Source organism: Sorex fumeus, unplaced genomic scaffold (genome assembly GCF_029834395.1).
Source record: "Sorex fumeus unplaced genomic scaffold, SorFum_2.1 ptg000024l, whole genome shotgun sequence".
In the NCBI taxonomy this organism is placed as follows: domain Eukaryota; kingdom Metazoa; phylum Chordata; class Mammalia; order Eulipotyphla; family Soricidae; genus Sorex; species Sorex fumeus.
In genome coordinates this window covers 19,866,087-20,125,183 of record NW_026606081.1, presented here as the reverse complement: position 1 = coordinate 20,125,183, position 259,097 = coordinate 19,866,087, and the positions used below count along the sequence as shown (strand labels likewise).

The 259,097-nt window shown below is 45.6% G+C and overlaps 8 protein-coding genes and 1 pseudogene across 11 annotated transcripts in view; 1 reads left to right on the top strand and 8 right to left on the bottom strand.

Moving 5' to 3' along the window:
- Positions 1-18,169: 18,169 nt before the first annotated feature.
- Positions 18,170-42,803, bottom strand: LOC130023713 (alcohol dehydrogenase 1-like). The gene is made up of 9 exons (XM_056114305.1): positions 42,795-42,803; positions 42,440-42,541; positions 34,272-34,410; positions 32,604-32,691; positions 32,272-32,491; positions 31,725-31,985; positions 31,082-31,217; positions 27,356-27,494; positions 18,170-18,221 (listed from the first exon to the last, which is right to left on the bottom strand). The coding sequence occupies exons 1-9, from the start codon at positions 42,801-42,803 to the stop codon at positions 18,176-18,178; spliced, it is 1,140 nt and encodes a 379-aa protein (XP_055970280.1). The 3' UTR covers positions 18,170-18,175.
- Positions 42,804-65,934: 23,131 nt separating this feature from the next.
- On the bottom strand, positions 65,935-77,054 carry LOC130023753 (alcohol dehydrogenase 1-like). Its single transcript, XM_056114344.1, has 9 exons — positions 76,988-77,054; positions 75,016-75,117; positions 71,437-71,575; positions 69,630-69,717; positions 69,304-69,523; positions 68,861-69,121; positions 67,985-68,120; positions 66,272-66,410; positions 65,935-66,173 (listed from the first exon to the last, which is right to left on the bottom strand). Exons 1-9 carry the CDS (start codon positions 77,003-77,005, stop codon positions 66,149-66,151), a joined length of 1,128 nt encoding a protein of 375 aa, XP_055970319.1. The 5' UTR covers positions 77,006-77,054; the 3' UTR covers positions 65,935-66,148.
- Positions 77,055-102,276: 25,222 nt separating this feature from the next.
- LOC130023760 (alcohol dehydrogenase E chain-like) lies at positions 102,277-116,049 on the bottom strand. Its single transcript, XM_056114355.1, has 9 exons — positions 115,987-116,049; positions 114,097-114,198; positions 113,254-113,392; positions 108,558-108,645; positions 108,253-108,472; positions 106,235-106,495; positions 105,512-105,647; positions 104,563-104,701; positions 102,277-102,833 (listed from the first exon to the last, which is right to left on the bottom strand). The coding sequence occupies exons 1-9, from the start codon at positions 116,002-116,004 to the stop codon at positions 102,809-102,811; spliced, it is 1,128 nt and encodes a 375-aa protein (XP_055970330.1). The 5' UTR covers positions 116,005-116,049; the 3' UTR covers positions 102,277-102,808.
- A 16,152-nt stretch (positions 116,050-132,201) lies between these two features.
- LOC130023758 (alcohol dehydrogenase E chain-like) lies at positions 132,202-148,952 on the bottom strand. Its single transcript, XM_056114353.1, has 9 exons — positions 148,880-148,952; positions 145,066-145,167; positions 143,905-144,043; positions 139,189-139,276; positions 138,884-139,103; positions 136,084-136,344; positions 135,152-135,287; positions 133,952-134,090; positions 132,202-133,389 (listed from the first exon to the last, which is right to left on the bottom strand). The coding sequence occupies exons 1-9, from the start codon at positions 148,895-148,897 to the stop codon at positions 133,365-133,367; spliced, it is 1,128 nt and encodes a 375-aa protein (XP_055970328.1). The 5' UTR covers positions 148,898-148,952; the 3' UTR covers positions 132,202-133,364.
- An 8,462-nt stretch (positions 148,953-157,414) lies between these two features.
- Positions 157,415-172,924, bottom strand: LOC130023757 (alcohol dehydrogenase E chain-like). The gene is made up of 9 exons (XM_056114352.1): positions 172,832-172,924; positions 168,480-168,581; positions 167,650-167,788; positions 164,312-164,399; positions 164,007-164,226; positions 161,989-162,249; positions 161,264-161,399; positions 160,321-160,459; positions 157,415-158,553 (listed from the first exon to the last, which is right to left on the bottom strand). The coding sequence occupies exons 1-9, from the start codon at positions 172,847-172,849 to the stop codon at positions 158,529-158,531; spliced, it is 1,128 nt and encodes a 375-aa protein (XP_055970327.1). The 5' UTR covers positions 172,850-172,924; the 3' UTR covers positions 157,415-158,528.
- A 4,443-nt stretch (positions 172,925-177,367) lies between these two features.
- On the bottom strand, positions 177,368-185,747 carry LOC130023712 (all-trans-retinol dehydrogenase [NAD(+)] ADH7-like; annotated as a pseudogene).
- A 3,398-nt stretch (positions 185,748-189,145) lies between these two features.
- On the bottom strand, positions 189,146-202,273 carry LOC130023755 (alcohol dehydrogenase S chain). 4 transcript variants are annotated; one of them, XM_056114346.1, is made up of 11 exons: positions 202,199-202,254; positions 199,259-199,325; positions 198,732-198,833; positions 197,558-197,696; positions 195,849-195,936; positions 195,544-195,763; positions 193,046-193,306; positions 192,313-192,448; positions 191,116-191,254; positions 190,908-190,949; positions 189,146-189,540 (listed from the first exon to the last, which is right to left on the bottom strand). In XM_056114346.1, the coding sequence occupies exons 2-11, from the start codon at positions 199,277-199,279 to the stop codon at positions 189,516-189,518; spliced, it is 1,173 nt and encodes a 390-aa protein (XP_055970321.1). In that variant the 5' UTR covers positions 199,280-199,325; positions 202,199-202,254; the 3' UTR covers positions 189,146-189,515. The 4 variants fall into 4 exon arrangements, with proteins under 4 accessions (XP_055970321.1, XP_055970322.1, XP_055970325.1 ...); XM_056114347.1 differs by lacking the exon at positions 199,259-199,325 and having other exon boundaries at positions 202,199-202,273; XM_056114350.1 differs by lacking the exon at positions 190,908-190,949 and having other exon boundaries at positions 202,199-202,251.
- Positions 202,274-214,108: 11,835 nt separating this feature from the next.
- On the bottom strand, positions 214,109-224,239 carry ADH7 (alcohol dehydrogenase 7 (class IV), mu or sigma polypeptide). Its single transcript, XM_056114354.1, has 9 exons — positions 224,185-224,239; positions 222,975-223,076; positions 221,789-221,927; positions 221,478-221,565; positions 221,174-221,390; positions 218,769-219,029; positions 218,047-218,182; positions 216,581-216,719; positions 214,109-214,489 (listed from the first exon to the last, which is right to left on the bottom strand). Exons 1-9 carry the CDS (start codon positions 224,200-224,202, stop codon positions 214,465-214,467), a joined length of 1,125 nt encoding a protein of 374 aa, XP_055970329.1. The 5' UTR covers positions 224,203-224,239; the 3' UTR covers positions 214,109-214,464.
- A 23,611-nt stretch (positions 224,240-247,850) lies between these two features.
- The window catches only part of CUNH4orf17 (chromosome unknown C4orf17 homolog), a 22,265-nt gene continuing 11,018 nt past the window's right edge, over positions 247,851-259,097 (top strand). Inside the window, exons 1-3 of the mRNA XM_056114304.1 lie at positions 247,851-247,992; positions 249,628-249,825; positions 254,143-254,207. Coding sequence (XP_055970279.1) covers positions 247,851-247,992; positions 249,628-249,825; positions 254,143-254,207 — 405 coding nt within the window. The remainder of the gene's footprint in view (positions 247,993-249,627; positions 249,826-254,142; positions 254,208-259,097) is intronic.

The following is a 259,097-nucleotide window of genomic DNA, read 5'->3' as shown; positions in this document are numbered from 1 at the left end:
CATTCAGACAGGTAGCGTGTGAAGAGCTGAGCCAGTGTATTGATGACTACTGATGGCAGGTTCTTCAGTTGTTTGGGTCTGACCTTGTCTGGGCCGGGTGCTGTTCACTTCTTTACTGATGAAATGACATGTCAGATTTCGGAAGGGAGAACGTTGGGAACGACATATCCATCCTGAGGAATTGGGTATGTGGGCAGGTGGACGTGGCTATCGAAGAGATCTGAGTAGAAGTCATGGATAATCTTCTCCATTGCCCTTCTGGAAGCTGTGATAGATCCATCAGGACGTGGAAGGGCAGTCATCTTGGTCTTGTAGTTGGCGAAGGACAGGTGGGTGTTGTGAATGCTTTTCCCGGCTTCTGCCACATTGGCCAGCACTGCTGCTCTTCTCTCTTTGAGGTCTTCCTTTATCACTTCTCTGCACTGCTTTGCGAGCTCGGACGCACTCTTGTGGTTGCCTGAAGCTTGCACCGAGCCACTTGGCGAATGAGCTCGAGAGTTTTTGAAGACAGGCGTCTTTTTGTGGCTATCTCTTTCTTGGCATTCTTCGCACAATCATGGAGGTGCTGAACCAGTCAATCGTATTCCTCGTCAATGTTGTCAACGACGGTATCTTCCCGTGTTGCAGCAATAGTGGCAAAGAGCTCCCAGGTGGTGGTCGTTCTGAGAGTTCTCTTCTTAAACTTTGCAGCCCTTTCTTCCTGCTCTGTGAAGTAGAATTTTGCATGAAGGAGACAGTGATCTGATCCTGTTTGGAATTTTGGGACAACAGCGACATCAGTCAGGCAAGACCGTCTATTGAATATGATGTGGTCAATTTCGTTGTGGAACCATCCACCGGGAGACTCCCATGTCCAACGTTTAGATTCAGCTTTTTGGAAGTATGAGTTACCCTGGATGGTCTTGGTCGACATGATGAACTCGCACAGTCTCTCACCCTGTTCGTTCCATTCTAGACCATGGGTCCCAATGTGAAGTTCTTTGGCTGATTGTCTCAGTCCTATCTTGGCATTAAAATCACCGATAATGATCTTGTAGAAGGTGTGGTCTTCTTTATAGAACTTCTCCAGCTCCATGTAGAACTTCTCAACTTCTCCGTCATCATAATTGTTTGTTGGTGCATAGACAACGAAGATAGAAGCTGCCGGCGGTGAACCACATCTATTCAAGTGTAATCGTCCGATTTGGGTTGTTAGTCATTGAAATGAATCAATGTTTATGGCCAAGTTCGTGTTGACAAGGACACCAACATCACCGACGCCTCTTTTGTTGCATGTTCCAAGGAACAGTCCTTCCCCAGTGTCAAAACTGGTGTGATGTGATTGATGCCTTCTCGTTTCAGTCAGACCAATGATGTCGTACTTGATCTTTTGTGCTTGCAGCATCAGGTCCTCGATGGATGCATCCAATGCCAGTGTACGTGCATTGAAAGTACAGAGAGTCATTTTTGTCTTTTTCGTTGTGGCAGCCTAGGTCGGCCCTGAGATTTTATCAGCCTCTCCTTCCTCATCCTTCTTAACATAGCCATATTGGTGGCTCTTTCAGGGTCAGGGTAATGAGACCCATTGTATTTACTGTCTGCTCTCAGCAGCCCGGCCGACCTCCATTACCTACACTACCTCCACTATCTGGCTGCCGACATGCTCCAGGATGCTTTCCGGACACTCAGGCTGAGACTCATGCTCGAGTGAAGCCCCACAGAGCGAGAGCGAGGGAAGTGGAACTCCGTGACCTCGAACTCCTGGCTCAATGGACCCAGGAACAGAGATCCTCTGCCTGCTCTCAGCAGCCCAGCAGACCTCCATTACCTCCACTACCTCCACTACCTGGCCGCCGACACGTTTCAGGATGCTTTCCGGACTGCGACACATCATAAAACACTTATTACAAGATTACCGCACCTGATTTGATTGCGTTGAAATATGGTTTGAACCACGGGAACACCTGCAAGGATGATTAGAGGCTGCCCTAAAAGCCTGTATTCCTCTTGGAGAGCCTGGCAAGCTACTGAGAGTGTTCCGCCCACATGGCAGAGCCTGGCAAGCTATCTGTGGTGTATTCGATATGCCAAAACCAGTAAATACAATGGGTCTCATTCCCCTGACCTTTCCGTATTAACCTTTTAAAAATTGAGCTCAGTTGGCTTCTATATTACATCCCCATCCAGTCTGGCATGCTTCTACCAGGATTTTATTATTGTAGATTTTGGAGATGTCACGGGGCACAAATGCTCAAAAAGAAAAATTCTGGAATATTTAACTGGGTAGTGATCTTATGTGACGGCAGTTTTGGGAAGTAATGTGGCTCTCAGGACTTCCAGAAGTACAGCGGGCTGTGAGTGACCCCACCACTGCTCTGAGAAGGCCTGGATTTCTCAGTAAAAGAACCCGGGTGTGCCTGAAAGTTTTGGCAGTTTGGCTTCTCTGTGGAGCTCTGTTGTGAGGTGGTAGTCGACTGCATGGTGGCAGCTGTTGGAGGGTGGGTGCGGTTGCTGGGCGTGGGCCGGTGGCTCCCTGGAGTTCTCAGCTGGGGGCGGGTGTTATCAGGAGAATTTCTCTCACTTCTGACTCTATTAGTTTTTCTGTTTCGACTCTCATACTTTCTGGAGCTTTGCTGACTCCATGTGCTATCTGTGAACTCATTGAACAACCTCATCATAGTGTCATTGAAGACGCTGTCTGAAATTTACTGCTACTGTTTATGTCGCTGGTGATATTATTTATTGAGCTTGGTGAGCTTCTATGAGTTTTCCGCATTGGTGTTCTAGTGTTCTAGTTGTGTTGGTGTGAGTCTTTGTAGTTCCCCTCCCTGAAAAACACTAAAGGATTAAACCATATGTGTCAGGAGCTGTGGTTGGGTCCTGAAGATGAGGCAGGTGAGGTGTAGGGGTTGTTGGGGCCCACCTGGTAGGAAGAGGTTCTGCCTCCCATTCCAGAATAGGCCCAGCGAGATTAGCCAGAGAAAGTCTCACTTGGGATGGGGGAGTGGCACACAGGTCATGTTGTTATAGATTTTAAAAATTTTATTTATTTTCAGCGTTGGGATCACACGTGGTAATGCTCAGGGTTTACTCCTGAGTCTGCACTCAGAATTACTCCTGGCAGTGCTTGGGGGACCATATGGGATGATGGGGATAGAACCTGGTCAGCCCTATGTACTATGTCTCTGGCCCCGGTTTTTATATTGTGTTTCAATGATTAATATATCTGTTTCTCCTGTTCAGTATTGAGATAGACCTGCCATTTCTGTGTCTCCAGCAAATGTACATTTACTTAATATTTTTTTTGTGTGAATATGTGATTAAATAACAGTCAAAATTCAAAATGGCAAAGAAAAGATAGCCAGCTTCTTTTTTTTTTCTTTTTGGATCACACCCAGCGATGCACAGGGGTTACTCCTGGCTCTGCACTCAGGAATTACTCCTAGCGGTGCTCAAGGGACCATATGGGATACTGGGAATTGAACCCTGGTCGGCCACGTGCAAGGCAAATGCCCTACCCGCTGTGCTATTGCTCCAGCCCCAGCCAGCTTCTTCAGGGTCCTGTTGGTCATCCTATTGGTTGCTCATCTGTGGTTTTGATGGTGTGAGAAAAATGTGCACTGATATTATTTTGGAGATGTACTATAGGACAGTACTGACTTGTCACCACTAGAGAGAGCTAGTGGTGAAAATAAAAGGTGAACTTACAACCTTTCATGGGAAGCTGAGGGTGAGTCTAGAAAACCCTTTCAGTAGCCGACTTAGCCCGCCCTGGAGAGAGGCAGGAGCTGGTGGTGCTATGTGGCTTGCTGGAGGGCAGTGGCTGCCTGTTGGGCTTTAATCAGGCATCTGCACATCACATGCACACCACAGGAGGCTTCATAACTGCAGACACACATTCTGTTTCATAGCTGTTCCAGTGGTGGTCCAGAGTCTTGTTTTAGGTAAAAATATCACAAAACACAATTTCACATTAGGCAGAAGTTGATGGTAGTTTTCCCTGGAGGCAGACCCCTCCTGTGCTCTGGGGAGTGTGTGCAACCCACCAAGCATAGAAGCTGCTTGTGCCAGAGAGGCAGTGCAAGGAACAGAAAGAAGGAAGGATTTTCCTGAGTGGTTGAAACAGGCCACCTAAACGTGGCCTTAGTGCAGGGCTTGGAAGCAGAGCACAGAGAATATTCATAGGAAGTTCACAAGGCCACATCAGGACTCATATGAGGCCTTAGAGTAGGCAGCCACAGTAAATGGGGACATGTACACTGCTTCTGGCTGTTAGCAGGAAGGGTGAGAGGTACACTTGTAAGCGCAGTAGAGAGAGAATTCTGTAGTAAGCTGTGACATAACGAGGCCTCCAAGTAGTTTAAAGAATCAGCCTTTATTGAAGAAAAGAGTGTCGACATTGTTTACAGCAAAAATATTTCCGGACGAGTGCAGTTTTCTGCAAAATGGGAGGTGCTTCCAAGTTGCAGTATTAGCAAGGTTCACTTGTAAGAGGAAAATTTAGCTACCCCTGGGGGCCTGGAAGTTCCATCTCGGAGGAGATGGAACTTCCAGGGCAGGTGGGACATGCTCTGTCCCCTTGCTCCACAGCTCCTGTGTTCTGTCAGAGAGGAGCAGGTGCAGTGACATGGGGAGCCACCCAACTGTCAGATTCCTAAGCAGACAGGACTGAGCACAGCCTATACGCAGTCTACTTTCTATTTACAGCATCAGGAGGCGACGGGTTGGAGAAGACCCTCTTTCCCAGGGAAGGGGGACCTCCTGTCCCACAGGGCTATGCACGCTATTCCTGTTTTAAGAGCATAAAGAAGGCTGATTGGGTGGCAAAACCCTGTCTTCCCTCTGTATTTCTTGAACGAAAGATACAAATTAACTTTCATTTAGCGCTGCTAGGGAGGATAACCCTGGGTGATGGCTGGACCATCAAAGAACAGTACGGATGGAAAGATGAGGGTAGGAGACAGAGATGCGTCCACTGTTGAATGCCTCAGAGGTAGCACTGTCGTCCCATTGTTCAGCAATCACCAGTAACGTCTCCATTGTGAGACTTGTTACTGTTTTTGGCATATCGAATACGCCACGGGGAGCTTGCCAGGCTCTGCTGTGTGGGCGGGATACTCTCGGTAGCTTGCGGGACTCTCCAAGAGGGGCGGAGGAATCGAACCCAGGTCGGCTGCATGCAAGGCAAATTCCCTGCCCGCTGTGCTATCGCTCCAGCCGTAGAACATGAAAAACAGAACATGGGACTGGAGAGATAGTACTGTGGGGTGGGTGTTAATCTCGCATGCAGTTGACCTGGGTGCCATCCCTGGCATCCCTATGGTCTGCCAGGAGAGATTCCTGAGTGGAGAGCCAGGAATAACCCTTGTGGCCCAAAATCAAACAATGAACAATAGCAATAGCAACATATACACACACTCATATATTGTGGGGATTTATACATTTGGTAAAATGAGCTGCAGGTCTGGCTCACACCCTATGGACTCAAAGTAATAGAACACAGTAGGTACTAAAAGAAAATAAAAGAAAGTTGAAGCACATCCAAAACAGTACTTGTGATTTGAGCTCAAATTTTTATTCTGTAGAACAGTAAGCTAGGTTTCCTTCCTTTTAGATAAGGTGGAGAATGATCAGATTAAATCTGTGCTGTTTTTAAAATGAAGAGGTCAGGGCCACCTCAAGGGCATGGGTATATGCTTTGCAAGCAGGAGGCCAAGAGTTTGGTACCTGGTGTTATCTGGTCCCTGAAAACAGAGCCAGGGAGAGCCCCTGAGCACATTCAGGTGTGGCCCTCAAGCACCCCAAATAAAAATAAATAGATCACTGTATCACTGTCATCCGTTGTTCACTGAGTTACTCGAGTAGGTGCCAGTAATGTCTCCATTCGTCCAGTTCTGAGATTTTAGCAGCCTCTCCTTACTCGTCTTTCCCAATGCTGCAATTTTGGAGGCTCGTTCAGGGTCAGGGGAATGAGACCCGTTATTGTTACTGTTTTTGGTATATCGAATATGCCACAGGGAGCTTGCCAGCCTCTGCTGTAAAATAAATACATACATACATACATACATACATACATACATAAAATAGATAGGTAAAATAAAATGACAAAGCTGTAAAGGCAGAAAATATGCAGGCAGCTTACCCTCGAGTGGCACACCAATGCTCCACTTATGGCTGTCTCTGCTTTGGGGCCAGAGATAGCTGTTTGGATTCCAGACAGAGATAACATTTTCAATGAAAACAGCAATAGCATAACCAGCAAACGATCTCTTAAAAAATGATGTGCTTAAACATTGGTCACAATTTTATGAGCTAATTAAGTCAACAATCTTTAAACAAACAAACAAACAAACAAAACACCCAGCACATTCACAATCGTGTGGCAGAGAGATCACCCAGCATCGTCTCCAAGAGAACACGAGACTGCTGAATCTCTCGAGGTAGTCTGGTCCAGGTGAGAACTCTGGGGTTCCTTGGGATGGGGAAGGGCGGGTTTCCCTTTCTGCCTGAAGGCACAGCAGCACCAGCCTTCCCTGGCACCCTTCGACATGAAAGGGCCCAGTTCACAACTGAACCTCATTAAACTGCCAAGCCTTCAAATTGTTCTAGATTTATAGCTCCTGTGACTGTTACTTGGTTTTCTTGATTCCAGTCTGGGCCAGATTATCCAGTCTTTCTACTCGATCTCAAAATTTCCTAAAAGTCTTCTAATAAGTCTATTTTCTATCAAAGTTGATTTCTATGACATGTTTTCAAGAACTCTAGTATTCTATTTCATGACACTAAGACTCAGCTTATTTTCTTACTGTTTTTTATCCTTTTTAAACGAGCTATAATTGGCATACAATGTTGTGTTTTACATATTCAACATGATGATTATTTGTTGTGTGTATATATTGCAAAATGATCACCACAATAAGACCCATCACTTTTTTTTTGCTATTTTAGAGAACTTTTATTTAATTTTTTATTAGTGAATCATCGTGCGGTACAGTTACAGACTTACAAACTTTCGTGCTTGCTTTTCAGTCATACAATGGTTGAGTACCCATTCCTCCACCAGTGCCCATTTTCTGCCACCAATAAGATCCATCACTTTTAAGACTTGTGATATGAAAAGCCTTTTTATATCTATGTAAGGAAAAAATTTGATTGTCTTGTTTCTTCTTTAATTAAACAATATAAAAAAGCTAGGTTAGTATTCTTTAAAAAGACTAGGTTAGTTAGTATTTCTCAAAGTCAATTAATTGGCCTTCTGGGTGAAAAAATTGTTCACTGTGTTCATTGTATGTTTAGCAGGCTAGTTCCACATTCGTCAAATGCTGAACGAAAAAATCACTGTATCTGGGGATTTTCCTCTTTGTGGGAGGAATGAATCTATGCCAATCATAATGAATGCTTCAGAAATAGTGAATTAGATTATTACAAAAATTGATAATATCGTTGATTTATTTTACAATAGTGTGTGTATTTAGAATCAATAGTGTCTATAAATGTAATGGAGGAAGGAATTAGCAATATTGTGTCCAAATATACCAAAAAGAGGAAGTGAAAGTTATATTTAAACCAGATTATTCCCTCCCCCCCGCCCCCTGCCCATCCTTGTCTTTCCATTTATGGCTCATAAGTGAATGGGGAAAATCTCTGTTTCTAACAGTACGTTACCATAGGCGATTTGGAGCCCACAGAGAGCTAGGCAGCTTCTAAGTCTCAGCTATTTTACTCAAGAATTCAGATTGTGGGGGCTGGAGCAATAGCACAGCAGGTAGCGCCTTGCACGCAGCCAACCTGGGTTCGAGTCCCAGTATCCCATATGGTCCCCTGAGCACTGCCAGGAGTAATTCCTGAGTGCAGAGCCAAGAGTAACCCCTGTGCATTGCTGGGTGTGACCCAAAAAGAAAAAAAAAAGAATTCAGATTGTTCTGATTCTTTAGGTAAAATTTTCTTAAATATCAGATTAATAGTTTATGAGTCCCCATTCACAAGTATATTTATTTACTTTGCTTTATATTTTTTCCAATACCTCCACTACCCAGCCGCTGCCACGCTCTGGGCCGATTTCCGTACTCTCGCCGAGACTCACGCACCACGAGTGAAGCCCCACAGAACCAGGTAAGTGGAACTTTGTGACCTTGAACTCCAGGCTCAACGGGAGCCAGAAATAGAGATCTTCTGCCTGCTCCCACAATCTCCGGCGACCCAGGGATTAAACCCAGAAGTCCCACCCTACCCTGCCCTGCCTGCTTTCACCAATCTTCGGCAAAAGGGATCACATCCAGAAGCCCCACCCTACTGGTACCAGATAAATACTTCGTCGGCAGACCTCCATTACCTCCGGTACCTCCAGTACCCACTCACCGACACACTCCAGGCCGCTTTCTGGACACATCATAAGACTCTTAATACCCATTTCCAAGATTCCTGCACCATATTTGATGGGGTTCAAATATGGTTCGAACCATAGGAACACCTGCAGGGTAATTAGAGGCTGCCCTAAAAGCCTCTATCCCTCTTAGAGAGTCTGGCAAGCTACTGAGAGTATTCCGCCTGCACGGCAGAGCCTGGCAAGCTATCTGTGGCATATTCGATATGCCAAAACCAGTAAATACAATGGGTCTCATTCCCCTGACCCCAAAAGAGCCACCAATACAGCAGCATTAAGAAGGATGAGGAAGGAGAGACTGATAAAATCTCAAGGCCGAACTAGGCTGCCAAAATGAAGAAGGACAAAAATGACTGTCAGTACTTTCAATGCACATACGCTGGCATCAGATTCATCCATCCAGGACCTGATGGTGCAAGCGCAAAGATCAAGTACAACATCATTGGTCTCACCAAGACGAGAAGGTATCAACCACATCACACAATTTTCGACACTGGGGAAGAACTGTTCCTTGGAACATGCGACAAAAGAGGTGTAGGTAGTGTCGGTGTCCTTGTCAACACGAAGATGGCCATGAGCATTGACTCATTCGAATGCCTAACAACCCGAATTGGACGATTACACTTGAATAGATGTGGCTCACTGCCAGCAGTTTCTATCTTTGTTGTCTGCACCAACATCCAATTATGATGGAGAAGAAACTGAGAAGTTCTACATGGAGCTGGAGAAGTTCTATAAAGAAGACCACACCTTCTGCAAGATCATTGTCCGTGATTTTAATGCCAAGATAGGACCGAGAAGATCAGCTGAAGAACTCCACATAGGGACCCATGGCCTAGAATAGAATGAACAGGGTGAGAGACTATCTGAGTTCATCATGCCGACCAAGACCATTCAGGGTAACTCACAGTTCCAGAAGGTTGAATCTAAACGTTGAATATGGGAGTCTCCCGGTGAACGGTTCCACAACGAATTGACCACATTTTATTCAATGGATGGTTTTGCCTGACCGATGTTGCTGTTGTCCCAAAATTCCAAATGGGATCGGACCACCATCTCCTTCGTGCAAAATTCTACTTCATGGAGAGGGGAGAAAGGACTGTAAAGTTTAAGACCAGAATGACCACCACCTGTGAGCTCTTTGCCACTATTGAGGCAACATGGGAAGATACCATCGTTGACAACATTGACAAGAATTATGATCGACTGGTTCAGCAACTCCATGATTGTGCGAGGAACGCCGAGAGAGAAATAGTCACAAAAAGACGCTTGTCTTCGAAAACTCTCGAGCTCATTCGCCAAGTGGCTCGGTGCAAGCTTCAGGCAATCGCAAGAGTGCATCCGAGCTCACAAAGCAGTGCAGAGAAGTGATAAAGGAAGACCTCAAAGAGAGAAGAGCAGCAGTGCTGGCCAATGTGGCAGAAGTCGGGAAAAGCATTCACAACACCCACCTGTCTATCGCCAACTACAAGACCAAGATGACTGCCCTTCCACGTCCTGATGGATCTATCACAGCTTCCAGAAGGGCAATGGAGAAGATGACTTCTACTCGGATCTCTTCGATAGCCACGTCCACCTGCCCACATACCCAATTCCTCAGGATGGATATGTCGTTCCCAACATTCTCCCTTCCGAAATCTGACATGCCATTTCATCAGTAAAGAAGTGAACAGCACCCAGCCCAGACAAGGTCAGACCCAAACAACTGAAGAACCTGCCATCAGTAGTCATCAATACACTGGCTCAGCTCTTCACACGCTACCTGTCTGAATGCAAGGTTCCATCCCAATGGAAAACCAGCAGGACTGTACTACTGTACAAGAAGGGAGGCATCCATGACATTGGCAACTATCACCCGATCTGCCTATTGTCTGTCATCTACAAGCTGTTCACTCGAGTCATCCTGAATAGGATTGGCAGAACACTAGATGAAGGACAACCATGCGAGAAAGCTGTGTTCCAAATAGAATTCAGCACGATCGACCATATCCACACAATAACCAAACTCATTGAGGTTTCTCGGGAGTTCAAGATGCCTCTCTGTCTAATGTTCATTGATTTAAAGAAGGCCATTGATTCTGTTGAGACTGAAGCGGTCATTGAAGCCCTAGCCAGACAGGGCATTCAGTGTCAATACATCAGGATCCTCTGTGAGCTGTATTGCAGATTCACTACCAGGATCTCACCATTCTACAAGGAAGTGATCATTCATGTCAAGAGAGGGGTTCGACAGGTTGATACTATTTCACAGAAACACCTTCATTAGCCCCAGACAGACTTCGTTAGTTGCTTTTCAAAGCTATTTCTCAGAGCAAGACAATGAGAAAGACGTTGTCCTAACATTTCATAGATGAAAGGCATTTTACTGTTGTGTCATCAGAAGTGGAACTAAGTTGTGTGCTGGAGAAAAGGCCTCAGATGAGAGGGCAGTTCTTGGGTTTCCTGATTAGAAGATGGAGCTGTGCAACCCGATAATACAGTGTTTCTTCAAATCCCCAAGAAGGCTCATCTCAGATTGTGATTTAACTTCTCCATTTACATTCTCTTACATAAACTAGGGCTGGCTACAAAAACCATTAATCTTTTCTTCTTCTTCTTCTTCTTCTTCTTCTTCTTCTTCTTCTTCTTCTTCTTCTTCTTCTTCTTCTTCTTCTTCTTCTTCTTCTTCCTCTATGAACCCATTTGATCAAGATTAGTAAGTATTTTCCTTGGAAACACCTAAGTATTTTCCTTGGAAACACCTAAGATCCAACATGACAGTATTGCACAAATTGCACAAAGCACAAAGCTAATTGCTTCATAAGGGTGGTAACCCAGTATTATCCTTATCTTTCTGGAATCTTTCCATCTGGAAATGATAGTGAACAAGCTGCTTCTTGATTTGAAATTATTCAGTGAGAATTCTTCCTTAAGGTTTTCTCTTCTGTCTGTTGGAGGTTTCTCTCCTGTCTGCTCATTTTTTTCTTTTTGGGTCACACCCGGCGACGCTCAGGGGTTACTCCTGGCTCATGCACTCAGGAATCACTCCTGGCAGTGATCGGGGGACCATATGGGATGCTGGGAATCGAACCTGTGTCGACCATGTTGGCTGCGTGCAGGGCAAACGCCCTACCCGCTGTGCTATGGCTCCAGCTCCCACCTGTCTGCTCATTTGAAGGGGCAGAGGGAGGAGAAAATTTTGTGTCTGGAATACTAAATAGACTTGTAGGAATGGACTGGAATGTCAGGGGGCTCAGGGAAAAACAAATAGAAGAATGTGGAGGAAAATTTAAAATTTCCATTCAGTTAAAATGTGAAGTGATGACTAGCAGGAATATTAGTAATTTTCACTCCAGAGGGTTATATGACTCAATAGCTGGATTTTCAATGGCTTCAAAGCAAAATTCCACACCGACACCTCTCATATCAAGTATAAACCTGCTCAGTGGGTCTTTGCAAGTCTGATACACTCTGTAGCATCAAGTTCCTCTGCTTTTGCAAATTTGTCTTTGTTGGTGTCTGATGATCCTGGCCACTCCAGCTGCTTTACAGTGTAAACAGTTGTAATAATGGAAGGTCAACTCCTCAAAGACCAAACATGGCATGGGTGGACCCTGGAGGGACCGAAGGACAAAGGCATAAAACAAAAACCAAGGGAACCAGTGAAAAAGCTAAGTCTGTATGTACATTTTATACATCATAGACATGGAAAAATTACTGCAGAGTTGTTGTATTTCCAGATATTTCTAGATACCCGACTATGAAAGCAAAGAACTGCCTGCAAATAGAGTTTTAAGTCCTAGGAATCAGCACGAATGAAGGCATTTTAGTGAAATTTCACTGAATCTTAACATTTATTTATTTGAGTGTTTAATTCCACATGTTTCTTAAATTCATTAAAACCATCTATAATCCTCCCATTCTTTCAAACCCTAAAATTTACCCCCATCTTTTCTTTCAGATATATGCAAACTTTGTATTACAATCTCAGTGTTCTGAAGCAAAAGCTTTTCTTTTTTTTCCCTTTATTTTATTTTATTTTTTTTTAAAGTTGTAGATTTACAATTTTTTGTGCTTTGGTTTCAATTATACAATGATCAGATACCCATCCCTCCACCAGTGCCCATTTTCCACCACCATGGATAATATCCCTCCCACCCCCATCCCCCCATCCCCCCTGTCTCTGTGGCAGGGCAATCCCCTGTGTTCTCTCTCTCCTTTTGGGTGTTGTGGTCTGCAAAAGAGGCATTGAGTGGCAAACATGTTCAGTCCATAGTCTACTTTCGACATGCATCTCCCCTCCTGGGAGGATCCTCCAAACATCCTTTATTTGGTGCTCCCTTCTCTATCTGAACTGCCCTTTCCTCTAGGATACCCGGCTGGCCTCTAAGTTATGGAGTAATCCTCTTGGTGCTGATCTCAGCTATTCTTGGGTATTAATCTCATACTTTGTTACTTTATATTCCCCAGATGAATGCAATTTTTCTATGTCTATCCCTCTCTTTCTGACTCATTTCGCTTAGCATGATACTTTCCATGTGGTACCACTTGTATGTAAAATTCATGACTTCATCCCCTCTAACAGCTACATAGTACTCCATTGTGTAGATGTACCAAAGTTTCTTTAACCAGTCATCTGTTCTTGGGCACTCAGGTTTCTTCCAGTTTCTGGCTATTGTAAAGAGTGCTGCAATGAACAAACAAGTGCAGATGTCACTTCGACTATACATTTTTGCCTCTCTGGGATATATTCCCAGGAGTGGTATTGCTGGGTCAAATGGGAGCTCAATTTCTAATTTTTTGAGAATCGTCCATACTGTTTTCCAGAAGGGCTGAACCAGTGGACATTCCCACCAACAGTGAAGGAGTGTCCCTTTCTCGCCACATCCACGCCAGCATCGGTTGCTAGCAAAAGCTTTTCTTTTATTGAGTTCAAAGTGAGACTACTGCAAATCCTTTAACTCTGTAGTATTGAGATTAATAGACAGTGGAAAATAACTGAAGTTCAACAACCACTGAAAGAGGGCAGCTGGGAAGATTTGGGTGATGTTCCATAAATGGTACTTTTCTTTTTTTAAATTGGATCACTGTAAGACAGTTAGAGAGCTGTTCATGGTTGGGTTTCAGTCATACAGTGTTCCAACACCTGTCCCTCCACTACTGTACATTTCCCACCACCGATGTCCCCACTTTCCCTCCTACCACCCTCTTCCCCCACCCTGCCTCTATGGCAGGCTCTCTCTCTCCCTCTCTCTTCATCCCGCTTCCTCTCTCTCTCTCTCTCTCTCTCTCTCTCTCTCTTCATCCCGCTTCCTCTCTCTCTCTCTCTCTCTCTCTCTCTCTCCTTTTGTGCATTATGATTTGCAACACAGATACTGAGAGTTTATCATGATTGCTCCCTCACCCACTTTAAGCACAAAATTTTTATCCAAAGTGCTCATTTCCAACTATTTTTGTCATTGTGGTTCCTTCTCTGTCCCAAATGCCTTCTTCCCCAGCAAGTGAGGCAGGTTTCCAAGTGTGGACCAATCCTCCTGGCCCTTGCAGCAGTGCTTTATGGTCACCCACTGAGTCAGACTAGGATTACTGACAGATTGTTCTGAGTAGAGTAGCACCTCTGTCCCTTACACTCTTTGCTGATCCTTTTAACATTTAGAGGAAGGCAGAGTCATTTAAGTGAAGAAGGGTTTGGAGTGCTAGAGGCTGTGAGGCCCCAGGCCAGGGAACTTCACAGAGGGATGTAATATCCCCCAGGGGTCAGCGGAGGGGACACCTTATATTCACGGCACCCTTGGGAATTAGATTCTGGCAGATTCTTCTTCAGGGTCTTCACCGAGAACACAGAGGCCTAATACCATGATTTTGACCTTGTGAACCCCTAAGAGACTCACTGAACCCATTCAGACTTCCATCTTCCCAGAAGCTGGGAGATAATGGATTTGTTTTAAGTTACTAAGTTTGTATTTGTAATTTATTTAACATCAGCAAAAGAAATGTATATATCTGTGGAGTGACTTTCTAGAGCTGGAGGTCCTGGTCCAAAGTGCAGTGCTCTGGGGCAGGAGAGCTACCGTGGTGCATAAGGTGCTTGCTTCGTTGACCTTTATTTGACCCCCAGCACCACATAACAATTCCCTGAATATCAGCCAGGAGTAATCCCTGAGCATGAAGCTAAGAGTAAACTCTCAGTATTGCCTGGTGTGGCCAAAAACCAAAGCCAACCAAACAAAACACCCCCACAAAATACAGTGACCCTGGATATCTGCAAGGGATGTGTTCTAAACCTCCCCAGAGCATTTATGAAATCAGAGATTGTACAAATCCTCCAGCTACTAGGTTTTCCTTTAAAAGTACATCCCTATGATAAAGTTTAATTTACAAATTGGGTGCAGCCAGAGGTTACTAACAATAACCCTTGTCTAAGAAATGGATAACATTTTACCTCTGTTTCACGTGATCTTACCATCTATTCAGTGTTTTTGTTTTCATTGCTGCTGTTCACTAACTCCAGGGGCTGCTTCATACCTGTTTTCACATGTTCACTCCTTCTGTCACACTTTCCACTATGTGGGCTCCTTTATGGCCTTTGGTTATGAGGTAGAGGAAGGAGGAAGTTTATTTTCCAAAACTTTCATCTCCGTAACACAGAGTCCTGTGGCCACAGTCTGTGTGGGAGGCAGACACAGAAAAAGGTGCTTAGAATTGTTTATGTTTTAAACCTTTGGCTAGTTTGGTATGCTATGTTCATTTGTAATACTTTATTTCTGAGTTTTTTTTTAATGTAGGAGTACTGCTATTTATTCAGCCATTGATAAAGCTGATTGTATTTCTGAGTTTTAATTCTATACAATAGAAATACAATCAGCTTTTTTTCTATGCAAGTGTTGAATTCTATGCAAGTATCATAATTTTCAGTTTTTAAAATATTATTAAATAACCATGATTCATAAGGTTAGTCCTCATTGGGTTTTAGACATACTATGTTCCAGCACCAACCCCGCCATCAGTGTTCACTCCCCTCCACTCCCCTTCTCCCCTCCTGCCCCACCCTTATCCCTAGCCTGCCACCTTGACAGGTAGATTTTTGATTTTGGTTGTTGAGGTTTGGATCTTTTGTCCTCAATGCATATTTAGCTGTCCCACTCCTGTTTGCCACCCATGTGTGTGGATCCCCTTAAACACGGCTCCCTCCTCCTGCCCACCCACCTCTTTCCCCCGCCCCATTGATTTCTTTCCTTCTCTGCCTTTCTCCTCCCTATAATCCAGGGTCAGGGTTATCTAGGCATCCCCCCTTTCAAATATTGTATTATCTTGTAGTCTACATACCATATATGAGTGTGACCATCCTGTATTTGTCCTTTGTCTGATTTACTTCATTTAGCATGATAATTTCCAGTTCCATCCATGTTGCAGGGAATTACATGGTTTCATTTTTCTTACAGCTGCATATTATTCTATTACATATGTGTATATACATATACACATACATTTATCACATCTTCATGATCTATTTACCTATTGTTGGCCTCTTAGATTGATTCTGTATTTTAGCTATAACATGATAATTTTTTTAAACAGTGCAGTTTTTTTGAGCTGCTTTCAGAATTAAAATTAAAGTACATTATGATGGACATAATTACATCAAGAGAGACTGTTGTAAAACCACAGGTGAGACTCCATTGTCTCACCTTGTCCTTCCTTGGAGTTTGTGAGCAGGAGTGTGGAGGAGAAAGACCCATTATAGAGAGAGTGGAAAGACCTGTTATCCCTCTTATAGCTTTTTTTTTTTAAAAATATTTTGGGGGCATCCAGTGACTCCCAATTGAATCCCAAAATGGATTAATGCCATACAGAGATGCCTCTGGAACCCAACAATTTACAATCTAGAAATTTACATTTATAATCATGGCCATGTGAACTCTCATGATATTCAAAATGAGCAATAGAAAATAAATTATCTAGCGTCTGCCCCTGGCATGTAGGCTTGAATGATGGTGGGAAATTTCGAGCAAGACATAATGCTCAAAATGAGAGAGAGAGTACTGGAGAAATTGTCTGCCACAGAAGCAGGGTGAGGACTGGGATGTGAGTGGTGAAAAATGTGCACTGGTGGAGGGATGGGTGTTTCGTCATTGTATGACTGAATCTCAAATGTGAAAGCTTTGTAACTATCTCGTGGTGATACAATTAAAAAAAAAAGTAATGTGGAGTTCATGCCCAATTTAACCAGCTTAACCAATGGCTGAACAAATAGCAGTAATCTTACATTATTAAAAAAAATTGGGAGGGCATGACACACCAGGCAATATTCATTAACTATTCTAGGCAGTGCCTGGGGGACCATATGGAGAGCCAAGAATCATATATACCTTTTGGCGATCTTTTGTCTCTTTTGAGGAAATGTCTGTTTGGCTCTTATCCCTATTTGTCTGTGGGGTTATGAGATTACTTGAGTGTTTTGAGCCATATCCAGATGTGTTCAGAGATTACTCCTAGCTCTGTGCTCAGGCATCACCTCTGGGTGGCTTTCAGGGGACCATATGTGATGCTGGGGGAATCAAACCTGGGTCAATCATAGCAAGGGAAGAGTCTTACCTGCTGTGTTGCTTTCTAGTCCCAGGGTTACTTGTTTTTATGTCGGTATATTTTGCCAGTACTTTAGAAATCTTGGCAGTTAGCCCTTTGTCTGATGTGTGCTGAGTGGGTTGTTTTCTCCCAGTCAGTGGGTGTCTATTATTCTAGTCATAATTCCTTTATCAGTGTAAAACCTTCTTAATTTGATGTTGTTCCACTTTAGTTTTGCTTACTTTTCTTGGCCAATGGTATGAGATTATTGAAGGTACCTCTACACCCAACACTATAGTTTTTTTTTTGCCTAGGTTTTTCTTGATGCATTTTATGAATTTCTTTCTAATATCAAGGTCATTTCTAGATGTTTTGATCTAATACCTATCTGTCATGGTTTAGCATATGTGCTTCCCCTTCTGGTGTGTGTTGTTTAAATTTCTAAGTGTTTATTAGAGAGTTTTCTCATTATTTCTCATTATTTCATTATTGTTATTAATTTTCAGTTGTTTTCTGTTAATTGATTTCTAATTGATTCCATTGACATAAGATGACACATTTGGTAGGATTTTGGTTCTTTTACATTTATTGAGATTTGTTTTATGGCTTGGGATGTGTTTTGTTATGGACTATATTTTGTGGGCAATCGAAATGATTATATTGTCCTACTTTCATTTTTTCATTTACTAAGATGGCATTTTGTTGTTGTTGCCTGAATCCTTCCAACTATCCTTTCTCCACTCACAGCACTAATTATTGGCCAGATTTATCTCCTCACCGACAGGTAGTAGGTTCTTCACCTACAGAATCTCTCTGCAATGTGTGGGTGATGGAGAAAGCTTCCCTGTAGTGAGCTAATGTTGCCCCTTAATGCACTCACACATTTTTGACAAGATTGTTGGAATGATAAAATTACTAACCAAGTCTTCACTAACCAATTTCTGCTTCTTTAGGCATTGGCATGACATAAAAACATCAGTTTAAAAATAGCTTAATTTCATAGCAGAGTTTCATTTACTTATTTTAATTAATTTTGATCGAATCACAATGAGATACACAGTTACAAAGTTGTTCACGATTGGGTTTCAGTTATATAATGTTCCAACTCCCATCTCTTCACCCATGTACATCCCCCCACCAATGTCCCCAGTTTCCCTCCCATGCCACACCCTCTTCCCCTCCCCCCTGAGAGTTTTATTTCTTAAAATTCCAGAATTGTTCTCTTTCCAATTTTGGGTGCTTTGTATGACAAGTCATTGAGGTGGCGGGCTATGGTCCACTTTCATCACCTCCGAGCTTGACAACACAGCGGATGCTGAAACACAAAATCCAAACATGAAAGTGGCTGTTTTGCTTACATAGAAGTGGGTCCTAAACAATCTTCGCAGAGAAAATAAGTGAAAAAAATAATTGAGACATTTTCTGCCTGCCCTGCTTCTTTCCTTTTATTTTTTCTTTCTCTTTTCTTTTCTTTTTTTTGGGGGGGCCACACCTGGCTATGGTCAGAGCTTACTCCTAGTGGGCTTGGGGGACCTCTACAAGTGGTGCCAGGGATTGAACCTGGGTCAACTGTGTTCAAAGCAAGTGACCTACCTGCTGTACTACAGCTCTGTTTATTTTGGGGGGAGACAATTGGTTGTTTTATTCAAATATTAAAGTATGCTTAATAACCTAACTGTCTGTAACACTGTCCTCCTGTTGTTCATCGATTTGCTCGAGTGGGCACCAGTAATGTCTCCATTGTGAGACCTGTTATTACTGGGTTTTTTTTTTTTTTGGCATATCAAATTTGTCACAGAGAGCTTGCAAGGCACTGCCGTGCAGGAGGGATACTCTTGGTAGCTTGGTGGGGTCTCCGAGAGGGACAGAGGAATCAAACCTGGGTCAGCTGCATGCAAGGCAATCGCCCTACCCGCTGTGCTATTAAAATAAATCTCTTTAACATGCTAGAATAATATGCACAGTATGTCAAAGACAGAATTGAGACTTCCAACTGCTAAATATATCTGTGAAAGTAAAGAAGGGAATTTTTGTAATGGAAACTTGAGCAGTCACATTTTTTTCTTCATTTGAGATTAAATGTATGAAAAGCCAGTTACTGCTAAGGAAAGAAATGAATTCACTTGATAGCAGAAAACGATTACAATAAGAAATCCAGTAATGAACTCATTTTTCATTTTAGTATTTCACATGTGGTTCATTTTTTAAAGTTAACAGTGGACTCAACATGATTTATAAATAATCATCTTCAGTCCTCAGTCATTATTTGTGTATCTGTTTCTTATGCCCCTTTTCACCTGTCCCTGCTGTCCCTTCATCCTTGCCCCAGAGAGGTCAGAGGTTGGCAGCTGGCACAGGGTCACTGACTGTCCTAGTGGCTGCCGAGAGGACATGGGCACCACACTGGGATCCATCGTTACCACATACTCTTCCCACCAGGTCAGTGGCAGTCCTTCGGCTGACCGCCAGCTGGCGTGATGGGAGGGAATTCACACGGCTGCTCTGTTTTCTAGCTGTGAGTGTTGTCTGAGGGCTTCAGGCCAGGCCTAAGCTGTGCCTCCCAAATCCGGTGTGCCCCTCCCAGGTGTCACAGCTGCGAGGCGGAACTGTTAGGAAGAGCCGTAGCCCCTCCTCGGCTGTGCGTGCAGAGTCCTGGCACACTGTGCCACAGCATCTGCAGCGGGACCACGGCCTCTGAGCTCGTGTTCTCATTTCTGTGTCCCCTCAAAGTCTCTTTTTACGGAGTAGCCCGTGTTTCAGCATGTGTTTCAGGTTGGGGCAAGGATGATGAATGTGACATTCCAAGGCTTAGTCTGTGCAAGAGCAAATGAACAGTCAGGCACTGGTAGCAGTGTCTGCTGTGCTGTCACGGGGCTGGTCAGTGCAAGGGACGCTGGCGGAAGCTGGTGGCCTCTCTGAACTGCAGTTTGGAGAATGTCCGGGACTTGAGCCTAGAGTCTGGTGGTGCGGGCTGCACAGGTGTGGCTCAGAAGTAAGTCTGCAGGACCAATGGAACAGGGTTGAATACACTGACATCTCTCCTCAATCATATGCTCATCTAATCTTTGATAAAGGTGCAAGTAATGTGAAGTGGAGTAAGGAAAGCCTCTTTAATAAATTGTGTTGGCATCACTGGACGGCTACATGCAAAAAAATAGGCTCAGAACTCTGCCTAACACCATGTACAAAAGTAAGATCAAAATGGATTAAAGACCTCAACATCAGACCAGAAACCATAAGGTACATTGAAGATAAAGTTGGCAAAACCCTCCATGACATTGAAGCTAATGGTATCTTCAAAGATGCCACACCACTGGCCGAGCAAGTGAAAACAGAGATAGATAAATGGGACTATCTTAAACTAAGAAGCTTCTGCACCTCCAAAGAAACAGTGACCAAAATACAAAGACAGTCTACAGAATGGGAAAGGATATTCACCGAATACACATCTGACAAGGGGTTGATATCCAGGATATACAAAATACTGGTTAAACTCCACAAGAAGAAAACATCCAAAAATGGGGCAATGAAATGAACAGAAACTTTCTCAAAGAAGAAATCCGAATGGCAAAAAAGCACATGAGAAAATGCTCTACATCATTAATCATCAGGGAGATGCAGATCAAAACCACAATGAGATACCATCTCACACCTCAGAGACTGGCCCACATTCAAAAGAACAAAAGCAACCAATGCTGGCGTGGATGTGGCGAGAAAGGGACACTCCTTCACTGTTGGTGGGAATGTCCACTGGTTCAGCCCTTCTGGAAAACAGTATGGACGATTCTCAAAAAATTAGAAATTGAGCTCCCATTTGACCCAGCAATACCACTCCTGGGAATATATCCCAGAGAGGCAAAAATGTATAGTCGAAGTGACATCTGCACTTGTTTGTTCATTGCAGCACTCTTTACAATAGCCAGAAACTGGAAGAAACCTGAATGCCCAAGAACAGATGACTGGTTAAAGAAACTTTGGTACATCTACACAATGGAGTACTATGTAGCTGTTAGAGGGGATGAAGTCATGAATTTTACATACAAGTGGTACCACATGGAAAGTATCATGCTAAGCGAAATGAGTCAGAAAGAGAGGGATAGACATAGAAAGATTGCATTCATCTGGGGGATATAAAGTAACAAAGTATGAGATTAATACCCAAGAATAGCTGAGATCAGCACCAGGAGGATTACTCCATAACTTAGAGGCCAGCCGGGTATCCTAGAGGAAAGGGCATTTCAGATAGAGAAGGGAGCACCAAATAAAGGATGTTTGGAGGATCCTCCCAGGAGGGGAGATGCATGTCGAAAGTAGACTATGGACTGAACATGTTTGCCACTCAATGCCTCTTTTGCAGACCACAACACCCAAACGGAGAGAGAGAACACAGGGGATTGCCCTGCCACAGAGACAGGGGGGATGGAGGGATGGGGGTGGGAGGGATATTATCCATGGTGGTGGAAAATGGGCACTGGTGGAGGGATGGGTATCTGATCATTGTATGATTGAAACCAAAGCACAAAAAATTGTAAATCTACAACTTTAAAAAAAATAAAATAAAATAAAGGGAAAAAAAAAAGAAGTAAGTCTGCAGGTAGGTGAGGGTTGAAAGGGACTCGAAGAGCACAGTGCTGTGTGCAGACGAGGTAAGGAACTGTGGCAGCAAGGGGGAGCTTAGAGGAAAGAGGAGCAGGACGGGTGTGGCTCTGATAAGCTCAGTAGGTCCTAGGACTTCCCTGAGTCTTGACTGTCTTCCCATAAAATGAAAGTGACATCAAACAAATAACGTTTGTTTATACGAGTATTAGGAGTACTTTACTGATAGAATATGGGGGTTTGTGCAGAACATTTGTATAAACCCCCCAACTTGAGCCTACATGTTTTTCCTCATGGAAGCTCACCTCAGGTTCTTTGTCCCACATTTTGTTCTAATACCACATAAGCAATTAATATTGCAAAGGTCAGTATTATTTTATTTGACCTCGGTGCCAAAATCTAAGGTTTCTGAATCAAGTAATTATAAAGTCAATTCCAATAAAGCACATTTAAAAATAAGTAGGGCTGGAGCGATAGCACAGTGGCAGGGCGTTTGCCTTGCGCACAGCCAGCCTGGACGAGCTGGGTTCGATTCCTCCGCCCCTCCCGGAGAGCCCGGCAAGCTACTGAGAGTATCTCGCCCGCACGGCAAAGCCTGGCAAGCTACCCATGAGGTATTCAATATGCCAAACATAGTAACAACAAGTCTCAAAATGGAGACATTACTGGGCCCTGTCAAGCAAATTGATGAACAAGGGGAGGACAGTGACAGACAGTGAAAAAGAAGTAACATTTCCTGATAGTGTAATTCACGGTCATGGTCACAGTTCTCCTGTTATTCATCAATTTGCTCCAGCGGGCCCAGTAACGTCTCCATCGTGAGACTTGTTGTTACTGTGTTTGGCATATTGAATACGTCACAGGTAGCTTGCCAGGCTCTGCCGTATGGGTGAGATACTCTAGGTAGCTTAGGCAAAATAAATTGCTTGAGGACATTGTGAATAGTTGGTGAAACTGCTTTTTACTGGGGTCAAGTCCAGAAATTAAAAATTCAAATAAAAGGGAAGAAAACACTTTTAAATTAATATATGAAGATTATTTATGGGTACTTCCTATGGTCATAGTTAATGAGAAGAGGAGGCTTGACAACTTTCATGGCCTTTCCACATATGGCAGCTTAGAAATAAACGCCCCATCAAATAGCAGAAAAGCCTGTGAGGGCGAAACTGATGCCATGACAGGTGGCAGAAATCAGCAAAATCAGCTAGGCCTCAGGTTCAGTTCCTGGAACTGAAACAGATTCAGTTTCCTAGCAATGAAACAATGCATAACTAGCCAATCTGAACCCACCTAGGCAAGTTCCTGGGCCCAGCGAGTGGGCTCAATCAATCACTACGCCCCCAGTCAAAATGCCCCAGAAATTGTCTTTGGTTAACCCTAAAAGAATGAGTAGCATATGTAACCATAAACTGCCAGTGGAAACTATTGTTTAACTATTGCCTGACGGCTGTTACCCCAGACACTTGCCAAAACACCTTTGTTTGGTAACTAAGGAAGATTTCTTTCTGAAACAATAAGACATGTACTGCTTATGTAATCAAACACTATATAAACTGCTCACTGCCTGAAGTCGGGGTTGCTATCAAGAGATCACTCCGTGGGTGAGATAGTTGACTCCAGTATACCGGAATAAAACTCCCGCTGCTTTTCTATGATCGAGTTAGTGTCTCTGTCTGCCTCGCTGCCTGGGAACCCATAGTCCCGGGCTTAACTAGCCCATCTCCTCTCCTTAGGAAATTAGATTCACATGTTGCATTTCTCCACATTGGCAAGGCTATTATCTGTCATCATAGTGTTTAGTTTTCTTGAAAGCATTAACTTGAAAATGCTTGAAATCTGTTATTTAGCTTTTAGTTGTGATGTTCTTCTATATACCATTACAGGAAACACTGTGTATGCCTCGTGTTCCAGAGAAGAATCCCTGAAATTTTGCTAAATTGATCACAGGCCTCTGTTTTTCTTTGAAGATGAAGATTTTGGTGATGGGGGTGGGAGGAGGAGAACTCCAAATGGTGCTCAGGAGGTTAGGGGTCTCCAAAGAGGACTCTCAGCCAGGCAGGCAAGGGTCAAGTGCAAGGGCCCAAGGATGAGATGCCAGGCTTTACTAGGGTGACCCTGCTGGTACTGAGACCCCCCAGGGCTGCACTCAGAAATGCTCAGGGAACAACATGGTGCCAGGGATCAAATCCCACAAGCCCTCGGTGAAGTACTGTCTCCTGGCTCCAGAAAGCAAAGCCTTGAATGTACTGCCATCCCTGTGGGGATTATCTGTTGCTCTGAGACCAGTGACAGATGTTCACATTCTCATACTGGTAACTGTAGGATAGATCCATTTACATACTGTCTGGGGTAGGAGAATGTTTAGCTAAAGTCTCTAAAAGGAGAACCCATCAGGGTTGCTTTCACAGGTCTGTAAGTTTATTTGTGTCTCCCCGTTTCTTAATTTAATGTTTGGTTTTTGGGTCACACCTAGCACTGCTCAGGGATCACTCTTAGCTCTGCACTAAGAGGTCACTTCTTTTTTTAAAAATTAATTTAATTTTTCAAAATTTCCCCTTACACTTTATTTAGGCACTGTGGTTTACAAAGTTGTTCATGATAATTTATTAAAGGCATTTGGGGGCTGGAGCGATAGGGCATTTGCCTTACACGCAGCCGACCTGGGTTCAATCCTTGGCATCCCAAATGGTCCCCCAAGCACTGCCAGGAGTAATTCCTTAGTGCAGAGCCAGGAGTAACCCCTGAGAATCACTGTGTGTGACCCAAAAAGCAAGAAAAAAAAGACATTTGGTATTCCAACACCAATCCCACCACCATTACACCTTCCCTCCACCATTTTCAGGGGTCACTCCTGATGGGATCAAGGGACCATATGGAATGGCAGGAATCAAACCCAGGACTGCCATGTCCAAGGCAAGCACCCTACCCACTGTACTATCTTTCTGGCCCCACGGGTCTCCCTGCTTAGAACCCAGTTCCCTATTATCAGCAAAAGGTTTGTACCCTTGGAAGCACAGGTGATGTCACAACTTGTAAAGTGGACTTAGGGAAGATGGTTCAACACCTGTATTCTTTAGATGCTTTAAAACTTAATTAAACTTGTCATCCTGTCCATGCACTCTGTTGTGCTGGAACTCATAGTCCAGCAGGGAGAGTGCTTGCCTTGCGCACAATCCTTGGTTCAATCCTTGGCATCCCATATGGTCTCCTGAGTTATTTCTGATTGCAGAGCCCAGAGTAAACTGTGGGGCACAGGTGGGTGTTTCAAAAAAACCCAAAAAAGGGGGTATGGTGCCGCCAGCAGGTCAATCTGTACCTATGAGGCTAGTGCATCAGCATCCTGATGGTGCCTTCAGACTTCCAGATACCCCAAAATTGTTGCTGTGCCTTTGGCCAGACCCCAAAAACTTGGGGCAGAGTTTACCAAGAAAGTAAACAGCCAAAAGTTAGGTATGTGGGAGACACACCCACAAACCATCTCTGGCTCAGCTATATAATTGGAGGTATGTCCTCTCTGGTTCCTGATTGAACTGCTTAACGACCATGATCCCAGAGATTCAGAAACAATTCTTGAAACCCAGCAGCTTTTGGCAGAAATGCATCCCCACTGCGCAGTAGGTTACTGTTGCCAGGCCATCCCAGGGGGGAAGGGTGCTGTCCCTCTGCCTGCTCCCCCTAGGCAGCTCGGTGGTTGCCATCTTCCAGAGTCAGGTTTGGGCCCACAGTGACAAGACACACAGGGCCTCACGGGATGGGGTTGGAGCCGGCCCTTTCCTCCCATCCCAAAGAAACCTCGAGTTGCTGCCCACAAATGGCCTCTCTGGCTCCTGATCAAGCCACTTAATGGCCATGATCCCAGAGACTCAGAAACGAATCTTGGAACCCAACGACTTTTGGCAGAAATGTGTCCTGTTCCTGTGGTAGGTTACTGGTGCTGGGCCACTCCAGGTGGGAATAGGTTTTGTACCTTAGTCTGTTTCCACTGGCGGCCTGGTGGCCACCATCCTCCAGAGGCCACTGGACAATTAGGTTTGGGCCTGCAGTGACGAGACACGTGGGGCCTCATGGGATGGGGGTGGAGCCGGCTCTTTCCTCTCCACCCCAACAAGACCCCGAGTTGCCCCCCATGAACGGCCTCTCTGGCTCCTGACAAGCTGCTTAACGGCCATGATCCCAGAGACTTAGAAACAAATCTCGTAACCCAGCAGGTTTTGGCAGAAATCCCTCCAGATTTAAGTGTTAGAATTTCGGAATTTCAAAATAACGCGGTAACTACTGCAGCCACTCAACATCATATGTTATTCATAACCAGCAATAGAAAACAAAATGTCTACTGTTGTCTTTTCAGCAGATCTGGGTGTTGGGGTAAAATCCCAAATAATAATGGTGGGTCTGGTGTCAAATATTGAATGTAATCAAAGTAGAGAGAGTAATGTGGAAATCATCTGCCCCACAGGTAGAGGAAGGGTGTAGGGTGGGGGTATACTGGGGTTTTTGGTGGTGGAGAATGGGCACTGGAGAAGGTACGGGTGTTTCATTATATGACCGAGACAAACCCGAAAGCTTTGTAATTGCTCTCACAGTGATTCAATAAATAAAATTATAAAAAAAGAAAAAAAAAGTAAGGCCGAGTTCATGCCCAATTCAATCAGCTAATCAGTGGCTGAATGAATAGCAGTACTCCTACATTAAAAAAAAAAAACAAACAGAAGAAAAGCAGCACGTAAGATCTGAAGTGATAATGGAGTTGGTAGGGAACTTTCCTTGCATGCAACCAACCTGGGTTCGAGCCCTGGCACCCAATGGGGTCTCCTGAGCCCCTACAGGAGTGATCCCTGAGCACAGAACCAGGAGTTATCCCTGAACACCACAGGCATGTCGTCCCAAAGCAACTAACTAAACAAAATGATTGTCATTTTATGTCCATCTCTCCTAGGTGGGGCTCTGTAGCAGTATCAGAATTGTGCCATGGAGAGGCAATAACCTAGGGAAATCCAATTCTTTAGATTTAGACTCTTGTTTCTTCATGTAGGGAGTATTTTGCAGCTACAACCTTTATACTCATTACTTCACACAAGCATAATCTGGTCCTTACAAACTGAGTTGTGTCTAGTTTTGGTATGTATGGGTGGTGCTGGGGATTGAACCCAGCATAAAATTATGTAAGGCATGTATCTTGCCACCGAGCCATGCCCCTGGCCTCTGTTTCTGCTTAAGATGCAGTATTTATTTGCTATGAACTCGTTTATAGTTTCTTTTCCTAAAAGTACCCTTACCCCAGCTGTTGTAGTTCACTAAGCTCCTTGGCCCGTTTTAGGGTGACCAGCTTCCCCACCTCTCAGTCAGTGTGAGGGCTCTGTGCCTTGATTCTGTCGTCTGGGAATTTCTGAGCAGTCATCATATACTCAGCCCTCTGCTGTGGTTCTTGATGGACAAATGTCTCACACACCAATGCTAAACCAGCAGTGGCTTGAGACAGGGATTGCAGTGTGCCCAGCATTGTCGATTCGTAGATGCTCAGTGAACGTAGGTTACATAGAGATACTTTTGAAACATCAGGTAGGAAACTATTAATTAAAAATCAGACTGAGAGAGCCATACAAACTGTACCTTGTATACATAAAACTACTCACATACACTACAAACATATCCACACCCACATACAATACCCACCCACACCATACACATAATTCCACTCACACAGTGTATACACCACACTCTCACACACATACTACACACATGTATATACATACCTCTCTCTCTCTCTTTCACACGCACATACAAACACCACCACACACACACACACACACATACACACACACACACACACACACCACATTCAGAAATACTTACCAGTTTCCATTTTGAAGCAATTCAAATGCTTGGTTGATTTTTTCAAAAGGCATCTTATGTGTTATAAGTGGATCTATGTTGAATTTTTTTTGCAGGTAGTCAGTTACCAGTTGAGGGATGAAGTCTCTGGTTTTAAACTCTGGAAGAAATAACAATAATAAGACATGAAAAAATAGCTAAAAGATCAAATGAAGCACATTCTGCCTTGTCCTCCCAGACCTGTTACCAGGGGCCTTGGCTCCCCTGGACACTCCCCGGACACAGAGCTGGCCCTGGCCCTGAGCCTGCTTCTTCCCAGGGAGCTTGAGGGAAGGCTGTGGTCTGGGCCTTTAGGTGCGTCAAGCTTCCAGAGTCACTTCTCCTCCAGTGGCCCTGCGTGGCCTGCTGTGTCCCCTCTGAGAACTGTGTGCAATTGGGGGCAATTTCAGGTCACCCTCTCTGGGCCTGTCGCTTCTCCATACCACACAGAACAAAGTGCAGGTCCAGTTGAGAACCCAGAGCCCGGGAACTCTTACAGAACCTGCAGCATCGTCATCTCATTTCCTATTCTTCGCCCCTCACCTCCTCTTTGTTGTTCTCATGGTTAGTTTGATGCTGCAGGTTGAAACATGCCGGCTGTGGTGCCCACATGTTTTTACCCGTGGTACTTGCACAGTGCTGGCCAGGGTCACCCTCTTAGCTGAAGGCATGTTAGGATCATGCTCCTGATTTATTGTGGGGTGGCTGTGATGCTCACCAGCCTGGCAGGGCCCCACGTCCTGGTTGGGACTTGCACGTCTTTTTGTGTGGTGCTTCTCAGGGATCCTGTCTCTCTCGTGGTGCTCACACATATCTGTGTGTAGGGCTGGAAGCTGCTTGTGGCATCACCGCAAACAGGCTTCTACAGCAGCCGACAGGGTCACAGTCTGGGTGCACTGTCCTGCAAGGTGAGCACTCTGGCAACTGCACTATTTCTCTAGGCCCAACATCAGTAAAAAGTTGCATTTGGGCAACTATAGAATGTTATGATTTATAGCATTCTAAGTCTTAAAAGTCAAGAAGGTTGAGGGGTCAGAGAGAGTACAGCTGGCAGGGTGCTTGCCCTTCACGGACTGACCCACGTTTGATCCCGGCATCCCACATGGCCTCTTGAGCCCCTCCAGGAGTGATTCCTGAGTGCAGAGCTAGGAGTGAGCTCTGAGCACTGCTGGGAGTGGCCCAAAAACAAACACAAAAAAATCAAGAAGATTGAGGGGCCGGAGATAGTATAGCAGGCAGGGCACTTGCCTTGCCTGTCATGGACCCAGGCTAGACCCTGGCGCTCTGTATGATCTTCTGGACATTGCTAGGAGTGACCCCTGAACAGAGCCAGGATTAAGAGTGTGGCCCTCAAATTAAAACAAAAACAGTCAAGGACATTGAGTTCTTTTATATGAGAAAAATTTTGTTTTTCCACATCTTTCCTTTAACTCAGAGCCTTGGCTACAAATATATTAATTCGATACTTTGTACTAAAATTCCTAAGTATTATGTAATTGGAGCGCAAGCTATTGAGTAACTTAGAAACATTTAATCACAGAAGTAAATAAAAGAAAAAAACATTCCATTTTTTAATGAAGTGAGGATCTGACTCTGGGTGACTTTCCTCCATGCGTTTGCCTGTAGGATGGGAGGGAGAACTAGCAGATACAAATGCGAAGTGCTTGGAAATGTGAGCAAACTCTCCCATAAACCCAGCGGAGCAAGCCACAAGAAGAAACAGCAATTGTGCCAACTTCTTCCAGGCTCCAGCTTAATCACTTAAAAAGTGGTGAAATTTTAAGCTGAATTTTCTTTTGGGGGTTGGGCCTCCACGCGTACTGCTCAGGTGCTGTCCTCGCTCTACGCTCAGTAATGGCCCTGGTGGTGCTTGGGAGATGATACGTGGAGTCCAGAATTCAAATTGAGGTCTGGGGTTCAAGGCAAATGCCTTATTTCATATCATTTCTCCGACTCCTATATTGAGTTATTATTCAGTTGGAAGATTTACAGGCATTTAGAATTTCTTTTCTTCTTTTAATGTAGGAGTATTGCTATTTATTCAGCCACTGATTAGCTGATTGAATTGGGCGTGAACTCCACCACATTTAGAATTTCTGAAGAAAGAAACTCTCCAGGATGGGAAGTTGGTTGGTAGCACTTTTTCTCTTGTAGTTGACAAACTGCTAACTGATGCAGTTTTATTTGCCTTCAGTTGATTCATGCAAAACTGCACCATTGAAGAAAGGAAAAAGCAGCAGGTCTCTCAAAACAGCAACAGTTTTCCCATTGTCTTTTGCTACATATGTGCTTTCTTCTCTCTTTTTTCCCTGCTTTTGGGGCACAGGTTGGCAGTGCTCAGAGCTTATCCAGTCTCTCTGCTCAGGAATCACTCCTGGTGGGCTCAGGAAATCCTGTGAGGTGCCAGGGATCAAACCCAGGTCGGTCATAGGTGAGGCAAGCACGCTACCCACTGTGCTTTCTCTCCAGCCTGTGCTTCCTTCTCTTCTGCTTGGGCTGATGAGTTTCTATTATCATTGTCCTCGCAGCAATTGGACATTAATTCTGTGTGTGTGTTATGTTTTTGCTCCTATGTGGTACTCTACCTGCAGCCTGTCATTTACTTCTGTGTTAGAACTGTTTTCAGATAATGATACTAGCAGCTAACTTGCTTAGATAACTTGCCCAGGTCATGGGCCCTGGTAAGTGACCTGGCAACTACCTCCTCGCTTTCTACAGTATGGTACCTTCTGGTGCATTCTGGCGTCTGAGAACAAGACCACCTTGCCAGAGCTGCTCAGTAAGGAAGCACTGGGCACAAGGCAATTAAATGGGAGCTAATTAAGAGGCTGGAGAGATAACACAGCGGGTAGGATTCTTGCCTTGCATGCAGCCAACCCGGGTTTGGTCCCTTACATCCCACGTGGTCCCCTGAGCACTTCCAGGAGTAATTCCTGAGTGCAGAGCCAGGAGCAAGCCCAGGGCATCGTGGGGGGTGATCCAAAACCTAAAGTAAATAAATGAAAACTGATTAAGATGAAGTGTATCAAAGTCAGTGAGGAGCTGTGATTCACGGCAGTCAGAAAGAAGCATGGTTGCTGGTCTGGGCAGAACAAGGTGCAAAGACTTGCCCAGTTGAGAGTTTACAAGTGCAAGGTCCTGGTGGGCCTGTGGAGGGTCTGCAGACCTCGTCTGGGGAAGAGCCCAGTGACACTCTCATGAGAGCTGCCTTCACTGGGGCTTGTTTGCCTGTTTGTTTTCTTTGGGGGCGCATTCAGGGTGGTATGGGCTGGAGCGATAGCACAGCGGTAGGGCGTTTGCCTTGCACGCAGCCAACATGGCCGACCCGAGTTCGATTCCTCCGCCCCTCTCGGAGAGCCCGGCAAGATACCGAGAGTATCTCGCCCGCACGGCAGGGCCTGGCAAGCTCCCCGTGAAGTATTCGATAAGCCAAACACAGTAACAACAAAGTCTCCAATGGAGACGTTACTGGGCCTGCTCGAGCAAATCGATGATCAACGGGAGGGCCTTTACTTACTTACTTTACTTTCTTTGGGGGACTAAGGACAAATAGAAGATATCTGTTGGATATTCTAGTGTCACACCCTGCTCTTTTTCTTTCACACACAAATGTCCCGCCTCCTCTCCCCCGTCCCTCCCCCATCTTGCCAAGTGCTCGCTCGGAAGGGTGTCTGGGGTCCGAGGGGCAGTGAGAGGGCCGATACTTACCTCCCATGGTGCCACCTTTCACAGTTCTCCCTGGGAGCAGTAGTGCTGGGTCGAAGGAGAGCTGGGAGTGGGTGGGCGCCACACCGACAACCACACACACCCCAGAGCTCACACGGCAGCTCTCCAGGGCAGCGACCTGCAACAGAGACAGCTGTGGGCATCCAGGTGGCTCCCACCCTTCTGACGGACACTCCGAGCAGTCACGTGGGGAGAATGATATGCACGGGGTGGGGGACGTGGAGGGCTAGTTCAGGTCAAGGCTCATACCTGGCATGTCATCAATCCTGGCTCAACCACCCACACCACATGGTAACTGGGAGTGACCCCTGAGCACAGAGTGAGCACAGCTGGTGTGGCCCAAATACTTATTCCACTACCGCCAAAAGTAATATGAACTGAGACAGTGTTCGGTAGCCCTCTGGGAGGTCCTGGGTGTCTGTGAGCCCAGTTACAGTTAAGTTTTCAGTCTTAAAGACGAAAAGGATGTGAGGACTAAAGGAGATGAGTGACATAATAGTGCAGAACAGTGCAAGTCATGTGTGTGGACGTGCTAGTGAGGAGACAGTCATCTCATCACTCGTGAGATGCTTAAACACGTTTCCGTAGCCGATGGCAGTTCCCTGACCATCCCAATTCCACGCACCATGGTGTCTGTGAGTCCCACGGCCTCAAACGCAAAGTCCACGCCAAGACCGGTCATTTCCACCACCACCTGCTGGACAGGCTTCTCAAGTCTCTGGGGATTGAGGCAATCAGTGACCCCGAGTGCTTCGGCCCGGGGGAACTTCTCCTCATTGATGTCCACCCCGATGATCCTGGAAGCTCCGGAGGCCTTGCAGGCCAGGACAATGGCAGAGCCAATCCCGCCCAGTCCGAAGACCACACAGGTGGAACCAGGGCTGACCTGCAGATTCAGAAAACAAACATCGAGGGGTCTTCCAAACTATGCCCCATGCTAATAGGAAAGAACAGCTCACTCTGACTTCCTGTCTGATGAAGATGATCTCTGAGGTGTGACCCTGGAATGAAGCAGTCACCGAGGGAAAAAATAGCCGTGTGGAGAAAGGAGGGCACTGGTGTGGGATTGCTGTCAGAATATTGTGTGCCTGGAACTCAACTAGGAGTGACTTTGTAAGGAACAGTGCCCTAATAAAAATTAATCAAAAGAAAACTCACAGAAGATGCCCCACCTTTGCGGTGTTAAACACGGCTCCAAAGCCCGTGGGCACCTCACAGCTCAGGATGCAGACCTGGTCCACAGGGGCCGAAGCATCGACTTTCGCCAGGGCAATCTCACGTACGACTGTGTACTCCGTGAACGTGCTGGTGCCAAACAGGTGGTAAATCCTCTTCCCTTTGCAGGTAAACCTGCTGGTTCCATCTGACATTAATCCAGTTGGAGTAAGGATACTGTTTCATGTAGACATAAAGCAACAAGGAGAGAAAAATGGGATTTTTGCTTTCTAGTCAGTCCCTGGACCCATGAAACCAGGTGAAAGGAGTCACAGAAATTGAAACTGACTTTTCCTCCAAGCAGAAGTTGCCTGTGGGATTCAAACAGGAACTACATTCTCTGCACTGTGGAAGTGGGAGTGGTAAGACTTTATCTCCTGTAGAAAGAAGTGCAGAGGTCATCATTATCCAAACATTAGCCTTAGTGATAAGAAATTATTTATGGTAGATGCTATCAGTTGGCTGTGATGTTATTTTTTTCTGTTTGTTTTTGTTAGTGGTGGGGCCATACCCGAAAGTGCTAAAGAAGCCATCAGGGACACACCTGATGCTTGAGGGTGAGGAGAGGCGTGTGTGCTGGGATCCACCCAGGGCATCTCACACGCAGGCGTGTTTGCACCCTCCGAGCCGTGTCCCAACCCCACTCTAATGATTGTGGGTCTTTTTTAGTTCTCATTTCCATTTGGAACGGAATTCCAAAAAGCACATCAATTTTAATGTGGAGAGATCTTCAAAATGTATAATACAGATTGAAGATTTGTCTCTACTGATATTGAGGTAATTGCAAAGGTAAGAGGAAGTGTCTGAATGACAACCATGTTTGTGGTATGAAGTTTGTCCGTTTTAGTATTTTATGGCAGAAACCATATGTTTTAATCCTAACTCTGCAATTAAATAGCTAAATCAGTTATTAATATATAAATAATTATCATCAAGTTGAATAATTTTCCAAAACTTTAATTTCCTCATATATATATAAAATGAGCTTGAATTAGATATGACATGTTTGTTGTTAGAATAATATGAGATATAGATTATCTCAAAAAGGTCGAGGCATGAATTATATCCAGTGTAGAAGCAGTAGCTATAAATTCTGGAGGAAACTTTATTATTATTATTATTTTAAACAAATAGATTTTATTTGGAGGATTTTTAAGGTGTGGAGGGGGGGAGAGAGAGCGAGAGTAACATACTCAAGAGAGAACACAGGCTTCTCCAAGGATGGAGTGAGAGCCCCTACAAACATCCTAGCATTAGACATAAAAGCATGAAAGTACACATCTCAAGAGGGAAGATGCGGGCGATACATGTGCTCAGCCCACATGTGTTCGACCACGTGGGCACTAGCAGCACATGGATTCAGGCAGCATATGCGCCGGAAACTTTATTATTAATGTTGCAAACCTTAGTCAATTTTAAAGAATTATAGTGTGCGTGGGGGGGGGGGTGGAGGGAAGAACAGAGAGAAGGAGAGAGAGGAGAGGGAGGCAGAGAGACCTTGAGAGAGAAGATCATTTTATATACTTTCAATTTAAAGCAATTCTAATATATTGTAAACGTTTGCAAATTTTACTTTAATTTGGGCGAGGTAGATTAGAGTAGCTTATAAAAATCAGCTGAGAAATCATTTCTGGGGGATCCTTTCAGTAAAAAAAAAAAATTAGAAGATTCTGAGTCTGATATTCTCAGGCTTACTCCTGACTGTGCACCCAGGGACCTGTCCTGGCAGGGCTTGGAGTCCTAGGGCTCAAACCCAGGTCGGCCATGTGCCAGGCATGTGCTTTACCCAACTGTTCTATTGCTTCTGACCTGCTTATTTATTTTTAAAATATACATGGTGGAGTAAAGCACTTTTTTCCCCCCAATGTGTTAAAAGCTGAAACTTCTTTTCTGTGGCTTTGGGGAAATGTCAGGGAGTGAGTTTACTGGCCTGGCACCCATCTTCCTGGTCACCTACCTGGTTTCACACTGGTCACATCTTCTCCAATACTCTCTACAATTCCAGCTCCCTCATGACCCAAAATCACAGGAAAAGGCACTTTGTTTCTCCCTTCCAGGATGTGCAGATCTGTACCGCAGAGCCCAGAGGACAGAATCTGCAAAGTGATTACATGATTGGAAGAAAAATTCCTGGTCATATAATTGCATCATTCAAGAAAACGTATATTTCCAAGTCCAGGGGTGGAATATTCTGTAAAGCAGGGCTTTATAAATTACAAATAGAAGGGAATTGACATGTTACCGACTACCCCTTGTGGTATAACTTTCTTGTCTTTTGTCTCTTCATTTCCCCTGGTAGTTAGACATTGTGTTAATGTCTAACTCTTTGACCATAAGAGCACTATGAGATGTGTCAGACAACCCAAACTTTAAGGTCAACTGTGAGAGGTCTGCTTAAACAGAAGGACTCTACAGGTCAGAGTGTGTTCACCCCCCTCCCCCCAGCCAGGAACAGCGCTTGTTACTTCAATTTTCCATCCTGACCTTGACACATGGGTCATAACTCGCAACTAATACTTGTGCCTGTGTCAGTTTTCTCTCATTTTCCTCCTTGAAGCTGGTTTCCTACCCCGACTCTTTGACAGAAAAGGCCAGTCTTGCCTTTTGTTGGGGGCATATCATAAGTTTCGTCTGTCTTCTGTTGTATATATAGACTCTCCATGTTAGAAGCACCAGGTTTTAGCTTGTCTTTTCACTGTTTTCCCTCATTACCAGAGGAGGAAAAATTAATCCTAGAGCTCCTGTACTTCCTGCCCAGTTGTTTGATCATCTCATTGCTGACTCATTTCTCGTATTCCATCATGATCTTTATCTGTGTTCCTGGGCTGTTTGCTCAAGTGTTTTTGTCAAAATAGCTGCACTGGGTGTTCATATTTCTTCACCTTGAGGTCTGACTAAAGGACATCTCTGACCTATCATGTGTCCTGTTACTGGTTTTCACCCCCTTATTCGGTCCTCTAAGCAAAATGGATGTGTCCACTAATACTCTGTAGCTGTACTTCCACTAACTAAAATAATCCTTCTTTCTGTCCTACTTGTTTTCTAGATTATTTCAGGTTGCTTACCTCATCTTTTGTACTCTGACTGAATTTTATGTTCTATTTCTTTTCCTGTTTCAGTTTATGAGTTAACCCACCACACACACACACACACACACACACACACACACACACACTTCATTAGGTGTCATTTGTACTTGACCTGTAAGATTGTTATCAAGTGCAAGCTAAAAATTATACATAGCTAGTTCAGTTTCTGGATATGCCAAGTCATCTCTTTGAGATTCAGCTTTCATTGAGGACATACAGAGAAACTGACACAAACCAAAACGGGCCACTAGCAATGCAATAGACTGAAACCAAACATTGAATGATAGGACATAACAAGCTTCAGTGATACGTGGAGACATTACTGGTGCCCGCTCGAGTACATTGATGAATGACAGTGATACAGTGATACAGTGATATGTCTGTTAGAATTGTCTAGCCTTACTGTAGTTGGGAATATTGCACCCACTGAATTGAGGGATGCTTTACCAAATGCTATCACCTCCAAAAGTGCCAAAATCATATGATTCAAGGAAAGACTGAGGAGCTTTCCAGATTAGAGATAATTAATCTGATACGATGACTAAATAAATGCAATATGGGTCATGACTTTTTAGAGTGGAATTTATTTAGTTAATTGGAAAAATTAAAGTAGGCCATAATCAGATATTGGCATTCATTAATGTTCATTTTTTTGCTTGTATTTGGATACGGTATAATTGTGTAGGAATATACTCTTATTTGCATGAATTGCATAAGAATGCTGACTTTCTTTCTTTCTTTCTTTCTTTCTTTCTCCTTCCTTCCTTCCTTCCTTCCTTCCTTCCTTCCTTCCTCTCTCCCTCCCTCCCTCCCTCCTTCATTCCTTCCTTCCTTTATTTCTTTTGGGGTCACACCTGATGATACTTAGGGGTTACTCCTGGCTCTGCACTCAAGAGTTACGACAATATAGGATGCCGGGGATTGAACCCTGGTCGGCTGCATGCAAGGCAAATGCCCTACCTGTTGTACTATCACTCTGGCCCTGGAGTGCAGGATTTCTTGAGCGGAATTTTGCCATGAAATATAAAACTCAAAAAGATCATAATTGTAGAGAAAAAAGCAACCTAAACCTTTATTAACTTGTTGAACTTGAGTACTGTGTTGTGGCCATGAGAACGTTCTTCGTTAGCAGTTCCTTAAGAAGTTCTGGGTGTGCCTAGCCAAAATGGGTATAGAGGGGACCTTCCTCAACATAATTAAAGCCATCTACCACAAGCCTACAGCAAACATCATCCTCAATGGGGAAAAACTGAGAGCCTTCCCTCTAAGATCAGGGACGAGACAGGGATGCCCACTCTCTCCACTTCTGTTCACTATAGTACTGGAAGTACTTGCAATAGCGATTAGGCAAGAAAAAGATATTAAGGGCATTCAGGTAGGAAAGGAAGAAATCAAGCTCTCACTATTTGCAGATGATATGATACTCTACTTAGAGAACCCAATAACCTCCACCAAAAAACTCCTAGAAACAATAGACTCGTATAGTAAAGTTGCAGGTTATAAAATCAATACCCAAAAGTCCATGGCTTTCCTATACGCAAACAGTGAGAGAGAAGAAAGCAACATGAAAAAAACAATCCCGTTCACAATTGTGCCCCAGAAAATCAAGTACCTAGGAATCAGCTTAACTAAGGAAGTAAAGGACCTGTACAAAGAAAACTACAAAACGCTACTTCAGGAAATAAAAGAGGACATGAGGAAATGGAAAGATATCCCCTGCTCATGGGTCGGGAGACTTAACATTGTCAAAATGGCAATACTACTGAAAGCATTGTATAAATTCAATGCAATCCCTATAAGGATACCCATGACATTCTTCAAAGAAATGGAGCAAACACTCCTGAAATTTATATGGAACAATAAGCCCCCACGAATAGCTAAAGCAATTCTTGGGAAAAAGAAAATGGGGGGAATCAACCTCCCTAACTTCAAACTGTACTACAAAGCAGTAATAATTAAAACAGCATGGTACTGGAACAAAGGCAGAACTGCAGACCAATGGAACAGGGTTGAATACACTGACATCTCCCCTCAATCATATGATCATCTAATCTTTGATAAAGGTGCAAGTAATGTGAAGTGGAGTAAGGAAAGCCTCTTTAATAAATTATGTTGGCATCATTGGACGGCTACATGCAAAAAAATAGGCTCAGAATTCTTCCTAACACCATGTACAAAAGTAAGATCAAAATGGATTAAAGACCTCAACATCAGACCAGAAACCATAAGGTACATTGAAAATAAAGTTGGCAAAACCCTCCATGATATTGAAGCTAATGGTATCTTCAAAGATGCCACGCCACTGGCCAAGCAAGTGAAAACAGAGATAGATAAATGGGACTATCTTAAACTAAGAAGCTTCTGCACCTCCAAAGAAACAGTGACCAAAATACAAAGACAGTCTACAGAATGGGAAAGGATATTCGCCGAATACACATCTGACAAGGGGTTGATATCCAGGATATACAAAATACTGGTTAAACTCCACAAGAAGAAAACATCCAATCCCATCCAAAAATGGGGCAATGAAATGAACAGAAACTTTCTCAAAGAAGAAATCCGAATGGCAAAAAAGCACATGAGAAAATGCTCTACATCATTAATCATCAGAGAGATGCAGATCAAAACCACAATGAGATACCATCTCACACCTCAGAGACTGGCCCACATTCAAAAGAACAAAAGCAACCAATGCTGGCGTGGATGTGGCGAGAAAGGGACACTCCTTCACTGTTGGTGGCAATGTCCACTGGTTCAGCCCTTCTGGACAACAGTATGGACGATTCTCAAAAAATTAGAAATTGAGCTCCCATTTGACCCAGCAATACCACTCCTGGGAATATATCCCAGAGAAGCAAAAATGTATAGTCGAAGTGACATCTGCACTTGTTTGTTCATTGCAGCACTCTTTACAATAGCCAGAAACTGGAAGAAACCTGAATGCCCAAGAACAGATGACTGGTTAAAGAAACTTTGGTACATCTACACAATGGAGTACTATGTAGCTGTTAGAGGGGATGAAGTCATGAATTTTACATACAAGTGGTACCACATGGAAAGTATCATGCTAAGCGAAATGAGTCAGAAAGAGAGGGATAGACATAGAAAGATTGCATTCATCTGGGGGATATAAAGTAACAAAGTATGAGATTAATACCCAAGAATAGCTGAGATCAGCACCAGGAGGATTACTCCATAACTTAGAGGCCAGCCGGGTATCCTAGAGGAAAGGGCAGTTCAGATAGAGAAGGGAGCACCAAATAAAGGATGTTTGGAGGATCCTCCCAGGAGGGGAGATGCATGTCGAAAGTAGACTATGGACTGAACATGTTTGCCACTCAATGCCTCTTTTGCAGACCACAACACCCAAACGGAGAGAGAGAACACAGGGGATTGTCCTGCCACAGAGGCAGGGGGGGATGGGGGGATGGGGGTGGGAGGGATATTATCCATGGTGGTGAAAAACGGGCACTGGTGGAGGGATGGGTATCTGATCATTGTATAATTGAAACCCAAGCACAAAAAAAATTGTAAATCTACAACTGTAAAAAAATAAAAAAAAAAAAGAAGTTCTGGGTGTGATGTAACGATGGGTGTCAAGACTGTGCTCCTTGGGTTGGAGTCCTGCTTGGATTCTAATGAGAGGAACATTTGGCAACGGCAACTGATAAACATGGCAGAGCATGGAGCTGGGCAATGTCAACTCTCCTCTCAGCGCTCTGTCTGTCCAGCCTAGGGATCCCTGTCCTTGGCCTCGACCATCCTCAGAGAGAATATGTTCTGTAGAGTTGGGTGTTTGATAGTTGCTTCTGTACTGAACATGTGTGAGAGAGGTTCTATTGTATAATAAGTAATCTGGAGATGAATTCAGGTGTGGGAAGAATGTGTGTAAGTTACACACAAATGTAAATGCAGTTAATTTATTATTTATATTAGGGGCTTGAGCAAGATGGATTTTAGTATCTGGGAAAGTCCTTGAACCAATTCCCAACCAATCTGAGGGACGGCTATCACCTAACGTCTCCCACTTGGTGCTGCTAATTAACTCAGGAAAACTTTTATTAACTTAGGAACAGCTGAGAAGCAATTAAATTAACTCAGGAACAAGTTTTTCTGATATTACAAGTAGCTTCATCCTTTTCAAAACATGTATTCCATATTGGAAGTGAATTATACTGTGAAATTTCTTAGAGATTTCTAATTGTATGTTTTTTCCTTCTGTTTAAGTCTTTATATGAACATGTCTGAGAATCTACTGTGGCACTTTGTTGAACTTCATGGGTATGTTGGTTAATTTTTTAGCATATTTGGGAATGTTTTCAATAATTGTTTCAATATTTGAAACAATTCAAATATTGAATTGAAACTCTTCTCTTTCATGTTTTGTTAATGTACTTGAAGGCATTCCACAGGTCTCACTGTGTAATTTTTCATGTTGTTTAATCTCTCATGATCCATCTTCAGGTTTGCTGATCATTTTTTTTGCCTAGCTCAGATCTATTATGAGAACCCCAGTGACATGTTTACTTAGATGATCGTACTTTTCAAAAATTTTGTCTTTATTGATACATATTTTTTAATGAGTCATTGTCAGCACACTTCAATTACATCAGTGTGGTTTTCTTTATTTCCTTGGACACATTTATATTACTTGATTTAAAATCTGTTTTCTCAGTGCATTCAGAGGCTAGGATCTCTCAAAGGTCATTTCAATTGCCTTCTCTCTCTCTCTCTCTCTCTCTCTATTTCTCTCTCTCTTTTGTTTATGTGAGAGTCGCACTATCTGTTTATGTCTCATAATTCTTTGTTCACTATGAAATGTTTTGTAAACTCTGATTATACTCCCCTCCATCCTTCACTTCCTGTGAGCTTGTTATTATTTTTGTTAGCTTGTTTATTGAGTGGCTTATAGGCTGCATATATGAATCTATTCTCTATTTCCTTTTCTCCACTGAATTAAATTGAGTTTTTGATACAATCAATGACCAGGTTTTCAGTTTTCCACATTTCTTTGTTATTTATTTTGGGCCATACCTAAAACACTTTTTATTCTGTTTATTTTGGGCTAACCCAACAGTGCTCAGGGCTTGTACTCAGGGATCTCGCCTGGGCTTGCTGAGGGGACCATGTGTGGGGACCGTGCTTAAACCCAGGTCAGTCATGTGCAAGGCAAGTACTTTCCCTGTTGGATCTTTCCAGCCCTCCACATTTTAATTTTTAAGCCTGGATTCCTAGAAGTTACTCTTGGATTAGCGTAGTTTGCTGTTTACTGGTGTTTGATCAGATATTGTAAAATATTCGCTTGATCCAGTTTTTATCCTTTGCTAGTGGAGCTCTATCTTGAGAAATGCTTTCAAGCCTCTCACAATGAGATGGTCACCACCTGGTTGTTGCTGGCAGGGCCTGTCCTGGCTGCTCCAAGTGCTCACCCTCTGGGATGGATGTGTTCTCAGCAGAGCCCCTTCGGTTTCTCAGATTCTCTCTCTCTCTCTCTCTCTCTCTCTCTCTCTCTCTCTCTCTCTCTCTCTCTCTCTCTTTCTGGCTCTCTGTCTCTCTCTGTCTCTGTCTCTGTCTCTGTCTCTCTGTCTCTCTGTCTCTCTCTCTCTCTCTCTCTCTCTCTCTCTCTCTCTCTCTGGCCCTCTGTCTCTCTCTGTCTCTGTCACTCTCTGTTAACCATGCAGCTGCTTGTTTCATGGAACAGATATCCTTCTTATAATTGCTCATAACTAATACTGCTTTTGTTTTGTTTTTATCATGTCTTTTTTTTCTTTTTGGGTCACACCCAGCGATGCACAGGGGTCACTCCTGGCTCTGCACTCAGGAATTATCCTTGGCGGTGCTCAGGGGACCATCTGGGATGCTGGGAATTGAACCCGGGGTGGCCACATGCAAGGTAAACACCCTACCCGCTGTGCTGTCACTCCAGCCCCATGTTTTGTTTTTATCATGTCTTAAGGTATTAGTTCCTTAATGCTGCCTTGCAAGAAACCCCTCTCAGCAGAACTGTAGCCCTGGTTCTTGTCTCTGGCATTTTAGTAGTACTGAAGTATATTAGGGTTGAGGGTGAAGATGCAGACTTTCTTTCTTCTCCTGTAGTAACCCTTTGTCTGTGGAGCTGTCAAACACTAGCCTGAGATCTCCCTTTTCCCTCCTGGTAGAACTACAGCGAGTGTGGGGAAGGAGGACGGTTGGTCAGGGGGATTGGGCCCTGTATTCTCAGCCATGACTACTAGTAATAGAATGCTCTATATACAACCTGAGTATCAGAGAAACTGTTTAATTGTGACAAATAGTTTGTGAGTCAACAGTTGACTTTGTTGACTTTCAAAGCATTTTGTCACTGTCACTGTCTTCCCATTGTTCATCGATTTGCTTGAGTGGGCCCAGTAACATCTCTGTTTTGAGACTTCTTGTTACTGTGTTTGGCATATTGAATACGTCACGGGTAGCTTGCCAGGTTTTGCTGTGTGGGCAAGATACTCTCAGTAGCTTTCTGGGCTCTCCAAGAGGGGTGGAGGAATCGAACCCATCTCAGGCTGGACTGGCTGCACGCAAGGCAAACACCCTACCGCTGTGCTATCGCTCCAGCCCCAAAGTATTTTATTTTATTTTATTTATTTTTTATTTTTTTGCTTTTTTGGGTCACACCTGCAATGCTCAGGGGTTACTCCTGGCTCTGTACTCAGGAATTACTCCTGGCAGTGCTCGGGGGACCATATGAGATGCTGAGAATTGAACCCGAGTCAGCCGCGTGCAAGGCAAACGCCCTACCCGCTGTGCTATTACTCCAGCCCTCAAAGCATTTTAAAACAACAGTGTATCTAAAACACTCAATGGCATTTCAGCCTTATGCATCTAATATTTGTAACACCTCAACAAAATAAAATGTTTTCACAATTATATGTGGTTAAGTACATATATGTGTAAATTGGAAAGAATCTTAATTATATTTAATTAGAAAATGCCATTTATTCTTCCAACAGTGTAAATTTTTGTAGACACATTCACACATGCTGAAAGTCTCATTTATATTTACCTTAATTCGAACCTCACCAGCTTTTGGTGGATCGACTTCAACCTCTTCAATGGACAAGGGAGCGTTTGCTGTCCAGGCAATAGCTGCCCAGCAAGTGATAATCTATTAAAAAAAAAAATAATGAAGCAGACATATTGCTGCTTGACAAAAACCCAGATGAAATACATAGGTTTTGTTTTTATCGTTATTATGTCTTACTGCACCATGCTAATTGTTTCTTCTGGTTATCTTGCTTTGCTTTTTTGTTTTGTTCAAATCCAATGGTGCTCAGGGGACCATGAGACCTAGCCCAGGGCTCCCAGAAACAGTGCACTTGGTTCAGCCTCTTGAGCTATTTGTATGACCCCTTACCTACTCTTAACATACCGACGGTTGCTTCATCCATTGAAAGCAGTTCTCACACATACCACACCTTCACAGGGAGTTCCTACTGACCACTTACACACACTGGCACCACACTAGACATGTGCGCACCACATATATCTGGAAGATAATATGAAATACTAAGAATTGATCTTCTCAAGATACACTTGGGTCTATGAATCATTTGAGCTAATGGCAATCAAGATCATACATGTTCAAAAGAAAATTTATTTTAATTTTAGGCACTGTGATTTAGAAAGCTGTTAATGGCAGGGTTTTATGCATATGGCATTTTAATACCACACCCTCCACAGGGTCTGCTTCCCTCCACCACTGTCCAGCACCTCCAATCCTAGTCCCCTGAGCCCCACACCCATCTTAAGTAACCCTCACTCCCTCCCCACAGATGGGTCAATTCTACAGACCAGTTCAGGTTAAAGAGGAAATTTCTACCTTTCCTTTAGCTCCCTGGAAAATTTAAATAAGAGATCTTGCCCATTATAAGAACCATTAGTAGAAATAAAATTTTGTGGCTCATTTGAATGACAGAACAAACATCTAATCACCAGCCATGTGCTCTGGTCATTTTGTGAGTTCCCTCCCCGCTCTGGGACTCCCATTCTTGAGCCAGTCCTTGCGCAGGATGCCGTAACTTGCTTCTACTGTCTGTGTGAGTTTCCTGTACTACAAATCAACGTTCTCCCACGTCAGACATCTTCTGTCAAATTAATTTTATTAAATTGGAGGAGAGAGGAAGCTCCCATGTAGCCTGGGTGAGCTGATCAGCTGGTGACACTGTGAGTCCCCCTGCTGCTGCAGACCCAGAAGCTCTGACCAGCCCTGGGGGCCCCCCGTCTCCAGCACGGTCACTCCCAGACCTCCCCCTGCTGCAGACTGGTGACAGTGTCTCTCCCCCTTTTACAAAATTTTGACTTCAGGTGAATGTTTTTGGTCCAGTGGTTCCTTGGATGTGGAGAGCCTGGTTATCTGGCATGAACAAGCATGCTTGTTACTTCACGGACATGATCACTGTTTGTCTTTTGTCTTCTGTCTGACTGATGGGATCTAAAAAACAAAGGGACCTACTTTGTTCAAAAGGGGAGAAAATGGGAGAGTTTCTGTGTTTTGGAGCAATTGTTAGGGAAAAATGGTCTCCTCATAGTCTGTCCTTTTGTGGGTCAGCTCTGGGAGTTAACTTTCCCAGGTCTGGCAAGGGTTGCATCCTTGGTTCCATTTTGGAAATGCCTCTTGCATCCATGGTTAATTTTTTTTTTTAATGATGACTTAACTTTTTTGTTTGTTTGTTTGTTTTTTGGGTCACACCTGGTAATGCACAGGGGTTATTCCTGGCTCATGCACTCAGGAATTAGCCCTGGAGGTGCTCAGGGAACCATCCGGGATGTTGGGAATAGAACCTGGGTCGGCTCCATGCAAGGCAAATGCCCCTACCCACTGTGCTATTATTCCAGTCCCCTATGGTTAAAAGGGTTATTGGGTTTGAGTCACATAAATTTGAACTTGAGGGTTACCACAAGGATGTATTTTTAATTAAAATTTTGTTGTTGTTGTTGTGATGGGGATTGAACTCTGAATCTCACGCATGTAAGGTAAGCCGTTTCTATCACTCAACTATACCCCCAAACTCAGGACTTTTGTTGTTGTTGATGTTGCAAAATTTATTGATTTTTTTCAGCTCTCTATCTAAATAGTTGTTTTAGGAAATATCAAATTGAGATAAAAGCAAAGAACTCTAATAGCCTTAGGGAATGGCATTGTAAATGGTTTATGTCCCATGGCTTGCAGAGACCTTCTAATTAAATAAATCCTTTGACCTCCACTTTCAGAAACTTAGAAAAAAGGCAAAAGGACCCACAGTGCCAACCAAAGCCACCTTGGTTGGCTGCTAAAGGGTGTTGTTCTCATAGGCAGCAGAAAGACATATAATCTTGCTATGGGGCACCCACCATCAGAGATATCAGAGTTTTTCCAAGCCTTTGTAAAAGTGATGAGAAGTGTCTTACCTAAAGGCAAATATTCTGGGGTTAATAAAGAAGCAATAATTAAGACTCTTTTCCTTAGAATATACTTGTAAAAGGTTAAATTGTAAACTCAACTACAGCAATTAGGGTATTGACATTAGTCCAATTCAGTTCCAGACTGTGGCACCCATGGGCTCACTTGGGGGATCCTGGACACTGCTGGAATGGTCCTGGTGGTTCCTGTGCAGACACTGCATCATCTTCACACCCTTCTGCTTAGCCACTAGCTGGTTGTCCAAGTATCACTTAGTGTCCCGGGCAAAGAAGAGACCTACAGTCCCCCAACCACAAACAAAATTGTAAACTTATGGGGGGAAAGTATCTGGCATTCGAAAATTTTTGTTATGCTTTATCCAGGCCTTCAGACTCTAGAGAATATAAAAAGAAAGCAATAGAATTGATCTTTGAGAGTCCTAGACTTTGGACTGAGGTCAGCCCTTCAAGCCAACTATCACAGGTATGTTCAGAGGACTGAAGAAAGCCAAGTGGAAATAAAGCCTGATGGCATTGACTTAAAAAAGGGAATATCAGCAAACTCAGAAATTAAAAGAATCAGATGGATTTGAAAAGTAAAGTCGCTGGGGAAAAAAAAGTTCATAGGAGGTTCCTGGTCTTTGAAATGTAATCCTCAAGAATAACTAAGGGACAAAAGGGGAAAAATTGGAAAAGTAGGGTTAAAGATTTTGAAGGCACTTAAAAGTTCCCCTCCACAGCTTTCAAGGGACTGCTTGTCAAGGACAAATATATTACATCACACTGAGGGGAGAAAAAAACATTTTGAAAAGTAGACTGATGGTAAATATTTAATATCTTGCCCACAAACATTTAACCATCCCACTAAGTAAATCTTACTTGAACACACAGAACACAATTTGGATCCAATTGCTCATTTATAACAGTGAATTATAGCAAAACATGACTAAAACTTTAAAATAAAAGTTCTAATATATTTGTGTCTATGTTTATGTGTCTGTTTCTTTTTAACTCCATATGAAACTGCCAGGTTTAATTTGTAAAAGAGTAGTATTTGTCTCAAAGTTGACATGTTAATTCATAATTTAACCGAAATGCTTTTGTCTTTCACATAATCTCAGAAAATAAAAGCTAAAGTTTGTTGATTTAATTAAAATAGGCATGTATTCTGTGTTATTAGCTCTGGATATAAAAATGTAGACATGAGACCTTATTCTATCTAGGTTATCAGATTTTATCATATTATCAGATAAGCTCATGTTGTTTCTGTTATAAAGTTTATGATAAAGATGACGATAACTAACTTGATGTATCATCTTATGGGGCCTTTGTGAGATGTATTAAGAAACTCCAGGCCCCAAATGAAGTTTCTCATATAAGTCTAACAAACAGTTTATTCAAAAAGGGTGAGTGGGAAAGAGTGGGTGACCTTTTGAACAGTGACTACTTTGTGCCTGCTTTCATAGTCGCCCAGTTTCCCTTGTTTGCTGTGGCCACAGAGAGCTGGGAGCCTCAGGGCTGCACCTGAGACCCATCAACCTGGTAATGCTAGAATTTGTGGGTGCTGTGGTCTAGGGCAGAGGCAAGGTCATGCTTCTCGCAGAACAGGGAGGTTGTTCCTGGCCTCCTTTTCACCCAGGTTGGTTGTCTTCAGTTGATTGTCTTTTCTACAGAAAGACTTTCAAGGAGAATACAGTGAAATAAAACTAGTTTCACCTTCAGACTGGTGGGAGAGAGGAGAGCCCCATTAAGCATAGGAAGGAAATTAGATATTGTGAGTTGGGATGTAGAGCAACTTTTAAACAGAGTAGAAATAAAAGGGGAGAATTATGCATCACAAGCTGGGATGCAGGAACCTCAGGATGTGTGTCCAAAAGTGTGAGTCTGAATGCATTCTGTGGCCATGGGCTGCTTCCCCACCTGGGCCAGCTGCCACTAATGGACACGTGAGGGAAGAAGCAGGGCCACCAGGCTGGTTGGTGATCAGTTGCCATTTATTCCAATCTCCATCCCCATCCCAGACTCACACTGCCTCTCATCCCAGTCTCACTCTCCATCCAGTTCCACTCTCCCCCATTCCCGTCTCCCAGCATTAATTAAGAGCAAAAACTCAAAGATTGTGGGTAGCAATTACACATCAGTGAGGTAGCACAATCAACATATGAAAAGCCCTTCCTTCTGGGAAGCTAGGACAAAATCCCATCCTGCTAGATCTACCCAAGGGCGGAATTTCAACCAAGGGTTTATTTCTCCTTTTCTTGTCCAAATTCATTTAAACAGTCATCTTAAATTTACTTCTTTATGATATTTCTAGTCATTTTGTATTGACAGAGTAAGAGATATATTAAGCTTAAAGGGTGACTCTCCTGGGGACATCTCATTATATATCCAAGACTTCAGTCCTCAAGCCAGGTTAGTTGTTCCTAACCCCAGCAGGGTCCTTATCCAGTTACTTCTATATGGGTTATGGCAGGGTTCGTTGATGGCTGTGCTCTTAACTTACTATAAGTTTTATGGCGCTTGGCCTGTCCCTTTTCAGTGCCAGGGTAACTTACAGCTTGCCCTGGGTCCATCCAAGTACCTTTGTCAGGACCCTCCTTATGGGGTGCTAGGAACTAAGGGCAGCTAAGGCTTAAGTCAAGTAAATATGATGAATGTCCAGGAGTAAATATTATTTGGAGTCAGTTATTTCCCAAGTTACAAGACCATAGCATCAACTGTCTTCCTGTGTCTATACAAAAAGGATATTGCTCTAAACTACAAAGGATATCAAGGAAAGAGAAAAGCAATATTTCACTTACAAATATAAAATCCACAAGCCTCTGAGGAATCTAGATTTACAAGTCACAGGTTCTGATTGGGGAAATGAGTGATGAACAGATAGGGGAAGCAGAGCACAAAGGAGAAGTTAAAGAGGAAATGGGAGTGCTTTGGGAGCATTGTGATGGGTGTTACTCAATAAATCTAAGCTCCTTGTTGGAGGAGAAAGGACTGACCAATGTTATCCAACAAGAATGGGGTGCTCAGAGGTGGCTTTGCAAAGTGACTGATTTTGCTTGTTTTGTTTTTGGGCACACCTGGGGATGTTCTGAGCTATTCCTGGCTCTGTGCTTAGGGATCATCTTGATGGTACTTGGAGCACCATAAGGGGTCCTGGGGGCTAAATCTGGGTTGGTCTCATGCAAGGCGAGCCTCTGCTCACTGTACAATCACAACAGCTTCTTGTATTTAAATGTTCACCTGTTTAAAGGATGCTGTTGTAATGTTAACTTCTTAGCTTCCAAAACGAAGGTTTGTTAAGAATTCTTATTGGTTGGGGGGGGGGCCGGGACCAGGAAAAATTATTATTCGCAATGTAATTAAAAATTCTAGAAATAATAAGAGAAATATTTCTGCATACAACAATGAAGTATGGCTATGTATTTTTCATCATATGTAAATTATGTGATTTTGTCCTAAATTAAAACTGGGGCCATGCTAATCTTTCTTTACCTTTTAAGTAATCTACCTAGAAAGTGAAGATTGTCCTTCCTTCATGTTATCTCTAGGTCTTTGATTACTTAATCAAATCTACCTCTCTATTAAAAGAACCATTTCTGTTAGTTTGGATGGGTTTGGCCTTGAGTTTTGGGCCAAGACCCAAATGGACACAAGGTCTCCCACGAGCAGAGCCCTCACCAGCCTGCTGGGTGTCTCCCTGCTCTCGGGAGTATGTCGGCTCACAGCCGCAGAAACTTCTGTGCTTGTATCTGCAGTCTTTTATGGTCACTGTGTTCTATTGATAATTAACTTAAATGAATGAATGAGGTGAAGAAGGAAATGGAAAATATGAAATGGGAGAGGAGGGTGAGAGCAATGATTGGATGAAAAATTTTTAAGTAAAGACATAGTCTACTACTGTATTTATTATGTAACAGGGATATCTATTTCATTATTTAAATTTTCTATTATCCTGGGCATCTGATTAATAATTTTATTCTTAGGGGACTTCTATTCCATTTGTCACAGAATATTAATATTGGCCAACTGATCTATAAAGTCCAACTTAGTATATAGAGTTAAAATTTTTATATTCTAATTTATAAGGTAAAGGTAAAGGCCCTAATACCAATAATATATTTAAAATATCTATTTCAGGGGGCTGGAGCGATAGCACAGCGGGCAGTGCATTTGCCTTGCACGCAGCCAACATGGCGTTTGCCTTGCACGCAGCCAAATTTGATTCCTCTGCGCCTCTTGGAGAGTCCGGCAAGCTACTGAGAGTATCTCGCCCACACGGCAAAGCCTGGCAAGCTACCCGTGACATATTCGATATGCCAAGTAACAAGTCTCACAATGTTACTGGGCCTGCTTGAGCAAACCGATGAACAATGGGAGGACAGTGACAGTGATCTATTTTAGGGGCTGGAGCAATAGCACAGTGGGTAGGGCGTTTGCCTTGCAAGCAGCTGACCAGGGTTTGATTCCCAGCATCCCATATGGTCCCCCGAGCCCCTCCAGGAGTGATTCCTGAGTGCAGAGCCAGGAATAACCTTTATTTTATAATTCTTCATGCAAAGAAAAAATTTTTTAACATTTTTTTATTAGTGAATTACCATGAGGTACAGTTACAGGCTTACAAGCTCTCGTGCTTGCGTTTCAGTCATACAATGATCGAGTACCCACCCCTCCACCAGTGCTCATTTCCCACCACCAGAATCTCTCCCACCACCCCTACCCCATCCCCTCCACCCTACCCCACCTCTGTGGCAGGGCATTCCCTCTTGCTTTGTCTCTCTTTTTTGGGTGTTATGGTTTGCAATAGAGGCATTAGGTGAAGTGGCCATCATGGTTGGTCTATAGTCTACTTTCAGCCTGCGTCTCCCATCCCGAGCTGGTCCTCCTGGCACCCTTTACTGGGTGGTCCCTTCTCTATCTGAGCAGCCTTCCCCCCCAGCATGTGAGGCCGGCTTCTAAGCTGTGGAGTGATCCTTCTGGTACTTATCTCTACTATTCTTGGGTGTTAGTCTCCCATTCTGTAACTTTATATTCCATAAATGAGTGCAATCTTTCTCTGTCTGTCTCTCTTTCTGACTCATTTCAATTAGCATGATACTTTCCATGTAGAACCACTTGTATCATGCAAAGAAAATATTAAGAGAAGTTGGACATTACTTTAGGATTTAGGACAAAATATACAGTATTAGTTTTGCTTCTTTATTAAAATTCATTCTAATGGATTATTTGGAACATTTTATCTTGCATTGATACTTGGTTCCTATATCCTGTGATTTATTTATTATATTTTAAAGTTTTCAATAGTTCTGGGCTGGAGAAATAGTATAGTGAGTAGAGCACTTGTCTTGCAGGTGACCAACCTGAATTTCATTCCTGGCACCACGGATGGTCTCCAAACCCTGCCAGGAGTTATCCCAGAGCACAGAGCCAGGATTAAGCCCTGAGAATTGCCAGAGATGGCCTCAAAACAATAAAAAAAATTTATAGTACAATTTAAAATATTTACTGGACTGGGATAGCCAACTGATAGAGCACTTTCTTTGTATTTGTGAGGGCCTTGGCTTAATCACTGACACTGCACAATCACATAAAACCAACCAAACAAGAAAACAGAAAAAATTGCTTCTTGAGTTTTACTCCCATACTAGTAGGTGGGTTAATTTACAGGACGATTTTAGCTTTAGCTAATTTTTCCCCACTGAAATTGTAAGGTATTTCTTTAAGGAATTATCTTATTTTTATCACAGTTGTCATCTTATTTCACTAGCGCTGACTTGTAGATCATGAGAAGTGCCCCCACAATGTAAAGCATGGTGAACAATTTCTACCCACTAGTTAGGTCATATACAGGACTATGTTAAAAGAGCGTTCCATGACTTACTTGGTTAGCAGTTTCTGAAGAGAAGTGAGTTTGCTCCATCATTTTCCCTGGCAGGCGTAGAAGGGAGAGGTGCTCTGTCTCTTCTCTTGGTCAAACGACAGCAACACTAATTACCCTGTTCTCACACCTCCAGCTGAATCAAAACACAGGGTGCCAATCAGGGAGACAGAGAAGGGGGTAATGAAAAGCTGAGGGATAAGGGGGAAGGAAGATATGGAATGGAGAGGGGAGAGTGACAACGGTTTGAGGAGAAAGGTAAGGGGGCTACTGAAGGGGAAACAGGAAATGAATGGGTGTGTTAGTGTTCGCAGCACCTACAATGTACCTGGTGCTTCATGGTTTGGAAATTCTACATCTATAATTTTCTTTGATCCTAAACTCAATGTAGTATCATCCCTTTATGAAAGAGGAGACTGAGGATTAACTGAAGATTAATTTTATATAGAGCTCAAATAAGAGTGTTTATTTCAAATTCTGATTTCCAGGGGTTGGAGGTAGAAATAAAAGTAAAAAGTAAAGTAAAGACCCTCCCGTTGATCATCAATTTGCTCGAGCGGGCCCAGTAACGTCTCCATTGGAGACTTTGTTGTTACTGTGTTTGGCATATCGAATACGTCATGGGGAGCTTGCCAGGCTCTGCCGTGCAGGCGAGATACTATCGGTAGCTTGCCGGGTTCTCCGAGAGGGGCGGAGGAATCGAACTCGGGTCGGCCATGTTGGCTGCGTGCAAGGCAAACAACCTACCGGTGTGCTGAAAAAAAAAAAAGATAATACATGATGAGAGAAAAAGTCAAAAGAATGACGAAAAGTAGCAGGTAAGGAATGAGCAAAAAAAGGGAACAAAATTAAAGATTGGGTTTTAAGCAGCCCACTCACAACTTCCCATTGCATTCTTATCATTTTCTGGTTTTAATTAAGTAGTATCCGCATATAACAACAACAACAACAACAAAAAAAACGACATAGAAGGGCATATTGTGAAAAGCAATTTTTTTCCACTCCCAACTTTACTCACCAGAGACACACATGCTTTAAATTTTCCATTTTGGGGCTGAAGAGTACAGTGGTTAAGGCAATTGCCTTGCATGTGGCCAATCCTTTGCATGACTTTGTCAAGAACTTCCAGGAGCACAGAGCCAGGACTATTCATAAACACCCCCAGTGTGCTCCTCTTTCCAAGAAAATTCCAATTTTTAGCTCTTCAGATAATTATGTAGCATGAGTTAATACACTATATTTATCGATTTTAAACAAACATGATTGGTTTTTGGTCCACATCCAGTGGTGTCAGGGTTTATTCCTGAGTTCTTTTTTTAAAAATTTTTAAAATTAATTTTTATTAGTGAAACACCAAGAGGTACAGTTGTAGACTTACAAATTTTTGTGCTTGGGTTTCGATTATACAATGATCAAATACCCATCCCTCCACCAGTGCCCATTTTCCACCACCATGGATACCAGTATCCCTCCCACCCCCAATCCCCCCATCCCACCCTACCTCTGTGGCAGGGTATTCCCTTATGTTCTCTCTCTCCTTTTGGGTGTTGTGGTCTGCAAAACAGGCATTGAGTGGCAATCATGTTCGATCCATAGTCTACTTTCAACATGCATCTCCCATCCTGGGAGGATCCTCCCAACATCATTTATTTGGTGCTCCCTTCTCTATCTGAGCTGCCCTTTCCCCTAGAATGCCCGGCTGGCCTCTAAGCCATGGAATAACTCTCCTGGTACTGATCTCGGCTATTCTTGGGTATTAATCTCCTATTTTGTTACTTTATATCCCCCAGATGAATGCAATCTTTTTATGTCTATCCCTCTCTTTCTGACTCATTTCGCTTAGCATGATACTTTCCATGTAGTACCACTTGTATGTAAATTTCATGACTTCATCTTTTCTAACAGCTACATAGTACTCCATTGTGTAGATGTACCAAAGTTTCTTTAACCAGTCATCTGTTCTTGGGCACTCATATTCCTGAGTTCTTACTCAGAGATCATTTCTGGTGGTGCTTGGGGACCAAATGTTTTGTGGGGATTGAAACTAGATTGGCTTCATGGAAGACAAAAGCCTTAATCCCTGTCCTGTATCTCCAGCTACTGAAATATTTTGCCAGTAAGAAAGCCCATGTAGAACGAGGACTAGAGTGATAGGTATGATAAGGCAAGGCAGGAGCTTCTGCAGTCACCAGCCCGACCATCAAGCAGCCCAGACGATGCCAATCTCCAAGCCATCTGCTCTCCCCGAACTTCCATCAAACCACCAAGTTCTGATTACTTAGATCCAGAACATTCATGGAACCATCAGACTGTGGTTTGCTTATGTCCAGGACTGTCCTCAAACCACCAGACTGATTGCTTATATCTAGAACTTTGCTCAACCATCGCACTCTAACTTGCTTACATCTAGAATTTTCATCAATGTCCTTCATTTATTGACTCCTGATTATGGTAACAGATTGTGCTTTATTTTCAAATTGTATTTATGCATTTATTTATTCTTTTGCAGTGCAAGATAACCAGTTTGTCACACCTGGGAGCCATGAATGAGCCACATTCTTGACCTGGATTTGATTTTGGCAGTGCCAGGGATGGAATTCAGGGCCTCACACACGCAAGGCGAGTAAGTGCCCTCCTGTTGAGCTACGTCCCTGAGCCCCATTTTGCTTTCGTGTTTGTGGCCCATCCCAGTGGTTTCTGGGGGAACCATACTGGAGATTGAACCAGGACCTCTGCATGCTAAGCTTGTACTTAGCTATCTCTCTGGCCTGAATTTCCAAATAAACCTAGGTAGACTTTTCCTGGTCTTCCTTCTTTCTATTATTTCTCTTGTTCAAAGTCAGCAGTATTGACATCTTAATACTGTTCTTGGATTTTGATCTGTTGACTCTTTTGCTTCAATACATTGTGGCCAAAGTTTTACTATATTGCCTAATATCACCTGTAAATTTGCAAAATACATTTCACAGAAGTCTGATAATGAACTATGATGAAATCACAGGATCAGAGATGTAAACACAGATGTGAATTGTGTAAGAAGACACTTTACATTGCTTGTGTATCAGCTCTCCTGAGTCTAATTTGAACAGGTTTTATTTTCTAGGCATTTAAAATTTTACCAGAGGAGTGGAGAAAAATGAGGTCACAGCATCCTGGTCCCCCATGGGGAATGCACGAGTCAGAATCAGGGGGTGGCCTTGAGCTGCAGACTTACTCATGAATTCTGGGTGTCGCTAGAGTATGTTAGAGTTCCTGTGTTTCAGGATCAGTAGGTATGTAAAGACTAACCCTACTGTCGGGGCAGGTTTTGATTTGTTGGAGGATGTGGAACTACTTTTTCCCCCATTTGTACATCTACTCGATATTTAAGTTTCTACAAAAGTCACTGTAGATTAGATAGTGGATAAAACAGAAAGTCATTGCTTTCTAAATGAACTTGCATTCTAGAAGGGAGACAGCCAGTTTATCAGCAATTGTGATTATACGTGATTGATCTTGGGCTAGAATGACCTGAGACAGAAGTACTTGGGTATCTTTGTTGTGGGTAAAGGCTAGCAGGAAATTTACTGCTTATGCTTCATTCAAGCACCCATAAAGTCATGAAAATAGAAATCATATTAAGTTATCTTCCCCCAGGCCACAATGCAATGAAGATAGAAGTAGAAATTAATCATGAAAAGCAATTTGGAAAAAGCTCCAACACTTGGAAAGTGAACAATGTAAGTCTCTATTGCGTTAAAGAGGAAATAAAAGAAAAAATAAATTTTCCTCGAAATGAGCAAGAATGAGGATAAAAGTGATCAGAACCACAGTAATGGGAATTAATTCTGTACTATTGCTCTGACCCAGCAAATAACATAATGACTTTTATTTATAATTCTTTATTGGTATATTTGCCATACTTTTATTAATATGAGCAATATTTATCTACTAATCTTCCTTACATTTTATCTTTGTTTTATAAGTCATAAATATATTCTCTTATTTTTTTACATGGATTTTTCCTTATTTATGACTTTTTTCTCCAAATCAGAGTTTTAATTTTTTGGTGCTCAGATACATAAGCTTTTTTCTTCATGGTTCCTGTCTTTGGTGTCATGCTAAGAATGACCTATGACCAAATATTGTAAAAAACAGACAAACCCAACTTACCTTTAGCTTAATTTGATCTTTTTACCACTTCGTTTGAAATTAAAACATTTTTGGAATATTATTTTGAATTGTGAGTGTAAAAAATGTAATTCCCCCCAGTTGGCAGGTGTCTGAGCTGTTAGGACACGGATTGTGATCTCCCTTTAACGACAAAGAGACTCCAGAGAATGCAAACAGCAAGCAAGGTTTATTGTAAGACTGGCTAGTCAGGATCGAGCCATTAGGCAAGACCCCGAACTTCTTCAAAGGGGATCTTATATAGGCCTTCACTGGCCGTTACAGCAAAGCCCACACATTTCATAGCCAATAGATTTGTAACAACATATACTTTCTTAAAAAGTAAAGGCCCTCCCATTGTTCGTTGATTTGCTCGAGCGGGCCCAGTAACGTCTCCATTGGAGACTTTGTTGTTACTGTGTCTGGCATATCGAATACTCTCGGTAGCTTGCCGGGCTCTCCGAGAGGGGCGGAGGAATCGAACTCGGGTCGGCCATGTTAGCTGCGTGCAAGGCAAACGCCCTACCGGTGTGCTATTGCTCTAGCCCCCGTAAAACATTTTCTTCTGGGTTTTGTTTTGGAGTCACACGTGGTGGGGTCCAGGAGCATCTCACTGTAAGGTCCCTTGGGACCCCAGGGAAATTCCAGAGCTAAACTCTGCTAATTAGTAACTCTTCCTTACCTGCCCCCTCCCTGGTAAAGCCTTGAGATGTAAATTCGGTCTCCATTTGTTGACCCTTCCTTATTGGGATGTAAATTCTGAAACCATTTGCTGGTCCTTCCTTTTCTGTTACCTCTGTTAGTAACTTTTCCCTTATCTGCCTCCACCGAAATGCAGGAGCCGTGAGCTGAGAATCAAAGGGCGCCAGGTAAACATAGAAGAGAACCAAATGTCTGAGTTAGGAGATACCCGCTAGCCGCCCATGAAATGCGCGGGCTCTGCTGTAAGGGCCAGTGAAGGCCTATATAAGATCCCCTTTGAAGAAGTTCCGGGTCTTGCCTAACACCTGCACGTCTGTGTAGGCGGCTCGACTCTGGCCTTACAATAAACCTTGCTTGCTGTTTGCAGTCTCTGGAGTCTCTTTGCCGTTAAAGGGAGATCACGATCCGCGTCCTAATGATGTAAGCAGGTAGACGGGGAGGGCCCCCTCCCGAGGCAACGAGGCAACGACAAAAGCCAGCCCTGCAGAAAATAGGAAAACAGGAACTAAGGCTTGATAAGACCCTCACCTGGCTCCAGCAACAGACCCAAAGAAGCTCCTCTAGGAACAAAAGGCCAGGAAAGGAATTTCAAAGAAGACCATCACCACTCCCATCCTCCCTGGCAACCTCCTTAGCAACGGGACATTTACCTGGGAAGAAGCCCCACGTGGGGGCAGGTTGGAGGAACCCTATATAGGCCACCTTGAACAAAGGAAGCGCGCGCATATGCTGCCTGAGCCCATGTGCTGCCCATGTGGCCGAGCATATGTGGTTCCCGAGCACATGTGTCGCCCGCATCTCCCCTCTTGAGATGTGTACTTTCATGCTTTCATGTCTAACTTTACTCTCTCACTCCCTCTCCCTCCCTCCATACCTAAAAATCCTCCAAATAAAATCTATTTACTTCACTGCTTGTCTACTCCTGAAATTCCTTTCTGCGAGGCGAGACAAGAACCCAGCAACCCTGGGTCCCGAGTGGCAGAGGCGAGTGGGGAGAAAGTGACTGTCTTTCTCCTCCCTGCTTCACATAAGTCACCCGTGGGGCCCACCGACATCACTAACACTCACATCTGTAAGGGACAGGCCCAAAATGGACTACCACCAGAATTAATTTAGCTTAGCTCAATAGGAACCTGCATTGCAAAATAACTCGTTTTTCAAGGAACAGGTCTAGATAAGCTTTTTCAGATCCGCTTTATAGGAGCCTGCCCTGCAAAATAACTGGTTTTTCTGCCCCTGAGCAAGGAATTCAGATACAGGTACTCGAAGGGTGGGGGGGTCAGACCAGATAACCGGATGTCTCTCACAAGACCCATGTTGCAAGACCCAGGACTGCCTTAAAAACCTGTCAGTTCCTAAGCACCGACGCAAAATGCTGATCTTTAAACTATAGGCTAAGAAGTGATGTACCCTTAATTGGATTGGTTAGGAAAGCATATGTTGTTACAAATCTATTGGCTATGAAATGCGCGGGCTTTGCTGTAACGGCCAGTGAAGGCCTATATAAGATCCCCTTTGAAGAGGTTCGGGGTCTTGCCTCACCTAACTGACCTGCGTGTCTGTGTAGGCGGCTTGACCCTGGCTAGCCAGTCTTACAATAAACCTTGCTTGCTGTTTGCAGTCTCTGGAGTTTCTTTGTTGTTAAAGGGAGATCACGATCCGCGCCCTAACATTTGGAGGCCCCAGTGAGGTCTCCCGACGGCAAACAGGCCCAGAGAGCGGGTTTTGAAAAGGCCTTAAAAAAATTTTTTTTTCTGGGGAATATTCCATCTGTTTTGTGGGGGGACGGTGTCCCCTTCTGGACCGTGGCAGGGAAGTAGCTAACCCTGACTGGGAGGACTTGGGGGGACATAGGGTTTCCTCGGGTCCTCATCTGTTCTGGAGGCCTCGTCTGTTCTGGACCGCGGCAGGGAAGTGGCCAACCCTGACTGGGAGGACTTGGGGGGACATAGGGTTTCCTCGGGTCCTCGTCTGTCTGTTCTGGAGGCCTCGTCTGTTCTGGACCGCGGCAGGGAAGTGGCCAACCCTGACTGGGAAGGCTTGGGGGGACATAGGGTTTCCTCGGGTCCTCGTCTGTCTGTTCTGGAGGCCTCATCTGTTCTGGAAAATCCGGCGCCGAGAGAAGACCTGGAAGAGCTAAACCCTCCGGAGGTGAAAATCACGTGTACACCCTTTGGGCATATTCGGGAGTCCCAGGGTGACTGGTGAGTGTGGTGCGCACCTGTGTGAGAGAGTGCACCGGTCCTAGCGAGTGCAGGAGTGTGATCTGTGCGTGTGTCCTTAGTGTGTGTATTTGTCTTATTATCCTTCTCTTAGTTCTGTTTATTGAGATTGTTTAATATGGGTCAGAATCAATCGACCCCCAAAGCTTTAATTCTTGATCACTTCTCTGAGATCCACAGGAAAGCTCAGAATCTGGGCTTGATGATCAAGAAAGGTAAGTTTGCCAATTATTGTTCATCAGAATGGCCTTCCTTTGGTGTGGATTGGCCCCCAGGAGGTTCCTTCTCTCCAAACCTTGTGGCTCGGATAAAGGAGGCAATCTGTGGAAGATCTGCTGTGAAGGTATGCTCCCTTGGAAATCTCTAGGGGGACTGGGGGAGGAATGTGATAACCTCTGTGTGAATGTGTGTGTGTCTGAGCACCCTGATAGGTCCTCCTATTGGACGTGATTTTGTAGCTCCACGACCTGGCACTCTTAAAGTCCCTCTAAAGTCACGGAGCTCGAGTGGGCTGCCTGAGATTCCATGGAGAACATATGGTCAATGGTGGCACTGGCATAGTTGCCAGTCGCAAGTCACAATGCTGAACCACTAAGGCTAAGTTCTCCTCCGGCCAGGCAAGCATCTGAATGGTCTCTGCAAAGAGGCACCCCTCCTTTGTCTGTCTCACGTCACTGTCCGCTATAGGAGGAGAGCCCACTAGTGAGAAGATACTGGGAAACTAAGGCAGATCAATTTCTAGTTAGAAATCCCTTTCCCCAAGCATTCTAACCAGCAGAATCAGCTAGAGGTCAATTCAAATGCTAATGGAGGCAGTCAGCAGGTTTAGCCCTAGGCAAAGTGAAGCAGAGAAAAAAAGAGGTAAAAAAGACAGGCAAGAAGTTTGTGGAAGAAAGCGTCAGCAGGGAACATTGGAATATGTGGCAAGCTAAGAAAGGCAGAACTTTTCTCTTCTCCCCTTAATAGGCTTCTTGGAAACCCATGGCACTCTAGGTATGGCTCCACATGTGCAAGCCATGGTTGTGTGGACGCTCGGGAGGCAGGACCCAGGGATTCCTAGGGTGACTCAGAAATCTCTAAAGGAGACATCCTTTAAAGAGAGATTTTTCTGATGGGCTGGCATGCAGTTGTGGTCGTGTCCGTGCTCTCTTTAGAACCACAACACTAGAAACTATTAGGAGGAGAGCTTGTTAAGGAATTATCCTACCCTAGATTTTTCTTTTCCCTCCCTTTCATAGGTTATTGCTGACACTTAGGAGATATGGGAAATTCTACATCAGTACCTAAATATTCTCCTTTGGGTTGCTCCTTAAAACACCGGAAGAGCTTCCAAGTAGATGGTTTAGATAAGGAGTATCTTGTTGACCTCTGTAACACCACGTGGCCTCAGTGTAAGTTAGAATATTGGGAAGGATATACAGTGAATGGCAGTTTGCATTACCAGATCATTCTGCAGTCAGATCTTTGTAGGTAACAAAAGAAATAGGATTATCAAAGCAAAGGAGGCAGGAAAATGCAAGATCATGATACTAGCTCCCTGCCTCAGAACTAGCCTTGGCCAAAATATGGTAACATCTTTGTCATAGTTTATTTTGCCGGCTTATATCAACAAAAGCGCTTTCTTGACCCATTTTTAACAAGCGGGAGACTGGCTAGTCAGGCTGGGAAATGGGGAGCAGAGTTCCCAATCAGCAATAAGGTTTCTTCGCCCTGGGGACAGTCCCTTCCTTTCTCAGTCCATCAGTTTCTCCCTGCCATTTTTTGAAGGATCAGATTGATCGATCAACTACAGATGTGTGCACATGTATGTGTGGTGTTTTAGTCAGTTCATTGTCTTGTCTGTCTGTCTGTCTGTCTGTGTCTGTCTATCTGTCTCTCTATGTGGAACACTCGAGTGTTGGGACCAGGATGAAATCAGGAGTAGAAATTCTTGAGAAGTTAGTGATATGCAACCCAGTGACTTAAAAAAAATGCAGTTGTTTTTGGAACCTGTCAGACAAGGGTTAAAAGAAGAATCCTTATCAGAAGGTTAAGCCAACAGAGAGAGTAGAATTCTCAATCTAAATTTCTTGGTAGGAGAACATTAATGATTATGTGATTAACAGTTGAAATCCTTTTGAACTTAAGAATCTTGTACTATCTAGAAGAGCTATGGAACTAGAGCCTGAAACTTAAGTGAAATAAGAGTTCAGAGAAAGCAAGACCTTATCTTATAAGCCTCAGCTAACTTTAATGAAAAATTAGGCCGCTTTTACAAATTACAGAGGTACAGAAGCCATTAAAATTAAGTTTCCTTGTTTTCCTAAACCGTGGCAATTTATAGGATAACAATTGGACTTGTCCATTCCTCCTTGACAGAAGGAGCTAAGGTTTATCATGTTACACCCATCACAGTGCTCCTGAGTCACTTCCATTCCTTTGTTTTTCTGTAACCACTTCTCTATGCTCTCCTCCCCAACCAGATAATCAGCTTTCACCCTAGTAAGAATCTGTTATTTTGTAAGATCAGATCCTTCCAGGACACTGAACTTGTATTGTAAATTGTGAGTCGATCTGTTAAGTAAGAATCTGTCCTAGAAGAATGTCCTGACTAGTTTGGAGGAGGTTAAACATTTTTCCCTTTCAAACTGCCTTCAGTAAATAATTTCAGTATACTGCAAGAGGCAGCTTCCCTTATCCCACAGAGCAGATCTCAGGTGCTAGCCAGGCCTGATCTTTGGGATGTAGATTCCCAGCTCTAGCCAGGCTAGTCTTTGGTACTGGCCTGCAGATGTAAAGGAGCAATGTATGCTTTGCTGCCTCAATGTTCTTTCTCCTTTTTACCCCTTTAGAAGTACCATGAGATTTTAGGGCTCTCTACTAGGTCTGAGAGAACAGGGGAAAACATGCTTGAGAGAACCTGAGTTTCTTTTATGGGATATAATGAGACTGTAAGAATGGGCGGCTAGGAGAGGCAGAAGAGATACGAGAGTGAATGGAGAGAGGATTGGAATAAACTGCAACTAAGATCAAGCAGCCTGGCCATAAGATTTCCTTCCTTTTCTTGCCCATCTCCATCTACCTCCCTGGAGTGGGGGAAACTACCGAACGCGGGCGGTGGGAAAGATAGATTGTTGCCATCCTTTTTGTGCTCACACAGCAATTCAAATATTTTCTTATGCTGATATCAAAGTTTGGTAAAAAAAAAAAAATCCAAAGGGCTTTTTCTGTGTCTGAAAGCATGTTTGTATTTTTGTGGAATTGTTAAAAATGTCTGGTATAGAAAGCTCATGATTTTAAATAATTAAGGTACTAGAACTATTGAAATTAAGCCAAAGAAGGTTTTATCATGTTTTATAAAAATTGATTGTTTATAGGTCTTATGCTGTTATGTTAATGTACATATTTGTATCTGCATTGGATTAGAATATTTGACCTAGAAGGAGTTAAAATAACTATGACACATGAAAACAGGTTCAAAAAGTAATGGTTTAGTTTAAACTTGAGTTTTTAGAGTTATAAAATTGATTGCAAAGTTTGTCCTACCAGTGTTCTATATGATCTCTGAGACTCTTGGTAACTAAAATTTCTAGAACTACTAAGAGTTATAAAATGAGTTCACTTCAGATGTCAGCCTTCTGTAATAGTTTCTGAAAATGGAGAATTGCATGGAAAATGTGGGAAATTTTACTAACTATGTTGTTAATCAGCCTGTCTAGTGCTTGAAAGTACATGCTATTATTTTGATAATTTTATTTCATGCCAAGCTTTGTCTCCAGGTATCAACCTAGTCCTAACCTGAGAACTTTGTACCTAAGTGTGAAATGCTTTCTGTTTCATGATAATCTATGAGTGTTTTAATCTTTTTGTATTTGTGTTTTCCTGTAAATCAGAATTTTAAGATGTCTCCTGGTGAATTTCTAATGTAAAGTGATCTTTTGCCCAGTGGATATACTTTGTAAGAACTTTAGTTGTGAGCATCTCTAAAGCCTTTTGCATAACTATAGAACTGATATAATGCTTTTGAAATGGTACTTCAGAGTATTTTTGTCAATGTTAAATGAGATGATTGGTAACTAGTGTCTAAACTTGGGAGATCATGTTGTACTAAGTTCAGTAAAATAAGAGGTTAAACTTGTGGGATGACTATTAGGAATATAGATGTGTGTCTTAAGTCAGAAAGATAATTGATGGAGATATCAGTGGGAAAAAGAAAAGGAATCCAGTTATAGAATGTTTGTAAAAGAAATGTGTATATGAGGTTTGAGGTTGGTTTAAGAAAAGGAACTGATCAAATTGTTTTGTTATAAGAAACTCTTTAAATCACATGCAGAATTGTTCTAGTACCTTTTCAGTAAGATCTATGGAAAAGACGATAGATGGATCATCCGGACTCCTGTTACAGTGCTCTTAGATAATTGAATTTTTCAAAAGTTGCAGGGAATCAAGGGCTTTGACATGGGATTGAAAACATGTTAAATGGTATGCTCTTTCTCTACAGATTTTAGCTTCTTTTGACTAGGACCCACAGCAAACAGGTGTATTACATCTCTGTGAGTAAAGTGAAATGCTTGCTTTTCTCTTCTTTTGCACCTTCAGTATGTTTTTGATGTTTCATGGCTCTATGTTGGTTTGCATAAATCCAGATAAGCCTTTCCTCTCTGTAATAGGGTCTACCCCTCATGCAGACAGGAAAAAAACAACTGTGGGACCCCAAAGCCCTCTTCCAGGGAAACAGTCAGGGGATCTGTCTAAATGACAGGGGTAGGGACTTAACAGGTACTGTTTCAAGTACCCTACAAACCTCAGGGCGACCCTAGAGGCAGGCCGGCTCAAGAAAAGACTGGAAATTATCACTGCTATAGAGAATGAGGAATCTAGGACTCTGCAATGACTAACTCAGTCTGGGCCTACTCTCAGTGTCAAGGAAAAAAACCTGGAAACCAGGATTTCTCCCACCCCTGAAGAAGGGATGGGATGGACTCCTTTCTGCCAGGACATCTCTGTGTAAAATGAGGCCCAAAGGCTCGAGGCCATCCAGTTCGTCGTGGGACATCTTCTGGCTAGGTCTGGGTAGCTCTGATGTGCCAAATCAGATTAATGCCACTATTGGTGTGTCTCCTGTCTTTAGTCGATCCCCAGGACTTCTCAGTAAATAATGGGGTATCCCAAATGGAGAGTTCTCTAAGCTTACTGTGTTTATGCAAAAGAACAAGCCAGGTTTGTTAAACTATCTTGCAAAGTTTTGAAATGAAGGTGGAGAGAAAACCATGTTTCTGTAACTTGCTTTTTGTAAGAATCAGATTCTAATTCTACAAAGGTGATTGAATAAATGTATTTAATCTTGGTCTAAAAGGTAACCCTCTTTGGGAAATTTAGATAAAACCTGGTTACTCTCTGTAGGAAAACAGCCTAATCTATAAAGGAACTCAATGTTATACATGCTGTCACTAGTCTGATCAGAGCATTGGAAGCCAGAGCTTTACTAGGGTGAAGCTCATCTCAAAGTGCAGAATTGCTTTCCCCCAGTTTGTGAATTGGCAAAAGTGTCAAGAAAGGGCATCTAAACTGGTTAAATTAGAATGGATTAATATCTAGTTCTAAAATACTGTGAATTTTCTTTCTATACTTTCTGTATTGCATCTCATTTTCTGTGAACAGTCATTTGGAGAGAACAAGGATGTTAACAGCTCTTAATTTTTGTTGCATCATGGGATTAACACCAGAGAATGTTTCCTCTAAGCCAGAATGCTCTGCAGAAGAGGAACGATGGACATTGGAGGTTTCCAAAAGGAAGATGATGGATGATTTACCAACAAGGAAAGTTGCTAACTCCTGGACCAATGCAGTAGAATATTATTAAAGGGACTCAGTAGCAAGTAAGGTAGAAGTAACTCAGAACTGTGCTTTCTGTGCCATTAATGAACCTAGTGGAAATCCTGAGCCTCCTTTCCTAACACCTGTTCAGCATCAAGGAACTTAGAGGAGGATTGCAGGTTGACCTTATGCAAATGATCAAATGCTCATATGTTCAAGGTATAAATATCTGTTGGTTCTTATTGATAGCTTCAGTGTATGGGCAGAAGCTTTTCCAATCTGCACTGAGAAAGCCAGAGAATGGCTTGGTGTTTCTGTGTCCAGTAGAAAAATCTGGACACAGGAAGTCATTTTTCTATCAGCCAAACCTGTGGGTAGAGAACTCTGTCCTTACTGGGTCAGAAAGGAACTTCTACTCCTCCAGGGTCTAACCATTTCACAGTGATATCCCTCAGTCTAATCGAACTGATCTTTTCTTTCAGATAACTTCAGGAACCCAACCAATTCATTGCTGAGGGTCACTAAAAAGCTGAGGTAGCATGAGATTTCACCCCTTGTGTAGGCAGGGCCAGCGCCCCATTGTCAGCAGGAAAGAAGCAGCTCCAGAAGATGGACCTTCTGCCATTCTCCCTTAAAGATTCAAGGTGGTGGAATCTCTGGGGGGGGGGGGCAATAGGATGTAGGCAGGTAGATAGGGAAGGCCCCCTCCCAAGGCAATGAAGAATGGGGATTTATGTGTGGTGTTGGGAGAAAAATGCTGCTACTCTATACTGATCACACAGGTATGGTCTGAGACTCCACGGCCAAGCTCGGGGAGGGCCTTGAGCAGCGCTGAAGAGAAAGGGAGGCCCAGGAAAGCTGGCACAAGTCCTGGTTTAACCAGTCTCCTTAGCTAGCTACCCTCCTGTCAGTGTCAGCTTCCACCTTGGAGATGACCATCAGCTCCCGCTGCTCCAGCACGGCTTGGTGTCCTCCTCAAATTCGTCCGTGTCTATCCCCAGGAACACCTCCTGATGGAAGTCCTGGTTGAGGTGCCCATCCAGCTCGAGCTTCACCCCGGACAGATGGTTGGGGGGCAGGGTCTCATGCTCATCTCTGCTGGCTCGGTCCTGAGCAGAAGAGTGGTTGGCAGGCTGTGCAAAGGTGCACATCAACAGCCCGAGCTCCAGGAGCCAGAGGCAGCAAGCAAGCGGGCTGCTGAGTGGGGCCAGTCTGCAGGCCATGGTTAGCTGGGCCTGACAGGAGCTGTGCACCCGCAGACCCCCAGCAGAGTGGCCCAAAGCTGCTGTCCGACAACGCCGCCAACACTTCCGAAGAGATGGCTTTGCGGTGACCCAGACGTCCAGCCGGCCTACTCAGGCCGCCGCCATCCTGCTTCCACGCAGACTGGTTGTCATCCCCTTGCTCTTGGTGACTGTTGGTCCCTGGGTCCTCAACTGCTTTGTGAACTTTGTTAGGCACCAAAATAACACTGTCCAGCTACTGGTACTAAAACAACAGTATCAGATTTTACAGCCTGCTGAGGAAGATTCCTCAGTATGAAGTGGAGAAAGGGAGGAATGTAAGGGACAGGCCCAAAATGGACTACCACCAGAATTAATTTAGCTTAGCTCAATAGGAACCTGCATTGCAAAATAACTCGTTTTTCAAGGAACAGGTCTAGATAAGCTTTTTCAGATCCGCTTTATAGGAGCCTGCCCTGCAAAATAACTGGTTTTTCTGCCCCTGAGCAAGGAATTCAGATACAGGTACTCAAAGGGTGGGGGTCAGACCAGATAACCGGATGTCTCTCACAAGACCCATGTTGCAAGACCCAGGACTGCCTTAAAAACCTGTCAGTTCCTAAGCACCGACGCAAAATGCTGATCTTTAAACTATAGGCTAAGAAGTGATGTACCCTTAATTGGATTGGTTAGGAAAGCATATGTTGTTACAAATCTATTGGCTATGAAATGCGCGGGCTTTGCTGTAACGGCCAGTGAAGGCCTATATAAGATCCCCTTTGAAGAGGTTCGGGGTCTTGCCTCACCTAACTGACCTGCGTGTCTGTGTAGGCGGCTTGACCCTGGCTAGCCAGTCTTACAATAAACCTTGCTTGCTGTTTGCAGTCTCTGGAGTTTCTTTGTTGTTAAAGGGAGATCACGATCCGGGCCCTAACAACATCCTGAGGCTTTAGGTCACTCCAGGCTATGCTCGGGAATGCTGGGATGGAAGCTGGATCTCCTGCAGGAAAGCGAGTAATCTCTCCAGTCTTAACAGTTTTATTTAAATAACCCTTTGGTGGAAAGCACCGTGTGTGCTGAGGTTACTGATCCTGGACTTCATACACGGAAGGTTTGAATCTGCCATTTGACTCACATCCCTGGTCCACCCAATTTTTTTTTTCTCGATTTGTTTTTGAAGTTATAGAATGAACTTTGTAGCATCTTTCTCTGAAACTTGTTTTATTGCATTATTCAAAATGTCTTTTTCTTATTTAGATTTGCACTATATTCCACCTGTGGTACCCTTTCTTCTGCACTGGAATTCTTCTTCAGAAAGTCAGCCAGGGGGCCCTAGGGAAGCCCTGGTTGGTCCTCTCACAGGACGTTTAGAACAGCAGAACACAGCGGATACTGAAAAATAGAAGTGCAGTGATAACAAGGTATTAGATATTAGAAGCTATTTTCTCTGTGAGTTCAGAATAAAAAGGAGCAGCTAGCAAAACACTCACGCTTTTCCACTCTGGTACAAATCGAGTGCTTTGTGGAGTTGGTCAAAAGGTAGCTGATGAGTTATTAGAGGGTTTATGTTAATTTTATTTTGCAAATAATCAGTCACCAGTTGGGGAATACAGTCTCTGGTTTTATAATCTGGAAAAAAAAAAGAGGCTATAGTAAGAAGATTTGATACATGCAAAACTAGCGAAAAGAAAAAAGTCAGGCCTAGAGAGATAAGTTCAAAGGGCTAAGCACATACTTTGTATGCAAGAACTCCAGGTTCAATTCCTGGCTCAGCACACCACCCCCTCCAGACAAACAGGAAGTGACCCTCACGCATTAATGTAGCCCTGAGCACACCCATCCATCCCCGAGTCAAATCCAGCATGGAGAAGGAAAAGATGACCCAGGAGTCAGGGGCACGTGCTGGAGGTTCAGTCTGTGTCACTGCATGCCCCCATGGGCTCTGCGAGGGGTGGTCACCTGGATAGTGCCTTGTCATTTGGTCTTATCATTCAGCTGTCTAGTTCAGTCAACTCAATTTTGCTTCTAATAGTACCCAAGTTCCCTAGGCATGATTGGGAGCCCCATTTTGTGTCATTGAATATTGAGGAGTTGAAAAATGACCTGTTTGTGTTTTACTAAATTTTAAAAATTAATTGAGATTCTGTGGTTTACAATTTGGTTTACGGTGGTTCCTAATATGCATAATTCTAACACCAGGCCAGACACCAGTGTAGCCACCTCCCTCCCCAGGACCTCAATATCCTTCCCTTTCTACCTCCACCCCCAACTCAATTGTGTCAACCAGTTCCCATGTTGTATAGTTACTGGCCCTTTGTTGCTAACTTGCTGTGAGAAAGAACATTCTGTGTCTCTCTCTTCTTAACTGACTTTACTTAGTGTGGGGGGTCTCCAGTTCCAACCATGTTGCTGTAAGTTGCATGAGTTGGTTTTTCTTAGAATTTTGTAGTATGCCATTGTGAAAAATGACCTATTTAAACTAGAAATTTCCCACCCACTTCCCTAGTATTGAAGAGGATATGTGTCCTCCCCTCTCCACTCATGCACAGAACTGGTGAAGTTCATGTACTGAAGCAGTTGGCAAGCATTGCTCAGGAATAAAACCCCATTTCCTCTGGCTAGAGAAAAGTCAGGGCCCATATATTAGGTTGGTGTACAGAATTTCCCCAAAACACTGTTGTTAGAAGTATAATGTGCTTCGACTCTATCAATGCAATATTGAAGTCAACTGAATTATTCCAAATTCTGGAAAACCCCAAATCTTTTTTGTAGGAGATGCAAATTTTATTTTACCTTAAGAAGCCATATTTAGGTAAAGGTAAAGGTAAAGGCCCTCCTGTTGATCATCGATTTGCTCGAGCGGGCCGAGTAACGTCTCCATTGGAGACTTTGTTGTTACTGTGTCTGGCATATCGAATACTCTCAGTAGCTTGCCGGGCTCTCCGAGAGGGGCGGAGGAATCGAACTCGGGTCGGCCATGTTGGCCGCATGCAAGGCAAACGCCCTACCCGCTGTGCTATCGCCTTAAGAAGCCATATTTAGATTAAAATTAATTTGTATAAAATCTTAATTTATTGGAGAAGTCTATGGTAACATCAATCATTATAGCTCTGTTTCAGAGAGCAACTTTTAATTCCATGTTTCTGTGAGAATGGGAGGGTATTAGTTAGGGCAACAGCTGGTTGCTTCTGTCACGGACCTACCTCCTAAACACACACCCTTCATTGTCCGTCCGGAAATCACCTCTGTTGCATCCAGGGAGAGCTGTGAGCCTGCTGGTGCCACCCCCATGATCAGACACACACCGTGACTCAGGTGGCAGGACTCCCACGCAGCGAGCTGGGAGGGTGACAGTGACCATGAGAACTTTCCACAATAGACATCAAATCCTTAGGTATAAAGCAAAACGTGCCAGAGCTCTGCCTTCCCCCTGCTAAATTAGAAGACTGGAGTGCTGTGCCCATCTACCTCCAGGTCCCTAACACACTGGGGCCTAGGAGCTCATTTTTCAAGTGAGTAAAATATAGAATCTAGAACACACATAAATATATGTGAATTGACAATGTTAGCATGAAAATATGAAAACATGCATGTTGGGGCTGGAGAAATAGCACACTGGGTAGGGAGTTAGCCTTGTACGTGCCAACCTGGGTTTGATCCCAGGCATCCCATATTGTTCCCAATGCACCACCAGGAGTAATTCCTGAGTGCAGAGCCAGGAGTAACCCCTGAGCATTGCTGGGTGTGACTCAAAAAGCAAAACAACAACAACAAAAAAAAAAACAATCAAAACCCCGAACCCAAAACTCTACCAAAATAAATTTATACATATGAAGAAAGAGCTAGGAGGAAAGAAAACAGAAAACTGGTATGTGTAAAATTTGTATATGCTAATGGAATTTCTTTAAATATATGTTGCTTTTATTTTCACAATAAGTATTTTTTGATTTAGAGTGAATTTGTATTTTAATTTTAGAGTTGGGCTCCACAAATTCAAAAGTTATGTTCAGGAGTGTTTTTAGTGTCTGTATGAGATTATCTAGTGTGAGGCCACTCAGCCTCTCCCCAAGTCTACGCACCATGGTGTCTGTGAGTCCCACGGCCTCAAACGCAAAGTCCACGCCAATGCCTGTCATTTCCCTCACCACCTGCTGGACAGGCTTCTCGAGTCTCTGGGGGTTGAGACAATCAGTGACCCCAAGTGCCTTGGCCCGGGGGAACTTCTCCTCATTGATGTCCACCCCGATGATTCTGGAGGCTCCAGAGGCCTTGCAGGCCAGGACGATGGCAGAGCCAATCCCGCCCAGTCCGTAGACCACGCAGGTGGAACCGGGGCTGACCTGCAGATTCAGAAAACATATCTGTACCTACACATGCTTAACTAAGAAAAAGATAAATAGATGAAAGTCACCATTGGGACTTTTGGAAAGTAATATATTTTCAAAACCAAACATTCAAAATCGGCGTATGTTTGACATTTTCCTAGCACAACCCCTTGAGCCACACCCAGTTCCTGTCTCACCTTAGCTGCATGTACCGCCGCCCCATAGCCTGTGGGCACCTCACAACTCAGGATGCAGACTTTGTCCATGGGGGCATCAGAGTCGATTTTTGCCACTGCAATCTCGGGCACAACCGTGTATTCCGTGAACGTGCTTGTGCGGAAAGAGTGGTAAATCTTCTCTCCTTTGCAGGTGAACCGGCTGGTTCCATCCAGCATTAGTCCAGAGGAGGGCAGAACACTGGCAGAGAGGAGCACATGGGGAGGTCAGGAGAGTGAGCACCTGGACTCCAAGTCACTGCCGGCCCAGAGGAAATGAATTAAGAGACAGAAGAGCAGATACTAACTCTTGCTTCTCACAGAAGTTTCCCTTGGGGTTCAAACAGGAACTGCATTCTCTACACTGTGGAACAATGAGCGTGAGGACCTTATCTCCTACATATGGGAAGATAAGAGAATTAAAGTATTACTGAAAGAGAAACACAACAGCATTGCTTGAAGAATTTTCTTCCCTGGCCCCAACACTTACATTGCGTAGATTAATGCTGTCAGTTATGTTCCCTGGATCTAGAAATCTCCTTATTCAACTACCTGCTCTCCTGGGATACATACATGAAAGTCAGTCTGCCCTATTCTGGAAGTAGAATGAACCTTAGAGATGCATCATCTCACTAAACCCTTTTGGTTTTGGTTGAAGAATCAGGTCCTACAGCAGCTGTCACTGTGAAGGGCCCTTGGCTTACCTCTAACATATCTCTTCTTTTGGGACAAATTCTAAATGACCCTAACCTCAGAGAATAAACAAAACCATCTTTCCCTAAGAGTACTTACTACAGATATAGGGTTCTGGAGAAGACATGGTGTACAGGTAGATCCAGTCACCAGTTAGCCCCCACCGGGCCCTGGGGTGACCAACTGGGAAGGGTCAGGAAGACCCATCATAGCCAAGAGGGCTTGACAGCTACAGCATCATCTCTGCAAACATATCTATAACATGGAAAGACTCCTTTCTGGCTTCTTGCAGAGCATTGATTGCAATGAAAATCTCTTTCTTTGTGTCTTACCTTCACTGACTCCCCAGGGTTCTAGAGGACTTGGATCTCAAGTTTGAAGAAGTTCTTTTCCCTTGTCCTTTCTCATCAGACTTGCCTCATTTCCTACAAAACCTCTATACTGGTGCTTTTCTAGGAAAAAAGATGAGTCTCTACTGTATGCCTTATGTTCTTGAAGATGGAGGGATGAGCCTTTCACCTGTGCCTCCTTCTGAGTCCGGTGTCAGTTCATGGCGCAGGGCCTTATTGTTGCTTGCTGAGGGAGTTCAGTGAGGGTGTCTCCTGAGGGTTTCCACCATATGTTTTCTTAAATCTCTTGGTGTGACTAGTTCTGACATGCTGGGTTCTGTGATATCTTCATTAGTGTAATTGATCATATTCACGTAACCATTTTATATATGTTGATAATCACTGTGTCAAGATCCTTACATAAAAAAGGGAGCCAAATTCCAGTGGTGCTGGGGGTCAGGCATTCTCATCGATGGCCAAACTCGGGAGTTTGGGAGCCCCCTGGAAATACTTAGCAGTGCTGGGTGGCATCAGAGCAGTATCCTGTGATGCTTTGGAGACCCTGTGGGACTGGGGATCAACTCCAGGACTTTGCACATGTTTAACACATGCATGAGCACTTCCCTCTCTGGTCATGGGAAATGAATTCCATTCAAGGAGGAATATATCTACTTCTTTTATTCTTTGAAATGTCACTATACCTGTCACCCACAATTCAAATCCTGTATTCTATTTCATTTACTCGCATCATTTCGTCTAGGACAGGCACTGTATTAAATGCTTGGGGACTAATGTGTATGTAATAAGCAGTATTGTCCACTCAGGCAGGGTCAGTTAAAAGTCCTGTCCTGTCTCAGCTTTGTAGCTACAGCCCTGGCTCACACACTGTTCGCTGGTGGCAAGAGATGACACAGAGAACCTTAGGATTCTTAGATCATTGGCTACATGGTGCATCATGACCCATGGTTAGTATGAATCTCAAGCCAGTATGCTTCTCCTGTATAATATGTTAATGCATTTTGAGTTCTCCTTTTACACAGAGAGAACTTTCAGCAGTGTGTTGTGGGAAGGTTTTTATGGCCCTGACTCCCACCTGGTTTCACGGAGTTCACACCTTTGCCAACACTCTCCACAATGCCAGCTCCTTCATGGCCTGGGATTAAAGGGAAGTTCACTGGGAGTGATCCTTTCAGGACATGGTGATCAGAACCACACATCCCTGATGAGGTCATCTGCATGGGAGTGAAATGACCAAGAATCAAATGGATTTGAAACTTTACTTTCTTTTTTCTTAGGTTTAGTACTAAATTTTTTTACACGAATTTTCTCATTTGCTTACTATACAAACACTCTAAGAAGACAAAGCTTGTCTTATCTCCACCAATTTAGCATTGAGGAAAAGAACATTCAAAAGGTGAGGTGATTTGTCCAAAGTGATGTGCTATGTTAGATGTAGTAATACATGTGGGTCCTAATATATACTGTGTCATCCTGCATCATCAAAAAGTTTTGAAATATGGGGATAAATCACATACAGTAAAGGATTTTTACACCACATTACAATAAAGTAATTTACTGGGAAACACCAAACTTAGGCCTAATATTATGGAATACTTCCCCAATGCTCTGGAAAATGGATGTTTAAAACTTTTTCTTTATAATTATTTGGGTTTTAGGTCATACCCAACTGAGCTGAGAACTTAATCCTGGCTTTGTGCTCAGGGACTAGTCCTGGCAGGCTTGGGGTGCTGTGGATTGATCTCATGGCAGTGGCATGCAAAGTAAGTGCCTTACCCATTGTACTATCTCTTCGGCCAGCAAGTACTCCTTAAATTAAGAGTATAAAGGGAATTTCAATTAAACTAATCATTGCAAAATTTAACTCCCACTGCAGAATGTTGGGATTTCTCAGTGGCTTCAGTTTTCCTCTCTGTATTGGCAGGTGAACCCAGTTACACTGGGCGTACGCACAGGATGTCCCAGGCCGTGCCTGCGTGCAGCCAGGATCGTACATGACCAAGCACACTGAGCAGTCTTTTAGCATCTGCAGTAGGAGGCCTCCGTTTTATATTTGGAGCCATGCCAGTGACGGGGTTCTGTGGTGAAGGGAGAGAAGACGGCTGCCCATGGGGGTGTATGTGGTTTGGTGCCTGCAGGGCTGAGCAGCTTCCAGGAGCTCTCTGAGGAAGCATGTGTTTTCTTAGGTATATGGCAGGTGGAAGCCCTGGCCACTCTCTTCTCTTCTACACAATTAGAGGTATGCCGTCACTCACGGGCAGGAAGTCAGGGAGACCAGCCTGGCCTTGGGAATGGTCAGCCGCGATCTGATGCTATCCTGAGTCCCTGCCCTAAATCTTCCATCCTGTAGGATACCCTGGATTTATTTGTAAGGTGTAGCTTTTGTAGTTAAGGAGCATATTAAAGTGAAAACAGAGAACTTTGGTTAATTAACTAGCAAATCTTTAGTGACAATGGCTTCGCAATGAATGCTATTGGATGAATGGCAAATAGACAAGAACATCTTCTCAATAGCAGTTACCAAACTTCTTTCTTCATTGTATTTTTACCACCTTTCTTTTTCTGTTTCATTTTCCTCCTATGATGAAGTAAAATGCAGGACATGGCCGTAGACACGGGTGCATAGATTCACCTGCTTTCTCTTTTGTGGACTCCCTTTCTCTACCCCATCCTGTTTCTTTCTGATTCCCTCCATTCTTTTCTCTGTGGCTCTCCTGACCATTCTCCTCTACCTCCTGCTTGATTGGGATAGGTATAGAGTGGCCCATGTGGCTTTTCACAGTTGTATCACGTTGAATCAAGTATTGGTTTCCCTGGTCTTAAATTAGAAGGTTTATAAGTTTAATGTTTAAGATTTTAAGCAGTGACACTCTTAATTTTAGGTATTTAATGATTTCATGTTCCTTGAAGTCAACAGCAAGACAACATATCTCACCCCTGAAAGCCCCATTTAGCAATTGTTTCTCAGCTCTCTGAAGGTCACTGTGGAGAGCTAATGCTCACTCCTGCAAACTGCTCTACCAGCATCAAGCCCTTTAGAACTGTGAGTGTGTTATGATGCATGGAGGTGTAATGTATGGGGGTGTAGGAGTGTAACAGACAGGCTTTTACACCACCATATCAAAGGTGTAACAGTCTGTCAATCACCAAATAAACATTATGGTCTCAACTGTGTACTGCAGATGTCTGGAGCCATACATTTCTCATTCTCTTATCCTTGAAAATGGAAAGAACTTAAGACTCCTCTAAACCAAGAAGTTGCATTGTGAACATAGAACCATGCTGTGGTAATTATAGAATGTAAGTTAAAAATTTAGTAACTGAAAAATAATGTATATGTGAGTGAACTGCCAATATTTTATAATTATTGGTTTTATCCCCTGGAGTGATAGCACAGTGGTAGGGCATTTGCCTTGCACTCGGCTGAGCCGGCCAACCTCGGTTTGATTCTTCCGCCCCTCTCGGAGTGCCTGGAAAGCTACTGAGAGTATCTCGCTTGCACGGCAAAGCCTGGCAAGCTACCTGTGATGTATTGGATATGCCAAACACAGTAACAACAAGTCTCACAATGGAGACATTACTGGGCCCGCTCAAGCAAATGGATGAACAATGGGAGGACAGTAACAGTGATTTTTAGCAGAGGACCAAGAGTGGCTCCTAAGTACCACCAGTGCCCCCACTCCTCGTTCCCCTGAGAAAATGTCAGTTATTCTAACAGTCTCCTATTTGGGGATTCCTGAGGATTAATATTCCAAACATTAATCCTATTAGTTTTGTTCAGTTTTTGTTTGGGGGGTACACCTGACAGTGCTCAGGGCTTACTCCTGGCTCTCCACTTAGGGATCAGTCTTCATGGGGTTCCAGGGAACCATAGGTGGTGCCAGGAATTGAACCTGGGTGAACTACATGCAAAGCAGTACCTAACCTGCTGTACTCTATCAGGTCCCCATTTATTTTAGTCTTAAAAATTCTTCCTTTACTAAGAAAAGTGTGCAGATCAGAAATTATACGTGTAAATACACAAAATATGTTTTATATATTGTTTTGTATATTATTAATACAGTTTAAAATTATTTTATAAATATATTTCTTGATCAAAATACAGGCAATTTTTTTTTCTTTTTTGGGTCACACCTGTCGATGCTCAGGGCTTACTCCTGGCTCATGTACTCAGGAATTACTCCTGGCGGTGCTCGGGGGACCATATGTGATGCTGGGAATCGAACCCCGGGTTGGCCTTGTGCAAGGCGAACGCCCTACCTGCTGTGCTATCGCTCCAACCCCCAGGCAAATTTTTAAGACCTTTGATACAATGTTGTCAAGTTATCACCTAAGAACATTATCACCTAAGAATTTTAGTTTCCCAGTGATGGAGCATGAGTTTCCACAAGCAGGAAAATACCGGGTAAAGTTATTTAAATACCTTTAATGGTGAAAATAACGTCTTTCGTTTTTCACTGCTGGGGATCAAACATAGGACTTCACAAATTCATGACACAAGCTCTTCCATGGTACTGTAGCCCCGATTCCAAAAGTGCTCTCCTAGTTTGGCTTCAGTGCACATTGGGTTACTAATGAAGATGGCATGGATCTATTTTAAAGGTAAAATTTACTTTTCCCCAGAGTGCCTATGTCATAAAAGGCTTCAATTTACCTTAATTCGAACTTCACCAGCCTTTGGGGGCTCCACTTGCACATCCTCAATTGAAAGAGGGGAATTTGTGGCCCAGGCAATGGCTGCCCGGCAAGTGATTATCTGTTGGGGGAGGAAACGAGAGAGAGAGAGAGAGAGAGAGAGAGAGAGAGAGAGAGAGAGAGAGAGAGAGAGAGAGTGAGTTTCACATTTACTCTGAGCACGAAAGTGACGCTTGCTTTGCTGCAGGCAGGCCATGTGCTGCAGCTCCTAAGCTGTCTCCCAGGCCTCCAGGCAGTCTTTCTAATTACACCTTTCGTTTCTCTGGAAGATATTCCTTTTATTCCAGAGAGCTTTCCTTCTGTTATTGCACCAGCGCCTATTGACTTGGACACTTCAACTTTTCCTAACTTTATCTGTTCCCGTGCAAGTTTACTGAACAAATAATTGCAGATATTTTGAGCTGAGAAAATTTTACATCTTCAGAAGATCAGGACAAGAGAGCAGATAACACATCTCTTGTAATACAAAGAAAAGGAGAATATACATTAAAAGTGACTTAAAATATGACTTCTTTATATTTGGATAATTATAAATGATAAATGATTAGATAAATAACGGTGCTTTCTGTTGGGATTGGGAGTTCCCTAGCCCTGGGAGGCGCGGAGAGACCAGATAGACACAATTCCTGCAGGAGTAAAAACGGGGTTTATTTAGACCAGCATGCTGGGGCTCCGCAGCATACCCCAAAGTGGGCAGTGGCTGAGAGCCACGAGCTTCTTCAAAGGGGATCTTATATAGGCCTTCATCAACCGTTACAACAAAGCCCGCGCATTTCATAGCCAATAGATTTGTAACAACATATACTTTCTTGACCAATCCATTTAAAATTACATCACTCTTTAGCCTATAGGTTCAAAGATCAGACTTTATGTACATTGATTGTCAGCACAAGCAAGGTTATAGCCGGAATCATTAAGCCTTAGGTCATCTCCTGCATTTTGAGTTATCCATTACGTACGACATTTTACAAGGGTCTTAGCTAGAACAATACATCCCTGGGAGAGTGGGCAGTCTGCACGCATCCTAAGTTATCCTTTACCCCAAAACGCCGACAGGGGTCTTTGCCGAGACAATACATCCCTGGGATGGTAAATACACCTGAAGCCTGCCATTCTTGGGTTTGCAAGAGGTTATGCCCAGTTCACATTCCAGGTTCCCTCCCTTCCCCGAAGTGCGAAGCAGCCAAGCAGTTTTACAGAAAGCAATGTTGCAAGTTAGCTGAAGCACGCAAAAATTTGATGCCTTAATATGGATTCTTTCACTTTCACCTACAAAGCTCAAGTAAAACTACAAACTGCATAAAAAGATTTCCCCCCAATTCACAGGCAATGCCCAGTCAATGCACAAATTTGGAAAACAAGTCTGGTACCATTTTGCCATTTTGTCATTGTAGTATAGTCTTTCAGCTGGCCGTCTGATGTCATCTTACTGAGAGTGCTGTGGACTGGTACTTTTCTACGTAGCATTCTGAGTACTTGAAGACCATTTTAAACTGTCACTGCACTGACTAGTATATCATAATTTATTAAATAATTTCCTTAGCATATGAGAAAGGTTACTTTCTGTGTTAGTCTTTTTAAAATCGCTGCAGTCAAACTATTCATAAAAATGTAAACATTTCCCTTGAAACAAATTTCTGTCAAATAATAGACACATTTTAAAGACTTTTGATACATATTTTCAAGTTATCACCCAAGAAGTTTCTAGTAATTTCTCTTCCTCTGCCCTTCTGCCATCCCTATGGTGGGCCAAGAGTTTCCACAGGTAAACATTAGATGCTGTGATGAAAAATCTGTGATAGTTTGAGTAGAGAAAATGATGCTGTAATTTAGCTCAATGTGCACTTGTGGGTTAACTAGTTCTTAGTTATAGTTATAGTTGTTAGTTATTACTTGCTGTTGGTTATGAAGTTATGAAGTGAAGCACTTACTTTGCCTGGAGTGCTCATGGTGGATTTCTTGATTTCCTCCGTGAGAGAATGTCCCTGGTCTGACTGCTCTTCAACTAAGTAGACTAAGTATTTATAACATTTACAAACCGAAAGTTATTCAAGATGATTATGTAATACACATCACATGAGGAAAAGTAGAGTGCAGAGAGTTTACAGCCTGAGGGTGAGGCTGCAAGGGGGTGCAGGGAGGGTGTGAGAAGAGGGATTGAAGTGGGAGAAGCAGTTTGACTGGTACAGTGGACGAAATGAAGATTCAAAAAGTGAAAGAAAAAAAAAGAACGAACGAAAGAAAAAAAATAAGTAACCAATGCTAACTAGTTAGCAAAAAGAGCTTCAATGGGAAAGGTAGAGCTAGTTCCATGCAATAAAGAATGGAACAACTCTGGGCTTCAGGAATTAAAGAGTTGAAAAAGCATGAATAATGAAACTATCTGCTGTAGAAATGCTGAGAAATCGGTGCTTCTCAGTGCAGTTCTCAAGACAATGTGAACTTACTGTGAGTCATTAGTTTCATTCAATTCAATTCAATTCAATTCAAAGTTTAGTTGTGGCTTAAAGAAACAGGTTATTTTGTAAATTAGAGAATGGAGAATCAGGGAACAGGACAGGGGTTAGGGTCCCCTGGCAATAGCCCAGTTTGGACCCAGTGTGAACCCTGGTTTGATCCTCAGCATTGCATGGTCCTGCAGGCATTGCTAGAGCAGCCCTCAGCAGAGTAGGGAGTAGCCCCGGGCTACCTGCAAAGCCCTCCAAAGCCCAGAAAGAGTGGCTAGCCTGCTCACAGGCAGGCATCATCGTGGCCAACCAGTGAGCAAAAGCCCAGGGTCGTGGGGGTTGGGGTAAAGTCAAGGGGGTTGATGATGCTGTTGCTGCAGATAGTGAAAAATATGGCTGTTACTACAGTCACTTCGTGCAGTTCCCTCCTACATCAGAAAAGATGGCCGTTACTACAGTTACTTAGTGCAGTTCCCCCTGCATCAGATGCAAGCAATCATTTGGCAGGCCATTAAACGTCTTCATCCTGGATTTGTGCTGGGCATGGAGACTAAGGCAAACTGTTTTCTCACTGTCCAAGTAAGGGTGCTGGCCCAGTCCTCGGGCAGTGCTTGTTCCCTCTGCTGAGAGCACTGTGCCTTCTGGTCTGGGTGCTGCCGGAGCAGGCCGGAAGCCGCCACACTGCTCTGGGCCAAGGCCCCGGGTCACAGCCCTCCCTGGGTGTGCGGCTGTTCTTCCAGCGGTGCCCTCCTGGGCTCCCTGTCCCCTCATCCTTTCTGAAGATGTTGTTTGTTGTTTTGGCCAACACCTGGCATTGCTCCCAGCGGGGGACGTATATGTCTGGGGTTTGGGTCAGGGTGGCCAGGGCAGCTGAATGCTGGGCCCACATCAGAACCTTTGTTCTCTCCCAGGCTCCTCTGATGGGAGCTTTGTCTGCTGGCAGTTCAGAAATCCTCTCCAGGCCCTCCACGTGCTTACTTTCACAGGCAGTCCAGGAAACTGCTGTCCTGCTCCTTCTCAGCAGGGATTCTCGAAGTGCTTTCTCTAGACCGGACCAGGCTGGGCTCGGGTGCGAAGTCCTCCCTGTCTGCTCAGACCTGGCCAGAACAGCACTCTTGAGGGGGACTACAGGGGACTCTGCACTGGACGGCGGGAAGGCCCCAGAGAGCAGCCTCGTGGTCTTCAGGGCTGAAATCTGCCCTGCCCAGCTCCCAAGATGCTCCTGCTCTCCAAGGCTGCCTGTGGTGAGGTCCCGAGACCTGCTCTGCATTCTGGTTGGCAGTGCGTGGAGGCTGCTGGAGCCTGAGGAGACCAGCTACGGCTGGACACCATTCTCTGGGGTGCAGACTTGTTTCCTCATTGCTTTCTGCTCAAGACCAAAACAGCAGCAACTTCTGCACTCAGCCCAGAATCCAGAGCACAGTGGACTCCACGGGAGGCCTGTGGCTGGTCAGAAAAACAGAGCAGGTGCAGTTGGGGTCATTCACCTGACAGGACTCTGGCCTGTGCCGGCAGGACTCCTGTTTCCACAGTCCAGAGGCTCAGTAGACCAGGGAAGGAATGAGACCAAAGTCCAGGGCCCAGCTGTGACAGACCTCGAGAAGTTCACTCACTTCTACATGGACAGGTCCTCTCCCACGTGAGGGGGTACATGCACACAGGGGCAAAGGCTCGGTACTGTCTTCTGTGTGCTGTGAGGAGGGGAGAAACCTACCTCCCCTGCACCCACCTTCCCAACAGGCGACTGTGATTACAGCATTTCCACCAGAGGCAGCTGCCTCGAGAGCGCGGGACAAACGCATAGGCCTGTGCCCAGCCTGAGTGTGATTCTGAGGAACTGTGGGTGCACTCACTGCAGGTGGATGGAAGCAGAGGCAGGGAGCAGGCAGGAGCCATCCAGACCCCAGACGGGAAAGGGCAGAGAGTGCCACCAGCCTTCAGCTCAGCTGCAATTCCAGAGGATGACACAGGTGCCTCTTGGTGGCAGGGACTTGAACCTGTGGCTGACACTAGCCAGGCCTCCCCCAGGTCTGTGGGGACGCTATCCCTGCTGAGGCTCCTCAGGCATTTTCTTCAGCGCTTCAGTCTCTGAGTGCTTGTCAACTGCTTTGCTTCCTAGCCTGTCTTGTCTCTCCGGGAAGACTCCATCAATCTTTGTAATCGGCTCTGGGCTTGTTTATCTTTCCTCTCACGACGCTCACTTGGACATTTGTTAGTATAATTCATTTGGAATTATACTGAATCTTTTCAGAACTTTTTTTTATGACATCTTATTGTCTCCTTCCTACTTTGGACAAACTTGCAGGCTATCGAATGTAGCCTGCCCACAGGGCAGAGTCTGGCAAACTCCCCGTGGCGTACCAAATATGCCAAATACCAGTAACAATGATGGGTCTCATTCTCCTAAATAGCCTTGAATATAATCTCAGGGCTAGGATGAAAGAGACGTTACTGGGGCCTGCTCGAGGCAATCGATGAATAACAGGATGATGAAATGAAAATGAATGAAAAACTAATCCCAGTATCCCTCCCACCCCACATCCCCCCATCCCACCCTGCCTCTGTGGCAGGGCATTCCCTTTTGTTCTCTCTCTCCTTTTGGGTGCTATGGTTTGCAAAATAGGCATTGAGTGGTAATCACTTTTGGTCTATAGTCTACTTTCAGCATGCATGTCACATCCTGGGAGGATCCTCCCAACACCCTTTATCTGAGGATGCTCCCTTCTCTATCTGAGCTGCCCCCTACCCTAGCGTGTGTGGCTGGCCTCCAAGCCATGGAGTAAACCTCCTGGTACTTAGCTATTCTTGGGTGTTAGTCTCCTATTTTGTTACTTTATGTTCCCCACATGAATGCAATCTTTCTATGTCTATCCCTCTCTTTCTGACTTATTTCGCTTAGCATGATACTAACAGAAGCACTTTTTAAGTTGGATTTGAGTCAAGAATGCGGGTGGGAGATAGTGCACAGGCTGGAGGGCAGAGGGCAGGGCAGGCCTTGCGTGTACTCTGCTGTGTTGCATTTGTCCCTGCACTGCAGAGCTAGCTGAGCTAACTGCCCTAGGTACAGGGCTGAGTGCCCCCAGGCCCTGAGTACCCCTCCCTCCTCCCCCAAGCCTCTCCTTATAATAAAGAGAAGAATGTAGAAATCAAGGCGTCAGATTTAAACATGTCTTTTGTGTGTTCTCTGTTTTTTATTTCTCTCCTTCCTCTACACCAGAGAAGCATTATGTAATTACTTTTAAAAGGCCATTTTAATTAGGTTCCAGGATTTACTACACTTAATCATACTTCTCATACGACCTTCGTTCCAGCACCTCCCCCACCATCAAAGAGTGTCCTGAAGACCCCTCTCAGGAGGCTCTGTTCTGCGTCAGAACCTTCAGTCCCAGTGACTTTGGCAGTTTTACATTCCCTTCCTGTCTTTCCTTCTAATTCCACATAGGGGAGAGATCTCTCTCTTATTAATTGTGTAGGTGTGTGACACCTACACACCTGTCGATAAATAGAGATAATCAAAAATTCCACGAAAATTATAAATCAATGATAAGCTAAAAAAGTAAATACCTTTCAAAAATATCTTTTTCAGTTGTATATAATTGTACAAACTAACATTATAAATAGTTCCGTGCTAATGTATTAAAAGTCTGCACAAAAAAGGAAAATCCTGCACTGCACTGCACTGTTGTCCCATTGTTCATTGATTCACTTGAGCAGGCACTGGTAACGCCTCCATTGTGAGACTTGTTGTTACTGTTTTGGGCATATCGAATACGCCACAGGGAGCTTGCCAGGCTCTGCCGTGCAGGCGGGATACTCTCGGTATCTTGCTGGGCTCTCCAAGAGGGTCAGCCACGTGCAAGGCAAACATGCTACCTGCTGTGCTATTGCTGCAGCCCATAATCTGAGTAGGCCTATAAAAATATGAAATTAGTTTCTTATGGAAAAGATATAAAATCCCTTAGCATGTAAGGGATTTTTGAATGCCTAACAACCTGAATCGGACAGTTACACTTGAATAGATGTGGCTCACTGCCAGCAGTTTTTATCTTTGTTGTCTATGCACCAACATCCAATTGTGATGAAAGAGAAATTGAGAAGTTCTACATGGAGCTGGAGAAGTTCTATAAAGAAGACCACACCTTCTACAAGATCATTGTCGGTGATTTTAATGACAAGATAGGACCGAGAAGGTCAGCCAAAGAACTCCACATCGGGACCCATGGTCTAGAATGGAACAAATAGGGTGAGAGACTGTCCGAGTTCATCATGTCGACCAAGACCATCCAGGGTAACTCACACTTCCAGAAGGCTGAATCTAAACGTTGGACATGGGAGTCTCCCAGTGGACGGTTCCACAACAAAAACTTACCACATCATATTCAATAGATGGTTTTGCCTGACCAATGTTGCTGTTGTCCCAAAATTCCAAATGGGATTGGACCACTGTCTCCTTTGTGCAAAATTCTACTTCACAGAGCGGGGAGAAAGGGCTGTAAAGTTTAAGAAGAGAACTCCCAGAACGACCACCTACTGGGAGCTCTTTGGCACTATTGTGGCAACATGGGAAGATGACATTGTTGACAACATTGATGAGGAATACGACTGACTGGTTCAGCACCTCCATGATTGTGCGAGGAACGCCGAGAGAGAGATAGCCACAAAAAAGACGCCTGTCTTTGAAAACTCTTGAGCTCATTCACCAACATGTCTTGGCGCAAGCCTCAGGCAACCACAAGCGAACGTCCAAGCTCTCAAAGCAGTGCAGAGAAGCGATAAAGGAAGACCTCAAAGAGAGAAGAGCAGCAGTGCTGGCAGATGCGGCAGAATCCGGGAAAAGCATTCAGAATGCCCGCCTGTCCTTCGCCAACTACAAGACCAAGATGACTGCCCTTCGATGTCCTGATGGATCTATCACATCTTCCAGCAGGGCAATGGAGATTATCTGTGACTTCTACTCGGATCTCTTCGATAGCCACATCCACCTGACCACATACCAGATTCCTCAGGATGGATATGTCGTTTCCAACGTTCTTCCTTCTGAAATCCGACATGCCATTACATTGGTAAAGAAGCGAACAGCACCCGGTCCAGACAAGGTCAGACCCAAACAACTGAAGAACCTGCTGTCAGTACTCATCAATATACTGGCTCGGCTCTTCACACACTACCTGTCTGAATACAAATTTCCATCCCAATAGAAAACCAACAAGACTGTACTACTGTACAAGAAGGGAGACATTCTCGACATTGGCAACTATCACCCGATCTGCCTGTTGTCTGTCATTTACAAGCTGTTCACTCGAGTCATCCTGAATAGGATTAGCAGAACACTAAATGAAGGACAACCATGTGAGCAAGTCGGGTTCCGCAAAGGATTCAGCATGATCATATCCACATGATAACCATGCTCATTGAGAGTTCTCAGGAGTTCAAGATGCCACTCTGTCTAACGTTCATTGATTCTGTTGAGACTGAAGTGGTCATCGAAGCCCTAGACAAACAGGGCATTCAAACTCAATACATCAGGATCCTCCGTGAGCTGTATTATGGATGCACTACCAGGATCTCACCATTCTACAATGAAGTGATCATCCATGTCAAGAGAGGGGTTCGGCAGGGTGATACCATTTCACCGAAACTCTTCAGTGCCACCCTCGAGAATGTCATGTGATGACTGGAATGGCAAGGAATGGGAGTGAAGATAGACGGTTGGCAACTACACCACCTTCGCTTCACTGATGACATTGTTCTAATAACACCAAACATTAGCCAATGGCACAAATGCTGGCCGACTTCAACCATGAGTATAGAAAGGTTGGACTACAGCTGAATCTCATGAAGACAATGTTTATGAGACATGGACTCGTTCCTGATGTTCCATTCGCTCTCAACGGAACGAACATCTCCGAATGCAACAGTTCTGTGTACCTAGGCTGAGAAGTCAACATGATGAATGACCTGGCACCTGAGTTGCGCAAAAGGAAGAGAGTGGCTTGGGACGTTCAAGAACGTCGAAGAAACAGCTAAGAGGACGAAGAACCTCCAGTTCTGGGCACATCTCTTCGATTCCACTGTTATTCCTGCATTAACATGTGCCTCAGTGACCTGGGCCCTATGAAAACAGGATGAGAATACTATTTGGGTCTCCCAAAGAGGAATTGAAAGAGTTATGCTTGGTGTATCACGCTTCACTCAAATGGGAGAAAGAATCCAGAGTTCCAACCTCCGTTGACGATTAAAAATCAGGGATGCTGTCTCGTTTCCCAAGGCATTGAAAATCAAATGGGCTAGACACGTAATGCAATTTTGAGATGACCACTGGACTAGATTCATTACCAGCTGGATTGCACAGGATGTCAAAAGATCATGTGGCTGCCCACCTACGAGATGGTCAGACTTCTTCATCAAGACCCTGAATGATCGGTTTGAGGTTCTTCGTGTTCCTAGAATGAGTAGATGCCTTTGGGCTACACTAGCAAGTGACAGGGACGAATGGAGACATTACTGGTGCTTGCTCAAGCAAATCGATGAGTAATGGATGTCAAGTGATCAAGTGATCAAGCATGTAAGGAGTAAGCATACCTTCCTTAACCTCATAAGAAGATTATCATATGTGCTGTGAATGATTCCATACTCAATGTCATGTGCTAAAATATTTGTCCTGTCTTTTAAAGAAACCCCTTGTAATGTTTCTGGCAAAACTGGTTTTGAGGCTCTGTATTCTCTTAACTGTCACCTGTCCCTAAAACTCTGTATGGTTCCTTCAAATCTGAATGATAATCTAGCTGGATAGAGTACTCTTGGTTTATTTTACTGAGTTTTGATACAATATCTCTCCATTCTCTTCTACCTGGTAGAGTCCCATTTGATAGATCTGTAAATCTTATGGGCTTTCCTTTGTATGTAAGTTCCTCTTTCTATCTTGCTGCTTTCAATATTCTATCTCTGTCTTTGTTTTTTGTTTTTCTGAGAATGCGTGTCTCAGTTTTCCTATTTGAGTCTTTTTCTTGCTTTTTGGGTCACACCTGGTGATGCTCAGCAGTTATTTCTGGATTTTGCACTCAGGAATTACTCCTGAAGGTGCTCAGGGGACCATATGGGATGCTGGGAATTGAACCTGGGTCAGCCACGTGTAAGATAAAGCCCTACCCACTGTGCTAGCCACCTATTTGAGTCTATTTTTGCTGGGACCCTCAGGTCTCTTCCATTTGGTTGCCTGTATTCCTCAATGCTGGGAAATATAATCTTTAATTTCTTTAATTATTGGTTCTTTCCTCATCAAATTCGCTGTCCTTTTCTTCAGGGTTGCCAGTGATTCTCATATTGTTCTACTTGAACTCATCCCACAGTTCCAGGTGTCCTGTTAATTTATTTTCAGACTTTCCCCCATCTTCTGTTATTTTCTAGAAGTTTTCTTCATTTCATCTTGGAGCTCTCTGATCTTTTCTGCTCATTAGTGCTCTCATACTTTCTTGTGCTATTCTGACTACCTGTACCATAGTTTCTTTGAGCTCATTAAACATTCTTGCTGGTTGGTGGCATTTGCGTCTTTTGTGTTATCATTGTCACTCAATGACCTTGGTGGGCGTTGATGTATCTTAGTAGCGTTGTGGTGTTCCTGTGCACTATGCATAATGTTTCAATGATAAATATTCAAAGTTTAATTAGAATTACTTTTTCAGTTATGACTTTTAAAATTTATTATTTATTTCTTTATTTTGCTTTTTGGGGTCACACCCGGTGATGCACAGGGGCTACTCCTGGCTCTGCACTCAGGAATTTCTCCTGCTGGTGCTCAGGGGACCATATGGAATGCTGGGAATTGAACCCAGGTAGGCTGTGTGCAAGGGAAACACCCTCCCCACTGTGCTATTGCTCCAGCCCCGGTTATGACTTTTTAAGGATGAGTATGTAGAATTTTCTGTATGATGTTAATTGATTGTAAACATATAATAGGATTTTTAGCCCATATTAATTGGCTTGCTAATTATGCCATATATAATGCTTTTATCTGATGTGTGGTAGTGTTTTCATATGAGATTTCAGAGGAATGATGCAAAGCCCTTTGACTAAATTGTTATTTGAAGTCCCCTGTCAGTTTGAACTGTGAAAAGAGAGGATATGAAGCCCAGTCTTTGTAAATTAAGACTTCGGCAAGTTCAAATAACTGCATGCTGGATACTCTTCTTATTTTAGGTGTACAGGACCAGCCACAGATAGCTTGGAATAAGCCTCTAATAAAACTGTTATTCATAGATTAAAAAAAAGTGGATAAGATTCCATTTTTAAAAAAATGTTTAGATAAACTGTTTCTCACACATGTCATCATTAGTAATTTCTTTCTAACTTAAATAGAAATAAATGGCAAGCCATTCTTTAACTCTATGTGATAGTCTCTGTTCTACCTGGAGAAAATCTAGGTATAAATACGAGACTGCTTCTTTGTGAGTTTTCTCTTGTACTTAGTGGCTTAGTATTCTCTTTGTTCAAACAATTTTTAGTAAATTCTTGCCTTAGTTGGAAAAAAACCCAGAAATATTGCTCAACTCTAAGCGTGCAGTCTGGAGTCTTTAAACCATGCACATTTATTATGCAGTAAACAGCTCATCAGAATGAAAAGGACAGAGCCAGTTGTGAAGATGCTGACAACTCAACTTTCTTGGCAATGTGAAAATTTCAGATAACATCTTGATTCCCTCCACCTTGACAGCAGCCCCCAGGGCCTCACGGGCAGGTGGGCCGAGGCTATTGCACCTGTATTTGCAGATAGCTGTGCAGTGTCATTGAGGCTGGGATCTCAGGCAGACCCACCTTACTTGACGTGTGAATTGGGCTGAAACTGTTTCATGATTTCATGATTCTGTGCTTTGTTTGTTTTTGAGTCACAAGCAGCTGTGCCCAGGACTTACTCCTTATGCAGACTACCTAGCCAGACTTGCACCTCCTGGGCCCTGTCCCTGGTGTAAGAGGGGGAAATCATTGGGTCAGAGATTGTCGCTTCAATTTTGATGCAGCTGTTGACCCCAATTCGGGAAACCTGCAAGGGCGCCAGCCCCAGGTCCTGCAATATCAGGGCATGTTCCCAGCTGTAGCCCCTCTCCCCAGTGTGGAGTTTCAGAGCGCTTTGGTCAGGCCCATCTCGATGCCAGGGTAGCACATAGCTTACCGCTTGCCCTGGTTCCATCCAGTCCCTCATCAGGACTCTGCTCTTGGGGGCATTAGGAAGTAAAGGTAGTTGAGGCTTAGGTGAGAGAACAGATGCCCAGGAGGGAAATATCACTGAGAGTCACATTTCAAAAGCATGTCTTCTTGTGTCCATACAAAAAGGACATTGCTCTGAATAACTATGCAAAGGACTTAGGGAGAAGAGAAAAACAATATTTACAAGCCAACAGAGAACAAAGAAAGAAGTTACAAATAAACACAGAAATGGGAGCACTGTGATGGAAGCAACCCAATATACCTGAACTACTTGAGGCTATGCAGGAAGGACAAAACAGTGTTATCCTACGACTCCCCCTTTTTCTTTTTACAAAAAAAAACACAGAATTTGAAACAGAGGAACAATTCCAAATACAAAACAGTCTCATTAGTTGAACTAAGATTTCAGTCCAACCCTGGACTCAGAGCAGTGCTTGTAGTAAAGCGTCCAATTGTCCTGCACTGTCCAGGGGTGATAAGAGTCACCAATGATGAGAGTCATTAGTCCCATTCTGAAGAAATGAAGTGTCTGGATCAAAACTGAAGAGTGTTCCTGTAACAGCATCAGTAGTAGTTGTAGCAATGAGTCCCAGGGGAGCAGCTAATTGGAGTTTGATAAATTTCAGGAAGCACTGGGTAAGTTGGGGGGCACTGGAACAGGAGCATCACAACTTATGGCAGTACTTCAGTACGGGAATGCAGCCATTCTTCAGTCAGGTTCATTGGAGTCCTAGTCATGTGCGACCTAGCTTATGTTTGAGAGAAAAACACTTTTTAAAAGTTATCAGAGGCTTTAACCATCAGGGTTTGGTCTCCATGCCTGGGGGTAGAGAAAAAGACAAAGGGAAGCTCCAATACAGATGGATATCCTAGAGAGAAATGAAAAGGTGTTCCTGTTAAAAGTCATTCCTTTCTCCTTCAGGAACCTGTGAGTTCCAAGGAAAGGGTAAAAGTAAAGAATTGTTAATTCAAAATATGGAGGCCTGGCATTGTTCAATCCAAAACCTGTAAAAAGAGAGGTATAAGGGATGCCTTAATGTGAACTCATGATATGTTAAAGGAGCCAGAGACCTTGCTGTAGGTCCTCTGATGCTGGCTTCTCTTCGTTCCCTTGTGACTTCCAGCTGAAATCAGTATGGCGATGACTTGAGTCTGGAATTTGAAGGTTTATGAGACTCCGACAATCTGAGATCCAAGTCAGGTGCATAAATTTGACTTCTGATGAGACATAATGGGACCCAAGGTTTCTCAGTGGGGTTATCATCTGTTGAAACAAAAGCATAGCCTTTTCCTGGAATGAGGAGTTTCCCTGCTATATGCAAGTGGGAAAATACCTCCTTTTTTGTTTTTGATTTACCATGTCATATATCTACTGAATATACCGACCAGGGCTCTGGCAGCCGAAGACCTCCAGGACCAGACACCACCATGCTGAGACCACTCTCCGCACACCTGAAGGTACTGGCAGAGGAACAAAGGCAAGTGGGTCCCGGGGCTGAGATCTCCAAGCCTACTCGGATCGGGGCTAAGCATCCTCCACCCAGATCCTCCGAATTCCAGTAGGCGGGGGTCACACCCACCAACTGGCCCCCTGGCGCCGTGTAATCCCATCAACGGCCAAAACTCAGAGACTATAAAAACCAGCTCCCGGACATCTTATTGTGACATCTTATTATCTCATTCCTACTTTGGACAAACTGGCAGGCTACTGAATGTAACCTGCCCACACGGCAGAGTCTGGCAAATTCCCCGTGGCGTACCCAATATGCCAAATACCAGTAACAATGATGGGTCTCATTCTCCTAAAGAGCCTTGAATATAGCACTTTCTTAAAAATCTCAGGGCTAGGATGAAGGAGATGTTACTGGGGCCTGCTCGAGGCAATCGACAAATAACAGGATGGTCGTGATTCGTGATTCGTCGTGATGGACAGGTGGTGAGTTTAAAGCCGCAGTGTTCTCTTAAAAGTCAAACTGCTTCTCCCTAAGAGTAACTCCTACAGTCCTCGTGGAATGAGTCCCTTTACACTGAAAGAATCCATATTAGGGCATCAAATTTTTGTGTACTTTAGCTAACTTGCAACATTGCTTTCTGTAAAACTGCTTGGCTGCTTTGCACCTGGGGGAGAGGGGACTTGGAAAGTGAACAGGGCATAACTTCTTTCTACAAGATTCAGGTATATTTACTGTCCCTGAAATGTATTGTCTCAGTAAAGCACCCTGCAGATTTGGGTAAAGGATAACTCAGGATGCGGGTGGTTGGGGGAAATTGCCCTTTCCTGGAATGTATTGTCTCACTAAAGCACCCTGCACACTTGGGTAACACAAAACCAGGATGGTCAAGGGAGATTACCTAAGGCTTAATGATTCCAGCTATAACCTTGCTTGTGCTGACAATTGATGTACGTAAATGCTGATCTTTGAATCTATAGGCTAAGGAGTGAGGTACTTTTAAATGGATTGGTTAAGAAAGTATATGTTGTTACAAATCTATTGGCTATGAAATGCGCGGGCTTTGCTGTAACGGCCAGTGAAGGCCTATATAAGATCCCCTTTGAAGAAGTTCGGGGCTCTCAGCCATTGCCTATTGTTGGGGTATGCTGCGGAGCCCCAGCATGCTGGTCTAAATAAACCCCGTTTTTACTCCTGCAGGAATTGTGTCTATCTGGTCTCTCCGCGCCTCCCAGGGCTAGGGAACTCCCGATCCCAACAACACCAGAATTTAATTTGTAGCAACTCTGGGCAGGGGTTATAGTAACTGTATCAGGGCAGGAAATATCCAAGATTGCGATTCCTGCGTTATTGGCTGTAGCGATTATACTGATTGGGGCTCTGAAACTCCACACTGGGGAGAGGGACCACAGCTGGGAACATCCCCTGATATTGCGGGACCTGGGGTTGGCGCCCTTGTAGGTTTCCCGAACTGGAGTCAACAGATGCATCAAAACTGAAGTGACAATCTCTGGCCCAGTGATTTCCCCTCTTACACTATGGACAAGGCCCAGGAGGTGCTCTCACAGTAGCATGTTTGGGAGGTACCCTGCAGTCCTTATGAAAGTGGCCTGGTTTTCCACAATTAAAACATCTTTTCTGAGTTTGTCTCTGTACAGTATAGGCCTCAAAAGCCTTCATCTGCACCTTATGTTTAACCGAACCAACATTCTTGCATGCTTTCAAATACCCCATTATATCTTCCTTCTCTTTGATAGGGCATAGAATGACCTGGCAATCTTCATTAGCATATTCAAAGGCCAATTGTTTAGTCAACGGCTCCCAAGTTTTCTTACTCTTAACCTGCATTTCAATGGCTTCCATCAACCTTCCTCTGAAGTCTGCATAAGGTTCTGAGGTTCTCTGAATAATCTTAGTAAAACTTCCCCTTAAATTCTGCATCTGTGTCAGTCTTCTCCCATGCATGCAAGGCTACATCATGGACATGAGCAAAAACAGCACGAGGCAAGTTGACTTGCCTTTTTGGGTCGTGCCATTTCCCTTCACCTATTAACATCTCATAAATCAATTTAATTCCCGAAACTTTTCGTCCAGCATGGCCTAGGCCCTGAAGCGTTACCTTGGCCTCATCACTGAACTACATCCTCCACTGCATGTAATGAGGATGGCTTAAGCACGTCTTAGCAACCACGTGAAAATCTTGAGGTCCCAGTAAGCCTTTTTACTGCAGTCTGCAAGATACTCCCTGCACTACGGAGATGTAGGCCCGTAGGAGGCACAGGCCTTTTTGAAACGACTGAGAAAATCCATTCTTAACCTGCGATAAGATGGATGCTGCTTCTTCTCAGCCTGGACGGGGCGATTGGGAGCATGTGCCGAGCGATCTGAAAGCTGCCTGGCCGAGTCACTCTCGGACTCAGAATCTGAGGAAGTTGCAGCAGACTCATAATCTGCATCACTTTCATCTGATGCATTGCAAGTGGAGCTATATTCACCAACCTCAGAAATATTTTTACTATGAAAACCTTTTTGAGACTTAGGTATGGGAGGAGCTGAGGCTGTACTAGCCCTAATATCCTCCTCCTCAACTGTGCTTCTCCAAAACAGAATAGAATTAACAATCTCCCATGTAATCCAGAATTTCATGGGGATCTTAGTCCCTTCCTTAAATGCCTGGGAGACATTTTTCTTAACTTTTTTCCAAATCTTGGTATCTAGAGACCCTTCATCAGGGAAGCATGGGCTTACCTCATAAACTACTTTAAAGCAAGGCCGGAGCTGGTCTCTGGAAATGCAGTGTTCTGGGTCCCCTGTTCTGCGGGAGACACTGAATCAAATCCATAAATGCCTTGGCCTGTTCAGTCTGGCTCGAGAAACTGTGGAAGATCTTGGGAAGGCCTAGAGTCTGCCTCATCTTAGTGGGGGATTGCTGCTAGGATTCTATCTCCCAGCACACTAAAAAATCCGATTCTCCCACTCACTTTCTAGAGTGGGGGTGTACTGAACGCTCTTCTTACCTTTAGTTGGTAGCTCATGCCCACCCAGGGACACCAGCTGTAAAAAATCTTTGAAGGGCAGCTGGGGGAGTCCCCAATGGCTCTCCCCCTAGCTGCCCGTGTTCGGGGTGGGCTCGAGCCACTCACCCAGCTGGGGTGACCCAGGCCCTGGGGCAGACAGCGGAGGAAGCGAGGGCCAAGCCAGTTGATTGATCAGATGCCATTTATTCCATTCTGCCCACGCGCCAGCCCCAATCTCTCTGAGCCTCCTATTCTGATCTCACCATGCTCCTCATGCCCATCTCCTTTTGTTTCTCCCACTCATCTCTCCGCTCCATCTCGCAGCTTGGGCTCTCTCTCTGCACGTAGCTCCGCCTGTATTCTTCTACATCCTTCTCTCTCTGTCCCCCATGCTAGCCTCTGTGCAGTCCATCTTGCCTCCCTGCTCTCTCCTCTCTCCCGCTCTCTTGTCACCAACTCCCCTGCAAGTCTGGGCTGACACTGCACTCAGTCAGGTAGCAAAATCAACATAAGAAAGCCCTTCCTGAGGGCCCACCTAATAGGTATTCTAAAGCCCTTCCTGACTGCACCAGGCAAAATAAGGTGTTTTTCTCCTTTCCTCTATCAACATCTATTAACTATTAACATCTTAATACTAGTTTTTTTTTTATTAGTGAAACACCATGAGGTACAGTTGTTGAACTTGGGTTTCAGTTATACAATGATCAAGTACCCATCCCACCACCAGTTCCCATTATCCACTCCCACCAATCCCAGTATCCCTCCCACCCCCCCATCCCCCATCCCACCCTGCCTCTGTGGCAGGGCACTCACTCCCTTTTGTTCTATCTCTCCTTTTGGGTGCTGTGGTCTGCAGAAAAGACATTGGGTGGCAATCACGTTCAGTCCATAGACTACTTTCAGCAGGCATCTCCCATCCTGGGCATATCTTCCCAGCACCCTTTATTTGGTGCTCCCTTCTCTATCTGAGCTGCCTTTACCCCTAGAGTGTGCAGCTGGCCTCTAAGCCATGGAGTGAACAACCTGGTATTTATCACAGCTGCTCTTGGGTGTTAGTCTCTTATTTTGTTACTTTATGTTACCCAGATGAATGCAATCTTTCTATGTCTGTCCCTCTCTTTCTGACTCATTTCGCTTAGCATGATATTTTTCATGTAGTACCACTTGTATGTAAATTTCATGACTTCATTTTTTCTAACTGCTACATAGTACTCCATTGTGTAGATGTACCAAAGTTTCTTTAACCAGTCATCTGTTCTTGGGCACTCAGGTTTTTTCCATATACTAGCTATTGTAAACAGTGCTGCAATGAACAAACAAGTGCAGATGTCACTTCGACGATACTTTTTTGCCTCTCCGGGGTATATTCCCAGGAGTGGTATTGCTGGGTCAAATGGTGAAAGAATCCATATTAAGGCATCAAATTTTTGTGTGCTTCAGCTAACTTGCAACATTGCTTTCTGTAAAACTGCTTGGCTGCTTTGCACCTGGGGGGGAGGGGACTTGGAAAGTGAACAGGGCATAACTTCTTTCTAAACCAAGTGTGACAGGATTCAGGTGTATTTACTGTTCCTGAAATGTATTGTCTCAGTAAAGCACCCTGCAGATTTGGGTAAAGGATAACTCAGGATGCGGGTGGTTGGGGGAAATTGCCCTTTCCTGGAATGTATTGTCTCACTAAAGCACCCTGCACACTTGGGAAACTCAAAACGAGGATGGTCAAGGGAGATTACCTAAGGCTTAATGATTCCGGCTATAACCTTGCTTGTGCTGACAATCGATGTACGTAAATGCTGATCTTTGAATCTATAGGCTAAGGAGTGAGGTACTTTTAAATGGATTGGTTAAGAAAGTATATGTTGTTACAAATCTATTGGCTATGAAATGCGCGGGCTTTGCTGTAACGGCCAGTGAAGGCCTATATAAGATCCCCTTTGAAGAAGTTCGGGGCTCTCAGCCATTGCCTATTGTTGGGGTATGCTGCGGAGCCCCAGCATGCTGGTCTAAATAAACCCCGTTTTTACTCCTGCAGGAATTGTGTCTATCTGGTCTCTCCGCGCCTCCCAGGGCTAGGGAACTCCCGATCCCAACAATGGGAGCTCAATTTCTAATTTTTTGAGAGTCTTCCATACTGTTTTAGACTGTCTTTGTATCTTGGTCACTGTTTCTTTGGAGGTGCAGAAGCTTCTTAGTTTAAGATAGTCCCATTTGTCTATCTCTGTTTTCACTTGCTTGGCCAGTGGCGTGACATCTTTGAAGATACCATTAGCTTCAATGTCATGGAGGGTTTTGCCAACTTTGTCTTCAATGTACCTTATGGATTCCGGTCTGATGTTGAGGTCTTTGATCCACTTTGATCTTACTTTTGTACTTGGTGTTAGGCAGAGATCTGAGCCCACTTTTTTGCATGTAGTTGTCCAGTTTTGCCTGCACAATTTGTTAAAGAGGCTTTTCTTACTCCACTTCGCATTTCTTACTCCTTTATCAAAGATTAGATGATCATATGTTTGAGGGGAGATGTCAGTATATTCAACCCTGTTCTATAGGTCTGCAGCTCTGCCTTTGTTCCAGTACCATGCTGTTTTAATTATTACTGCTTTGTAAATACTAGTTATTTTTGTATGGACACAGTAAGAGATAACATTGAGACTTCTAGGGCAGCTCTCCTGCGAACATCTTGCTACAGACTCAGACTACAGCGCTCAGGCCAGATTAATTATTCCTAACCCTAGCAGGGTCCAAATCTAGTTATTACTTTTGGATCATGAGCGCATTTGCCCATGGCCAAGCTCCTAACTTATAGTTAAGCATTATGGCGCTACGGCCAGGCCCATCTTGATGCCAGGGTAGCACATAGCTTACCACTTGCCCTGGTTCCATCCAGTCCCTCGTTGGTACCCTGCCTTTGTGGGTGCTAGGAAGTAAAGGCAGCTGAGGCTTAGGTCAGAGAACAGATGCCCAGGAGGGAAATATCACTGAGAGTCACATTACAAAAGCATGTCTTCTTGTGTCCATACAAAAAGGACATTGCTCTGAATAAATTATGCAAAGGACATAGGGCGAAAAGAAAAACAATATTTACAAGTAAACAGAGCACAAAGAAAGAAGTTACAAATAAACAGAGGAATGGGAGTACTGTGATGGGAGCAACCCAATAAACCTAAACTACCTGGGCTATGCAGGAAGGACAAAACAGTGTTATTCTACAGCAATGACCCCCGACACCCTGCCCAGTGGGTTCCTCCACCTTGACAGCAGCCCCAAAGGGCCTCACGGGGAGGTGGGCCGAGGCTGTTGCACCTGTGTTTGCAGACAGCTGTACAGTGTCGGTGAGGCTGGGATCTCAGGCAGGCCCACCTTGCTTGCCGTGTGAATCGGGCTGAAACCGTTTCATGATTTTATGATTCTGTGCTTTGTTTTTGAGTCACAAGCAGCTGTGCCCAGGACTTACTCATGCCTTTGCACTCAGGGATCAGTCCTGGCGCTGGGGGAATCAAACCATGTGACAGAATATTGGCCCCCAGAGGAGTCCAGTCCCCTGGATTTAAGAATATGTTGCTTTATAAATAAATTTTAAAAAAATATGTTGCTTTTTTGTGACAAAAGTGATTTTGCAGATTTGATTAAGCTAAAGAACTTGACATGAGATCCTCCTCATTGATGCAGTAAGACTCAGGCTAAGTGCCAGGTTTTTATTTTATTTATTTAGTTTTGCTTTTTGGGTTACACCCAGCGATGCACAGGGGTTACTCCTGGTTCATGCACACAGGAATTACTCCTGGCCTTGCCCAGGGAACCATATGGGATGCTGAAAATCGAACCTGGGTCAGGCCGCGTGCAAGGCAAACGCCCTACCCGCTGTGCTATCACTCCAGTGCCAGGTTTTTAAAACAGGAAACTTGAGGGTCCAGGGGTGTGGCTCTTGCTGGCCCGAGACTTTGACCTAGATACCCAGTACTGCCCCTGTGGTGAGTGCCATCCTGGCTGCCTGCTGTGTGGGTCACTGGGACTACCATAAGCATACTGGCACACTATGGCCACTATTGCCAGGTGTGACCCAAAAAGCAAAAAAAAAAAAAAAAAAAAAGGTATTCAAAGTATTCAAACAGCCAACTTCAGCATTTTACTCCTGGAAATTATTTGAAAAAATTAAAGGGAGAGGAGAATTTCTATCCTATGTCCAGAGAGGAGAAATGAACGGTATGTGCCATGCCACAACAACAGGGGTTTTGTTTGTTTCTTATTTGTCTGGCACAAAAGAGGTAAAAGGGAGGCTCTGGGGAAAGGAGCAGGAATGCTGAACTGGAGCTTTGATCCGATTACACAACAACCAGGGTCTCTGCCAGGAACCCAGTGCTGCTCTCCCCAGAGGCCTGGTCATTCACAAGCGCCTCCTGCCTGGGAGAAATGATTCCCTTCAGATGGGGAAGGCGGGGTTAAATTCCATGGCAAAAGATGAAATAAACATGTAGTCATCTAGTTTTGCCAGCACCATTTGTTAAAAAGGCTTTCCTTACTCCACTTCGCATTTCTTGCCCCTTTATCAAAGATTAGATGATCATATGTTTGAGGGGAGATGTCAGTATATTCAACCCTGTTCCATAGGTCTGCAGCTCTGCCTTTGTTCCAGTACCATGCTGTTTTGATTATTACTGCTTTGTAGTAGAGTTTGAGGTTCAGGAGGTTAATTCCTCCCATTTTCTTTTTCCCAAGAACTGCTTTAGCTATTCGAGGGGGCTTATTGTTTCATATAAATTTCAGGAGTGTTTGCTCCATTTCTTTGAAGAATGTCATGGGTATCCTATTAGGGATCGCATTGAATTTGTACAGTGCTTTGGGAAGTATTGCCATTTTGACAATATTAATTCTCCTGATCCATGAACAGGGGATATTTTCCCATTTCCTCTCGTCCTCTTTTATTTCAAGAAGCAGTGTTTTGTAGTTTTCTTTGTACAGGTCCTTTACTTCCTAGGTTAAACTAATTCCTAGGTAGTTGATTTTCTGACGTACAATTGTGAATGGGATTGCTTTCTTCATGTCGTTTTCTTCTCTCTCACTATTTGCGTATAGGAAAGCCATGAACTTTTGGGTATTGATTTTATAGCCTGCAACTTTACTATACAAGTCTATCGTTTCTAGGAGTTTCTTGGTAGAGGTTTTAGGGTTCTCTAAGTATAGTATCATATCATCTGCAAATAGTGAGAGCTTGATTTCTTCCTTTCCTATTTGGATGCCCTTAATCTCTTTTTCTTGCCTAATCGCCATTGCTAGTATTTCTAGCACTATGTTGAACAGTAGTGGAGACAGTCAGAATCCTTGTCTCGTCCCTGATCTTAGGGGGAAGGCTTTCAGTTTTTCCCCGTTGAGGATGATGCTTGCTGTAGGCTTGTGGTAGATGGCTTTAACTATATTGAGGAAAGTCCTCTCTATAACCATTTTGCCGAGCGTTTTCATCATAAACGGGTGCTGGATCTTGTCAAATGCTTTCTCTGCATCTATTGATATGATCATATGATTTTTATCTTTTCTTTTGTTGATATGATGGATTATGCTGATTGATTTCTGAATGTTAAACCATCCTTGCATGCCTGGGATGAATCCCACTTGGTCATGGTGTATGATCTTTTTGATGAGTAGTTGAATTCTATTTGCTAGTATTTTGTTGAGAATCTTTGCATCCGTGTTCCTCAGGGATTTTGGCCTGTAGTTTTCTTTTTTTGTGGTGTCTTTGTTTCCTTTTGGTATTAGAGAGATATGGGCTTCATAGAAACTGTTTGGGAGAGTTTCTGTTTTTTCAATTTCCTGGAAAAGCTTGAGAAGGACTGGCAGTAGGTCCTCTTTAAATGTTTGGGAAAATTCGCTAGTGAATCCATCTGGACCTGGGCTTTTGTTTTTGGGAAGACTTTTGATTACAGTTTCAATCTCCTTGATGTTAATAGGTCTATTCAGGTATTCCATATCTTCTTGACTCAGCTTTGGGAGATTATAGGAATCCAGGAATTTATCCATTTCTTCTAGATTCTCTTGTTTCGTGGCATACAGACTTTCAAAGTAGTCTCTGATGATCTTTTGAATTTCTTTGGTTTCTGTTATGATATCCCCATTTTCACTTCTTATTCGGTTTATTAGGGTTCTCTCTCTGTTTCTTTATGAGTGTTGCTAGTGGTTTATCTATCTTATTTATTTTCTCGAAGAAACAACTCTTAGTTTCGTTTATCTTACAGATTGTTTCTTTGGTTTCCATGTCGTTGATTTCTGCTCTAAATTTTATTATTTCTTTCCTTCTGCCTACTTTGGGCTCCTTCTGTTGATCCTTTTTTAGGATCTTGAGCTGTGAAGTCAAGTTGTTTATGTGCATCCTTTCTTCCATCTTGAGGTATGCTTGCAGAGCTATAAATTTTCCCCTTAATACGGCTTTAGTTGCATCCCATAAATTCTGGTAGCTCGTGTCTTCATTCTCATTTGTTTAGATCTCTGCCTAACACCAAGTACAAAAGTAAGATCAAAATGGATTAAAGACCTCAACATCAGACCGGAATCCATAAGGTACATTGGAGACAAAGTTGGCAAAACCCTCCATGACATTGAAGCTAATGGTATCTTCAAAGATGTCACGCCACTGGCCAAGCAAGTGAAAACAGAGATAGACAAATGGAACTATCTTAAACTAAGAAGCTTCTGCACCTCCAAAGAAACAGTGACCAAGATACAAAGACAGTCTACAGAATGGAAAAGGATATTCGGCAAATACACATCCAACAAGGGGTTGATATCAAGGATATACAAAGTACTGGTTGAACTCCACAAGAAGTAATTATCCAACTCCATCAAAAATTGGGTCAACGAAATGAACAGAGACTTTCTCAAAGAAGAAATCCGAATGGCTAAAAGGCACATGAGAAAATGCTCTACATCATTAATCATCAGGGAGATGCAGATCAAAACAACAATGAGATATCATTTCACACCACAGAGACTGGCCCACATTCAAAAGAACAAAAGCAACTTGCGTTGGCGCGGATGTGGCGAGAAAGGGACCCTCCTTCACTGCTGGTGGGAATGCGGACTGGTTCAACCCTTTTGGAAAACAGTATGGAAGACTCTCAAAAAATTAGAAATTGAGCTCCCATTTGACCCAGCAATACCACTCCTGGGAATATACCCCGGAGAGGCAAAAAAGTATCGTCGAAGTGACATCTGCACTTGTTTGTTCATTGCAGCACTGTTTACAATAGCTAGTATATGGAAAAAACCTGAGTGCCCAAGAACAGATGACTGGTTAAAGAAACTTTGGTACATCTACACAATGGAGTACTATGTAGCAGTTAGAAAAAATGAAGTCATGAAATTTACATACAAGTGGTACTACATGAAAAATATTATGCTAAGCGAAATGAGTCAGAAAGAGAGGGACAGACATAGAAAGATTGCATTCATCTGGGTAACATAAAGTAACAAAATAAGAGACTAAAACCCAAGAGCAGCTGTGATAAATACCAGGTTGTTCACTCCATGGCTTAGAGGCCAGCTGCACACTCTAGGGTTAAAGGCAGCTCAGATAGAGAAGGGAGCACCAAATAAAGGGTGCTGGGAAGATATGCCCAGGATGGGAGATGCCTGCTGAAAGTAGTCTATGGACTGAATGTGACTGCTACCCAATGTCTTTTCTGCAGACCACAGCACCCAAAAGGAGAGATAGAACAAAAGGGAGTGAGTGCCCTGCCACAGAGGCAGGGTGGGATGGGGGAAGGGGGGTAGGAGGGATACTGGTAATGGTGGGGGTGGAGAATGGGCACTGGTGGTGGGATGGGTACTTGATCATTTTATAACTGAAACCCAAGCACAACAACTTGTAAGCCTACAACTGTACCTCTTGGTGTTTCACTAATAAAAAAAAAATCGTCGATTGCCTCAAAAAAAAAAAAAGAATACTTTTAACCTAAAAAAAAAGATGAAATAAACATTATTTAAAAGGAAAAACTCCTCGAGCAGTAGGCAGACCTCTCAGGTTCGTAGCCCGTGAGCCTGGGGGCAGGGAGGGTGACGAGCAGACACAGAGCCCAAGGGAGGGACAGTGGTGACTGAACCCAGAGAGTTTGCATTCCTGGAGCAATTTGGGAAATGCCCACGTGTGGCACCATTACTTAGCATAAAATATTTGCTGTGAATTTGCTGCAGCCTGAGAGGTGGCGAGGGTTGAGACGTGGCCGGTATGGGTGTGCAGTGCTGTCTGCTCACGCCTTCCTTGTTTACGCTATCGAGTAATAGAAAATGAACACATTGAGGAGGATTCTGTGTCATTATCGATTACTTATACCTGTGTGTTAATTTTTTCAGTACATTTTCACATATAAATTTCTGTGGGCTGGAGCAATCACACAGAGGGTAGAGCATTTGCCTTGCACAAGGCCCATCTGGGCTCAATTCCTCCGTCCCTCTCAGAGAGCCCAGCAAGCTACTGAGAGTATCCCACCTGCATGGCAGAACCTGGCAAGCTACCCGTGGCATATTTGATATGACAAAACAGTAACAACAAGTCTCACAATGGAGATGTTACTGGTTTCCCTTTGAGCAAATCGATGAACAATGGGACGACAGTGCTACAGTGCAGTGGTACCCTATATGGGCAAATTTTACTGCTAACTTCTGGTGTCTCTACTGGCAAAAGATTTAGTTGTAAATCAACATTGAATTGCCATACTTCGGTAGACATACAAACGTATATGAACAATACAAGGTCTTGGCATCATGAGACACAATCTTTGAAAGTTTTTTACAGGTTTAAGTAAAAGTTCAAATGGTGTAAAAGGTTATCTGTGAGGAAACTTCTACACAGGCCTGTATCTGAGGATGCTGGACGCAGAGCGGCCTAAGAACAACTCCATTTTGCTTGCCCCTGAAAAAACCGTCCTGTTTTCTTAAAACCCTGCTCTTCCCCAACCCTGGCCCATTGTAAGGGAAGGACATCTGGACTGAAAACTTGGCCTTGACAAATAGTTTCATAACCCAAACATCAGAAGCCACCCTGATGTGCGCGGAGGGTGCGTAGTTGTCGGAACATCCTGGAACATGTCCAGATGACCCATCTGTAATTGTTTGTACGGGCTGATATTATGTTGTCATTTGAGTCACGAAACTTGCATTTTTACTAATGGTTTTTCTTTGAATTTGAAAGAGAGGGCTATGATGTAATCACTGCCTATATAACCTGAAGCATCTCCCTTGTTCGGGTCTTGCTTTGGCCTGTGTGCCTGAGAGCTTGATCTCAGCTATCTGGCTTGAATAAACTTTGTTTGTGCTTTGCATTACTGGCTGGATTCTTTGTGCAATACGGAGGGGGAGGTTATGGACCCCAGATCCCAACAAGGCTTGAGCTATAGGTTCAGAGGAGAAGCTCTTTGGCAGGCAGACTTGCCACAACCGAACTTGGTGTCTTACAGCAACGTCTTGTTTTTCCATTCTGCGGGCTCCTGCCAAGGTCACTAGAGCAATAATTGGCCATTACCACATTACTGACTTACTCTGTGCAACCAGTAGTCCATGGTGAGAAAAGCCCTTCGAGCTAGCACTGTCTCCCTGGTAGGCCAGCCAGGTGTGGGGCCCCAAAATAGCATGGTGGGGGATACAGAAGTGAAGAGAAGCCCTACAGAGAAGCCCTATGGAGAGCTTAAGGTGCATGTAGGGCCCAAACGAAAAAGTAGATGCAGAGCAGATGGTGTCTCATGGGTTCTTTTGTCCCAGAAGATGGGCGTGGAGGGAGGTTTCCTGCCTATGACTGTGACCACCTGCCTGGAGTGCTCACTGGTGAGTGGAAGAGACTTCCTGTGTGTGATTGTTCACAGGGTCCAGGGATGCTGCCTCAGCTCCAGGCCTTCAGGGAGGAGGAGAGAGAGGGAGGCTTGCACTTGCCTCCACCCCAGACGGAGCCTTGTTTTGTTGCTTGGTTGGGAAGAGGCAGGCTCAGCCATTGTGCAGCAGGTGGGCGTTTGCCTTACACAAGGCTGGCCATACGTTCCCCGGCCCCACAGGAGTGATTCCTGAGTGCAGAGCCAGGAGTCACCCTGAGCATCAGTGGGTGTGACCCAAAAATCAACCAAACAAAGAAACCAAACAACAACAACAAAGCTATGTCCAGGGAGAGCCAGAGGCAGGGAAGGCTGGACAGCACCTGGGGTCCTGGCCCTGTGGTCCTCCCATTTCCAATCTCAACTGTAAGTATTTCTGCCTGCGGCCTTAGCTTATACTTGGCCATGGGAAAAGTGTTCCTGTTTCTCTCTGCCCTTATCCGTTCTCAGGGCCTACGTCACACTTTGCCGTTCCTTCCTTCTTCCAACCACTGCCCCTCCCGCTTTCCCATTCTGGACTCAGATCCAACCATCCTCTGACTGTTTTCTGAGAAAATAGAAGTTCCTGAAGTCAAGAATCTTTTGTTTATTGTAAAATATGCTGATAGGGCAACAATCACATGTTCGGAGACAGCAAAAAGTCCAGAAAGAACAATCTTTTTATTGAATTTGGAGATAGAGTCCAAAATACAGATCTTCCCTTGAGAGCAGGAAAACATTAAAAATGCACACAATAAGCTTCGATGTACTAAAAAAAAAAATCATACAAATACTAGGGAGATAGACTTGGATTCAGAGCTGTAATTAAGAGAAATGGTTGATATTGATTTTTTTCCCCAGAATGTCCATGGGCACTAGAGTACCCGGTCCCCTAGCAAGCAGGTGCTCCCTGGGGTCCAGGCCACCCTGCGGCGGCCCACAGTTACTCATTCTCATTTCTACACTTCAGCACACCGTATTACCTCTCAATCATCATAGACCTTATTTTCAGCACAATATAACAATTAAGACGATCTAATCAATAAAGCACATTCAGCAGCAAAATGCCAGATTTTCAAAATATTCTCTCAGTTATTGTTCAGTCTTCACAAATATCTGAACTTCATGTTTTGTCATGTGAAAGTATGAAACTACTTTTTTTAAGAGAATATACATTTATATATTTATTATTTATAGAGGTGATTTACATATTCATTTTATACTACTCATTCAAATAGTAGAAAAGTAATATAGATGCGCCTTATACTATAGGAAACAGTAATGTATTTGCCTAAAAAATTATTGGATTTGAAGTTTCAGATCCTCTCCACATAATAAATCTGAATGTCTCCTTCCCTAGATGTACTGTTACCCATAGGCTTTGGTATATTTATAGAAAAGAAAACACAGACAATGGAAATAGAAGCAGAAGTTTTCAAATACAATTGTTCCTCTTGATTACGGGAGCAAGTAGGTTAACATCAGGACATAGGGCAGCAAAAATACAACAAAATGCAACAGGTGAAGAGAAACATCTTTGCTCAAAGGGAAAAATGACAAGCTCAGAACGGCTAAGAAAGAAGTTGATCATATTTAGTTACCTGGCTGGTATTCCATCTAGCCCTCACTAAGTAAGGTCTCACACATTTTCTTGGAAAATGATTTCATATCAATCATTGATTTTGCAAAATACTCATGTGTGAATGATGACGACATCTTTGAAAACCAGAGTTGGTGGTGTCATTCAGCGGATGTTCCTCATGGTGGAAGGGCTAGGAGGTTGCTCCCAGCAAAGGTAACCTTCATGTGACCTCAGAACGTCAGGACCGTACGGATGCTGAACAGGAAAGAGACAATACGAAGTGTTTAACGTTGAGAGTTTGCAGAGTCTTCCAGGGGCATTTCCCAGGGGAAGGTGGCACGGACCCCCCCTTTCGTCTGCCAATGTCAAAAACCATCTGTGGCTCCTGGTTTCCTCCTGGGTCCCGTCCAACCTTTAGCTCAATCACACAACCTGAGCATGGATGCGGTTAGGCTTCGCTCTGTACTAGCATCGTCACTAAAAGCTTGAGAGCCATTTGCTCAGTGGGCTGACATGTAAATAGTTCTTGCTGTTGGTCACACATTTTATTACTCAACTTAAACTAGTGCTCTTGAAGATTCTGCTATTATTTCCACTTCAGAGGTCAGACACTGAGATACTGAGAGCAGTACCTTGCTCCAGGTCATACATCTGAGTGTGACTGCAGTAGCTAAATACAAAGTTGCAGAAATTATAATTGATGGGTTACTCGGGTAACCTGACTGAAAATATGAAAATTTAATAAAAACCATATAAATATGGTCTATTAAAAGGTACTTAAAAGGTACATAATAGAGCTTGAAAAAAATTTTTTTTTTTTATTTTTCTAGCTTTTTGGGTCACACCCAGCCATTCTTAGGGGGTTACTCCTGGCTGTGTACTCAGGAACCACTCCTGGTGGTCCTCAGGACACGGTATCAGGCAAACTCTCTACTGTCTGTACTACGACCCCAGTCCCAATAAAGAACTTCTTGAGAAGTCTAGAAGCAGATAGTAAAGGTGTTTGAATTGTTAGAGAGTTTATTCTTGGGAAGATCAGAAACGTAACCCCAGTGAAGAGACAATTAGGTTGGTATTTTCATGGGTTTTTGAGGTGAGGGGCTGCCAGGTGGTGTTTAGGAGGCCTGGGCAATTGTTGGCTGATAGGAAAGGTGGCTAATTTCGAGGCCTGAGGTGTGGTGCTGCTCGGGCCTGTGTGCCAGGGATTTCCTGGAACACCTGATGGTGCTATGGGACTTCTGGGGCTAAGGAGCTGCAGCTGATGGTTCCAGGGGAAGGTGGTGCTGGGACCATGTGGTGCTGTTGGACCCAGGTTGGGTGCATGCCTTAGTGGTGCCTTAACTGCTGCACTCTCTCCCGGCCCTGAAATTTCTGTCAACTTTCCCCTATACGCACATAATTTCCCCTATACACTCATATCAAAGACTTGGAGTTGTATTGAGAGAGGAGTTTGTGTTTCAATTCTAGAACACAGGATAACTTTTTAAAAATGGCATCATTGATTTTTCTTGAATTTACTTAACCGTCCCTTAATGATGAATTTTCTGGTTTCTATATTTTTATGTTATAATAACTAATATCTGAGAGAACATTTGTTCACTCACATTTCTTTAATCCTTGCAGACTAGATTTCAGGCATATAATTTATGTAACAAAGGATATAGGTTTCTGGTTCAATTTCTGATGTAAATAACAAAAGTGCCTTGTAAGAATGATGTAACCTGCATATTTAAAAGGCTAGAATACCTCCTTTTTTCTAAATTCCTTCCTGATGGATAGTGTTCAGTTCCTCCGCCCCTCTCGGAGAGCCTGGTAAGCTACCGAGAGTATCTCGCCCGCTCGACGAGCCTGGCAAGCTACCTGTGACGTATTCGATATGCCAAGCACAGTAACAACAGGTCTCATGATGGAGACGTTACTGGGCCCGCTTGAACAAATCGATGAACAATGGGAGGACCAAGACTGAGTGTCCTGAATAGTTTACCTCTTTCCAGAATGAAGCAGCTCAAATCCTTCATTTATTTTTTCAAAAGGTAAAACATGGGTTATTAACGAATCCATCGAAAACTTCTTAGCCATAAAATCTTCAACAAGTTTTGGGACAGAATCTCTACTCTTAAAGCCTGTTTGGGTGAAATGATACCATTGTTAGATTCTGAGAGGGGGATGAGTGTAGAATTTCTAAGGGAGATTTCTAGCAGTATTGACATGAAGTTTATAAAAGGTGCTACAAGCCACATGTACCTATTTGTTGAAGCTGATAAATAACCTGCTCAAATACCCTTTTCTGGTGCTTTGACATGGTTCTTATTCGCCCTACATAACCTCAACCTAGATCCTCAAGTATTTGTCCTTTTTACAGAGAAATTATAGCAGACATGGTTATTCCCAGAGTCAAGGAGCAAATTCAGACAGATCTGGTCAATGAGTGTGGACATGGGTTAGAATGATGTGTTTCCTGGGCTTGCTTGTTCCTGATGTTTCTGGTGCGAGAGCTCACTGTCAGTGACATTAGCCTTGTTAGCTTATGGGGGTGCCAGGCTAGTCTGTCTCATGATCTTTTGTGCTAATTACTCAACTAGTTGATTTAAGGTAGAATTTATCTGTCTATCTATTTATTTAAATTTTAGTTTTTAAACCATGTTTCCTTTAAAAACCTGGTATTGTCACTTTATTTTATTTTTTTGGCTTTTCAGATCACACCTGGTTAGGCCCAAGGGTTACTCCTGGTTCTGCACTCAGGAATCACTCCTGGAGATGCCTGGGGCACCATATGGGGAGCTGGGAATCGAAACTGGGTTGGGTGTATGCAAGGCAAACACGCTACCTGCTGTGCAATAGCAATAGCTCCAGCCCCTGGTCTTGTCACTTATTAAGGGAAAGAAGTCCTGAGGTTTTACTATAAAGTTCGCCCCTCATGCTTAACCACATACCACCAAAGAGAGCTCCTTTCCACGTGCGTCCCGTCAGCAACAGCATGGGGTTCAGAGAAAGCATCTCTGACTTAGGAGCCACTCCAACAATGACGCTTACTCCATATGAGTCCTGACAGCACATCAGGGCAGCCATCTGGGGTAAAACGAACATGTCACACTGACGGGGAAAGACTTTGGGTATGTGGAGAGAGGAGAGCATTTTTGGGTCTCTAAAGCCAGTAGCTCCGACAATAGGAAATGTCTGGGAGATACTGTCTGGCTTTTGTTTCGATGATGCTGGGATCTCAACTTAGTGCTCACACATGCAGGATCACTCAACAGGTGATCCACCTACCCAGAAAATATTTTATAAGTGAGACAATGGATGAACAAATTTTGGTGAACTTAATTCTTATTTACAACTATCATCACAAACATAAAAATATCCACATATTCTGTTTCTACAATTAAAGGTAGTGCTTTTCATCACATGTCTCTCAGTTAATCAGTGAGTTCAGTCTTTTTTTAAATTTTTCATTAAAGAATATTGTGAACTCAGTACTTTGAATCAGGTATTGTACTATCTAACAGCAGTTCTATCATCATTCCCCCCTCATGTCCACTGTTTTTTTAGGACACACCCTAGCGATGCTCAGTGGTCCATCCTGGTATGGTTTGGTTGAGGGTTAGTTGCCTGGACAGGCAACGTTTAGGAGCTGCATGGCATTTCCTGGTTCTTACCATGGTGTCGTGCCGACCAATGACTTCAAATGAAAAGTCTACACCTCCTCCACTCATCTCCTTCAGCACCTCCTCGATGGGTTTCTGGAAGTCCCTTGGGCTGATGCACTCGGTGGCACCCACCTCTTGGGCCTTTGCAAATTTGTCTTTGTTGATATCTATTCCGATGATCCTGGCTGCCCCCGCTGCTTTACAGCCCATCACAACTGACAGACCGACTCCTCCAAGACCAAACACGGCGCAGGTAGAGCCTGGAGTGACCTGATTTACAGGAAACAAAGATGAGCTAAGAAATGATTGATTGAAAGTTCCCAAGTTGAATTAAATGCCATTACCTCACCAGCCATCAGGAGCACCTAAGATTTAGGTTCTGCAGCCTGCTGTCACAACCTTTGTAGACTTCTGTTCCTTTCTTTAAGTGGCTTGAACTATATAGTTGGTTCTAGGGCTTTGTTGGACATTAGACTCCTCTATGGAACTTTAAAACATCAATGCTCAGGTGTTAGCCCATCCGCAATTCAACCAGAACCTCTACAGGTGAGGCCCTAGGGAACTCTTATGGACGCCCAAACTGAACTGTATTTGAGCTCTAAATGTGAGGGATTCCCCCCACCTCTGCCCCATGAAACTTCAGTGACATTAGGAGCTAGCTTTTATGGCAAACACACACCAACATCATTTGGGATGTGTTGGGGACCTTTGTGCTGGAGACAGATTCGCTCAGTCTTCCGCAAAGGCTTTGGAAAGACCAGTATCTGTGGCCACACACAGAGCAGAAGTTAGGGGAGGTAGAGTTACTCTCAGCCTGGAGCAAGCCTGCCATGTCACTGGAAGAGAGGAGGTCTCTGTGATGATCTAAGAGGCAGTCTGAGAGCAATACGACCTGAGGGGTCTTCATTTCTCCTTGCCAAAGTGCATGTTGAAGAGGAATGTAGTGGGGAGTGGTCCTGATTTTAATTACAAGTACCCTTGGCTTTGGGTCTGTGTGAGGCTCTTGTCACCTGTTGAAACAAATGTGACAGCCACATAAGGACTTTTTCCTGTCCACAAACACTTGGGGATTCCAGTGGTTAAGTTTACCTCCATTAAACTGCCAAGGGACGAGGGGTGGTCTTAGTAAACCTTGTCTTTAATTTGTTAGTCATTGGTGTGGATAAATATTCTTTTCATCTCACGTCATCATCCTCTGGAGTTCTACTTACTGTTAACCTCTTTGAAAAAGCTTGTGAATGATGCGTATAGGTGCAGGTAAATAGGGGTTAGGGTTAGTGTGCACAGGAGCTTTGACAGATGGGTTCCTATGCTAACCAACTGTGAGCTTTGGAGCAAATGACTGTCTGTTCCTCAGTTCCACAAAGTGAAGAAATAAGAGAAGAGAAGACTTTAAGTTTTGTCCTTGTAATATATTGCTTCTGGAGTGTGTATTTGTGAGTGTGACTGTATATGTGCGTACGTGTGCATGTGAGTGTGGCAGGGAGAAAAGGGAACGGTGAACCTCCCTAATTAATGAAATAAACGTGAGCTGGGTTACTGATCTGACCTTCCTCATAGGGCCGAGCGGGAGGGGGTGTGTTGGTGCTGTTGGGCCTGGATGTGTTCTGGGGAGGCTTTGTAGTCCACTACTGATTTTAGTTCTTCCGGTATTGTGGAATAGAAACTCCTCTGAATTGGCACATTCCGTTCCTGCAGTTTTGCTGCCTCAGAAACCAGCATCCCCTTCCAGGCCTGTGGGACCATGAAGTGACGCTAATGCTTAGTGATCCCATAGAGAGCAAGTTTAGAATAATATTGTGGGTCATCACCTCTTGAGACTTTCTTAATGCTAATCTGCCACCAACATCATTCTCCCAGAGATCACTTGTTTCCCGAATCTGTGAGTACACCCATGCTGTTACGGGAGCCAGGGAGAGCCCCTGGAAATTGAGGTGGCTATGCTCTGATGATCCTGTGAGTAATTGCTTTTCTTCTGTTTCCTGATAATTCAAATGTAACTGGATTATTACCCATGTCATTCCTACCTTGGCAACTTTGGTGGCAGACCCGTATCCGGTAGAAAACCCACAGCCAATGAGACAGACTTTGTCCAGCGGGGAGGCAGCATTGATTTTGGCCACTGCGCATTCTTGCACCACCGTGTACTGGGAGAAGGTGCTGGTGCCTATGAAGTGGTTGATGGGCTTCCCTCTGCAGGTCAACCTGGTGGTCCCATCCTGCATGGTCCCACTCGGCTTGGAAATGCTAGGAATACACACAGGCTGTGAGACAGGAGCATTCCCCAAAAGCAAACTCACTTTTTCTAGGGGGGTGAATATTGGAAACCTACTCCAATTTCAAGCAAACGTTGGCTTCTGGGTGCTTGCAGACCTGGCACTTTCCACACTGGGGAAGGAACACCGGGATGACTTTATCACCTGGAGAAGGAGAAATGAGACCTTTGTTCAATGTTTACCCAGCAAGGACTAAGGGTGTGCTCAGAGTTTCTCGGGGCCTGTCGTTGTGCAAAGTCTGTAGAGAGAGGATGTGGCCACATGTTACTGATCCTTGCTCCGCCACTGTTCCTTGGAGGGCTTGCCATGCCCTTGAAAACTCCCAAGGGGCGGGGGAAAATGGCATGAATTTATTATTTTTTTCTTTGGTCACACCCAGCGATGCTCAGGATTTCCATTCCTGGTTCTGTTCTCAGAAATTACTCCTGGCGGCACTTAGGGGACTATATGGGATGCCAGAGATTGAAGGCAATATGCATGTCACAGTATGCAAGGCAATGCTGTATCTGCTGTGCTCCTGCTCAGGCAACAGCTGTGAATTTTTAAGAGTTCCACTGAGTAATCTTTTTTTTGTGCGCTTGTTCCCATGGTGTTACACAAAGCTTCCCATTTAACACAGTGATAGCGAGGACTATCCTCAGTTGATGCTGGCATGAATCTGGGTTGTAAATAGTCACCTTCATACCGTCAGGTATTGCATTTTGTAACAATTTGGAATGTAGAGAAATGGGGAAGTTGACATCTATTTCTTAGTTTTGCATATTAACTGTGCTTGTCTTCATTACAAAATAATCACTTAAGAGCATCACTTAAGAGCTTTTTTTTTGACTTTTCAAGAATTATTTAATTCTGGAATTAAATCTTCACAATTAAATATAGAGAAATTATTTTCTGAAAGACGATTATTTTCTGGGCCTGAGAACACAATGTAAATAGTCTAATGTAATCAACTGATGCATTTCTATCTTAGTTCAAAATTACTCTTGTACTTTCTTTTTTTCATTTTTAAAATAATTTTATTTATTGTATCCCCGTGAGAGCAGTTACAAAGCTTTCGGGTTTAAGTCTCGGTCATAAAATGAAACACCAGTTCCTTCAACAGTGCCCATTCTCCATCCCCTAAAACCCCAGAATACCCTCCTCCTACCTGTGGGACAGATGATTTCCACATTACTCTCTTTCTACTTTGATTACATTCAATATTTTGACACCGAACACACATTATTTGGGATTTTACCCCAACACTCAGATCTGCTAAAAAGACAACATAGACAATTTGTTTTCTATTGGTGGTTAAGAATAACATATGATGTTGTGTGGCTGCAGCAGTGGCTGAGCGATTTTGAAATTCTGAAATTTAAACAATTAAATCTGGAGGGATTTCTGCCAACACCTGCCTGGTTTCGAGATTTGTTCCTGAGTTTCTTGGATCACGGCCATTAAGCAGCTTGATCAGGAGCCAAAAAGGCCATAAGTGGGCGGCAACTTGGGGTCTTATTGTGATGGGGAGGAAAGGGCCAGCTCCACCCCCATTCCATGAGGCCCAGCGTGTCTTGTCACTGAGGGCCCAAACCTGACTTTCCAATGGCCTCTGGAGGATGGCGGCCACTGAGCTGCCTAGGGGGAGAAGGCAGAGGGACAGCACCCTCTCCCCCATGGAATGGCCCAGCGACAGTAACCTACTGAGGGGTCCGGATGGATTTCTGCCAAAAGACACTGGGTTCTGAGATTTGTTTCTGAGTCTCTGGGATCATGGCCATTAAGCAGTTTGATCAGGAGTCGGAGAGGCCGTTCGTGGTCAGCGACTCGGAGTCTTATTGGGGTGGGGAGGAAAGGGCTGGCTCCAACCCCATACTGTGAGGCCCCACGTGTCTCGTCACTGCGGGCTCAAACCTGACTGTCCAATAGCCTCTGGAGGATGGCGGCCACTGAGCCGCCAAGGGGGAGCAGGTGGAGGGACAGCACTCTTTCCCCCCTGGGATGGCCCGGCGACAGTAACCTACTGCAAGGTCCAGACGCATTTCTGCCAAAAGCTGCTGGGTTTCAAGATTTGTTTCTGAGTCTCAGGGATCATGGCCGTTAAGCAGTTTGATCAGGAGCCAGAGAGGCCGTTTGTGGTCAGCGACTTGGGGTCGCATTGGGACTGAGAATAAAGGTCCGGCTTCGCCCTCATCCCATGAGGCCCCATGTGTCTTATCACTGTGGGCCCAAACCTGACTGTCCAGTGGCCTCTAGAGAATGGCAGCCTCTGGGCCGCCAGGGGGAACAGGTCAAGGCATGAAACCTATTCCCACCTGGCTTGGCCCAATGCCTGTAACCTACTGCAGGGATTGGACACATTTCTGCCAAAAGCCACCGCGTTTCAAGATTTGTTTCTGAGTCTCTGGGATCATGGCCATTAAGCAGTTCTATCAGGAACCAGAGAGCCCATGCCTCCAATTATATAGCTGAGCCAAAGGTGGTTTGTGGGTGTGTCTCCCACATACCTAACTTTTGGCAGTTTACTTTCTTGGTAAACTTTGCCCCGAGTTTTTGGGGTCTGGCCAAAGGCACAGCAACAATTTTGGGGTATTTGGAAGTCTGAAGGTGCCATCAGGCTGCTGATGCACTCGCCTCACAGGTACAGATTGAGCTGCTGGCGGCACCATACCCCCACACTTAAGAGATTTTTTTTTATGTGATAAAGGTCTAAATTTATTAGACAAAGAATTCAAATGGACTATTTAAGCTTGCAAAATCCCAAGAAAGAAGCAAAATAAATTATGTCCAAAGTTAAAAAAAGAAATTAAATGATTTGATCAGAAATCAATGGTACAGAGATTTGAACATTTGAAAATAGCAAAATTAAGTCAATTTTGAAAAAATAAACAACATTGACAAACTTTTTCTAGACTAACCAAGAAAATAGAATAGTTGAAGGAATAAAACATTTAAACAAAACTATTATTGATTTTCAAATATAGCTGATAATTTGTGAGTAATCTATTTTTCTCACTATGATGGAAAGTAAGGGTGTCTCTGATAGTATAGTGGTAATTAAGGCAATACTAAGGAACTCAAACCATCTCATTAATTTTGTTATGTCTGTACACAAATCAGCGATAAGAAGTAGTTCTGTCACTGTCACTGTCCTCCCGTTGTTCATCGATTTTTTTTTTTTTTTTTGGAAGGAAAAAATTTAATCGAGCCTTTCTTGGCAATGAAAATTTCTTAAAAGGCAAAAAGATTATTGGCATAGTTCCAATTCAAATACTTCATTCCCTGTAATGTTCAAGTGAAAGTGAGATAAAGCAACCCAGTTACAAAGTATAAACTTCTAAGACAATTATCCAATCATTCTAGTAAAATGTTAGTAAGGAAGCCTTGTGCTAATGAAGTACCCACACTGTGTTCCTGCACGCACCCATCAAGCCAACCAGTGACATCCATCGTGACCAGAACAGTCCCTTCACCTGCATGTCATTCTCGCCTGTGCTGCCAACCGCAGAAACGAGTTTTCTGTTTTATTACTCAGAGATGGTTCAACAAGGTTATGTCCAAGAAGCTCCCTATCAGTTACAATGGATACATACAAATTGGGTTAATTCACTAAGTTCTACTTTTTATCATTCACTGTCACCTCAGGACATCTAAAAGCTTAGATGTTGCAAAGTAATCAATGAACCTTGTCCGCAATAAACATGGGTATACAAAACTACACATCTAGACCTACAGTTATAGCCTAGACTGTACACAAATCAGCGATAAGAAGTAGTTCTGTCACTGTCACTGTCCTCCCGTTGTTCATCGATTTGCTAGAGTGGGCCCAGTAACGTCTCCATTGTGACAATTGTTACTGTGTTTGGCATATCGAATACACCACGGGGAGCTTGCCAGGGTTTACCATGTGGGGGAGATACTCTCGGTAGCATGCCGGGCTCTCTGAGAGGGGTGGAGGAATCGAACACGGGTTGGTCATGTTGGCTGCTTGTAAGGCAAATGCCCCACCCACTCTGCTATTGCTCCAGCCCAAGAAATAGTTCAGACTCCCTAAATTCATTCTAATTTTTTAGATCTAAACATAATCTTTTCTATATCCACAAGTCAGAGGGAGAATTTGGCATAGCATTTAATACACAAACTTTCTATGGAGATGATGATGGTACAAGGCATTTTCTGTCTATTCATCCTTTCCCTCTGAAAATATTCATCTTATATTAGCATGCCAAGTGAAGTGAGTTGGAAGAGGAACAGACCTATCTCCCTCATAGTAGGACACAAAAAAATGTAGTGAGGGAGTGACAAGTGCCCGAAGGGACAGAATTTCAGAACTGGTTGAGAGAAACAAGTTTCCCGTGGTGGAGGGGCGGGGGGGGGGGGGGGGGGGGTGGCGGTGATGGAGGCGAGGACAGGATGAGGGGGAGTGACTTTGGGGAGGGGCAAAAGAGGGGCTGGGGACAGGACAGGGCGGGGTGGGGGAAGTAACCCTGGGGAGGGGCAGGTGCTGGACTTTGCTCCACAGTATCCTCAACCACGGCGCTGAAATGGAACGAGCTTTCAGCATCTGTATCTGTGTCTGTATAAAGCGACTGAGAGTAGCACACAATCAGAGATAGACAACTTTGTCCCCAGCCCTCTAGCCCTGAGGCCTTGCTACAGCCCTCCTGCTTCGCTTGGTGCCCTGGGGCGTGACTCCGAAGTGAGGCCTCTGTGTCCAGCCGTCTCATGTGGGCTGGTGGGCGCTGGAAGACGGGGACAGTGGAGTTTCTGTACCTGGTTTGACACTCGTCACGCCTTCTCCGACGCTCTCCACAATGCCGGCACCCTCGTGGCCCAGGATCGCAGGAAGTGGTGTGTAAAGGGAGCCGGTCTTGGCATGGTCATCTGAACGACAGATCCCCGTGGCCACCATCTGCAGGGGAGGAGGGGGACTGGACTTGCAGTGAGGGCAGGTGATAGCCCTTGGACAGGTGGAACAGACCCAGTTTCCTAACATCAGGTGCCTTACGAAGCTTTTTCTTTTTTTTTTTTTTTTTTGACGGGAGTGATTGATTATTATTACCTTAACCATCACCTCTCCTCCCAAAAGACAAAAAGGTCCATGTTGTGCCAAGATTATTTAACCTAAAACTTTCCTTTCTGGAACTGAATAGTACTAGGAGCTACTACAGCGGTCAGGCTGCAGGCTTGGCAGGGACCTGGCTGGTGCTTCAATCCCAGGGCCCCAGGGTCCCTGAGATCAAGGTAATCAGCATGGCAAATGACTCAGATAATCCCTGGCACTGTTGGGTCCCAGCCCCACTGGGTCCTCAAGCCTTGCATGCAACTGAAACTCGGTTGCTGAGACTCACTGTGGCACCTCCAGCCACCTGAGCACGGCTTGGAAGGCCCCACCACAAAAGCATCTCTTATGGAATTTTGGTTATTTCCAGTTTTATTATTTTATAAAAATTGTTTCTGTTGTAGTGCTTGGGGGTGATGCTCAGGAGTTACATGGATCTAGGGGTCAAATCCAGGCCCGCACAGGGTCAGGGCACATCACCACAGAGTCTCATTCCTCATCCTCAGAAATGCTTTTTTAAACTAAAATTAATCAGAAACGGTGAAACGTTTTACCTTAATACGAACTTCATGAGCCTTAGGGGGTGCGACCTCCACCTCCTCGATGGCAAACGGCTTCTTCAGCTCCCAGAGCACAGCGGCCTTGCACTTGATGACCTGCAATTAAACAGTGGACGATCCCAGTCTTCCCCACTTCTAATCTAGGGACTGTGTTTTTAGGATCATCTTATGTGGAACATTTATTACAAGCCAGTTACTGAGCAAGTCCATAGACACAAACCACTTTGGAAGAAAAACATGGAAAGTAGGATATGTCATTTATCCATAGCTATAGACTTGCACATGAAGCTCCAATCACCATTATTTTGCTTAGATTCTGTGACTGTCCACTCTTTTGCTCTGTTCTGAGCTTCTGCCAAGCAATCTTTTTGTTTTGTTTTGTTTTTATTTATTTTGAGGTTACATCCAGCAGAGCTCCGAGTTTATTCCTGGCTCTCTGTTCAGGAATCAACTCCTGGTTGGCTCTGGGGACCATGTTGGGTACCAGGGATCAAACCTGGGTCAGCTCTATGAAAGGTAGCACCCTACTCGCTCTGATGTCACTCCAACCCATCTGCCCGAATCTGATCGGGCAATGTGTCCACAGAGCCTGCCTTTCACTGTAGTGAGAGACGAACCAAAAAAAAGTGAATAATAATAGAAATGATGACAACACTGAGTAACATCATTGAATAGTTTCCATGCACCAAGCACTTTCCTAAGTGCTTTTATCAGTTTACCAAATTCTCAAATATGTTCTAGTAGTCTTACAACTTCTAGCATTTGCAGAAAATAGAATCTAGGAAGGGTGAATATAAATGGTGTGTTTCATTATTGATGTTTTACCTGAGGTGTGAGAATTGGTTGCCAATGATTTATTATTCTCACCAAGACTTTTGATGTACTCTTTGAAAGAAAGGATTTTGGAGACCAAACTGAGTTTTAGTGGATTTATCTCTTTCCTAACTTTGATGCTTATCTTTGTTATTAATTCAATTAAAATGTAGTATGCCATTGTAATGTCAACCTGTAACGAATAAAACAAATTGGAAAATGAAATTCATAATTGGCTAACCATATGATTTCCAAGAATCTTATTGCTAAAACTCCTATAAGGTATGCTGTACTACAGAGTGTACGGAAATCTCAGATTCTTGAAATTGAGTTATGGAAGGTATTGCATTGTGTGACAATACAATCAACCCACTGGAAACAATTCTAGTAACTTTTGTGACTGCATATACCAGTTTGCACACATGGTACAAATAAACGTAAATCCACAGAATAGTTTGAACCGAGTAAATCTGTCCTTATCTACTAAAGCTAGTCATTATCAACTTTTTAATATATTTGCTGTTGTACGGAGAAGAAATTATTTTAGAGGGTTTCTACTAAAATCTTCTGGATTGTGTCACAATCACATATTGACATTGGTTTGCTTAACCTGGATTCCAATTATTTCAGATGCGTTTGCCTTTTGTAAGACATTTCACATTCAAGTTCAAAAGACCTTTCAGGGTCCACTGAATCAAATTTTTCTCATGGAGTTTTCATCAGACTTAAGTTTTTGGTACTAATAGTAATAATGAATACAATGAGTAACACATTTAAATTATAATTCTCAACTTTATTAGAAATGTTTGTAACTTTATATTTACAAGTTACCTTTGACAGACTTTAAGCATCACAATGCTTTTAATATATATTATAGATATATATTTTTTGTGAAAGTAATTTCAGTTGCAATTAAATATATACTTTCTGTCATAGCATATGGTTTATGTCATATTTCCATTATTATTGTTTGTATGTTAGATATGAGATTTAAGTGAGACATTAAAATGATATCTTTTTTTATATTATACTAATAAAAATACATTTCCCCAAATAAAGATTTGTGCTTACTTTTCCTGCTGTGCTCATGTTTTTGGTTCTTTGCTGGTGAATTCTTGTCACGTCTTGCCACGTTTCTGCTGGAGTCTATAGATTAGATTTATTGCACAGGGATTTTATATGCTTGAGTAACACCCAACTCCACACACGTGATCTGGGATCTTAAAGCAACACTCATCAGCTTATTCATAGACCAAATAAAAATAAAATGACTTTGAATATGTTTTCAAACTTTGACTTCCTTTGAAATATGCCAGTTTCAAATAACATTTTTAATTTCATTAGGTTGGAAATGTAAATATTTCTGGGTGCTGTGTTTCATGATTTCTTACTTTTCCAATAAATTTTCTTTAGATACTTCTCCTGAAGACTATGAAAGTATCACTTCCCAGATAGATTTTTTTCTTGCTTAGAATATTCTCACAGACTTTTCTAATCATATCTCTTCTAACATTGGAGGTTTCTTTTCAAATTTTTCTCCTCACAAGCCTTTTATCCACTATTCTCAGATTTTTGTTTCCTTAAAGATATATTCTCAAAAAATTTTTTTCTTTAACCTCAAAAGTTGCTTTGCTCAAGTCCTCAGAACACCACCCCCAATAAACCTTCCAACTCAAATGTTTCTCATCAGGGACTTTGTCAGGAGCTCTGTTCCAAATGGAATTTGTCCTGTGAGACTTTTCATGTATATACTTTTTTCTTCTCAGAACTCCTCTCACAATGGACATTTCTGTTTTTCTGTTCAGTACCTTTTTACCTCAGGAGCCCCTTTCCCAATATAATTCATGCCTCAGATTTTCTGCTTTTAAACTTTCATAGATTTTATACCCCTCAGACTTTTCACTAAGACATTTCTCCTAAAATAATCATTCTCAGACAATTTTTCCTCACCAGACTCCTTACTGAACAGGTTTCTTTCCTTAGAAAGTTTTCATTTTGGAGAGTGAGGGGTGGGGGCCACACCCAGTGATTCTCAGGAGTTACTCTTGGCTCTGCACTCAGGAATTCCTCCTGATGGTTCTTGGGGGTCCATATGAGATGCTGGGGGTTGAACTGGGTTGGCTGCATATAAGGCAAGCACCCTTCCTGCTGTGCTCTCTTGCCCCCAAGAGTTTTCGTTTCTTCCTTTTAATTGGGGTGCACCTTTAGGCAGTTCCAGGAGATACCAGTGCAATGCCTGCCAGTACCAGGTGTTGCCAGGAATTGGACCCAAAGCTCTGCACAGGCCAGGAATTTGTTCCAGCTCTTACAGCACCCTCTCTGGCCCTTGGGAAATTTTCTTCCCAGTGGATTTTTCTTCTTATTTTTTCCATACACTTTCCTACTCAAGCACTCCTATCAAAATACTTTTTCATTTAACATGTTACTGTAGAGAATTGCTCCTCAGGATCTCCATTCCATATAGTTAATAATTTTTTCATCTCAGAATTAAAACTGTGTTGTCCTGTGTACACACAGAAAACACGAGCATGTGTGTCAACACAGTGCACAAGGGTAACCTGGTGCATATAGGACAACATGCTACAAACAGAAAAACATGCTACACACAGAACAACATGCTATACACAGGACCAGGCTACACATAGGACACATGCTGCACACAGGACAACATGTTGCACACAGGATAATCTGATACACATATGACAACATGGTGCACACAGGGTAACATGGCAAAATGGGATAATTTGGTACACACAAACTAACACAGTGCTCACAGGATGCCACAGTACATACAGGACAGTACGGTGCATGCAGAATACCCAGTGTGTGCAGGATGCCAGGGTCCACACAGGACGGCAGGAGCAGGAAGATAGGTATGTCCACTGTTGCACCATGGAGTTCAGTATCCCCAAGGTCACCGAGGGCAGAGACCTGAAGACCAGCAGAGAGGAGGAGATTGTCTCTCCAGAACGAGCTTGGGAAGAGGTGGGGGCCAAAGAGCAAACATTCTAGGGAGGAAGAGCAAGGCGGGCACAGAGGATTGGGGTTCCCCCGGGGACTCACTGTGGGAGCCAGCGGGAGCAGGGGCGATCAGTCAGCCTATCACAAGGTCCTTGCTGTCCTTCCAAGAGAGGCTAAGATGGTTTGCATCAAATGAGTGACCATCAGCTTTGTTTCTGATGCCACCCTGCACCAGAGAGTAATACGCTGTGATGACTTCAAAATGCTTTGAGAATTGCCACAGATAAAGGGCAGATACTGAATTGGATTCACAAAGGAGTGCCCTATATAGTTGAACCTCAGTTCCTTTGTTTTAAATCTAGATCAATGAACTGGATAAATGAAAGTGAACTTCTACCTTTTTTTTTTATGTAGGAGTACTGCTATTTATTCAGCCACTGATTAGCTGATTGAATTGTGCATGAACTCCACCTTACTTTTTTTTCATTTTTTATAATTTTATTTATTGAATCACCATGAGAGCAGTTACAAAGCTTTTGGGTCTGAGTCTCGGTCATACAATGAAACACCCGTACCTTCACCAGTGCCCATTCTCCACCACCAAAATCCCCAGTATACCGCCATCCCACACCCTCCCCCTGCCTGTGGGACAGATGATTTCCACATTACTCTCTCTCTACTTTGATCACATTCAATATTTCGACACCAGACCCACCATTATTTGAGATTTTACCCCAACACTCAGATCTGCTGAAAAGGCAACAATAGACAATTTGTGTTCTATTGCTGGTTATGAATAACATATGATGTCGCGTGGCTGCAGTAGGTCCATGTGGTTTTGAAATTCCGAGATTTTAACACTTAAATCTGGAGGGATTTCTGCCAAAAGCCACTGGGTTTCGAGATTTGCTTCTGAGTCTCTGGGATCATGGCCGTTGAGCAGCTTGATGAGGAGCCAGAGAGGCCGTTCATGGGCAATGACTCGGGGTCTCTTTGGGATGGGGAGACCAGGACCGTCTCCACCCCCATCCTGTGAGGCCCAACAAGTTTTGTCACTGCAGGCCCAGACCTAACTGTCCAATGGCCTCTGGAGGATGACGGCCCACCGAGCTGTAAAGGGGGAGCAGTCGGAGGAACAACACCCATTCCCCTTGGGGTGGCCTGGAGAAAGTAACCTCCTGCGGGGTCCGGATGCACTTCTGCCAAAAGCCGCTGGGTTTCGAGATTTGTTTCTGAGTCTCTAGGATCATGGATGTTAAGCAGCTTGATCAGGAGCCAAAGAGGCCGTTTGTGGGCAATGACTTGGGGTCTCCTTGGGGTGGGGAGGACAGGACCGGCTCCACCCCCATCCCGTGAGGCCCTGCGTGTCTCGTCATTGGGTGCCCAAACCTGACTGTCCAGTGGACTCTAGAGAATGGCGGCCACTGGGCCGCCAGGAGGAACAGGCCAAGGCACAAAACCTATTCCCACCTGGGTTGGCCCAGCACTGGTAACCTATTGCAGAGGGCTGGCGCATTTTTCCCAAAAGCTGCTGGGTTTCGAGGTTTGTTTCTGAGTCTCTGGGATCATGGCCATTAACCAGAGAGCCCATACCTCCAATTATATAGCTGAGCTGGAGGTGGTTTGTGGGTGTGTTTCCCACATACCTAACTTTTGGCCATTTATTTTCTTGGTAAACTTTGCCCCAAGTTTTGGGGGTCTGGCCAAAGGCATAGCAGCAATTTTGGGGTATCTAGAAGTCTGACGGCACCATCAGGCTGCTGATGCACTCGCCTCACAGATACAGATTGACCTGCTGGCGGCACCATACCCCCTTGAACTTCTACCTTTAAATGTTTTGTTTTTACGGAAAAGTCTAGTAGAGGCAGACATAGATACAACAGTGCAATTGTACCAAGTTAGAAACTTTTGTTGTTGAGGGATTCATACTTTACTGAGTGGAGTGTTAAGATATATGATGTTGAAATATAGCTCCAAATATTTTAGGCTTAACATTGATTTGTCCTTTCCTCCTTGCCGTGAGAAACTCAGGTTTATTACAGTGCTCCTAAGGCACTTCCATTCCATTGTGTTTATCTGTAAATTCTTCCCTATGCTCTCCTCCCCTACCGTTAATCAGCTTTTGCCCTAATCAAACTCTGTTAACTTGTAAGGTTAGATTCCTCAGAAATCTATGATTTTATATGTATGAGTGAAATATTGCCTTTCTCCTGTCCTTATGTCTTATGAACAGTTTTATTTTAAAGCAATGCCCTTTTTGTATAGCTACAGGAAGACCGTTAACCCTATACTTTGTAACTTAGGATTTGATTGGCTTTGAATATTATTCACTCCCGGGCATCTGCTTTCTCGACTTAAGCCTCAGTTGCCCTTAGTTCCTAACACCCCAAAAGCAGGGTCCTGATGAGAGACTGAATGGACCCAGGGCAAGCGGTGATCTACCCTGGCATCGAAACTGGCCAGGCCAAAGTGCCACGATTCTTAACTATAAGTTAAGAGTTTGATCATAGACAAATGCTGTCATGATCCAAATGTAATGACGAGAGTAGGACCCTGCTAGGGTTAGGAAAGACTATCTAGCCTGAGCACTGTAGTCTGAGATTGAGATGGCCCTACGAGGGCAATTCTATAAGTTTAAGGTATTTCTTACTGTATCCATACAAAATGATTTATATTATATATGCTTATATGTTTGTTGGGCAAGGAGAGAAGAAACACACCCATGGGATTCCACTCTAGGGTGGGTCGTCCTGCTGAGAGAATATCTGTCCTAGAAGCGGCTTTCCTCCAGGGAAAGAATTCTACCCCTATTGATTGTGACCATACCTATGTTTAATTGTTACCCAACCCCTCATGCTTTGGGATTTAACTGTACTGTAAGAGTGGGCTGGGGGTTCAGAATCCAGACTCCAGAGCAAGAGGAAAAAGAGCATGAAAATCAGAATCGAGACTCCAGAGAAGGAGGGTGAAGGGGGATCAAGAAGGAGAATGAAGTAGCATGGGGGAGGAAGAAGCAGGAGGGGAAGCAGAGGACAGAGACAGGACAGAGATAGGAGTGGATGAAGAGAGGAATGGAATAAACTGCAACTAAGACCAACCAGCCTGGCTCTCGTTTCCTTCCTTCGCCTGCCCATTGCCATCGACCTCCCCGGGGTGGGGGAACCGGCGTGAGACTACGAACGCTGGCGGTGAGACAGAGCCACCGCTGTTGGTGTGCTGTGCCTCTTTTGAGTTTACACGATATACCACCGGTCATTCTAGTTGTACTTTTGTACTTATGTAGTAATACCCGGGCTGGAGCACAGCAGGTAGGGTGTTTCCCTTGCACGCACGCGGCTGACTCTGCCGACCTGGGTTTGATTCCTCCGCCCCTCTTGTAGAACCAGGCAAGCTACCGAGAGTAACCCACCCGCAGGGCAGAGCCTGGCAAGCTACCCATTATGTATTTGATATGTCAAACACAGTAACAAAAAGTCTCACAATGGAGAGTTTACTGGGGCCGCCAGAACAAATCAATGAACAATGGGAGGATAGTGCTACAGTGCTACAGTAGTAGTTCCCAAGATATATTTTTTTTATGAACTGGTAATGTATTGAGATATAGCCTCCTGGAGCCTTCTAATAGGTTTTTCCAGTTTCATCTAGTGATGTAAGAAGGATTCTAAGAAATGATTAACCGTTCTCTTGCTCAGATCCCTACTTTTCCCTCGAATCAACACTTGCACCATGCAGAGCTGATCCCAACTTAATCCCAGCTAATTTATAACAAGTGTTTTTAAAGAAAATGTTTGCATTGGGGGCCAGGGAGAGAGCTCCAAGGATCATGCATGAGGGTCAGCTCTGGACTTTAGCACATGCCCCCAAGGGTCGCCAGGGGGAGCGCAGGCAAAGGCCAGGGGTAGGTCTGAGCCACACTGGGCATGACCACAAATATTTACATTTGAATCAAGAGAGGAATAGTTACAGTGTGCTAAAGACCAGCCATACAATGATAATTACTTTGGGGAGTAAATTTATTTCCAGCAGATACTGCACAGGAAGAAATGGAGTCTCTGTGTATGCTCTATCTGCTCTTATGTCACACTCATTGGTTAAGACTCTTCCCCAAATATTCCCCAAACAGGAAAATATAAGCATGCCACCAGATATATGATTATAGCCTTAGAACGTGCAAATTACATTTTAGAAATTCTCCTCCCACTACCCCCACCCCATTAATTCCTGTGTGTGCTCATAGGTTCTCCAGACCAGTTCCACGGAGGCTGTTTCTCTTCACCAAGTCTCCAGTGAGTGCCTCTGGGCTCGAGGAGGGCCGTGGGGGAGGAGGCCCCCGCTCCCTCTGGCCAGTGTTGACTCTGGCCACGGGAATCTAGAATGTCAGGACGGTTTGGATGCTGGAAGGGAAAGCGACAGTTTCCAGTGAGTGACTTGTCCCCACCAGGAGCAGCCTGAGCAGTCTCCTTCCTATCTGTTCTGGAAAGTCCTGGTAGTTTCAGCCCCTGCATGTCCCTTGTGGTGATGCCCGGTTCCAATTCTCCAGGTGTGTGTCTCTGGCCAGTATCTGGCTCTGCTGGACTGTCAGCCAGGTCCTGAGGGCTGCCCGGAGGAGAGGGCCTTCCTGATGAGAAAAGCAATAGACCAGAAGAGTGAAGGGTCGGGTGCTCACCCTGCCGTGCACAGGCGTCCAGGACCAGAGAGGTGAGAGCAGAGACCTGTTCCCTGGACCAGGCACATGGAGGCTTCAGTGTGCCGCCGTCCACTCGCAGTCCCTGCAGTAAGGGTGTACTTGGGAGCAGACCAGATGCTACTTTGGATACCCAGTGACTGTTTCTGCAAGTTAACAATAAGTTACTATTTCTGGAAATGGAGGGAAAGTTTATGAGAGGTCGTGACAGTTAATTTTATTCTTTTCTGGCTTAAAAGTGGTGAAGGGTGTTACTAGGACAGGGCCATGTGGCTGGACCCAAGGTTGACCCGAGACGTGCTCCAGAGCCATCTGGGAGAGGAAGGAGAGGGAATCTCAGAGGAGGGTGCAGGTGCCCTGTTGCTTTTGCCACTAAGCCTGAGCACTGGCACATTCTGGGGGATCACTGTGCTGTTCTCTCTGTTGTAGACACACCTTCGCGGGGGGGGGTGTGCTGCTCCGCTTCTGATCCTACAAATTCTGTGTCCTGCCTCCCTCCTTGCAAGGGCCTGGGAGGACTGATGCTCAGGACAGGGAGGCCCATTCCTCAAATCTGGGCTGGAAGCAAGCAGGGTCAGGTCAGCACCAACCCTGCCCCGAGATGTGCCGGGAAGTCGGAAGGGCAGCTTGTCTGTCGTTACATTCCTGGTTTCTTTAATGGAAAACCGTAAGGGCAAGCATGATAATAATAACGATAACCGCAAAAGTAGTAACAATCCCCGCGGTTCAGGGGTCTAAATAAAACACATGTAAAAGCAGCTTGAAAAGGTGAAGTAGGAATTTTGTGGCATTACTGCATTACTGAGGTTGGAGCGATAGAACAGCACGTAGGGCATTTGCCTTGCACGCAGCCCACCTGGGTTTGATTTCTTCGCTCCTCTTAGAGAGCCTGGCAAGCTACCGAGAGTATCTTGCCCGCACGGCAAAGCTTGGCAAGCTACCTGTCACGTATTTGATATGCCAAAACAGAAACAAGTGTCACAATGGAGACGTTACCGGGCCCACTCGAGCAAATTGATGAACAACGAAGAACAGTGACAGTGACAATCTGTGAAGGAGGGCTCAGCATACTGATCTTGCTAGATTAAATAAACAAACAAAACAATAAGGAAGGAGCAGGCCCTATAACTGGGATATTCAGATAGCTCGTGGCAGGAGGTAGAGCCCAAAGCAGAGGTACCTTTTGCCCGAATAGAGCAGTTCAAAGCCTTCGTTGATTTTCTTGAAAGGTGAAACGTGGGTTATCAACTGGTCCAGGTCAAATTTCTAGACCAGGAAATCAACGACTAGTTTTGTTTGGAATGTCATCTCTGCTTTTTCAGCCTGCAAACAAGCACACACGTCCTTCTGTGTGTATGCGCACTTGCTTCCCAGAGGGCTCTCAACAGCGCAGAAAAGAGCTGTGTGTCCCTCACGGGAAGCCAGGGCAAAGACACCCGTGGTGCCTGGCTGGCCCACAGCTCAGAGCCTCCATGCCTGCTCCTTCCAAGGGTCCCCTTGCAGGAAGTGTCTCCCACACTGCTTCCAGGGGCCCTTCCTCTCCTATGCTGCCCTCCCCCTTCTTAACGTTCTCCTTCCCTCCTCTGGACTCTGGGCTGCGGCCTCTGCTGGCCCCCTGTCCTTTCCTGCTAGTGTGAGGGCTGGCTGGTGGGGAGCGGCCCCTGAGAGAACAGAGCTGGGACCACCTCACCCGTGCTGTGGCAAGGAAGAGGGGGCACTGCTCAAGACTGTGGGGAGGGGGGTATGGTGCTGCCAGCAGGTCAATCTGTACCTATGAGGCGAGTGCATCAGCACCCTCATGGTGTCTTCAGGCTTCCAGATACCCCAAAATTGCTGCTGTGCAATTTTGGGGCCAGACCCCAAAAACTTGGGGCAAAGTTTACCAAGAAAGTAAACGGCCAAAAGTTAGGTATGTGGGAAACACACCCACAAACCACCTCCGGCTCAGCTATATAATTGGAGGCAAGGCCTCTCTGGTTACTGATAGAACTGCTTAATGGCCATGATCCCAGAGACTCAGAAACGAATCTCGGAACCCAGCGGCTTTAGGTAGAAATGCGCAAGGTCTCTGCAGTAGGTTACCGGTGCTGGGCCAACCCAGGTGGGAATAGGTTTCGTGCCTTGGCCTGTTCCCCCTGGCGGCCCAGTGGCCGCCATCCTTCTGAGGCCACTGGATAGTCACGTTTGGGCCCCCAGTGACGAGACACACAGGGCCTCACGGGATGGGGGTGGAGCCGGGCTTGTCCTCCCCACCCCAATGAGACCCCAAGTCATCGTCCATGAATGGCCTCTTTGGTTCCTGATCAAGCTGCTTAAAGGCCATGATCCCAGAGACTCAGAAACAAATCTCAAAACCCAGTGGCTTTTGGCAGAAATGCATCCGGACCCCACAGTATGTTACTGTCACCGGGCCACCCCAGGGAGGAAAGGGTGTTGTCCCTCCGTCTGCTCCCTCTTGGTGACTTGGTGGCCGTCATCCTCCAGAGGCCACTGGACAGTCAGGCTTGGGCCCACAGTGACGAAACTTGTTGGGCCTCACGGGATGGGGGGGGTGCCGGGCCTGTCCTCCCCACCCCAACGAGACCCCCAAGTCATCACCCACGAACGGCCTCTCTGGCTCCTCACCAAGCTGCTCAACGGCCATGATCCCAGAGACTCAGAAGCAAATCTCGAAACCCAGTGGCTTTTGGCAGAAATCCCTCCAGATTTAAGTGTTAAAATCTCGGAATTTCAAAACCACATGGACCTACTGCAGCCACGCGACATCATATGTTATTCATAACCAGCAATAGAACACAAATTGTCTATTGTTGCCTTTTCAGCAGATCTGAGTGTTGGGGTAAAATCTCAAATAATGGTGGGTCTGGTGTCGAAATATTGAATGTGATCAAAGTAGAGAGAGAGTAATGTGGAAATCATCTGTCCCACAGGCAGGGGGAGGGTGTGGGATGGGGGTATACTGGGGATTTTGGTGGTGGAGAATGGGCACTGGTGAAGGTACGGGTGTTTCATTGTATGACCGAGACTCAGACCCAAAAGCTTTGTAACTGCTCTCATGGTGATTCAATAAATAAAATTATAAAAAATGAAAAAAAAAGTAAGGTGGAGTTCATGCACAATTCAATCAGCTAATCAGTGGCTGAATAAATAGCAGTACTCTTACAAAAAAAAAAAAGAACAGTCGGGAGGCAGTTGTTGGGTGTGTGAGCACTGCCGGGCACCCAGAGGCAACCCTGCTCTGTGCCATCCTGGGCACAGATCGGCTAGCGTGTGCGTGAGCAGAGCACGCCCCCCAGTGACAAGCACAGGCAGAGGCGTGGAATCTGAGGCATGCAGCAGGATAGGGTAGGAGCAGAGAAGTGGCAGAGAGCCAGGGTCCAGGTGAAAGGAAGTCAGGACCAGGAGAGGCCAGGGAGAGAGCAGAGCGGCCCTGCGCCCTGGGACTGCCCCAGGGCCTTTCTAAGGAGAAGTGTGGGCCGGAGAGGCTGTCCCGGCTCAGGTGCCATCTGCGGCTGTGGGGGCGCAGGACCAGTGGTGAGATTGGCCAGGTGGTCTTGAGACAGAGCCAATAGGCTTTGTTGGAACCGGCACCAACTCTGGGTTGGCCCCTGGTGGGGCTTGGGGATGAGCAGCTGAGGCTGTGCGAGAACGGCAAAGACTCCCGTGGGGCCAGGCGGGGACCAGGGCAAGAGGCTGCACTCGTAGACGTGCTTGTCACTGCATGGGGCCACGGAGCAGTGGCTGCAGAAAAGCAGTGTGTGTGTGGGGGGGGGACGCAGCTGGGGCTCCAGGGGAGGTGAGGTCAAGGAGGAAACTACTCTGTGAGTGGGGTTTCTCCTACTCTGTCTGGGTGTCCCGAGTCCCTCGTTCCCCACATGCCCTCGCGCAGAGCAGGAGGCCAGGAGCCCCTGCCCGGACAGGCTGGGCGAGGTGAGGCTGGGGCGCTGCTGAGCTGCTGGGGCGCTGGGGGCCAGTGCTGTCTCAGACTCACTGTAACCCGGGCGACCCTAGCAGAGGCAGAGTCCGGCGGGCACCCACCTCCGAACACACAGCCCTTCCAGGTGCGGCCCGTGAAGAGCATCATGGGGTTGAAGGTGAGCATCTGGGCAGAGGGCGGGGCGCCCACCACCACGCTTGTCCCATAGTTCAGGAGGCAGGAGTCCAGCGAGTCCACCTGCGGGGAGGAGGCTGTGCAGGTCCAGGCCCTGGGCCAAGAATGCACCTTGCCCAGCCCTCCCCTGCGCCCTCCCTCCCAGCCCTCCCCTTCCCCCTCCAGCTCCTCTCCTGCCCCCTCCCTCCCAGCCCCTCCCCTGCTCCCTCCAACCCCTCCCCTGCCCCCTCCATCCCAGCCCTTCCCCGCCTCCTCCCCCACAGCTTCTCCCTACCCCTTCCTTCCCAGCTCCTCCCCTGCTCTCTCCAGCCCTTCCCTCTCTGCCCCTCCCCTACCCCTCCTCCCAGCTCTCCCCTGTTCCCTCCCAGGCCCTCCCCTGCCCACTCCTTCTAGCCCCTCCCTTTACCCAACCCCCAGCCCCTCCTTTGCTCCCTACCAGACCCTCACCTGGCACCTCCCTCCCAGACCCTCCCCGCCCCTCCTTCCCAGCCCTTCAGAGTTCCAAGTGGGTCCAGTTCTCCAGTCAAACCTCAGACATCAACAGGCTCCTTCATAGGGTGCCCAGCTAAGTGAGAAAGCTGAGGGCAAGAGGCCCCGGCAGACCCGAGTCAGACTGGCCACCGCCGCAGGCTGTGAGGTTTGCAGCCCAGTCACTTCAACTGAGTGGAATCAACTCTACTAACCGGGCCAACCTAACTGTAGTGTGAAGAAGAAATTCGACTGAGTCGTGGGTAGGGTGGAGAGTGACTCCGCTCCCCGGCCCTCCTCGGCTGTGTCTCAGTACCTCTGCAGGAAGGTGCCCAGCGAGGTGCATGTGTCTGCACCCGAGTCAGCAGGTGGGTCTCCTGAACCGTGTTCCAGCCTGGGTACCTGTTGCCCTCCATTCCTCCCCTGGAACAGACTCTGCTCTGCCTCCCTCTCTCGCCAGCCAGCAAGTCCTGGACCGCCAGAGCCTTAGCGGCGCCTTCTCAGCCTTCTTTTCCATTTTACCTGAAAACTACATTTTCTAGATTTGAGATGAAGTTTTTTTTTTTGTTGGTTGAATCTAAAATTCTACCTTTTGCCTCAAAGGTTATGATTGTCACTCTGCTGGTGGCCTCATGGAGTCCCAGACCTGGACACGACTGGCCTCTATGTGTGGCTGTTTCACGCTCTCAGCAGCCACACCCCAGACTTCTCCCGAGTCCACATCTCGTGAGTCTATGAGCTTTTCAGTGGCTTTAGCCCCAGATTCTGCTAAGTTCAGTTGTTATTCCCACCCCAGAGGGATTGCCATAAGCGTCATCTCTGGCACACTATGACCACTGTGTGACCTTGGACATCAAAAGAACAACAAAAGGGAAGGGGAAAGAGAGAAAAATAGATACAGGGGCTTGAGTGATAGCACAGCAGGGAGGGGGTTTGCCTTGCACGCAGTCAAGCCGGGTTCGATTCCCAGCATCCCATAGGATCCTCCGAGCATCGTCAGGGGTAATTCCTGAGTGCAGAATCAGGAGTAACCCCTGAGCATTGCCGGGTGTGACCCAAGGAAAAGAAAAAGTATTCAAACAGCCAACTCCAGCATATCATTCCTTGGAAATTATTTCAAAAAAAATTAAAGGGAGATAGAGAGAGAGAATTTCTATTCTATGTCCAGAGAGGACATCTTATTATCTAGTTCTTACTAGAACATCTTATTATCTAATTCTTACTCTGGAGAACCCGGCAGGCTACTGAACGTATCCTGCCCGCAAGGCAGAGTCTGGCAAACTCCCCGTGGTGTACTTTCATTTCATTTTCATTTCATTTCATCATCCTGTTAATCGTCGATTGCCTCGAGCAGGCCCCAGTAACGTCTCTTTCATCCTAGCCCTGAGATTATATTCAAGGCTCTTTAGGAGAATGAGACCCATCATTGTTACTGGTATTTGGCATATTTGGTACGCCATGGGGAGTTTGCCAGACTCTGCCCTGTGGGCAGGCTACATTCGATAGCCTGCAAGTTTGTCCAAAGTAGGAATGAGATAATAAGATGTCATAAAGAAAAGTTATGATAAGATGTTGCGCGGCCGCAAATGCGGCCGCGTGGTTCCGGGATCTGGATTTTATAGTCTCTGAGTCTTGGCCGCTGATGGGATTACACGGCGCCAGGGGGCCAGGTGGTGGGTGTGACCCCCGCCTACTGGAATTTGGAGGATCTGGGTGGAAGATGCTCGACTCCAATTCGAGTAGGCTTGGAGGTCTCGGCCCCGGACTTATATGCCAAAAACCAGTAACAACGATGGGTCTCATACTCCTGACCCTGAAAGAGCCTTGACTATGGCACTTTCTAAAATCTCAGGGCTAGGATGAAGGAGACATTACTGGTGCCTGCTCAAGGACATCAAAGAACAACAGGATGACTGGGATACTGTGCAGAGAGGAGAACTGAACAGTATGTGCCGTGCCACAACAATAGGGGGTGTGTTTGTTTTTTATTTATCTGTCACAGAAGAGGTAAGAGGGAGGCTCTGGGGAGAGGAGCAGGAATGTTGAACTGGAGCTTTGATGCGATTACACAACACCCAGGGTCTCTGCCAGGAACCCAGTGCTGCTCCCCCCAGAGGCCTGGTCATTCACAAGCTCCTCCCGCCTGGGAGAAATGATTCCCTTCAGATGGGGAAGGCGGGGCTAAATTCCATGGCAAAAGATGAAATAAACATTATTTAAAAGGGAAAACTGCTCGCACAGTAGGCAGACCTCTCAGGTCTGCAGCCCGCGAGCTGGGGGGAGGCGGGGAGGGTGACGGAGCAGACGCAGAGCCCGAGGGAGGAACAGCTTGAACCCAGACAGTTTGTGTTCCTGGAGCAATTTGGGAAATGCCCACGTGTGGCACCATTACTTAGCATCCAATATTCGGTGTGAATTCTCTGCAGCCCGAGAGGTGGCAAGGGTTGAGACGTGGCCGGTATGGGTGTGCAGTGCTGTCTGCTCATGCCTCCCTTGTTTACTTTATGGAGTAATAGAAAATGAACACATTGAGGAGGAAATCTTCTGTGTCATCACCGATTACCTAAACCTGTGTGTTTACTTTTTCAGTACATTTTCACACACATAAACTTCTGTGCTCAGGGGAATTGTTTAGAAAAGTAGCACTTTTCTAAACTAATAAGAACAGGCTACATTAAGGTCACACCTAGCAATGCTTTGGGGACTGTGAGGAACTGAGGATGCATGCAGACCTTGAACTATCTCCCCTGCCCAAATTTTGGAATATTTTTGGTGCTTTGGCCACGAGCAGTGATTCTCAAGGCTTACTCTTGGCTCTGTGTTCAGGGATCACTACTGGTGGGCTCAGGAGACCATATGGGAACTGAGAGATTAGGCCTGGGTCAGCTGTGAGCAAGGCAAGTGACCTACCCACTGTCCTATTACTCTGGCCCCCACGTTTTTGAATCTTGTGAACGATATGGAAGAGACGGGGAAGTTGAGATGGGAGGAGAGTCTTGGAGGAAGATTTTAATCCACAGGGAGATGATAGAGCCTGACTTACCCCATAGGGGCACATTTTACTGCTAACTTCTGGTATCTCTACTGGCAAAAGATTTAGTTGTAGATCAACATTGAATTGCCATACTTAGGTAGACATACATATGTATATAAACAATACAAGGTCTTGGCACCATGAGACATGATCTTTGAAAGTTATTTACAGGTTTAAGTATCATTGCATCACTGTATCACTGTCATCCATTGTTGATCGATTTACTTGAGAGGGCACCAGTAACGTCTCTATTCATCCCAGCCCTGAGATTTTAGCAGCCTCTCCTTACTAGTCTTTCCCAATGCTGCCATATTGGAGGCTCTATCAAGGTCAGGGGAGTAAGACCCGTTATTGTGATTGTTTTTGGCATATCAAATACACCACGGGTAGCTTACCAGGCTCTGCCGTGTGGGTGGGATACCCTTGGTAGCTTGCCCGGCTCTCCGAGAGGGAAATACTGCCTCGCTTTCTTCTGGGAGCTTTGTTTTATAGTCTCTGGATCTTGGCTGTTGATGAGATTACATGGCGCAGGGGGCAGTTTGTGGGTGTGATTGCCAAGCTACTGGAAATCTGGGGGTCTGGGTGGAGGAGACCCAGTCCAGATCCAAGCCGACTTGGAGATCACAGCCATGGGAGCCATGGGTCCCGCATACTTGGGTTTCTCTGCCAGTTCCTTCCTGTGTGAGGCTCATCCTAGCAGGTGGAAAGTGGCCTTGAACATGGCTGTGGCTGTGTTCTGGAGGTTTTCGGCTGCCAGGGTTCTACTTGTGGCGGAGAGGGAGACTCAATTCACCCGCTCCAAGTGTCCCCAGTGAAGATAGCTTGGTGCAGAGGCAGGAGATTTAAGTAAAAGTTCAAATGGTGTTAAGGTTATCTGTGAGGCAACTTCTACACAGGCCTGTATCTGAGGCTTGGGTTACCAGTTCAGAGGAGAAGCTCTTAGGCAGGCAGATTTGCCACAGCCGAACTTGGTGTCTCACAGCAATGTCTTGTTTTTCCACTCTGCAGGCTCCTGCCAAGGTCACTAGAGCAATAACAGTGGCTGTTACCTCATTACTGACTTACTCTGCGAGGCAGTAGTCCATGGTGTGAAAAGGCCTTTGAGCTGGCTCTGTCTCCCTTGTAGGCCAGCCAGGGTGTGGGGTCCCAAAATAGCACGGTGAGGGATACGGAAGTGAAGAAAAACCCTACAGAGAAGCCCTACGGAGAGCTTAAGGTGCATGTAGGGCCCAAATGAAAAAGCAGATGCAGAGCAGACAGTGTCTCATGAGTTCTTTTGTCCCCGAAGATAGTTGTGGATGGAGGTTTTCTACCTGTGGAAGTGACCACCTGGAGTGCCCGCTGCTGAGTGGAGGAGCCTTCCCGTGTGTGATTGTCTACAGGGTCCCAGGAGGCTGCCTCAGCCCCAGGCCTTCAGGGAGGAGGAGAGAGAGGGAGGCTTGCACTTGCCTCCACCCCAGATGGCGCCTTGTTTTGTTGCTTGGTTGGGAAGAGGCAGCCTCAGCCATAGTGCAGCAGGTGGGCGTTTGCCTTACACAAGGCTGGCCATACATTCCCCGGGCCCCACAGGAGTGATTCCTGAGTGCAGAGCCAGGAGTAACCCTGAGTATCGTTGGGTGTGACCCAAAAAACAAACAATCAAAGAAACCAAACAACAACAAAGCTATATCTGGGGGACAGCCAGAGGCAGGGAAGGCTGGACAGCACCTGGGGTCCCGGCCCCTGTGGTCCTCCCATTCCCACTCTGAAGTGTAAGTAATTTCTGCCTGCAGCCTTAGTTTGCACCTGGCCCTGGGAAGATGTTCCTGTTTCCCTCTGCCCTTACCCGATCTCAGGGCCTGGGTCACGCTTTGCCGCTCCCCTCCTCCTTCCAATCACAGCCACTCTTGCTTTCCCATTCTGGACTCAGATCCAACCCTCGTCTGACTGTTTTCTGAGAAAATAGAAGTTCCTTGAAGTCAGGAATCTTTTGTTTATTATAAAATCTGTTGACAGGGCAACAAATACATGTTCGGAGACAGCAAAAAGTCCAGAAAGAACAAGCTTTTTATTGCATTTGGAGATAGTGTTCAAAATACAGATCTTTTCTTGAGAGCAGGAAAGCATTAAAATGCACACCATAAGCTTCTGTGTACTAATCAAAAACAAACAAATTCTAGGGAGATAGACTAGGATTCAGAGCTGTAATTAAGAGAAATGGTTGATCTGGAATTTTTTTCCCAAAATGTCCATGGGTGCTGGAGCACCCAGTCCCCGAGTAAGCAGGCACTCCCTGGGGTTCCAGCCACGCTGCGGCTGCCCACTGTTCCTCATTCTCATTCCTACACTTCAGCCCACCGTATTACCTCCCAATCATCATAGACCTTATTTTCAGCTCAATGTAACAATTAAGATGATATCATCAACAAAGCACATTCATGAGCAAAAATGCCAGATTTTCAAAATATTCTCTCAGGGATTGTTTGGGTTTCACTATTAATATCTGAATTTCATGTTTTGTCATGTGAAATCGTGAAACTACTTATATTTAAGAGAGTATACATTTATACATTTATTATTTATAGAGGTGATTTACATATTCATTTTATACTAGTCCTTCAAATAGTAGCACTGTAGGACTGTTCTCCTGTTGTTCCTCAATTTGCTCGAGCGGGCACCAGTTATGTCTCCATTGTGAGACTTGTTACTGTTTTTGGCATATCGAATACACCACGGGGAGCTTGCCAGGCTCTGCCATGAGGGCGGGATACTCTCGGTAGCTTGCCGGGCTCTTGAGAGGGACGGGGGAATCAAACCCGGGTTGGCCGCATGCAAGACAAATGCCCTACCCGCTGTGCTGTTGCTCCAGCCCATTCAAATAGTACAAAAATAATATAGATACTCCCTTCTACCATAGGTAAAAGTGACATATTTGCCTAAAAATATATTTCATTAGAAGTTTCAGACACTCTCCACTTAATAAATCTCAATCTCCTTCCCTAGATGTATCGTTACCCACAGGCTTTGGTAGATTTATAGAAAAGAAAACGCAGAAAATGGAAATAGAAGCAGAATCATTGTTTTTGCAAAATATCCATGTGTGAATGATGACGGCATCTTTGAAAACCAGAGTTAGTGGTGTAATTCAGCAGATGTTCCTCATGGCGGAAGGCTAGGAGGTTGCTCCCAGCAAAGGCAACCTTCATGTGACCTCAGAATGTCAGGACCGTACGGATGCTGAACAAAAAAGAGAAAATATGAAGTTTTTAATGTTGATATGTTGCAGAGTCTTCCAGGGGCGTTTCCCAGGAGAAGGCTGGTGCCTTAACTGCTGCACTCTCTCCTGGCCCTGAAATTTCTGTCAACTTTCCCCTATACACACATAATTTCCCCTATATACTCATATCAAATATTTGGGATTGTATTGTAGAGAGGAGTTTGTGTTTTCAATTCTCGAACCCAGGAAAACTTTTTAAAACTGACATCATTGATTTTTCTTGAATTTACTTAACTGTCCCTTAATGATGAATTTTATGGTTTCTATATTTTTATGTTATAATAACTAATGTTTGAGAGGACATTTGTTCACTCACACTTCTTTATCCTTGCAGACTAGATTTCAGGCATAAAATTTATGTAACAAAAATATAGATTTTCTGGTTGAATTTCTGATGCAAATAACAAAAGTGCCTTGTAAGAAGGATGTAACCTGCATATCTGAGAGGCTAGATATCTCCTTCTTCCTAAATTCCTTCCTGATCAATAATGTTCAGTAGACTGAGTGTCCAGAATAGTTTACCTTTTTCCAGAACGAAGCAGCTCAAATCCTTCATTTATTTTTTCAAAAGGTAAAACATGGGTTATTAACAAATCCACTGGAAACTTCTTAGCCATAAAATCTTCAACAAGTTTTGGGACAGAATCTTTACTCTTAAAGCCTATTTGGGTGAAATGATACCATTGTTAGATTCAGAGAGGGGTTTGAGTGTAGAAGATCTAAGGGAGATTTCTACTAGAATTTAAATGAAGTTTATAAAAGGTGCCACAAGCCTCATATTCCTGTTGTTGAAGCTGATAAATAATCTGCTCCAAGACCTTTTTCTGGTGCTTTGACTTGGTTCTTAATTGCACTACACAACCTCAACCCAGACCCTCAGTTATTTGTCTTTTTACAGAGAAATTATAATAGACATGGTTATTCCCGGAAACAAGGAGCAAATTCAGCACAGATCTGGGCAATGAGTGTGGACATGGATTACAGTGATATGTTTCCTGGTCTCACTTCGTGCGGAAGTCTTGGTGCCAGAGCTTGCTGTGAGTGACATTAGCCTCTTTAGCTTATGGCGAAGCCAGGCTAGTCTGTCTCAAGAACTTTTGTGCATACCACTTTACATCTATCTATCTATCTATCTATCTATCTATCTATCTATATTTATTTAAATTTTAGTTTTTAAACATGTTTCTTTTTAAAACTTGGTATTGTCACTTTTTTTTTTTTTGGCTTTTTAGGTCACTCTTGGTGAGGCCCAGGGGTTACTCCTGGCTCTGCACTCAGGAATCACTCCTGGAGATGCTTGGGGCATGATATGGGGAGCTGGGAATTGAAACTGGGTTGGGTGTATACAAGACAAACACCCTACCTGCTGTGCTATTGCTCCAGCCCCTGGTCTTGTCACTTATTAAGGGAAAGAGGTCCTGAAGTTTTGTTATAAAGTTCGGCCCTCATGCTTAACTGTAGCACTGTAGCACTGTTTACTGTCCTGCTGTTGTTCATCGATTTGCTCCAGTGTGCTCCAGTAACATCTCCATTTTGATACTTGTTGTTACTGTTTTGAATAAATACTCCACGGGGAACTTGCCAGGCTCTGTTGTGCAAGGGGGATACTCTCGGTAGCTTGCCGGGCTTTCCGAGAGGGTTGGAGGAATCTTACCCGGATCGGCCATGTACAAGACAAACGCCCTACCTGCTCTGCTATCGCTCCAGCCATTAACCACATACCACCAAAAAGAGTTCCTTTCAATGTGCGTCCCGTCAGCAGCAGCATGGGGTTCAGAGAGAGCTTCTCTGAGTCAGCAACACCTCCAACAATGACGCTTACTCCATACGAGTCCTGACAGCACATCAAGGCAGACATCTGGGGTAAAATGAACATGTCACTCTGACTGGGATGGACTTTGGGTATGTGGAGAGAGGAGAGCATTCTTTGCTCTCCATTGTTCTCTAAAGCCTGTAGCTCTGACAGCAGGAAATGTCCAGGAGATACTGTCTGGCTTTTGTTTCAATGATGCTGGGAACTCAACTTAGTGCTCACACATGCAGGATCACTCAACAGGTGATCGACATACCCAGAATATGTTTTATAAGTGAGACAATGGATGAACAAATTTCAGTGAACTTAATTCTATTTACAACTATCATCACAAACATAAAAATATCCAGAGAATCTGGTTCTACAATTAAAGGTAATGCTTTTCATCACATGTCTCTCAGCCAATCAGTGAGTTCAGTCATTTTTCATTATTCATTCATTGAACATTGTGAACTCAGTACTTTGAATCCCCTCTCGGAGAGCCCAGCAAGCTACTGAGAGTATCTCGCCCACACGGCAGAGCCTGGCAAGCTCCCTGTGACGTACTCGATATGCCAAACACAGTAACAACAAGTCTCATGATGGAGACGTTACTGGGCCTGCTCGAGCAAATCGATGAACAACGGGAGGACCGTGACTGTGACCGTGACCGTGAACTCAGTACTTTGAATCAGGTATTGTACTACCTAACAGCTCTATCATCATTCCCCCCTCATGTCCACTGTTTTTATAGGACCCACCCTCAGCTACACTCAGTGGTCCATCCTGGGATGGTTTGCTTGAGGGTTAGTTGCCTGGACAGGAAATGTTTAGGAGCCGCTTGGCATTTTCTGGTTCTTACCATGGTGTCGATCCGACCAATGACTTCAAAGGAAAAGTCTACACCTCCTCCACTCATCTCCTTCAGCACCTCCTCGATGGGTTTCTGGAAGTCCATTGGGCTGATGCACTCGGTGGCACCCACCTCTTGGGCCTTTGCAAATTTGTCTTTGTTGATATCTATTCCAATGATCCTGGCTGCCCCCGCTGCTTTACAGCCCATCACAACGGACAGGCCGACTCCTCCAAGACCAAACACGGCGCAGGTAGAGCCTGGAGTGACCTGTTTTACAGGAAACAAAGATGAGCTAAGAAATGATTGATGGAAGTTCCTAAGTTGAATTAAATGCCAATACCTCTCCTGCCATCAGTGTTGGGGTCTCACCAGCCAGCCTGAGACTTTGACTGAATCCCCTTCCCCTGGAAGCAAGAGGCGGCCCTGTTAACAAAGGCCCACTCCAGTACTTCTCACACGCAGGCACTCTTGTTGAGGATGAGGGACATGACTGTGCTCACCTACCCAGCCCGGCCCTAAGAGCAGGATATGTAAATCATTAACTGAGGTCTATAGGAGCCCAGGGAGAGAAGCGTTCTATATGAGAGAAGTGAGAGAAGTGTGCCGTATATGGGATTTCTCTCCTACCCCTGCCCCAGTGTACTAGTGCATGTATAAGAACCCCTGGTAGTGGCCAATAAATGAAGAACTGCTTGACCACCAGCAGAGGACCAGGGCAGAGGCTTCTCTTCTACCCACTCCCTTCCCTTTAGGGAGTAAGTACAGCGACTTCGGGGGATTGTACTTCAGTTTGCCCGGAGTCCACTGGCCAGGGCCCCGACACTCAGGAGCACCTAAGACTTAGGTTCTGCAGCCTGCTGTCAAAACCTCCGTAGAGTTCTGATCCTTTGTTTAAGTTTCTTGAAACATATGGTTGGTTCTAGAGCTTTGTTGGACATTGGACTCCTCTATGGAGCTTTAAAACATCAATGTTCAGGTCTAATCCATCAGCAATTCAACTAGAACCTCTACAGGTGAGGCCCTACAGAACTCTTATGGACACCCAAACTGAATGGTATTTGAGCTCTAAATGTGAGGGATTCCCAACTCCCCCCACCCAGGAAAATTCAGTGATGTTAGCAGCTAGCTTTCATGGCACACACACCAACACCATTTGGGATGTGTAGGGACATTTGTGCTGGGAGATAGATTCGCCTCGGTCTTCCCTGTGAGCTTTGGAAAGTCCAGTATCTGTGGCCACACACAGAGCAGAAGTTAGGGGAGGCAGAGTTACTCTCTTCCTGGAGCAAGCCTGCCATGTCACTGGAAGAGAGGAGGACTCTGTAACGATCTAACAGACAGCCTGAGAGCCATACAACCTGAGTGGTCTTCATCCCTCCTTTCCAAAGTGCATGTTGAAGAGGAATGTAGTGGGGAGTGGTCCTGATTTTAATTACGAGTACCCTTGGCTTTGGGTCTGTGTGAGGCTGTCCTTTCACCTGTTGAAACAAATGTGGCAGCCACATAGGGACTTTTTCCTATCCACAAACATTTGGGGATTCCAGTGCTTAAGTTTAATTCCATTAAACTGGCAAGGAATGAGGGATGGTTTTAGTAAACTGTGTCATTAATTTGTTAGTCATCGGTGTGGATAAATATTCTTTTCATCTCACGTCATCATTCTCTAGAGCTCTACTTACTGTTAATATCTTGGAAAAAGCTTGTGAGTGTGGTGTAAAGATGCAGGTAAAGAGGGATTAGGGTTAAGGTGCACAAGAGCTTTGACAGATGGGTTCCCATGCTAACCAACTGGGAGCTTTGGGGCAAATGACTGTCCATGTCTCAGTTCCACAAAGTGAGAAAATACGACTGGATTCCCAACCTTTCAGAAAGAGAAGACTTTAAGGTTTGTCCTTATAATATACTGCTTCTGGACTGTGTATTTTTGAGAGTGACTGTATACGTGTGTGTGTGTGTGTGTGTGTGTGTGTGTGTGTGTGTGTGTGTGTGTGTGTCAGGGAGAAAAGGGAAGGGTGAACTTCCCTAATTAATGAAATAAACGCGAGCTGGGTTACTGATCTGACCTTCCACATAGGGCCCAGCAGGGAAAGGGGTATTGGTGCTGTTTGACCTGGAAGTGTTTGGGGAGGCTTTGTATGCTACTACTGATTTTAATTCTGCCGGCACTGTGAAATAGAAACTCCTCTGAGTTGGCGCCTTCTATTCCTGTAGTTTTGCTGCCTCAGAGACCAGCAGCCCCTCCCAGGCATGAGGTGACGTTAATGCTTAGTGATCCCATAGAGAGCAAGTTTAGAATAATAACGAAGGGCATCGCCTCTTGACTCTTTCTTAATGCCAATCTGCCACCAACTTCAATCTCCCAGGATATACCTTCCATTCTCCAAGAGATCACTTGTTTCCAGTCATGATCAGTACCCTGAATTTGTGAGTATACCCGTGCTGTTACGTGGGCCAGGGAGAGCCCCTGAAAATCGAGGCGGCTGTGCTCTGATGATCATGTGATTAATTGCTACCCTTCTGTTTCCTGATAATCCAAATAAAAGTAAAGTAAAAGTAAAGGCCCTCCCGTTGATCATCAATTTGCTCGAGCGGGCCCAGTAATGTCTCCATTGGAGACTTTGTTGTTACTGTGTCTGGCATATCGAATACTCTCGGTAGCTTGCCGGGCTCTCCGAGAGGGGCGGAGGAATCGAACTCGGGTGGGCCATGTTGGCTGCATGCAAGGCAGATGCCCTACCCGCTGTGCTATCGCTCCAGCCCCAAATATAACCAAATATAACTGCATTATTACCCATGTCATTCCTACCTTGGCAACTTTGGTGGCAGACCCGTACCCGGTAGAAAACGCACAGCCAATGGGACAGACTTTGTCCAGCGGGGAGGCAGCATTGATTTTGGCCACTGCGCATTCTTGCACCACCGTGTACTGGGAGTAGGTACTGGTGCCTAAGAAGTGGTAGATGGCTTTCCCTCTGCAGGTGAACCTGGTGATCCCGTCCTGCATGGTCCCAGTCGGCTTGGAAATGCTAGGAATACACACAGGCTATGAGACAGGAGCATTCTCCACAAGCAAACTCACTTTCTCTAGGCGCATGAATATTGGAAACCTACTTATTTTTCAAGCAGAAGTTGCCTTCTGGGTGCTTGCAGACCTTGCACGTTCCACACTGGGGAAGAAACACTGGAATGACTTTATCACCTGGAGAGGTAGAAATGAAACCTTTGTTAGTGCTTAACCAGAAAGGGACTAAGGGTGTGCTCAGAGCTTCTCGGGGACTGTCATGCAAAGTCTCTAGAGATAGGATTTGGCCACATGTGACTGGTCCTTGTTCTGCCACTGTTCTCTGGAGGACTTGCCATGCCCTTGAAAACTCCCAAACTCCCAAAAAAACTCCCAAAGATTGGGGGAATTTCATGAATTTATTGTTTTTTTTTTTCTTTGGTCACATAGAGCGATGCTCAGGGTGTGCATTCCTGGTTCTGTGCTCAGAAATTACTCCTGGCGGCACTTGGGGGACTATATGGGATGCCAGAGATTGAACCCCTGTCACAGTATGCAAGGCAATGCTGTGTCTACTGTGCCCCTGCTCAGGCAACAGCTGTGAATTTTAAGAGCTCCACTGAGTAATCTCCTTTTTTGTGTGCTTGTTCCCATGGTGTTATACAAAGCTTCCCATTTAACACAGCAATAGCGAGGACTATTCTCAGTTGATGCTGGCATGAATCTGGGTTGTAAATACTCACCTTCATTCCATCAGGTATTGCATTTTGTAACAGTTTGGAATGTAGAGGAAAGGGGAAGTTGACATCCATTTCTTAGCTTAGCATATTAACTATACTTGTTTCATTGAAAAATAATCACTTAAGAGTTGTTTAAAGGAAAACTCCCAAAAAAGAATTCATAGAAATTCCTTTGAAAACTCCAAGTCTTCGGTTACATGCAAAAAAATAGGCTCAGAACTCTGCCTAACACCATGTACAAAAGTAAGATCAAAATGGATTAAAGACCTCAACATCAGACCAGAAACCATAAGGTACATTGAAGATAAAGTTGGCAAAACCCTCCATGACATTGAAGCTAATGGTATCTTCAAAGATGCCACGCCACTGGCCGAGCAAGTGAAAACAGAGATAGATAAATGGGACTATCTTAAACTAAGAAGCTTCTGCACCTCCAAAGAAACAGTGACCAAAATACAAAGACAGTTTACAGAATGGGAAAGGATATTCACCGAATACACATCTGACAAGGGGTTGATATCCAGGATATACAAAATACTGGTTAAACTCCACAAGAAGAAAACATCCAACCCCATCCAAAAATGGGGCAATGAAATGAACAGAAACTTTCTCAAAGAAGAAATCCGAATGGCAAAAAAGCACATGAGAAAATGCTCTACATCATTAATCATCAGGGAGATGCAGATCAAAACCACAATGAGATACCATCTCACACCTCAGAGACTGGTCCACATTCAAAAGAACAAAAGCAACCGATGCTGGCGTGGATGTGGCGAGAAAGGGACACTCCTTCACTGTTGGTGGGAATGTCCACTGGTTCAGCCCTTCTGGAAAACAGTATGGACGATTCTCAAAAAATTAGAAATTGAGCTCCCATTTGACCCAGCAATACCACTCCTGGGAATATATCCCAGAGTAGCAAAAATGTATAGTCGAAGTGACATCTGCACTTGTTTGTTCATTGCAGCACTCTTTACAATAGCTAGAAACTGGAAGAAACCTGAATGCCCAAGAACAGATGACTGGTTAAAGAAACTTTGGTACATCTACACAATGGAGTACTATGTAGCTCTTAGAAAAGATGAAGTCATGAAATTTACATACAAGTGGTACAATATGGAAAGTATCATGCTAAGCGAAATGAGTCAGAAAGAGAGGGATAGACATAGAAAGATTGCATTCATCTGGGGGATATAAAGTAACAAAATATGAGATTAATACCCAAGAATAGCTGAGATCAGCACCAGGAGGATTACTCCATAACTTAGAGGCCAGCCGGGTATCCTAGAGGAAAGGGCAGTTCAGATAGAGAAGGGAGCACCAAATAAAGGATGTTTGGAGGATCCTCCCAGGAGGGGAGATGCATGTCGAAAGTAGACTATGGACTGAACATGTTTGCCACTCAATGCCTCTTTTGCAGACCACAACACCCAAAAGGAGAGAGAGAACACAGGGGATTGCCCTGCCACAGAGACAGGGGGGATGGGGGGATGGGGGTGGGAGGGATATTATCCATGGTGGTGGAAAATGGGCACTGGTGGAGGGATGGGTATCTGATCATTGTATAATTGAAACCAAAGCACAAAAAATTGTAAATCTACAACTTAAAAAAAAATAAAATAAAATAAAGGGGAAAAAAAAACCTCCAAGTCTTAATAATGAGCTTCTCACTTTTATTTTAGGGTATAATTGATTTTCAAATATAGTTGATAATTTGTGAGTAATCTGTTTTTCTTGCTATGATAGAAAGTAAGGGTGGCATTGATAGTTTATTGCAAACTAAGGCAATACTAAGGAACTCAACCCATATCATTAATTTTGTTATGCCTGTACACAAAATATGAATAAGAAGTAGTTCAGACTCACTAAATTAATTCTTATTTTTAGAATTAAACATAATCTCTTCTTTTTTATGTAGGAGTACTGCTATTTATTCAGCCACTGATTAGCTGATTGAATTGGGCATGAACTCCACCTTACTTTTTTTTTCATAATTTTATTTATTTTTTCTTCTTATATTTATTTATTGAATCACTGTGGGAAAAGTTAAAAGCTTTCAGGTTTAAGTCTTGGTCATACAATGATCAAACACCTTTCCCTTCACCAGTACTCGTTTTTCACCACCAAGAGCCCCAATATACACCCCTTCCAACCCTCCCAATGCCTGTAAGGCAGATGATTTCTACTTAACTCTTCTCTACATTGATTACATTTATTGTTTCTACAAAAGATGCAACATTATTGTTTAGAATTCCCCCCCAACAATCAGAATTGCTGAAAAGGCATTGTGAAATACTTTGTTTTCTATAGCTGGTATGAGAATCATATAATGTGGCGCGGCCGCAACAGTGGCCACACAATTTTGGATTTCTGCAAAGAGCCAGATAATTATGAGATTGGTTTCTGTGATCTGGTGTTATGGCTGTGCCAGATAGCCACTTGTGGGGGGCAACTCGTGACCTTGGTAGGGCGTGAAGGACGAGCCAGTACTGCCCCCCTTCCCATAAGACTGCAGTTTCCCCATCACTGCTGGCTCATACCTGGCTTTCCTATAAGTTCTGAGGCAGCGGCTACCTTGCTGCTGGAGGGGAAAAAGGCGGAAGGGTGCAACACCTTTTCCCTCCTGGGGAGGCATGGCGCCATAGTTTAATGCATGGGCCATTCACTTTTCTGCTGCAAGCTGCCAGGTTCTGAACTAAGTCCTTTTGCCTCTGGATCCATGGCCATGCCGGAGAGTTGCTCGTGGAGGGCAACTCGTGACCTCAGTAGGGCATGAAGGATGAGCCGGCAGCACCCCCCTTCCCATGAGACTGCAGTTGCCCCATCACCACAGGCTCATACCTGGCTTTCCAATAAGCTCTGAGGTGGTGGCCACCTTGTATGAGGTCCAGATTCATTTCTGCCAAAAGCCGCTGGGTTTTGAGATTTGTTTCTGAATCTCTGGGATCATGGCCAGTAATCAGCTTGATCAGGAGCCAGAGAGGCCATTTGTAGGCAGCGACTTGGGGACTCGTTGGGATGGGGAGGAAAGGGCCGGTTCCACCCCCATCTGGTGAGGCCCACGTGTCTCATCACTGTGGGCCCAAACCTGACCATCTCCTCTGGAGGATGGCAGTCACTGGGCCACCCGGGGGACAGGCCAAGGCACGAAACCTATTCCCACCTGGAGTGGCCCAGTGCCAGTAACCCACTGCAGGAACAGAATGCATTTCTGCCAAAAGCCTTTAGGTTATGAGATTCGATTCTGAGTCTCTGGGATCATGGCCGTTAAGCAGATTGATCAGGAACCAGAGAGGCCATGCCTCCAATTATATAGCTGAGCCAAAGGTGGTTATTGGGAGTGTCTCCCACATACCTAACTTTTGGCTGTTTACTTTCTTGGTAACCTTTGCCCCAAGTCTTTGGGGTCTGGCCAAAGGAAAAGCAGCAATTTTGGGGTATCTGGAAGTCTGACAGTGCCATCAGGCTGCTGATGCACTCGCCTCACAGGTACAGATTGACAAGCTGGCAGCACCATACCCCCTAAACATAATCTTTTCTATATCCACAACTCAGAGGAAGGATTGGGCATAGCATATAATACACAAACTTCCTATGGAGATGATAATGGTACAGGCTGTACAGGGAGTGACTAGTGCCCCAAGAAACAGAACCTGAGAACTGGTCAAGAGAAATGAGTTTCCTGTGGCCGAGGGTGATGGGTTTAGGGGATAGGATGCGGGGAGTGACCTTGGGGAGGGGCTGGAGAGGGGTTGGGGACAGGACAGGGCGGGGTGGAGCAGGTGCTGGACTTTGTTCCACAGTATCCTCAACCACGGTGCTGAAAGGGAAAGAGCAGTCATATCTGTATCTGTGTCTGTATAAAGCAACCGAGAGTAACACACAATCAGAGATAGACACACAATCAGAGATAGTCTTTGTCCCCAACCCTCTAGCCCTGGCTGGGGCAGTCACATTGGCCTTGCTGCAGCCCTCCTGCGTGGCAGGGTGCCCTGGGGCATGACTCAGCAGTGAGGCCTTTGTGTCCACCCCTCTCGTGTGGACTGGTGGGCACTGGAGGACTGGGGGACAGTGGAGTTTCTGTACCTGGTTTGACACTCGTCACACCTTCTCCGACGCTCTCCACAATGCCGGCCCCCTCGTGGCCCAGGACCGCGGGAAGTGGTGTGAAAAGGGAGCCATCGATGGCATGGTCATCTGAGCGACAGATCCCCGTGGCCACCATCTGCAGGGGAGGAGAGGGACTGAACTTGCAGCGAGGGCAGGCGACTGCCCTTGGGCGGGTGAAACAAACCCAGTTTCCTAATATCGGGTGCCTTAAGAGGCTTTTTCTTTTTTTTTGACGGGAGTGGTTGATTATTATTACCTTAACCACCTCTCCTCCCAAAGACAAAAAGGTCCATGTTGTCCCAAGATTATTTAACCTAAAACTGTCCTTTCTGGAATTAAATATTTTGAAGTAAATTGTGAAATGATCACTTCAGAATTAAGTCACACAACATACAAGAATACACCCTTCTAATGAAAGTAGAAAATGCAGATTAGCACTAAGAAAACAAGGCAGATCCTACCCCCTAATGTACCTCATTTGGAAATCTTAACACACGTCCCTTTGCACTTTGTTTTCTCCTGCCCAAACATGCAAAATAATGTGGGATTGTGCTATATATGGTCTTTTGTTTATTTTTAATAAAAATTAAATCATTTATATGTTTCCTTAATAATGGTTTCTATGTTTCCTTAATTCATACCAGGATGTCCATTTAAATTAAAAGTGTCTCTTAATGGATCTAGTACTAGGAGCTACTCCAGTGGTCAGGCTGCAGGCTTGGCAGGGACCTGGCTGGTGCTCCATCCCCAGGTCCCTGGGTCCCTGACATCAAGGCAATCAGCATGGCATGGCTCTGATAATCCCCGGCACTGCTGGGTCCCAGCCCCACTGTGTTTCGGGCCTTGCTGAAACTCGGTTGCTGAGACTCACTGTGGCACCTCCAGCCTCCTGAGCACGGCTTGGAAGGCCCCGCCACAAAAGCATCTCTTAATGGAATTTTGGTTATTTCCAGTTTTATTATTTTATAAAAATTGTTTCTGTTGTAGTGCTTGAGGTTGATGCTCAGGGGTTACATGGATCTAGGGGTCAAATCCAGGCCCGCACAGGGTCAGGGCACATCACCACAGAGTCTCATTTCTCGTCCTGGGAAATGCTTTTTTAAACTAAAATTAATCAGAAACGGTGAAACGTTTTACCTTAATACGAACTTCATGAGCCTTAGGGGGTGCGACTTCCACCTCCTCTATGGCAAACGGCTTCTTCAGCTCCCAGAGCACAGCGGCCTTGCACTTGATGACCTGCAATTAAACAGTGGACGATCCCAGTCCTTCCCCACTTCTAATCTAGGGACTGTGTTTTTAGTGATCATCTTATGTGGAATATTTATTACATGCCAGGTGCTTAGTAAGTCCATAGACACAAACCACTTTGAAAGAAAAACATGGAAAGCAGTAGGATATGTCATTTATCCACAGCTATAGACTTGCATACGAAGCTCCAGATCACCATTATTTCCCTTAGATTCAGTGACTGTTCACTGTTTTGCTTCATTCTGTGCTTCTGCCAAGCAATATTTTTGTTTTATTTTGGTTTTTTATTTATTTTGGGGTTACATCCAACAGAGCTCAGAGTTTATTTATGGCTCTAAGTTCCAGAATCAACTCCTGGCTGGTTCTGGAGACCATGTCGGGTACCAGGGATCAAACCTGGGTCAGCTCTATGAAAGGTAGCACCCTACTCTCTCTGATGTGACTCCAGTCCGTCTGCCCGAATCTGATCGGGCGGTCCGTCCACAGAGCCTGCCTTTCACTGTAGTGAGAGACGAACCAAAAAAAAGTGAATAATAATAGAATTGATGACAGCACTGAGTAACATTTATTAGTTTCCATGCACCAAGCTCTTTCCTAAGTGCTTTCATTAGTTTACCAAATCCTGAAATATGTTCTAGTAGTATTACGACTTCTAGCATTTACAGAAAATAGAATGTAGGAAGCTGAATGTAAATGGTGTGTTTCATTATTGATGTTTACCTGAGGTGTGAGAATTAGTTGCCAGTGATTTATTATTTATTTTTTTCTTCATTATTCTCACCAAGACTTTTTTAAAAATTAATTAATTTATTTTTTATTAGTGAAACATCATGAGGTACAGTTGTAGACTTACAAGTTGTTGTGCTTGGGTTTCAGTTACACAATGATCGAGTACCCATCCCACCACCAGTGCCCATTCTCCACCCCCACCCATCCCCGTATCCCTCCCACCCCTCCCATCCCCCATCCCACCCTGCCTCTGTGGCAGGGCACTCCCTTTTGTTCTATCTCTCTTTTTGGGTGCTGTGGTCTGCAGAAGAGACATTGGGTGGCAATCATGTTCTGTCTATAGACTACTTTCAGCATGCATCTCCCATCCTGGGCAGATCTTCCCATTACCCTTTATTTGGTCTCACCAAGACTTTTGATGTACACTTTGAAAGAAAGAATTTTGGAGACCAAACGGAGTTTTAGTGGATTTATCTCTTTCCTAACTTTCCTAACTTTGATGTTTATCTTTGCTATCAATTCAATTAAAATGTAATATGCCATTGTAATGTCAACCTGTAATGAATGAAAAAAATTGGAAAATGAAATTCATAATTGACTAACCACATGATTTCCAAGAATCTTATTGCTAAAACTCCTATAAGGTCTGCTGTACTACAGAGTGTACGGAAATGTCAGATTCTTGAAATTGAGTTATGGAAGGTATTGCATTGTGTGACAACACAATAAAACCACTGGAAACAATTCTAGTAACTTTCGTGACCATATATACCAGTTTGTACACATAGTGTATATGTGTATTTGTTGCCACACAACCTCTTATTGTCTAGTTCTCTCTCTCAGAAAACCTGGCAGGCTACCAAGAGTATCCTGCCCTCACGGCAAAGTCTGGCAAGCTCCCCGTGGCGTATTCGATATGCCAAAAACCCAGTAACAATGATGGGTCTCATTGCCCTGATCCTGAAAGAGCCTCCAATGTGGCACTTGCTAAAATCTCAGGGCTAGGATGAATGGAGACGTTACTGGTGCTTGCACGATGAAATCGATAAACAATGGGATGACAGTATACACATCATACAAATAAATGTCAATCCACAGAGTACTTTGAAGCAAGTAACTCTGTCCTTAGCTAATAATTCATTTAAAGCTAGTCATTATCAATCTTTTAAAATATTTGCTTTTGTATGGAGAAGAAATTATTTTAGAGGGTTTCTACTGAAATTTTCTGGATTGTGTCATAATCACATATTGACCTTGGTTTGCTTAACTTGGATTCCAGTGATTTCAGATAAGTTTGCGCTTTGTAAGACATTTCACATTCAAGTTCAAAAGGCATTTCAAGGTCCACTGAATCAAATTCTTCTCATGGAGTTTTCATCAGACTTAAATTTTTGGTGCTAATAAAAATAATGATTGCAATGAGTAACACATTTAAATTATAATTCTCAACTTTATTAGAAACGTTTGTAACTTTATATTTACAAGTTACTCATGAAAGACTTAAGCATCACAATGCATTTAATATGAGAAATTAAGACTTCATAGTATAGATAGCACCATAGCACTGTTCTCCCATTGTTTCATCAATTTGGTCGGACAAGCACCAGTAATATCTCCATTGTGAGACTTGTTGTTACTTTTTTTGGCATATCCAATACAACACAGGGAGCTTGCCAGGCTTTGCCCTGCAGGAGCGGGGGATGCTCTCCTGTAACTTGCCAGGCTCTCTGAGAGGGACAGAGGAATCAAACCTGGGTCGGCCCGTGCAAGGCAGACACCCTACCCGCTGTGCTATCTTCCCAGCCCAACCATCTCGGTGGAACCCAAAAATTAAAAAAATAAAATTTTAATTAAAAATTTTTTTCCTCATGGCTTTCGATGTCCAAAGGATAAAATAAACGGCACCTCCTCAAGTTTCTTAATGTCACATCCTATAACGCATGCCCAACACCCTCAGAGACTATGGTTCAGCCTCAGGGACCTTCTCCCCAGTCTCTAGATGCAGATTGGCTGGAGGAATAGCACTGCAGGGAAGGCACTTGCCTTACACGTGCCCGGCACGGGTGCCCCGTTGGACGCCAGCGCTCCGTCAGTTGTGATCCCTGAGAACAGAGCCTGAAGCAAGCCCTGATCGCAGCCGGGTGTGGCCTCCAAACCAAACCGTTAATAAAGCAAAACCAGATCCCCGTTTTCTTTGCCTTCTCCCCTGGCACTGCACAAGTTTCGCGGTCCATCTCCTACCTTCCCTTTACAAGGCAGTTCAAATGTCGCTTCTTGCCCACTCTCTGACAGCAGGCAGTGAACTTGTCCCTAGCCATACACGTTTCATCCCTTAGTGCCCCTTTTCGGGGCTGCCTTCACACACCACTGGACTCACAGGCCCATAGAACTCCGTCTCTCCCCCTACGCTCCATCAGGCCCATTCAACAGTGGTTAGGACACACCTGGGACCATTCGAAATATCTGAGGGACACTTCAGAATCAAACATAAAATTAAACCTGCCCTCCATTAAAGTTGCCTCTGAGTCTACTGAAGGAAAACAAAATGGAAGGGTTCAAACTCAAGTGACATTGGTGGAATTTACCTGAAAATGTCCTTCCCCATGGGTGAAATGAGGGAAGGGGGCAGACAGAGAAAGACGCATGCCTCTCAGGAGATAGAACTAACACCATCCTTCTGATCAGAAAACTGAGGAAGTGCCTACGACCCTTGGTTCCACCCCGGTGCAGCCCCTCCGAGGCCCAATGTTTCCTGGTGTATTCATACACCAGTATAGATATATATTTTTTGTTAATGCTATTTCAGTTGCAATTAAATATATACTTTCTGTCAAAGCATATGTTTTATGTTATAGTTCCATTATTATTGTTTCTATGTTAGACATGAGATTTAAATGAGACATTAAAATGATATCTTCTTGTATATTATACTAATAAAAATATATTTCCCCAAATAAAGATTTGTGCTTACCTTTCCTGCTGTGCTCATGGTTTTGTTTCTTTTCTGGTGAATTCTTGCCACGTCTTGCCAAGTTTCTGTTAGAGTCTATAGAGTAGATTTATTGCACAGGGACTTTATATGCTTGAGTAACACCCACTCCACACACGTGATCTGGGATCTTAAAGCAACACTCATCAGCTTATTCATACACCACAAACAAACAAACAAACACTGTCATCCTGTTGTTCATCGATTTGCTCGAGCGGGCCCAGTAACATCTCCATCATGAGACTTGTTGTTACTGTGTTTGGCATATTGAATACGTCACAGGGAGCTTGCCAGGCTTTGCTGTGCGGGCGAGATACTCTTGGTAGCTAGCTGGGCTCTCGGAGAGGGGCTGAGGAATCGAACCCGGCTCAGCCGGGCTGGCTGCATGCAAGGCAAACGCCCTGCCACTGTGCTATCGCTTCAGCCCAACTAAAAAGAAAATGGCTTTGAATATGTTTTCAAACTTTGACTTCTTTTGAAATATGCCAGTTTCAAATAACATTTCAATTTCATTAGGTTGGAAATGTACATATTCCTGGGTGCTGTGTTTCCTCCTCAGCCCCCCACAGTATGTTCAGAGTTGTCTGCCTCTGTGAATGAAGTCACAACTGCAGGTTCACATCTGGAACTCGAGAAGCAGGAGCAGCGTGAGCAGCTCCCTGTGCCGCTCATCTCCACAGGGGCCAGACAGCTGCACCACAAGCACCCCGAGGGCACTCAGGAAATTTGTGCCTAATACAAAAGACACTAATTTCTTTAAATAATTCAATTTAGTAGTCATGATTTCTTACTTTTCCAGTAAACTTTTCTTTAGCTACTTCTCCTGAAGACTATAAAGGTATCACTTCCCAGATAGATATTTTTTCTTGCTTAGAATATTCTCACAGCCTTTTCTAATCAGATCTCTTCTAACCATGGAGGTTTCTTGTCATATTTTTCTCCCTCACAATTTTTTTTTACCTCAGAATTTGCATTGCTCAAGTCCTCAGATCACCACCCTCAATAAATTTTCCAACTCAAATGTCAGGGACTTTGTCAGGGGCTCCGTTCCAAATAGAATTTGTCCTGTCAGACTTTTCGCGTGTGTAATTTTTTTCTCCCCCGATCTTCTCTCACAATGGACATTTCTGTTTTTATACTTTTACCTCATGAACCCCTTTCTCAATTAATTCATGCCTCAACTTTTCTGCTTTAAAACTTTTCATAGATTTTATACCCATCAGACTTTTCACTAAGACATTTCTCCTAAAATAATCATTCTCAGACAATTTTTCCTCACCAGACTCCTTACTGAACAGGTTTCTTTCCTTAGAAAGTTTTAATTTTGGAGAGTGAGGGGTGGGGGCCACACCCAGTGATTCTCAGGGGTTACTCTTGGCTCTGCACTCAGGAATTCCTCCTGGTGGTGCTTGGGGGACCAAATTGGTTGCCGGAGGTTGATCTGGGTTGGATGCATACAAGGCAAGCGCCCTCCCCGCTGTGCTGTTTTGCCCCCAAGAGTTTTCGTTTCTTCCTTTTGATTGGGGTGCACTCTCAGGCAGGAATTGGACCCGAAGCTCTGCACAGGCCAGGAATGAGTTCCAGCTCTTAAAGTACTCTCTCTGACCTTTGGGATATTTTCTTCGCAGTGGATTTTTTCTTCTTATTCTTTCCATACACTTTCCTACTCAAACACTCCTTTCAAAATACTTTTTCACTTCACATGTTACTTTAGAGAATTTCTCCTCAGGATCTTTATTCCACTGTCATTGTCACTGTTGTCCCATTGTTCATCTATTTGCTTGAGCCGGCCCAGTAACATCTCCATCGTGAGACTTGTTGTTACTGTGTTTGGCATATTGAATACATCATGGGTAGCTTGCCAGGCTTTGCCGTGTGGGTGAGATACTCTCAGTAGCTTGCCGGGCTCTTCGAAGGGATGGAGGAATTGAACCCGGCTCGGCCGGGCTGGCTGCACCCAAGGGAAATGCCCTACTGCTGTGCTATTCCTCCAGCCCACATAGTTAATAATTTTTTAATCTCAGAATTAAAACTGTGTTGTCCTGTGTGCACACAGATAACAGGAGCATATGATTCAACACAGTGCACAAGGGTAACCTGGTGCACATAGGACAACATGCTATACACAGGAGAACATGTGAACATAGGACATCGTGTTGCACACAGGACAACTTGTGCACACATGACAACATGCTGCACACAGGACAACATGCTACACACAGGATAATATGATACACATATGACAACATGGTGCACACAGGATAACATGGTAAAACGGGATAATATGGTGCACACAAGCTAACACAGCGCTCACAGGATGACACAGTACATGCAGGATAGTATGGTGCATGCAGAATACCCAGCGTGTGCAAGATGCCAGGGTCCACACCGAACCGCAGGAACAGGAAGACAGGTATGTCCACTGTTGTACCATGGAGTTCAGTACCCCAAAGTTCACTGAGGGTAGAGACCTACAGACCAGCAGAGAGGAGGAGATTGTCTCCCCAGGACAAGCTTGGGAAGAGGAGGGGGCCGAAGAACAAACATTCTAGGAAGAAAGAGCAGAGCTGGCACAAAGGATCAGGGTTCCCATGGGGGCTCACTGTTGGAGCCTGCGGGGGTGGGGAATCAGCCAGCCCATCCCAAGGGCCTTGCTGACCTTCCAAAGGGACTGAGATGATTCTCAGCAAATGAGTGACTGTCAGCTTTGCTTCTGATGCCTCCCTGCATCAGAGGGTAATAGACTGCGATGACTTTTAAGTGCTTTGAGATTGCCACAGATAAAGGGCAGATACTGAATTTGATTCACAAAGGAGTGCCCTCTTCAGGAACCTCAGTTCTTTTGTTTTAAATCTAGATCAACAAACTGGATAAAGGAAAGTGAACTTCTACCTTTAAATGTTTTGTTTTTATCAAAAAGTCTCGTAGAGACACGGACGTAGATACGACAGTGCAGTTGTACCAAGTTAGAAACTTTTATTCTTGGGGGAGTCATACTTTACTGAGCAGAGTGTTAAGAAATATACCACGGGTCATTCTATTGGTCCTTTTGTACTTATATAGTAATACCCGGGCTGGAGGGATAGCACAGCGGGTAGGGTATTTGCCTTGCATGCAGCCAACCCTACCTTCCCGGATTCAATTCTTCTGCCCCTCTTGAAGAGCTGGCAAGCTACTGAGAGTATCCTGCCCGCAGGGCAGAGCCTGGCAAGCTACCCGTGACATATTCGATATGACAAACACAGTAACAACAAGTTGCACTATGGAGATGTTACTGAGGCCGCTAGAGAAAAATCAAGGAACAACGGGAGGACAGTGCTACAGTGCTACAGTAGTAGTACCCGAGATTTTTTTTTTTTATGAACTGGTAATGTATTGAGATATAACCTCACGGAGCCTTCTAATAGGTTTTCCCAGCTTCATCTAGTTATGTACGAAGGATTCTAAGAAATGATTAACTGTTCTCTTGCTCAGATCCCCGACTTTTCCCTCAAATCAACACTTGCACCATGCAGAGCTGATCCCAACTTAATCCCAGCTAATTTATAACAAGTGTTTTTAAAGAAAATGTTTGCATTGGGAGCCAGGGAGAGAGCTCCAAGGGTCATGCATGGGGGTCAGCTCTGGACTGTAGCACATTCCCCCAAGGGTCTCCAGGGGGAGTGCAGGCAAAGGCCAGGGGTAGGTCTGAGCCACACTATGCATGACCACAAATATTTACAATTGAATCAAGAGAGGAATAGTTACAGTGTGCTAAAGACCAGACATACAGGGGCTGGAGCGATAGCACAGAGGGTAGGGCGTTTGCCTTGCACGCGGCCAACCCGGGTTTGGGTTCAATTCCCAGAAGCCCATATGGTCCCCTGAGCACTGCCAGGAGTAATTCCTGAGTGCAGAGTCAGGAGTAACCCCTGTGCATTGCCAGGTGTGACCCAAAAAGAAAAAAAAGTCCAAACATACAATGATAATTACTTTAGGAAGTAAATTTATTTCCAGCAGATACCACACAGGAAGGAATGGAGTCTCTGTGTATGCTCTATCTGCTCTTATGTCACACTCATTGGTTAAGACTCTTCCCCAAATATTCCCCAAACAGGAAAATATAAACATGCCCCCAGATATACGATTACAGCCTTAGAATGTGCAAATTACATTTAAAAATTCTCCTCCCGCCGCCCCCGCCCCATTTATTCCTGTGTGTACTCATAAGGTTCTCCAGATCAGTTCCACGGAGGCTGTTTCTCTTCACCAAGTCTCCTTCTGTGAGTGCCTCTGGGCTCAAGGAGGGCCATGGGAGAGGAGGCCCCCGCTCCCTCTGGGCAGTGTTGACTCTGGCCACGGGAATCTACAATGTCAGGACGGTTCGAATGCTGGAAGGGAATGCGACAGTTTCCAGTGAGTGACTTGTCCCCACCAGGAACAGCCTGAGCAGTCTCCTTCCTATCTATTCCGGAAAGTCCTGGTATTTTCAGCCCCTGCACATCCCTTGTGGTGATGCCCGGTTCCTATTCTCCAAGTGTGTGTCTCTAGCCAGTGTCTGGCTCTGCTGGACTGTCAGCCAGGTCCTGAGGGCTGCCCAGAGGAGAGGGCCTTCCTGATGAGAAAGGCAATAGACCAGGAGAGTGAAGGGCCGGGTGCCCAGCCTGCCATGCTCAAGCATCCAGGACTGGAGAGGTGAAAGAAGAGACCTGCTCCCCAGATGAGACACATGGAGGCTTCAGTGTGCCGCCATCCACTCGTGGTCCCTGCAGGAAGGATGTACTTGGGAGCAGACCAGATGCTACTTTGGACACCCAGTGACTGTTTCTGCAAGTTAACAATAAGTTACTAGTTCTGGGAATGGAGGGAAAGTTTATGAGTGGTCATGACAGTTAATTTTATTCTTTTCTGGCTTAAAAGCCGTGAAAGGTGTTCCTAGGACAGGGCCACGTGGCTGGCCCCAAGGTTGACCCGAGACGTGCTCCAGGGCCATCCAGAAGAGGAAGGAGAGGGAATCTCAGAGGAGGGTGCAAGAGCCCTGTTGCCTTATTTATTTTTTTTTATGTAGGAGTACTGCTATTTATTCAGCCACTGATTAAGCTGATTGGATTGGGCATGAACGCCACTTTTTTTTTCATTTTTTATAATTTTATTTATTGAATAACCGTGAGAGCAGTTACAAAGATTTCAGGTTTAAGTCTTGAAAGACTTCTACATTGCACATTTCATTCTACAATGAAACACTCGTACCTTCACCAGTGGCCAGTCTCCACCACCAAAACTCCCAGTATACCCCAATCCCAAGCCCTCCCCCTACCTGTGGGGCAGATGACATCCACCTTACTCTCTCTCTACCTTGATTACATTCAATTTTGATACCTGACCCACCATTATTATTTGGGATTTTAGCCCAACACTCGGATCTGCCAAAAAGGCAACAGTAGACAATTTGCTTTCTATTTATTTTATGAATAACAAATGATATCAATTTTGAAATTCTGAAATTTTAACAATTAAATATGGAGGGATTTCTGCCAAGACCTGCTGGGTTCTGAGATTTGTTCCTGACTCTCTGGGATCCTGGCTGTTTAGCAGCTTGATCAGGAGACAGAGAGGCCATTCGTGGGCAGTGACTTGGGGTCTCGTTGGAATGGGGAGGAAAGGGCCGACTCCACCATATCCTGTTAGCCCCTGCGTGTCTTGTCACTGAGGGCCCAAACCTGACTGTCCAATGGCCTCTGGAGGATGGCAGCCACCAAGCTGCCAAAGGGGAGTAGGCGGAGGGACAGCACCCTTTCCCCCCTGGGGTGGCCTGGCAACAGTAACCTACTGTGTGGTCTGGATGCATTTCTGCCAAAAGCCACTGGATTTTGAGATTTGTTTCTGAGTCTCTGGGATCATGGCTGTTAAGCAGCTTAATCAGGAGCCAGACAGGCCGTTCGTGGGCGATGACTTAGGGTCTCGTTGGGGTGGGGAGGAAAGGACCGGCTCCACCCCCATCCCTTGAGGCCCAAAATGTCTTGTCACTACAGGCCCAAACCTGACTGTCCAGTGGCCTCTGGAGGATTGCAGCCCCAGGACACCATGGGGGAGCAGGCGGAGGAACAGCACCATTTCCCCCGGGGTGGCCTAGACAGTAACCTACTGCGTGGTCCAGACGCATTTTTGCCAAAAGCCACTGGGTTTCGACATTTGTTTCTGAGTCTCTGGGATCATGGCCGTTAAGCAGCTTGATCAGGAGCCAGAGAGGCCGTTCATGGGTCCCTGTTGCTTTTGCCACTAAGCCTGAGCATTGGCACATTCTGGGTAATCACTGAGCTGTTCCCTCTGTTCTAGACACACCTTCAGTGGGGGGGGGGGGGGGGCGTTGCTCCGCATCTGATCCTACAAATTCTGTGTCTTGCCTCCAGCCTTGGAGGACAGACCCTCAGGACAGGGAGGCCCATTTCTTAGAGCCGGGCTGGAAGCAAGCGGGGGCCAGGCCAGCACCAACCCTGGCCCTAATTGTGCCGGGAGGTTGGAAGGGCAGCTTGTCTGCCGTTACAGTCTTAGTTTCTTTAATGAGAAACCTTAAGGGTGAGCACGATAATGATAACTATAACAGCAAAAGTAGTAACAATCCCCACGGTGCAGGGGTCTAAATAAAACACATGTAAAAGCAGCTTGAAATGGTGAAGTAGGAATTTTGTGGCATTACTGCATTATTTGGTCTGGAGCGATAGCACAGCCAGTAGGGCATTTGCCTTGCATGCAGTCCACATGGGTTTGATTCCTTCTCTCCTCTCAAAGAGCCCAGCAAGCTACCGAGAGTATTTTGCCTGCACGGCAAATATTGGCAAGCTACCTGGGGCTGGAGCGATAGCACAGTGCTAGGGCGTTTGCCTTGCACGCAACCAACATGGACGACCTGAGTTCGATTCCTCCGCCCCTCTCGGAGAGCCCGGCAAGCTACCGAGAATATCTTGCCCGTACGGCAGAGCCTGGCAAGCTACCCATGATGTATTCGATATGCCAAACACAGTAACAACAAAGTCTCCAATGGAGAAGTTACTGGACCCGCTCGAGCAAATCGATTAACAACGGGAGGACAGTGACAGTGACAGTGACCTGTCAAGTATTCGATATGCCAAACACAGAAACAAGGGTCACAATGGAGACATCACTGGGCCCGCTCGAGCAAATTGATGAACAACGAAGGATAGTGACAGTGACAATCTGTGAAGGAGGGCTCAGCATACTGATCTTGCTAGATTAAATAAACAAAACAAGATGGAAGGAGCAGGCAGTGTTACTGGGATATCCAGACTAGCCCGTGGCAGGAGGCAGAGCCCAGAGCAGAGGTACCTTTCGCCCAAATAGAGAAGCTCAAAGCCTTTACTGATTTTCTTGAAAGGCAAAACATGGTTTATCAGCTGGTCCAGGTCAAATTTCTTGATCAGGAAAAACAGCGACTAGTTTTGGAATGTCATCTCTGCTTTTCCAGCCTGCAAACAAGCACACGCGTCCTCCTGTGTGTGTGTGAGTTTCCTTCCCAGAGGGCTCTCAGCAGCGCAGAAAATAGATGTGTGTCCATCACGAGAAGCCCGGGCAGAGACATGCGTGGTGTGAAAAGGCCTTTGAGCTGGCTCCATCTCCCTGGTAGGCCAGCCAGGGTGTGGGGCCCCAAAATAGCACGGTGGGGGATATGGATGTGCAGAGAAGCCCTACAGAGAAGCCCTACGGAGAGCTGAGGGTGTATATAGGGCCCAAACAGACTCAGAGCAGAAGCAGAACGACGGTGTCTCGTGGGTTCTTTTGTCCCAGAAGATGGGCGTGGAGGGAGGTTTCCTGCCTGTGGCAGTGACCACCTGCCTGGAGTGCCCGCTGCTGAGTGGAGGAGCCTTCCCGTGTGTGATTGTCTACAGGGTCCCAGGGAGGCTGCCTCAGCCCCAGGCCTTCAGGGAGAGGAGAGAGAGGGAGGCTTGCTCTTGCCTCCACCCCAGACGGTGCCTTGTTTTGCTGCTTGGTTGGGAAGAGGCAGGCTCAGCCATAGTGGAGTAGGTGGGCGTTTGCCTTACACAAGGCTGGCCATATGTTCCCCGGGCCCCACAGGAGTGATTCCTGAGTGGAGAGTCAGGAGTCGCCCTGAGCATCACTGGGTGTGACCCCAAAAACAAAGAAACCAAACAACAACAACAAAGCTATGCCCAGGGATAGCCAGAGACAGGAAAGGCTGGACAGCACCTGGGGTCCTGGCCCTGTGGTCCTCCTGTTCCCGCTCTGAAGTGTAAGTATTTCTGCCTGCGGCCTTAGCTTATACTTGGCCATGGGAAGATGTTCCTGTTTCTCTCTGCCCTTACCCGTTCTCGGGGCCTGGGTCATCTTTGCCATTCCCTCCTCCTTCCAACCACAGCCCCTCCCGCTTTCCCATTCTGGACTCAGATCCAACCCTCGTCTGACTGTTTTCTGAGAAAATAGAAGTTCCTGAAGTTAGGAATCTTTTGTTTATTATAAAATCTGTTGATAGGGCAACAATCATATGTTCGAGACAGCAAAAAGTCCAGAAAGAACAATTTTTTTATTGCATTTGGAGACAGAGTTCAAAATACAGATCTTCCCTTGAGAGCAAGAAAGCATTAAAAATGCACACCATAAGCTTCTGTGTACTAAAAAAAAATCCAAACAAATTCTAGGGAGATAGACTTGGATTCAGAGCTGTAATTAAGAGAAATGGTTGAGCACCTGGTCCCCCAGCAAACAGACGCTTCCTGGGGTCCCGGCCACCCTGCGGCTGCTTACAGTTGCTCATTCTCATTCCTACACTTCAGCCCACTGTCTTACCTCTCAATCATCATAGACCTTATTTTCAGCTCAATGTAACAATTAAGATGATCTAATCAATAAAGCACTTCATGAGCAAAAATGCCAGATTTTCAAAATATTCTCTCAGGGATTGTTCAGTTTTCACAATTAATATCTGAACTTCATGTTTTATCATGTGAAAGCATGAAACTACTTTTATTTAAAAGAATATACATTTATATACTTATTATTTATAGAGGTGATTTACATATTCTTTTTATACTACACATTCAAATAGTAGAAAAGTATTATAAATGCTCCCTTCTAACATAGGAAATAGTAACAGTTGTCTAAAAAATTATTGCATTTGAAGTTTAAGATCCTCTCCACTTAATAAATCTGAATGTCTTCTTCCCTAGATGTACTGTTACCCATAGACTTTGGTGGATTTATAGAAAAGAAAATACAGACAATGGAAATAGAAGCAGAAAGTTTCAAATACAATTGTTCATCTTGATTACGGGAGCAAGTAGGTTACCATTAGGACATAGGGCAGCAAAGATACAAAAAAATGCAACAGGTGAAGAGAAACATCTTTGCTCAAAGGGGAAAATGACAAACTAAGAATGGCTAAGAAAGAAGTTGATCATATTTAGTTACCTGGCTGGTATTCCATCTAGCCCTCACTAAGTAAGGTCTCACACATTTTCTTGGAAAATGATTCCACATCAATCATTGATTTTGCAAAATACCCATGTGTGAATGATGACGGCGTCTTTGAAAACCAGAGTTAGTTGTGTCATTAAGAGGATGTTCCTCATGGCAGAAGGGCTAGGATGTTGCTCCCAGCAAAGGCAACTTTCGTGGGATCTCAGAACATCAGGACTGTACGGATGCTTAACAGGAAAGAGAAAATATGAAGTGCTTAACGTTGAGAGGTTGCAGAGTCTTCCAGGGGCATTTCCCAGGGGAAGGTGGCATGGACCCCCCCCCCCCCGCCCCCCCCTTCGTCTGCCAATGTCAAAAACCATCTGTGGCTCCTGGTTTCCTCCTGGGTCCCGTCCAACCTTTAGCTCAATCACACAACCTGAGCATGGATGTGGTTAGGCTTCGCTCTATACTAGCATCGTCACTAAAAGCGTGAGAGCCATGGTGCTCAGTGGGCTGACATGTAATGAGTTCTTGCGGTTGGTCACACATTTCATCACTCAACTTAAACAAGTACCGTCTAGGACTTCTACTATTATTTCCACTTCAGAGGTCAGACACTGAGATACTGAGAGCAGTACCTTGCTCCAGGTCATACATCTGAGTGTGGCTGCAGTAGTTAAATACAAAGTTGCACAAATTATAATTGATGGGTAACCCGGGTAATCTGACTGAAAGAATGAAAATTTAATAAAGACCATATAAATATGGTCTATTATAAGGAACTTAAAGGTTTAATAGAGCTTGATAAAGAATTTTCTTTTTCTTTTTTTAGCTTTTTTGGTCACACCCAGCAATACTTAGGGGGTTGCTCCTGACTGTGTACTCAGGAATTACTCTTGGTGGTGCTCGGGACACCGTGTCAGGCAAACTTGCTACCCTCTGTACTATGACCCCAGTTCCGATAAAGAACTTCTTGAGAAGTCTAGAAGCAGATAGTAAAGGTGTTTGAATTGTTCTCTAACAATTAATTTATTATCTCTAGTTTATTCTTGGGAAGATCAGAAACATAACCCCAGCTGAGAGATAATTAGGCTGGTATTTTTATGGTATTTTTCAGGTGAGGGGCTGTTCAGGTGGTGTTTAGGAGGCCTGGGCAATTGTTGGCTGATTGGGAAGGTGGTTCAGTTCGAGGCTGAGATGTGATGCTGCTTGGGCGGGCCTGTGTGCCAGGAATTTCCTGGACCACCTGATGGTGCTTTGGGACTTCTGGGGCTCAGGAGCTGCAGCTGATGGTTCCAGGGAAGGTGGTGCTGGGACCATGTGGTGCTGTTGGACCCAGGCTGGGTGCATGCCTCGCTGATGCCTTAACTGCTGCACTCTCTCCCGCCCTGAAATTTCTGTCAACTTTCCCCTATACACACATAGTTTCTCCTATACACTCATATCAAAGACTTGGGGTTTTATTGTAGAGAGGAGTTTGTGTTTTCAATTCTAGAACCCGGGTAACTTTTTAAAAATGGCATCACTGATTTTTTTGAATTTACTTAACCATCCCTTAATGATAAATTTTCTGATTTCTATATTTTTATGTTATAATAACTAATGTTTGAGAGAAAATATATTCACTCACATTTCTTTATCCTTGCAGACTAGATTTCCAGGCATAAAATTGCTTTAACAAAGGATATAGGTGTTCTGGTTGAATTTCTGATGCAAATAACAAAACTGCCTTGTAAGAAGGATGTTACTTGCATATTTGAGAGGCTAGAATACCTCCTTTTTCCTAAATTCCTTCCTGATGTATAGTGTTCAGTTCCTCCGCCCCTCTCGGAGAGCTCGGCAAGCTACCAAGAGTATCTCGCCCGCTCGACAGAACCTGGCAAGCTACCTGTGACGTATTTGATATGCCAAGCACAGTAACAACAGGTCTCATGATGGAGACGTTACTGGGCCCGCTCGAACAAATCGATGAACAATGGGAGGACCAAGACTGAGTTTCCTGAATAGTTTACCTCTTTCCAGAATGAAGCAGCTCAAATCCTTCATTTATTTTTTCAAAAGGTAAAACATGGGTTATTAACGAATCCATCGAAAACTTCTTAGCCATAAAATCTTCAACAAGTTTTGGGACAGAATCTCTACTCTTAAAGCCTGTTTGGGTGAAATGATACCATTGTTAGATTCTGAGAGGGGGATGAGTGTAGAATTTCTAAGGGAGATTTCTAGTAGTATTGACATGAAGTTTATAAAAGGTGCTACAAGCCACATGTACCTATTTGTTGAAGCTGATAAATAACCTGCTCAAATACCCTTTTCTGGTGCTTTGACATGGTTCTTATTCGCCCTACATAACCTCAACCTAGATCCTCAAGTATTTGTCCTTTTTACAGAGAAATTATAGCAGACATGGTTATTCCCAGAGTCAAGGAGCAAATTCAGACAGATCTGGTCAATGTGTGGACATGGGTTAGAATGATGTGTTTCCTGGGCTTGCTTGTTCCTGATGTTTCTGGTGCGAGAGCTCACTGTCAGTGACATTAGCCTTGTTAGCTTATGGGGGTGCCAGGCTAGTCTGTCTCATGATCTTTTGTGCTAATTACTCAACTAGTTGATTTAAGGTGGAATTTATCTGTCTATTTATTTAAATTTTAGTTTTTAAACCATGTTTCCTTTAAAAACCTGGTATTGTCACTTTATCTTATTTTTTTGGCTTTTCAGATCACACCTGGTTAGGCCCAGGGGTTACTCCTGGTTCTGCACTCAGAAATCACTCCTGGAGATGCCTGGGGCACCATATGGGGAGCTGGGAATCGAAACTGGGTTGGGTGTGTGCAAGGCAAACACGCTACCTGCTGTGCAATAGCAATAGCTCCAGCCCATGGTCTTGTCACTTGTTAAGGGAAAGAAGTCCCGAGGTTTTACTATAAAATTCGCCCCTCATGCTTAACCACATACCACCAAAGAGAGCTCCTTTCCACGTGCGTCCCGTCAGCAACAGCATGGGGTTCAGAGAAAGCATCTCTGACTTAGGAGCCACTCCAACAATGACGCTTACTCCATATGAGTCCTGACAGCACATCAGGGCAGCCATCTGGGGTAAAACGAACATGTCACACTGACGGGGAAAGACTTTGGGTATGTGGAGAGAGGAGAGCATTTTTGGGTCTCTAAAGCCAGTAGCTCCGACAATAGGAAATGTCTGGGAGATACTGTCTGGCTTTTGTTTCGATGATGCTGGGATCTCAACTTAGTGCTCACACATGCAGGATCACTCAACAGGTGATCCACCTACCCAGAAAATATTTTATAAGTGAGACAATGGATGAACAAATTTTGGTGAACTTAATTCTTATTTACAACTATCATCACAAACATAAAAATATCCACAGATTCTGTTTCTACAATTAAAGGTAGTGCTTTTCATCACATGTCTCTCAGCTAATCAGTGAGTTCAGTCATTTTTTAAAATTTTTCATTAAAGAATATTGTGAACTCAGTACTTTGAATCAGGTATTGTACTATCTAACAGCAGTTCTATCATCATTCCCCCCTCATGTCCACTGTTTTTATAGGACCCACCCTCAGCAATGTTCAGTGGTCCATCCTGGGATGGTTTGCTTGAGGGTTAGTTGCCTGGACAGGAAATGTTTAGGAGCCGCTTGGCATTTTCTGGTTCTTACCATGGTGTCGTGCCGACCAATGACTTCAAAGGAAAAGTCTACACCTCCTCCACTCATCTCCTTCAGCACCTCCTGAATGGGTTTCTGGAAGTCCATTGGGCTGATGCACTCGGTGGCACCCACCTCTTGGGCCTTTGCAAATTTGTCTTTGTTGATATCTATTCCGATGATCCTGGCTGCCCCCGCTACTTTACAGCCCATCACAACGGACAGACCAACTCCCCCAAGACCAAACACGGCGCAGGTAGAGCCTGGAGTGACCTGATTGACAGAAAACAAAGATGAACTAAGAAATGATTGATAGAAAGTTCCCAAGTTAAATTAAATTCCATTACCTCACCAGCCATCAGGAGCACCTAAGATTTAGGTTCTGCAGCCTGCTGTCACAACCTTTGTAGACTTCTGTTCCTTTCTTTAAGTGGCTTGAACTATATGGTTGGTTCTAGGGCTTTGTTGGACATTAGACTCCTCTATGGAACTTTAAAACATCAATGCTCAGGTCTTAGCCCATCTGCAATTCAACTAGAACTCTACAGGTGAGGCCCTAGGGAACCCTTATGGATGCCCAAACTGAATTGTATTTCAGTTCTAAATGTGAGGGATCCCCCCCACCCATGAAACTTCAGTGATGTTAGGAGCTAGCTTTTATGGCAAACACACACCAACATCATTTGGGATGTGTTGGGGACCTTTGTGCTGGAGACAGTTTCGCTCAGTCTTCTTCAAAGGCTTTGGAAAGCCCAGTAGCTGTGGCCACACACAGAGCAGAAATTAGGGGAGGTAGAGTTACTCTCAGCCTGGAGCAATCCTGCCATGTCACTGGAAGAGAGGAGGTCTCTGTAAGGATCTAAGAGACAGCCTGAGAGCAATAAGACCTGAGGGGTCTTCATTTCTCCTTGCCAAAGTGCATGTTGAAGAGGAATGTAGTGGGGAGTGGTCCTGATTTTAATTGGAATTACCCTTGGTTTTGGGTCTGTGTGAGGCTGTCCTTTCACCTGTTGAAACAAATGTGACAGCCACATAGGGACTTTTTCCTGTCCACAAACAGTTGGGGATTCCAGTGGTTAAGTTTACCTCCATTAGACTGCCAAGGGACGAGGGGTGGTCTTAGTAAACTGTGTCTTTAATTTGTTAGTCATCGGTGTGGATAAATATTCTTTTCATCTCACGTCATCATCCTCTGGAGTTCTATTTACTGTTAACCTCTTTGAAAAAGCTTGTGAATGATGCGTATAGGTGCAGGTAAATAGGGGTTAGGGTTAGTGTGCACAGGAGCTTTGACAGATGGGTTCTCATGCTAACCAATTGTGAGCTTTGGAGCAAATGACTGTCTGTACCTCAGTTCCACAAAGTCACAAAGTGAAGAAATACGAGAAGAGAAGACTTTAAGTTTTGTCCTTGCAATATATTGCTTCTGGAGTGTGTATTTGTGAGTGTGACAGTATACGTGCATACGTGTTCATGTGAGTGTGGCAGGGAGAAAAGGGAACAGTGAACCTCCCTAATTAATGAAATAAACGTGAGCTGGGTTACTGATCTGCCCTTCCTCATAGGGCTGAGTGGGGGGGTGTGTTGGTGCTGTTGGGCCTGGATGTGTTCTGGGGAGGCTTTGTAGTCCACTACTGATTTTAGTTCTTCCGGCATTGTGGAATAGAAACTCCTCTGAATTGGCACGTTCCGTTCCTGCAGTTTTGCAGCCTCAGAAATCAGCAGCCCCTTCCAGACCTGTGGGACCATGAAGTGATGCTAATGCTTAGTGATCCCATAGAGAGCAAGTTTAGAATAATATTGGAGGTCATCACCTCTTGAGACTTTCTTAACGCTAATCTGCCACCAACTTCATTCTCCCAGAGATCACTTGTTTCCTGAATCTGTGAGTACACCCATGCTGTTACGGGGGCCAGGGAGAGCCCCTGGAAATTGAGGTGGCTATGCTCTGATGATCTTGTGATTAATTGCTTTCCTTCTGTTTCCTGATAATTCACATGTAACTGAATTATTACCCATGTCATTCCTACCTTGGCAACTTTGGTGGCAGACCCGTATCCGGTAGAAAACCCACAGCCAATGAGACAGACTTTGTCCAGCGGGGAGGCAGCATTGATTTTGGCCACTGCGCATTCTTGCACCACTGTGTACTGGGAGAAGGTGCTGGTGCCTAAGAAGTGGTTGATGGGCTTCCCTCTGCAGGTGAACCTGGTGGTCCCGTCTTCCATGGTCCCACTCGGATTGGAAATGCTAGGAATACACACAGGCTGTGAGACAGGAGCATTCTCCACAAGCAAATTCACTTTCTCTAGGGGGTTGAATATTGGAAACGTACCTATTTTTCAAGCAGAAGTTGCCTTCTGGGTGCTTGCAGACCTTGCACGTTCCACACTGGGGAAGAAACACCGGGATGACTTTATCACCTGGAGAGGTAGAAATGAAACTTTTGTTCAGTGCTTAACCAGAAAGGACTAAGGGTGTGCTCAGAGCTTCTCAGGGCCTGTCATTGTGCAAAGTCTGTAGAGATAGGATGTGCCCACATGTGACTGGTTCTTGCTCTGCCACTGATCCTTGGAGGACTTGCCATGCCCTTGAATACTCCCAAGGGGCGGGGGGAAATGGCATGAATTTAATATTTTTTTCTTTAGTCGCACCCAGCGATGCTCAGGGTGTAATTCCTGATTCTGTGCTCAGAAATTACTCCTGGCAGCACTTAGGGGACTGTATGGGATGCCAGAAACTGAACCCATGTTACAGCATGCAAGGCAATACTGTATCTGCTGTGCTCCTGCTCAGGTAACAGGTGTGAATTTTTAAGAGCTTCACTGAGTAATCTTTTTTTTCCTGCGCTTGTTCCCATGGTGTTATATAAAGCTTCCCATTTAACACAGTGATAGCAAGGACTATCCTCAGTTGATGCTGGCATGAATCTGGGTTGTAAATAGTCACCTTCATTCCGTCAGGTATTGCATTTGTAACAGTTTGGAATATAGAGAAAAGGGGAAGTTGACATCTATTTCTTAGCTTGGCTTATTAACTGTGCTTCTCTTCATTACAAAATAATCACTTAAGAGCTTTTTAAAGGAAAAATCCCAAAGAATTCAAAGAAATTCCTTTGAAAACTCCAAGTCTTAATAATGAGCTTGTCAGAACAGCAGACCAATGGAACAGAGTTGAATATACTGACATCTGCCCCCAAACATATGATCACCTAATCTTTGATAAAGGAGCAAGAAATGTGAAGTGGAGTAAAGAAAGCCTTTTTATCAAATGGTGCTGGCAAAACTGGACGGCTACATGCAAAAAAATGGGCTCAGATCTCTGCCTAACACCATGTACAAAAGTAAGATCAAAATGGATTAAAGACCTCAACATCAGACCGGAATCCATAAGGTACACTGAAGACAAAGTCGGCAAAACCCTCCATGACATTGAAGCTAATGGTGTCTTCAAAGATGTCACGCCACTGGCTAAGCAAGTGAAAACAGAGATAGACAAGTGGGACTATCTTAAACTAAGAAGCTTCTGCATCTCAAAAGAAACAGTGACCAAAATACAAAGACAATGCACAGAATGGGAAAGGATATTCACCAAATACACATCCGACAAGGGGTTGATATCAAGAATATACAAAGTACTGGTTGAACTACACGAGAAGAAAATATCCAACCCTATCAGAAAATGGGGCGACAAAATGAACAGAAACTTCATCAAAGATAAAATCCAAATGGCTAAAATACACATGAGAAAATGCTCTACATCATTAATCATCAGGGAGATGCAAATCAAAACAACAATGAGATATCATTTTACGCCACAGAGACTGGCCCATATCCAAAAGAACAAAAGCAATCAGTGCTGGTGCGGATGTGGTGAGAAAGGGACCCTTCTTCACTGCTGGTGGGAATGTCGACTGGTTCAGCCCTTCTGAGAAACAGTATGGACGATTCTCAAAAAACTAGAAATTGAGCTCCCATTTGACCCAGCAATTCCACTCCTGGGAATATACCCCGGAGAGGCAAAAAAGTATAGTCGAAGTGACATCTGCAGTTGTCTGTTCATTGCAGCACTGTTTACAATAGCCAGAATCTGGAAAAAACCTGAGTGCCCAAGACAGATGACTGGTTAAAGAAGCTTTGGTACATCTACACAATGGAATACTATGTAGCTGTCAGAAAGGATGAAGTCATGAAATTTACATACAAGTGGTACTACATGGAAAGTACCATGCTAAATGAAATGAGTCAGAAAGAGAGGGATAGATATAGAAAGATTGTATTCATCTGGGGAACATAAAGTAACAAAATAGGAGATTAACACCCAAGAATAGCCGAGATAAATACCAGGAGGATTACTCCATGGCCCCGAGGACAGCCGCACACGCTAGGGGAAAAGGCAGCTCAGATAGAGAAGGGAGCACCAAATAAAGGGTGTTGGGAGGTTCCTCTCAGGATGGGAAATGCGTGATGAGAGTAGACTATAGTCCGAACAAGATTGCCACTCAATGTCTCTTTTGCAAACCACAGCACTCAAAAGGAGAGAGATAACGGAGGGGAATGCCCTGCCACAGTGGTAGGGTGGGATGGCGGGATGGGGGTGGGAGGGATACTGGGACTGGTGGTGGTGGAGAATGGGCACTGGTGGAGGGATGGGTATTCGATCATTGTATAACTGAAACCCAAGCACAAAAATTTGTAAGTCTACAACTGTACCTCATAATGTTTAACTAATAAAAAAAAATAATGAGCTTGTCACTTTCTTTTAAGGTATAAATTTATTTTCAAATATAGCTGATAATTTGTGAGTAATCTATTTTTCTTGCTATGATGGAAAGTAAGGGTGTCACTGATAGTTTGTTGCTAACTAAGGCAATACTAAGGAACTCAACCCGTACCATTAATTTTGTTATGTCTGTACACAAATTACCAATAGGTAGTAGTTCAGACTCACTAAATTCATTCTAATTTTTTAGATTTAAACATAATCTTTTCTATATCCACAACTCAGAGGAATGTTTGGGCATAGCATTTAATACACAAACTTTGTATGGAGACGATGATGGTACAGGCATTTTCTGTCTATTCATCGTTTTCCTCTGATCTCTAAAAATATTCATCTCATTTAAGCATGCCAAGTGAACTGAGTTGGAAGAGGAACAGACTGATCTCCCTCATACTGGGATATAAAGAGATGTAGTGAGAAAGTGATAAGTGCCCAAAGGAACTGAATTTGAGAACTGGTCGAGAGAAACAAGTTTCCCGTGGAAGGGGGGGGGCGTTATGGGGGCAGGGGACAGGATGGGGTAAGTGACCTTGAGGAGGGGCAGTAGAGGGCCTGGGGACAGGACAGGGCGGGGTGGGGGAAGTGGCCCTGTGAGGGTCAGGTGCTGGACATTGCTCCACAGTATCCTCAACCTCGGCGATGAAATGGAAAGAGCTTTCAGCATCTGTATCTGTGTCTGTATAAAGCGACTGAGAGTAGCACACAATCAGATATAGACAACTTTGTCCCCAGCTCTCTAGCCCTGGCTGGGGCAGCCACAGTGGCCTTGCGGCAGCCCTCCTGCGTAGCTGGGCGCCCTGGGGCGTGACTCAGCAGCGAGGTTTCTGTGTCCAGCCGTCTCGTGTGGGCTGCTGGGAGCTGGAGGACTGGGGGACAGTGGAGTTTCTGTACCTGGTTTGACGCTCGTCACACCTTCTCCGACGCTCTCCACAATGCCGGCACCCTCATGGCCCAGGACTGCGGGAAGTGGTGTGGAAAGGGAGCCGGCCTTGGCATGGTCATCTGTGCGACAGATCCCTGTGGCCACCATCTGCAGGGGAGGAGGGGGACTGGACTTGCAGTGAGGCAGGCGACAGCCCTTGGACGGGTGGAACAGAACCAGTTTCTTAACATCGGGTGCCTTAAGAGGCTTTTTTTTTTTTGACGGGAATGGGTGATTATTATTACCTTAACCATCACTTCTCTTCCCAAAGACAGAAAGGTCCATGTTGTTCCAAGATTATTTAACCTAAAACTTTCATTTCTGGAATTAAATAGTACTAGAGGCTACTACAATGGTCAGGCTGCAGGCTTGGCAGGGACCTGGCTGTTGCTCCAATCCCGGGGCCCCAGGGTCTCTGAAATCAAGGTGATCAGCATGGCAGGTGGCTCGGATAATCCCCGGCACTGCTGGGTCCCAGCCCCATTGCGTCCTCAAGCCTTGCTTGGAACTGAGACTCGGTTGCTGAGACTCACTGTGGCACCTCCAGCCTCCTGAGCACGGCTTGGAAGGCCCCACCACAAAAGCATCTAATAATGAAATTTTCGTTATTTCCAGTTTTATTATTTTATAAAAATTGTTTCTGTTGTAGTGCTTGGGGGTGATGCTCAGGAGTTACATGGATCTAGGGGTCAAATCCAGGCCCGCACAGGATCAGGGCACATCACCACAGAGTCTCATTCCTCATCCTCAGAAATGCTTTTTTAAACTAAAATTAAACAGAAACGGTGAAACGTTTTACCTTAATACGAACTTCATGAGCCTTAGGGGGTGCGACCTCCACCTCCTCGATGGCAAACGGCTTCTTCAGCTCCCAGAGCACAGCGGCCTTGCACTTGATGACCTGCAAGTAAACAGTGGACGATCCCAGTCCTTCCCCACTTCTAATATAGGGACTGTGTTTTTAGGGTCATCTTATGTGGAACATGTATTACAAGACAGGTACTGAGCAAGTCCATAGACACAAACCACTTTGGAAGAAAAACATGGAAAGCAGTAGGATATGTCATTTATCCATAGCTATAGACTTGCACATGAAGCTCCAATCACCATTATTTCGCTTAGATTCAGTGACTGTTCACTTTTTTTAAGTGTTTAATTAATTAATTTATTTTTCTTCTTATATTTATTTGTTGAATCACTGTGGGAAAAGTTACAAAGCTTTCAGTTTTAAGACTAGGTCATACAATGATCAAACACCTTTCTCTTCACCAGTATTCAATTTTCATCCAATATACCCCCAAAGAACCCCAATATATCCCCTCCCACCCCTCCCAATCAAAGCATGTGAGGCAGATGATTTCTACTTAACTTTTCTCTACAGCACAGCGGTAGGGCGTTTGCCTTGCACGCAGCCAACATGGCCGACCCGACTTTGATTCCTCCGCCCCTCTCAGAGAGCCTGGCAAGCTACCGAGAGTATCTCGCCCGCACGGCAGAGCCTGGCAAGCTCACCGTGACATATTCGATATACCAAACACAGTAACAACAAAGTCTCCAATGGAGACGTTACTGGGCCCGCTCGAGCAAATCAACAACAACGGGAGGGCCTTTACTTTTTACTTTACATTGGTTACATTCATTATTTTGACAAAAGATGCACCATTATTGTTTAGAATTTCCCCGCCCCCCCCAACAATCAGAATTGCTGAAAAGGCATTGTGAAATACTTTGTCTTCTATAGCTGGTTATGAGAATCATATAATGTCGTGTGGCCGCTATTGTGGCTGCGTCGATTTTGAATTTCTGCAAAGAGCCAGATAATTACGAGATTGGTTTCTGTGCATCTGGTGTTATGGCTGTGCTGGAGAGCCGCTCGTGGGGGGCAACCTGTGACCTCGGTAGGGCGTGAAGGACGAGCCGGTACTACCCCCCTTCCCATGAGATTGCAGTTGCCCTGTCACCACTAGCTCATACCTGGCTTTCCTATAAGCTCCGAGGCAGCGGTCATCTTGCTGCTGGGGGGGAAAGGCGGAAGAAAGAAACACCCTTTCCCTCCCAGGGAGGCATGGCGCCATAGTTTAACACATGGTCTATTCACTTTTTTGCCACAAGCTGCCAGTCTCTGGACTAAGTCCTTTTGCCTCTGGAGCCATGGCTGAGCCAGAGTCGCTCGTGGGAGGCACCTCATGACCTAGGTAGGGCGTGAAGGATGAGCCGGTACCTTCCCCCTTCCCATGCGACTGCAGTTGCCCTGTCACCGCCAGCTCTTACCTGGTTTCCCAATAAGCTCTGAAGTGGTGGCCACTTTGCTACTGGGGGGTGAGGGAGGCGGAAGGGAGCAACACCCTTTCCCTCCCTGGGAAGCATGGCACCGTAGTTTAACACATGGTGCATTCACTTTTCTGCCACAAGCTGCCGGGCTCCTGATTAAGTCCTTTTGCCTCTGGAACCATGGCCGTGCCGAAAAGCCGTGCCGAAAAGCAACTCGTGACCTTGGTAGGGCATGAAGGTCGAGCCGGTACCACCCCACTTCCCATGAGCCTGCAGTTGCCCCGTCACCACCGGCTCATACCTGGCTTTCCAATAAGCTCTGAGGTGGCGGCCACCTTGCTGTTGGGGGTGAGGGGGAAGGCAGAAGGGAGAAACACCCTTTCCCTCCCGAGGAGGCATGGCACTGTAGTTTAATGCATGGTCCATTCAGTTTTCTGCATGCTGCTGAGCTCTGGATTAAGTCCTTTTGCCTCTGGAGCCATGGTCATGCTGGAGAGCTACTGGGGGGGAGGGGTCAACTCTTGACCTCGGTAGGGCGTGAGGATGAGCCAGTACCGCCTCCCTACCCATAAGACTGCAGTTGCCCCCTCACTGCTGGTCCTACCTGGCTTTCCAATTAGCTCTGAGGCGGTGGTCACCTTGTATGCGGTCCAGATGCATTTCTACCAAAAGCCACTGGGTTTCGAGATTTGTTTCTGAGTCTCTGGGATCATGGCCATTAATCAGCTTGATCAGGAGCCAGAGCAACCACCTGTAGGCGGTGACTCAGGATCTCGTTGGGATGGGAAGGAAAAGGCTGGTTCCACCCCCATCTGGTGAGGCCCTGCGTGTCTCGTCAATGCAGGCCCCAGCCTGACTGTCCAGTGACCTCTGGGGGATGGCAGTCACCGGGCCACCTGGGGGGAACAGGCCAAGGCAAGAAACCTATTCCCACCTGGATTGGCCCAGCACCAGTAACCTACTGCAGGAACAGGCTGCATTTCTACCAAAAGCCTTTGGGTTCCAAGATTTGTTTCTGAGTCTCTGGGATCATGGCCGTTAAGCAGTTCGATCAGTAACCAGAGAGGCCATGCCTCCAATTATAGATGAGCTAGAGGTGGTTTGTGGGTGTGTCTCCCACATACCTAACTTTTGGCCGCTTACTTTCTTGGTAAACTTTGTCCCAAGTTTTTGGGGTCTGGCCAAAGGCACAGAAGCAATTTTGGGGTATTTGAAAGTCTGACGGTGCCATCAGGCTGCTGATGCATTCGCCTCACAGGTACAGATTGACCAGCTGGTGGCACCATATCCCCAGTTACTGTTCACTCTTTTTCTCTGTTCTGTGCTTCTGCCAAGCAATCTTTTTGTTTTGTTTTGTTTTTATTTTGGGGTTATATCCAGCAGAACTCAGAGCTTATTCCTGGCTCTCTGTTCAGGAATCAACTCCTGGTTGGCCGGGGACCGTGTCGGGTACCAGGGATCAAACCTGGGTCAGCTCTATGAAAGGTAGCACCCTACTTGCTCTGATGTGACTCCAGCCCGTCTGCTCAAATCTGATCGGGCGGTTTGTCCACAGAGCCTGACTTTCACTGTAGTGAGAGACGAACCAAAAAAAAGTGAATAATAATAGAAATAATGATAACACTGAGTAACATCATTGAATAGTTTCCATGCACCAAGCACTTTCCTAAGTGCTTTTATCAGTTTACCAAATCCTCAAATATGTTCTAGTAGTCTTACGACTTCTAGCATTTGCAGAAAATAGAATCTAGGAAGGGTGAATATAAATGGTGTGTTTCATTATTGATGTTTTACCTGAGGTGTGAGAATTGGTTGCCAATGATTTATTATTCTCACCAAGACTTTTGATGTACTCTTGGAAAGAAAGGATTTTGGAGACCAAACTGAGTTTTAGTGGATTTATCTCTTTCCTAACTTTGATGTTTATCTTTGTTATTAATTCAATTAAAATGTAATATGCCATTGTAATGTCAACCTGTAACAAATAAAAAAGTGGAAAATGAAAATCATAATTGGCTAACCATATGATCTCCAAGAATTTTATTGCTAAAGCTCCTATAAGGTATGCTGTACTACAGAGTGTACAGAAATCTCAGATTCTTGAAATTGATTTATGGAAGGCGTTGCATTTTGTGACTATATAATCAACCCACTGGAAACAATTCTAGTAACTTTCTTGACTGTACATACCAGTTTGCACACATGGTACAAATAAATGTGAATCCACAGAATAGTTTGAACCAAGTAACTCTGTCCTTAGCTAATAATTCATTTAAAGCTAGTCATTATCAATTTTTTAAAGTATTCGCTTTTGTATGGAGGAGAAACTATTTTAGAGGGTTTCTACTGAAATCTTCTGGATTGTGTCACAATCACATATTGACCTTGGTTTGCTTAACTTGGATTCCAGTTATTTCAGATGAGTTTGCCTTTTGTAAGACATTTCACATTCAAGTTCAAAAGGCCTTTCAAGGTCCACTGAATCAAATTCTTCTCATGGAGTTTTCATCAGACTTTAGTTTTCGTTGCTAATAATAATATTGATGATTACAATGAGTAAAACATTTAAATTATATTTCTCAACTTTATTAGAAATGTTTGTAACTTTATATTTACAAGTTACCTTTGACAGACTTTAAGCATCACAACGCATTTAATATGAGAATTTAAGACTTCATAGTATAGATATATATTTTTTGTGAAAGCTATTTCAGTTGCAATTAAATATATACTTTCTGTCATAACATATGTTTTATGTTATAGTTCCATTATTATTGTTTCTATGTTAGACATGAGATTTAAATGAGACATTTAAGATGATATCTTCTTTTATATTATACTAATAAAAATACTTTTCCCCAAATAAAGATTTGTGCTTACTTTTCCTGCTGTGCTCATGTTTTTGGTTCTTTGCTGGTGAATTCTTGCCACGTCTTGCCACGTTTCTGCTGGAGTCTATAGAGTAGATTTATTGCACAGGGATTTTATATGCTTGAGTAACACCCAACTCCACACACGTGATCTGGGATCTTAAAGCAACACTCATCAGCTTATTCATAGACCAAATCAAAATAAAATGACTTTGAATATGTTTTCAAATTTGACTTCTTTTGAAATATGCCAGTTTTAAATAACATTTTTATTTCATTAGGTTGGAAATGTACATATTTCTGGGTGCTGTGTTTCATAATTTCTTACTTTTCCAATAAACTTTTCTTTAGATACTTCTCCTGAAGACTATGAAGGTATCACTTCCCTGATAGATTTTTTTTCTTGCTTAGAATATTCTTATAGACTTTTCTAATCAGATCTCTTCTAACAATGGAGGTTTCTTATTTCTCCTTACTGAATATTTTTCTCCTCACAAGCCTTTTATCCTCTAGAGTATTCTCAAATTTTTGTTTCCTTAAGGATACCTTCTCAAAAAAAATTTTTTTTACCTCAGAATTTGCTTTGCTCAAGTTGTCAGACCACCACCCTTAGTAAATCTTCCAACTCAAATATTTCTCATCAGGGACTTTGTCAGGAGCTCTGTTCCAAATAGAATTTGTCCTGTGAGACTTTTCATGTATGTACTTTTTTCTTCTCAGAACTCCTCTCACAATGGACATTTCTGTTTTTCTACTTACTACCTTTACCTCATAAACACCTTTCCCAATATAATTCATGCCTCAGATGTTCTGCTTTTAAACTTTTCATAGATTTTATACCCATCAGACTTTTCACTAAGACATTTCTCCTAAAATAATCATTCTCAGACAATTTTTCCTCACCAGACTCCTTACTGAATAGGTTTCTTTCCTTAGAGAGTTTTCATTTTGGGGCATGAGACATGTGGACTACATCCATTGATTCTTAGGGTTACTCCTGGCTCTACACTCAGGAATTCCTCCTGGTGGTGCTTGGGGGACCATATGAGGTGCCGGGGGTTGAACTGGGTTGGCTGCATATAAGGCAAGCACCCTTCCTGCTGTGCTCTCTTGCCCCCAGTGTTTTCGTTTCTTCCTTTTGATTGCGGTGCACTCTCAGGCAGTTCTGGGAGATACCAATGCAATGCCTGGCAATGCCAGGTGTTGCCAGGAATTGGACCCAAAGCTCTGCACAGACCAGGAAAGAGTTCCAGCTCTTAGAGCGCTCTCTCTGGCCCTTGGGAAGCTTTCTTTCCAGTGGATTTTTTCTTCCTACTTTTTCCATACACTTTCCTGCTCAAACATTCCTATCAAAATACTTTTTCACTTCACATGTTACTTTAGAGAATTACTCCTCAGGATCTCCATTCCACATAGTTAATAATTTTTTCATCTCAGAGTTAAAACTGTGTTGTCCTGTGTGCACACAGATAACATGAGCATGCGGTCAACACAGTGCACAAGGGTAACCTGGTACACATAGGACAACATGCTACACACAGGACAACATATGCACTAAGACAAAATGGTACACACAGGCCAACATGCTATACACAGGCCAACATGCTATACACATGACAACATGTGCACACATGACAACATGCTATATACAGGACAACATGGTGCACACAGGACAACATGCTACACACAGGACAACATACAGAGGACAACCTGCTATTCAGAGGATAACATGTGCACACAGGAAAACATGCTACACAGAGGACAACATGGTGCACACAGGACGACGTGCTGCACACAGAACAACATGCTACACACAGGACAACTTGTGCACACATGAAAAAATGCTGCACACAGGACAACTTATGCACATAGGACAACATGTGCACACAGGAGAACATGCTATACACAGGACAACATGCTGCACACAGGGTAACATATACACACAGGACAACATGCTACACAGAGGACAACATGTGCACACAGGACAACATGCTACACACTGGACAACATGTGCTCACATGACAGCATGCTGCACACAGGACAACATGCTGCACACAGTTAACAAGAGCATGCGGGTCAACACAGTGTACGGGGTAACCTGGTGCACATAGGACAACATGCTACACAGGAAACATGCACACTGGACAAAATGGCACACATAGGACAATATGTGCACACAGGACAACATGCTACACACAGGATAACATATGTATACAGGATAACATGTTATACACAGGACAGCATATGCACACAGGAAAACAAGCTACACTCAGGACAATGTGCTACACGGAGAACAACATGTGCACACAGGACAACATGATACACACTGGACAACATGTTCACACATGACAACATGCTACACACTGGACAACATGGTGCACACAGCACAACATTCTACACAGAGGACAACATATGCATACAGCAGAACATGTGCACACAGGACAACATGCTATACACAGGGAAACATGCTACAGGAAGATATGCTACAAAAAGGCCAACATATACACACAGAACAAATTGTTGTACACAGCATAACATGATGCACATATGACAACATGGTGCACACAGGATAACATGTGATAATATGGTACACACAAGCTAACACAGTGCTCACAGGATGACACAGTACATACAGGACAGCACTGTGCATGCAGAATATCCAGTGTGTGCAGGATGCCAGGGTCCACACCGGACGGCAGGAGCAGGAAGATAGGTATGTCCACTGTTGCACCATGGAGTTCAGTACCCCCAAGGTCACCGAGGGCAGAGACCTGCAGACCAGCAGAGAGGAGGAGATTGTTTCTCCAGGACGAGCTTGGGAAGAGGAGGGGGTCGAAGAGCAAACATTCTAGGGAGAAAGAGCAGGGCAGGCACAGAGGATTAGGGTTCCCATTGGGGCCCACAGTGGGAGCCAGCGGGAGCGGAGGGGGGGGGATCAGCCAGCCCATCACAAGGGCCTTGCTGACCTTCCAAGTGTGATTGAGATGGTTCTCAGCAAATGAGTGATTGTCAGCTTTGCTTCTGATGCCTCCCTGCATCAGAGAGTAATAGGCTGTGATGATTTCTAGGTGCTTTGAGAATTGCCACAGTTAAACAGGAGATACTGAATTTGATTCACAAAGGAGTGCCCTATACTGTTCAGGAAACTCAGTTCTTCTGTTTTAAATCTAGATCAACAAACTGGATAAAGGAAAGTGAACTTCTACTTTTAAATGTTTTGTTTTGAACAAAAAGGCTAGTAGAGGCAGACGTAGATATGACAGTGCAGTTGTACCAAGTTAGAAACTTTTGTTGTTGAGAGAGTCATATTTTACTGAGTGGAGTGTTAAGAAATGTACCACTGGTCATTCTAGTTGTACTTTTGCACTCATTTAGTACTATCCAGGGTCCACACCAGTTGGCAGGAGCAGGAAGACAGGTATGTCCGTTGTTGCACCATGGAGTTCAGTATCCCCAAGGTCGCCGAAGGCAGAGACCTGCGGACCAGCAGAGAGGAGGAGATTGTCTCTCCAGGACGAACTGGTATTGAACTGAGATATAGCCTGGTATATGAACTGGTAATGTATTGAGATATAGCCTCCTGGAGCCTTCTAATAGGTTTTTCCAGCTTCATCTAGTTATGTAAGAAGGATTCTAAGAAATGATTAACTGTTCTCTTGCTCAGATCCCTACTTTTCCCTCAAATCAACACTTGCACCATGCAGAGCTGATCCCAACTTAATCCCAGCTAATTTATAACAAGTGTTTTTTTTTTTAAGAAAATGTTTGCACTGGGGGCCAGAGAGAGAGCTCCAAGGATCATGCATGGGGGTCAGCTCTGGACTTTAGCACATGCCCCCAAGGGTCTCCAGGGGGAGCGCTGGGAAAGGCCAGGGGTAGGTCTGAGTCACACTGGGCATGACCACAAATATTTACATTTGAATCAAGAGAGGAATAGTTACAATGTGCTAAAGACCAGCCATACAATGATAATTACTTTGGGAAGTAAATTTATATCCAGCAGTTACCACTCAGGAAGGAATGGAGTCTCTGTGTATGCTCTATCTGCTCTGCTTCATGCCCATTGGTTAAGACTCTTCCCCAAATATTCCCCAAAAAGAATATAAGCATGCCCCCAGATATATGATTACAGCCTTAAAACGTGCAAATTACATTTTTAATTTATTATTTATTTATTTTTGCTTTTTGGGTCACACCCAGCGATGCTCAGGGGTTATTCCTGGCTCTGCACTCAGGAATTACACCTGGCGGTGCTTGGGGGACCATATGGGATGCAGGGGATCGAACCCAGGTCGGCCGGGTGCAAGGCAAACGCCCTACCCACTGTGCTATCGCTCTCGCCCCGCAAATTACATTTTAGAGATTCTCCTCCTGCCACCCCCGCCCCATTGTTCTTGTGTGTGCTCATAAGGTTCTCCAGACCAGTTTCACAGAGGCTGTTTCTCTTCACCAAGTCTCCTTCTGTGAGTGCCTCTGGGCTCGAGGAGGGCCGTGGGGGAGGAGGCCCCCGCTCCCTCTGGCCAGTGTTGACTCTGGCCACCGGAATCTAGAATGTCAGGACGGTTTGGATGCTGGAAGGGAAAGCGACAGTTTCCAGTGAGTGACTTGTCCCCACCAGGAGCAGCCTGAGCAGTCTCCTTCCTATCTGTTCCGGAAAGTCCTGGTATTTTCAGCCCCTGCACGTCCCTTGTGGTGATGCCTGGTTCCTACTCTCCAGGTGTGTGTCTCTGGCCAGTGTCTGGCTCTGCTGGACTGTCAGCCAGGTCCTGAGGGCTGCCTGGAGGAGAGGGCCTTCCCGATGAGAAAGGCAATAGACCAGGAGAGTGAAGGGTCGGGTGCTCACCCTGCCTTGCACAGGCATCCAGGATCAGAGAGGTGAGAACAGAGACCTGTTCCCTGGACCAGGCACATGGAGGCTTCAGTGTGCCGCCGTCCACTCACAGTCCCTGCAGTAAGGGTGTACTTGGGAACAGACCAGATGCTACTTTGGACACCCAGTGACTGTTTCTGCAAGTTAACAGTAAGTTACTAGTTCTGGGAATGGAGGGAAAGTTTATGAGTGGTCGTGACAGTTAATTTTATTCTTTTCTGGCTTAAAAGTGGTGAATGGTGTTCCTAGAACAGGGCAATGTGGCTGGGCCTGAAGTTGACCCGAGACGTGCTCCAGAGCCATCTGGGAGAGGAAAGAGAGGGAATCTCAGAGGAGGGTGCAGGTGCCCTGTTGCTTTTGCCACTAAGTCTGAGCATTGGCACATTCTGGGTGATCACTGAGCTGTTCCCTCTGTTGTAGACATACCCTCTGGGGGGATGCTCTGCATTTAATCCTACAAGTTCTGTGTCCTGCCTCCAGGTCAGGACAAATTCTGTGTCCTGCCTCCCTCCTTGCTAGGGCCTGGGAGGACTGATGCTCAGGACAGGGAGGCCCATTCCTCAAATCTGGGCTGGAAGCAAGCAGGGTCAGGTCAGCACCAACCCTGCCCCGAGATGTGCTGGGAAGTCGGAAGGGCAGTTTGTCTGCCGTTACATTCCTGGTTTCTTTAATGGGAAACTGTAAGGGTGAGCACGATAATGATAACAATAACAGCAACAATAGTAACAATTCCCGCTGTGCAGGGGGGTCTAAATAAAACACATGTAAAAGCAGCTTAAAATGGTGAAGTAGAAATTTTGTGGCATAACTGCATTACTTGGGCTGGAGCGATAGAAGAGTGGGTAAGGCGTTTGCCTTGCAGGAGGCTGACATAGCCAACCGGATTTGATTCCTTCGCTCCTCTCAAAGAGTCCAGTAAGCTACCGAGAGTATCTAGCCCGCACGGCAAAGCCTGTCAAGCTACCAGTGACGTATTCACTATGCCAAAAACAGTAACAAGTCTCACAATTTGTTGTGAGACATTACTGGTGCCCGCTCGAGCAAATTGATGAACAATGGGAGGACAGTGCTACTGCATTACTTGGGCTGGAGTGATAGCACAGTGGGTAGGGCATTTGCCTTGTACGTGGCTGACCCAGGTTCGAATCTTCTGCCCCTCTCGGAGAGCCCAGCAAGCTACCGAGAATATCTCACCTGCATGGCAAAGCCTGTGAGTTACCATGGATGGTCTTAGTCGACATGATGAACTCAGACAGTCTCTCACCCTGTTCGTTCCATTCTAGGCCATGGGTCCCGATGTGAAGTTCTTCAGCTGATCTTCTCGGTCCTATCTTGGCATTAAAATCACCCACGATGATCTTGTAGAAGGTGTGGTCTTTATAGAACTTCTCCAGCTCCATGTAGAACTTCTCGATTTCTCTTTCATCATAATGAGATGTTGGTGCGTAGACAACGAAGATAGAAACTGCAGGCAGTGAGCCACATCTATTCAAATGTAAACGTCTGATTTGGGTTGTTAGGCATTCGAATGAATCAATGCTCTTGGCCAAGTTTGTGTTGACAAGGACACCGACGACTCAGACACCTCTTTTATCGCATGTTCCGAGGAACAATTCTTCTCCAGTGTCGAAAATGGCATGGTGAGGTTCGTGCCTTCTTGTCTCGGTCAGACCAATGATGTCGTACTTGATCAGTCTCGCTTGTACCATCAGGTCCTCGATGGATGTATCTGATGCTAGCATACGTGCATTGAAAGTACAGACGATCATTTTTGTCTTCCTTCGTTGTGCCAGCCTAGTTCGGCCTTGAGATTTTGTCGGCCTCTCCTTTCTCATCCTTCTCAGTGCTGCCATGTTGGTGAAGCCTTCAGGGTCAGGTGAATGAGACCAGTTGTAGTTACTGGTTTTGGCATATCGAATACACAACGGATAGCTTGCCAGGCTCTTCCGTGCGGGCGGAATACTCTCAGTAGCTTGCCAGTCTTTCCGAGAGGGATAGAGGCTTTTGGGGCGACCTCTAATCACCTTTGTAGGTGTTACCATATTTGAACCCTATCAAATATGGTACGACAATTCCGGAAGATGGGTATTTAGTGTCTTATGATGTGCGGCTGCGTGGGTCCGGAAAGCGTCCTGGAGTGTCGCGACGGCTGGGTAGTGGAGGTAGTGTCGAAGGCAGAATCTAAACGTTGGACATGGGAGTCTCCTGGTGGACGATTCCACAATGAAATAGACCACATCATATTCAATAGACGGTTTTGCCTGACCGATGTCGCTATTGTCCCAAAATTTCGAACGGAATTGGACCACCGTCTCCTTCGTGCAAAATTCTACTTCACAGAGCGGGGAGAAAGGGCTGCAAAGTTCAAAAAGAGAACTCCCAGAACAACCACCAACTGGGAACTCTTTGGCACTATTGTGGCAACATGGGAAGATGCCATTGTTGACAACATTGACGAGGAATACGATCGACTGGTTCAGCACCTCCATGAATGTGCGAGGAACGCCAAGAGAGAGATAGCCACAAAAAACCGCCTGTCTCCGAAAACTCTTGAGCTAATTCGCCAGTGTGGTTTGGTGCATGCCTCAGGCAACCGCAAGCTAACGTCCGAGCTCGCAAAGCAGTGCAGAGATGCAATCAAGGAAGACCTCAAAGAGAGAAGAGCAGAAGTACTGGTAGATGCGGCAGAAGCTGGGAAAAGTATTCGTTACGCCCGCCTGTCCTTCGCCAACTACAAGACCAAGATGACTGCCCTCCGACGTCCTGATGGATCCATCACATCCTCCAGAACGGCAATGGAGAAGATTATCCATGACTTCTACTCAAATCTCTTCGATAGCCATGTCCACTTGCCGACATACCAAATTCCACAGGATGGATATGTCGTTCCCAACGTTCTCCCTTCCGAAATCCGACACGCCATTTCGTCGGTAAAGAAACAAACAGCACCTGGCCCAGACAAGGTCAGACCTGAACACCTGAAGAACCCGCCATCAGTACTCATCAATACACTGGCTCGGCTCTTCACTCGCTACCTGTCTGAATGCAAGGTTCCGACCCAATGGAAAACCAGCAGGACTGTACTACTATTCAAGAAGGGAGACATGCATGACATTGGCAACTATCGGCCAATCTGCCTATTGTCTGTCATCTACAAGTTGTTCACTCGAGTCATCCTAAATAGGATTGGCAGAACACTAGATGAAGGACAACCATGCGAGCAAGCCGGGTTCCGCAAAGGATTCAGCACCATCGACCATATCCACACAATAACCAAGCTCATTGAGGTTTCTCGGGAGTCCAAGATGCCGCTCTGTTTAACGTTCATTGATTTAAAGAAGGCCTTTGATTCTGTTGAGACGGAAGCGGTCATTGAAGCCCTAGCCAATCAGGGCATTCAAGCCCAATACATCAAGATCCTCCGTGAGCTGTATTGCGGATTCACTACCAGGATCTCACCATTCTACAAGGAAGTAATTGTTCATGTCAAGAGAGGGGTTCGGCAGGGTGATACCATTTCACCGAAACTCTTCAGTGCCACCCTCGAGAACATCATGCGACGACTGGAATGGGAAGGAATGGGAGTGAAGATAGATGGTCGGCAATTACACCACCTCCACTTTGCTGATGACATTGTTTTAATAACACCAAACATCAGCCAAGCTGCACAAATGCTGGCCGACTTTGACCGTGAGTGTGGAAAGGTAGGACTACAGCTGAATCTTATGAAGACAATGTTTATGAGAAACAGCCTCGTTCCTGATGCCCCATTCGCTCTCAACAGAACGACCATCTCCGAATGCAACAGCTATGTGTACCTAGGTCGAGAAGTCAACATGACAAATGACCTGGCACCCGAGCTGCACAGGAGAAAGAGAGCGGCTTGGAACGCCTTCAAGAACGTTGAAGAAATAGCTAAGAGGACGAAGAACCTCCGTCTCCGGGCACATCTCTTTGATTCCACTGTTCTTCCTACACTAACATATGCCTCAGAGACCTGGGCCCTACGCAAGCAGGATGAGAACGCTATTCAGGTCTCCCAAAGAAGAATAGAAAGAGCTATGCTTGGAATAGTACGTTTCACTCAAATGAGAGAAAAAATCCGGAGTTCTGACATCCGTCGACGATCGAGAATCAGGGATGCTGTCTCATTTGCCAAGGTGTCAAAAATCAGATGGGCTGGTCACATAATGAGATTTAAAGACGACCGCTGGACTAGAGCTGTTACTGACTGGATTCCACGGGATGTCAAAAGACCGCGTTGCCGCCCACCTACCAGAAGGTCAGACTTCTTCATGAAGATCATGAACGATCGGTTTGAGGCTCTTCATGTTCCCGGAGCGAACAGATGCCATTGGGCTACACTAGCACGCGACAGGGACAAATGGAGACGTTACTGGCACCCGCTCGAGCAAATCGACGACTAACGGGAAGTTAAGTGATTAAGTGATGGCAAAGCCTGGCAAGCTCCCTGTGACGTATTTGATATGCCAAACACAGTAACAAGTGTCACAATGGAGACGTTACTGGGCCCGCTCGATCAAATTGATGAACAATGGGAGGACAGTGACAGTGACAATCTGTGAAGGAGGGCTCAGCATACTGATCTTGCTAGATTAAATAAAAAAACAAAACAAGAAGGAAGGAGCAGGCAGTGTTACTGGGGTATACAGACTAGCCTGTGGTAGGAGGCAGAGCCCAGAGAAGAGGTACTTTTCGCCCGAATAAAGCAGCTCAAAGCCTTCATTGATTTTCTTGAAAGGCAAAACATGGGCTATTAGCTGGTCCAGGTCAAATTTTTTCGCCAGGAAATCAACGACTAGTTTTGGAACATCATCTCTGCTTTTCCAGCCTGCAACAAGCACACGCGTCCTCCTGTGTGTGTGCGCACTTCCTTCCCGGAGGGCTCTCAGCAGTGCACAGAAGAGCTGTGTCCCTCATGGGAAGCCAGGGCAGAGACACGCGTGGTGCCTGGTTGGCCCACAGCTCAGAGCCTCCACGCCTGCTCCTTCCAAGGGTCCCCTTGCAGGAAGTGTCTACCACACTGCTTCCAGGGGCCCTTCCTCTCCTGTGCTGCCCTCCCCCTTCTAAACGTTCTCCTTCCCTCCTCTGGACTCTGGGCTGTTGCCTCTGCTGGCCCCCTGTCCTTTCCTGCCAGTGTGAGGGCTGGCTGGCGAGGAGCGGCCCCTGAGAGAACAGAGCTGGGACCACCTCACCCCTGCTGTGGCTTGGAAGAGGGTGCACTGCTCAAGATTGTTGGGAGGCAGTCAGTGGGTGTGTGAGCTCTGCCCGGCACCCAGAGGCAACCCTGCTCTTTGCCATCCTGGGCACAGAGCTGGCTAGCGGGTGTGTGAGCAGAGCTCGCCCCCCCAGTGACAAGCACAGGCAGAGGCGCAGAATCTGCAGCATACAGCAAGACAGGGACAGGAGCAGAGAAGTGGCAGAGACCCAGTGTCCAGGTGAAAGGAAGTCAGGCCCCAGAGAGGCCAGAGAGAGGGCAGAGCTTCCCTGGGCGCTGGGGCTGCTCGAGGGCCTTTCAGAGGAGGAGTGTGGGTCGGAGTGGCTGTCCAGGCTCAGGTGCCACCCACGGCTGTGGGGACGCAGGACCAGGGGTGAGAGCAGCCAGGTGGTCTCGAGACAGAGCCAACAGACTTTGTTGGAACTAGTACCAGCTCTGGGTTGGCCCCTCGTGGGGGTCGTGGATGAGCAGCTGAGGCTGCTCGTGTCCGGCAAAGGCCCCCAAGGGGCCAGGCGGGGACCAGGGCACGAGGCTGCAGACATGGACACGCTTTGTCACTGCATGGGGCCATGAGGCAAGGGGTGCAGGAATGAGGTGTGTGTGAGGGGATGCGGCCAGGGCTCCGGAGGAGCAAGGCCAGGCAGGAAACTGCTCCATGAGTGGGGTATCTCCTGCTCTGTATGGGGGTCCTGAGTCCCGCTTTCCCCGCACGACCTTGTGCAGAGCAGGAGGCCCAGGATCCCCTGCCCAGACAGGCTGGGCGAGGTGAGGCTGGGGTGCTGCTGAGCTGGGGGGCCGGGGACCAGTGCTGCCCCAGACTCATTGTCACCCCGCGGGCGACCCCGGCAGAGGCAGAGCCTGGCAGGCACCCACCTCCGAACACACAGCCCTTCCAGGTGCGGCCGTGAAGAGCATCATGGGGTCAAAGGTGAGCATCTGGGTGGATTGTGGAGCTCCTACTACTATGCTGGTCCCGTAGTTCAGGTGGCAGGAGGCCAGCATGTTCACCCGTTGGGAGGAGGCTACGAATGTGCCTCCCCCAGCCCTTCCCCTGCCCGCTCCCACAAAGGCCCTCCCTTGGCCCCTCCCTCCAGCTCTCCCTTGCCCCCTCCCTCCCAGTCCCTCCCCTCTCCCTCTCAGCACAATCCCTGCCCCTCTCTCCAGCCCCTCCCCTCCCTGGACCTCCCAACTTCTCCCCTGCCTCCTCCTATACAGCCCCTCCCTGCTCTCTCCAGCCCCTCCCTTGAGCACCCCTTTTCATTCCCAGACCCTCCCCCTCCCTCCAGCCCTCCCCGGCCCCTTCCCCAGCCTCCCCTCCCCCGTCCTCACCCCTCCCCTGATTCTTCCCTCCCAGCCCCTCCTGCACCTTCCTTCCTAGCCCTCTCCTGCCCCCTCCCTTCCAGCCCTCCAATGCCCCCTCCCTCCCAGCCACTCCCCTGCTCCCTCCCTCCCAGTTCCTCCCCTGCTCCCTCCCAGCCCCTCCCCTGCCCCATCCCTCCCAGTCCCTCCCCTGCCCTGGGCTGAGGATGCACTTCCCCCAGCCCTGCCCCGTCCCCACTCCCAGCCCTCCCCTGCTCCATCCCGGCCCCACCCTCGCACCCTCCCTCCCAGCCCCTCCCCTGCCCCCTCCTTCCTAACCCATCTCCCCTTCCCAGTCCTCCAGTGCCCCCTCCCTCCCAGCAGCTCCTCTGCCCCCTCCCTCCCAGCCCCTCCCCTGCTCCCTCCCCCCAGCCCTTCAGAGTTCCAAGTGAGTCCAGTTCCCCAGTCAGGACTCAGACATCAACAAGCTCATTCATAGGGTGCCCAGCTAAGTGAGAAAGCTGAAGGCACCAGGTCCCGGCAGACCCGAGTCAGACTGGCCACCACGGCAGACTGTGAGGTTTGCAGCCCAGTCACCTCAACTGAGCGGAATCAACTCTACTAACTGGGCCAACCTAACTGTAGTGTGAAGAAGAAATTTGACTGAGACGTGGGTGGGGTGGAGAGTGATCCCACTTCCCCGCCCTCCTCAGCTGTGTCCCAGTCCCTCCACAGGAAGATGCCCACTGAGGTGCCATGGTGGGGGCTGTGTGTGAGGAGGAGGGGCAAGGGGGGCTGTGGTGGGCGCCCAGGTAGGTCACCGTGGGATACCAAGGGCCTGCCCTTGCTGGGGTGGGGACAGGCTGTTAGCTGCCCGATGGCCTCTCACCATGGTGTCCAGGCGCTCGATGACCTCGAAGCTGTAGTCCACGCTGTTGTCGGTCATCTCCGACGGCACCTCGCTGACTGCTCGGGGCAAGTCCTTGGGGCTGATGCACTCCGTGGCCCCCATGGCCCCCATGCCCCATGGCCTTGTCAAACTTGATCTTTTTGAGGTTGATCCTGATGATCTTGGACGCGCTGCCCAACTTGCAGCCCATGATGACCGAGAGGCCCACCCCACTCAGGCCGAAGACAGTGCAGGTGGATCCAGGCCTGACCTGTGAGAGAGAGAGGCATGGAGGGGTTGCCCCAGCCCCGGCCCTGTGGTGCCTTCTCAGCCTTCTCTTCCATTTTAAATGAAAACTACATTTTCTAGATTTGAGGTGAATTTTTTTTTTGATGGTTGAATTTAAAATTCTACCTTTTGCCTCAAAGGTTATGATTGTCACTCTGCTTGTGGCCTCATGGAGCCCCACGACTGGCCTCTACGTGTGGCTGTTCCACGCTCTCAGTAGCCACACCCCAGACTTCTCCTGACACCACATCTTGTGAGTCTGTGAGCTGTTCAGTAGTTTTATCCCCAGATTCTGCTAAATTCAGATGCTATTTCCACCTCAAAGGGACTACCATAAGCATCGTCTCTGGCACACTGTGACCACTCTGTGACCTTGGACATCAGAAGAACAACTAAAGGGAGAGATAGAATTTCTATTCTATATCCAGAGAGGGACCCACATGCGGGCTGAGATCTCCAAGCCTACTCAGGTTGGGGCTGAGCATCCTCCACCCAGATCCTCCATCTTCCAGTAGGCGGGGGTCATACTCACCAACTGCCCCTGGCACCGTGTAATCCCATCAATGGCTAAGACCCAGAGACTATAAAACCCAGCTCCCAGAAACGTGTGGCTGCATTTGTGGCTGTGCGACATCTTATTATCTCATTCTTGCTTTGACAACCTGGCAGGCCTGCCCACGTGGAGAGTCTGGCAAACTCCCCGTGGCATACCCAATATACCAAATACCAGTAACAATGATGGGTCTCATTCTCCTAACCCTGAAAGAGCCTTGAATGTGGCACTTTATATAATCTCAGGGCTAGAACGAAGGAGACGTTACTGGTGCCTGCTTGAGGCAATTGAAGAACAACAGGATGATCGTGATCTTGGTCGCCCAGAGAGGACATTTTATTATCTAGTTCTTACTAGAACATCTTTGAGATAGAGCAACAGCACAGAGGTAGGGCATTTGCCTTGCATGCAGTCAACATGGCCGACCCGAGTTCGATTCCTCTGCCCCTCTCGGAGAGCCCGGCAAGCTACCGAGAGTATCTTGCCCACACAGCAAAGCCTGGCAAGCTACCCGTGAGGTATTCAATATGCCAAACACAGTAACAACAAGTCTCACAATGGAGATGTTACTGGGCCCGCTCGAACAAATTGATGAACAATGGGAGGACTGTGACTCTGTGACTCCACTAGAACATTTTATTATATAGTTCTTACTCTGGAGAACCCGGCAGGCTACGGAAAGTATCCTGCCCACACGGCAGAGTTTGGCAAACTCCCTGTGGCGTACTCATATGCCAAAAACCAATAACAATGATGGGTCTCATTCTCCTGACTCTGAAAGAGCCTTGACTATGGCACTTTCTAAAATCTCAGGGCTAGGATGAAGGAGACATTGCTGGTGCCTGCTCATGGAAATCAAAGAACAACAGGATGACTGGGATACCGTCCAGAGAGGAGAACTGAACAGTATGTGCTGTGCCACAACAACAGGGGGTGTGTTTGTTTTTTATTTGTCTGGCACAGAAGAAGTAAGAGGGAGGCTCTGGGGAGAGGAGCAGGAATGCTGAACTGGAGCTTTGATGTGATTACACTACAACCAGGGTCTCTGCCAGGAACCCAGTACTGCTCCCCCCAGAGGCCTGGTCATTCACAAGCTCCTCCCGCCTGGGAGAAATGATTCCCTTCAGATGGGGAAGGCGGGGTTAAATTCCATGGCAAAAGATGAAATAAACATTATTTAAAAGGAAAAACTGCTCAAGCAGTTGGCAGACCTCTCAGGTCTGCAGCCCACGAGCTGGGGGGAGGCGGGGAGGGTGACGAGCAGACACAGAGCGCGAGGGAGGAGCAGCGTTGAATGAACGCAGAGAGTTTGTGTTCCTGGAGCAATTTGGGAAATGCCCACGTGTGGCACCATTACTTAGCATCCAACATTTGGTGTGAATTCGCTGCAGCCCGAGAGGTGGCGAGAATTGAGACGTGGCCGGTATGGGTGTGCAGTGCTGTCTGCTCACCCCTTCCTTGTTTACCTTATGGAGTAATAGAAAATGAACACATTGAGGAGGAAATCTTCTGTGTCATCACCGATTACCTAAACCTGTGTGTTTACTTTTTCAGTACATTTTCACACACATAAACTTCTGTGCTCAGGGGAATTGTTTAGAAAAGTATTAGGTAAAAGGTAAAAGGTAAAGGCCCTCCCGTTGATCGTCGATTTGCTCGAGCGGGCCCAGTAACGTCTCCATTGGAGACTTTGTTGTTACTGTGTCTGGCATATCGAATACTCTCGGTAGCTTGCCGGGCTCTCCGAGAGGGGCGGAGGAATCGAACTCGGGTCGGCCATGTTGGCCGCTTGTAAGGCGAACGCCCTACCCGCTTCAGTTAATAAGAACAGGCTACAGGCAGAGGAGGACAGTTTTCTTGTTTTGTTTTGTTTTAGGGTCACACATAGTAGTGCTTTGGGGACCGTGAGGAACTGAGGATGTATGCAGCCCTTGAACTACTTCCCCCTGCCCAAATTTTGGAATATTTTTGGTGCTTTGCCCATAAGCAGCGATTCTCAGGGCTTACTCTTGGCTCTGGGCTCAGGGATCACTACTGGTGGGCTCAGGAGACCATATGGGAACTGAGAGCAAGGCAAGTGACCTACCCATTGTCCTATCACTCTGGCCTCCAAGTTTTGGAATCTGGTGAATGATATGGAAGAGACGGGGAAGTAGAGATGGGAGGAGAGACTTGGAGGAAGATTTTAATCCACAGGGAGATGATAGCACATTTTACTGCTAACTTCTGGTGTCTCTACTGGCAAAAGATTTAGTTGTAGATCAACATAGAATTGCCATACTTAGGTAGGCATACATACATATATACAAGGTCTTGGCACCATGAGACATGATCTTTGAAAGTTATTTACAGGTTTAATTATCACTGTATCACTGTATGACTGTCATCTATCGTTCATAGATTTACTCGAGAGGGTACCAGTAATGTCTCTATTCATCCCAGCCCTGAGATTTTTGCAACCTCTTCTTACTAGTCTTTCCCAATGCTGCCATATTGGAGGTTCTGTCAAGGTCAGGGGAATAAGGCCCATTATTGTTACTGTTTTTGGCATATCAAATACACCACGGGTAACTTGCCAGGCTCTGCTGTGTGGCCGGGATACCTTCGGTAGCTTGTCCGGCTCTGAGAGGGAAATACTGTGTCGCTTCTTCTGGGAGCTTTGTTTTATAGTCTCTGAATCTTGGACATTGATGAGATTACATGGCACAGGGGGCAGTTTGTTTATAGAGGTGATTTACATATTCATTTTATACTACTCATTCAAATAGTAGTACTGTAGCATGGTCCTCCCGTTGGTCATCAATTTGCACCAGTCTCCATTGTGAGACTTGTTACTTTTTTTGTCATATCGAATATGCCGTGGGGAGCTTGCCAGGTTCTGCCATGTGGGCAGGATACTCTCAGTAGCTTTCCAGGCTCTCCAGGAGAGATGGAGGAATAAAACTCGGGTCAGCCACATGAAAACAAATGCCCTACCTGCTGCGCTCCAGCCCATTCAAATAGTATAAAAATAACATAGATACTCCCTTCTACCATAGGAAAAAGTGACATATTTGCCAAAAAATTGATTGCATTTGAAGTTTCAGACACTCTCCATTTAATAAATCTGAATGTCTCCTTCCCTAGATGTACCGATACCTACAGGCTTTGGTAGATTTATAGAAAAGAAAACATAGACAATGGAAATAGAAGCAGAAAGTTTCAAATACAATTGTTCATCTTGATTACGGGAGCAAGTAGGTTAACATCAGGACATAGGGCAGCAAAGATACAACAAAATGCAACAGGTGAAGAGAAACATCTTTGCTCAAAGGGAAAAATGACAAACTAAGAACAGCTAAGAAAGAAGTTGATCGTTTTTATCTAGCCCTCACAAAGTAAGGTCTCACACATTTTCTTACTATGATTCCACAACAATCATTGATTTTGCAAAATATACATGTGTGAATGATGACGGCATCTTTCAAAACCAGAGTTAGTGGTGTCATTCAGAGGATGTTCCTCATGGTGGAAGGGCTGGGATGTTGCTCCCAGCAAAGGTAACCTTCATGTGACCTCAGAACGTCAGGACCGTACGGATGCTGAACAGGAAAGAGAAAATATGAAGTGTTTAACATTGAGAGGTTGCAGAGTCTTCCAGGGGCATTTCCCAGGAGAAGATGGCATGGACTCCCCCCTTTCGTCTGCCAAGGTCAAAAACCGTCTGTGACTCCTGGTTTCCTCCTTCCTGGGTCCCGTCCAATCTTTAGCTCAATCACACAACCTGAGCATGGATGCAGTTAGGCTTCGCTCTATACTAGCATCGTCACTAAAAGCGTGAGAGCCATGGTGCTCAGTGGGCTGACATGTAATGAGTTCTTGCGGTTGGTCACACATTTCATCACTCAAAAAAGTGCTGTCAAGGAGATTCTACTATTATTTCCACTTCAGAGGTCAGACACTGAGATACTGAGAGCAGTACCTTGCTCCAGGTCATACATCTGAGTGTGGCTGCAGTAGCTAAATACAAAGTTGCACAAATTATAATTGATGGGTAACCCGGGTAACCTTACTGAAAGAATGAAAATTTAATAAAGTCCATATGAATATGGTCTATTATAAGGTACTTAAATGTTTAATAGAGCTTGATAAAGAATTTTTTTTCTTTTTTTAGCTTTTTTGGTCACACCCAGCAATATTTAGGGGGTTACTTCTGGCTGTGTACTCAGGAATTACTCTTGGTGGTCCTCGGGACACCGTGTCAGGCAAACTTGCTACCCTCTGTACTATGACCCCAGTTGCGATAAAGAACTTCTTGAGAAGTCTAGAAGCAGATAGTAAAGGTGTTTGAATTGTTCTCTAACAATTAATTTATTATCTTTAGTTTATTCTTGGGAAAATCAGAAACATAACCCCAGCAGAGAGATAATTAGGCTGGTATTTTCATGTTTTTTTCAGGTGGGGGGCTGCCCAGTCATGTTTAGGAGGCCTGGGCAATTGTTGGCTGATAGGGAAGGTGGTTAATCTCAAGGCCTGAGATGTGGTGCTGCTCGGTCCTGTGTGCCAGGGATTTCCTGGACTACCTGATGGTGCTTTGGACTTCCACAGCTGAGGAGCTGCAGCTGATGGTTCCAGGGGAAGGTGGTGCTGGGAACATGTGGTGCTGTTGGACCCAGGCTGGGTGCATGCCTTGCTGGTGCCTTAACTGCTGCACTCTCTCCCGGCCCTGAAATTTCTGTCAACTTTTCCCTATACACACATAGTTTCTCCTATACACTCATATCAAAGACTTGGGGTTGTATTGTAGAAAGGAGTTTGTGTTTTCAATTCTAGAACCCAGGATAACTTTTTAAAAATGGCATCATTGATTTTTCTTGAATTTACTTAACCGTCCCTTAATAATGAATTTTCTGGTTTCTATATTTTATGTTATAATAACTAATGTTTGAGAGAAGATATGTTCACTCACATTTCTTTATCCTTGCAGACTAGATTTCCAGGCATAAATTTGCTGTAACAAAGGATATAAGTTTTCTGGTTGAATTTCTGATGCAAATAACAAAACTGCCTTGTAAGAAGGATGTAACATGCATATCTGAGAGGCTAGATACCTCCTATTTCCTAAATTCCTTCCTCATGATTAGCGTTCAGTAGACTGAGTGTCCAGAATAGTTTACCTCTTTCCAGAACGAAGCAGCTCAAATCCTTCATTAATTTTTTCAAAAGGTAAAACATGGCTTATTAATGAATCCATTGGAAACTTCTTAGCCATAAAATCTTCAACAAGTTTTGGGACAGAATCGTTACTCTTAAAGCCTGTTTTGGTGAAATGATACCATTGTTAGATTCAGAGAGGGGAATGAGTGTAGAAGGTCTAAGGAAGATTTCCACTAGAATTTAAATGAAGTTTATAAAAGGTGCCACAAGCCTCATGTTCCTGTTGTTGAAGCTGATAAATAATCTGCTCAAATACCCTTTTCTGGTGCTTTGACTTAGTTCTTATTCGTCTACATAACCTCAACCTAGACCCTTAGGTATTTGTCCTCTTACAGAGAAAATATAGCAGACATGGTTATTCCCAGAGTCAAGGAGCAAATTCAGCACAGATCTGAGTGATGAGTGTGAACATGGGTTACAGTGATGTGTTTCCTGGGCTCACTTGGTGCTGAAACGTCTGATGCCAGAGCTCAGTGTGAGTGACATTAGTCTCGTTAGCTTATGGGGATGCCAGGCTGGTCTGTCTTATGACCTTTTGTGTTAATCACTCCAGCTCTAGTTGATTTGGGGTGGAATTTATCTATCTATCTATTTATTTATTTAAATTTTATTTTTTAAACCATGTTTCTTTTTAAAAACTGGTATTGTCATTTTTTATTCTTTTGCTTTTCAGGTCACACCTGGTGAGGTACAGTGGTTACTCCTGGCTCTGAACTCAGGAATCACTCCTGTAGATGTTTTGGGTACCATATGGGGAGCTGGGAATTGAAACTGGGTTGGGTGTGTGCAAGGCAAACGCTCTCTATTGCTCCAGCCCCTGGTCTTGTGACTTATTAAGAGAATGAAGTCCTGAAGTTTTCTTATAAAATTCAGCCCTCATCTAAACTACTGGAGCACTGGAGCACTGTTCACTGTCGTCCCGTTGTTCATCGATTTGCTCGAGCCGGCACCAGTACCATCCCCATTGTGATACTTGTTACTGTTTTGGGCATATCAAATACATCACGGAGAGCTTGCCAGGCTCTGCCTTGCGAGCGGGATCATCTTGGCAGCTTGCCAGGCTCATCGAGAGGGACGGAGGAATCTTACCCGGGTCAGCCACATACAAGGCAAATGCCCTACCTGCTGTGCTATTGCTCCAGCCCATAACCACATACCACCAAAAAGAGCTCCTTTCCATGTGCGTCCTGTCAGCAGCAGCATGGGGTTCAGTGAAAGCATCTCTGAGTTAGGAGCAGCTCCAACAATGACGCTTACTCCATACGAGGCTTGACAGCACATCAGGGCAGACATCTGGGATAAAATGAACATGTCACACTGACTGGGATGGACTTTGGGTGTGTGGAGAGAGGAGAGCATTCTTTGTTCTCCGTTGTTCTCTAAAGCCAGTATCTCTGACAGTAGGAAATATCCAGGAGATACTGTCTGGCCTTTGTTTCAATGATGCTGGGAACTTAACTTAGTGCTCACACATGCAGGATCACTCAACAGGTGATCCACATACCCAGAAAATGTTTTATATGTGAGACAATTGATGAACAAATTTTGGTGAACTTAATTTTTATTTAAAACTAGCATCACAAACATAAAAATATCCAGAGAATCTGGTTCTACAATTAAAGGTAATGCTTTTCATCACATGTCTCTCAGCCAATCAGTGAGTTCAGTCATTTTTCATTTTTCATTAAGTGAACATTGTGAACTCAGTACTTTGAATCAGTTATTGTACTACCTAACTGCAGTTCTATCTTCATTCTTTCTTCATGTCCACTGTTTTTATAGGACCCACTCTCAACTATACTCAGTGGTCCATCCTGGGATGGTTTGGTTGAGAGTTAGTTGCTTGGACAGGCAACGTTAAGGAGCTGCATGGCATTTCCTGGTTCTTACCATGGTGTCGATCCGACCAATGACTTCAAAGGAAAAGTCTACACCTCCTCCACTCATCTCCTTCAGCACCTCCTCGATGGGTTTCTGGAAGTCCCTTGGGCTGATGCACTCGGTGGCACCCACCTCTTGGGCCTTTGCAAATTTGTCTTTGTTGATATCTATTCCGATGATCCTGGCTGCCCCCGCTGCTTTACAGCCCATCACAACGGACAGGCCGACTCCTCCAAGACCAAACACGGCGCACGTAGAGCCTGGAGTGACCTGTTTTACAGAAAACAAAGATGAGTTAAGAAATGATTGATGGAAAGTTCCCAAGTAGAATTAAATGCCAATACCTACCCTGCCATCAGTATTGGGTTCTCAGCACCCAGCCTGAGACTTTGACCGAATCCCCTTGCCCTGGAAGCAAAAGGCGGCCCTGTTAACAAAGGCCCACTCCAGCACTCCTCACACTCAGGCACTCTGGTTGAGGATGAGGGACATGACTGTGCTCACCTGCCCAGCCCAGCCCTAAGAGCAGGATATGTAAATCATTAACTGAGATCTATAGGAGCCCAAAGAGAGAAGCATTCTATACAAGAGAAGTGAGAGAAGCATGCTGTATGTGAGATTTCCCTCCTCACCCCACTTAGTATACCTATAAGTATACCCCTGGTAGGGGCTAATAAATGGAGAACTGCTTGACCACCAGTAGAGGGCCAAGGCAGAGGCTTCTCCCCTACCCACTCCCTCCCCTTTAGGGATTAAATCCCTAAAGGATTTAATCAACTTCCAGAGATTATACTCCAGTTTGCCTGGGGTCCAATAGCCAGGACCCCGACAATCAGGAGCACCTAAGACTTAGGTTCTGCAGCCTGCTGTCAAAAACTCCATAGACTTCTGTGCCTTTAGGTAGCTTGAACTATATCGTTGGTTCTAGGGCTTTGTTGGACATTAGACTCCTCTATGGAGCTTTAAAACATCAATGCTCAGGTCTGAGCCCTTGGCAATTCAACTAGAACCCCTACAGGTGAGGCCCTAGAGTACTCTTATGAATGCCCAAACTGAATGGTATTTGAGCTCTAAATGTGAGGGATCTCCCCGAGGAAACTTCAATGATGTTAGCAGCTAGCTTGCATGGCACAAACACCAACACCATCTTGGATGTGCTGGGACCTTTGTGCTGGGAGACAGATTAGCCTCAGTCTTCCCCGTGGGCTTTGGAAAGCCCAGTAGCTGTGGCCACACACAGAGCAGAAGTTAGGGGAGGTAGAGTTACTCTCATCCTGGAGCAAGCCTGCCATGTCAGTGGAAGAGAGGCGGTCTCTGTAATAATCTAAGAGACAGCTTGAGAGCAATGCGACCTGAAGGGTCTTCATCCCTCCTTTCCAACGTGCATGTTGAAGAGGAATGTAGTGGGGAGTGGTCCTGATTTTAATTACAAGTACCCTTGGCGTTGGGGCTGTGTGAGGCTGTCCAGTCACTTGTTGAAACAAATGTGACAGCCACATAGGAACTTTTTCCTGTCCGCAAACACTTGGGGATTCAAGTGGTTAAGTTTAACTCCATTAAACTGCCAAGAGACGAGGGATGGTTTTAGTAAACTGTGTCATTAGTTTGTTAGTCATTGGTGTGGATAAATATTCTTTTCATCTCACGTCACCATCCTCTGGAGTTCTACTTACTGTTAACCTCTTCGAAAAAGCATGTGGGTGAGGCCTAAAGGTGCAGGTAAAGAGGGATTAGGGTTAGGGTGCACAGGAGCTTTCACAGATGGGTTCTCATGCTAACTAACTGTGAGTTTTGGGGCAAATGACTGTATGTGCCTCAGTTCTACAAAGTGAAGAAATACGGTTGGATTCCCAACCCTCAGAAAGAGAAGACTTTAAGTTTTGTCCTTGTAATATACTGCTTCTGGAGTGTGTATTTGTGAGTGTGGCTATATACGTATGTGCATGTGTATGTGAGTGTGGCAGGGAGAAAAGGGAACGGTGAACCTCCCTAATTAATGAAATAAATGCGAGCTGGTTTACTGATCTGACCTTCCGAAAAGGACCCAGTGGGGGTGTGTGTTGGTGCTGTTGGACCTGGAGGTGCTCTGGGGAGGCTTTGTGCTCAATTACTGATTTTAATTCTGCTGGCATATGTGGAATAGAAGCTCCTCTGAGTTGGCACCTTCCGTTCCTGCAGTTTTGCTGCCTCAGAAACCAGCAGCCCCTCCCGGGCCTGAGGGACCATGAAGTGACGCTAATGCTTAGTGATCCCATAGAGAGCAAGATTATAATAATATTGAAGGTCATTACTTCTTGAGACTTTCTTAATGCCAATCTCCCAGAGATCATTTGTTTCCAGTCATGATCAGTATCCCGAATCTGTGAGTATACCCGTGCTGTTACGGGGGCCAGGGAGAGCCTCTGGAAATCGAGGTGGTTATGCTCTGATGATCCTGTGATTAATTGCTTTCCTTCTGTTTCCTGATAATCCAAATGTAACTGCATTATTACCCATGTCATTCCTACCTTGGCAACTTTGGTGGCAGACCCGTACCCGGTAGAAAACCCACAGCCAATGAGACAGACTTTGTCCAGCGGGGAGGCAGCATTGATTTTGGCCACTGCACATTCTTGCACCACCGTGTACTGGGAGAAGGTGCTGGTGCCCATGAAGTGGTTGATGGGCTTTCCTCTGCAGGTGAACCTGGTGGTCCCGTCCTGCATGGTCCCACTCGGCTTGAAAACGCTAGGAATACACACAGGCTGTGAGACAGGAGCATTCCCCACAAGCAAACTTACTTTCTCTGGGGGGTTGAATATTGGAAACCTACTCAATTTTCAAGCAGAGGTTGCCTTCTGGGTGCTTGCAGACCTTGCACTTTCCACACTGGGGAAGGAACACCGGGATGACTTTATCACCTGGAGAGGGAGAAATGAGACCCTTGTTCAGGGCTTACCCAGCAAGGACTATGGTGTGCTCAGAGCTTCTCGGGGTCTGTGGTTGTGCAAAGTCTGTAGTGATAGGATGTGGCCACATGTGACTGGTCCTTACTCTGCCACTGTTCCCTGGAGGGCTTGCCATGCCCTTGAAAACTCCCAAGGGGCAGGGGGAAATGGCATGAATTTATTATTATTTTTTGGCCACACCCAGCGATGTTCAGGGTGTGATTCCTGGTTCTGTGCTCAGAAATTACTCCTGGCAGCATTAGGGCTTAGGGAACTATATGGGATGCCAGAGATTGAATCCATGTTGCCGTATCTGCTGTGTTCCTGCTCTGGCAACAGGCATGAATTTTTTAGAGCTCCACTGAGTAATCTTTTTTCTCCTGTGCTTGTTCCCATGGTTTTGTACAAAGCTTCCCATTTAACACAGTGATAGCGAGGACTATCCTCAGTTGATGCTGGCATGAATCTGGGTTATAAATAGTCACCTTCATTCTGTCAAGTAATGCATTTTGGAACAGTTTGGAATATAGAGAAAAGGGGAAGTTGACATCTATTTCTTAACTTAGCATATTAACTGTGCTTGTCTTCATTACAAAATAATCACTTAGGAGCTTTTTAAAGGAAAACTCTCAAAGAAGAATTCAAAGAAATTCCTTTGAAAACTCCAAGTCTTAATAATGAGCTTGTCATTTTCTTTTAGGGTATAATTGATTTTCAAATATAGCTGATAATTTGTGAGTAATCTATTTTTCTTGCTATGATGGAAAGTAAGGGTGTCACTGATACTTTATTGCTAACTAAGGCAATACTAAGGAATTCAACCCATATCATTAATTTTGTTATGTCTGTACACAAATTACCAATAGGTAGTAGTTCAGACTTACTAAATTCATTCTAATTTTTTAAAATTAAGCGTAATCTTTTCTATATCCACAACTCAGAGGAAGGTTTGGGCATAGCATTTAATACACAAACTTTCTGTGGAGACAATGATGGTACAGACATTTTCTGTCTATTCATCCTTTCCCTCTGAAAATATTCATCTCATATTAGCATGCCAAGTGAAGTGAGTCGGAAGAGGAACAGACATATTTCCCTCATACTGGGATATAAAGAAATGTAGTGAAGAAGTTACAAGTGCCCAAAGGAACAGAACCTGAGAGAAATGAGTTTCCCAGGGTGGGGGGTGGGGGGGATATGAAGGGGGCTGGGCACGGGCTGGGGGCTGGGGTGGGGATGAATCTGGGGAGGGGCTGGGGAGGAGATAGGGAGGGGGGGTGGGGGCTGGAGTGACCTTGGGGAGGGGCAGGTGGTGGACTTTGCTCCACAGTATCCTCAACCATGGTGCTGAAATGGAAAGAGCTGTTTGTATCTGTGTCTGTGTCTGTATAAAGCGAGGAGAGTAACACACACAGAGAGATGACGTTGTCCCCAGCCCTCTAGCCCTGGCTGGGACAGTCACAGTGGCCCTGCTTCAGCCCTCCTACATGGCTGGGCGCCCTGGGGCATGACTCAGCAGTGAGACCTCTGTGTCCACCCATCTCCTGTGGGCTGGTGGGCGCTGGAGGACTGGGAGACAGTGGAGTTTCTGTACCTGGTCTGACGCTCGTCACGCCTTCTCCGACGCTCTCCACAATGCCGGCCCCCTCGTGGCCCAGCACCAAGGGGAGTGGTGCGAAAAGGGAGCCGGCGATGATGTGGTCATCTGTGCGACAGATCCCCGTGGCCACCATCTGCAGGGGAGGAGGGGGACTGGACTTGCAGTGAAGGCAGGCGACAGTCCTTGGATGTGTGGAACAGACCCATTTTCCTAACATCGGGTGCCTTAAGAGGCTTTTTTTTTTTGACGGGAGTGCATGATTATTATTACCTTAACCATCACTTCTCCTCCCAAAGACAAAAAGGTCCATGTTGTCCCAAGATTATTTAACCTAAAACTTTCCTTTCTGGAATTAAATATTTTTGAGTAACCTGTGAAATGATTGCTTCAGAATTAAGTCCCACAACACACAGGAATACATCCTTGTTAATGAAAGTAGAAAAAGCAGATTAGCACTAAGAAAACAAGGCAAGTCCTACCCTCTAATGTACCTCATTTGGAAATCTTAACACACGTCCCTTTGCACTTTGTTTTCTCCTGCCCAAACATGTAAAATAATGTTGGGATTGTACTATATATAGTCCTTTGTTTATTTTAAATAAAAATTAAACCATTTATATGTTTCCTAAATAACGATTTATATGTTTCCTTAATTCATACCAGAATGTCCATTTAAATTAACAGCATCTCTTAGTGGGGTTAGTACTAGGAGCTACTACAGTGGTCAGGCTGCAGGCTTGGCAGGGACCTGGCTGGTGCTCCAATTCTGGGGCCACCTGATCCCCTGAGATCAGGGAGCTCGTCATGGCAGGTAGCTCGGATAATTCCCGGCACAGCTGGGTCCCAGCCCCACTGCGTCCTCCAGCCTTGCATGGAACTGAGATTCGGTTGCTGAGACTCACTGTGGCACCTCCAGCCTCCTGAGCATGGCTTGGGAGGCCCTGCCACAAAAGCATCTAATAATGAAATTTTCGTTATTTCCAGTTTTATTATTGTATGAAAATTGTTTCTGTTGTAGTGCTTGGGGGTGATGTCAGGGGTTACATGGATCTGGGGCTCAAATCCAGGTCCGCACAAGGGGCAGGGCACATCACCACAGAGTCTCATTCCTCATCCTCGGAAATGCTTTTTTAAACTAAACTTAAACAGAAACGGTGAAACGTTTTACCTTAATACGAACTTCATGAGCCTTAGGGGGTGCGACCTCCACCTCCTCGATGGCAAACGGCTTCTTCAGCTCCCAGAGCACAGCGGCCTTGCACTTGATGACCTGCAAGTAAACAGTGGACGATCCCAGTCCTTCCCCACATCTAATCTAGGGACTGTGTTTTTAGCAATCATCTTATGTGGAATATTTATTATATGCCAGGTGCTTAGTAAGTCCATAGACACAAACCACTTTGAAAGAAAAACATGTAAAGCAGTAGGATATGTCATTTATCCACAGCTGTAGACTTGATATGAAGCTCCAGATCACCGTTATTTTGCTTACATTCAGTGACTGCTCACTCTTTTGCTCTGTTCTGTGCTTCTGCTATGCTGTCTTTTTTTGGGTTGTTTTGTTTTTATTTATTTTGCGGCTACACCCAGCAGAGCTCAGAGCTTATTTCTGGCTCTCTGGCTAGCTCCGGGGACTGTGTCTGGTAGCAGGGATCAAACCTGGGTCAGTTCTATACAAGGCAGCGCCCTACTCACTCTGTTATGGCTCCAGCCCATCTGCCCGAATCTGATAGAGCATTACATCCACAGAGCCTGCCTTTTACTGTAGTGAGAGAGGAACCAAAAAAAGTGAACAATAATAGAAATGATGACAACACTGAGTAACATTTATTGAATAGTTTCCATGCACCAAGCACTTTCCTAAGTGCTTTTATCAGTTTACCAAATCCTCAAATATGTTCTAGTAGTATTACGACTTCTAGCATTTGCAGAAAATAGAATGTAGGAAGCTGAATGTAAATGGCGTGTTTCATTATTGATGTTTTACCTGAGATGTTAGAATTGGTTGCCTGTGATTTATTTATTTATTATTTATTTATTTATTTATTACTCTCACCAAGACTTTTGATGTATACTTTGAAAGAAAGGATTTTGGAGACCAAACTGAGTTTTAGTGGATTTATCTCTTTCCTAACTTTCCTAACTTTGATGTTTATCTTTGTTATCAATTCAATTAAAATGTAATATGCCATTGTAATGTCAACCTGTAATGAATGAAAAAAATTGGAAAATGAAATTCATAATTGGCTAACCACATGATTTCCAAGAATCTTATTGCTAAAACTCCTATAACCTCTGCTGTACTACAGTGTGTACAGAAGTCTCAGAATCTTGACATTGAGTTATGGAAGGTAACACCTTGTGTGACAACACAATAAAACTACTGGAAACAATTCTAGTAACTTTCGTGACCATATACATCAGTTTGTGCACATGGTGTATACGTGCATTTGTGGCCGCGTGACCTCTTATTGTCCAGTTCGCTCTCTCTCTCAGAGAATCTGTCAGGCTACCGAGACTATACTGCTCACACTGCAGAGTCTGGCAAGCACCCCGTGGCGTATTCGATATGGCAAAACCCAGTAACAATGGATCTCATTCCCGTGACCCCGAAAGAGCCTCCAATGTGGCACTTGCTAAAATCTCAGGGCTAGGATGAATGGAGACGTTACTGGTGCCTGCTCGAGGAAATTGATGAACAGTGTACACATGGTACAAATAAACATGAATCCACCGAATACTTTGAACCAAGTAACTTTGTCCTTAGGTAATAATTCTTTTAAAGCTGGTCACTATCAATTTTTAAAGTATTTACTTTTGTATGGAGAAGAAATTATTTTAGAGGGTTTCTACTGAAATTTTCTGGATTGTGTCATAATCACATATTGACCTTGGTTTGCTTAACTTGGATTCCAATGATTTCAGATAACTTTTCCCTTTGTAAGACATTTCACATTCAAGTTCAAAAGGCATTTCAAGGTCCACTGAATCAAATTCTTCTCATGGAGTTTTCATCAGACTTAAATTTTTGGTACTAATAAAAATAATGATTGCAATGAGTAACACATTTAAATTATAATTCTCAACTTTATTAGAAACGTTTGTAACTTTATATTTACAAGTTACTCATGAAAGACTTAAGCATCACAATGCATTTAATATGAGAAATTAAGACTTCATAGTATAGATAGCACTATAGCACTGTCCTCCCATTGTTTCATCAATTTGGTCGGACAAGCACCAGTAATGTCTCCATTGTGAGACTTGTTACTTTTTTTGGCATATCCAATATATCACAGGGAGCTTGCCAGGCTTTGCCCTGCAAGGGGGGAGGGGGGGATGCTCTCCTGTAACTTGCCAGGCTCTCTGAGAGGGACAGAGGAATCAAACCTGGGTCGGCCGCGTGCAAGGCAGACATCCTACCCGCTGTGCTATCTCTCCAGTCCAACCATCTCAGTGGGACCCAAAAATTAAAAAAATAAAATTTTAATGAAAAATTTTTTTCCTCATGGCTTTCGATGTCCAAAGGATAAAATAAATGGCCTCAAGTTTCTTAATGTCACGTCCTATAACACATGCCCAACACCCTCAGAGACTACGGTTCAGGCTCAGGGACCTTCTCCCCAGTTTCTAAATGCAGATTGGCTGGAGGAATAGCACTGCGGGGAAGGCATTTGCCTTACACGTGCCCGGCACGAGTGCCCCGAGTGCCCCGTTGGACGCCAGCGCTCCGCCAGTTGTGATCCCTGAGAACAGAGCCTGAAGCAAGCCCTGATCGCAGCCAGGTGTGGCCTCCAAACCAAACCGTTAATAAAGCAAAACCAGATCCCCATTTTCTTTGCCTTCTCCCCTGGCCCTGCACAAGTTTCGCGGTCCATCTCCTACCTTCCCTTTACAAGGCAGTTCAAATGTCGCTTCTTGCCCACTCTCTGACAGCAGGCAGTGAACTTGTCCCTAGCCATACACGTTTCATCCCTTAGTGCCCCTTTTCGGGGCTGCCTTCACACACCACTGGACTCACAGGCCCATAGAACTCCATCTCTCTCCCTACGCTCCATCAGGCCCATTCAACAGTGATTAGGGCACACCTGGGACCATTCGAAATATCTGAGGGACACTTCAGAATCAAACATAAAATTAAACCTGCTCTCCGTTAAAATTGCTTCTGAGTCTACTGAAGGAAAATGAAATGGAAGGGTTCAAACTCAAGTGACATTGGTGGAATTTACCTGAAAATGTCCTTCCCCATGGGTGAAATGAGGGGAGGGGGCAGGCAGAGAAAGACACATGCCTCTCAGGAGACAGAACTAACCCCATCCTTCTGATCAGAAAACTGAGGCAGTGCCTACGACTCTTGTTTCCACCTCGTGCATCCCCTCTTAGGCCCAATGTTTCTGGTGTATTCATACACCAGGATAGATATATATTTTTTGTTAAAGATATTTAGTTGCAGTTATATATATATATATATATATATATATATATATACTTTCTGTCAAAGCATATGTTTTATGCTGTAGCTCTATTTATATTGTTTCTGTGTTAGATATGAGAGTAAATGAGACATTAAAATGATATCTTCTTGTATATTATACTAATAAAAATACATTTCCCCAAATAAAGATTTGTGCTTACTTTTCCTGCTGTGCTCATGTTTTTGTTTCTTTTCTGGTGAATTCTTGCCACGTCTTGCCACTTTTCTGCTGGAGTCTATAGAGTAGATTTATTGCACAGGGATTTTATATGCTTGGGTAACACCCAGCTCCACACACGTGATCTGGGATCTTAAAGCAACACTCATGAGCTTATTCAAAGACCAAATCAAAAGAAAATGACATTGAATATGTTTTCAAACTTTGACTTCTTTTGAAATATGCCAGTTTCAAATAACATTTCAATTTCATTAGGTTGGACATGTACATATTCCTGAGTGCTGTGTTTCCTCCTCAGCCCCCCACAGTATGTTCAGAGTTGTCTGCCTCTGTGAATGAAGTCACAACTGCAGGTTCACATCTGGAACTCGAGAAGCAGGAGCAGCGTGAGCAGCTCCCTGTGCCGCTCATCTCCACAGGGGCCAGACAGCTACACCACAAGCACCCCGAGGGCACTCAGGAAATTTGTGCCTAATACAAAAGACACTAATTTCTTTAAATAATTCAATTTAGTAGTCATGATTTCTTACTTTTCCAGTAAACTTTTCTTTAGCTACTTCTCCTGAAGACTATAAAGGTATCACTTCCCAGATAGATATTTTTTCTTGCTTAGAATATTCTCACAGCCTTTTCTAATCAGATCTCTTCTAACCATGGAGGTTTCTTGTCATATTTTCTCCTCACAAACCTTTTATCCACTAGAGTATTCTCAGATTTTTGTTTCCTTAAGGATATCTTTTTCAAAACAAACTGTTTGTACTCCAGAATTTGCATTGCTCATGTCCTCAGAACACCACCCTCAATAAATTTTCCAACTCAAATGTCAGGGACTTTGTCAGGGGCTCCGTTCCAAATAGAATTTGTCCTGTCAGACTTTTCACATGTGTAATTTTTTTTTCTCCTCTGATCTTCTCTCACAATGGACATTTCTGTTTTTATACTTTTACTCATGACCCCCTTTCTTAATTAATTCATGCCTCAACTTTTCTGCTTTAAAACTTTTCATAGATTTTATACCCATCAGACTTTTCACTAAGACATTTTTTTCTTGCTTAGATATTTTTTCTTGCTTCGAATATTCTCACAGGCTTTTCTAATCAGATCTCTTCTAACAATGGAGGTTTCTTGTCATATTTTCTCCTCAGAAACCTTTTATCCACTAGAGTATCCTCAGATTTTTGTTTCCTTAAGGATACCTTTTTCAAAAAATATTGTTTTTACTTCAGAATTTGCATTGCTCAAGTCCTCAGAACACCACCCTCAAATTTTCCAACACAAATGTCAGGGATTTTGTCAGGGGCTCCGTTCCAAATAGAATTTGTTCCTGTCAGACTTTTCACGTGCGTAATTTTTTTCTCCTCTGATCTTCTCTCACAATGGACATTTCTGTTCTTATACTTTTACTCATGACCCCCTTTCTCAATTTATTCATGCCTCAACTTTTCTGCTTTAAAACTTTTCATAGATTTTATAACCATCAGATTTTTCACTAAGACATTTCTACTAAAATAATCATTCTCAGACAATTTTTCCTCACCAGACTCCTTACTGAACAGGTTTCTTTCCTTAGAAAGTTTTCATTTTGGAGAGTGAGGGGTGGGGGCCACACCCAGTGATTCTCAGGGTTTACTCCTGGCTCTGCACTCAGGAATTCCTCCTGGTGGTGCTTGGGGGACCATATGGGGTTCTGGGTTTTGAACTGGGTTGGCTGCATATAAGCCAAGCACCCTTCCTGCTGTTCTCTCTTGCCCCCAAAAGTTTTTGTTTCTTCCTTTTGATTGCGGTGCACTTTCAGGCAGTTCTGGGAGATACCAATGCAATGCCTGGCAATGACAGGTGTTGCCAGGAACTGGACCTGAAGCTCTGCACAGGCCAGGAATGAGTTCCAGCTCTTAGAGCGCTCTCTCTGGCCCTTAGGAAGCTTTCTTTCCAGTGGATTTTTTCTTCCTACTTTTTCTATACACTTTCCTACTCAAACACTCCTATCAAAATACTTTTTCACTTCACATGTTACTTTAGGAGACTCTGTGCTATTTTCTTCCAGGAGCTGGGTTTTATAGTCTGTGGGTCTTGATCCCTGCCTACTGGAGGATGGAGGATCTGGGTGGAGGATGCTCAACCCCGATCTGAGCAGGCTTGGAGTTCTAAGCCCCAGGACCCACATGACTTTGTTCCTCTGCTGGTACCTTCATGTGCGTGGAGAGTGGTCTCAGCATTGTTGTGGTTGGTTCTGGAGGTCTTCGGCTACAGGAGCTCTGCCCGGGGCGGGAAGGGAAACTCAACCTGCCCCCCTCCAAGGGACCCTGGTGAGGAGAGCCAGGTGCGGGACAGCCAGCTCCCGGAAGAAAACAGCGCAGAGTCTCCTGCCCCTGCACCTGACTGTCCTCGCCAGGGCTCCTTGGAGCGGGTCGGGTTGAGTTTCCCTCCCCACCCGAGCAGTGCTCCGGCAGCCGAAGACCTCCCGAACCAGCCACAACCATGCTGAGACCACTCTCCACACACATGAAGGTACCAGCAGAGGAACAAAGGCATGCAGGTCCTGGGGCTGAGATCTCCAAGCCTACTCGGATCAGGGCTGAGCATCCTCCACCCAGATCCTCCATCGTCCAGTAGGCAGGGGTCACACCCAACAACTGACCCCCAGCGCTCTGTAATCCTATCAATGGCCAAGACCCAGAGACTATAAAACCCAGCTCCCGGAAGTGTGCGGCCGCATTTGCAGCCGCACGACATCTTATTATCTCATTCTTTTTTTTTTTCATTTTTATTTATTTTTTTACAGTTGTAGATTTACAATTTTTTTTGTGCTTGGGTTTCAATTATACAATGATCAGATACCCATCCCTCCACCAGTGCCCGTTTTTCAGCACCATGGATAATATCCCTCCCACCCCCATCTCCCCAACCCCCCCTGCCTCTGTGGCAGGGCAATCCCCTGTGTTCTCTCTCTCCTTTTGGGTGTTGTGGTCTGCAAAAGAGGCATTGAGTGGCAAACATGTTCAGTCCATAGTCTACTTTCGACATGCATCTCCCCTCCTGGGAGGATCCTCCAAACATCCTTTATTTGGTGCTCCCTTCTCTATCTGAACTGCCCTTTCCTCTAGGATTCCCGGCTGGCCTCTAAGTTATTGGGTAATCCTCCTGGTGCTGATCTCAGCTATTCTTGGGTATTAATCTCATACTTTGTTACTTTATATCCCCCAGATGAATGCAATCTTTCTATGTCTATCCCTCTCTTTCTGACTCATTTCGCTTAGCATGATACTTTCCATATTGTACCACTTGTATGTAAATTTCATGACTTCATCTTTTCTAAGAGCTACATAGTACTCCATTGTGTAGATGTACCAAAGTTTCTTTAACCAGTCATCTGTTCTTGGACATTCAGGTTTCTTCCAGTTTCTGGCTATTGTAAAGAGTGCTGCAATGAACAAACAAGTGCAGATGTCACTTCGACTATACATTTTTGCCTCTCTGGGATATATTCCCAGGAGTGGTATTGCTGGGTCAAATGGGAGCTCAATTTCTAATTTTTTGAGAATCGTCCATACTGTTGTCCAGAAGGGCTGAACCAGTGGACATTCCCACCAACAGTGAAGGAGTGTCCCTTTCTCGCCACATCCACGCCAGCATTGGTTGCTTTTGTTCTTTTGAATGTGGGCCAGTCTCTGAGGTGTGAGATGGTATCTCATTGTGGTTTTGATCTGCATCTCTCTGATGATTAACGATGTAGAGCATTTTCTCATGTGCTTTTTTGCGATTCGGATTTCTTCTTTGAGAAAGTTTCTGTTCATTTCATTGCCCCATTTTTGGATGGGGTTGGATGTTTTCTTCTTGTGGAGTTTAACCAGTATTTTGTATATCCTGGATATCAACCCCTTGTCAGATGTGTATTCGGCGAATATCCTTTCCCATTCTGTAGACTGTCTTTGTATTTTGGTCACTGTTTCTTTGGAGGTGCAGAAGCTTCTTAGTTTAAGATAGTCCCATTTATCTATCTCTGTTTTCACTTGCTCGGCCAGTGGCGTGGCATCTTTGAAGATACCATTAGCTTCAATATCATGGAGGGTTTTGCCAACTTTATCTTCAATGTACCTTATGGTTTCTGGTCTGATGTTGAGGTCTTTAATCCATTTTGATCTTACTTTTGTACATGGTGTTAGGCAGAGTTCTGAGCCTAATTTTTTTGCATGTAGCCGTGCAATGATGCCAACATAATTTATTAAAGAGGCTTTCCTTACTCCACTTCACATTACTTGCACCTTTATCAAAGATTAGATGATCATATGATTGAGGGGAGATGTCAGTGTATTCAACCCTGTTCCATTGGTCTGCAGTTCTGCCTTTGTTCCAGTACCATGCTGTTTTAATTATTACTGCTTTGTAGTACAGTTTGAAGTTCGGGAGGTTGATTCCTCCCATTTTCTTTTTCCCAAGAATTGCTTTAGCTATTCGTGGGGGCTTATTGTTCCATATAAATTTCAGGAGTATTTGCTCCATTTCTTTGAAGAATGTCATGGGTATCCTTATAGGGATTGCATTGAATTTATACAATGCTTTCGGTAGTATTGCCATTTTGACAATGTTAAGTCTCCCGACCCATGAGCAGGGGATATCTTTCCATTTCCTCATGTCCTCTTTTATTTCCTGAAGTAGCGTTTTGTAGTTTTCTTTGTACAGGTCCTTTACTTCCTTAGTTAAGCTGATTCCTAGGTACTTGATTTTCTGGGGCGCAATTGTGAACGGGATTGTTTTTTTCATGTTGCTTTCTTCTCTCTCACTGTTTGCGTATAGGAAAGCCATGGACTTTTGGGTATTGATTTTATAACCTGCAACTTTACTATACGAGTCTATTGTTTCTAGGAGTTTTTTGGTGGAGGTTATTGGGTTCTCTAAGTAGAGTATCATATCATCTGCGAATAGTGAGAGCTTGATTTCTTCTTTTCCTACCTGAATGCCCTTAATATCTTTTTCTTGCCTAATCGCTATTGCAAGTACTTCCAGTACTATATTGAACAGAAGTGGAGAGAGTCGGCATCCCTGTCTCGTCCCTGATCTTAGAGGGAAGGCTCTCAGTTTTTCCCCATTGAGGATGATGCTTGCTGTAGGCTTGTGGTAGATGGCTTTAATTATGTTGAGGAAGGTCCCCTCTATACCCATTTTGGCTAGGGTTTTCATCATAAAGGGGTACTGGATCTTGTCAAATGCTTTCTCTGCATCTATTGATATGATCATATGCTTTTTATCTTTTCTTTTGTTGATATGATGGATTATGTTGATTGATTTTCAAATGTTAAACCATTCTTGCATCCCTGGGATGAATCCTACTTGGTCATGGTGTATGATCTTTTTGATGAGTAGTTGGATTCTATTTGCTAGTAGTTTGTTGAGGATCTTTGCATCTGTGTTCATCAGGGATATCGGCCTGTAATTCTCTTTCTTTGTGGTATCTCTGTCTGCTTTTGGTATCAGTGTGATATTTGCTTTGTAGAAACTGTTCGGAAGTGTTTTTGATATTTCAATTTCGTGGAAAAGCTTAAAGAGCATTGGGAGTAAGTCCTCTTTAAAGATTTGGAAGAATTCACTAGTGAATCCATCCGGGCCAGGACTTTTGTGCTTGGGGAGACTTTTTATTACCAGTTCAATTTCCTTGATGGTGATAGGTCTGTTCAGGTATTCCAGGTCTTCTTGGTTCAGCCTTGGGAGTCTGTAGGAGTCTAGGAATTTATCCATTTCCTCGAGGTTTTGATGTTCCGTGGCATAAAGCTTCTCAAAGTACTCCCTGAGGATCCTCTGAATTTCTGTGGTTTCTGTTGTAATGACCCCCTTTTCATTTCTGATTCGGTTTATTAGGGTTTTGTCTCTCCCTTTCTTTGTGAGTTTTGCTAGAGGCTTATCGATCTTGTTAATTTTCTCAAAGAACCTGCTTTTGGTTTCATTGATCTTTCGGATTGTTTTTTGGGTTTCCATCTCATTCATCTCTGCTCTGAGTTTTATTATTTCCTTTCTCCTGTTCGGGTTGTGCTCCTTTTTTGGTCCTTCTCCAAGCTCTTAAGCTGTGAGGTTAGGTTACTTATGTGTGTTCGCTGCTCCTTCCTGAGGAATGCTTGTAGAGCTATAAACTTTCCTCTTAACACAGCCTTTGCTGTGTCCCATAAGTTTTGGTAACTCGTGTTCTCATTTTCATTCGTTTCTAGGAATCTTTTGATTTCCTCTTTGATTTCCTGTCTAATCCACTCGTTGTTCAATAGTGCACTGTTTAATTTCCAGGTGTTTGATTTAGTTTTCTGTTTTTGTGTGTGATTTACTTCTAATTTCAGCGCATTATGGTCTGAGAAGATTGTTGATACAATCTCTATCTTCTTAATTTTATGGAGGCATGTTTTGTGGCTCAGCATGTGGTCTATCTTGGAGAATGTTCCATGGACGCTTGAGAAGAATGTGTATTCAGCTTTTTGTGGATGAAGTGTCCTATATATATCTACTAAGTCCCTTTCTTCCATTGTTTCCCTCAAATGAAGTATGTCCTTGCTAAGCTTGAGTCTGGTTGATCTATCAAGAGGTGACAAAGCAGTGTTGAAGTCTCCCACTAGTATTGTGTTGCTATTGATGTCTTTTTCCAAATCTATGAGTAGTTGTTTTAAGTACTTTGCTGGTCTCTCATTAGGTGCATATACATTTATTATTGTAAGTTCTTCCTGTTGTACAGATCCTTTGATCAATAAGAAATGGCCTTCACTGTCTCTTATGATCTTCCTCACTCTGAAATCGATGTGGTCTGATATAAGGATGGCTACCCCAGCTTTTTTATGGGAGCTGTTTGCCTGTAGGATTGTTTTCCAACCTTTGACTCTGAATCTGTGTTTGCTTTGACTATTGAGATGCGTTTCTTGCAGGCAGCAGAATGTTGGGTTCAATTTTCTAATCCGTCCTGCCACTCTATGTCTTTTAATTGGTGCGTTTAGCCCATTGACATTGAGAGAGATTATTGTTATGGGATTTTGTCCCATTGTTCTGTTAAAATTTGGTGTATCTGAGGGGCCTTTCTTGCCTTAAAGTAGCCCATTTAGTTGTTCTTGTAACCATGGTTTTGAGTCTATGAAGTTCCTGAGCTGTTGTTTGTCTGTGAAACTGTGTGTTGTTCCTTCTATTATGAATGAGAGTCTCGCTGGGTAAAGTATTTTTGGAGAGGCATTTATTTCATTGAGTTTTTTCACTATGTCCCACCACTGTTTTCGGGCCATGAGGGTTTCATCAGAAAAATCAGCTGTGAATTTTAAGGATGCTCCTTTGTAAGAGATTTCTTTCTTCGATCTTGCTGCTTTCAGAATTTTGTCTCTGTCTAAGGTTTTGGTCATTTTGATCAGAATGTGTCTTGGGGTATTTTTATTCGGATTTCTTCTAGCTGGTACCCTTCGGGCCTCCTGAATGTGGTCACAAGTTTTCTTCAGCTCTGGAAACGTTGTAGCAATGATGTCTTTGACAGTTTCTTCTTCATCAAGGTTTTCTTCCTGTCCCTCTGGGACTCCAATAATTCTTATGTTACCCCTCTTGGCTTCATCCCGATCTTCTCTTGCCATCTGTTCGCGAACTGTGAGTCTCTTTTCCATTTTCTGCTCTTTTCTGGAGAGTCTCTGAACTTCATCTTCGAGTTCACTGATTCTGTTCTCAGCAGCTGTTACTCTGCTGCTGAGGCCTTCCACTGAGCTTTTCAATTCGCCTACGAGATTTTTCAGGTCTGATATTTCTGATTGCATTTTCCTCATTTCTGCCTTCAGATCCTCTTGTCTTCTATTGGCATTGCTTTCCATTGTTTCTTTTAATTCCCTAAGCATGCTAAGTAGCTCCCTCCTGAATTCCTTGTCAGAGAGGTTGTCTAACACTACAGTACTGTTGGTGTCATCTGGGCTAGACTCTTCAATATGAAAGTTTGGTGGGCTTTTGCGTTGCTTTACCATTGTGAGAGGTGTGGTTTAGTCCTTCACGTTCACTGTTACTATTCTGCTTGATATGCAGTGTGAGTTAAGATAGGCTTATGAGTTATTGGCTACTGTGTTTCTAGTGGCTGAGCTAAAATAGAGAAGTTTCCATCTAAGAAGGTAGCTTATGGTTCCTATGGCATACGTAGTGGGAAATTATTTCGCAGCCGCGTTAGAGGCCGCGGCTCCGGAAAGAGTCCCTGGCACTGGCGAGGAGTTGGGAACGTCTCCTGTTTGGAATTGGAGCCGTTCAGCTTTGTTGCCCAGAGCTGGGCCTCCGTGCCCATCCCGCGCAGCTCAGGGGTTGAAAACCGGCTGTCTAGGGGCTGGATCTAGGTGCGCGTGCCCAGAAAGGGTCCCAGGCCCTTGGAGGCGGGCTGTACCTGTTTGAAATTGGAGCCGTTCAGCTTTGTTGCCCAGAGCTGGGCCTCCGTGCCTGTCCTGCGCAGCTCAGGGGTTCTATTATCTCATTCTTACTTTGACAACCTGGCAGGCTACCGAATGTAACCTGCCCAAATGGCAGAGTCTGGCAAACTCCCCATGGTATTATGCCAAATACCAGTAACAATGATGGGTCTCGTTCTCCTAATCCTGAAAGAGCCTGGAATATGGCACTTTTTAAAATCTCAGGGCTAGGATGAAGAAGATGTTACTGGTGCCTGCTTGAGGCAATCGACGAATAATAGGATGATCATGATAGTGATGTTACTTTAGAGAATTTATCCTCAGGATCTCCATTCCACATAGTTAATAATTTTTTCATCTCAGAATTAAAACTGTGTTGTCATGTGTGCACACAGATAATATGAGTATGCAGGTCAATACAGTGCACAAGGGTAACCTGGTGCACATAGGACAACATGCTATACACAGGACAACATGCTACACACAGGACAACATGCTATACACAGGACAACATGCTACACACAGGACAACATACGCACACAGGCCAACATGTGCACATAGGACAACATACTATACACAGGACAACATGTGCACACAGAAAAACATGCCACACACAGAACAACATGTGCACATAGCACAACATGCTACACAATGGACAACATGTTCACAGATGACAACATGCTACACACAGGACAACATGCTACACAGGACAACATATGCACACAGCGCAACATGCTACATACAGGACAACATATGTACACAGCACAACATGTGCACACAGGACAACATGCTATGCACAGGACAACATATGCACACAGCACAACATGTGCACACAGGACAACATGCTATACACAGGACAACATGCTACACACAGGACAACATGCTGCACACAGGATAATACGATACACATATGACAACATGGTCGATTCGTCGATTGCCTCGAGCAGGCCCCAGTAACGTCTCCTTCATCCTAGCCCTGAGATTATATTCAAGGCTCTTTAGGAGAATGAGACCCATCATTGTTACTGGTATTTGGCATATTGGGTACGCCATGGGGAGTTTGCCAGACTCTGCCGTGTGGGCAGGCTACATTCGGTAGCCTGCCAGTTTGTCAAAGTAGGAATGAGATGTCATAATAAGATGTTGCGCGGTCGCAAACGCGGCCGCGTGGTTCCGGGAACAGGTTTTTATAGTCTCTGAGTCTTGGCCGTTGATGGGATTAAACGGTGCCAGGGGGCCAGTTGGTGGGTGTGACCCCCGCCTACTGGAATTTGGAGGATCTGGGTGGAGGATGCTCGACTCCAATCTGAGTAGGCTTGGAGATCTTGTCCCCGGAACCCATGTGGCTTTGTCCCTCTGCCGGTACCTTCAGGTGTGCGGAGAGTGGTCTCAGCATGGTGGTGGCTGGTCCTGGAGGTCTTCGGCTGCCGGGGCCCTGCTCAGGGTGGGGAGGAAAGCTCAACCCGCTCCCCTCCAAGGGGCCCTGGCAAGGAATAGCCAGGCGTGGGGGCAGGAGACTGCCGACAACATGGTACTCACAGGATAACATGGCAAAATGGGATAATATGGTGGACGCAAGCTAACACATTGCTCACAGGATGACACAGTACACGCAGGACAGTACAGTGCATGCAGAATACCCAGTGTGTGCAGGATGACAGGGTCCACACCAGACAGCAGGAGCCAGAAGACAGGTATGTCCACAGTTGTACCATGGAGCTCAATACCCACAAGGTGACCGAGGACAGAGACCTGCAGACCAGCAGAGAGGAGGAGATTGTCTCCCCAGGACATGCTTGGGAAGAGGAGGGGGCAGAAGAGCGAACATTCTAGTGAGGAAGAGCAGGGTGGGCACAGAGGATCGAGGTTCCCGTGGGGGCTCACTGTGGGAGCCAGGGTGGGTGGGGGATCAGCCAGCCCATAACAAGGGCCTTGCTGCCCTTCTAAGAGGGGCTGAGACGGTTTGCATCAAATGAGTGACTGTCAGCTTTGCTTCTGATGCTTCCCTGCGTCAGAGAGTAATACACTGTGATGACTTCTAAGTGCTTTGAGAATTGCCACAGATAAAGGGCAGATACTGAATTGGATTCACAAAGGAATGCCCTATATAGTTCAGAAACCTCAGTTCTTTTGTTTTAAATCTATTTTTTATTTTATTTTACTTTTTTTTGCTTTTTGAGTCACACCCAGCGATGCACATGGGTTACTCCTGGCCCTTCACTCAGGAATTACTCTTGGTGGTGCTTTGGGGGCCATATGGGATGCTGGGAATAGAATCCAGGTCAGCTGCATGCAAGGCAAATGCCTTACCTGCTGTGCTATCGCTCCAGCCCCTGTTTTAAATCTAGACCAACAAACTGGATGAAGGAAAGTGAACTTCTACCTTCAAATGTTTTGTTTTTATCAAAAAGTCTAGTAGAGGCAGACATAGATACGACAGTGCAGTTGTACCAAGTTAGAAACTTTTGTTGTTGAGGGAGTCATACTTTACTGAGTGGAGGGTTAAGATATATACCACCGGTCATTCTAGTTGTACTTTTGTACTAATGTAGTAATACCTGGGCAGGACCAATAGCACAGCGGGTAGGGTATTTCCCTTGTATGTGGCCGACACAGCCAACCCGAGTTTGATTCCTCCGACCCTCTTGGAGAGCCCAGCAAGCTACCGAGAGTATCCTGCCCGCAGGGCAGAGCCTGGCAAGCTATCCATGAAGTATTCGATATACCGAACACAGTAACAACAAGTCGCACTATGGAGACGTTACTGGGGCCACCAGAGCAATCAATGAACAACAGTAGGACAATGCTACAGTAGTAGTACCCAAGATATATATATATATATAATATATATATATATGTATATAGTAAAGTATATTTTATGAACTGGTAATGTATTGGGATATAGCCTCATGGAGCCTTCTAATAGGTTTTCCCAGTTTCATCTTCTTATTTAAGAAGGATTCTAAGAAATGGTTAACCGTTCTCTTGCTCAGATCCTCGACTTTTCCCTCAAATCAACATTTGCACAGCACAGAGCTGATCCCAACTTAATGCCAGTTAATTTATAACAAGTGTTTTTTAAAGAAAATGTTTGCATTGGGGGCAAGAGAGAGAGCACCAAGGATCATGTATGGGGGTCAGCTCTGGACTTTAGCACATGCCCCCAAAGGTCTTCAGGGGGAGCACAGGCAAAGGCCTGGGTAGTCTGAGCCACACTGGGCATGGCCACAAATATTTACAATTGAATCAAGAGAGGAATAGTTACAGTGTGCTAAAGACCAGACATACAGGGGCTGGAGCGATAGCACAGAGGGTAGGGCGTTTGCCTTGCACACAGCCAACCCGGATTTGGGTTCAATTCCCAGCATCCCATATGGTCCCCTGAGCGCCACCAGGAGTGATTCCTGAGTGCAGAGCCAGGAGTAACCCCTGTGCATCGCCGGGTGTGACCCAAAAAGAAAAAAAAAGACCAGACATACAATGATAATTTCTTTGGGTAGTAAATTTATTTCCAGCAGATACCACACAAGAAGGAATGGAGACTCTGTGTATGCTCTATTTGCTCTTCAGTCATGCTCAATGGTTAAGACTCTTCTTCAAATATTCCCCAAACGGGAAAATATAAGTATGCCCCCAGATGTACGATTACAGCCTTAGAATATGCAAATTACATTTTAGAGATTCTCCTCCCACTACCCCCACCCCATTAATTCCTGTGTGTGCTCATAAGGTTCTCCAGACCAGTTCCACGGAGGCTGTTTCTCTTCACCAAGTCTCCTTCTGTGAGTGCCTCTGGGCTCGAGGAGGGCCATGCGGGAGGAGGCCCCTGCTCCCTCTGGCCAGTGCTGACTCTGGCCGCGGGAATCTAGAACGTCAGGACAGTCCGGATGCTGGAAGAGAAAGCGACAGGTTCCAGTGAGTGACTTGTCCCCACCAGAAACAGCCTGAGCAGACTCCTTCCTATTTGTTCCGGAAAGTCCTGGTAGTTTCAGCCCCTGCACGTCCCTTGTGGTGATGCCCGGTTCCTACTCTCCAGGTGTGTATCTCTGGCCAGTGTCTGGCTCTGCTGGACTGTCAGCCAGGTCCTGAGGGCTGCCCGGAGGAGAGGGCCTTCCCGATGAGAAAGGCAATAGACCAGGTGAGTGAAGCATCCAGTGCCCAGTCTGCCGTGTTCAGGCGTCCGGGGCTGGAGAGGTGAGAGCAGAGACCTGCTCCCTGGATGAGACACATGAAGGCTTCAGCGTGCCACCGTCCACTCACGGTCCCTCAGTAAGGGTGTACTTTGGAGCAGACCAGATGCTACTTTGGACACCCAGTGACTGTTTCTACAAGTTAACAATAAGTTACTACTTCTGAGTAACGGAGGGAAAGTTTATGAGTGGTCATGACAGTTAATTTTATTCTTTTCTGGCTTAAAAGCGGTGAAGGGTGTTCCTAGGACAGGGAAACGTGGCTGGGCCTGAGGTTCACCCAAGAAAGGCTTAGGACCATCAGGGAGAGGAAAGAGAAGGAATCTCAGAGGAGGGTGCATGTGCCTTGTTGCTTTTGCACTAAACCTTAGCACTGGTACATTCTGGGTGATCACTAAGCTGTTCCATTTGTCACAGACAAACTCTCTGGGAAGCTGTTCCACATCTGATCCTACAAATTCTGTGCCCTGCCTTCAGTCTTGCGAGGGCCTGGGAGAACAGACGCTCAGGACAGGGAGGTCCATTCCTCAAAGCAGGGCTGGAAGCAAGCGGGGTCAGGCCAGCACCACCCCTGCCTCGAGCTGTGCCAGGAGGTTGGATAGGCAGCTTGTCTGCTGTTACATTTCTGGTTTTTTAAATGGGAAACTGTAAGCGTGCGCATGATCATGATGATAATAGCAAAAGTAGTAACAATTCCCGCTGTGCAGGGGTCTAAATAAAACACATGTAAAAGCAGCTTGAAACGATGAAGTAGGAATTTTGTGGCATAACTGTATTACTTCGGCTGGAGCGATAGCACAATGCGTAGGGCATTTGCCTTGCACACGGCTGACCCGGTTTCGATTCCTCAGCCCCTCTCAGAGAGCCTGGAAAGCTACTGAGAGTATCTCGCCCACACGGCAAAGCCTGGCAAGCTACTGTGAAGAATTCGATATGCGAAAAACAGTAAAAACTAGTCTCATAATTTGTTGTGAGACGTTACTGGTGTCCGCTCGAGCAAATCGATGAACAATGGGAGGACAGTGCTACAGTGCTACTGCATTACTTAAGCTTGTTTGCAGCTTTATTACAAAGTGAAGATAAGGTAAAGGTAAAGGTAAAGGCCCTCCCGTTGATCGTCGATTTGCTCAAGCGGGCCCAGTAACGTCTCCATTGGAGACTTTGTTGTTACTGTGTTTGGCATATTGAATACTCTCGGTAGCTTGCCGGGCTCTCCGAGAGGGGCGGAGGAATCGAACTTGGGTTGGCCATGTTGGCCGCTTGTAAGGCGAACGCCCTACCTGCTGTGCTATCGCTCCAGCTCACAAAGTGAAGATAACCAAGATAAAATCCATCCTGTGTAAAAGTAGACTGAAATCTAGAGAATTGGTTAATATAGGAAAATAAAACCCCATGTCTGTGAAGGAAGGGGCTGGAGCAATAGCACAGCGGGTAGGACGTTTGCCTTGCACACAGTCCACCCAGCCGACCCAGGTTTGATTCTTCCGCCCCTCTCGGAGAGCCTGGCAAGCTACGGAGAGTATCTTGCCCGCACGGCAAAGCTTGGCAAGCTACCTGTGACGTATTCTATATGCCAAATACAGCAACAAGTGTCACAATGGAGACGTTACTGTACCTGCTCGATCAAATTGATGAACAACGGGAGGACAGTGACAGTCTATGAAGGAGGGCTCAGCATACTGATCTTGCAAGATTAAATAAACAAACAAAACAAGAAGGAAGGAGCAGGCAGCATTACTGGGATATCCAGCCTAGCCCGTGGTAGGAGGCAGAGCCCAGAGCAGAGGTTACCTTTCGCCTGAATAGAGCAGCTCAAAGCCTTCATTGATATTCTTGAAAGGCAAAACATGGGTTATCAGCTGGTCCAGGTCAAATTTCTTTGCCAGGAAATCAGCGACTAGTTTTGGAACGTCATCTCTGCTTTTCCAGCCTGCAAACAAGCACATGTGTCCTCCTGTGTGTGTGCGCTTCCTTCCCAGAGGGCTCTCAACAGCGCACAGAAGAGCTGTGTGTCCCTCATGGGAAGCCAAGGCAGTGACACGTGTGGTGCCTGGTTAGCCCACGGCTCAGAGCCCCCACGCCTGCTCCTTCCAAGGGTTTCCTTGCAGGAAGTGTCTCCCACACTGCTTCCAGCACCCTTCCTCTACTGTCTCCCCCTCGCCCTACTTCCCGTCCTCCTTCCTCTCCTCTGGACTCTGGCTGGCCCCTGCCAGCCCCCTGTCCTTTCCTGCCGGTGAGAGGGCTGGCTGGCGGGAAGCGAACCCTGAGAGAACAGAGCTGTGACCGCCTCACCTCTAGCCTCTGATATGCCAAATATAGTAACACGTGTCACAATGGAGATATTACTATGCCCGCTCCATCAAATTGATGAACAACGGGAGGAAGAGGAGGCAAGGAAGAGGAGGCACTGCTCAAGACTGTCGGGAGGCAGTTGGTGGGTGTGTGAGCACTGCCCGGCACCCAGAGGCAACCCTGCTCTGTGCCATCCTGGGCACAGAGCCAGCCAGCAGGTGTTTAAGCAGAGCACGCCCCCCAGTGACAAGCACAGGCAGAGGCGGGGAATCTGTGGCATGCAACAGGACAGGAAAGGAGCAGAGAAGTGGCAGAGACTCAGTATTCAGGTGAAAGGGAGTGGAAACCTAGAGAGGCCAGAGAGGGGGCAGAGCCGCCCTGGGCCCTGGGGCTGCCCGAGAGCCTTTTTTTCAGAGAGGCTGTACTGCTCAGGTGCCACCCATGGCTGTGGGGCACAGGACCAGGGGTGAGGTGGCCAGGTGGTCTCGAGACAGAGCCAACAGACTTTGTTGGAACTGGCACCAGCTCCAGGTTGGCCCTGGTGGGGGTCGGGGATGAGCAGTTGAGGCTACGCGTGTCTGGCAAAGACCCCCGAGAGGTCAGGCGAGGACCAGGGCATGAGGCTGCAGACCTGGACGTGCTTGTCACTGCATGGAGCCATGAGGCAGGGAGTGCAGAGAAGATTGTGGGGTGGGGGGCACAGCCAGAGATCCCATGGAGCGAGGCCAGGCAAGAAACTTCTCTGTGAGCGGGGTTTCTCCTGCTCTGTCTGGGGGTCCCGAACCCCTTGTTCCCCACATGTCCTCGCGCAGAGCAGGAGGCCCAGGAGCCCCTGCCCAGACATGCTGGGCGAGGTGAGGCAGGGGCGCTGCTGAGCTGCTGGGGCACTGGGGGCCAGCGCTGCCCCAGACTCACCGTTACCCCATGGGCGACCCCAGCAGAGGCAGAGCCCGGCAGACACCCACCTCCAAATACGCAGCCCTTCCAAGTGCGGCCCGTGAAGAGGATCATGGGGTTGAAGGTGAGCATCTGGGCAGAGGGTGGGGCGCCCACCACCACGCTTGTCCCGTAGTTCGGGTGGCAGGAGGCCAGCGCGTCCACCTGCGGGGAGGAGGCTGTGCAGGTCAGGCCCTGGGCCGAGAATGCGCCTTGCCCAGCCCTTCCTGGCCCCGTCCCAAGAAGGCCCTCCCCTGCCCCCTCCCTCCAGCTCTCCCCTGCCCCTTCCCTTCCAGCCCGTCAGAGTCCAAGTGAGCCCAGTTCCCCAGTCAGGCCTCAGACATCAACAAGCTCCTTCATAGGGTGCCCAGCTAAGTGAGAAAGCTGAAGGCACGAGGCCCCAGCTGACCCAAGTCAGACTGGCCACCACAGCAGGCTGTGAGGTTTGTAGCCCAGTCAAGCCAACTGAGCAGAATCAACTCTACTAACTGGGCCAACGGGCTGTAGTGTGAAGAAGAAATTAGACTGAGATGTGGGTGGCATGGAGAGTAACCCTGCTCCCCGGCCCTCTTTGACTGTGTCCCAGTCCCTCTGCAGGAAGGTGCCCACCGAGGTGCCATAGCGGGGGCTGTGTGTGAGGAGGAGGGGTGAGGGGGGCTGTGGTGGGCTCCCAGGCAGGTCACCATGGGATACCAAGGGCCTGCTCTTGCCGGGGTGGGGACAGGCTGTTAGCTGCCCGATGGCCCCTCACCATGGTGTCCAGGCGCCCGATGACCTCGAAACTGTAGTCCACGCTGTTGCCAGTCATCTCTGACAGCACCTCGCTGACCGGCTGGGGCGAGTCCTTGGGGCTGATGCACTCCGTGGCCCCCACGGCCATGGCCTTGTCAAACTTGCTCTTGTTGAGGTCGATCCCGATGATCCTGGATGCGCCGGCCGACTTGCAGCCCATGATGACGGAGAGGCCCACCCCACCCAGGCCGAAGACTGCGCAGGTGGAGCCAGGCCTGACCTTGAGAGAGGAGAGGTATGGGAGGAGCCGCCCCATCCCAGGGCCTGTGGAGGGGCGATGCCGTAGCTGGGGGCAGGTGAGAGCCAGGCAGCACTTCCAGGTCAGAGAAACCCTCTGAGAGGGCCTAGCCGCAGGCGTGGCCGTGGGGACGTGGGCAGCCCCTGGCCAGCACTCACATCTCATCTACTGAACAGGGAAACAGGCCAAGCCCTGAAATCTCTCTCTGTCTCCCTCTGTCTGCCTGCCTGCCTCTCTGTCTGCCTGTCTGTCTTCCTGTCTGTCTCTCTCTTTCTCTGTCCCTCTGTGTCTCTCTGTTTCTGTGTCTGTCTGTCTGTCTCTCTTTGTGTCTCGGTGTCTCTCTGTTTCTGTGTTTGTCTGTCTCTCTGTGTCTCTGTCTCTCTGTTTCTGAGTCTGTCTGTCTGTCTCTCTTTGTGTCTCGGTGTCTCTCTGTTTCTGTGTCTGTCTGTCTGTCTGTCTCTCTTTGTGTCTCGGTGTCTCTCTGTTTCTGTGTTTGTCTGTCTGTCTCTCTGTGTCTCTGTCTCTCTGTTTCTGTGTCTGTCTCTCTCTGTGTCTCTCTGTTTCTGTGTCTCTCTGTCTGTCTGTCTCTCTTGCTCTCATTTTTGGGAGTTGGGGCCACACCCAGTGGTGCTCAGAGCTGACTCCCGTCTCTATGCTCAGGATGGCTCCTGCAGAGGCTCGAGGCACAGCTGGTGGGCAGGTGCTGGCAGTGCTCTGCCTGTCCTGTCTCTCCAGCCAGCTGTGGTCTCTTCCCCATGTCTGCATCTGGTCTGACTAGCATTGTCATCACCACAGTCCCAGGCCCTGTGTCAGGGCTGATGCTCCACCCTGCCAGGAGAGGGTCTGCGTGTGGCTCCAGGGGGCAACGCATGCCCACCAATGGGGCATTTGCTGTGTGCTGTGCTAAAGTGGAGCCTGGAGCGACAGCCCTCTGGACGGCCCTTCTTTCCCAAGGCACAGTGAGGGCTGAGCAGAGGCTGTTCCAGACTCTGGTTGCCTGGTTTTGTTGTCCCTGGCAGGAGCTGCCTAAAGAAGCAGGCCTGTGCATGTGTGTGCATGCATGTGTGTGTGTGTGTGTGCCTGTGCACGTGTGTGCATGCATGTGTGTGTGTGCCTGTCCATGTGTGTGTGTGTGCCTGTGCACTTGTGTGTGCACCTGTGCATGTGTGTGCATGTGTGTGCCTGTGCACATGTGTGCATCCCTGTACATATGTGTGCATGTGTGTGCCTATGCACGTCTCTGTGTGTGTGCCCATGCACACGTGTGTGCATGTGTGTGCCTGTGCACGTGTGTGCATGCCTGTACATATGTGTGCATGTGTGTGCCTATGCACGTCTGTGTGCGTGTGTGCCCATGCACATGTGTGTGCGTGTGTGTGCCTGTGCACGTGTGTGCCTGTGCACGTGTGTGTGCATGTGTGCTGTGCGTGTGCGTGTGTGCATGTGTCGGCACCCGAGTCAGCGGCTGGGTCTCTCTCCTGAGCCGTGTTTCAGCCTGGGCACCTGTAGCCCTCCATTCCTCTTCCAGAACGGACTAGGTGCTGCCTCCCTCTCTCGCCAACCAGCAAGTCCTGGGCCGCATTTTACACCAGAGCCTTAGCGGCACCTTCTCAGCCTTCTCTTCCATTTTACCTGAAAACTACATTTTCTAGATTTGAGACAGAAGCTTTTTGTTGATGGTTGAATTTAAAATTCTACCTTTTGCCTCTAAGGTTATGATTGTCACTCTGCTTGTGGCCAGCATGAAGCCCCAGACCTGGATACGACTGGCCTCTACGTGTGGCTGTTCCAGACTTCTCCTGAGGCCACATCTCATGAGCCTGTGAGCTTTTTAGTGGCTTTAGCCCCAGATTCTGCTATGTTCAGGTGTTATTCCCAGTCCAAAGCCAGTGAGCTCTCCCTTTGCCACCCGTCCTGTTCCAGGTGTGTGCACATTTTGTGAAGCATCTTGCTTCTTGAGAAAAGGGAAGGGATTTCACAGACAGAAAGGCAGGACTTCTCTGCATGCGCGGCGACCTTGGAACCGAGATGGTGTTACAGCAGCACCACCTAGCCCGGCTGTGGGCGAGGGCTTCAGAGAGGCATGGGGCTTGAGCCAGGCTCAGAGAGGCTGACTGCCCCCTTACCTTGCCGGTTCTCACAGCTGCTCCATATCCCGTGGAGAACCCACAGCCAATCAGGCAGACCTTCTCAGGGGGAGCCGTGGCGTCGATCTTGGCCACAGATGACTCATTCACCACGGTGTACTCGGTGAAGGTGCTGGTGTTCATGAAGTGGTAGACAGGCTGGCCTTTGCATGTGAACCTGGTGGTGCCGTCGGCCAGCACCCCACGGCCGGTGACACTGTTTGGGCCAGCAGGGACACGGGTTAATTCAGCGCCAGCAGCCCAAGATAAATGCAAAATCAATCAGTGAACAAACGTCACTTACTCGGCCATCACGCAGAGGTTGCCCTCTGGGTTCCGGCAGGCATTGCACTCTCTGCACTGAGGCAGGAAGAGAGGGATGACCTTGTCGCCTAGAGAGAGGACAGCATGACACTGCATCACAAACTAGACAGGTGTGCATGGAGCTCTCAGCACTGGAAGGGGTCCTTCCTTCAGCACTGAATCCTGACGGAGCACCAAGGCTTTCTCGGCACACTGGAGACCTTGCCAGACGCGGCTCCTCTGTGCAACTCACTCCTGCTGCTCCCCATGTCCACTGTCGGGCCCAGCTCGGACAGGGCCTGCCCGTCACACCTGGCTTCACCGTGGTGACGCCTTCTCCGATGCTCTCCACGATCCCTGTGGCTTCATGGCCCACGATCACCGGGAACTTCGACTCCATCAGCCCTTTGATCACGTGGTCATCGGTGCGACAGATTCCCGTGGCCAGAATCTGGGTTCAAAGACAAGGACATTGCACTACCCAGAAAGCAGCCATCCTTCCCTGGGGGCTGAGAGGAGGTTTCAGTCCTCCCACTGTCGCAAAGAAAGTGGTGCTCTAGAGGACCTCTAGAGGACCTAGAGGACCCGTCCATGCTGAGAGGGACTCACTGGCACTCACTGAAGCCCTTCTGAGTGCAGGGCCTCCCTGGGGAACAGGGTGCTTGTTAGGCACACAAAGTCATTTTACAGTGACGCATCTCCCAAGAAAGGCAGAAGAATGGCCTGCCAGAAACAAGCAGGCTTAGGACGCAGAGCGCCAAAGGGAGACAGGCAGGGACTGGAGCAATAGCACAGCAGGTAGGGCGTTTGCCTTGCATGTGGCCAACCTAGGTTCGATTCCCAGCATCCCATATGGTACCCTGAGCACTGCCAGGAGTAATTCCTGAGTGCAGAACCAGGAGTAACCCCTGAGAATCACCGGTGTGACCCAAAAAGCAAAACAAAACAAAATAAAAAACAAAGGGAGACAGGCAGCCTGGGTGCCCACCAAAGCGTCTACAGGGAGGGCTCTCAGGGCTGGCCCGGGCACAAAAGCACAGGAAGTGACCCCCAACTCCCAGAGGATTTTGAGAGCCAATTAATACTTATTTTTTTATCAGCTTCCATGTTGATAAAAATCTGACAAATGTGGGGTTGGAGCGATAGCACAACTGGGAGGGCGTTTGCCTTGTACGCGGCTGACCTGGGTTTGATTCCCAGCATCCCATATGGTCCTCCAAGCACCGCCAGGAGTAATTCCTGAGTGCAGAGCCAGGAGTAACCCCTGAGAATCGCCGGGTGTGACCCAAAAGCAAAATAAATAATCTGACAAATGAAAGTCTTACTAGATCAGATTAGCAGCTTTGGTTTCTAATGGATGGTTATATTTTTTTCATGTCCAGTAGGACCAACTGCTTAATCATAAACAAGAGCCAGAAAGAGAATAAATATAAAATTTTAAACAAGCGTCCAGGCTGGAAAATCTGTTCTCTTGGGTGGGCCCGCAGGAGCGCCTTACCTTGATCCGCACTTCCTGGGCCTTCGGGGGCGCCACTTCGATTTCCTCGATGGAAAAGGGCTTATGGGGCTCCCACAGCACCGCGGCTTTGCACTTGATCACCTACGAACCGAGGGTTAGAACAGGCTCCAGCCTGGCTCCCTGAAGGACGGCCGGAGAGCTCCGGTCATCGCCCCACGTGCGGGAGGGCATCTCCTCGCCTGGCCCCGGCCCTGCCTTGCACTACTCGGGGGCTTTCTCCTGGGGGTGCCTGGGAGATCTGCAGCGCTGGGCTGGAGCAAGGCATGTCACGATAAGCCCATGCAAGAGCTCCGGGCTTTCCTGGGCTCAGTTTTCACATTTTTGATGAGAGAGAAAACATTTAAGTGCTCAGTGTCAAGGCAGCACTCGCTTCTTTCCCACACTACACTTAGCTGGTGCAGTATTTGAGCGTCCCTATGTCAGCCACACTGTGGCACGACCCTCTCAAAACTGTCGAGGTGACACATCAAGTCGTTGGCATCAGGCAGTGCTGCTGGGGGCTGCAGAAGCCCCTCTCGGGACAGTCCCCGCAATGCTGCTCAGACGTCACCAGGGAGGCTTGGGAGTCCAGCACCCACTGGCTGGGTGGAGTGAGAAACTGAATTTCTGCGCACAGGGCTATGAGCCTCTACAATGCAAAAGCAGTCTCCTAACTAATCAACGTAGCTGGGTTCTAAGCTCCTGTCCCGGCTAGAACTCTTTGATTCCACTCCTATTCCATCAAACAGTTGCTTGGGTTATCCAAGCCTCCTGGCTCTTCCTCACTTGGCATGCCACCCAGACTCAAATGCAATCTTCATTTCCCCCAACATCAAGCTAAGATAAATACAAAGTTGTTGAAATAAAAACAAAGCAAACAAAACTGCCCCTGTGCAGAGTGGAGCACCACCCACGGTCCTGAGACTGACTCCAAGGCAAAATGCCCCCCATGCCTATGAGTTACCATGAATTACAGTTACAAAGTTACTGTGAGGAAGTTTGTTACTTGCTCCCCTTCACCTTTCTCAGTGATGGACACAACTGCCCTCTCCAGCCATTAGCCTGTCTCCACTGGCATTGCAGCGACCCTGTGTGCCAGCTTAGTGGGCACCCACTCTGGGAGAGACCCCGAGTGTTCAGTGACTCAGAGACCTCAAAGCCAGAACCCCATTCCCCCTGGAAGAACAAGACTCAGTAACACTTTGCTTACTTTCCCGGCTGTTGCCATCCTGTCTTCTCTAGGTTCTGGACTTTTTCTTCCAGAGATTTGCTGCTGTTGTAAGTAACAGCATCTGTGCCTCCAAATAAATAGTGGCACTCCCCAAGGTTGGCCCTCGGCCCCGTCTGACTCACAGCTCTGGGCTCACCAGTGGCCCACAAGCCCCACCCAGTGCTGATCAGGAGAACAATATAGGGAGTTCTTGTGTCCGACCCTGCGCAGAGATTAGACCCAGGCACACATCACCTCACATTTCTGAAGAACAGAAAGGAGACCAGGAGTCCATTCCTGCAAACTTCTGGTCGCTACTCCTGGGCAGACTGTGATCTGGACCCGAAGCAGCTGAGAGTTGGGCTGCCCATTCATTCATTCATTCATTCATAGCATGACTCAAGCAGAGACAGGGCTACAGTTGATCCGCACAGCAACTCACAGGCATCAGGAACCTTCGTCCCCCTGGCAAAGGTCAGCTCTTGCACGCAACGAGGACCAACCTCCGTTTCTTCATGCAAAGGTGATGGGGCCAGAGTGCCCACAGCCACCCTGACATGACAGAGCCAGTTGGGCTGAGCTTGGACAGAGGCACAAACACAGCGCCCCCCTGAGACCCCAGACCACAGGGCCTGTCACGACCAGGGATTCTGTCTTCAGGCAAAACTGCGCACACTTCCCAATTGTTAATCGATGCTTTTAGGTGATGAACATGACCCAAATTTCTTCTTGAACCTGGGCCTGAGCTTTGTTGTTGTATGCTCTTGGTGTACTGTGAACCCTGCAAATCCTACAGGTCAAATTAAGATGTGTGTCTGCCTAATTCCTAACCAGCCAATAGAAATCAGTGAGTGACTTCAGGAGTCCCCAGGATCCTGGTCCTCAGCCCTGGGGGCTCTGCCTGGGACCAGAGGCAGGTGAGGACAGGACCAGGGTTCAGAGAACTCAAACACTGTCTTAGCCAGAAACAGTGTTTACTCATGAACAAAGGTGGCACCAGTACAGGGAGGGACACACCCAGCTGGCAAAGTCCTGGTGCAGGTCTGGCCATGAAGCCGATAGTCAACCCACAGGAAACTCTCGAGTGAGCTGGGATGTTTGTGAGTGCCTCTATGCCCGATTCCCTCCAGGAAAATATATGGGAGGAGATGTCAGACACTGGTAGAACTTTCACTTAATCACTTAACTTCCCGTTAGTCGTCGATTTGCTCGAGCGGGCACCAGTAACGTCTCCATTTGTCCCTGTCGCGTGCTAGTGTAGCCCAATGGCATCTGTTTGCTCTGGGAACATGAAGAGCCTCAAACCGATCATTCATGATCTTGACAAAGAAGTCTGACCATCTGGTAGGTGGGCAGCCATGCGGTCTTTGACATCCCGTGGAATCCAGTCAGTAACAGCTCTAGTCCAGCGGTCATCTTTAAATCTCATTACGTGACCAGCCCATCTGATTTTTGACACCTTGGCAAATGAGACAGTGTCTCTTATTCTTGATCGTCGACGGATGTCGGAACTCCGGATTTTTTCTCTCATTTGAGTGAAACGTGATATTCCAAGCATAGCTCTTTCTATTCTTCTTTGGGAGACCTGAATAGCGTTCTCATCCTGTTTGTGTAGGGACCAGGTCTCTGAGGCATATGTTAGTGCAGAAAGAATAGTGGAATCAAAGAGATGTGCCCGGAGCCGGAGGTTCTTCGTCCTCTTAGCTATTTCTTCAACGTTCTTGAAGGCGTTCCAAGCCACTCTCTTCCTCCTGTGCAGCTCGGGTGCCAGGTCATTTGTCATGTTGACTTCTCGACCTAGGTACACATAGCTGTTGCATTCGGAGATGGTCGTTCTGTTGAGAGCGAATGGGGCATCAGGAACGAGGCTGTTTCTCATAAACATTGTCTTCGTAAGATTCAGCTGTAGTCCTACCTTTCCACACTCACGGTCAAAGTTGACCAGCATTTGTGCCGCTTGGCTGATGTTTGGTGTTATTAAAACAATGTCATCAGCAAAGCGGAGGTGGTGTAATTGCCGACCATCTATCTTCACTCCCATTCCTTCCCATTCCAGTCATCGCATGATGTTCTCGAGGGTGGCAATGAAGAGTTTCGGTGAAATGGTATCACCCTGCTGAACCCCTCTCTTGACATCAACGATCACTTCTTTGTAGAATGGTGAGATCCTGGTAGTGAATCTGCAATATAGCTCACGGAGGATCTTGATGTATTGGGCTTGAATGCCCTGATTGGCTAGGGCTTCAATGACCACTTCCGTCTCAACAGAATCAAAGGCCTTCTTTAAATCAATGAACGTTAAACAGAGCGGCATCTTGAACTCCCGAGAAACCTCAATGAGTTTGGTTATCGTATGGATATGGTCGATGGTGCTGAATCCTTTGCGGAACCTGGCTTGCTTGCATGGTTGTCCTTCATCTAGTGTTCTGCCAATCCTATTTAGGATGACTCGAGTGAACAACTTGTAGATGACAGACAATAGGCAGATCGGGCGATAGTTGCCAATGTCATGGATGTCTCCCTTCTTGAACAGTAGTACGGTCCTGCTGGTTTTCCATTGGGACGGAACCTTGAATTCAGACAGGTAGCGAGTGAAGAACTCGAGTGAAGATCAGCTGAAGAACTTCACATCGGGACCCATGGCCTAGAATGGAACAAACAGGGTGAGAGACTGTCTGAGTTCGTCTTGTCGACCAAGACCATCCATGGTAACTCACAGTTCCAGAAGGCAGAATCTAAATGTTGGACATGGGAGTCTCCCTGTGGACGATTCCACAAAGAAATAGACCACATCATATTCAATCGACGGTTTTGCCTGACCGATGTCGCTGCTGTCCCAAAATTTCGAACGGGATCGGACCACCGTCTCCTTCGTGCAAAATTCTACTTCACAGAGCGGGGAGAAAGGGCTGCAAAGTTCAAAAAGAGAACTCCCAGAACAACCACCAACTGGGTACTCTTTGGCACTATTGCAGCAACATGGGAAGATGCCATTGTTGACAACATTGACGAGGAATATGATTGACTGGTTCAGCACCTCCATGAATGTGCGAGGAACACCAAGAGAGAGATAGCCACAAAAAATCGCCTGTCTTCAAAAACTCTTGAGCTGGTAGAACTTTATAAGAAAAAAATCCTCCAACCCCATCAAAAAATGGGGAGAAGGGGCTGGAGCGATAGCACAATGGGTAGGGCATTTGCCTGGCATGCAGCCAATCCGGGTTCAATTCCCAGCATCCCATATGGTCCCCTGAGCACCGCCAGGAGTAATTCCTGAGTGCAGAGCCAGGAGTAACCCCTGCTCATCGCCAGGTGTGACCCAAAAAGCAAAAACAAACAAACAAATAAAAAGGTAAAGGCCCTCCCGTTGATCGTCGATTTGCTCGAGTGGGCCCAGTAACGTCTCCACTGGAGACTTTGTTGTTACTGTGTCTGGCATATCGAATACTCTCGGTAGCTTGCCGGGCTCTCCGAGAGGGGCGGAGGAATCGAACTCGGGTCGGCCATGTTGGCCGCTTGTAAGGTGAATGCCCTACCCGCTGTGCTATCGCTCCAGCCTGGGTAGGGCATTCGCCTTACACGCGGCCAACATGGCCGACCCGAGTTCGATTCCTCTGCCCCTCTCGGAGAGCCCGGCAAGCTACCGAGAGTATTCGATATGCCAGACACAGTAACAACAAAGTCTCCAATGGAGACGTTACTGGGCCCGCTCGAGCAAATCCTCAAAAAAGAAATTCAATTTTTCCCGCAAATGTGCCCTAGGCATCTTCTAGGGCCCTGGGACGCTTGCCATGCCTGAGCCTCTTCCTGTTCGCCCCCAACTCTGTGCCCGGTCTTCTTCCACCCCAAAGTTGTACCTGCCACAGACAACAGGTATCCGTAGGGGCGTGGCCTTAGTAGACGTGGGTGTGGCCTAATTTGGGGTCGCAGTTAGTTTATCCATACTCAGCAATCTTGTGTAGAATCTCAGTCTCCATACCTCCACACCAACATGAAGAAACAATGCAAATCCCCACCATGAGGGGAGGACGATGAAAAGAGTCCAGAAGCCTCAGTAGGTCCTACTCACCTAAGGGATATCTCTGAGAAAAAATTCAGATATGAATGAAGATGTTCAATGAACTCAATGAAACAATGAGACAGATATCCAGTAAATTGAAGGAGGACATGAGAGAAACAATCAAGAAATTAGGGGAAGAAATGAGAGCAGAAATTGGAAAGCTACAGAAATGTCATGAATAAAAGATTCTGTAGATAAAATAAAAAACTCAGTCTGTCCCCTCAAAAGTAGAATAGCCACAGATGAAGACAGAATCAGTGAGCTGGAAGTAAACTGCACCAAGCCTACAGGAAACAACAAACAATAGCAAAGGACCTCAAAATAGCTGTAGAACGAATCAGAGTCCTAGGAGATGATTCCACGAGGAACAACATTAGGATCATTGGAGTAACAGAAGCTCAGGGAAACAATCCCAATGAAAAAGCCACTGTTAAACAAATCATTGCTGAAAAGTTTCCAGAGCTGGACAATGCAGGCATTCAGATTCAAAAAGTCCTAAGGGTGCCAACTAAAAGAAACCCTAAACAAAAACACTCCAAGACATATCATAGTTAGAATCATGGATGCTGTGGATAGAGACACAATACTGCAAGCAGCAAGGTCAAAGAAGGACATCATATACAAAGAAGCACCCCTTAGATTCACAGTAGAACTATCAGAGGAAACCCTCCAAGCCTGAAAGCAATGGTGGGATATAGTGAAAAAATTCACTGAAATGAATGCTTCACCAAGAATATTCTATCCGGCTAAACTCTCACTCAAACTCAAAGGAACGGTACACTATTTTCTGGATAAACAGAAGCTCAGGAACTTCATAGACTTAAAACCAAACCTAAAAGAAGGGCTAAAGGGGCTACTATAATACAAGACAAACCCTACAAGCACAATGACCCTTACAGAAAGATGACACAAAACCCCATAACAATAATCACTCTCAACGTCAATGGTCGAAATTCACCAATTAAGAGACACAGAGTGGCGAAATGGATTCAGAAACAGAACCCAACATTCTGTTGCCTACAAGAAACTCATCTGAACAGTCAGAGCAAACACAGACTAAAAGTTAAAGAATGGAAAACAATCCTGCAAGCAAACAGCTCCTTCAAAAAAGCTGGGGTGGCCATATTAGTATCTGACAACATCAATTTCAGGCTGAAAAAGATTTGAAGGGACAGCAAAGGCCATTTTCTATTCATCAAGAAATATGTACAACAGGAAAAAATCACACTCTTAAATGTATATGCACCTAATGAGGGAACAGCTAAATATTTAAAACAACTGCTAACAAATTTTAAGGAGGACATTGCTAGCAACACAATAGTAGCCAGAGACTTCAACATCACCTTATCAGCTCTGGATAGATCAACAAGAACAAAACTCAGCAAGGAAACATTGGCTTTGAAGGAAGAAATAGAAGAGAGAGGGCTTATAGACCTATCTAGGGCCTTACACCTCCAAAAGAAAGAATACACATTCTTTTCCAGTGCACATGGAATATTTTCCAAAATAGACCATGCATGTGCTAGGACACAGAACATACCTCAATAGAATCAGGAAGTTAGAAATAGTATCAACAATCTTTTCAGACCACGATGCACTGAAGATAGAAGTGAATCACATACAGACACAAAGAACCAAATCAAATACCTGGAAATTAAACAACTCAGTGTTGAACAATGAGTGGGTCAGGAAAGAAGTCAAGGATGAAATCAAAAGACACCTGGAAACAAATGAGAATGAAGACATGAGCTACCAGAACCTATGGGATGCAGCGAAAGCCATGTTAAGGGGAAAATTTATAGCTCTGCAAGCATTTCTCAGGAAGGAAGAAAGGGCCCACATAAGCAACTTGATTTCACAGCTCAAGATCTTAGAAAAGGACCAACAAACGGAGCCTAAACCAGGCAGAGGAAAGAGATCATAAAATTTAGAGCAGAAATCAACAACATGAAAACCAAAAAAAAAAAAAACAGTCCAAAAGAGCAATGAAACTAAGAGTTGGTTCTTCAAGAAAATAAACAAGATAGATAAACCATTAGCAAGACTTACAAAGAAAGAGAGAGAGAGAGAAAGATCCCTAATAAACCGAATTAGAAATGAGAAGGGGGATATCACGACAGAAACCAAAGAAATTCAAAAGATCATCAGAGATTACTTTGAAGAAAATGACATGAAAAAAACAATCCAATTCACAATTGTGCCCCAGAAGATCAAGTGCCTAGGAATCAGCTTAACTAAGGAAGTAAAGGACCTAAAAAGATTGTTGATACTATTTCTATCTTCCTGATTCTTTGTGAATTTCTATATACCACGAAACAAGATAACCTAGAAGAAATGGATAAATTCCTGTATTCCTATAATCTCCAAAAGCTGAATCAAGAAGATCTAGAGTACCTGAATAGTCCTATTAACATCAAGTAAATTGAAACTGTAATCAAAAATCTTCCCAAAAACAAAAGCCCAGGTCCAGATGGATTTACTAGCAAATTTTTCCAAACATTTAAAGAGGACCTATTGCCAGTTCTTCTCAAGCTTTTCCAGGAAATTGAAGAAACAAAAACTCTCCCAATCAGTTTCTATGAAGCCCATATCTCTCAAATACCAAAAGGAAACAAAGACACCACAAGAAAAGAAAACTACAGGCTGACATCCCTGATGAACATGGATGCGAAGATTCTCAACAAAATACTAGCAAATAGAATTCAACAACTCATCAAAAAGATCATACACCATGACCAAGTGGGATTCATCCTGGGGATGCAAGGATGGTTTATTTATTTTTTTTTTATTTTTTTTTTATAATTTATTTATTTATTGAATCACTGTGGGAAAAGTTACAGAGCTTTCGGGTTTAGTTCTCAGTCATGTAGATACCAAACACATTTCCCTTTACCAATACTCATTTTTAACCCCGAACCCCAATAGATCCCCACCTCCCACTCCTCCCAATTCTTGTGAGGCAGATGAGTTCTAGTTAATACTCTATCTACTTTGACTAGATAGATTATTTCTTTTTTTTTTTTATAATTTATTTATTTATTGAATCACTGTGGGAAAAGTTACAGAGCTTTCGGGTTTAGGTCTCAGTCATGTAGATACCAAACACATTTCCCTTTACCAATACTCATTTTTAACCCCGAACCCCAATAGACCCCCACCTCCCACCCCTCCCAATTCTTTGTGAGGCAGATGAGTTCTAGTTAATACTCTATCTACTTTGACTAGATAGATTATTTCGATAGAAGATGCACAATTATTGTTTAGAGTTTACGACCCCCCCCCCCATCAGACATGCTGAAACAGCGTTGTAAAATGATTTGCTTTCTACAACTTGGTTTAAGAATAAAATGATGTCGCGCGGCCGCTATCGCGGCCGCGCGGTTTTGAATTTCTGCTATTTTACTTATTGACCCTGGAAGAATTTTTATTAAAAGTTAGCTAGTTAAGAGATTGGTTTCTGTGCCCTGGAGTCGTGGCCGTGCCGGAGAGCCGCTCGTGGGGGGCAGCTGGCGACCTCGGTGGGGCGTGGGGGACGGCCCACAAAGCCCCCCTTCCCATGAGGTCCCCGCCGCTCCCCCTAGCCCGGCTCAAACCCGCTTTCCACAAGGCTCCCGTGCGGCCGCCTAGATAGATTATTTCGATAGAAGATGCACAATTATTGTTTAGAGTTTACGACCCACCCCCCACAATCAGACATGCTGAAGCAGCGTTGTGAAATGATTTGCTTTCTACAACTTGGTTTAAGAATAAAATGATGTCGCGCGGCCGTGATAGCAGCCGTGCGGTTTTGAATTTCTGCTATTTTACTTATTGACCCTGGAAGAATTTCTATTAAAAGTTAGCTAGTTAAGAGATTGGTTTCTGTGCCCTGGAGTCGTGGCCGTGCCGGAGAGCCGCTCGTGGGGGGCAGCTGGCGACCTCGGTGGGGCCTGGGGGACGGCCCACAAAGCCCCCCTTCCCATGAGGTCCCTGCCGCTCCCGCCAGCCCCGGCTCAAACCTGCTTTCCACAAGGCTCCCGTGCGGCCGCCATCTTTCTTTCCAGAGAGGAGCGGGCGTGCAAGGATGGTTTAACATTCGGAAATCAATCAACATAATCCACCATATCAACGAAAGAAAAGATAAAAGCCATATGATCATATCAATAGATGCAGAGAAAGCATTTGACAAGATCCAGCACCTGTTTATGGTGAAATCCTCGCCAAAACGGGTATAGAGGGGACTTTCCTCAATATAGTTAAAGCCATCTACCACAGGCCTGCAGCAAGCATCATCCTCAATGGGGGAAAAATGAGAGCCTTCCCTCTAAGATCAGGGACGAGACTGCTGTTCAATATAGTACTGGAAGTACTTGCAATAGCGGTTAGGCAAGAAAAAGATATTAAGGGCATTCAGGTAGGAAAGGAAGAAATCAAACTCTCACTATTCGCAGATGATATGATACCATACTTAGAGAACCCTAAAACCTCTACCAAGAAACTCCTTGAAACAATAGACTTGTGTAGTAAAGTTGCAGGCTATAAAATCAATACCCAAAACTCCATGGTTTTCCTATGTGCAAATAGTGAGAGAGAAAAAAATGACATGAAAAAAAAAACAATCCCGTTCACAATTGTGCCCCAGAAAAATCAAGTACCTAGGAATCAGTCTACCTAAGGAAGTAAAGGACCTGTACAAAGAAAACTACAAAACGCTCCTTCAGGAAATGAAAGAGGACATGAGAAAATGGAAATATATCCCCTGTTCATGGATCGGGAGAATTAACATTGTCAAAATGGCAATATTTCCCAAAGTATTATACATATTCAATGCGATCCCTATAACAATACCCATGATGTTCTTCAAAGAAATGGAGCAAACACTTCTGAAATTCATATGGAACAATAAGCCCCCACGAATAGCCAACGAAATTCTTGGAAAAAAGAAAATGGGAGGAATCAACCTCCCTATCTTCAAACTCTACTACAAAGCAGTAATAATTAAAACAGCATGGTACTGGAACAAAGGCAGAGCTGCAGACCAATGGAACAGGGTTGAATATACTGACATCTCCCCCCAAACATATGATCATCTAATCTTTGATAAGGGGGCAAGAAATGTGAAGTGGAGCAAGGAAAGCCTCTTTAACAAATTGTGTTGACAAAACTGGACAGCTACAAGCAAACAAATGGGCTTAGATCTCTGCCTAACACCATATACAAAACTAAGATCAAAATGAATTAAAGACCTCAACATCAGACCGGAATCCATAAGGTACATTGAAGATAAAGTTGGCAAAACCGCCCATGACATTGAACCTAATGGTACCTTCAAAGATGTCACACCACTGGCCAAGCAAGTGAAAACAGAGATAGACAAATGGGACTATCTTAAACTAAGAAGCTTCTGCACCTCAAAAGAAACAGTGGCCAAAATACAAAGACAGTCTACAGAATGGGAAAGGATATCCGCCCAATACCCATCCAACAAGGGGTTGATATCAAGGATATACAAGGTACTGATTGAACTCCACAAGAAGAAAACATCCAACCCTATCAAAAAATGGGGCAACAAAATAAACAGAAACTTTCTCAAAGAAATCCAAATGGCAAAAAGGCACATGAGAGATGCTCTATATCACTAATCATCAGGGAGATGCAGATAAAAACAACAATGAGATATCACTCACACCACAGAGACTGGCCCACATTCAAAAAAACAAAAGCAACTGGAGTTGGCGCGGATGTGGCGAGAAAGGGACCCTCCTTCACTGCTGGTGGCAATGCCAACTGGTTCAGCCCTTTTGGAAAACAGTATGGACGATTCTCAAAAAATTAGAAATTGAGCTCCCATTTGACCCAGCGATATCACTCCTGGGATATACCTCTAAGAAGCAAAAAAGTACAGTCAAAATGACATCTGTACTTCTATGTTCATTGCTGCACTACTCACAATAGCCAAAATCTGGAAAAAAAAACCTGAGTGCCCTAGAACATATGACTGGTTAAAGAAACTTTGGTACATCTACACAGTGGAGTACTATGTAGCTTTTAGAAAAGATGAAGTCATGAAATTTACATTCAAGTGGTACTACATGGAAAGTATCATGTTAAGCGAAATGAGTCAGAAAGAGAGGGACAGACATAGAAAGATTGCATTCACCTGGGGAACATAAAATAACAAAATAGGAGACTAATGCCCAAGAATAGCCGAGATAAGTACCAGGAGGTTTACTCCATGACTTGGAGGTCAGCCGCACATGCTAGCAGGAAAAGCAACTCAGATAGAGAAGGGAGCACCAAGTAAAGGGTGTTGGGAGGATCCTCCCAAGATTGGATATGCATGCTTAAAGTAGACTATAGACCGAACATGATTTCCACTCAGTGTCTCTTTTGCAAACCACAGCACCCAAAAGGAGAGAAAGAAAAAAAGGGAATGCCCTGCCACAGAGGCGGGGTGGGAGGATGGGGGGGAGGTTGAAGGGGTGGGAGGGATACGGGATCATTGGTGGTGGAGACTGGGCACTGGTGGAGTGATGGGTACTTGATCACGTATAACTGAAACCCAAGCACAAAAACTTATAAGTCCACTACTGTACCTCATGATGTTTCATTAATAAAATTTTTAAAAAAGAGAGGTTAAAATGGTCAAAAGGCACATGAAAAAATGCTCTACATTGCTAATCATCGGGGAGATATAAATCAAAACAATGAGGTACCATCTTATACCACAGAGACTGGCTCACATCAGAAAGAACAAAAACAGCTAATGCTGGTGCAGATGTGGAGAGAAAGGGACTCTCATTCATTGTTGATGGGAATGCTGACTAGTCTAGCCTTTTTGGAAAACAATATCAAAATTCCTACAAAAACTAGAAATTGAGCTTTCATATGATCCACCAATACCACTCCTGGGAATATATCCTGGAGATACAAAAACAAAACAAAACAAACAATAACAACAAAAAAAAAAACAAAAAAAACCCCACAGTACATCTGTACCTCTATCTTCATTGCAGCACTATTCACAATAGCTAGAATCTGGAAAAAAACTGAGTGCCCGAGAACAGATGACTAGTTAAAGAAACTCTGGTACATCTACACAATGGAATACTATGCAGCTGTTAGAGGAAATGAAATCATAAAATTTGTATCAAAGTGGATTGACATGGAGAGTATCATGCTAAGTGAAATGAGTCAGAAAGAGAGGGACAGACATAGAAGGACTATACTCATTTGTGGAATATAAGATATCATAATATGAGAGCCCAGCAAGCTACCGAGAGTATTCGATATGCCAAACACAGTAACAACAAAGTCTCCAATGGAGACGTTACTGGGCCCGCTCGAGCAAATCGACGATCAACGGGAGGGCCTTTACCTTTACCAATATGAGATTGACACCCAAGGACAGTAGAGACAGGGCCAGGAAGATTGCTCCATGGTTGGCAGCCTGCCTTATGAGCTGGGGGAGAAGGCAGCTGGGATAGAGAAGGGATCACTAAGTCAATGATGGTTGGAGGGATGGCTCAGGATGGGAGATGTGTGCTGAAAATAGATAAAGGACCAAACGTGACAGCCTCTCAGAATCTGTATTGCAAACCATAATGCCCCAAAGTAGAGAGAGAGTATGGGGGAAATTGTCTGCCATGGAGGCAGGGGGAGGGGTGGAATGTGAGTGGGGGATACTGGGGACATTGGTGGTGGAGAATGCACACTGGTGGAGGGATGCATGTTTGAACATGGTCTGACTGAAACTCTAAACATAAAAGCTTTGTAACTGTATCTCACAGTGATTCAATAAAATAATTTAAAAAAATGTCAGAGCTGAAAGCTGGAATCTATAAAAAAAAAAAGTGAGCTGGAAGAGTTCGTGGGTCACACTAGATAATGCAGCTCCTGAAAGTCCTGATTTTAGGTTTTGAGGGAGCCACCAGCTGAATCTCTCTTGTACAGAAACTCATTTTCTTTGAAATTCTGGGGCTGGCTCTCTCAGATGCCAAATTTCCTAGATGCAGAGGCCTGTTCCCACTTAGGATGTTTATGAGAGCCCGAGGCAGGGGCAGAGACATGATGTTGAACTCCTGACAAGGGGGGCTGTGTCCACCACGAGTGGAGGGGTGCGGGGCGTGTCCTCGAGAGCTGCCCTGCACATAAGCAACTGACACCCGAGGCTCAGCGGGCAAGAGAAGGGCTGGCTCCGGAAGGGGCTCACTGATTGCTGAATCACTGTTAACTAGCAGAAATTAGAACTGCTCATCAAAGGTGGAGCTTCATCCTGACCTTTGTTTCTAGAACCTTCTCTACCATGGCAGACTCAGGTGGCAAATCCAAGGGCTGTCTGCAAGCTGGAGCTTGTCCCTAACCCTCATCAGTCCTTTCTCCAGGAAGATACTGTTGACACTCCCTGGCGAGCCAGTGACTCTTCGCGCTGCTGCGGGCGGTGCCGGCAGCCCATCGGCCTCACACGCGAAGACACTGCATCTGCTCCGTGGTCTCACTAGCAAGTGCCAGCCCAGACTCCCACAAAAAGGCAGAGTGTGGGAGGAAATGAGCCTCTGCTCTGTTCCCCGAAGGTCCCTGGGTAAAAAGCAGAAACTGGCTTTGCCAGGTATCTGCTGGAGAAGAGGTAAGATGTGATGGAGGGCCACGAGGCCAGGGTCTCCGCAGAACCCAGTGGGCCACCCTGTCCCCTGCCCCTTCCAGGTCCCCCGTGCTGCCAGCGAGCCCGTGGCTGATGTCAGGACATGGACCCGTGCCCCACCTTTCCATGCAAGATACAGCTCCCACCCCCAACCTGACAGCCTCAGCTTGGCGCCGAAGAGCTGGCCCTGTGCCTTCGCAAGGGCAGGCAGGGACACGGAGGCTGGGGAAATGGGGTTTGGCACCCCCAGCCCCCTGCAGGGGCCTGGAACAGGGCCAACATCCTCGAGAACAACCACCCAAGCACAAACCTGCTCTGGACAGAGTGTGTGGAGGGAGGGCAGGGAGGTGAACCAGAGGAGGGACATTGGACCACTGAGTTAAGACCACAACACCCTCAACCTCTCAGCAGCCTGGCCCGGATCACTGAGCCACCCTGCCCCAGTGGGTCGGCTCTTGTTGCCTCCCTGTCCCCAGCTGCCACCGCTGGTGCCTGTTCTGTCTTGGAGAGGGCGAGAGCGTAGCAAGGAGTGCATCCAACCTCTCTGCCTGCTTGACTCCAGGGCCCAGAACTTCTGCAGAGAACTAACCATCCCAGCAGTGGGGAGAGGCTGGGAGCCAGGACACGGCCTGGTGCCACTCATGGCATCTGGCCAGCAGGACTGGGTGGGACAAGCCCCGGAGGACAAAGAGCTTCGCCAATGCTTTCAATGGGGTGTTCCTGCTTTCAGTGACCTGAGCGCTGGGCAGGGGCCTTCCCAGGACCATGTTGGCGCTTCTGGGACTTTCCTACCAGTACAGCAGGGGATTAGGCCAGCAAAGAGCAAACAGGCCGTGAAAGAGCTAAGTCACGATGAGGAAGCAGGGTGGTGTGAGTGGGTGTGCAAGCAAGAGCTGTTGCAGTTCAGGATCTGGCGAGTGTCCAGGAGACCTCAAGGGCATAGAAGAGTCTGGGACGCAGTCGAAACAGCATCTCTGTCATGAGAACACACCTGGACGATGTCATAGACCCACAGGCCACCTCTGCACTGACAAGACTTGTGGGCATCTGTGAAGGACTGGAAATGGTGCCGCTCCTGTGTTAAAGCTTAAAGAGCAACACACGCAATGGGCTACTTCTTTCAGGTAAAGAGAAGGGGTGGGGGGGGGCGAGCCAGAGCCAGAGCCAGACAGAGACAGAGAGAGAAAGAGAGACAGAGACAGAGAGACAAAGACAGAGACATAGAGACAGACAGAGAGAGACAGAGACAGAGAGACATAAAGAGACATAGACAGACAGAGACACAGACAGAGAGATAGAGAAGTGCCCTCCGTAGAGGAGGCTGGACATCAGGTAGGGTGATGGGAGGGAAACTGGGGACACTGGTGCTAGGAAGTGTGCACTGGTAGAGCAATGGGTGTTGGAACACTGTATGAAATCCAATCATGAACAGCTTTGTAAGGGTGTATCCCACAGTGATTCAATTTTAAAAATGTCAAAATTAAATTAAAACCAGGAACCCAGTCCCTAAATTCTGAAATCAAGTAGCATGTCACCTAATTAAAGCTTAGATATTTTCAATACAAAACCCGCTCGGTGTTGTTGCTATTATTTTTCAGATGGGGCATTTTGGGTCCTACCAGGTGGTACCCAGGGCTCTGTGCTCAGGAGTCACTAATGGTGGTGCTCAGGGGTCACTACTGGTGGTGCTCAGGGAACCATCTGTGGTGCCAGAGATTGGGCCAGAGTCACCTGTGTACAGGTCAAGTGTCTTACCAGTCCATCTCCCAATGTTTTTTTAAGATAGAATATGAGAGATAAAGCATAGCTGACTTGCAAATTATGTGTGATCATGCTTTCACCTATATCCACAGACACATACCACATACACATACTACACACACCAAACACACACATACTCACAGATGCTCACACATATGTACCCAGACTTACCACATAAAAGCATCACACAGCACACACAAACACACAACATACAACCTATATCACACATCCCTTATTACATTGTCCAGGACATCCCACTCTCTTAGAACAGTGCTTCAGAAGTCCCCACAGGCCCGTGGGACCACACAGCGGAGAGGGCACCTGCCTTGCACGTAGCTGACCCAGGCTCATGTCCTGAGCCCCACCAGGAGTGATCCCTAAGCCTTGGGCGCCATGGGGTATGGGCCCTCAAAACCAAAATAAAATAAAGTAAAACAGGCCACAGATTATGGAATGCTGCGGAAGAGGAGCTGGGGGCCAGGGACGGCTGTGAGGAGCCGGCTGGGAGGAGATTGCTCAGGGTCAGCGAGGATGAGGGAGAGGGGAGGCAGGTGGCTCTGAAGCTGCACAGGAGTCGTGGGAACAGCCGAGCATACTCTGGGTTACTCCTGAGCAATCCTCGGACACACCAGAGATGGCAGGAGGGTTCTGGCCAGGCACGGCCTCAAAGGTCCAGCCCAGAGCTGACCGGGGTAGTCACCACAGTGGGCTGGAGCTTTGGGTCTAGGTGACACTGCCAGGTGCTAATGAAGAGGGGACGGTTCAGCCCCTGGTGGTCTGTCCAGTGGAAAGTTTCCAACACGACCAGCAGCCGTAGGACATCAGCAGCAGGAGTTGACTCTGCTGCCATGGGTGGTCACTTCCTGGGGACAACACAACAAAAACTTTATCTCTCCCATTTTTTTTTTTTTGGAGGGCAGAAGTCCAAGTCTGGTGCCGACTGGCAATATTCCAACCTGTCATTGTATGCAAGACAGTTAAAGTCTAGGCTCCAATAGAGAAACCCCAACCGGGAGCCCAGCTGTGAGGACATAAGCCAATCTGGCACAGGCTCCGGGGCATACTACAGCCCCTGTTCTGACACCTGCCGCCCCAGTTGGCCAGATGCTAAGCCCCCAGACTCAGGGTTCTCTTTGCCTCTTTTAACTCCTTCTCATACTGAGTCCAGTAGCTCAGCAAGTTCTGTGAACTCTATGTTCAAGAGGGACAAGGATTCAGCCACTTCTCCCCAGCACCACCAGCTCTGACTAACCCTCACCTCTTGTCTTTACGAGAATCCCTCACAGGCCTCCGACCCTCGTTATCCCCCCTACCACTCCCCCCCGCCCCCCTGTGTCTGCTCTCCCTGGGCAGCTGCGACCCTGGGTTCTTGGCTGCACAGGCCACCCTCCACCTCTGCACGAGGCATTGATTGTTCTTTCACTAGGGCTCTATGTTCTCCACAACACTTAAAACCTGAGTCTCTCGCCTTCAGCCTGTTCTTCTTTTATCACTTCTCCCTCCCGCTCCCTCCTTCTGCCTTTTTTCCTGTCTTTTTGAGCTGTGTGGGGTTGGGCCCGGAGGTGCTCAGGCACCACTCCTGGCAGTCAGTACTCAGGACCATACGGGGTGTCGGGGCTTAGCGCAGGCCAGCTGTGTGCCACACAAGGGCCTTGCTGCTGTCCTGCCTCTCTGGCCCCCCTTCCTATCTCCTCTCAGAAGAATGTGTGCTCCAGCAGGGGGATTGAATTCTTGAATCTCCCCCCACCTCCCTGTACTTCCGGAAGCCTTGGCAGTCAGTCACACCCCAAAGCTGCCACCCTGTTAAAAAAGCTATTCCAGCTTTCCCTTCCCGATAAAAATACTGAACACCCTGAACAAACATGATGGCCTCTTAGAACCTGTATTGCAAATCATAATGCACAAAAGGAGAGAGAGAAAGAAGAGAAGTCGCTGCCATAGGGCAGGCTGGGGGGAGAGGAGGGGTGCTGGGAGGTTGTGGGAGGGAAACAGGGGACATCGGTGGTGGGGTGGCTGCTGGGTCATTGTGTGACTGAAACCCAATCATGAACAGACTTGTAATGGAATATCCTGGATATTCAATAAAAATTTTTAAAAAATTAAAAAGCAAACCCAGCATCAAAACACTACCCAGTGAAAAGTCAGCATTAAATATGATTCAGATCAACTGTAGGATGAAAAACATTCTGGGATGCGTGTGTATGTGATGGCTGCAGGGAGCCGAGTTTTACTCTCTGGTTTCTCTTTTATCACTCCTGTCTCAGTGCAGTTCCAGTACCGTGTGCCTAGAAGGAATGATGCCTGAGCAGTAGGTTCCCTTTGGTCCCGTGGCTGTTTATATCACAGAATCCAAGGAGATAAAATAACAAAATTATACAGACTTCACCACTGTTTTATGAATCAGGTCTATTTCTCTCAAGTTGTCTCAAATTATATAGATGGTGTTTCTACTGATACTACTCAACAGCAGACCTTCTTTTCATTTTAAAATTGAATCACATGAGACACAGTTGCAAAGCTGTTCATGACTGGGTTTCAGTCATACAATGTCCCATCACCCATCACTTCACCTGTCAGATCTTATTCACGATCACGATCATGATCATCCTGTTATTCGTCGATTGCCTCGAGCAGGCACCAGTAACGCCTCCTTCTTCCGAGCCCTGAGATTTTAAAAGAACCATATTCAATGCTCTTTCGGGATTAGGAGAATGAGACCCATCATTGTTACTGGTATTTGGCATATTGAGTACGACACGGGAAGTTTGCCAGACTCTGCCATGCAGGCAGGATACTTTCAGTAGCCTGCCGGGTTCTCCAAAGGAAAAATGAGATAATGCTTCCAGGAGCTGGGTTTTATAGTCTCTGTGTCTTGGCCGTTGATGGGACCATCCTGACGCTGGTGGCAGCTGGTGGGTGTGACGCCTACCTACTGAAAGATGGGGGATCTGGGTGGAGAAGGCCCAGTCCCAATCCGAGCAGACTTGGAGATCTCAGCCCTGGGACCCGCATGCCTGGGTTCCTCTGCCAGTTGCTTCATGCATGAGGCTTATCCGGATGTGTGGAGAGTGGTCTCAGCATGACTGTGGCTGGTTCTGGAGGTCTTCGGCTGCTGGGGCTCTGCTGTGGAGGGGAGGGAAACTCAACCCGCCTCCCTCCAAGGGGCCCTGGTGAGGACAGCCAGGTGTGGGGGCAGGAGACTCTTATTATCTTTTTTTTTAAACTTTTTTTTTTATCAAATCACTGTGAGATAGACCCTTACAAAGCTGTTCATGGTCAGATTTCAGTCATACAGTGTTCCAACACCCATCCCTCCACCAGTGCACGTTTCCCAGCACCAGTGTCCCCAGGTTCCCTCCCATCACCCCCCCACCCCCACCCCGCACCTCCCTCCCCTGCTCCATCCCACTGCCTGATCAATGGCAGGTTCCTCTGTTGCATGAAGTGGTCGATCCATCGGTCAGAGGCATGGAGACAAGACACGCGAGAGGAATGTAGAGAGCACAAAGGGCCAAGGCATCGATCTGGCTTGAGGCCAAGAGCTACTGCCAGAGGCCTCCTTTTATCCTATTTTTTATCAATGACATCCTAAAGACTTCATCACAGAGAAAGACTCAGTAACGAGAGCACAAACAGTTATAGGATGAGCATTTGTCAAAGGAACATCAGGGTATACATTATCTTGTCAAAACTCTGTTGTCAAAGCTATGTTGTCATGATTAAAAGGTCAGAGGAAGATATGGAACTGGACGCATAGCTCTACATATTACGTCCCCCACAATCTTGTGGCTGGTTACACATAGGGCAAAGAGAAGACTCATACTGATACTTGAAGGTCAATCCAGATTAATGATGTGTAAAAGAGGGGGAAACTGCTGCCTTGTACTGCCAAGACAGTGTATGACCAGGCGGGTGTATGAGAGCATGCTGAATCCTCCAGGTCATTGGACTCACAAGATTTTAGCTTGCCCACTTAGTGAGAACTGGACCCTCAGTTCTGCTTCCTGCTTGCAGGGCAGGGTCCAGAGGCTTGTCCTAATGTCCTGGCTTAGCACCAATATACCTCTCTCACTCTCTCTCCCTCTCCTTCTCTTCCTCTCCCTCTCTCCCTCTCCTTCTCCCCATCTCCCCCTCCCTCCTCTCTCTCTCCTTTACCCTCCCTCTGCCCCGCCCCCCCTTTCCTTTTGGGAATTGGGGTTTGTATAGTTGGTACTGAAAGGTTGTCAAAAATATACCTTTACCTACTTTTAACACTCATCTGATCTTATATATTTATTTTGCTTTTTGGGTCACACCCGGCAATACACAGGGGTTACTCCTGGCTCTGCACTCAGGAATTACTCCTGGCGGTGCTCAGGGGACCATATGGGATGCTGGGAATCGAACCCGGGTCAGCCGTGTACAAGGCAAACGCCCTACCCGCTGTGCTATTGCTCCAGCCCCTCATCTGATCTTATTCTTAATACAACTTCTGATCCATTTAAAAGAAGCCAGTGCAAACATTTAGAACAAACATTAGGACATCAGAAGTGTCAGCCCCAACTGATTAAACATGTTACAGAGTTTTGCAGAAAAACAGGAAAACTCTTATTTTTTGCTTTTTGGCCATACTCAGCTGTGCTCAGGAGTTGCTCCTGGCAGTGCCTGGGAACCGTGAGGTGGGATTGGACCCTCCCCCTCACACCACAGCAAGCACTCTCCCCCTGAGCTACAGCCCTTGCCTAGGGAAACATTCTAGCCCTGCTGGAGTTGTTGCAGCAGCAGAGAGCACATGTGTGAAACAGCTGGACGTGTCTGAGGGAGGTGACTAGGGCTCATGAGGACATTCACCGTCCCTCCTGCAAATGGCCACTGGCGCGTTTGCTGTGCTGTGTCAGCGTTCCCTGGCCACCTCACACGACGGGGAGGATGCAAGTAACCTCCACTGCATGGCAAAGACTCCTGCAAAAATTTTTTCACCATTGCCTTGAGCACAATGACCATGGCAATGCCCACCATGCTTGTGGTGGCCCTGTGACCAGGGGCAGGGACCCGACAGAGTGTCCACCACACGTGGAGGAACTACAAGGGACATGAATCCCCCATCACACACCAGGGCTTCTGCTGGGCATCTGAAAATCAAAGTCCCACATCCATACTCATCACAGTTCTTGGCTGAGCTCTGCATACATGTTCCAAAATTAGCAAAGAAGCAGGGAACAGGGAAGCCAGGGTGATCTCTTAGCACTGGTGGGGTCTCTTAGCACCTTGGCTTTTCATACGTATTATTTACGTTGCCTTCTCATGTTAATCTGACATGGTGGCATCTTTATAATGATGCAAAATCGGTGCTAAAACAGGGAGGCCTGCTCAGCTCCCAAGCACAGCTACACTGCTCACGCCTGAGCCTGGACACTCAGGTGCTTGCTTGGTCCCTCACTTCATCGCCTCTGGCCAGTCATGGAAAACCAGACTTTTCTCTTTCCCCAGCCTTGGAGGTTGCAAGCCTGAGAAGGAAGTACTGGTCATGCTGCTCTTGGAAGCCTCTTTTCTGGCCTGCTGTTCTCAGGGGACATTTCTTCTGCCACGGAGCAGAGGGTGCTGCATCTTCCTACTCAGAAGGATGTCAGTCCTGTGGGCTCAGGGCCTGCACTTACTGCTCTGGACTTCACCTGTCCCCTGAAAGGCACATCTCCGAGGACAGTCACTTGGGGGCTAGGGCTCCCCCAGGTGAATTTGGAAGGTCCATTCAGTTCCTAACCATTCTCAAATCTCTCTGGAGTTTGCTACTTGACATGACCTCAAACCACACTTGAAAAATCACCAATTGTTATTCACAGCTTCAAGGGTGCTGTCCAAGAAATCTGTCCACCTATTTTCTATCTTTGCTGGAAATAGTGTCCCGCACCTCTCTGTCACTGGGGCAGAGAGGCGGTGACTGCCTGGGCGGAACCCCACAGTCACTGCTGTCCATGATTCCCACAGAATTTCTGCGAATGACCCAATATCTGAGGCAGAAAGGTGCCTGGACCTCAGGAAGGGAGCGGAAGGGAGGGGAGGGTGCGCCTGGCGCTCTCTGGAGAGAAGCTATATTGCACAGGCACAAAGGCAGCACAGGGCGGAGGCTCCTGTTGCCACAACACGGGCCTCTCCCTCTTTGTAAGCACCAGGAGCCTGGATGGGCTTTGTGTGAAAGCTACATGTCCCACAGTGAGCTGGACCTGAGTGACACCTGGCCACAGCCTGGGAAGGCTCTGGCGCACACCCAAGTACGAGTGGCCTCCACCCATCTGCTCTGGCCTGCCTGCCCTCACATGGGCTGGAGAGAACAAGGCAGCCCCCTGCAGGTTGGGGCTCAGGACCCACCCTGGGGATGAGGGGTTGGTCCCTGAGGCCCAGAGCTGTTGAGCCCAGAGCTGTTGAGCCCTTGAGGGGGAGAAGGAACATGCCTGTCCTGGTGAATTAACTGCCATTTCCAGCCCCTTCACGAGCTGTGTAAAGCAGGTTCCTGACTGACACAAGTGCAGAAGCCAACATGCATGGTAGAATCCTTTAAAGCCTGCTCCTCCAACAGATGAGAATAGTGTGGATAAGTCAAGCATAAGTTGCAGGCATGCAGGTATATGTGCATTTAACTATTGAAAGAAAATCCAACTTCCCTCTGGCATTGCTTTAAGTTAGTATTTGAAACATCCATCCAGTATCAGAAATAGCTCACTTCTTTCAGTGATTGTAGTTTAGATATTTAAAATTGCATGCACTCAAAAGAAAATATTGGGAAGCACTCACATATTATTGAGGACTCAAGGCAATGAGCACATGGATGTATCTGTATGTCCATGTGAATGTGTGTGAGAACCTGTATGTCCACGTGGAGTGACCATGCTGGGTCATGTACGTGTGTGAGTATCTGTATGTAGATGTGGAGTCACCATGCTGAGTCATGTTTGTGTGCAAGTGTCTGTATGTACAGGTGTGCCTCAGTCTACCCTTTCATTTTTCAGGCATCTGTATTACTCAGTGTTTCTACTGGCTATTTTGTTTTAGAGTAAAATAGCTTCACTTAGGAAATCTGAGAACAGAGGAAAGAACAGCATGCTCCAGAGAGAATGTGAGCTTTTTGGAGGGAAGAGAACCTTGTTATGGATTCTACTCAGCGTTTCCTGCCTAGGAGACCAGGCCGTAACGAGCATGTGCCGGGCCTGTGCCTGGGTCAGGATTCCTGGGCTTCACCCTGGGCATTACCAGGTGCAGCCCTGGAGACCACCAGTACCGCTGGGGTGGTCTTAGCTAAGATCCAGCTGAGCACAGTTTGGGGACCCCAAAGCAAAACACACAAGTCAGCATTTCCATTTTCCTTCCGGGCTGCTGAATTTTCATACACGGTACAGCCCTCTCACAACTGGGGCAAAGGGCTTATCTTCCTTTGGTCCGGGGGCCACTCGGGCACTTCCTGTGCTTGGGGTCCACGCTGTGCTGGGGGAGTCGAACCCAGGCCTCCTGCATGCAAAGCATGCAGAGCCCACTGAGACATCCTCCGAGTGGTGTTCACACATCAGCCATCCATACTTGGAGGAGGCCTGGGGGAAGAACGGTCAAGGTGACTGACATTGCTCTCTTCTGCCTTCTGCATTCTCTGTCTTTTGCATGTGAGTTGATTCTGTCCAGAACAGCTACCACAGTTGACAGAAAATAGAACTCGGAAGGGAAGGCCGGTGGGAGGATCTAGAACTCAGATTCCTGAAGGAAGGCTCCCAGTTGCTAAGCTGCAGAGTGTACCTTAGTCCGGGGGCACAGAGAGTCCCTGAAGCAAGAGCGGGAGACACGGGGAAGGGAGTTTGGTCTACAGGACGTGTTGGCCGGGAGGCTACTCCTGCGTCTCACAGACGCCCAGCCCAGCGCCAGGAGCTGAGGGTCCTCACCACAGCTCACACAGACTCGGGCCTGGGGAATTCCTGTCAAGCACATCCTCCTTTTTCAAAACGGTCCTCAGGTAAAATCCATCCTGATCATATTTTAAAAAGTGTCAATTATGCTCGAGTTAATGAATCTTGCATCTATCTTCTTTTCAAACTGCATGGAAATCAAACACGTCTATTTTTAAATTTATCGGGTATTACTTTCTAAAGGAAACACTTAGATTTGAGGTGATCATGTAAATAAAATATTCTGCTTGTGGGATAAAAAATTTATTCTTCACAAAATTCTTGGTGTGGGAAGACACAAAAATTGCAGAAGAGCCGGATATTTCAGTTGAGAGCTAAATCATGCCACTTACTCCCAGATGAGCAGACCCCAATATAAAGACAAAGCAGTTCACCCAGGATCACTTTGCTTCTTATTGGAAAGGTTGGGACCATAAATTCATTTTTAAGTTCCAAATTCAGAGTCCTATCCATTCTCAAACTGCCTGCTACACATGCTTCTTTCTCAAACAGGTAAAATTAGAATACACTGACTTCATCCTATAAAAACTCTCCTCTTTACTCATAGGAATGATAGAAAATTAACCTTATTGCTGGGCAATGGTCTTTTATGAGTTCAAAATACTTAAATATATTTTATCTAACCTAATATAAATAATAAATTCATGAAGATCAGATATTTCTTGGCAACAGGGCCAGTCATGTTTCTTGTGTATTGTTGTGTGGTGAGGAACTTGGTTAGAATGTCTTTTGTGTTTACGGCGTGCCATGAGGAGGTGAAGAAACGCTGTGAAGCTTCATCGGCAGGTTCGTTCCCGACCTGGGGAGCAAAATGGGCCTCCTGAGTCTGCCCATCACCCTCAATGTCACGCCTGCCTGCCTCTCCTTAGTTCGCCACACACTAATCAAAACCCATGAAAACACGCAAGCACAGGTGCTCTAGAAGTATCATGAGATCAGGTTCTAAACTATGGATGTATTCTGACACTGCAGATTATCTTCCCAGGAAAACTCCTGCCATGGCAACGAACAACATGAGTTTGGCCCCATAGTGCTATGATGAATAAGACATCCACATTAGACAGGAAGTACAAGATAAGTGCCAAACACCCTCCTTAGACTCAGGCCTGGTCTCTGCTGTCTTCAGCAAAGTTGTAGTGACTTTCCCTCCGGCAGGAACTTCTTTCCCTCGTGACCATGCATCTCAGAGACTCTTTACCTGGCGGGCCTGGGGAGGGAAGGTAACGTGGCAGAGACACCTCGCTGACCACGTGCCGTGTGATTCCAGGGTGGACACCTTTGCCAGGAGCCCAGGAGTGCCATGACCGCCCCCCAAAAGCACCAGCCGCAGGAGCTGGCGTCCGAGCAGATCGAGGCCCGGGGCAACCACAGGAAGGCCACGAACATGGGCATCTTCCCGGTCAGGCACACGCCTCACCCGCGAAGGGTCTGCCACATCAAAGGTCAGTGACATGGGCACTTGGTGAGCGGCCTCGGGCCTCGGTCATGGGTGAGCTGGCCGCCAGGCAGCTTCCCCAGAGGTCCCGGAGTCTTGGAGCTGCTTTATAGCTCACTGAATTGTGGCTCAGGTGAGTCCTGGTTACACAGACAGCCCAGGAGGAAGCTGGTCCTGGGGCCCCACAGCCCGGGGCTGCCCCGTGTGGTCAGTGTCGGAAGTCAGCTTGAACCAAGTGAATTTTCTAGGATGGGGTGGGGTAGGGGCCTCCCCCCGCCCCCCATAGTCCTCAGGGCTTACTCCTGGCTCTGTCCAGGGATCCCTCCTGGAGAGGTTGGAAGACAAGCATGGCGCCAGGAACCTCGGCTGTGTGCCTCAGGCCCCGCCCTGCCTCCGCTCCTCCCTGACTCCCTGCTGGAGTCCCAAGCCCAGGACCTACCTCCACCCTGTTGGAGTCCAGTCCCAGAGGGAAGTGGCCTCCTGCCTGCTGGGTCAGCTCCTGACCACGCACGCCTCGGAGGACCCACGCAGGGCACGTGGCTATGTTGGCACTGCAGCACAGACTGGCCAAGGATTGTGGATACACAGGATGACAGCCCTGAGGGGAAGGCCAGTGCTCCTCTCACTCAGAGAACTCGGAACCTGGAGCTCAGAGACTCCGTGCCTCCTGCTATCCTCACTCTGGGGGTGCCACAGGGTGGGGGAGGCCTGGAGAGAGCCTGGCACAGAGCTGAGGGAGCTAGACACAGGGGCTGGGGTGGTTTCCAGCACGGCTTCCCAGAATGCTCACAGGAGCTTCTCTGCAGATTTAAATAATCCATTTCAGATCATTCTGCAACATCTGAATACTAACATTTTTCCTTTATATGACATAAAACTGAAGAAAATAAAAGAGACGGGCAGTTTAAAAAGCACTTCAAAACATAGAGCATACTTTCCCCAATTTAAAAGACGGATATAGCAGAGGAAAGGGAATTTTCCATTGATTTGAGCTTGTTACTGTTTTACTCACTGCCCCGACCCATGGGACTAGTCAACGTGGATAACCAGGAGAGGGTGCGCGAGTGGGAAAAAGAGAGAGACAGAAGAATGGGAGCAAGACAAGACTCTGATCAAGCTCCAAATTTATTTCTGCCAAGCTAGCTTTTTATAGTTGATTATATGAGGAAGTGGGCAAAATGGGAATTAACAAAGCATGCAGATTCTCAGTCAATCAGGGTGTGAGCCCTATTCAGCGGGCTTGTGGCAGTTATCTTGGGCGTAGCTCAGAAACTTACACAACATATTTTAACATTTTCCCAAGAAGAAATCAGTTCCTAAATTGCATGTCTGGCTCTACTGACCTTTTGGCTCCCGGAAACTCACCGCATTGGGTAAAGTCTTCCCTGAACCTGGCCAGCCACAGCCTCGATCTTTAAGGCTAACAGCTAAGGCATCCACCCTCCCCTCTTTGTTTCCGTTTGGAACCAGCACCTGCCAGACCAAAGACGAGCTCTGTGACGGGCAGACCACTCCTCGCTCAGCATCGCAGGGCAGCTCTGGGCTGGGGAAGGACGACAGGCCAGGGACAGACGCAGGCCCACAGGACAGCAGCAAACCCTGCCCAAGCCTTGACCCTGTGGTCTGATCTTGTCCTCACCAGGTCTGAACAACATCCCCATCTGTGCTGTGAATGACGACGTGTACAGGACCTGGAGCTACAGGCAGCTCTGTGACCTAGAGGAAGACGAGAACCCACCTGCCAAGCTCAGCGCGCCAAGCCCCGTGGCCCCGCCAAGCCCTGGCAGGGGGTCATCCCCAGCCCCAGATGGCCCGAGGGTGCCCCCACGGCCCCATTCCGGTGAGTCACACAGGTGAACAGCGAAAGCTCGATGAGACTGTTCTTAAGCCGCAGGGAGTGGAGGAGTCATGAGACTGTGAAATAATGGCAAAAATGTTTTGTTCATCTAGTCTCAAATAGCATTAATAAATCAATATTATATTAATGGGTGGAGCGATAGCACAGCGGTAGGGCGTTTGCCTTGCGCGAGTCAGTCCAGCTGAGCGGGGTTCGATTTCTTCGCCCCTCTCAGAGAGCCCCGCAAGCTACTGAGAGTATCTCGCCCGCGTGGCAAAGCTTGGCAAGCTACCCATGACGTATTCAATATGCCAAACACAGTAACAACAAGTCTCAAAATGGAGACTTTACTGGGTCTGCTCGAGCAAAATTGATGAACAACGGGAGGATAGTGTTTGTTTATTATATTAATTATATTCACATTAATATTAATAAATGTCACTGTTATTCGTGGTGCCGGCAGCACAGATGGTGCAGTTCTTGTCTCTTAAAAAGCAGATAAGATGCGAGACTTGTCCCGATGGTGAGCAGGAAAGTCCTTCACACAAGGTCAGGGCACGTCCTGGGGAGAGTTGGTGGATTCTCAGGCCACGGAGCCCTGTGAGCTCCTCTGGCTCAGGGCCCAGGGTCGGTGCCTCGGCAGCTCTCTGCTCTGGATCTGCTCAGACCACGGCTCACAGCCTGGGCTTGTGAGCTACAGTGCACAATCAGCTGATTCGAATACATGGACACGAAATTAACCAAAAGGGCAGTTGAGCAGCCAGTTAACAACACTGAATTGTGTTATGAATGTGTAAACACACAAAAAATAAAACGGCCGGCGGTCTTGCCATTTCCCCACTCCAGGGAGGTCGATGGCGATGGTCAGGTGAAGGAAGGAAACGAGGCCAAGCTAGTTGGTCTTAGTAGCCGTTTATTACATGGAAGAGATGTATGTCATGGAGGCCTCAGGAATCCTCGAGCACGTGCGCCTTTGTTCTCTCAGCTTCTGTCCTCAGCCCCATCTTCCCAGGTTCTCTGATGCACGTGTCCCCCCAGAGAGCCCTGAAATCTCCCTTTTATAGATCATAGTACCTCTAAAGGGCGCAATATAATGATGTCATCAAAAGGAGTTACAGAAAGAACACTGAGGCGGCAAACATACATTGTTTCCTTACATCTGCAGGCCAGTAATCCTGGCCTCACCTTTTCACAAACTACAAGCACTTAGATTAGCAAAACAAAGACCAGTCTGCTAGAGCTTGGAATCTACATCTCCAAAAAAGCAGTCTCATCCAAGCTAGTCAGGACACACAGGAAACTGCTTCTAGGACGTGTTTCTCCTCTCCTTGTCCAACCAACATATAAGCATACATAATATTAATTATTTTGTATGGACACAGTAAGAAATACTTTGAGCTTATAGAATTGCTCTCCTAGGGCCATCTCGATCTCAGACTGCAGTGCTCAGGCCAGATATCTATCTATTCCTAGCAGCAGGGCCCTAGTCTTGTCGTTACTTTTGGATCATGACATCATTTGCCTATGATCAAACTCTTAACTTATAGTTAAGAATCGTGGCACCTTGGCCTGGCCCATCGCGATGCCAGGGTAGCACATAACTTACCGGCTTGCCCTGGTTCCATCCAGTCCCACGTCGGGACCCTGCCCTTGGGGTGCTAGGAAGTGAGGGCAACTGAGGCTTAAGTTGAGAAGGCAGATGCCCAGGAGTGAATAACATTCAAAGCCAATCAATTCCTAAGTTACGGAGCATATTAATTAATTGTCTTCCTGTATCTATACAAAAGGACACTGCATTAAAGTAAACTGCTCAAAAGACATAAGGAGAGGAGAAAGGCAATATTAACTTACAGTACAGCTTCAGTGTCTAAGAAGGATGAGACCTTACAAATTGGTTGGGGAAGAGAGCATAGAAGTGGTTACCGACTGACAAAGTAATGGGAGTGACTCGGGAGCACTGTGATGGGTACAATCTGATATACCTAAGCTCCGTGTACTCCAACAATGAAAACTGCTGAGAGACATGAAAGGTTCTCATCACAAGAAAGGACTGTGAGCTTATGGATATGAACTGAACTTTCTCTGATGATTAGTTCACGAATACCCCACCCCTCATGGGTAGATGCCATGGCATTCCCCTCCCCCCAGTGACACTGACTCTGACACTCAGCATTTCAGGCACATGAGCACGGGTGGTGCAAGGTGGCAGATGCATGACATGAAGGGGCAGTTTCTGTGTGGTCCGGGGAAGGCCCCACGCTGTCACCAACTCCATCCCTCCAAGGGCTCCTTCGTCCCCCTCTCCCAGCTGGAGGCATGTAGGCCAGGGACACTGCTGGCTTCCGGTGTCTGTTCCTCTTGTTCTGGGAGCCCAGAGGCTGGGGCTGCCATCCAGAGAGGCCCTCTGCGCTGGTGACTGGGCTGAGCTCATTGTGCCCGCCTGGTCCCTCCCGGCACACATCAGACACGCCGTGGCATAGGCAGCCGGCCAACACGGTGGGTCCCCGGGCACTGCACCTTCTGACTGTGAGACAGTGTCGAGCAGCTCCTGACCCCTCTCTCCTGCCAGGAGTCCTCCCTGCGGTGACCTTGAAGGTCCCGATTCCAGTAACAGTGCAAACCCCTTGTGCCCCAGACCCCCTTGCACTCAAGCTTTCAGCAGCTAAAATGGTTTCTGTTCCCCAGAAGGGGGCACTAACAACAGGCTCGCCATCCCAAACTTATTCTTGCTACTTGGAGGAGGTAACTTTATACTGTTTTCCTTATTTTTCTGCAGCTAGAACTAATGAATTCAGTTACTATTGGGTATATATACTATTGGTTTATATCCAAAAAAATCTTTCATCCTTTTAAAAATCGTGTCAACTATGGTTCCAGAACAAAATATAGTGTTTAGTATTCAGAATATCTTTTTAAAAAATTTATTTTTATTTTTTATTAAATATCCATGAGATAGACTTACAGAGCTGTTTATGATTGGGTTTCAGTCACACAAAGACCCAGCACCCATCCCTCCACCAGTGCACATTTCGCACCATCAATGTCCCCCGTTTCCCTCCCACAATTTGCCAACACCCCTCCTCTCCCCCCGAGTCTGCCTCTATGGCAGGGACTTCTCTTCTTTCTCTTTTCCCTTTTGTGCATTATGGTTTGCAATACAGGTTCTAAGAGGCCATCGTGTTTGTTCAGGGTGTTCAGTATTTTTATCGGGAAGGTAAGGCTGGAGTAGTTTTCTAAATTGGGTGGCAGCTTTGGGGTATGGATGTGACTGACAAGGCTTCCGTAGTATAGGGAGGTGGTGGGGGTGGGAGGGAGGGGGTAGCCCATCCTGATCCTGAGAAAGCCTGGAGAATCCAGTAGAAAACCCACATACCCGAATTTTCAACAGGTTAATACCTCGGTGAGGTCTGTCCTGAGATGATGGAGTCCGGCCATGGGCATGGCAGCAATTTTGGATTGTGGAAGCAAGTGGCTGCCAGGGTTTCTGCTTGGGCAGGCACCAGGCTGACCACCTCCCCCCTCCTACCTACCCTGGTCTGTTCAGCCTTTTGCAGGTCCGAGATTAACTGTGGCTTTTTGATCTCTTTTGAGAATTATTTATGGGTCTCTGAAGCAAGGCTGAAAAATGAGCTTGTATACCTGAGCCAGACGTGTTTGTGGGTGTGACTCCCACACACCTAACCTTTGGTTTTTAATTTCTCAGGAAACTTGGTCCCAAGTTGTTGCGGTCTGGCCAGACACAATTTTGGGATATTAGGAAGCCTGAAGCTCACCCTGAGATTGACCTGTTGGCAGCACTGCACCCCCTCAGAATATATCTTTAAATTGATGCATAAAAGCAAATATATATGTCTTTTTAGAATAATTTAGGATTTAGTTAGGATCTATGAAAGGGTTAGAGTTGAGAAAACTGACTCCATCAGCATATTGTTTCACTTAAAGAAACAAAATAGAGACTGTATTTTTCTTTCTTTTTATAAAACAGTGCGGAGTCTATTAAAGAAAGAAACAATAACACAAACAGGAAAAAGAAAACTGTGCCTCATACAGAAACATGTAATTAAAAAAACCAGTTTACCCACACCCAAGGCCATTCTTAAGAGTTTTTCTTTATATCCTCTTCCTGGGCATAGAATTTTGTTATACAATTAAGCTTTTAGAATATTATTGTGCAATTCTAATTGCAAGTTTATAATCATTGTATAGTCAGATTTCTGAATTGATGTAACTGAAACTCAGATGTTCCATGAGTATTTCAGCAACGACAGTGAGAATAGTTTTCATTCTGACCTAAATAGATTTTTCTTCTTAACATTTTAGCTCCCTGTAAAAAAGTCCAGGAGTGCTTCAGAACTTGCGCTGAGAATCCCTCGGTAAAGAAAAAGGTAAAAACAGCCTCCCACAACTACCAACTTAGGTTGCTATTTTTTCGTCTACTTCATGTGTTTCTGGAAAGACACCATGCTGCACAATATTCTGTGTAGCCTGACTTAAGCCTGATCAATATGTGTAAAGTGACATCACTCAGCAAGATCTCCTTATCAATCTAGCTTTTTAACCTCAGGGTGTTGCTTGAGTTGTCCATCCATGTTGCCAGTCTGTGGCTGGGTCTGTGACTGACAGGGGTCCCATCACCTGCCAGTGGACACTGTTTACCCACCACCTATCAGGTGGACACTGTCTGCCCCCATCTGCCAGTGGACACTGTCCTCCCCCACCTGCCGGTGAACACTGTTTACCCACCACCTGTCGGTGGACACTGTCTGTCCACACCTGCTGGTGGACACTGCCTGCCGCCACCTGTCAGTGGACACTGTCTGCCCCTGCCTGTCGGTGGACACTGTCCCTTGTTTTTGACAAAGCTAATAGGAACACCTGTGTGCAAGTCTGCCCAGACATGGATGGTCTTTTGTCTCGGTAAGTCCCCAGAAGTGTGATGACGGGCTCTTAGCTCGGATTTCTGGGTTTCCTGTGGAAGGGACACTGTGCTTTCCAGAGTGGTCGCATGGCTGCGGCATGCGGCCAGCAGAGCAGAGTCCCCTCCACAGTCAGACACAGGTTGATATTTTTCATTTTACCCAGTTTAGCAACTGTGCTGTGTATACAAAAAATAAGTGAGCGCTGGGCGTGGGCTCTCTCCTGCCACGTGCTCCCCATCCTGGCCTGCTTCTGCCACTGCCAGATGCATGAAGGAGAGAATGGAGCCACCAGGCTGGTTGGTGATGAGTCGCAGTTTATTCCACTCTCCCACACGCCTGGTCCCATCTCACCAAGCACCCTGTTCCCATCTCCTCCTGTTCCCCCTGCTCCTCTCTCCACACTCAGTCCCCAACCACCCAAAGATTGGGGAAGCAAGTACACCTAGTGAGATAGCACAATGAACAGATGAACTTCCTTCCAGGGAAACTCTTTTTTTTTTTTTTTTTGCCTTTGCATGGTTTATGATTTTTTTAAAAATTTTATTGAATCACTGTGAGAAAGTTACAAGCTTTCATGTTTGGGTTACAATCACACAATGATCAAACACCTATCCCTCCACCAGTGCACATTCCTCGCCACCAATATCCCCGATATAACCCCCCTCCCATCCCCCCCACCTCCATGGTGGACAATATTCCCCATACTCTCTCTCTACTTTTGGGCATTATGGTTTGCAATACAGACACTGAGAGGTCATCATGTTTGGTGCATTATCTACTTTCAGCACACATCTCCCATCCTGACTGATTCCTCCAGCCATCATTTTCTTAGTGATCCCTTCTCTATTCCATCTGCCTTCTCCCCTCCACTCTTGGGGCAGGTTTCCAGCTATGGGGCAATCCTCCTGGCCCTTGTATCTACTGTCCTTGGGTCAGCCTCATGTTATGTTATTCTATACTCCACAAATGAGTGCAGTCCTATGTATCTCCCTCTCTGACTCATTTCACTTAGCATGATATTCTCCATGTCATTCCACTTATAAGCAAATTTCATGACTTCATTTCTCCTAACAGTTACATAGTATTCCATTGTGTAGACGTACCAAAGTTTCTTTAACCAGTCATCTGTTGTAGGGCACTGGGAAGCTCTTCTAAGACAAAGATCTCCTCTTGGGAGATTCTCTCAAGGGCTTGTTTTTATCTAAGGACATACTCTCTTTTCCTTAATCCATAAATAATCATCTTAGATTTACTTCTTAATAATCCTTCTAGTCATTTTGCATGGACAAAGAGATATATTAATCTTATAGGGTGGCTCTCCTGGGGACATCTGACTATAGATCCCAGATTACAGTCCTCAGGCCAGATTAGTCCTGCCTAACCCCAGCAGGCTCCTTGTCCAGTCACTTCTCTTTGGGTCATGAAAGCATTTGTCCATGACCGTGCTCTTAACTTATAATTAAGTATTGTGGCGCTTGACCTGTCCCTTTAGCTCACAGCTTGCCCTGGGTCCATTCAGTCCCTCATCAGGACCCTGCTTCTGGGGTGCTAGGAATGAGGGCTACTGAGGCTTAAGTCAAGAAAAAAGATGCCCAGGAGTAAATATTATTCAGAGTCAACTAACTCCCAAGTTATAAAATCATAGCATAACTGTCTTCCTGTGACGATACAAAAAGGATTTTGTTCTAAAGTAAACCGTGCAAAGGACATAAGGAAAAGACTGTAGCACTATAGCACTGTCCTCCCATTCTTCATCGATTTGCTTGAGTGGGCACCAGTAATGGGCACCAGTAATGTCTCACAACAAATTTGAGACTTGTTACTGTTCTTGGCATATCGACAAAAAGGAAAAGACAAAAGTGATATTTCACTTACAAATACAAATCCAGAGATCTCTAAAGGGTTTGACTTTACGAGTCATTTTATAAGTCACTGCTTAGAGGAAATGAGTGATTAACAGGTAGAGAAAGCAGAGCACAGAGAAGTTAAAGATGAATACTGAGGAAATGGGAGTTCTTTGGGAGCATTGTGATGGGTATTACTCAGTAAACTTAAGTTCCTTGTGGCAGAGGAGAAAGCACAGACGGACGTTATCCTACAGTGTGTAATGCACCTCCCTGGTTTTCATTTGCGTTTCCCAGGAGAGATCATTTCATGGATTTACATACCAATCCATGTATCTGAGAGATATATGTCCAGATCTTTTACCTACTTTTAATTCTATTTTTTTTTCTTTTTGGGTCATACTTGGCAATGCACAGGGGTTACTCCTGGCTTTGCACTCAGGAAAAGACAAAAGCAATATTTCACTTACAAATCCAGAGATCTCTAAATAGTGTTGAGAGGTGCTTGGGTGACTGTGTAAACTCAAAAAGGGGAGAGCAGCAGCGGCAGCTCTATTTCGTCCGCTGCCTGCGTTCGGTAGTCTCACGCCGGCTCCCCCACCCCAGGGAGGTCGATGGCAATGGGCAGGCAAAGGAAGGAGCGAGGGCCAGGCTGGTTGGCCTTGTTGCAGTTTATTCCAATCCTCTCTCCATCCACTCCTGTCTCTCTCCTCTGCCTCTCCCTCCCCCATGCTATTTCATTCTCCTTGATCCCCCTTCATTCTCCTTCTGACTCTGGAATCTGGATACTGAACCCGATTCCCTTTCTTCTCTTGCTCTGGAGTCTGGATTCTGATCCCCCAGCCCACTCTTACAGTACAGTAAAATCCAAAAGCATGAGGGGTTGGGGTAACAATTACACATAGGTGTGGTCACAATCAATAGGGGTAAAGTTCTTTCCCTTGGGGAAAGCAGCTTCTAGGACAGATACTCTCTCAGTGGGATGACCCACCCTAGAACGGAATCCCCTGGGTGTGTTTCTCCTCTCCTTGTCCAATGAATATATAAGCATACATAATATAAATCATTTTGTATGGATACAGTAAGAAATACCTTAAACTTATAGGACTGCTCTCCTAGGGCCATCTTGATCTCAGACTACAGTGCTCAGGCCATATAGTCTTTCCTATCTCTATCAGGGTCCTAGTCTCATCGTTACTTTTAGATCATGACAACATTTGTTATGATCAAGCTCTTAACTTATAGTTAAGAATTGTAGCACTTTGGCCTGGCCCATTTCGATGCCAGGGTAGCTCACCGCTTGCCCTGGGTCCATTCAATACCTCGTCAGGACCCTGCTTTGGGGGTGTTAGGAACCAAGGGCAACTGAGGCTTAAGTTGAGAAAGTAGATACCTGGGAGTGAATAATATTCAAAGCCAAATAAACCCTAAGTTACAAAGCATAATATTAACGGTCTTCCTGTATTTATACAAAAAGGGCATTGCTTTAAAGTAAACTATTCAAAAGACATAAGGAGAGGAGAAAGGCAATATTAACTTACAATACAATTTCAGTGTCCTAGAAGGATCTGACCTTACAAATGAACAGATACAGATTAGGGGGAAAAGCTGATTAATTGGTTGGGGAAGAGAGCACAGAGAAGTGGTTACAGATAAACACAATGGAATTGAAGTGCCTCAGGAGCACTGTAATAAACCTGAGTTCCTTATGGCAAGGGAGGAAGGACAAACCAATGTCATCCTACAGGGAACCATATGGGATGCTGAGAATCGAACCCAGGTCAGCCACGTGCAAGGCAAATGCCATGCCCCTACTTTTAAAGTTGGGTCCCACGTCTTTGTATTATAAAGTGATAGAGACAGGTATACCTACATATTTATGTTTTAGTGATCATTCTTTTGTCACTGGTGCATTTTACAAATATTTTTTCTTCTTTTTGATGATGCTGGGGACCACACCCAGATTTCATGTATAGCCATATCTTTTCTGCCATACTAACCCTGGCCCTAGGCGACATGAATGAGAGAGAGGAAAACATATTTCTCCCCTTCTATTTAGCTGAGTCCTTCCTTCCTCCTCCCCTTCCTTCCTTTCTTTTTTGTTGCTAGGGATTGAACCCAGGGCATCACACATGAAACTAACAACTCTACCACTGAGTTATATCCTCACCCTGCAAATTCTGTCTTCTAAAGGTCTATTCATCTTTTTGTAACTTTTGGTCTGTTGAGGAACAAAAATTTATAATTCTGATGAGGCCCGAATTAAGCTGCTTTCATTTCCTATGTGGTTTCCCTCTGTTGTGCCTCACGGTGATGGGCAGAAGTTCCCGATGCTGACTGGAAGCAGTAAGCTGACCCCGCCTCATGTCAGTCCTCAGAAGGCATCAGACCCTCTGACTCACATGCTGCTGGCTGCTCTTCAGGCTGCCCTTACTTGGGTGAGAGGTTCCTTTCTGGCACTGAACCCCTCAGTCTTTTTCTCACCATAAAATAGGACCTACCTAACTTAACA

Coding starts and splice junctions, on each gene's coding strand:
- LOC130023760 (XM_056114355.1), bottom strand. Junction 108,473..108,557: donor AACGTTTGCTTGAAATTGGA/GTAGGTTTCCAA, acceptor GTGTATTCCTAG/CATTTCCAAGCCGAGTGGGA. Junction 105,648..106,234: donor TTGGTCGGCACGACACCATG/GTAAGAACCAGG, acceptor GTTTTACCCCAG/ATGGCTGCCCTGATGTGCTG.
- LOC130023713 (XM_056114305.1), bottom strand. Junction 31,218..31,724: donor TGGGACTCACAGACACCATG/GTGCGTGGAATT, acceptor TCTCTGTTGCAG/GTCGCTGCCCTGGAGAGCTG. Junction 18,222..27,355: donor TTGCTTCAAAATGGAAACTG/GTAAGTATTTCT, acceptor TTTGTGTTTCAG/CATCCGCTGTGTTGTCAAGC.
- ADH7 (XM_056114354.1), bottom strand. Junction 221,391..221,477: donor AACCTCTGCGTGATGGCCGA/GTAAGTGACGTT, acceptor TGGCCCAAACAG/TGTCACCGGCCGTGGGGTGC. Junction 216,720..218,046: donor GAAGGGCTGCGTATTTGGAG/GTGGGTGTCTGC, acceptor GCTTGTTTGCAG/GCTGGAAAAGCAGAGATGAC.
- LOC130023755 (XM_056114346.1), bottom strand. CDS start 199,279: ATGGGCTGGAGCCATAACAGA. Junction 198,834..199,258: donor TGGGCTGGAGCCATAACAGA/GTGAGTAGGGCG, acceptor GTTTACTTGCAG/GTCATCAAGTGCAAGGCCGC. Junction 195,764..195,848: donor AACCTCTGCTTGAAAATTGA/GTAGGTTTCCAA, acceptor GTGTATTCCTAG/CGTTTTCAAGCCGAGTGGGA.
- LOC130023757 (XM_056114352.1), bottom strand. Junction 167,789..168,479: donor CTCATGAAGTTCGTATTAAG/GTAAAACGTTTC, acceptor CCTCCCCTGCAG/ATGGTGGCCACAGGGATCTG. Junction 160,460..161,263: donor GAAAGGAGCTCTCTTTGGTG/GTATGTGGTTAA, acceptor TCACCCAAACAG/GCTTTAAGAGTAGAGATTCT.
- LOC130023758 (XM_056114353.1), bottom strand. Junction 139,277..143,904: donor TGTGACGAGTGTCAAACCAG/GTACAGAAACTC, acceptor CTACCTCTCCAG/GTGATAAAGTCATTCCAGTG. Junction 133,390..133,951: donor CTGCTTCGTTCTGGAAAAAG/GTAAACTATTCT, acceptor TTTTTTGTTCAG/CATCCGTACGGTCCTGACAT.
- LOC130023753 (XM_056114344.1), bottom strand. Junction 69,524..69,629: donor AACTTCTGTGAGAAGCAAGA/GTTAGTATCTGC, acceptor CCTCTCTGCCAG/TGTTCTGCCCTCCTCTGGAC. Junction 66,411..67,984: donor GAAGGGTGTGTGTTTAGGAG/GTAGGTCCGTGA, acceptor TTTTTTTTCCAG/ATTATAAAACCAGAGACTGT.